Source organism: Squalius cephalus (assembly GCF_949319135.1).
Source record: "Squalius cephalus genome assembly, chromosome: 21".
Lineage (NCBI taxonomy): Eukaryota > Metazoa > Chordata > Actinopteri > Cypriniformes > Leuciscidae > Squalius > Squalius cephalus.
Window position 1 is genome coordinate 18,703,708 of NC_137142.1, and position 260,895 is coordinate 18,964,602.

The following is a 260,895-nucleotide window of genomic DNA, read 5'->3' on the forward strand; positions in this document are numbered from 1 at the left end:
TTGTGCACTATATTTCAAGTATTCAAGTCACACAATAGCTTAAAGTAAGAAAAACTGTGACCGGATAATTGAATCAGTGAGTTAAACCTGACTTGATCATTCAACCTTCACCCCAAAATGAAAATTCTGTCATCATTTACTAACCCTGATTTTGTTCCAGACCAGTTTGATTTTGTTTCTTCTGCTGAACACAAAAAGAGGTATTTTAAAGAATGTTGGTAACCAACCCAACCGTTAGTTTCCAACCAACTTTCATTATATGGACAATAAAATATTTACATTTTATGTTCCACAGAAGAAATGAAATGAGGGTGAGTAAATGATGGCAGCAGTTTAGATTTTGAGTGAAATCTGATTGAAAAGAAAGATTAAATCACAAATCTGACATTTCATGAACTCTAATGAATGTTTAAAGATGGATGTCAAGACTTTCAGTTTGTTATACACACAAAACTATCATATGGCTTCAAAATGAAGTCATGTGGACTATACTGTTATGATACTTTTATGGAGTTTTGTGTCCCTTTTCAAGCTTGGAAGTCTCGATACATTACATTATTTGCATGGAAAGAAGTGTTTAAAAACTGTAGTTGCATGGAAAAAAAGTGAAAGTCATTCGGGTTTGAAACGACATTATTTGGTTGAACTGTTCCTTTAAAATGCTATAGGCTAGTTAAAAGAAAAGCAGATATGTAAAACAAAAGTCTCTTTGAAAAGTGTATATTGGCTACAGCTGCTTGGAGACAGAATGGTTTAGTAACACACACGCACTATATACAGATCCAATGCCGTCAATATGTGCTTACTTTGTATGTGAATGATCATTTTAAACACGAACAGAACAAGTAAATCAAAAGCAAGTTAGACGTTTTCCTCTACTCTGTTGACCGTCATGTGTCCACTTCTCCTAAAAATTCTTTTGGGAAGTCCCTCAACAGAGACGGCACAAGAGAGAGGAAAGATTGGATCACTAAACGAGTGTGGTACTTCCCCATCTCTCTCTCTCTCTATATATATATAACTGTAAATGTGTGCAGCTGTGCTTGGATGGGAAACAGCAGTATTCTGAGGAATGGAGAGATGAAGGGAAGACACATGTTAGAGTAATCTCTTCGTCTCTCTCTGTGAGTTACGAGCTCTCTTTCTTTCGTTCGTTCTCTCTTTCTTGCATTGAAGTCACAAAAATGGGAGGGTTTCTTGAGGTGAGACAGAAGAAATATGAATTCAACATCCTTCAGAGCCTTTTGGAAGGAATCAAATTTATTTATGCTTGTTACTTCCAAAATAGCATGTGATTATTATTACTATCCTTCATCTGAAGCAGTTTTGAGTGCTACTTTTAAACATCTCTGGCGTGTAGCTCGAATCCTCTGGGAAACGGATTACAGTATAAACTGAGAGAAAGAAAGTGATGTTCATTCATGACATCACATCAGACATATAAATAACCTGCTTGCTGTGAAAGTATTTCTGCCGGTTTAATGTTTTTGGACACCCCTCATTTCTGCCTTCATAAAAAAGAGCGTGAGGAGGGGCAAGGGTGCTTTCGCTCGCCTCTTACATCTTACAGTTAGCTCATGGTCTGCCATGTTTGATCACATCCTGGCAGGTCGTAGCGCTAAGCATGTTGCTCGCAGGTGTTTCGCATTTTTACGCGCAGTGTTGCATTTATGGCTCTCTAAGACATCTCCCTCACTCCCTCTGTCTGCCTCTCAGTGGTTTTAGTGGAAATGGATGTGTCATATAGTGATGGGCATATGGATTGTTCTTCTGAGGCCTGAGCAATATCCCAGCGCCACCTAGTGGATAAAATCAAAAAATCATTCCAGGAAGATTAGATCAGGGTTAGATCTATAGATGTGATGTGAGTGTGAGATACAGTTCCTATGAGTCGTCATTAAAACATCTCTTCATCTTCTTCTGTCCTGCAGTACCATCTCATCCCAGCCTGGTATTAATTACAGTCTATAGCTATTATTAAATCAGAAGAAAGGAGCAGGCCAAGTTATTCTACTCAAGTTGCCCAATGATCAATAGCATTTTGAGGTATTAAATGTCTTGATTTGATACACATGTCCAAATCAGACTGAGAGACTGTGGTAAATCACTTATGCCAGTTGGTCAGTACTGTTCAGAGTTAGTCGAACGCTTCAGTTGGGTTTCAATTCGTCTAATGTCGTGTGACAGTTTGTCATCTTTTCCAAAGCATGCTTAGCGGATTCGATCGGAATTTCAAATGGCTCGGATTGAATGACAGCTGATTTGTAACTCTGCCAGAGCTCTGCATGTGTGTCAGTTGTTTGATGGGGTAGTTATTTGATATGGGTGGTATTTTTATTATTTTTTTTCCTGCTGGGATGACTTGGACTGCTCCGTAAATTATTTTTGAATAATCTTTTTATCTCAAATGCATTAATAATTCATGTACAAAGTAGATAATCAAATTAATCAAAATATCATTAAAATAATCATTTGGAAAATTGAAGAAAAAAAATATCAATCTATCTTTAGTGTAATGTATATAGTTGGCTTGGGGAAGAAAAGTCAGTCAGTCTCCAGAATTTAAGGAGGCATAAAAAATCCAAACACCCATGGGGTGCAGCCAATGTTCAACATGCCCAAAAGATTTCATCCAACAGTAGCAACGAGAGGGAAAATACCCTGTTATTTCCAAATGCAGCAATGAGCGTGACGAATGGTCCATTTTCCACAAGCAGAGCTGAAGAGAGAGAGAGAAAGAGTGCATTTGGACCAGGGTCTTTGCTTTTTCTCTGCATGGGCTCTCAGCGGGTGGTGACACAGGTAAACCCCTAGTCATCTCTTCACAGTAAACCTCATTTATTATTTTATTTCCAGTAAACGCAGTTCCTGTCATTTCTGCAGAACTTTCTGCTGTGCTTATTCGAGTTTCACATTAGTGACTAATTTTCCCCCCACAAAAAATCAATAGTGAACGGAGATTGAATTCTTAACAGATAGGAAATAGTATGTTGTTGATTGACTGGGTATAAGGTTGCATATTGAACATGTCTTATTTGGTGAAAATATGTTATGATTTGAGTGTATGACCCTGTGGAAACACCTCCATCTTTTCTACAGTGGAATAGAAAGCAAATCAAGTGTGTCAGGACTCCAGCTGGACCTCTCCATTTCTTCTCAAGGATGTTTATCTAATTAACATCCTCACAGCATTGTTCTCAAATTCTTGATTAGACTGTTGCAGATGAGGCCTAAGAGAGATCATCTTCAGCTCTGTGGCTGATTCATTCTTCCCCTACTTAAAAGTGAGGAGTGTTGTAACACATGGCGAATTGTAACACCATCATTTAAACCCATTAGAAATGAGCTACAGGTGTGAAATCACAAACATGAACAACCTCCTGAGGTGAATTTTGAGGTAAGGCAATTCCACGGCTGAATTATAATTTGATTTGCGATCATGTAAAAGGATTTTAAATGAATCCGAGGGTTGTTTTTACTTAATTTGATAAAACATCGAACAGGTTTTTCATCTTCATCTACAAAAAAACAACAAAAAATGTTGTATATCCAATGGAAGCCTGTGTGTTATGTATTTCTTAACAATTATTTTTGTTGTTTTTAATTAAGTTTCCACTATACCATTCAGAAATTTGGGGGTAGGTAATATTTTTAAATGTTTTTGAAAGATGTCTTTGATGCATGTATTTGATTTTTTTTTTTTTAAATACCGTAAAAATTTTTATATTGTGAATATTATTACAATTTAAAATAACTGTTTTCTATTTTAATCTATTTTAAAATATAATTTGTTCCTGTGACGCCAAAGCTGAACTTGATTTCAATAAATATTTTTTAGTATATCATCAATGTTTAAAAAATTGTGTTGCTTAATATTTTTGTGGAAACTGATTTTTATCAGGATTCTTTGAATAGAAAGTTAAAAAGAACATTATTTGAAAAGAGAAATCGTTTGTAACCTTATAAATGTCTTTACTGTCATTTTTGATCAATTGAATGCATCCTTGGTGAATAAAAGTAAAAAATAAATTGATTTAAATGGAAGTGGGGAGGTGATGCAGGAAAAGTCCTTTAACAAATTTTAAAAAGTGTTTCAACTCATTCCGTAGTGAGGTAGATTTTTACAATACATATGACATAAATGTAAGTTTAAGCAGATCAATTTGAGAATCAGCATTTGAGAGAAATGAGAAACCACTGAGTTACAGACACTGGAAAATATGCTACTCTCATATCTGAAGCTGGGACATATGCAGATACCCATCTATAAAAACTCTTTACAAGGGGAACAGCACACCTTGCTTTAATTTTCAGTTTGCACCTGTTCATTAATATGGCTGCCTTTCTCTCTCTTTTAAATGATTCTTCTATCCCACTCTTTTTTTCTCTCTCTTTCAGACAAAGACTCCTGCCGCTTTAACACCTTCTGTGGCTCTTCAGGAGAACCAGGTGCGTCTGTGTTGATCTGTTCTCTTAGCAGGAGGAGAGCTGGCACCACTGGGCGGGTGATTTAGGGAGCCGAGCAGCACTCCGGCGCGGCCCAGAGGTGGAAGATATACGTGAGATTGGTGTTAACAGCACTAAACAGCCTATGAGTCAGATCATGGTGTGTGGAGTTTAATAAGATGTGCATCTGCAGTTGATTAAAGGTGGATTCCATTAGATAGAGGTGTGTGTGTGTGTGTGTGTGTGTGTGTGTGTGTGTGTGTGTGTGTGTGTGTGTGTGTGTGTGTGTGTGTGTGATTTGTGGCTAATAATAATCAGTTACAATGGAAACTTCAGTCTCACTGCTGTTGTTTAACAGGAGGTATTTTGTACCCCTGCACCTGCTGGCTGAAAGGTAAACATTGCATTTTCCATTGTGTATTTTTATTTAAGAGTCTAAATCTGCCCTTCCCTTAGCGAGTCTACACAGGATATCAGGCTATAAGCAAATGATGTGATTCACCACTTACCTATTTAAAATCATGACTGCGATCCAGACAGCCTAAAGCTGAGGAATGAATTAACTGTTTGAAGTTGGCTGATTCTTATATTTGCATTAAATGTCAATCAATTAAAAAATTGCTTTCTAGCTGTCCAACATGACAAGCTCTCGTGTTCAAAAACACAACGGAATGGAAAAGAACGGAGAGTCCCTAAATGAGTTTTTAAAAGTTAACCGCTTCACTAAGAACAGGGTTTGCATTAGTGATGGGTAGGTCATGAACGATTCATTAATATGACTCGGGAACATCGAGTTGTCTCTGATCGTGATTGGTTAATTTTGTGTTGAGCGCATATGTGCAACACCCTATAGGTTCTGTACAGGAAACAGAAATGATTAGTTCATCTCTCAAGTCTTCGGGTTCGGGTCCGAGTCGTTCGTTCATCTTGTGACAGCCCCATTGTGGCTATGCTGTCTGTACCGGAAAGAGAAATGATTGGTTCACCTCTCAAATCTTCGGGTCTGACTCTTTTGACTCGTTCGTTCTTTTGTCACGTGACGTAACAGCATATTGAGTGGTGCAGGTATGACGTCACTTTGTAGGCCAACCGGTAGTTAGCATCACATTTCCCTCGAGAAAAACCCAATCCCATAGGCATTTGGATTATAGCTAAAAATAAGCTCTGATGATAATTGCACTTTTTGTCCATCAAGATAATTATCACAGATGAAAACAACTTTTATGAATTTTGAAGCCTAAATGCAGTCACCAGGAGTAAAAAGCTAAAGGTGGGCTATAAACGAACTACTACACCACGGTCCCACGAAATTCAACATCACCACCACTAAGCTTATTTAGATGAAAATTCTGATTTTATCTAAAAACATTTTCTCATAACATTTTAGTTAGAATAGTTTATAAGAGCACAATTATAAGCATAACAAGGCTGTAAAAGCAGACTGAGCTTACCTTTTCGGTGTGATGACGTTTACTCTCCGCGACAACCTTCCCATTTAGCCTCTTCTTAGCAACCGCCTTTTTCAAGACATGTAACAGCTTCAACAAATCACGAGTAGGGTAATAATGATGTATTATGTCGTAGAATAAAGTGTCTTGTGGTTGTGTTCTCCATAGACCTTATTTCAGCCATTTAACCAAAACCCCAGTAAAAAAAAAAACATTGACTTAGGGATAATGGAAGCGGAAGTGCTAAAATGCTAACTCGCTTCTGCGTTTTGGCTTACAAAGTGATGTCATACCTGAACCCCTATTGGATACAGCCATTAGTCAATAATTCCCCAAATTCCTTACAAAGAACCATGTAGTCATGATGCATTTCTGGTTTCAAATTGTAGCTTTTTTATTTCTTACAATTTATAATTTTTTGAATTTCTGTCAATATATGGAGGAAAATATATGGGTCCGTCAGTAGTCAGGGCACTGATCAGAGAGTCGGCCATTTTAAGGATGGTCTCAGTCGCAAAATCCTTCCAGTGAACTGAAAATGTTCACTCCCGAAAAAGTCCCTTAATGCGCTGTGAAAACCAGAGAGCATCGATGCTAACTATGTTCCCTTAACGGAAGTTCTGAAATGCGAAACAAAAAATCACACAAGTCAACCTACCACAAATAATAGATGTTTTAAAAAAAACTTTATTTAATTATATTTCATCATAAATATGCATCACTAGACAGGTACTGACCTAGCTAACATTTATAATTAATTTACGGCTAAAATGTTGCAGATATATGTAACAATCAATGTATTTATCATAAATTACTTTAAATAACATTTATAAAAAAAATCAATGTCAGAAAAATACTAGTTCCCTTTCGTGGTCACTACGAGTTACGTCATGAATACGAATGGGGTTTCGCTCAGAAAGCCTCTCACATTAGAGAATACATAACGAGCCAATGGCAAGAAATGGGTCTGCGGAATTTGCATAGCGTAACTCCGCCCCACCTCGTGGGTATATAAGGAAGTACGCTGGCATTATGTGTTCGCATCGGAACCAAGAGTTTTTTTCACTCCCACAAGCCATTCTGAATTATCTTAACTGTACGAGATGAGCGGCTCTCCAGTGTGTTGGTGCAATTCGCGTTCCAGCGAGATCACATTGCTTGCTGCTGATCTGTGCAGTGATCTGCCGACAGTGTGTGTGCTTCTCCCTGGGCGCTTCAGCACTCTGCTGAGCTTTTTCCTCTCTCTAAGAGCTGCACATGGCACGTCTTTTTCAATACGGCTCGCCCGTGTGTTTTCTGGATGTGGGCGCGTGATCCATCTGCCTAACAGTCACGAGCGCTATTTTGCGTGGTGGGCTTAATCACGCTCGGCAGCGCTCGTGGATGAGTCATGTTTTTATTGCGGGAACATGACCATCGCGATGTTTAGATCGAGACTCATTGATCTCCGTGTGGGTAGAGTCCCCTCTGCCACACCCCAATCTATCTCTTCCTTGAGAGGGGCTATCTCTTCCTTTGGCTGGTGGCTAGGGTGATCTGAGGGTTACGGTGTGGCATAATAACTGACGAGTCTTCCTTTGGCAAGACGCCATTGCTTTGGCATACCAGCAGCAAGGTCGACCATGCCCCCTTGGTGTGGGAGCCCACCCGGAGTGTGGCTTCCTCTTGGGCTCTAGCGCATGGCGCCCCGCTAACATACATCTGCAGAACTTCAGGCTGGGCGACACCTAACACATTCGCGAGATTCTACAATCTCCAGTATCCTCCCGTGTACTCGCTTCAACTAGCCGGTAACTAGGATCTGCTCAGGTGTCTTCACTTGCTCGCCATTCCACTCCTCAGACTGGATATGTGCGATATTCTCCTCAGGTGAGCTTCCCCGAGAAGCCCTGAGTTCCTCCAGCACTGTTGACGTCAACGTCAGAGTTATGCCTTCGGCAGCTTTCGCATTGGCTAGGTGCCTCCAAGTGCATGGTTTGGGCAACCCCCACATGTGTATTTCCACTGTAAGCCTCTCTCGAGCGTGTGTCTTTCCCTTGGCAAGCCACCTTGCCACCCCTGGGGTTGAAAGATTCCACCCTGCGGGCTGGATACCCCAGTGTTCTTCCATATGCAGCCCGCTAGCGGGTCATATGTGTATTTTGTAAGTCCTCCCTTCGGGCAGGCATTGTGTTGCATATTTCCACTGAGATATGCTTCCCAGTGTACATTGGTATTCCTGCGTTAAGTAGGAGTCCTTCGTCCGTGCTAATCTCACGACAGGGAGCTCAGACTTATGCATGGCACTGGAAGACAGCCGAGGTGGCGTGATTAGACTGGGAACCCCATTCGTCGTCACGACGTAACTCGTAGTGACCACGAAAGGGAACGTCTCAGTTACGTATGTAACCCTCGTTCCCTGAGTAGGGAACGGAGACGTTATGTCTCCCTGCCACTTCCGCTGTACTGCAGGAAAGCCTGAGTTCAGTCTCGGCTCCTCAGGGAGAAAACATAACTGCATGTTGCCAGCGTACTTCCTTATATACCCACGAGGTGGGGCGGAGTTACGCTATGCAAATTCTACAGACCCATGGCATTTTCTTGCCATTGGCTCGTTTTGTATTCTCGAAGGTGAGAGGCTTTTAAAGCGAAACCCCATTTGTCGTCACGACGTAACGTCTCCGTTCCCTACTCAGGGAACGAGGGTTACATACGCAACCGAGAAGTTCTAATGTTGTTCTTAAATACAAATAGTGACTGTACAATGAGGATGTTGTCATGTCACCATCACTGTCCTAATGTGTAGTGATCCAGGGTAATTACTGTGCTTACCAGTGGCCGAATTTGTGCACACGATATACTGATTCACAAACTATAGGGAACTAGGGAGCTGATTGAGACGCACCCTTATTTTTCAATGCATTTGCGTTGAGACGAGATAAAGCAGCATTGTGTTCTTTCTCAAGGGAAATTAATATAAAAGCATTTAAATATGTTTTTGTCCCTTCCAATTTTATATAATTTCAGTCACTAGAACTTTTGTGGGGTTTACCTGCACAGCTCTTACAGTACTAGCTGATATATACGTTACATTAACATAGAAAAACTATAAAAAACTGGAAGATAAAAATGCTCTCTGTGTGAACTGGCCCTAAAATAGAATCTCTTTTTCCTACAATGAATCTTTTGGGGTTTGCAGTGAGTCATTTTGTAATATGGCTCTATTTGTTTATGCTAAGTATCAAAGAAACAATCCTGTTTAATCCACTCTGAGATAAACACCTTTAGCCAGAAAGATTCTGCATTGTTAAGGCTGGTCCTGCTCAGCTCTGTATGATGTCCATCCGTATGCAAAGTTTATAAGTGACTATGTATATCCATAAAAAACAACAGCTGGGGAATGCTAACAAGAAATGGTCTAAGACAGTTGGTTGATGTCAGAAGACATTAATTAGGGCATAGCTGTGTTATTTTCTGTCTGATGCAGAACACACCACATTTTAAAAGGGGAAGATTTTTTTGTTTTGTTTAGAGAAGTGCTGACCCATTTTCAGAACAACAGAAAGTACATTGTGTTTAATTGTTCGGCTTTGTTTGCGTTAGTTTTTGTGAGAGAAACCTACAAACATCTGCCGGCCAAATGAGCTGGTGTTTCATCAGTCGAGTATGCTCTGTTCTGAGCACACTTTAAATGAGATGCTACACAACCACCGCTTGGGCACACATGTACAATTTTCTAAAACAGTGCTTATTATCAGTGTGAATGAGATTTACTGCCCATATGCTGTTGGAACAGTTAAACTACAAGAAGTAATTTTTTTTAAATCTGTGTGGTAGAGGACTCATTGATACTCTTCACAGGCTGCACTGAAAAACATTTTAATCAGTGTTCCATTAAAATATTTAAAAATACTTAATTTTTTTTTTAAAAGATATTTATTTACTTACTTTTTAATTATTTATTTATTTATTGCAGTATGTTTGGCCACTATAGTTACAACCATGCAATGTTTAAATGCCAGTAAAAATGATGATTGCATTTTCTGTGGATTGCCAGTTTTCAGTAAGTCCAAACAGCCCTTAGCAGCACAAAGCCCACCTGTACAAGAGAAAGCTTCTCCTACCTGGCCAACAACGCTCCTCACGGTTATCCGCTATTCTGTTTCCCCTTAGCTTATCATATTGTGCCAGGTCTCTTCTGTGGTTAGGCCCTGGGCAGCAGTGTGTTCCCCAGCAGGGCCCGAACTAATTTATTAGCCCATAAAAGCCTGCGCAGCCTCCAGTAGAGCTTTGATATATTCATCACAATGTGCTGGCTTGTAAAAATACTCAACCCCCTGAGAGATTTCAGCACTTTGTTTACAAGGACCTGTTGCAGGAGGGGGCGGAGGGAAAAACAGAGGGATGAAAAAGACGAGAGGAGGACTGCAGAACAGGTGTTGCTGGAACAGGTAATGGCTTTCGGCTTTGAGGAATCTGAGTTTTGATGCTTCCCAAATCATTTTTACCGTCTTGCGTCTGGTCTAAAACCAGAACCTGCGGAGAAAGATAGCGTGGGTTTGATACAGACACCTTAGCTGTGTGAAGTCCAGTTCCTAGACCGGATTAATAAATCCCATTTGTTATTGACCCAGTCGGGAGACATAAAATTTCCTTGCCTTGAGACAAGAAGGCTGATGTTGGGCAGTAAATGTTACTTTCTTTCTTGAGACTACGCACAAACATGCCAAACAGATGTATTAAATCTCCATATGTGGATCTGCAGTGTAATTCGCAGCATATAAGTAGAGCAGCTCAACACCACCACAGATTATTGCAGATGAAAGTTGCCTACAGCACTCGCATCAGCTGATTTTCAGAGGTTTGACTTGAGGTTAGAGTAGGTGACGCTATAGCAACCAATTTGAAAACACTACAAATGCACTGCAAATTAGAATTGACTTAAACAAGTCACCTTTGACCTTTAGGATAAGAACTGCCCTGTTTCTGTGGCTCTGACTCCACTAAGTTCTGCCCGATGATGATGGTTTTGGCATGACACGAGGAGCAGAATTGCTTCACCCCTCCCTGCAGATGTTAAGTGCCTTCACAGAACTGTACTTGCTCTGGCCCTTTATGTCCAGGGACATTAAAAGAGCGGGACCTAAATCTGGCCTGACATTACACAGGCAGTGGTGTGTACTGTATGTGTAGGCGATGTACTAAACCTCATGTGATTTTGGTGTACTTCGCCTTCCACCCACGCGGTCTTGACGAGGTCTCGCCTTTGCCGACAGTAGCTGAGCGTAATGGCAGCTCTTGGCACTGGAAGCTGCCTGATTTCGCCAGACAGCGCTGCTCCCTTCTCACTGCTGTGGTTTAGGTTTGGCTCATGGCATGTGGGGGATTTGAGACATTGGAAAGGCATTTCCCTGTGCGACCACAAAGACTTGCCCTCCTGTGTGAGAATGAGGCAGGTTCTGGCACCTAGGCTCCGCTAATGAAAGATTTAATTTCAGTTAAGGGCTATAGGAGGGTCACTCACTTTCCGTCTGACATAATGCAGATCTTGAACATGCTGTTGTTTTATTTGGTTACCTAGCTGTGTTGTCCCAACCACACAGGGAACGATTACAAAGGCTGAATCTTCCTACACTCGTAATTTCCGCTGTGTCTAATCGTCTCCACATCCACCATAAGGCCTGAATTATCCGATGTCTGAATCAGCTGCATTCTGCCACTTCGTTTGATTCGTTTGCGGCTATTTTTGCAGTCTCACACAAAATGAGAAGACTCTCTGCTTCCTCTCTGAGTTTCCCATGACTCCCACCTCGAGTTCACTGTCCATGTGTGAACACGTTTTTGATTCTCTGTTCGCTCGTTCTCTGCACCTTCACCCAAATAAACCCTCGGCGCAGATCCGAAGCCAAAGGAAATCGAGTCATATTTGAGATAGACCCATGATACATGATCCTCTCACAAATATTTTTTGGGTTACATCAGGACAAGCTCCAAGAAGTTTGTATTAATTTTGAAACTAAACAGAGCAGAAGGTATTGTGAAGGCTCTCACGTTAGCAGTCAGTATGCCGAGGGAGGAAAGGTCATGCATAGTTGTAGCAAATCCTCATGCTAAAATGGCAAAGTCATAACCTCTATTCAGAACCTAAGGACTGTGGTCTGTTTTACGAGTGTGTGCTGTGTTCAAAAGCAGTTTGTTCCTGAGCTTTAATAGATTTAGTCTGTAGGCAGGGTCACTGGTTCCCTTGAGGGAGGTTATTGCCTTGTAAACTGTGTTAACATGTATGTTAATGTTACTGTATTTCAGTGCAGGATATGAAGTCCCAAAAGTCCTGCAGCTGCTACATGAGACTCCATCTCAAACCTACAGCTTTTAATGATTTGTTTGGCACCATGCAGGAGCATAGTTAACGTTTTTATTATTATTAGAGATATTTCAAGAGTGATATCAGAAGTTAGGCCCATTTCTGGCAATGTGACAGTTAGCATTTTAACCAAAGCTTTGTCTCTACATGGTACATGTGTCTTGGTCAATGACAATTTTCCTATACATTAATTTATTCAAGAATAAATAAAAAATGCAATTAACATAAATAGTGACAAGAAAACCTCTTAGATGAAGAGCTTGTTATTTATTTCTGAATTAAATTGAATCTGGACATTTTTGCAAAGTAAAACAAATTTTGGGTGATACAGCCATCCTGATATCATAATGAAGAAAAAAAAGTCAAATTAAAAGAAAGAAATTAAGTTTGATATGATCTCTGTTATTATTTCCTAAAATAATATTTTAACTCAATAGGTTTATTAATATTTAATTATTAATATTAACTTATGAAAGTAATAGTATATCAAAGTCATATCATAGAGAGGAGACAAGTCAAGTCACCCTTATTTATATAGCGCTTTATACAATACAAATTGTGATAACAAGAAAATGATTCAATGATGCAAACATAGTTCATTCGACTATACAGCAGCTCTAAAAGAAAAGTGCCATTGTTAAACATTGTTGTCTGTTGTAATGATCATCAATTAATAAATTAGTTATTTACTATAAAGCAGTTCTGCAGAAAACAGTGATGTCATTGTCCAGCTCAGTTCAATTCTTATTCAATAGTGTCAGTGTACTCAAATCAATAATATTGTTAAATATTAAGGATCCTCAACTAAGCAAGACAAAAGAGACAGTGGCAAGGAACCCAAACTCCATCAGGTGACAACCTTGGGAGAATCCAGGCTCAGTCGGGGAGCCGGTTCTCCTCTGTTCAATGAACGAACACTTGTGCATCACAAGTCAGAAATCAGATTGTGAAAAAAATGTATATTATTAAAATGTAAATTAAAAACTTCTTAGTCATACACATTTTTGACTAACATGTGTAAACTTCCACGTATGTATCAATCTTGGTTAAATGTTTTGACAACCTATGCAGCAGATGCACACCATATATCAAACTATACCTTGTTAATTGACTTTGTTTAGACACACGATAAGAAACAATCAACCAGATGCAATTAGCACATGGTCACATGAGGTCAGCCTTAGGAGGAGTTTCAATCATTGTACCAAGAATTAAGGCTGCCGTAAACGTCGTTTAAGAGCATGGAGGAACCTTGGTGCTCCAGACGGCTTGATCGGCTGATAAGCGACCACAGATTGCAGCTGCTAGCAGTAGCTCTGGACTGATTTGCTGCTCGGTTAAGGGGCAAAGAAAAACACCAGCCCTGGCCTGCAAGTATGTTGGCTGTAAAATCTGGAGCATGTTTGCTTTACTGGTGCGAGCTCGGACACTGGTTCGCATTCCACTGACCCCCGCTTCACTGTTTTCACAGGAAATAAACAGAGGCTTGTTGCGGCAGCGTTATCACTCCCGGTCTGTTTGGAGTGCAACCAAGAGCTACAAATCTGCAGAGCCGCCCAGTGGTGGGCGAGGGTGAAATAACTCATCAGGTAATGTGCACAGTCGTTTTCAAGGGGTGACTGAGTAAAGATGGCTGTATTAAGTGTGAAGGGAATCAGGGCCAAGTGTGCAATCACCCTCTGATTAGACTGATCTGATTTTCCTCCACAAGTGGGGAAAAAAGCATTCTGCATTTCTGAAGCAGCATGTCATTCCCCGAATGTGCAGAACTGCCTTCAAAACAGGCAAATCTAACATAGGAACGGTGGCGAGCATTTACCAAGTATGGTAAGAGCTCCGGTACAAGTTCATTTGCATCTTTAAAGTCAGCATGAAATGGAAAAATTGTGAATGATTCATTCATGTTTAAGTTTGTTGTTGTTTTTTACTTGTCATTTTTAATTAAAATGTCATAACTACACTTTCCGGTGAAACAACAAAAATCTGCCAAGCTGAGATCAGCAAACTAGCTTTACTTACTTTAGGGCTTTTTTTCAGCAGAGACAGGTTTTACTTTAGCTGTTTCAGAAATCGTCCTTATACCCTTATGCACTATTTTAAGGGGCAGCCATTTGTAATGTTGTAGTGGAAGTTACCATGTGTGCTCATTAAATCCCATAAAGCACCGCAATAATGAGTGTACGACCAAAGGAAAGGACCAATGTACTGTGAGGGTCTATCCGAAGCTGGTGTCCACAGTCCACAGTGTCTAAATTCACTCACTCGTTTTCATTCACTCCTTCAAGTGGACTTCAGTATATTAGTGAATAATAGGGAATAGTGAATGAGAGTATAGGTGGTGATTTCAGATACAGTCCTAGTTTTTCCACTGTTTCAGACAGGTATCATCATAGCGCTCACCTGAGTCTGGAATGTTCTCTGTTTGTGCCATATTTGGAGCTCTTTCTCTCTCCTTCAGTCTATCTTTCTCTGTTTTCCAGTTTCACTTTGGTATTTTGGAGGATTTTTGTGGTTAATCAAGTCAAGGAGATTTTGTTGTTGATTGTTTGGAGTTTTCGAGGTGTACGCTGCCGCTTGCCAACCCACAGTCGAATCAGCGTCCCTGGCCACATCACACACACACATACTGAGACTCTCTCATTAGGTCATTATATTCCATGGCTCCCTGCACACTCACATTGATCTGTGTGTACACAGAGTTAATGGGTCAGATTAGAGGAGAGCTGTACAGTAATATCTGCCACCTCAGCTGTAACACTGTGGTAACCCAGCGAAGCTCATTAGTTCTGTCCCTGAAAGGCAGACCATTTGCATTTCAGTCTCAATGTGGGAACAATTTAGCCGTCTAATTGGACAGATCAACGAGGGTGCCGTCACCAGCTCTATAACTCCTCTCGCCTGCTTTTTTTTTTTTTTTTTTTAAGTATTCTGCCTTTCATTATCTCTGTTATTCAAACTCTGGATGATTTTAGCTGCAGCTTTGAAATATGTTAACTTCAGCAAAATGAATATCTAAACATTTTCTTGATTACCCTACAATGGACAAAGAGATATGCGCATGCCAACTGCTATCAGCAGAGCAACATTTCAGAAAGATAAGTCCTTGTATCTGGTTACCTTTCTAAATCATAAAGTAAACTATTTTCTGTTTGTATTTATGTAGACGGACTGGAGATGTTTTCGTAGCGGGATGGTTTGGCAACGCCGGGAATCCCAAGTGAGGGAGAAAGAAAAATGACGGGTAGCGGAGAGAGGAATGAAGTCTTATTTGGCTAGAGACTCACAACCACCCACCCACCCACACTCACCCAGAAGAACAAGGACCAAGTTGGCTGAAGTTTCTGATAAGCCACTGTAGTGTGGGAAAGCTCATCACTCATCTTCAAATGGTTATCAGAAGAAGAAAAAGAACTACACACACTGGGAGTCTGTTTCTGAAAAACTTCCAGTAGATACGAGGAACCTGCGCTTGCACTGAACATGCATTAAACTGCCATTCAAAGGTTTGGGGTCAATAAGTTGTTTTTTTTAAGCAACACAACTTTTGTGTTACTTGAGAACCAAATCAGCAAATAAGAATGATTTCTGAAGAATCATGATTCATGTTAGCCTAGAAATCTAGACGCACCCTAGCGGCAGCAAAATTTATTTTGCAGCCAGTGTAGTCTAGCAACTCTCCGTTGACTTTCGAGCTGGAAAAACCAAACTCTAGTCAGGCCAATCAAATCGTGTATAGAGTCGGTGGGCGGGCTTTACATAATGACGACAGAGTTGTGACGGTTCCGCGTGAATTCCCTGCTACTTGAAAACAAAGAAGAGCTGCTGCTGGCAAACAGCGGTCTTTCGAATCGGCTTGGTCCGTGACTCTGGAGGACTTGGAGTTAAGCTTTTCTTTGAGAAAAGAGCAAAGAACGGCACTTAAGTCATTCTTAAAACAGGAAGATGTGTTCGTAGTTTTGCCGGCCAGATTCAAAAGTTGAATCTATCAACTAGCTCCGCTGTTGGGAAAACGCTCTGGGTGGTTGTAGCGCTGTCCTATTGCGTGCAGAGGGAATTTGAAAGACAGCCGTTTATCCCACCCCTCGGATTGAGCCGTGTCTATGGTGAGTTGCCAGACCTAACATCTTGATGTAGGTCTGGCTTGCTAGATTCATGTGACACTGAAGACTGTAATGGCTGCAGAAAATTCGGCTTTGCCATTTGCATGAATAAATTACATTTTAAAATATATTAAAATAGAAAAGAGTTATTTGAAATGGTAATAATATTTCACAATATTACTGTTTTCACTGTATTAATCAGTCAGTCAGTCAGTCTGTAATGCACCAAGTGCCTGTCTTTTTAAGTGAGTTAATCAAAAACACTGATTCATTCAGGAACACCACTAATGTGTGGTGGCTGGATTTTGCTTTGTTTGGAACTATTTTCATTGGTGGAGCAAAAAGTAAGCTGGTAATATTTTCTAAAACATAAGCTGCTCAATATTAACAGGTAACATGAGTTACATAATCAGATTACTTTTTTCAAGTTACTAAAGAAACATTACTTTTTAATTTACAACAAGTTACTTTTTCAAATAAGTAATGAAAGTTACTTTGTTTTCCCATAGACACCTCTCCTGTCCCCATGGTGAGAGAAATCAGGAGTAAGTGCAGAAGTGTTGTGTGCGCTGTGTATTCCTCAAAATTAATGAAAACAGTGCAATGCAAACTTAAAATATTACACAAACCTGCAATAATTAAATATGATAATAATATATAAATCTACTTTGTTTTTAATCTCACTTTATTAACCAATGTCTGCTGACCTTCGATGATCCAATTCAACCGTACGAAGCAAAAATGACTTTAGATAAACATCAAATTTGTGTACATTTGCCAAAAGAAATTTGTTGTTATTAAAAACAAGCAAGCCCAGCCCAAGTGAGAAAAAGTAATGCAACACATTACTTACCATAAAAAGTTACTTTTTTAGAGTAATGAAATATTGTAATGCATTACTTTTAAAAGTATCTTTCCCCAACACTGATTAAACTATCAAATATCTCTCTTTCTATTGATTCAGCATGTCTATAGCTGTAAAAAACTTTGCTTTAAAAAAAAAAAATTGAATGAAGCAGTCAAGAATTTTATAGACAGACCCTTAGCACTTTGTCATACTTTTTACTTTTTTTATTGACTGCCGAATCAGAATAAACAGTAAGACAGTTCTTGTTACTAAGCAGTTTGGGAGGAGGATGGGTTTCTTTCATTGCTCTATAAGGGAGTATTTGGCTGAACATTTGGGTGTTCAGGCCTCAAGTACTGTGAAACTGTCTGAGACAACAATTTTGATCAAAAAGCTCTGAAACTGATTGGCTTTCACTCCAGCTGAAGAACTACTTGGCATCTTCTATTGAAACCCATTAAGAAGAAACTGAACGTGTTACTGTTCCTGTTTTTCTTGTCACTGCTAGACCTCTAATACTGCTGTAATCTTGTTAAATTGTTCCTTTTCTCGTTATCGTGCTCTTCTCTGGAGTTTTAGTCATAGCTTATTTTCCTGAGAGACTTGGAAATATGATTTTCAGAGGGGTGAAGCATTCAGATTGTAGTATTAATCAGACTCAATTCTGAGATTAGTGAAATCCCTTGTTAAAACAAATGAGTGACCTCAGCTGAATGCAGACTCTCATTGTTTTCCATCAGACAACAGGGAGAGAGCCTCCGACCTTCGCTCCGCTTTCTCCATCTTTTCCTCTATCTATCTCTCTATCGCTGACATCACAGTGGAAGCCTTTGACTTCCTTTTCCCTGGACGGCTTCAACTTCTGGAAATCTTGCGCTGAACTTTTGATGTCTTCCGCAGTTTTGGCATAGCTGCAGGGTGTAGGTGATTGAGAAATCTCATCTCTGGTCACAAGAGACCCAGACATCATGAGTCCTGAGTTGTTTTTGTTGATAGGATCATGGAAAATGTGAATATGTACAGTTTCAGATGGAGCTCTAATCAGAAGCCTCAGAGTCATCTCAGACTCAGCCTGCCGCACTAGACTAATTTCATTGAGATTTGTTTTGATTTGTTTTGATTTTTGTTTTGAGATTTTATCCACAAAAATGTGATATGTGAGGTGAGGGGAGGGGAGGAGGGAAAAGAGAGAGTGAACGAGTTAGTGAGACGGATCCAGATGGATGCTATTTTTGATTTATGGGAAAACATTTCTGCTTTTTACCTTACTGCAAAGAACCAGATTACAACGGAACAGACCCCAAGTACTCAGATAACATCGCAGAGTAATCCCAATCTGGCAAGGGCACCGAACAAAAGAAAGAGGGAAAGACAGGCGTACAGAAAGAAAAGAGAGCGAAAACAAGAAGGCCAAGAGAGAATTATTGGGGGGAAATGGAGAGATAGGGAAAGAGAAGTAGTTTAAAAGAAAATAAAAAAGATGACACGCTGAAAAGATGTAATGTTGTAGGTATGCTTGTCATCGCTTGGTGGGATGGATGTTCGAGCTCTCATAAAGTTATTATTCTTATGAGGACCTCTGCTGGAATAAACAGGTAATTCACCACCAAATTTGACAACAATTTTGAATAGGTTGTTTTAGAATAATAGCCAGGAAATATCTGAAGATATTTCTTAATTTTAACATTAGCCTAATATATTTCACACTGTTCAATTTGTCGTGAGTTAGTAGGCCTAATTAATCCTGGATTGTCAGGTTTTCGATATTCAACACGCGTTAACCCTACAGTAGGTTAACATTCTCATTTGCATATGGATGTACAGTACGCAAAATATCTGTTCTGGTTGTTAAAAAAATAATAATGTCCTTATTAGTTGCATCCTCTTTTTAACCATTTCCCATAGATGCTGAATCTAAACACTGTCAACACTTTACATTTTTGATTGGTTAAACAACTCAATGTAACATTCTAGCACTGCATTGTTTTACACTGTAAATCTTTGCAATTCAGGTACTGACCTACTTAAAGTATGTTGATTCTAACCCAGGTGGGAAAAATGGGCTTTAGCTGGGGCTCAAAAAGACATTAACCTAGAGTTAGTTCACCCAAAACTGAACATTCTGTCATTAATTACTCACCCTCATGTTGTTCCAAACTTGTAAGACCTTCTTTCATCTTCAGAACACAAATTAAGATATTTTTGATGAAATCCTAGAGCTTTCTGATCCCTCCATAGACAGCAATGTCATTGCAACTTTTAAGGCCCAGATAAAACATTGTTATGTAAGGGTGGATTTCCTACAGTGGTTCAGGCTAAAGGACTGTCGAATGACTGAAGAAACATTATCAGCAAGATGGTAGAAAACTGTACATTTCTGACGTTGCTGTCTATGGAGGGATCAGAAAGCTCTCGGATTTCATCAAAAATATCTTAATTTGTGTTCCGAAGATGAATGAAGGTCTTACGGGTTTGGAACGACATGAGGGTGAGTGATTAATGACAGAATTTTAATTTTTGGGTGAACTATCCCTTTAAGTAATGTTGGGGAAAGTTACTTTTAAAAGTAATGCATTACATTATTGTGTTACTCCCTAGAAAAGTAGCTAATTGCAATACTTAGTAATGAAAGTCCAGATTCAAAGTAGTAAGGAAATACAAATGCACACTTGTAAGATTAATAAAGTGAGATTAAATACATAAAGTATATGCGTTATTTGTCATACTTTATTGGTTTGCATAATATTCTGAGTCTTTATTGATTTTGAGGAATACTGAAAACAATCATCATTCTTACACAACACCCTTTGCACCTCTTGATTTCTCTCAACCTGGGGACAGGAGAGCTATCAGTCAATAAATGGGAAAACAAAGTCTTTATATTAAAAAGTAGGCTAACTCAGATATTTTGCTGAAAGATTAAAAGTAATGCGTTACTTTTACTTAAAAAAGTAATCTGATCATCTAACTTGCGTTACTTGTAACGCGTTAGAGTTAAATTAAATTTGAAATGAAATAAAATAAAATTTCAAAGTGTTAATAAATCAAAGGTTATTGGAATACATCTTACAATAAATAATATTGTCTTTCTTTCAGTCTGTAATTCAATGTGTTACTTGCTGTTTCTTTGTAATTCATTTACTATACTTTCTGAGAGAAAATTGTTTCTACACCAACTTTTTTCAGTGAGTGAGAGTAATGGAGTTTACTTTAGATAAACTCAGGGATTTGATGGACAGCATGGCAGCGGTTTGGAGAGAGCAGAGGAGCAGGTTTCACACACTTACAGTAGAGCCTTTGTTTAAGACCTTATTATTGTTTTTACTGAAGCTCTACCACAGGGAGCTGAAACACACCCTACCCTACAGAGTGGTGATGAGTGTAAATTTGAGAACTGTCAATATTGATTTTGCAAAGCAGACATTGATTTGTCATGACTTTGTCAAGAACCTGATGGTGGATTTCATCTCATTCTGTGTTTTTACTTTTTTCTTTGTTTTTCCATCATACATACATGCAAGTGTACAATGACAATAACAGGTTTCTTTTTTTCATTGTCCATTCCAATTAATGTAAACTCCGGATTATGATTCCTCTTAACATTTATGTGTACTGTGGACAGTTCCCAATGTCTTGACCAGATCAAAAATAATGACACCAAACTGGAAATACAGATTTAAGGAAAATATTTTTAACACATGTAGACTGAAGATAAAAGTTGATGGAACAGTAAGAAGGTCAGTGTTGAGTCAAAAAAAAAAAAAAGAGATGGTCGTAGAATGAAGAAAACACACAAAAAGTTTCATCTCATGAGAAATCCAATATGAGGGGGAAATGGTTCAGGCCTGAAACCATCCACATTTTGTTCATTCCAACACGTTATGTTTGCAAGCATATTTCTGCATAAAACACAGACAACACCATCCGTCCATTTTCCAAACAAACATTTCTAAAGTATTATATATAATGAATCAATACATATTTATATAAAGTATATTATATATTTAAATCAATATAATCAAACTTGTGCATGCCTGTGTGTGTGTGTGTGTGTGTGTGTGTGTGTGTGTGTGTGTGTGAGAGAGAGAGAGAGAGAGAGTTTGTATTTTCAAGTTTGTATTTATTTATATAGCACATTTAAAAACAGCAAACAGGGCTGACCAAAGTGCTGAACAATACACAAGATACAAAACAAGGACATAACCACACATTCATGACAAAAGCTCACAATGTATTAAAAGCTAAAGAAAAAAAGTAGGTTTTAAGAGAGGATTTAAAAACAGTTAGAGATTGAGCCGCGCTGATGTAAAATGGAAGGCTGTTCCACAGCCTAGGGCCAGCAATCGCAAAGGCTCTGTCTCCTCTATTCTTTAACCGTGATCTGGGGACAGACAAAAGTTTCTGATCACCAGACCTCAGGTTTCGTGTGGGATTATGTGGACAGAGAAGCTTGGACAAATAGCTTGGTGCCAGATTATTTACGGATTTAAAAACAAAGAGAAGAATTTTAAATTCAATTCTAAAATGCACTGGGTAGCCAATGCAGCGATTTTAAAATAGGTGAAACATGACAAAATTTGCGTTTTCTTTTGAGGAACTTTGCAGCAGCATTCTGTACTAATTGGAGACGAGCAATAGAGTGTTTGGGTATGCCATAGTAGAGGGAGTTGCAATAATCCAACCGCGATGTAATGAGCACATGGACAGCAATCTCTAAGGTTTTCTCAGAAAGAGAGGATCTGATCTTAGAGAGAAGACGTAGCTGGAAAAAACAAGAACTAATCACCGCATTTATTTGTTTTTCAAATTTGAAGTTCTGATCCCAGAAAACACCTACGTTTTTAATGCAAGATGAAGTTGGAGAGAGGTGATCCAGATCAATGTTACTGCTATTAAAGTTGTCATGGGGGCCAAAGACTATCGGTTTGGATTCATTCAGAAATAAGAAATTTTGAGAAAACCACATTTTTACAAAAAGAGATTTCAGAGCAGTATCTTTGTTGCGTTTCAGAGGCAAATAAATTTGTGTATCATCTGCATAGCAGTGAAATGATACACCATGCTTTCTGAAAATGGAGCCCAGAGGAAGTAAATACAGGGAAAAAAGAATGGGTGCGAGAATAGACCCCTGCGGCACTCCACAGGAGAGTTGAGCAGGCGAGGAAGAAAAATTACCAAGTTTAACAGAGAAACTTCTATTTGTTAGATATGATTTAAACCAACTGAGGACAGTTCCCTGGATGCCCACAGAATATTCTAGTCGGGATAAAAGAGTTTTATGATCAACTGTATCAAAAGCCGAGGTTAAGTCTAACAGTATTAGGATCACCGAGTCACCAGCGTCAGTCGCTAACAGTATATCATTAGAGACCCTTAATAAAGCAGACTCGGTGCTGTGCAGAGGCTTAAAACCAGACTGGAAAGTTTCAAGAATTTGATTTGAGCTAAGAAAAGACTGGAGTTGATTAAGAACCGTTTTCTCCAATGCTTTTGTAATAAAAGGTAGTGTCGAGATAGGTCGAAAATGATTAAAATCCCTATCATCAAGTGAAAGTTTCTTGAGAAGAGGTGTAACATAGCTTTTTTTTTTAGGCTATCAGGGATAGTCCCTGTGCTCAAGCATTTATTCACAAAAGACACCAAACTTGTTCCAACTGAATCAAAAATTTGTTTCAAAATACGGGGAGAAAGAACATCAAGAGAGAGAGAGAGAGAGAGAGAGAGAGAGAGAGAGAGAGAGAGAGAGAGAGAGAGAGAGAGAGAGAGAGAGAGAGAGAGATTAATAGACTGTGAGCCTTTCAATTCATGAAGATCATCGTTGATGACGTGTGCTGAAACTTCCCTTGCTTGTGCACCCACGTTCAGGGTCAAAGGGCAAAGTTTAGAAGCTGCATAGTGGCTATTCATTTACAAGATGGCTGACTCTGACTCTGTTCTGTGAGGATGGTTTGATGCTGCCTTCACTGATTACACCATTGACATTCAGAGGAGATGACAGTCTATGATTAGGCTGAGAACCTCCTGTTGACCTTGTTGTGCCCTTGATGGAGTGAGTCTCCTGGGGGTCTCTACTTTAAGAACCCTTGCCCATCTCCCCCTGTACTGCTTTGGCCCTCCTTTCTCAGCTCTAATCAGGTCTGTTTCAGTCCCGTGGCTGAGATCCCTCAGTAATGAACCACAACTAATTGGACAGATGCAATCACCGTGACAATCGGGTCGTCATGGATACCAGGTTACCAGGTTACCAGGGCCTGATATTTGATAAATAGGTGGGAATGAAACACAGGCTGGAGCAGCGATATGTCAGACACATAATCATGTTCATGCGATTGAAAACATATGAAAGCCTTGGACATGCATGTGGACATTTGCACACTCCTGCCTGACTCAGACTTTCCAAAAAGAGGTATGGTATTACAGAGGAATTTAACGTATGGTCCAGTTTTGTATCATGTATTGAACACCCCTTAAAATCTATAAACACGGCTTTAAGATGTGGGCTAAAAAAAGTTTTTAGAATTTGTGCCAGAATGCTGCCAGGAACGGTTCAATTTTTTAGCAGGTGATGAAAATTGATTCTGTTGACTGGGGCCTTAAAGTATATGTTGTTCAAGCTAATCAAAAGAGCTTTATTTGAACAGTTAGCACTATGCTAAGCTAGTAGTTTAAGCAGCTAGCTTGCTAACAAAGTCAAACTGTCATTTGAAAATCTTTCATTTGATCATTTTTAGATTCAGTAATATAATGTGATTTAAAAGACATGAATTAACATTTACAATGTTAAAAGGGACACAAAAATGAAAATGCTGTCATGCTTTGCTTACCCTCATGTCGTTTCATGTTTGACTTTTTCTTCTGTATAGAAAATATGTTTTGTTTGACTTTCAATGTATGGAAAAAAACACTGACATTTTTCACAATATAATGGTAACACTTTAGAATACTATTCCTTCATTAATGAACAACTAGGAACAAATGAGTAACACACTATTAACATTCTAGTATTAACTAACAAGAAACTCTGATTAACGATAATAGCGCTCAGTCGAATGTGGTAGTTCACTATTAGCTAATCAGTAACTATTTTTCATATCTCACTGAAGACTACTAAGAACTACTATGTACAGGTTCATAATTAATATTAATAATGCACAATGTATTATATAAGGTAATGGTAACCCATTAGTAATGAATAAAGTATTACTACATCCTTCTAAAGGAACTAATAATTCGGATCAGTATTCTAAAGTGAAAAGCTTGATAACTACATATTGACTGAAGTCATTATAAGCTTTTGAGGTTTTTGTAAGGTTTTGGATAGTAATGACTCAAGTGTTACTACATCCTTCTAAATAATTTGGATTATTTGGATTAAAGTAAAAATTATGGGAACACACTAGTAATGACTAAAGTGTACCATATCCATCGGAAGGAATTACTATTCAAAATCTTACAAAAACCCCAAAAGTCAAAATGACTTCAGTCAATATTAGGTAGTTATCATGTTTTTCACTTTAGAATACTGATCCAAATAATTAGTAGTTCCTTTAGAAGGATGTAGTAACACTTGAGTCATTGGGTTAATTCATGTTAATTATGAACCTGTAGAAGTTCTCTGGGAGGTATGAAAAAAATAGTTACCGATTAGCTAATAGTGAACTACCACATTCAACTGAAACCGGTCTAATTTTCTGAGTGAACCATCCCTTTTAAAATGAGATGCACAGTAAATAATTTTTCTATCATTTATAATCAGGCACAGAACAGTCTTCGGACTCTTGTGAACCTAGAGTACTCAAGACGAATAAGTGAACGTTTTTCTTTAACATGTCCTTCCATCTGTTCCCTCAGGCCTGCTTTCCCAGGGAAATATGATGAAGGGAACGAAAATAAAGTGAAATGAAAAACAGAAGAATAAAAGAGCTACAGCTCGGAGAGCTCAACACAAACTGTTCCTACTGAGCTGCTACACGGCCTACTGTTCTACCACCTCAGGACACTGCGAGAGAGAAAGAGGGCAAGAGAGGAGAGGAGGAAAGAGACCCCGACAAGGACATGCCGATTCCACCCAAGAGAACAACGCTGGAAGAAAGAAAAGCGAATAAGAGATTGGATGACAGAGTTCCAGCAGGGAAAATAAATGAAGAATTTAGGTAGAGTGTTGACTTTTTACTCAACAAGTTCTTGGTTAGAAATAAAGAGGGAATGGACAAAAAAAGGAGGGAGACCAGAAGCAGAGTTTATATTGATGTAGTGAAACGATACTGTGTGTGTATGCAAGAGATTAAGTAGGTGGTTTCTTGTGCCACTAGCGACACCAAACGGACCTGCAAAAATAATGATTGTTTTCAAACAAGTTTTCCACTCACCCAGCCCTTCTGCCATTGGTCAATCAAATGGATGGCCCCACCCTAAACTCATGCCATTGGTTGAGTCACAGTTGCTGTGTTGGGCTGGTTGGAATTCTCAAAGAAGTCAACCTAACTATGGTGTATTGAGTCCTCTTTGACTCCAAGGCTCCCACTGTTCACAACAATATTGAAGGATTAAAATAAGTAACTACAATAGTTTTAGTTAATTAAAATGACTTGAATTCGTTTTTAGAATTCCAGAAGTTTGGAGGTGAATAAAAAGACATAAAAACATCTTGATTTTAAATTTTTAAGTCATTTTCGGTCATCTTGAGGCCCCCTTGGAAGTTTGCTAAGGGGGCCCCGGACCCTGGTTGATTCCACTGCTTTAGAGGATCGGTTTGCAATTTGTTGAGTATGACTTTTTCCCTTCAACATAATTTTCTACTTGTCTTAAACAGGTGCATTCAGATGGAATAGTGTAATGAGGTGGAGTGTATCAGGAAGCTTCAAGCCTCATTCCACAGAGTCAAGGAAACACAAACCATTAGACAAACACTGTCTTTCAGAAACCAGACAATAACCTTTTCATCAGTGAACAGTGTGTGTCTGCACATATTTGCTGACAGGCAGGCACGCCTCTGCAGGTAAATTGCATTTTCTTTTTCTTTTTATTTGACATCCCGTTGGCAGCTTCTAATATTCAAGTCTGTCCGTTATTGCAACACTTGGCACAATTAAAATGAAAAACACTATAAAAAAAGATGCTTATATATTGGCAGGTGAAACTTGTTTACTTGAGCTGTTGTGAGATTTCCTTCAGACAACAAACTGACACTGTTGTAATTCTCAGAGCTTTAAATGCAAGAATAATTTCAGTTTATATCTTTGTGAGAACTAGTGGGCTCCAGAGACGGTATAGCTACATGTTAACGTTAGCACTCTGAGGACAGTCCATGGTACATTCCTGCCCTTGAGATTCATTCAATGTAAAGTTTCAGAACATTTGTATGAAAGCCGCAACGCATGCAGACACAAAGGAGTGAATTAGTTCTAATCATAAAGTTGTCATCGCCGGCTTTGGAATGTTCCGGGTTGCTGTGGGCATTAAGTGTGAACCTTCACTCATTTAGACAGATTACATTCCATCTGTGGTTAACAGACTATCTAAACAAATACTAACAGGTGAAGTAATTTAATAAAATGCGCACACACACATACACACACACTTAGCTTTAGCTAACCTAATTAGGGACACACCATCATTTTTGTTTTTACATTTTATTTTTTGCATTCCAATTGAGGACATCCTTGACATACAATCTCTCTCTCTCTCTCTCTCTCTCTCTCTCTCTCTCTCTCTCTCTCTCTCTCTCTCTCTCAAATTCAAATTCAAATGAGCTTTATTGGCATGACTTGTACAGTATTGCCAAAGCATTGGCCATTACATAAATGGACATTACATACACAAATAATCAATAAATTCAATAAATCAATCAGTAAACAAATGCATGAATACATTTATATAAAAAAATAAATAAAAAAAAAACACCTATGTACATTTGTACCAACATTCAGACAAGATGAGAATGATTCTGACTTTAGTTTTGTCCACTGGCTGACTCTCGTAGTTTGTGGCAGGCTGTCACATATTTTGCTGCTGTTGTGATTGAGCTGGAGTTCTCTCCCAGAATATGCTTTAATTTTTCTGAATTTGGTAGTGCCATAAAATTTGGTTCTAGTTGTTGGAATCTAGTGAAATAGTCTGATCTAATGCTGTGATAGTGATCACAGTGTATCAGGAAGTGTTCTTCTGTCTCCACCTCTCTCTGAGAGCACAGTGAACACAGTCTCTGCTCTCTCGGCTGCCATCTCTGCCTGTGCCGGCCTCTCTCTACAGCCAGACTGTGGTCACTCAGCCTGTACTTGGTTAGGGTCTTTCTCATTTTATGCTCTTTCACACAGCTCAGGTATTCTGCTGGTGTATAGTCTCTTTTCAGGTGTAAATAGAGTTCCATCTTCTTTTGTGATTTAGTAGCATCTCTCTCTCTCTCTCTCTCATTCTCTCTCTCTCTAGAAATGTTACCTTGCTAAAGATGCATTAGCATTAGCCCTGAGTTCAGGTCACTGTTTACTGAAACCCCAGGTGTGGGATCTCAGTCAGACATTTAGGCACAGTCCCAACACGACTTTCTTCAACGCATGTCAGCCATCTGACTTCACAAGCACAAATCGTCCAACAACAACAAAATACAAAGATTTTATATATCACCCTATGCTTACGTTTGCTGCTATCCTGCCCCTAGTCTACCCCATATCACATGTATTGCGCTGCCTTCCATCTTTAGCCCACTATCTGCCCCATGCTACACATAAGCCACTATCTGCCCCAGGCTGAGTGTTTCTGTAAAACTAACTCTGCTGCCAATTATTGGCGAAAGGCTGTTTCATTTTGATGTGGGTAATTTAACAAGAGTCCCGTAAACGTCTGCATTTTTCTTTCAGAGTGCTGTAGTTTTGTCTCTCATTTCTTTAACAAGCTGGAAAACACTTCAAGAGGAATCAGACTCCAACACATGCAAACCAGCTGCAACAGGTCAACACAAATGATCAACAACGGGATTTGAGTGTGTTGGATCCTTTACTGAACAGAATAAAGATTTTCTGTTTAAAAAATGAAGCCGTTCCATTAAGTTGGAAATTGGATAAATATTTGCTCAATTAAATGCAATTTGGGCAAGTAAGTGCTATTGATATGTGTGTGTAATTATCGTAATCTGAGAATGTTTCTATAATTGTGCAATTAATTTGATGCCAGTTTTGGAACAGGCAGAGAATATTCTGAACACTCCTCTTGCACCTCTAATGAAAATTAATGCTGCTTTATCCTCCCGTCTCACCAGCATCAAGTGCTTGCCTTTTAGAAGAGGTTTTATTAAATGGAAACAAGTGTGGGTATCTGCAGGTAGGAGTAATGGGCTTGTCGAAAGGTAGGGGCGTGGAGAAAAGCCTTTATAATTGGTTGTGAAAGCTGCCTTTATGGGGTATGGGGTAGGGTTAGGGCAGGGGTGTCCAAACTAGGTCCTGGAGGGCCACTGTCCTGCAGAGTTTAGCCCCAACTTGCCTCAACACCCCTGCCTGGAAGTTTCTAGTATGCCGAGTAAGAGCTTGATGAGCTGGTTCAGGTGTGTTTTATTGGGGTTGGACTGAAGGCTTGGAGATAAACTCTGCAGGACAGTGGCCCTCCAGGAGCAGGATTGGACACCCCTGGGTTAAGGGTTAGTTTCTGTATTATTCATGTCATAGACCTTAATGTGAAGAATTCATCTGCACATATGTTCATTATCTGTTGCTACTTCCTTTTCATCACAAATTTAAATGCTGCAGCCAGATCATTGACATAGTGGCCTGGTTTCACAGACAGGGTTTAGATTAAGCCAGGATTAGGCATATAGGCCTTAGTTCAGTTAGGACATTTAGATATCTTATAAACATGCCTTAGAAACATTACTGGTGTGCATCTTGAAACAAAACAATGGCACTGACATATTTTAAGATATGGCAGTGCAATTCGCTTTCAGTTAAATTCTGGGACTAGGCCTGAGCCTTGTCTGTAAAGCTGGGAGTTCAAAGTTCAAATTGAGAATTAAAAAAAACAAACATACAAAGTACTGAGTACAAACCACTATTCGACATCACATTACATGAGATACATTTAAGGGAACATTTAGCAAATAAATACAAAACAAGACAGAACATCAGCTAAAGTGGATGAAGTAGCCTTTTGTTGCACATACAAAGCTTTATCACAGGAAGTGGTCACGAGACTCTCGGCCTACAGTAGATCGGCTGCGCTTCGTCTCTTTGGGACGGCGTTTTCGGTGGTGTTCACGGACACTCACCTCGCCTTCACGCTGGCACCCAACTGTGTTTTTCTAACCTTTGGTGTGTTTATGACTCACCCCTGAGCCGAGATGTGTGTGGTTCATTTGTTTCACTCCCCTTGTTTTCACTGGCCTCCAGCCCTGCTGTTATTCATAGGCACCCTAATCACCAGCGGGGAATATGCTTTATAATCACAGACCACATGTTCTCAGAGGCTGGGGGGGGTGGGGAGGAGGGTCTCTCAGGGAGAATTAAATAAATAAATATATAAATAACTTTTAAAAAATGTCTCCGTATTTGGTAACCACACATCTGTTTTCATTGAATGTTATGGAACAATTTTCAATGATCAAATCAATTACATACATTCTTACACACGCTCCGGCCAAGATATTTTCGGCTGCAGTCGAGTTAACGCACATCAAACATCAGTTCTGCTCTGATTCTGATGAACACCCGATACGTCTGCTGCACCTGAACGGATGGTGAGATCCATTCCTCCACGCCTGCAGTGTTTGTAATTAGTTAAAGCTGTGTGACGCACAGCCGGAGGAAAAGTCTGATTCGTTGACTCTTAGGGGAATGATAGAGCATTTTAAAGGCACTAATCATATTGTGGCAGAACATCTACTAACGTAACAGTGAGAAAATCTCAAAATGAGGTGAAAGATAAACCAATGATATGAATCTTTTGCTTTGACAGGTGCTCTAAAACATCATTGAATCAATCCCATGAGTGCTTGTCTTATTCCTTTGTGTGCAGTAATCCGGTCTGTGTTTGTGGAAACAATTACACTTTAGAAATGATAAAACCTATTATAAAAATGTTGGTTTGAATTTTTTCATTATTATTATATTATTCAACAAAAAATATTTGCAATCTTGGTGTCTTTCTCGCTCTGCTACCCTTATTCCAAGCCGACAGGTGGCGACAGAGTGTAGCGACACACTAACTATCCGTGAAGAAAACACAAGCGCGAGTTACACACGTGTGTATAGAACAGAAAACATGGGCAAAAGAAGGCGAGGAAAACAAGAGGTTACCAATTTAACTAAGAAACAGAAGAAACATCTAAAAGAATTTGGAGAACAGCACCCTTTTCACGATAAGTAAGTATCGCAATGTGTTGTTCTAAAAAAAGTAGACAGTACAAGCTATTCAAGTTAGCTTCAAGTACTCATACTCATAATTGTTTTGCTTTTTAGTGTTGTTGATAGACCGGAGAAGACTGAGATTTTGCGCTTGGTAAGTAATGATTGACTAGTATTCTTTCTTGAGTGGTGACTGACTTGATCCTGCGAGTCAAACAACCTCCTTCATATTCCAGTTAATGAGCAGCATTTGACAGCAGATGGTGAATCTGAATGCATGTACACGACGAGTAATATTACATAAAGGAGAAAAAGGGAGAATAAAATATGTTTGGCTAGATCTGACAAGTATGAAAGCCCATTTCCGCCACGTAAGAAAAAAAAAACATGCTTTGGTCCATCTTAAAGGGATAGTTCATCCCCAAATGAAAATGTTGTCAATACTTACTTATCCTAGAGTTGTTCCAAACTTGTATGAGTTTATTTCTTCTGTTGAACACAAAATAATATATTTTGAAGAATGTTGGTAACTAGATACTTGACGGTAGCCTTTGTCTTCCATTGTAGAAAAGAAAAGAAAAAAACATAAAAGTCAATGGGTCCATTAACTCTCTGGTCACCAACATTCTTTAAAATAGCTTCTTTTGTATTCAGCAGGGGGGAAAAACTCATACAGGTTTGAAACAAGATGAGGGTGAGTAAACTTACAAAAGCATTTTTTTTCCCTTATGTGGAGAAATGGGCTTGCATAGTTAAGGGAAGCTGTCCCTGGTTCAATCGTAATAGTTTGCTGCTCAGGTTGAAGTTCTGATCTTCTTGTTAAAATGGCATGTTTTGTTTGAAACCATCAAATTAAAAGAGTTTCTGCAGCCTAACAGGCCACAGCGCCGTGAACCTGACAGTGAGGAAGACAGTGATAGAGAGCAGCAGTCTGCTTATCAGAAACTGCTGTCCACCATGATCCGAGGGGCCGATGACAACAGTGAAGATGAAGAAAGTGAAGATGAGGATGACGGAGAGGAGGTTGTAGATGAGAATGACGGAGAGGAGGTTGAAGGTAAAGTCTCTTACTCTCTTATATTTGTTATCAATTGCGGTGCTTCGTCTGAAAGAGTCTAATGGGCCTGTAATTAAAAATCATTCTCAAGTAGGAGAGAGTGGTGGAGAAGAAGAAGAGGAGGAGGAGGAGGAAGGTGATGATGCTGAGGAGGGTGAAACACCTGATGATTCACAAGATAGAGAACACCCTGAAAAGACAAATGGAGATATAGAGGAGAATAAAGAGGGAGAGATGGAGGGAGAGTTTACAGATGAGCAGAATGAAGCAGCGTTCTGTTTGGAGACCAATCTGCCTGCAGAAGAAGAGGAAAACATGGGAGAACAGGAGCAAGGTGAGACATTCCCATGATTCTTCACTGCAGCTCTTTAAATTCTGACCTGAGATCATTAATAATTGCTATTGGTGTGGGATTTCTTGTTTTGTAAGTCCAGTACTCAAGATGGCTTGACATGTTGAAAACCTAGGCCCAACTATGCCTCTGTGACTCTCTGGTTGTTATAGACATGTTTGTGAAGCACCAGGAGATCGAACTGAGTGAAGAGGAAGTAGGCCGAATCTCGCAAGGATCAAAGATCAAGACTCAGGTTAAGGTATGCCAGTCATCAGTTGCTGCTTTGATTTTATATATATATATATATATATATATAATTACAGTGTGTATACAGTGTGTGATTTGCTGCTCAAGAAACATGTCTTCTTATAATGTTTTGTTGCTTAATGTTTTTGTGAAAACCATGAAACATTCTTCTTTAGGATTCTTTGAACACAAAATTCATAGAACAGCATTGCTTTTTTTAAATAGAAATCTTTTGTAACATTATGAATATCTTTATTGTCACTTTTGATGAATTTAAAGTGACCCTTACTGACCCCAAAAAGAACTGTCAAAACGTCACCATTAATTCTTTCCTTCTCCCCCTCCAGTGGCCAAAGCTAGGCGTTCTGCAATGTGTGTGTCCACTGGAACGTTTCAAAGCCGTGGGGCAGCCCTCATCTGCCCCTCTTCCACCCATTCACAAAACCCTAGAGGCAAATTGGCGCTTGTTAAACCAGCCCTTCGGACCTGAAGGAGGCGCTGTGACAGATGTCACAGAGCTACAGAAGGAATTGCTTGGGCTCATGGGTATTTCCGCAAAATTAAAATAATTTATACTCCACACATCCTAATTTTTAAAATAACACTTTGCTGGGGTTTTTATGTAATCATCTCCCATATTTTGTTTTTACAGGTACTTACAGGGATGTGTATTTTACAAACCGCTCTCCTTTGAGGGAGGCTAAGGAAGTACGGAGTGTGTACTGTCTTCATGTGCTGAACCACGTGTTAAAGGCAAACACTCGTGTGCTTAGAAATAATGCCAAGTTGAAGGAAACTAAAGATGTGAATGAGGATTTTCGGGACCAGGGCTTAACTAGACCAAAGGTACCACTGTCTTCAGATTTATACCACCAGTGTGTTGTTTATTGATTTTTAACTCTTTCCCCGCCTTTGATGGAATTTTCTGTCATTTATGAAACAACGCTTCCCGGCCTATGACAACATTTTTCCTCATTTATGAAACAATGCTTCCCCGCCATTGACAATTTTCAAGCAATCCATGTTTTCATTTATATGATATTGCCACTATGACGAATCTTCTGAAAGAGTACAGAATTTCCGGATCAAAAAATCAGGCATTGTTTTTTCTTTTGATATATTGCATGTTTAGATATTCACATAACTAAATATTCTAGGGGACATGAAATTTTGTGAAAATGATAGAAAATTGCTGGCGGGAAAAAAGTTAAAACTAGGTTGGTTTTCAATCAGTTTTAAATAACTTGTTTACATGAATACAATAGCTTTAAATCAGCCAACCACAATCTCATAATTAACTCTCCATCTTCTAGGTTTTGATTCTGGTGCCGTTCAGAGATGGAGCGCTGCGAGTGGTCCAGACCTTCATAACACTATTGGAGCCCAAAGGCAAGAAGATGGACGCCAGTAACAAGAAGCGATTCAAGGAAGAGTTTGGAGAGGAGTCAGGTGAAAGGCCACCTAACCTGCACAGACCTGACGACTATCATGCCATCTTTTCTGGAAATGTGGATGACCATTTCAGGATAGGTACAAGAACTGAAAATCTTAAACTATAATGTACCATGTTTGTTTATGTTTGAATGTTAGAGTACTAAACTCTAACCAAATATGCAGAGACACACAAACACAATGAGTTTTTTCCTTTAAAAATGTAAGAAAAACAACTATAGTGTACTTTTAAATGTCACATCTATCAAGACTGTGTAACTCTCAAACCTAAGGTTTTATTTGAATAAACTTAGGCCTGGTTTCACAGACAAGGTTTAGATCAAGCCAAGATTAGGCATTAGTTTGATAGGACATTTAAGTAGGTTTTACAAACATGCCTTAGAAAATAACAACTGATGTGCATCTTGAGACAAAACAATGGTACTGATATATTTTAAGATGTGTTAGTGGAAGTTGCTTTCAGTTAAAACAGCTCAAACATTCATTTTAGTCTGTGACTAGCTTAAGCCTTGTCTGTGAAACCGGAGGATATGGCATTAACTATAATGCTGGATCAAGCCAATATTTAAAGTTCCCCATTGGTTCCGCTGGTGACACAAAAATTACGTAATTCACTTTAACCCCTGATGCTATTAAAATGAAGAGTTTAACTTTATTCACCTTTGTTTCACCTCTTAAATGTAACCTTTTATTGTGCTTAATGTTTATTCTTCTCTCTGTGTGGGCAGGAGTGTCTATCATGAAGCGTAGCATGCGTCTCTATTCTCCGTTCTACTCCTCTGACATTATCATTGCGTCTCCACTGGGTCTGCGCACAGTTCTGGGTGTCGACGGTGATAAGAAGAGAGACTTTGACTTCCTGTCTTCGATCGAACTTCTGATTGTGGATCAGGCGGATGTGTTCCTCATGCAGAACTGGGAACACTTGCTGGTGGGTTTCAGTTTTCCAAAAGTTCTTATTAGTTTTCATTTAAATGTTAGATTTAGCATTGTTGTCTGTTTAACGAGTTACAATATATATATATATATATATATATATGCATTTTATATTTGCTTTAGGCTTCTACTTAATTTCCCATGATCCTTTGTGTGTGTTGCAGCATGTGTTGAAGCATTTGAATCTGCAGCCGCTGGACTCTCACGGTGTTGATTTCTCTCGTGTGCGCATGTGGAATCTGAACAACTGGGCGGCACATTACAGACAGACGCTGGTGTTCAGTGCCATACAAGAGCCTCAGATCACCAACATCCTTACCAAACACTGCCACAACTACAGGGGCCAGGTGCACAAACAAACACCCTGACAATTGTTCATTTTTTGAAGTATTTGTATTTTTGGGCAGCTAATCTGATTGCCTCTGGTCTTAGGGTTGTTTTACATCATTGTTGAACTCATACAATATCTTAATATAAGTAGATGCACGTTCCCTTAGATGCATGAACTAATAAAATATTAGCCCTGAATGGAATGTTAGGTGCTTTGGATAAAGACATCTGCATAATGCATAAATGTTAGATAAATAATGTTCTTCCTTCTCTCAGGTGTGCAGTAAAACCATTCCAAAGGTGGGCTCAATCTGTCAGGTTCTCGTGCAGCTACCGCATATATTCCAGATGTTCCACTCTGACAGCTTCATGGACCAGGACGCCAGGTTAGAGACGGCTGCTGTTTTTCATTCTGAGCACTAGAGGGCGTCAGTTTGCAGAGGAACCTCTTAGAGAAAACTTTAGTGTTATGGTTATGATGTGAATGTTACATACAAGTTACATACATTTTATTGTCGGTCAACCTATGATATTTGAGAATTATTTGCAAATATATTAACTACATTACCCATGATTCTTTAGGTTCCAGTTCTTTGTGGATAAGATCCTGCCCCAGTACAGAGACTCTGTTATGTCCCACACTTTCATCTATGTGCCTTCGTACTTTGATTTTGTTCGCCTGCGAAACTACCTGAAGAAAGAAGACGTCAGTTTCGCCAGTATCAGCGAGTACTCTCAGAGATCAGAGGTGTCTCGAGCACGACATTACTTCCAGACTGGAGAAAAACAGTTTATGCTCTTCTCTGAGAGATTCCACTTCTACAAGAGGTGTGTGTTTGTATTATCATTTGCATACTTTATACACATTATAGTTCAAAATTTTGAGGCAAGATATTTTTTTGAATAAAATGAATACTTTTATTTAGTAAGGATACTTTAAATTGATCAAAAGTGATAGTACAGACATTTATAATGCTGCAAAAAAATATTTAGCTTTTTTTATTCATCATAGAACAATAAGAGTTTCCACAAAAATATTATGCTGCACAACTGAAAATAAGAGATGTTAATTAAGCAGCAAATCAACATATTAGAGTGATTTCTGAAGGATCATGTGACACTGAATTTTCAGCAGCAGTTGCTCCAGTCTTCAGCTTTGCCAACACAGAAATAAATTGCATTTCAAAATATATTCTAGAAAAATTGTTTTAGATTGTAAGATATTTCACTATATTTGTTTTTTGATGCATTTTAATTGTATTATTCTCTTTCTCTCAGGTACACTATCAAGGGCATCCATAACCTGATCTTCTACGGGTTGCCCGCATACCCTCACTTCTACACTGAAGTGTGTAATATGCTTCAGGCTGGTGTTAGAGAGGGTGGTGGTTCTGTCAGCTTCACCTGCACGGCCCTGTACTCCCGATATGACACGCACCGACTGGCTGCCATCGCCGGGGCCGACCGCGCCGCTCAGATGCTCCAGTCCAAAAAACCAGTGCACCTTTTCATCACAGGAGAGGAGAAAAACACATGAAGGTGGACTGTGAAAATCTAATGTGACATTTTTTTACCTTTCAGAGAAAGAACATAATCCGTGTTCACGGTAATGCACAGAAAGATGTTTTCCCTTCAATCCACCTAAAATTAATTCATAAGACTGAATGTTATGATAATGTTCTCATGTCCTTTTGTGTTCTTTTAGTTAATATAAAGTCTTCCTTTGCTGTAGTCACAGCCCAGACCATTGGCTCCCAATGTGTATTAATGTGTGCCAGTATTAATGCCAGAAATTTTTCTTTTATGCCAAACATCATTGGGATATTAAGTAAAGATCATATTCCATGAAGATATGTGAGATTGTGAGTGAATGCAGCACAATCGTGAACATAAATGGACAACTTTAAAGGCGATTTTCTCAATGTTTCGATTTTTTTTGCACCCTCAGATTCCAGATTTTCAAATGGTTTTATCTCGGCCAAATATTGCCCTATCCTAACAAATCATACATCAGTGGAAATATTATTTATTCAGCTTTCAGATGATGTATAACTCTCAATTGTAAAAAAAATGTACCCATGTGACTGGTTTTGTGGTCCAGGGTCACATATATTCAATAGTAATTGTACATTATAAAGTATTTAATAAGGTTTCAGACTGTATGCAATAACATTTTTCCATAGTGTTTTTATGAATTTATAGCTGTCATGGAGTGTGACAGCTTAATGAAATTGAATTATGTATATACACTCACCTAAAGGATTATTAGGAACACCTGTTCAATTTCTCATTAATGCAATTATCTAATCAACCAATCACATGGCAGTTGCTTCAATGCATTTAGGGGTGTGGTCCTGGTCAAGACAATCTCCTGAACTCCAAACTGAATGTCAGAATGGGAAAGAAAGGTGATTTAAGCAATTTTGAGCGTGGCATGGTTGTTGGTGCCAGACGGGCCGGTCTGAGTATTTCACAATCTGCTCAGTTACTGGGATTTTCACGCACAACCATTTCTAGGGTTTACAAAGAATGGTGTGAAAAGGGAAAAACATCCAGTATGCGGCAGTCCTGTGGGCGAAAATGCCTTGTTGATGCTAGAGGTCAGAGGAGAATGGGCCGACTGATTCAAGCTGATAGAAGAGCAACTTTGACTGAAATAACCACTCGTTACAACCGAGGTATGCAGCAAAGCATTTGTGAAGCCACAACACGCACAACCTTGAGGCGGATGGGCTACAACAGCAGAAGACCCCACCGGGTACCACTCATCTCCACTACAAATAGGAAAAAGAGGCTACAATTTGCACGAGCTCACCAAAATTGGACAGTTGAAGACTGGAAAAATGTTGCCTGGTCTGATGAGTCTCGATTTCTGTTGAGACATTCAGATGGTAGAGTCAGAATTTGGCGTAAACAGAATGAGAACATGGATCCATCATGCCTTGTTACCACTGTGCAGGCTGGTGGTGGTGGTGTAATGGTGTGGGGGATGTTTTCTTGGCACACTTTAGGCCCCTTAGTGCCAATTGGGCATCGTTTAAATGCCACGGCCTACCTGAGCATTATTTCTGACCATGTCCATCCCTTTATGACCACCATGTACCCATCCTCTGATGGCTACTTCCAGCAGGATAATGCACCATGTCACAAAACTCGAATCATTTCAAATTGGTTTCTTGAACATGACAATGAGTTCACTGTACTAAAATGGCCCCCACAGTCACCAGATCTCAACCCAATAGAGCATCTTTGGGATGTGGTGGAACGGGAGCTTCGTGCCCTGGATGTGCATCCCACAAATCTCCATCAACTGCAAGATGCTATGCCATCAATATGGGCCAACATTTCTAAAGAATGCTTTCAGCACCTTGTTGAATCAATGCCACGTAGAATTAAGGCAGTTCTGAAGGCGAAAGGGGGTCAAACACAGTATTAGTATGCTGTTCCTAATAATCCTTTAGGTGAGTGTATGTTTGGGTCCTGTAATTAAAGAATTTTTTTATTAGTGATGCTTAAATTTGAACAAAAGTGACAGTAAAGACAATTATGATGGTACAAAAGAGTTCCATTTCAGATAAATGCTGTTTTTTATCGCTCTTTCCACATAAATATTTAGCAGCATAACTGTTCAACATGACTGAACTAATGGTTGCTGAAAATTTAACTTTACCATCAGAGGAATAAGTACCATTTTAAAACGCATTAAAATCATTTAAATTGTAATAATACTTCACAATATTTACAGTAATTTATAAATGCAGCGTTTGTGAGCATAAGTGAATTCGTTAAAAAAAAAAAAAAAAAAATTCAGACCACAAACTTTTGAACGCTAGTGTAAACTTTTTTTAATTAATAATACAAAAAAAGCAACTGCTTGTAGTTGTTGGGCCACTAAAATAAAAACAAAAACTACTGTTCAGCAGTGGGCAAAATGCTTAATATGAAAATTAGTGCAATCTGTATCCAATAATTACTGTTGAGAGTGTAGCAAACACAATATATAAATATGATTAAAAAAAAAAGAAAAAAAAAAAGATCATAATCCCTGCTTTTAATTGTGGCTTGTTAAATGACATGAGCATGAGTTCACCTCTAATGATCACACTGGAAATGACTGTGATTCATCTAATTACCTCCTGATGTGATCGTTTGGTTGTCAAACATTCTAACTCCCCGGTGATCAGATGCACTCTTCTGTTTCTGCTTTCTTTACTTAGCTATTGTTCTGTTTCTCTGTCTCTTCATTTGAAAAATGGAGCAGCTGTTCGGTTGCACAAAGAATCTCTCTCTCTCTCTCTCTCTCTCTCTCTCTCTCTCTCTCTCTCTCTCTCTCTCTCTCTCTCTCTCTCTCTCTCTCTCTCTCTCTCTCTCTCTCTCTCTCTCTCTCTCTCTCTCTCTCTCTCTCTCTCTCTCTCTCTCTCTCTCTCTCTCTCTCTCTCTCTCTCTCGCTACCACACGTATACACTCGCATGTCATAAATAATAAAAGAATTGAGTGTGTGAGTTGTTTGGTTAAGGTCAGCATCTGACTGTATCAAACAAAACCATTGATCCATCCTACAAATCTCCCAGTTTTTCCCCCCTGAACACACAATCCTGCTGTGATGCTTTCTGAATCCTCTCAAAACTCCATTGGGATTCATATGCTGGCCTCTGACCTCTCTCACAGCGAAAACATTATTTCTGCTTAGCTTGCATATACTGTATCATTTTATAACTACAGAATCTGAGGAATTGTATCAGAATAAACCCTCATATGTTGCATGGATGCAAGGAAGTACTCTGTGTTAGCTTTTTCATTGAGTGGTATGTTATGAAATATTAAATGGTAAAGCTGGTGTTTTAGGTGCTTTAGCTAAGGCTGCGTATTGTTGCATACAAACGTGGAAGAAGTGTGCGTATCTTTGTAAGTCTGTGTGTGTGTGTGCCCACCTCTGCTTCTGAGCCCCATTGTTCTGTATTTAGAGTTTTTGGGATTGTTCATGGGTGTTTTTTTTATAAGAAAAATATTTCATACAAGAATTCTCCATGTAGTCACATCAGAAAAGCAGTTTTCAGTTTTATTCCTCTCGCATGGTGCAATTTCAGTCATATTTTTCATTTTAACAGTAACTTTAAATATTTGTGCATCTATAATTTCAATCAGGCAGATTGTGCAAGAAGGAATGACTTGTGAAAACAGACCTGACCAGTGAAGGTGAACTTTTTTCTCAATTGCGCACACGCTTGTTCTCCATCTGTGTGAAAGACTCCCATCTTTCTCCTGTGTGTCCAGCCTTTCTTGTGGTTTTTTTTTTGTAGTCTGTTGCCTTGGAAACTCCTCTGTGCTCCCATCATGACTCCTGTGTCTGTGTAGAGAGTGAAAGCTCTGACCTGTGTTTGGAGCTCTGCCCATCAGGTGGTAGGTATCAGGAGCACATTTTCTTTTCACCTGTACTTAGACTGGAGTGTTTAATCCTGTTGCATTTTGCATTATACAACAGCTCTGGTCCTCAAATCTGATTGGCCTAGCTAGCGGTGTTCCAAGAGCACTGATACAACAGACAAACAGCACTCAAATTTTTCACTGTTTATATCACTCGGCTGGTCTGTCTACAAGCTATGCGTTCCAGACCAGTGTTGGTATTGTTAACTAAAACTAAAAATACTTTTCGTTAATGGAAATAAAGCTGAAATATAAAGTATAAGATGAAAAACAAACTTAACAAAAGTTGAAGTACTAAAATTACTCAAACTAAAACATGAAGCAAGGCTAAATTAAAATATAGAAATATAAAATCACCTGATTTAACCATGCACATCATTATTTTTTTAATTCATGTGCACTCGTAATCATCTAGATAGATAGATTGATTGATTGATTGATTGATTGATAGATAGATCCAAAAATAGACAAACTGTATAAAATGTGAGTTACTTTAATATTAACTTGTTGTTCATGGAACGGTTGTGTAAAATAATTATGGTCTGAATATATATGATTTTTGGAACAGCACTCGTGCTCCTCTGATTTTGTAAGCATGTCACAACGTTTAAATTAAGCTATGATCAACATAAATAGTGTACTATTTCTTGCTTTCTTGATTATTTGACATGAAAGATAAGGTGGTCCTGTGTAAATTGATAGTCACTTAAGGTTTTCTCTGTTAGAAAGCCCTCCAAAGTGAAGCTGACTGGAGAGAATGTCTCTAAAACAGACAGTTCTGTTTTCTGAAAGGTTATCGTTTTCCCCGAAGAACTCAAGTAACTCGTCTCGCTGACAGAAACAGACATGGTTAGGAGGCACATCCCTTCCCGGTTTACATGCCCTGGGTTCTGTTCCCAAAAAAGCAAAGATCAGATTTTTCTTGCAGTTAAACATATATAGAATGTTGTTAATAAAGTTTATTTTAAGAAAAGATGCTGTTTGCCATTTCATCAGTAGCCTACGTTTTCATCTCTCCCAGAGAAAAGACCAGAGAGCTGTATTGATTTGTCTGAAGTCAGATCAATCTTCCTCTTCATCTCTTCCTGAAACTGAAAGGGTTAATAGGTGTCGGAGTGTTTCTATGACAACACAGATGAGACTGATGAGCGCAACCATTTGGAAGAGGCTCTCAATTCAGAATCCAAAAATAACCGCACACAAAACAAACCTAAAGAGATGGCAAGGGAGGAAGAGGAGGTCAATTATTGATAGACAAAATTCTGCCCAGACATCTAAACCGTCCCAGTCTGATAACCTCTCACACTGACTGCAACTCAGCTGCTACTTTTAGACTAAAATAGATCTTGATGGTAATCTACATCCAGCTTGGCATTTCCTTAATGCACAAAGAAGACAGGTTTCTCTCTTAAAGTTTCACCCTGAACAGATGCCGCCTGTTTCCATTTCCTGTAAAACACATTTTTGAATTTGAATTTTCCTTACTAAAATGTATTTGTATATACAATTAGATGCTTATTCTTTATAAAATTACTTTTATCAACCGATGGAAAAAAAAAAGTCTTACATATGGATGCTAGATATATCATGTAGGATAAGATGTTGCATCCCTTTGTTAGCACATACCCAATAACCGGTGCTGGTTGTTGAAGCAACTCCATGGAGAACAGTTGAGGGGAGGATGATAGAGGAGTTCTCAAGTGGGCACCCTCCTTCTTTGACATTTCACTGATGAGCCCATGACGCCCAGAATGTCCCAGAATCACCCCATCCGTTTACTTCCATGCCACTAAGTTACTTTTGGCCCTAGCTAGAGTCTTGCTTTTTTATCCATAGCCACTATAATTCTTTCTGCTACCCCCGACGAGGCTTTGGTGGAAAGCTGAAGCTCTGACCTCTAATCCCCAGGTCTCTGAGGAGTCTGGTGGTTGATGCCGTCACAAAGCCTCTACATCCAACCTCCACAGGGTGCACTTCGGTGCTTCAGCTGTTATGCAGAGCCTTAGCAGCTAGCTCTGCATAGCACAAATGCTTGCGTTCAAAGGCTTCCTCCACCCCATCCTTCTCGAGTGACAAGGACCAGAGCACCAAGCCAGGTGGCATCAGCAATCTTTAAAGGAAATGCCAGCTGTTTGCCGATGTCAATCAGCATCTCCCAGTCACAGGCTAAGTAGAGCTGGCCTCGCTCCAGTGGTGGGGAGACACTTCTGGTTGCCTTGACCCCCTCTTGGAAGAGAGCAATTGCCTGTACAGGGTTCATTACTTGAGGTGAAAGGAAATTTGCGTATTTCGTTTACTTGTAAGTATATGTTTGAAGGAGGCTGGTAATCAACAAAGGTCACACTCTGGGTCTTCGCCCAGCCACTGATTGGCCGGTGTTGGATAGATGTCATATTTAGCTCTGATGGTTAAAGCTCAACTGACTGACTTCCAGCACCCACAAATCCTTTCAGGTAAACTTCCTCTTCTTCACTCCTTTCCACTTTGTTCATTGCCCCTGTTTGCCAAGGGAGACTGCCTTGGCCCACCGTTCAGCCTCATCATGACAGTACTTCCTCTGCCACCATCTTCTTTCGCCCTGAGGCTTGTTAGGCACCAGGTACAGTTTTGCCAATGTCAGCAAACTGGTCAGGCCCGGCCCTACATCAAAGTACCACGAGTGTGATTAGAGAGTGGACCGTATGTTTTCGAATCGTTCTCGTCGGTACTTTGATGTCACACCGATAGGTCTGCACAGCGCCACTTCAAGTCGAACACACCTATTTACTTAATTTATGAATGCATCAGCCATTTAAACAATTCAAATGAATGAATGACTCAATGACTTACTCATTTAGACATTTACCGCCACCTACTGGCAGTTTTAGTTTCTTATTTAGAGTGTCATTTCATTAAAAAAAAAAAAAAAAAAAAAAATCATATTTTGGGGATAGTTTGCCCAAAATGTAAATTCTGTTTATATACATTTACTCACGTCATTTCAAACCTGCATGACTTTCTTTCTTTTGCAGAATATAAAAGAAGATATTTTGAAAGATAGGGCTGGGTACCGCGTTGCCTCGATATCGAGTATCGAAAAATTACTTCTTGTTCGGTACCAGATTTCGATACCTAAGGGGTTAACTCGTCAACGTCAGTGCTCAAACAAATACAAATAAAATGCACAACGACACACCTAAAGTCGCTCACGCACGTACACGCAAACTCTACACACACGAGACGCGCGGAAGTCTTCGCGCACATACTCATGTGAGACACGCGCGCGCACACAAACTGTCCACGCACATACTCATGAGACGCGAGCACACACACACACACACACACAAACTCGCGCACGTACTCAATGAGACGCGAACACACACACACACAAACTCTCCGCGCACATACTCATATGAGACGCGAGCACACACACAATACCCTAAGTCGATCAAAAGTGTGGCTACATTTCTCCAGGTTCGATGCCAACAGCGCGCGATGCAGAACTTGCGGTAAAATAATTGCTAATTGCTGCAAAGACCGGTTCCGCGACAGATATGATGAGGACCTTGACAGTGCACGGAGTAAACATAAGAGCAGAAAGTTGCTCCGTCTTCGACTGGTAAATGAAGAGATACCTTGTTGATCACTCTGACAGTGTTTATATTGCAATAATGACCTACTGAATGTACACTGCCGTTCAAAAATGTGTTGGTTAGTCAGTATATATATTTTTTTTCAGTAAGGATGCATTCAAGTGATCAAAAATGACCTTAAGACATGTGTAATGTTACAACAGATTTCTGTTTCAAATAAATGCTGTTCTTTTTAAATTTTTATTCATCTAAGAAAAAATGTATCATAGTTCCAAAATATTAAGCAGCAAACTGTTTTCGTATTTCTGAAGGATCATGTGACACTGAAGTAATGATTCTGAAAATTCAGCTTTGACATCACAGGAATAAATTACATTTTGAAATATATTCAAATAAGATTTTAAATTGTAATACTATTTCACAATGTTACAAGTTTTACTGTAATTTTGATCAAATAAATTCAGTTTTGGTGAGCATGAGCTCTTTATAAAAAAAAATTGTTATTTGTTCCTTTGTGCACTGGCTAAGGAGCATGAGTCAAACTGAAAAAATAAAACCGAAGTTTTTCTGAGGTAATGTGTTATGTAATATTGTTAAAATGGATTTCATAAAATTGGTATCGAAAAAAGTATCGTTCAGGAACCGGTATCGAAATCAAGGTATCGGTATCGGTATCGGTATTGGTATCGAAATTTTTTGAACGATACCCAGCCCTATTGAAAGATAACCAAACTGTTTTGGCCTGTAGCTAAATACCAATTAAGATGCAGCTTCTGTAAAAACCCATGGCCATTGTAGCCAAAAAGTTTATGTAATAAATTCTATACTATAATATATAAAAATACAAAACTAAAACGTGATCATAAAACCAGATACCAGATGAAATAAAGCAAATTCAAATGAAATCCATTTTTAATTATTTTATTTTAATTATTTTAACTATGCATTTTAGGGTTTAAAATGATATCATATTTTCCATGTTCCTACTTTCATATGTTTGTTCGAGCATTTGATCCATTGATTTTATGTGTTGGGATCAGTATCTATTTTAGCAGTTAGCTAGTGGAGGTGTGTGTCCTTGCATTTGCTCTGTCAATTATTAATAGTCAAATGGATAATAAATAGAGAGATGGTAGCAGTCAAAACCCATAATTCCAATTTAAACCCAGAGAGAAAGAGGGATCCAAATTATTTAGACATTTCTGTGTCTCTTAATTGTCAGTGACATTTCTGTCATGTTATAGCTTTGAGAATTAGAGTAGATGACCTCATACACATCATTAAACCTCAGTCCCCGGCTCCAGTTAACACTGAAAGTTTTTTGTTCCTATTTTTAGGCTGGTATTTAATGTAAAATGGACAGGAAAGACTGAGGGGTCCAATGAGCAGATACAAAAGAGGATAGGAAATAATGGTATAGATGGAGAGAGACACTGATGGGGAACTGTTATTTCTAGCATGATGGCACATTCTCATGTTCTTAACCAGAACAATGGGCACATGGCAACAGCTGGTAACCATGGCGACTTTTAAGGTAGCCGGATGGGATTATGATTACGATAACAGTGCCAATACTGTCAGGTTCATATCTTATGAAGTCCTTATTGGTATTTCAGGCACAATCTGTTTTTCTTTCGACGCTCTGAAATTACAAAGCTGATTTCCCAAATGTGTTTCTCACCCTCTCCCTTTCATCGTTTCTCCAGTAAGTGCTCTGAATGGCTTCCAGTACTTTCAGAAATCTAATGACATCCCAGTTGACAGGAAATACACAAGCACTTCTCTCAGAGCAGAGTAAAAAGCGAAGACAGAGAAAGCCCAGTTTACAACAAATAATACAGTTATCAGTGTTGAACAATGTCTCACAAATTGGACATGGTTATATAATCATATTAGGTGCTAATATATATATATATATACATTTTCAAAACAATGTGGAACAATATAGAGCCTGTGAGTATATAAAGCTGTGTATTGACATGCTTTTGAATGCAGATACTTTCTTAAAGGTCACTGTCATTAGGCGAGATGCCTGCTGTTTGGCTATGAATTTTTTAAAAGCCCAGGAGAGCTGGTAGGAATATTGAATATAAACCATCATTGCTAATATTTGTTGCAATTCATATTTGTTCTGTGCTCAAAGCAGAAATAGTTAATATAGTAGTAGAGTATGTCCTGTCCAAAACTATGATATACTGACTACATTATCCCTATTAATAGACAGCTACTGGATGGATGGATGTTGTCAAGTGTGTTTGAATGATCTAAGTTGTTATACATATTCTTGCCACGGCAAATGGTTATTATTTCGCTAAATACTGTGATTAACAAATCAGAATCAAGTATTTCATAGAGCCGTATTAAAAATAAAAATACATTTTATCATAAAATATTTTTTATATTTGCTCTTACACTCACAATTAACAAGCAGAAAACGTACACAATATAACGTAGGCCTAATAAACGTAATAAATCTCTTGCCGTGCCTTGTATAATATTCCACCATTTACTCGTTTAAACAAGACAAACTTTGACATATAAATTAGATTGATCGAAATCAAGTTAGCTATAACTGCGCGATTTGTATAGCCTATGTACATTTCTGAAATGCAAAACTTGGACACAGTTATCAGAGTACTATTACCAGAGTACCCCTGATAACAGATCACTCTAAATTGTATTGTAGACACATGAAACGATGTGTATTGTGAATAAATAAATGTATACAAATAAATATGAATTGAATTTAAATCATATTTAGGCTACTATATATATATATATATATATATATATATATATATATATATATATATATATATATATACTTACCGTTATAGCTAACGCATAATTTTGGTTTTCGACTGCTGTTTTCTAATTCACCCCACCCTTAAGCATTAATATTTGAAAACAGTTCATCAGCATCCTGCTAAGGGGTACAGCAGGAACCTTTTTTTTATTATTATTATTCCAGAATGTACCATTTGATGCGCGTCCCCATCTCCTCCCCCTGCGCACTGAAGCGGTCGAGCCCACCCCGTCTTAAGCGCGCGCCATGGTTCAGTCCAGACCAGAACATCATGGCGATAGATGGTAAGTAGGCCAATACCGCTCTCCCTCTCTCTCAAACTCTCTTCTCTTTTCAAACCTCCGCGCGCTTCTGTGCGTGCAGTGGATAAATTCGAATGTTTTCCCGCTGGCTGTGGCATTGAGTGTTTTTGTGTGTTGGGACGCTAGTGGTAAAGTTTGTGTGTTGTATGAAGTGAAGTGATTGTGGTGCTGAAAGAACAGCTCCCGCACTGGCGACTCCCTGATCAACTCACAATCGCTATTTGATGGTTTCTTTCACTAATATAGTGCGAGAGAACCGGCGCTCTCAGCAGGTGCCCGTCTCTTCATTGAGGAAATCTGGTGGTTTCACTTCTACATTGGCAGAGTGCCGCCGTGTGTGATGTAACTCGGAGATATTATAGAAACCGTGCCTCTTCTAAAGTCACTGTTCAGTGTTTTAGTGTTATTTGACACACTCATACAGGTTGCTCGAAGAGTCGCGCGATGTCTATTTAGCAGAGATTTTCTCGCTGAAGGTTTACGTCGCTCCCTAATCTTCGCACTTAAGCAGAATTGTCTATTTGCATACAGTAGGTAGGCTACTAATTGTAACGTGTTCATTTCATTGCGTTCTGTTTCTTAATTGCCTTCACATCGAGAAAAATTGAAAAAGCATTGTTTTGAATCTATGTAGTAGCCTATATATTGTATGTAGGCGGTGTGTCATTTGGCTCAAGTTTATGAAAATGTTCTTTTGTATTTAAAGACTGTTTCTCTCTGTGAGACTGGCCTTTTTTTTTTTTTTTTTTTTTTTTTTTTGCAAGCCAGTACCAACACACCCACACACACATCCTCCACACCAGAAGAGATGGAATTATTTCGTATTGAATGTGCAGTGCTTAGTTAATTTAAATGATGCTGGTTAAGAGAGATTGGTAACATTTTAACTTAATTTTAAAATTTCAGTTAAGTTTAGATCTGTGTGCACATTCACTTAGCTCTAAATGTTTAGTAGGATTTGTAAGGAATGCAAATAGATATTTTTTGTATGTTTTTTAATGGGTTTTTAGCTGATAAAAGAACCACACACACACAAACATTATTAACTGGTTTAGCTAGCTAAATGGTAGTTTCATAGTTGATTGCCTTTTAAATATGTACTGTACATTGTCAAGTTTTTACATCTAACTGATCTGAACGGGTACATGCAAAATCACATATGATCGCCTGTGAGGTAACTTTTTGAGTGCATTGACCTAATTTGACCCCAAAAAAAAAAATCATTTTTCATAGGATAAAATTGCTTTAAATATGTTATTGTAGTATTTAAATGACAGCAAACGCATTTGCTTTATCAATATGAAATCACTGTCCCACTTTTGCTGATGATCTGTCCAAGTTAACCTGGAAAAATGAAAACACTGAAAAATGGTGCATGTGTTTTATCATTGTCACATAGAAGTAACATAAAATATTTTTGACTATTTGTTGTGCTGAGAGTAAAAAGCTTTTATCAGTGCTCCATTGAAAGTCTATTTTACATTGTTCACCCTAAAGAAAAACAGCAAATTCTGACATTCGACACTGAACTACGCTTTTGTCTTCATTGTTGTGATGTCAGATGCATAATGTCTTATCTCGACTCGACCTTACCGATATTAATGTTTGTAGCTACAATGATAAACAATACCTAAACAGCACTGCATCCAGGGTTCATGCCTTTTGCCAGAAATCAGGAAATCTATAAGAAAGTGTTAAGGGGAAAATTTATTTTACAAGTACTAAGATTCTGTGTAAATGTTAATATTGAAAAAAATTGCAGATGTGTGTGTCATGTAGAGATCCCATAAACACTGCGATGCTTACAAGGGCTGGTTATTCTGCATTGTACTGCAGGTCAGTTAACCATATTGACACATTTACATCCAAACGGACCGATTCTGCCTCAGGACAATCAGATACTTTATCTCCTCTCCTCTCCCCTCTCATCTGTTGGCACTGTCAGTCCATATCAAATGTTTACAGCACTTCACTGCTGATCTGCAGAGTGTAAAACTCAAAATCATGCTGGCATAACAAAAGAGCTGCACATCAAGCAGGATGTACATTGCTGATAAGGAAGAATAGGATGAAAAAAGAGGCTTTTGAGTATTTGTTTAACTGTTATCACTTCAGTGAAGTGTGTTGTGTTGATAGAGCTCTAGCTTTTGTTCTTTTCTCTTTGGTTCCCATGAATCTCTTGAATGTAAAAACTCAACATTTTGTACACTTTTTATGGCAAACATCTGGTGTGTGTTGTAGTGAGGTTGAATTTGCAGAGTAAGTGTTTGGTGAGTTGTTTACTTTTCTTGAGAAATGCTGTAAGGAAGAGAACTTGATGGCCGACGTAATGGATTTTGAAAACATGGTGCATTAATTTCACATGTCACTTGCAGCTTATTGTTTCACACAAAGGATGAATTTGGAATGTACTGGGAAGTAATTCAACCATAGCCAAAAGAAGGCACTTTATCATCAACTCTGACAGGTGGATTTCAAACTCTGATGCATCTCTGTAATAGATGACCTTTAAAACTCTTAAATGATGCATGCAAGATTGCTTTGTTCTGAAGTTGTTTTTATTTAATCTGAAGGTGGATGAGTTTCACTGCTCACCAGCTCATCGTCTCATCAGTTATTTGGCTCACCATTAGAGTGTTGCCTCGTTTTACCTGTACACGAGAAAATGAGCTTGTCTAAATCTGACAACACGTTTTACAAGAGATGTCATTTCAGAGCGCTGGAGGCAACTTAATCTGAGCTCCTTCAGCTCCATTGCTAATCACATTAAATAGCTGTCATTTCCTGTTAACACCAGAGTGACTGTGTCAACAAAAAATGATTGGATATAATTATTAAAATAATATGTGCATTTTTAGATCTGCTACAGTATCTGGTTTCTACTTCTCTGCAGAGGTATTTGATGGTTTTCTTTACTTATTTACACTGGTTTGTTGAAATTAAGCGCTGGCTGGTCACGTTAGTCAAGCTTGCATCAGCTGACTCTCAGCTGATCCACATCTACCTATAGGAATACGACGCCTATCACCGTATACATATATAAGCTCCCTCAGTATTATCAGCAGCTATCGCGTTCTCAGGTGCGAATTACCCTCCTCCATCCTCAGCTCCTCCTCTCGTCAGTCAGGATTTGGCCTTCTGACTGCCCTTTGAATCTGAATAAATTTACCCTAAGGGGGGTTATTGCTGCTCTCCCTGCTCTTATCCATGCTAGGCTGCATGGATGCGCATGGAGTCCTAACTGTATGCTAACTGTCAATCTTATTTGACGATAGCGGTCCTGACAGAACTCTGGTTTAGAACTGGTTAACAACCGTGTAGAATCAGTAGAGATGTTCTGTGTATTCTGTTTTCCATTTAGTTCCTTTGACAATTCGATAATAACCGCCTTTGTGTTCCACGTTCCGAATTAGTCATAAGAGTTTTGAGTGACATGATGGTAAATGATGACAAATTTTTTTCTTTTGTAATATACGCTACCATTCAAAATATGTCTCTAATGCTTACTAAGGCTGCATTTATTTGATCAAAACTACTGTAGAAACTGTGCCGCTTAATATTTTGTGTAAGCAGTGATAAATTACAATAACAAGTAATAAAAGAACACTTATTTGAAATGTTTTTTTGTTACATAAATGTTTTTGTCACTTTTGACCAATTTAATTTGCATCCTTGCTGAATAATAGTATTTTTTTTCTTCTAAAAAATTCAATTAAATCTTTTTTAATGGTACTGTAGAAATAATCATTTGACTTAATTACCAAAAGTAATTTTTTAAAGTACCAAAACTTTTTTTAAAAGTTGCATTCAAAATCAACTTGGCTCAAAATTCTGAGGGGGCGGATTTGAATGGGCATGATGCTGGATAGATCTCTTATACCAAACAGGCTGTATAATATCTTTAATTTCTCTCTCTGGTTCTTTCCTGCTGCCCGTCGGATGTTGATGTCTCTGCTTGGCCAACTGTGCTTTACTTTATCCCAAAGAGAATCTTATACACTGGATTTCCAGCAGTACACGTTATGATTTGCATTTTTTGTTTCACACCAAATGCAACATTTCACCTTTTCAGCACGAATTGATTAAAACTAAAAGAAATGCAAAATGAAAAACTGACAAGACTTGCCTGTACTATGCCTGTAGACGGACATTTACATACAAACCCACACGCTGGTCTTTAGGGGCATCTTTGTGCATGAAATCGACTGCGTCAACTGCAGCGCAGTCCTCAAGAGTCTGACTTCTGCAGGGTCTGTTTTCATGACTCAGATTAGTGCAGACCGGTCATGAACCCGATCCAATGCAAAGTCTGATTGCAGAGTGAGGAGTTGGTGAAGTCCCAGCAGAGTCCAGTCGCCAAAACACACCCACAGAGCCCCACTCCTTCTCCCAAAGGCAGCGGAGGACTCCAGAGAGCGCAGGTGTAGGGTTGGTCTACTGGGCGCTGATTGAGAGAGCTCTTTATATTTTATCGAGAAGAAAGCAAACAAGAAATTTCGATGAGTTTCAGCTTTTTTCTCTCTTTTGATGTTTCCAGATTAGCAGAGTGAACGTCACTCACAGATTACGAGATTTAATTGTCTAATCAATAAATCTTCCGTGAAATCAAGTGGACTGTAATAAGTGTTATTTAAACTAGCTGAGCTTAACGTTTGATTTACAACTCTTCACAGGACTGTAAGCAGCCTGGAGGAGTTTGTGCGGTGGAGGCGTATGCCAGCAATCACAATCTTCTCTCTAATCGGTTTGGGACTTGAGATCTAGTGCAGATTTTAAGACGTGTTTGCAAATGCCCATTAGCTTTAATGTTTCTTGACTTAAATTGCTTCTCTCTCCCTTGAGGAAGAGAAAGAGAGAGAGTGAGTGAGTGAGTAAGAAAGAAAATGAGAGAAATGTAGACCGTAGTGAATAGGATCTACCTTAGAGGACCAAACTGTTAATTGCGGCGTTGTGTGTCAGACTGGTAATGTGTGTGCAGGAGAGAGAGAAAGAGTGAGACTCTCTAGGGCAAAGTTGTCTCTTCTCTGTCTGGTTATCACTCTGGGTCACTGTTAGTCAAGACAGTTACATGTAACCGATGCTGGAACCTTCAACACAACCACAGAACAGAAAGAGAAAGATGGTTTTAATATCCAGACCAACATTGCTTTAACAGTTCAATAAATTGCAATACTGAGTTTTATTTTATTATTATTTATTTATTTAACAAAATATTGCCTGTAATTTTATTTTTGTTCTTCCAATGAAAATGGTTCCAAATGAAGCCACAGCAGAAATCATCGTTGTACGTCTCTGAGGATCACACAATAGTGGCTTTCTGAATGAATCAGTAATTATGAACAAATTGGTTGTCACGAACTGGCGGTGTAGATAAACACAAAGAAGGCTAATTTAGTTCAGACAGTCTCTTTACTTGATAATTCACTAGATACGCGAAGAAGGCAGGAGAAAGTACTATTCACAGACGAGACCGAACAATGAAACTCAAACAGTACAGAACAGAACGTACAGTAGGCTAAATACAAGTGATAATGAGGGAGATAATGAATGCACAGCTGAACATAATGAGTAACCAAGACAACAAACGACTAACTCAGGCAGAAAGTGGTGAGACACAAGAAGTCCTAACTAACAGAACTGTGACATTGGTAGATTCATTGACTCATTTGCTTGCTTTGTAATAGCTCACTTATGAAGTCACTTATAGTTGTTTTTGTTCCTGAATGTAGATTTTGAACAAATGGGTTGTGTCAATGATTCAATAACTCACTTAGAAAGACATTTACTTGTTTATTTCTTAAATGAATTCATGTTTTTTAACCCATCTATTGAGTCAGTGATTCAATGAATTTTCACTTTTCACCACCTACTGGCTTAACAATGCAACCTAAAGAGTCACTGAAACACCCTGCCACTAAACATAGGCTAACACAAGCAAATTGATAAAAACAGTGGACAGTCTCAGTGCTGTTAGACTGTATATTAGCACTCCTGAACCAACATTGTGGATCAAAACATGTCACTTTGAATAAAAGCATCAGCTAAATTAGCACATTTCTTAGCCGATGATATTGAGTCATATTTCTCTTTATAATACCATTTTGATTTAAATGAAGTTAAAATTGTAACCATGCCTGACAAAAGCACAGATGACCCATGTGCATTTAGGGCAGTTTGTAATATCTTACTTTGAAAGCAATGATCTCTCTGGAGAGTGAGGTCTGGAAGGGTGATAAGTGATCCTATGAATCAGCTCTAATGATTCTTTAATGGAGTTGGCAGAGGTTTAAACTGTTGGCCGATAAAGTTGGTTCATATTAAATGACGCTACCCAACCCTCAGCCCTTGTCGTTCTAATTTATGTGTATTTAGTTATTATTTTACCAAGCAATTACTTTTGCCAGATTTGAAGATGATTAATAAGATGTAAATGGCCTAAAATTAGTCTTTAACCGCATTTAAATTGGTTGCTAAAAATGATCTTCTGTCTTGAAACTGTATGTCAGATATTATTCTTTGACTCTTGATAATAAAGGCATATAACACTCTGCAAACCCTTAAAATAATGTGTTGATTGGACTCTGACTGCTAGAGCTGTATTCGGCATCACATTCCCAGAATTAGTTGACTTTGTCTAACACACACTAAACTTACATGCGATAATATTTTGCCATTTCTTGTTAATGACATTTTCTTTTCCTCAATTCTTTTCTTATTATTAAATCATTCTGATTGATTGTGATTTACTGTTCACTTCAGCAGTTGCTCCACTGTTGCATAATTCTAGTGTTGCTGAATTCTAGTCAGAATTTCACAATATGAACAATACAGGTCTTTCTCCAACTATAGGTATTTCCGCCAAACTCTATCCTTTTGTTAAATTCAAAATGTTTCATCCATTGTTTCATACTGTCAGTGGTACAAAATAAATACAATTTACTAAATCTAATAAGAATGTGATGTTTTCTCTAATTTTTTTTCATTCATTATTCACAGGGCCAAAGGTTCCTATAAATGAAAAACACCCATACACTCACTCAACCATATCCTACTGTATAGCACAGCATAATGCAGAAAATACCTCAGCCTGACCAATAATAGTCCACAGCCACATTTAAAAGACCCAAAGAAAGGAACATTTCAAATGAGCTTCAGTAGTCAGTCAGAAAACCCACCATGGGATATCGGAAAATCACAAGTTGTGCTGTTTCTCAGTGGCATTTTCATCACATCCATTCTGGGGAGCTGCTTTTGTGTGCTTTTGTTTCTGAAGCCAAAGCGGATTTGTGTGTAAATCTGTCAGTCTGTGAGGATAAGATGTTATTTCTTCACAGAGAGTGAGATATGGTGAAAATAGCACATGAATCTGGAGCTTTAAACCCAGGCAGGAAGGATTCTAGATATAGATATGATATAGATATAGTGGTAGGTGAAGGATATATTTGAATATCTACCTTGGTCTCACTAGAGTTGTGATCTGGTTGGGAGGTCAGTGTTAGTATTTCTAGTACTCACAGGTACTTAACTCTCCTCGTGGGCTGAGAAACTGTCCCCACTTGTGATCCTTGGGACGAGTTTAAAATGCATTATGATTAGTAGAGAATATTGAAGGCGTATTCTTAATTTTATATTATCTTTTTGAAAATAAGTTGTGTACATCTTAGAGCTATGAAGTACTTCATTATGGTGTACTATGGTCCTTTTGGTGGCTTTTTTCTTGTTGATTGAGATTTGAGATTCTTCTCTGAGGAGACAAATGTGTGATTGGTCTTTAGCAGGTAAGGAGATGCAAAGTTTGGCATGACTTTGCTTCACAAAAGTGTGCTCTCCAGGTCAGTGGCGGCTGGTGCTAAAAATTTTTGGGGGGGCACAACAAACTGAATTTTTAATTCAGGACTGAATGTAGGCTTATTGTTAAATAACAATTTAACAGTGATAATAATGTAGCTATCATTAGCCTAAAGTTTAGCTAAAACTTCAGCCGGTAGGGTTGGGAAATAGCCAATTGCCAAATAAATCTGAATTTTTAATCTGAGTATTTAATTATTATTTTTCTATTTGAATAAAAAAAACCTGTATTTAATTTTTTTTTTATATTTAATATCCTGATCGATATTGTCCTACAAACAATGTTTATATTGAAGGTTATAAAAACAAACATAGTGTAACCTTGCTGTCTATCTGCAGTCTATCCAAAAAAGGGGTCAAATCACATTAAATTCTAACATTGCAACATTACAATCTAAAAACAAAATAATGTTTTTTAAAGAAGTAGTTAAATTTACTAAACCAAAAAAAAAAAAAAAAAAAAAAATCAGCTAATATCATAAAAATACACATGTAGGTTTGAAATTCTCTAGCACATTTATGTTCACCAACAACAACAAATATTCAACAACAAATGTTTTAGCTAAATATATTTATAATTTAGTGCTAATGTATATTTTAGTCAGAATAATTGCGCTCCTATTCTATTGCGCTCCGTCTGTTCGGCGCGCATGCACGCGGGGGCGCTCGTTCACGGAAGTATAGCTTGCAGAAAGCTCGCCCACTCATGACAGCAAACTGGACTTTCTAACATTTACAGATGGAGAATATGTCCGTGAAATGTAAGTTATGCACTGAGGAAATTATTGGATGTCACTTCAGCTTATGGCTAAATACTAATAGAGGTACATTTGTTTCCACCAATCGCTGCACAAGTTAAGGTTACGTATGATGACGAAAGCACGTTAGTGCGAGCCCTCCCGGAACCCATAGAGAATGCATTGCAGTGCCTGCAGTTCGAAAAAAAAAATCTTTGAATGCAAGTCTATGGGAAGACTCTGGGCGATTCTCAGCCACAGTGAAATCGCCCAAAAAGAGGCGGTACTCCACAGAACGTGACTCGGCGCTGATTGGACTATATCCAGAGGCAGAACAACAGTGAGTGACTGCTAGCGTAACTCTGTGGTTGAATGAGATAGTGATTGAAAGTCCCTTTCACACTTTGGTGGTGCGTCGCCCGATCGCCCTAATGAAGAAACCGCCGCTGCTCCAGGTCCAAGGCCAATTCTTTCTCCCCCTATCTCTTTATTTTTTCCTCAGTCCAGGATTTGAACAAAATACCTGTGCAAAACTGGGACGAGCCTCTATAAATACAAAACAGCCTTGTTGAAAGGGGGAGATGGATGAAAGCAAGAAAGAGGACAAAAGTACTTGGGGTTTGGCCCTGCAACCTCACCTTGGCTTAGTTTACTTACTTTTTACAGACTTGGCATCAATCAAATTTCCCTCAAAACTGAATCCGAACTGGCCTCCTGAGCAGAATCCTTGGAGATGAACCACAGGCCTCAGCAATTCTGACTTATCTGGTCCATTTTGCAGTTTAAGCTGACCATGAACCACCCAAATAGAACTGGTAAGTTCACAAAGTCTGCAAACTCAAATCCAGCTGCTAGATATTTGTATCTGAGTATGCGAGTTCAACTTCAGTTCAACTAGAATGGAATATTGCATATTTAGCAGGGGAAGGGCTGTTAGACCTTAATGTAATTGTAATCTGCTTTATACACTGTGGGTCTGAAAAACTGGCTGTGTGACAAAAAACCTTGTCAGTAGCTCTTCAGTGTGACTGTGGAGAAATCTTTCTCTCTGTGCAGGCTAGTTCTGTTTTAAAGGTACATTTGTCAGGATTCCATTTAAATGAATGCAGATCATACATTTGGGACTCTCTGATTTTTCGTCCAGTAGCGTCAATTCGTTAAAAGCTAAGGTATGACGAACTCTGATGACGTCATCAAATCTTACTCCCTTGACGTGATGGCAAGTGTGTGTGGTGCGTCCATAGATGAATCACATATAGCTTTGAAATAACCCAGAAAATTAGGCAGTTATAGACATGAAATACTTTTCAAGTACTTCACACAACTTTTTACAGCACTCCAATTTAAATTAAAAAAATTTCATGTAATGACCAAAAACTATTTTTGTTTATCCTTCAAAGATTGTCCATGTTTTTAAAACTAAAAGCTTCACAATGTAGGACAACCGACACTCAATGAATACAAACACATTTATTTTAACATTTAAAAAGACATGAAATTACCACTAAAACCAGTAGATGGCTGCAGATACTATTTTATGGTGCGTTCAAGTCATCTCGTATAGATCGTATTTACGAGTTGAACGCACTTGAACGCCACCACAATGTCGTAAATACCAGTGGGGAGCTCGGGATTTTCTCTAAGCTCTGATCTTTTTGAGTTGGGGGCATGTCAGTGATTAACATGGCGGAATACACAATACGGAAAGGTATTTAGCTGTGATATTGTCAGGCTTTTCTATTAACAGCTCAGTTAGCTAATCGCCAACACAGAATATGATCGTATTATAATATAACAATGCAACATGTAACAATGTGTTGGCAGTGGCTTCATAAATTAATTAAAAACATAAAAATACAAAGTACACCTGATGCACATTTCTTTGTTCTTCATTTTCTAGAACAAGAGTTTAAGAACCTTACTGTATTTTTGTGTAATTAATTAAGAGAAAGTACTCCGCCATTTTGCTCCGACGAAAGTGACTTGAACGCACATGCCGTTATAAGCACGACTCCCACCTCGTACGTACGAACTTCCCAGGAGGACTTGAACGCACCATTACTACTATGACTCTTATAGCTTAAAAAAAAAAAATCTATTTTTGTCTTTTTATGTCACCTTTTGAATTTGTACTGAAGTGTGAAGTAGCCTATACAGTATATTTGTAGGAAAGGTCACAAAGTCTCATGAAAAACGAAAACTTTTCTTCAAATTGCGAATGAAATTACACAGACAGCAAGTAAAGAGCTCTTCCTTTATAATCATTGAAGCTGTCAGTCAGTTCAGTGCAAACTCATTGAGTGTGAAAATCACATTTTAATCAATGAATCTGACTAAACTTCACAATGAATACATTTTTTTAATGAATGAATGAATTAATTAATTAATTTATATATTTTTTTTACATCGTGTCTCTGCTTTGTTTGTTATAATGAGAGGATTTGTCCACATTTATAACTTAAGCTTGCGCTTAAACATAAACTCATTCAGCGTTTTGAGCGATACTGAGTGGATTCTCACTACCTTGTAACTTTAACGCCTCTGATTGGTCATTATTTTCAACAGAAATGCCTGTGATTGGCTACAATACTCAACGCTGCAAAAGCACATTGTAAATAGACACATTTGCAGTGCCATTGAATTTGTGTGTCATGAACAAACAGATCGCTTTAATTTACTTGGTTTTCTCTTTTATTAAACAATTACAAAATGTATGTTACACATACTAATATAACCGTTAATCCTGCAATAAAAATATCACTTTGCATTGACCTGACCAGGCAGCCACCATACACTGCCATTCCCAATTGATGCCTCTGCTTTTGTCACATAACAGTATGTGTAATCTAGATGCTTCCTAATTACAGTACTGCTATAATATCAGTGAACAAGCTTCATTACCATGGAAAGATCCACATTGTGAAATTTAGTCTTAGATGTAATTCCACCATGATTAGACTCCACATCACAGATGTCTAGGGTTTCTCTCAGGTTACAGCTTGACAGCACGCATTAAGAATGCATAAACTGACATCCTTGGCTGCATCCATCTCTCTCCTCCAGAATGACCTTTACTCACCACAAACAACTTCACCTCTGCAGGTCAACGGGACATTACAACCCCCCACAAGCTAAAGCCCAAAGTTATTTGATTCACACCAATGCTCAGCCAGAATCAAAGCCAGCTCTATTCAGATTTAATGCACAAATTGACAAGTGCTCTTAAAGTCAAACACATGGCTTTTGCTTTCCTTTACTGTACCCTTATTTGGACATTATTCGTATGGACAATGGGCATTACTTCGACACAGTCACCTCTGACCAATAACTTCTCCATTGTAACATTGAAACTTGCATTTTCTGTAAAGCTCTTTTGTAATGATATGTATTGAGAAAAGCGCTATTCAGATAAACTTGAATTGAATTGATTTTTAAAGGTCACTAAACCCTTCAACTGAATGTGGTTTAATAGACTTGTAGACAAAATAAAAGTCCCATTTGCAGTTGAATGAAGCTGTTATCAGTGCAGTGATTCTCATTCAGGACTCAAGTGTTCTCAGACTGTTGTACCATACAATCTGTTGTTCGTTTGTTCATTTTAGAAGCACTTGAAATAAATGGGGTCAAATGGGTCAATTTTGTCTATGGAGGTTTGAGAGACCTGTCAAGGTCATCAGTAATCACAGTTATAATATTATTTATTGCACAAGTATGTTTATAAAACAGTAACATTATTATATTCATGTTTTAAAATATACTCTACCGTTCAAAAAAAAAAATTTATCTTCTTTTGTGTCTTCTTCATTTGTGTTTGAAGTTGAACATTATAATGTTCTAATTGTATTATAAAATATTTTACCCCTTAAACACGGCTTCATGTTTAAATGTAATGCTTAGCTCTGGTGTAGGGTATCACTTTATTCAGTCCCAGGTTTGAATCAACTGCCAACTGAAATCTTCTGCAGACCATCTTGGGTTAGTCTTACGCTGGACATAATGGAAACTCTTATTTGCTGCTTTCTAATGCATGAGTGTGAGTTTCAGCTTTTAAGACATTTCTGACCTAAACTGTCTCAGCAAACACCTGAGCACAGCTGCAAAGTGTAAAGTGAGCCGTTCTGCTGAGGTGATGTCTGAGATTGTGTGTCTGAGTTTTAACTGCACTGAGTTCAGATTCACATGCTGGTGATCCCTGTTTGAAATCATTACCTTTAAAAGGTGATTTGTCAGAGCGTAGATTAAAGATTACAGTATACTTTAAATTAAGTTTGCTAAAGTTAGAAACCAGGGTACATTGAAAGGTTGTTCAGGGAAGGTTGATGCCAAAATTTGATGTGCTACAGTTTTTATGTGAGCATATTGAACATATTTCAAATATGTTATATATTAAAACATTGACTGAAGGCCATATGCCTTAAACTGTGTAATTCAAGGGCACTTGAGGTAAAATTACCTTTTGATTCTCTACCTCTATCCTCCATACAAAATATCAATAAAACACCACAGGGACGTGCCTGCAGCCTAAATCCGAATTTGGAAAGGCACGGAAAATGAGTAATGCATTCGGAGCTCCTAAAGGGACATGGTTAGGCTTGCTGAGGTAGTTGGTTACAATATACATCAGAATACACTTCTCACATGAAGTGAGTAAGGAGAGATGACTGACAGAATGATGTCGGATGATTTGGTGTGCAACACATCCTGAACATTCTTGTAGCCTAAAATGTGCAGTCATTTCCGCTGCTCCTTATACACAGAATACGCGTGATCGCGAATTGGAAAGTGAAAGTAAAAAGCGAGCGTGCATTCGATTTCAATAACCCGCATATTGATAGCGGCTCCCTGGTGCCCGCAAATTATAATTACCCTACTATTTAATTGCGAGAGAATGCAAAAATATGTTGAAAGATATATTTTTTTCCCCCAAACTCGTATTTTTTCCCATCATCATGTCCCTTTAGGGACTCCGTAGAATGCATCATTTCCTTTCCGAACACAGTATTCGGCTTCAGGCACATTGTTATACATTCACTGAAATGGCTAATTAAATCAAATTGATTTTGAAATAGTTTGATTGAACATTTATTATTATTTTTTTAGCATTAGCATTTAGTTGCTAATGAAAATCCCTGAAATTATCACATATGTTTTGACGTTTTAATATTTTGTCGGGTTTGGAATGTTATGTTATTTATACTATTGTATCATAGTATTTACATATAGATTGAATTTCCATTTTAATTTTAGTTTAAATTATAGTATTTTTTTTAAAAGTATGTGCTTCGTTTTAGTTAACAGTAGCAGCCAAGGTGCCAAATATCAACACAAAATAGTTCCCTTGTATATGAAATTTTACATTTGTTTCTTTGAAATCCATTTCCGGTCTTTTGTCTTTTGTCATTGTGATGAAGTCTTCAAGTCTCATGTGCATCAGTTATAAGTGTCTTGTTTGTTTCTCTGTGTATTTGTCTCTGTTTAATGTCTTGTTGCATGTGTGTATTTTTTGTCATTAAATGTTGCTTTGTTTCTGCAGGTGGAGAGCGGAATTGTGGAGTACATGAGCTTATCTGCATCAGAAAAGGTAAGCGGCCAGTTTAAACAGGCTGCCACCTGTCCTGTACCCCAGCTTTGACTCCAGACATGGCACATTTTACGCTGGTCTGGAGTGATGTCTACCTGTCTTCTTCTCAATGTGTTTGTAATGTCACACTATGTAAATGCGTCTTTATTTGATCTTTAGTGCTCTTTCCTTGATGTATCTGTTGTTTTGAGCTTATGGTTTTAAATTTTTTTGTTGTCTAAGTGTGTAAATTGTCAAACCTAACTTTTCGTCCATCATTCTCTCGGAAAGATTGTAGTGGTTTGATCTTTATTTAGTTATATTAGTAAAAAAAAGGAAGGAAGGTGTGAAATCAGATTGAAGTGTATATGAAATTAAATAAAGACAATATGTTCTGATAAATATTTTGTGCACTAGAGAGAAACTAGATTTACTGAAGGATTTCAGTGGATGAGACATCAAACTTTTTCTTTTTTTAGATGGTGCTGTTGTTCTTGAGGTCCTCTGGGGTTTGTCCAGCTGTCTTGTTTGTTATCGGCTGGCTGGCGTGTTTAGAGAGAGCTCATTCTCTGCAGATTTAACGTCATTAGTGAGGATCTGCGGTCCCAGAGTAATAGTCTCATGTTCCAGGTGGACCGGATGAGCGCTGGGTCCCTGCAGAGCTGTTCCAGAGGCTGAACCAATCAGCTCTGCCAACCTACTGATGACCCTATTTAGATATGACTCTTCTTAACAGTGACCAACCGCAGGGCTTAATATGCATCACTCTGAGGCACTGACCATGCTCAACCTTCTGGTGCTGATTTTATGGTACTAAATTATATTTATGGAATAGTTCAATCCAATTGAAACCGTTGTAAATATTGAATGCTTTGGAGCACATACTTAAGTGCGGTCTCTTTTTAACACTAGAAGTGCCAGAATTCCATAACTACTAGAACTGCCGCAAGCGGTCATCTTGACCGCTAGATTCCAAACTCTATATCTTTAATGATAAATACCCAATTGAGAGATTAATGCATTTATTGTATTAGGATATCTTTTAAAAACAAAACAACACCAAACTGTACATTTAAACAAGTTTAATTATACATATATAAATAATAATATCCGTAGATGTCCTGAACAAAATGACGGAGTAGCCCATGTTTTCATGTTTACACTGTTCGATCGCGCCCGCGCCTTACACACACACACACACACACACACCATATTCCAGCATTGCAATCTTGACATCGCAGCCTGTTCATTATAGCCATAATAAAATATAATAATAAAATAGTCAACCTAACATATAAAACTTTCACTGCTCTGTTTATAGTCAGTAGGCTAGTACAATTCGTAGCATTTTTGCGCAGAGGATGATGTGAAGAGAATGATTTTTTCCGTCGATATTGGAACGTGAGTGAAGTACAAAGCCTGTAATAAAGCATAGTTTACCATTCAAATATATCGCAAATGTTGAAACATTTTGATTCTAATTAGAGAGTTACGTGAGCCCAACGCCGCTTACTTTCACTTTCGATTGAAAGTAGCCTATTTCATTTTGGCTTGTTTATAGTTATTATTTCATTCTTGTTCTGTTCTGAATATCATTACATTTAAATGATTTGTTGTGGAATATGTTTTGTGTATTTTTTTACCACATTTTATTGTTGTGTATATTGGTATATGTATAATGATACCGCGAAATTCAGTGCGGTCAATCTGACCGTCTATGGCCGAAATAGGTAAATATGTTAATTTGTTTTTTTGCCTTATGTGTAATTTATATGAAAAACATTTTAAATGAAAATACAGACACTTTTAGGAAAAGTCAGGTACCAGCAGGATTTTATTTATTTTTTCAACAAAGTTATTGCAGATATAAAATTCAAAACGGTCAAAATGACCGCCATGGCAGTTCTAGTGTTAAAGAAGAAACTTGGCAGATTATTGCTGAATTGAAAATAAAAGTTATAGAAGTTTAAGTTTATTATTATGAAAAATGCACAAAAATGCTATTTTATAAATTTTATATGAAATATACTGTATATTTTCTAAAACTGTGAGAAAATCAAAGCCATAAATCTAGTTGTGTTCCAAATTTGAGGTTGGCATCTCAAAAAATTAGCTTTCAGTAAGTTTTTTTTGGGGGGGCGCAGTACCACTAGATGAAATTCTGTGGACAGGACAAGTATGACTCTTTTTTTCAGGAACATTTAACCGTCGAATTGTGATCATGATGTGTGTGTATAGTGTGTGTTAGTTTGTACACTCCTCAGGAAACATCTGTCTACTGTCAGTCAAACTCATAGGTATTTGTTGACAGGATATTCTTGCTAGGGCTAATGCCAATTTCCTGCGAGTTTCGGGGAGTAACTAACTAAATTTGGGATGCTACAAGAAGCTACAAATTTCAGCGATAAGAGAGTAGTTTAGATGTTTTAGTTTTTTCCAGTAACATGCTTTTTTTTCCCAGCAAGAAGCAGTTTAGCATAACAAAGTGCTATACTGCATTGTTTTCCACAGCTTTACAACCGAGTGAACTTCAATGATAATCAAAAATGTCCTCCATCTCTGATATGAAGCTTTAGGAAGTCTGATTCATTTTAGTGAATCAGTACATTTAAATGAACTGGTTCAATTAACAATTCACCAGTTCATTTGTTCCCATTTGGTCTGTTTTGTAGTGATTTAATATTTTTAAAGTTTTTAAAAAGAATATTATATCACCTCAAACTGTTTTTATATAGTTAATGTACAGGAGTTTATCGTAAACTGTACTTTAACAACTTTAAATGATGAGTGGCTTGTAGTCTGAGAGGAGAGAGATGGAAGTAATGGGATGAAAGAACACGTGGAGCAGCACTGCAGAAGCTGTGTAATGTTTCATTACTGACACTGGTTCTGTTTTATAATGAAAACACTTTAAGATTAAACAGACTAAATCCTGTATAATGACACTGATGATATTTTAATGTGCTTCAGAAGAAGAGCTGTTTATGAGGCTTATAAAATCAGCTAGTGGAGGTGCTGCTTTCTCCCTCTCTAATCAAGTATGACTAGACATTATGTGTGTGTTTTCAGCATCATTTTGCAGACGTGTGCGTTTGTGTTTTCAGAAGGCATTGAGTGTGCGTACACAGCGCTGGTGTATGTCTTTGTTAGTGTGTGTGAGAGTGTGTTATGACTGAGGGCGTGTGCGTGGGCCTTTGAGAGCAAGGTCTTTTGTTATGTGGGAGTTTACAACAGCATGCAATGTTTTTTTTGTGAGCGTTTTTGTGTCTGTAGTATTTTGTAATTCAGGGGTGGCTGAGCATCCTGACATGCTTTTACCTGTTTCTATGACAACAGAACCAGCCAACAGTATCAGAGAAGCAGAAGGCAATTTCTAACTGTAATAGCATGATAATAATTGACCATAAAAGGATTATTTGAATCAGTGCTCAGACTAACTATCTCAGGTATTAAAGAAGAAACTAGTAAGTATGTTGAACACATTTATGTGAGGTGGATTTATTTTTGGTAGATGTGGACACTGTGGATATTTGAAGGGTTAGATTTAGTGTAGTTTCAGGTTCTCTCCTCCTTCGGTTTGAAAGGCTTGGATGCACCTGCTCTGTCCAGCTGTGCGTTTCTCCGGCTTCCTCTCATTGGCCCAGATTCTGTCAGGCTCAGGTGATTCTGTCTGATGACCTGGATTTAAATCAGAGATGCAGTTCTGCATCGTGCAGCAGGTGTGCAGAGTCTTACCGTCAACTCGAGGGCTTCTTTCTTTCTTTCTTTCTTTCTTTCTTTCTTTCTTTCTTTCTTTCTTTCTTTCTTTCTTTCTTTCTTTCTTTCTTTCTTTCTTTCTTTCTTTCTTTCATCTGTCTGTCTGTTTTTCTGCCTTTCTTTCTTTCTTTCTTTCTGTCTGTCTGTCTTCCTTTCTGTCTGTCTTCCTTCCTGTCTTTCTCTCTGTCTGTCGTTTGTCTTTCTGTTTGTCTGTCTGTCTTTCTGTTTGTCTATCTGTCTTTTTTCGTCTCTGTCTTTCTGTCTTTCTTTCTGTCATCTGTCTGTCTGTCGTCTGTCTTCCTGTCTTTCTTTCTGTCTGTCATCTGTCTGTCTTTCTGTCTTTTTTCTCTTTCTGTCTGTCTGTCTGTCTTTCTTTCTTTCTTTCTTTCTTTCTGTCCGTTTTTCTGCCTTTCTTTCTTTCTTTCTTTCTTTCATCTGTCTGTTTTTCTGCCTGTCTTTCTTTCTTTCTTTCTTTCTTTCTGTATGTCTTCCTTCCTGTCTTTCTCTCTGTCTGTCGTTTGTCTTTCTGTTTGTCTGTCTGTCTTTCTTTCTGTCGTCTGTCTGTCTGTCTTCCTGTCTTTCTTTCTGTCTGTCGTCTGTCTGTCTGTCTGTCTGTCTGTCTTTCTGTCTTTTTTCTCTTTCTGTCTGTCTGTCTGTCTGTCTGTCTGTCTGTCTGTCTGTCTGTCTGTCTGTCTGTCTGTCTGTCTTTCTTTCTTTCTGTAATCTGTCTGCCTGTCTGTCGTCTGTCTGTCTGTCTTTATTTCTTTTTTAGTTCTGTCTGTCTGTCGTCTGTCTTTCGTTCTGTCTGTCTGTCTGTCTTTCTTTCTTCCTTCCTGTCTTTCTGTCTATCTGTTGTCTGTCTTTCTTTCTTTCTTTCTTTCTTTCTTTCTTTCTTTCTTTCTTTCTTTCTTTCTTTCTTTCTTTCTTTCTTTCTTTCTCTCTGTCTGTCGTTTGTCTTTCTGTTTGTCTGTCTGTCTGTCTTTCTTTCTGTCATCTGTCTGTCTGTCGTCTGTCTGTCTTCCTGTCTTTCTTTCTGTCTGTCGTCTGTCTGTCTTTCTGTCTTTTTTCTCTTTCTGTCTGTCTGTCTGTCTGTCTGTCTGTCTTTCTGTCTGTCTTTCTTTCTTTCTGTAATCTGTCTGTCTTCCTGTCTTTCTGTCTGTCTGTTGTCTGTTTTTCTTTCTTTTTTCCATTTATGTTTTTTCTAAGAGAAAGCAACACATGTATTCAGCAAGGATTCATTAAAATGATCAGTGTCAGTAAATAAATGTATAATGTCAACAAATATACAAGTATATTCAAATTTATTTAATATGCTGATTTGATTGTAAAGACTGGAATAATGGCTGCTGAAAATTCAGCTTTGCAATCACATCAATAAATTACATTTTAAAATATATTAAAATAATAAATAAATAAAAAACATAACTGTTTTTACTGTATTTTTTAATTAAATAAATGCAGCCTTGGTGAGCATAAGCGACTTTGAAAAGTGACATTTGAACTGTAGTGTGCTGTATATTATTTGCATGTATTTACTACTTATTCAAACTTTTGATTCAGACATATTCAAAACAATAAAGTCTCCAGGTCTTTTGTGTCAGGTTTTTTTGTTTTTGTTTGTTTTTTTGGGTGAACTACTCCTTTAAAACTTTGCGGGTTTGGAAAGCCAAACCGAAAACTGCCGGTTTATCTCGTCAGCTTCGCTCTAATAGTGTGCGGAGACTGACAGTAAAAACTCTCAGTACAGTGGATTATTTTGTCCTGTTATTGATGTCTGTCACTCAGACCTCGTTGACTAAATTGCCATCTGACTGCAAGACTTTCAGGAGGTCTTGTGACTGATGGGTTTTTGTTCTCCCTCTGTAAGGTGGCTAAATGCACCTCACTGCGAGTTAAATATATTTCAATAGAACATGACAGGACACAAATGACAGAAGGGAAGGGGGAAACATGAGGGGAGAGAAGCAGCAAATGGGTTATCAGGGAAATGTTTTCATTGCATTGATCAGGAAACACACAGGCTGTAAATCAATTAGCATCACTAAAAATAGCAGATGGAGGGAGAGCTGTTTTATAAGTGCTTGTTTGACCAGAATCTTTTGAAACTTTTGTTGCAGTTATTTTTAGCCTATGTTTTAGAACATCTTGTAATTATTTATTTGTTGCATACTGTATTCAAGTTGTAAATCTGTGAGTTATCTACGAGTGCTGTATAAAAATGTCTCATGTTGTTAGTGCTTTCTTATGCTATTGATGTCTTACCGCAGTTTGTAATCGTTTAGAAGCAATAGGGACGTTAATGTCTCTGTTGTCAGGAAGCACTGTGGCAAATATCAAGGAAAATTAGATTTCAAATTTCCATCAGCCCACCACATTACCGTCGTATGCACGTGTTGTGTGCATGACTAGGCTAAACAAACAACAGAGACCAGATTCACTATACCTAACAGGTATTCTTTTTAAAGTTTGAGGGTTTTTTCTTCTTGCTAAAAATTAGCTAATTATGGTAGTTCAGAAATAATTCATTGTTCAGTCTAACTCTTCACAGTGTACACCGTGAAAGAAAAGTGTTGTCATTTGCATTCGGCCATTGATCTGTTGATCCTGTGTGACGTCCTCCCGCGTGCTAAAAACAGCAGCAGCTATAGCTGGTGTCAGTGCTAGATCATGCAGTTAGCGGTTAACTGGCTAAACAGGATCAGTGACAGCAGCAGCTCTGTTGCCATGGTTAAGTGCTGCTGTTATGTAACAAAGATCATTACATTGCTTTTTATTTCTTTTTTTCCACACTCTGGAATGGAACATAATGGATTCTCTCCATTCTGCATTAACAGTGTTGTTAATTACTTTTGACCTCGTCTTATCCTGATTGGACCTCGGACGCATTTACAAATTTAAATCTTATCATCAATAAATCTGTAGCATAATTTATTAGTCATTTTTTATTAGTAATGTTACAGTTGTCGCTGACGTTACAGCCATAATAAGATTTTCTATGGTATATTTGTAGCTCATGGTAACATTTTTATTATCTTTTAGCCAGCAGCCCAGAGATAAAATAATTTCATTCTGAATTGGAAAGTGATACAAGATCGCTCAGTCTTGTGATTGACCAGTCAGAACCACATATTCTAGATAGCTGTAATAAAGTGATTTAATAGTTTAAAACATGAATTAAAGTGGTCCAACATGGAAGGATTTCTCCTTTTAATATTTCACTCTGTTCCTGTCAGACAGCAGCACTAGAACTGCCATCCTGAGGGACAGAGAGGATGATGGGACAGAATCACATAGCATAATTTGTGTGAATAATTCACACCTACTCTTGCAGAATGTGTGTGTGTGTGGAGCTTTAGAGTCAAATCCACTCACACAAAGCTGTGATACAGTTCAGTGCAGAAACCATCGCTGGTAAGTTTATTTCTTCTCGAAGTGAGTAACCAACCGTCTGGAATCGGGTCATTTCCCTCTGTCATCCTGGAATATGTGGCTACACAGAGCAGTTACATTATATCTTTTTTCGTGGTTGGTGTTTTTAATTAATAAAGGAAGGTGGTTAGGTCAAACCCTTTTCAATCATTGTGAACATTTCTAATTGGTCTGTTTCTGCACTGCTGGTCTCTTTCTGGTCTCAGAGTAATGGCTGGACTAATGTCTTTCTCTTGGACTGATAAGTGATTGATTTAACGGTTGATTCATCCTAGAGCAGAAACCTGCTTCAAAAGTGCTGAAAAATATTTATAAAAGTTCTCACTGTCACGGTAAACCTGGATTTTAAATTTGGTTTTCCAGGCCTGGAATAGCTGGAATAGTCAAGGAAAGAAAAAAATATAATAGAAACCAAATTTGAATTGTATCAGAATTTAAATGCTGATACTTTTACCCCAACCAACTGGAAAGGTCATGGAAATTCTTTCTATATATTTTAATAAATATTCTATCATCTCTTTCTCTCTCTCTCGGTCTCATTTTCAATGTCCCTTATTGTAATAGTAAATCAATTTCTCTTTCTCTCTACAGTGTCTCCTGAGGCTTTGGGGTTCCTGTCCGGCATTGGGGTGTTCATCTTCCTTGTGATTGTACTCTTTCTTTACCTCAATAACAAACTGTCCCTTGAGAGTGCCAACCAACTGCCCAGCCTTGACCAGTACAGGAAGAGCACAGAAGCAGCAGGTTTGTGTGTGTGTGTGTGTGTGTGTGTGTGTGTGTGTGTGTGTGTGTGTGTGTGTGTGTGTGTGTGTGTGTGTGTGTGTGTGTGTGTGTGACATACAGAGACCCCTGGATTTGGACACTTAAGCCAATTTATAATAAATAATGAATTATATACACTACCATTCAAAATGTTTGGGTCAGTAAGATTTCTATTTCAAATAAATGCTGTTCTTTTGAACTTTCTATTTACCAAAGAATCCTGAAAAAAGTATCACGGTTTCCACAAAAATATGAAGCTGCACAAGACTGATTTCAACATTGATGATAATAAGAGATGTTTCTTGAGCAGCAAATCAGCATATTATAATGATTTCTAAAGGATCATGTGACACTGAAGACTGGAGTAATGATGCTGAAAAGGTATTTTTAATAATATTTTACAATATTACTGTTTTTACTGTATTTTTCTGACAGACCCCAAACTTTTGAACTGTAGTATATAGGAAAAAAGTGTGAACTTTAGGGGAACTGACTTCATCTATTAAAAATTAGTTTTCATTTGGTTTGGTGTTTTGAATCTAATGCAATGACAGAAGTGTCCACAATACTTTTAAGGGCAACTATATAGGAAGTTTTTTTTTTTTTAACCACTGATATTAATAGTTCAAAGGGGAATATAGATTTTTTTTTTTCCCCAGGGTGAACTGGTTGAGGGTTAGTTAAAATGAAGAGAAACAGAAATGCCGGATGTACAGTACAGTATGGATCATCATCATAGCTGTAAGTGCTTGAGTGTGTGTTGAACTCTTCACACTGGTATTTTTATCACAGTAGCGGTCATTCATTTAAAAAAAAGATGATTTATTTCTTTCCTTTACATTAAAATAACTTCATAACATTATGTAATGGCTGAGACCAAATTGTGAAGTTTTTGAAGCTGAGAGGTCCAGGATAACATGAGTCCAAATTCCCAAACACTGCGTGACAATCTCCTGAGAGGTAATTATCTGCTAAACTCCAGATTAGTGTCTGAGAATTACTAACAGCGCTTAATTAGCAACACTTAGACCTTGGAGATGTTTGTTAGACACGATTTGGTGGTTTGAAATTCTGGGATAGGCCGTAAACTCCTTCCTGTTTGTCTGTCAGACACGGTGACGTACTGAACTGGTTTGGCTTGTGATCTTCAGCGCAGGATATTGATCGGAGAGGACAGATGCCACTGGCCAATTATTAGATCAATAGTATATGTGTGTGGGTGTGTGTGAAAATGAAGGGATCATGTAACAGCCCTGAGAGAAAATCTGGGCAGAAATCCAAACACACTCAGGATCAAATGTCCACATTGTCAGTATACATGCACACACACACACACACTCACACAATAAAACTGGCTTGAATAAACTCAATGAACCATACACACAACTACCTTTTGTTTAAAACATGAAGCACTCAATCACTCCTACGCACTTATACTGTTGACAGGGGCACTTAATGCCCACACACACATCCTACAGACAGGTTCTGGATCCATGGCATCACTGTGCTGCCCACACACAGGGCTTTACATAACTCTACTCAGCATCAGAATCAGTGGCATAATCAGAATGTCATTTACTAGATATGTATGTTTGCACTTATTTGACCTGGTGAAGCACAATAAACATGGATGTGTATTAAACATGAAATTGTCATGTTGTAGCGTAGTGCAGTGGTTCTTCGTTCACTGCCATGTTGTGATCCAAAAATCAGTTGCATGTTTGTTAGGGTCATATGAGAAGCAGAGATTTAAAAGCTTGGGGTTGGTATATTTATTATTTATTACACGGCTCTGTAGAATACTTGATTCTGATTGGTCAAACACGCCATCCATATCCCCGATAATAACCGCTGAGAACAGATAACACAGGCTCATCCAGGTTACTGATGTCAGCAGCGCTATACGCTTGCTAGGAAGGGTTTTTCTTTGTGGATGTTTTGCGTTTGGTTAGCTAATAAAATATTAAAACTCAGTCAAATCAATATTTTTTTTGCAGTTATTTAACTACGCCATTCAGTATCGTGAACTCACTCTCTCTTGTTTCATACAAACACAACTGCTGCCATTTTTGCGACTATTGTTTTGTACACTGCTGGATTATAAGTAGGGATGCACGATATATCGGCCACCAAATCGGTATCGATTTAATTTTTTTTATGTTATCGTTATCTGTGCAATAATAAAATTTGGCCGACAAATTAAAGTTGATGATTTTAATTGCTTTAAATATGATCACTTCAAAAAAGGACAATACAGTTAAGTGCAACATCGGTTATCGGCTTTCAAATATAAAGAATTATCGGTAATCGGTATCTACAAATATTTTTATATCTGTGCATCCCTAATTATAAGATAACAAACATGTATGATTTTAAAACAGTTTTCATCTCAAATCAATATCTCTTATCCCCATAATTATTTATGTGGCAAAATGCTGTGTAATAAGTGGTATGACTGCAGTACCGTATCCCTTAAATGGCTGTCTAGTTTGAACTTGCCACGCTAGCAACTGCTCTCTCCATGGAGGCTTTGCATTTAAAGACCTAATAAAATATTTCGTGTTTTTTTACACAATATAAACAATGTTTTTTTTTTTTGGATAGTAAGCTAAAAAAACAGCCTTTATTTGAAATATAACATGCCTAAGGTCTTAACATGCCTAAGACTTTTGCACAGTACTGTATATACATATATACACTATATATACACTCACCTAAAGGATTATTAGGAACACCATACTAATACTGTGTTTGACCCCCTTTTGCCTTCAGAACTGCCTTAATTCTACGTGGCATTGATTCAACAAGGTGCTGAAAGCATTCTTTAGAAATGTTGGCCCATATTGATAGGATAGCATCTTGCAGTTGATGGAGATTTGTGGGATGCACATCCAGGGCACGAAGCTCCCGTTCCACCACATCCCAAAGATGCTCTATTGGGTTGAGATCTGGTGACTGTGGGGGCCATTTTAGTACAGTGAACTCATTGTCATGTTCAATAAACCAATTTGAAATTATTTGAGCTTTGTGACATGGTGCATTATCCTGCTGGAAGTAGCCATCAGAGGATGGGTACATGGTGGTCATAAAGGGATGGACATGGTCAGAAACAATGCTCAGGTAGGCCGTGGCATTTAAACGATGCCCAATTGGCACTAAGGGGCCTAAAGTGTGCCAAGAAAACATCCCCCACACCATTACACCACCACCACCAGCCTGCACAGTGGTAACAAGGCATGATGGATCCATGTTCTCATTCTGTTTACGCCAAATTCTGACTCTACCATCTGAATGTCTCAACAGAAATCGAGACTCATCAGACCAGGCAACATTTTTCCAGTCTTCAACTGTCCAATTTTGGTGAGCTTGTGCAAATTGTAGCCTCTTTTTCCTATTTGTAGTGGAGATGAGTGGTACCCGGTGGGGTCTTCTGCTTTTGTAGCCCATCCGCCTCAAGGTTGTGCGTGTTGTGGCTTCACAAATGCTTTGCTGCATACCTCGGTTGTAACGAGTGGTTATTTCAGTCAAAGTTGCTCTTCTATCAGCTTGAATCAGTCGGCCCATTCTCCTCTGACCTCTAGCATCAACAAGGCATTTTCGCCCACAGGACTGCCGCATACTTGATGTTTTTCCCTTTTCACACCATTCTTTGTAAACCCTAGAAATGGTTGTGCGTGAAAATCCCAGTAACTGAGCAGATTGTGAAATACTCAGACCGGCCCGTCTGGCACCAACAACCATGCCACGCTCAAAATTGCTTAAATCACCTTTCTTTCCCATTCTGACATTCAGTTTGGAGTTCAGGAGATTGTCTTGACCAGGACCACACCCCTAAATGCATTGAAGCAACTGCCATGTGATTGGTTGATTAGATAATTGCATTAATGAGAAATTGAACAGGTGTTCCTAGGAATCCTTTAGGTGAGTGTATGTGTGTGTGTATATAGTAGCTTAATTGTAATTAGCTATTACTTTTTTGAAATAGCATCTTGACTGAAGTTTACCTACTTTAAATTATGAGTAGCTTGACAAAAGTAGCATTCCCAGCATTGGTGCAATGAATTTGGGTCCTGTGTGAAAACCAGTTGAGAACAATGAGGATAATGTGTGTTATATGTCGCTGTGTACGCAGACCACAAAATACAACTTATATTTAATAGTAAATATTCACTATTAAATTTTGTTTAGGTGTGAATGTTCACTGACTGACTGTGACGGGTTGTAATGTCATCTGTAGTCATTTAGTTTTTTGCTTTGCTGTGTGTCTGATTGGCTGTGCCAGTCAACCTTACACCCTGCCAGAAAGGACCTCCCTTATGGTGTTCTCTGTCTAAAAAAATATGAACAGAACTTATTTGCCCTCTGTCTCAGAGGAACATCTACTTATGTTCTCTGCCAAATTGATCAGACTCCAGTAGAGTAAACATGCTGGACACGTCCATGAAAACTCTGAACCTGGTGTCTGTGGTTCCCTGATCCATCTGCTGCATGCATTACAGCTGCATAAACTACAATCATTATATATAATTACAATTATACATCGTAACATGCGCACATCTGATTGTGTTCAGAGGTAAATTGGTTCATTCCTAGTTCAGTCTGTGTGTGGTTTCTGGTGGATTTTGGAAAAGCATAAATGACTGTCATAATCTCTGATCTCATGATCTCTGACTCACTTCACCTGTGTAGCAGTTGTTTGGCAGAGCATGCTGGGATTTCTTACCTCCTGGGAGACTTTTGTGTACTGTTATTTAGTTGTTTTATGAATCATGATTTTATAAATATGGAAATTATGTGTTATGTAATGATTTGTTTTTCATTTTTCTTTCTTTTTTCAGGTGTGCAGATAATTTTTGTTTACAATATTTTTCGCCATTTGAAATAGTTTTTAACTGTAGATTTAAAGTGGTCTATGATGTAAATATATTTTGTTTATGGAGGATTTTGAAATGACTGTTCCATCGATGATAAATTTAAGACTGGCCTGGAAAATTGGACATTTCAGAGAAATCATAAACTGAGCGATTAAATCAAAACTGCAACATGGCATTTTTTAAGAGCTTCCAGCTAAGTCTCCCCTCCATGTCTGCCATGTTGGAATCGGTGACGGAGAAGGTCGATGACTTGGCTTATGCGCTGAGCGACGTCACGTACACAGTGAGCGGAGAACTCGCCGAGCATGTCAACACCATAATTCACAAAGTCCAGGCCGAAGAGCTGAAGAGGATTCGTAAGAAAGAGGCGGAAGAGAAAGAGGCTGCAGCACGGCAGGCCCAGGAGAGAGATCCTTTTCTGTGTCGGACTGAAATCCAGACCCAGGCTGCATCTGGCCAAGAGAAGGACCCTCAGCCTCAGACTGCAGGCGACGACAATAGTTCAGTGCTGTCTACTGAGACCTCTACAGAAAGTGACCTCTCACAGACTCCTCACACAAATGGATCCTGTGTTAAAGAAAGAACCGGGTCCACTAAATTAAAAACACCTAGAAGCCCAGTGGATGGTGGTGAGAAGAAGAAACCTAGCAATAGGGAGAGACATGCTGGAGGTGAGAGAATGAAGCTGCTAACTTTTCCTTCCACTCTCTGAACCTCATTAGATGACTTTGTCCAAAAAGTCACAATCTTTTCTTTCTTTTAAATCTGCCTGGACTCTTTGGAACTGAACTGATCTATCATGTCTGTCATCTGCTGGGAATGATTTCTGCTCCGGTCAAAATGCTGTTTTGCTTTCCCTCCATTTTATCTCTATGGGAAGACTTGAACTCACTGCGTTTTATGCTCTTCTTCTTCCTGTCACTCTTTTATGTCTCTTTCTGTGTAAAAGTACAGGGGATTTGTTTTTCTTCCTTGGTATAAATGATTAATGCTTGGCCTCTCTGACTGAATATTGCTGTATTACCTGCATGTACCTTCTTTGAGTCCCATGTTACAGTGAGGAAAATAAGTATTTGAACACCCTGCTATTTTGCAAGTTCTCCCACTTGGAAATCATGGAGGGGTCTGAAATTGTCATCGTAGGTGCATGTCCACTGTGAGAGACATAATCTAAAAAAAAATCCAGAAATCACAATATATGATTTTTTAACTATTTATTTGTATGATACAGCTGCAAATAAGTATTTGAACACCTGTCTATCAGCTAGAATTCTGACCCTCAAAGACCTGTTAGTCTGCCTTTAAAATGTCCACCTCCACTCCATTTATTATCCTAAATTAGATGCACCTGTTTGAGGTCGTTAGCTGCATAAAGACACCTGTCCACCCCATACAATCAGTAAGAATCCAACTACTAACATGACCAAGACCAAAGAGCTGTCCAAAGACACTAGAGACAAAATTGTACACCTCCACAAGGCTGGAAAGGGCTACGGGGAAATTGCCAAGCAGCTTGGTGAAAAAAGGTCCACTGTTGGAGCAATCATTAGAAAATGGAAGAAGCTAAACATGACTGTCAATCTCCCTCGGACTGGGGCCCCCTGCAAGATCTCACCTTGTGGGGTCTCAATGATCCTAAGAAAGGTGAGAAATCAGCCCAGAACTACACGGGAGGAGCTGGTCAATGACCTGAAAAGAGCTGGGACCACCGTTTCCAAGGTTACTGTTGGTAATACACTAAGACGTCATGGTTTGAAATCATGCATGGCACGGAAGGTTCCCCTGCTTAAACCAGCACATGTCAAGGCCCATCTCAAGTTTGCCAATGACCATTTGGATGATCCAGAGGAGTCATGGGAGAAAGTCATGTGGTCAGATGAGACCAAAATAGAACTTTTTGGTCATAATTCCACTAAACGTGTTTGGAGGAAGAAGAATGATGAGTACCATCCCAAGAACACCATCCCTACTGTGAAGCATGGGGGTGGTAGCATCATGCTTTGGGGGTGTTTTTCTGTACATGGGACAGGGCGACTGCACTGTATTAAGGAGAGGATGACCGGGGCCATGTATTGCAAGATTTTGGGGAACAACCTCCTTCCCTCAGTTAGAGCATTGAAGATGGGTCGAGGCTGGGTCTTCCAACATGACAATGACCCGAAGCACACAGCCAGGATAACCAAGGAGTGGCTCTGTAAGAAGCATATCAAGGTTCTGGCGTGGCCTAGCCAGTCTCCAGACCTAAACCCAATAGAGAATCTTTGGAGGGAGCTCAAACTCCATGTTTCTCAGCGACAGCCCAGAAACCTGACTGATCTAGAGAAGATCTGTGTGGAGGAGTGGGCCAAAATCCCTCCTGCAGTGTGTGCAAACCTGGTGAAAAACTACAGGAAACGTTTGACCTCTGTAATTGCAAACAAAGGCTACTGTACCAAATATTAACATTGATTTTCTCAGGTGTTCAAATACTTATTTGCAGCTGTATCATACAAATAAATTGTTAAAAAAATCATACATTGTGATTTCTGGATTTTTTTTTTTAGATTATGTCTCTCACAGTGGACATGCACTTACGATGACAATTTCAGACCCCTCCATGATTTCTAAGTGGGAGAACTTGCAAAATAGCAGGGTGTTCAAATACTTATTTTCCTCACTGTATGTGAGAATGTGTTTTTATTTGTTAAACCATATCGCCCTCTAGTGTTTGTGACAAAGGACAAAGGAAGATGTTTATCTGCTTTGTGGTGTTTGTTTGCAGTTATTGAAATGATAAATAGGCCTGGAAATAAACATAATTTATGATACATAAGTTTTCTGTTGATTAGATTTGTATGTTCAATGAAGAATTTGATATATATATATATATATATATATATATATATGGTGTGTGTGTGTGTACAGTGTAGTATGTAGTATATGCAATGTTTCCCCTTTTATTCGGTGATATGCCTGTGCTAAAATGTATAAATAATAGAGATGCACCAATCGACCAGCCAAGAACCGTAATCGGACGATTTTCCGTATGATCGGCCCTATGAATAGCACAATGAAGACTATCCAGTGTTATTTTACATTTGATTACTTTAATTTCTGTGGTATTTCTTACCTGAATATACTGTAAACCCACCTGAAAAACTTAACTCTCTTTATTCTATTGCATTTATTTGTGCTGTTGTTTGAAATTTATTTGTTCTTATTTTATTAGTCTTTTTTTCTTGTTTTTTTTATGAAAATAAGATTTTGCATTGAAGAAAAGTAGATTTTTGTTTGTATATGCCGTCAATTATAGTCCTTTGAAAGAACATCAGAATCGGCAAAAATCTATCACGTTAAAAAAAAAATGGAAATCAGAATCAGCCATGAAAATTGCAATCGGTGCATCTCTAATAAATAGGCTGTTGAGAGAAGTTGGAGAACATTTCACAGTCATGAAACTTTCTCAAAATTATGTTTGCTTTCTTCTTGTGCTTAAAATACAGATACAAATACATTTTCACTTTTCTTCCACTCTTTGTCTCTCTCAGATAAGAGTTACGTGAATGCAGACTACCACTGCTCGTCGTCAGACAGTGATGATGAGGTGATTGGCCAGTACCAGGAGGCCGTGTCTCGATCACAGGGTCTCCGGGGGGGTTCAGCGGGGACTAACTCACACCACCAGAAGGGCTATGGCTGGGACACACGGAAGAAATACTGCCCCCTAGCGGCTGAATATGATGGCTACAGCAGCGAGGCCTCAGCAGATGACGGTAAATTTACATTTCACACAATAAATGGCTTTCTCAAAGCTGTATGGGATTTGTTGTGTCTGTGATAGCTGAACCTCTGCTATTAATACTGATAGGAGGATTGCTAGCGAATAGCTTTCTACAGGTATGATAGACCACTGTGGATAAAATCAAATCAAGTTTGTTGTTACATTAAGGCTGTACATTAATGTTGTTGCTGAAGTCTTTTATGCTCATCAAGGCTGCATTTATTTGATCAAAAATACAGTAAAACAGGTATATTGTTAAATATTAATAAAATTTTTAATACATGTTTTCTTTTTTAATATATATTACAATAAAATTTATTCTTGGGATGGCAAAGTTGAATTTTCTGCTGCCATTACTCCAGTTTACAGTGTCACATGATCCTTCAGAAATCATTATAACACACTGATTGTAGCCTACTATAGCTACTACCTACTCGCTGTTTTATTTTATTTTTCTCTCTATTTGCTCTGTTCCTGTTCCCTTGGTTACTCATTCACGTTCTAGTTTGTTGCTATGGTTATTCACTCATTATTAGATTCTGTTCACCTGTGTTCATCTAGTTCCCTTTGCTTGTTCTCTGTATTTAAGCCCTGAGTTTCTCTAGTTCATTTGTCCGTTATTGTTGATGTGTGTTTGTTTTGTTTATTATTAAAGATTACCTTGGTTTTCCATTCCTGTGGTGCGCGTTGCTGTCCAACACCAACGTGTTACAGAATAAATTAAGCGTAGCGTCAGTTCTGGCAGGTCACGTTAGTCAAGCTCGCATCAGCTGATTCTCAGCTGATCCACGTCTACCAATAGGAATATGACGCCTATCACTGTATACATAAGCTCCTTCAGTATTATCAGCAGTCATCGTGTTTCTCAGGAGCGAATTACCCTCCTCCATCCCCCCTCCTCCATCCCTCCTTTCGTCCAGTCAGTTTGGCATTCTGATTCCCCTTGAATCAGAATAATTTCTCAAATTATGTTGTACTTTAAAATCTTGAGTTAATGATATCTGCAATACATTTATGTTGGTTCAGTTCTGTTTACCCTAAGAGGGGTTATTGCTGCTCTCCCTGCTCTTATCCATGCTAGGCTGCATGGATGCGCAGAGAGTTCTTGCCCAGAACAGAACCATACCGCCAATCCAAACTGTATGCTAATTGTCAATCTTATTTGACGATAGTGGTCCTGACAGAACTGACCCTCTATAAAAGGGTACAAAAAAAAGATGGACTTCCTTTGTCCAGCTGCTATGCCTTGAGCAGGAAGAGCAGTGCCTCAAGGACCACATCCGTGGATTTCTCCATCAGGCGAGCCAAACTAATTTTCCTGATCTCTCCTTGTGCGCCTTCATGTATACCAGCTTAAACGAGTGCAGATAGGCCCGCCTGCCAGGTGTTGGTCCTCGAGAAACTTTCGCAGAGTTCGTGGAGTGAGTGCTGGTAAACTGCAGGTCCCAGTACAGAGCATATGCCAGAACCTACCGTAGACATAGAGCTCGAGCGAGCTGCGATGTACAAGCCAGATCCTGAAAGGAGGACCGAGCCAGCCATCGCCCCGGAGCCCGAGCCTCATGAAACGTCTGACCAGGTGCGTGAGCTGGCTACATCATTTGTCCCTCTGGGGTTGCTTGTGGAAGCTTTGATTTGGAAGAGGATCAATTTCTGTTTCTCCCATCCCCGCTGGTCCCGTCCAGCAGGAAGTCTCCAGAGTTCCCGCCCAACCTCCTATATTTCTTTTTATTATTTTAATTTCTTCTATGTAAAACACTTTGAATTGCCATTGTGTATGAAATGTGCTATATAAATAAACTTGCCTTGCCTTGCCTTGCCTATTTCAAAATCAGCCAGTCCGTCAGCCCCGCTTCGGCTGGTTCACTTCAGCCCCTCGACGACTCCTCTGACACCAATTCACTGTGTGAATTCGCCTTGAGTCCTCAGTTCACCAGCGTCGCCTAGGCAAGTGGATCCCCCGTCTCCACCTTCAGCCACTGATCTTGTCACTCCACCTCGGTCCGTCGACTTGTCGGTTTTGCCTTGGCCTCCTCCCTCCCTCGACTCCACCAGATACCATCGTCCTTGCGGCACCACTGGGCTCCCTCATTCCTCCGGCTCCGCCTTGGTCAGACGTAGCGCTGCCTGCGCCATGCACTTACAAGCCACCTGCTGTGCTCCATCTCTCCACCCGTTCGCTACGTCTGGCGCCTCCAGCTCAGTCCCACCAGCTCCACTTCAATCCTCAGGCACCCTTGCTCCACCTCGGATGCTCATTGCTGTGGCTTTGCTTCAGCCTCCAGGACGATCTGGTTTATCTCTGTCAGCCAAGTCTCCACCATCGCTTCTCGCTCCATCGACTCCGCTGTGAGCTTTCATACTGGCTGCTCTCTGGATCACCGCTTGGCTACTCTTGCTCCTGGCTCCTCCCACCATCATCGCCACCCTGGTTTCTCTCGCCAAAGGGCTTTTCCTGCCCTTCGCCAGCCCCTCGTCCACCCCTAGAGCACACACCCCCCTCAGTTGGACTGTTTAAAGCGTGAGGACACACCTTCCCGGTGTCCATAGAGATAGTTCCTTGTATTTAATCCCCAATTTTCCCTATTCATTTGTTCGTTGTTGTCAATGTGTGTTTGTTTTGTTTATTATTAAAGATTATCTTGATTTTCCATTCCTTTATTGTGCTCGTTTCTCTCCAACACCAACACGTTACACTGATGTGGTGCTCTTATTATTATCAATGTTACAGTTGCATTAACAGTAGTGATGCTTAATATACTTCTGGAAACTATGATAAATAAAAATTCAGGATTCTTTGATGAATAGTAAATTCACAAGAACAAGATAATTTTTTTATAACATTATAAATGTCTCTACTGTCACTTCTGATCAGTTTATTGCATACTTGCTGAATAAAAGTATTATTATCTTTTAAAAAAAGAAATAATATAGCCGCAAGCGACAATCTTCGGGGTCCAAAAATCATTGTTCCATTTGAACGAATAGCAATCCAGTTGAAACGTATTTTATGATGTGATTTTTGTAGCAAAGTCCCTCTTGAATCTCCACTGAAAATTAGGGTTTGATCAAAATATATATGTGGTGTATGTGTGGACTCATATTCAACATGTAAATTTACTGTAGATGCATGGATAGGACAATTGTCAAATGATTGTGAAGATTTGCAGCTCAAAACTCAATCTCAAGAATTTATCTTTTCATGATCGAAGCAAAGTTTTGAGAAGTTTGTACTGTGCACACAAGATCCAGGCATAATAGGCATACTGGGTCATATCAGACAGAATTTTTTTATCTGCTAAACAGTTCAAAAGATCAAAATTATTTTGATAACTTTTTGCTAGCATTGTCTAGCTGACATGTGCAGCGGTTGGTGAAGGTCTGACAAACTGCCTAGGAGTAGTTCAAAAAAGTAGTACAAACACAGTAGGGTTCCAGCAGCTTTGGTGCTTGGACCTCTAAAAATCGTATGGACCCTAAACTTTAATTGTAAGTGGGCAAAGCAAATAGATTGGAACCCAAATTAAACCACCAGATGGCGCTGCTCAACTACAAATCCTCTGCTTAGGGATGTTTGACATCTGAGTGTCCTTTTTTTGAAGAACACTCAGTACAGACACAGTAGAAAAATCTGAATGAAACCTGTTTTCAATAAAAAGGACCGTGGGTTGTTCTTTCTCTGGCAGGAGTGATTCTTACAGAGAGCAAAGGGTTTAAGATCATGAATATATCAGATATCGAGTGAATTAGGACATTTCTAGAAGAAAACATATGGGCATAATAAGCCAGAACACTTTTTTTTTCCCTCCTTGCTTAAGATGAAAGATGAGGGAACAGAATAAGAGAGTTCTTGGCTCTGTTTTGCTCCTCACGTAACAGGAGAAGATTAAATCAAGGGATGATCAATGATCATTAGTGATAGAAATAATTAGGGTTATTTTTTTGTACTTCCAATTGTCTATTCATTTGTCCTCATTCCATTCTGTGCCAAAATCCCTGCTGGAATCATTGCAGATGCTCAGAGCAGGAAGATAATGGATGATGATGAGGAGAAAGAATGAAAATCTGTCAAAGGGAATCGCTTTCAGAAAGAAAAAAGCAAGAAGCTGGTGGATATCGCTCTCTGATTTCACCCTCTGCTTCTGTGAACTACTGCACAGAGAGACAGATAGAGCTGCATGCTTTTCTCTTGAGCTGTTTTCCTGGAGGCAGGAGAGGCTGTAGCCTCAGGCCATCTGTATAATACATGAGGCGCTAACACGCACACACACATTTACATATACACTCACACACTCATGTTGCTTGAATACTCACAAGTACATTAAAAAACCCATACTCTTGTGCACACATACTCACATTCTTACACTCATACATAACAAATGAGCCGAGTGTTTGCTGTTGGAACCAAAGAGGGATATAATACTTTCCTAAAGCATTAGCATTGCCATTCTGAGGAAGGTGCTTGTTCGGTCCATGACCGCCAGAAAATCAAGTTAACCAAGCTGTTAATGTCATGTTACTAATCACTCAGTGATGTCCTCAATACTGAATATTATAGTTATGGCATCTTTACTGACATTCAGATCAAACTGAATCATGAGAGATGTCTGGCATGATAGTTGATCAAAACATCATAGAGATAGAGGGCACACTCTCTCATGCACATAGACAGACATTTTCTCTTGCTCTTGTTCATAGCCTGAGGTTAAAAATGCTGCAGTTTATGATCAAAGACGTCATTCAACATTGAGACATAGAAGACAAACAGACGTGCTCTTCCGTCATTGTAAACAGTGATGTTTCTTCCCTCCATCCTCATTAAAAGTGAACTTAGATTCTAAGTTTTCATCTTCTGTTCCTTACTTTGGTAGCCTGGCAAGCCAGACCTACATCAAGATGTTAGGTCTGGCAACTCACCATAGACGCGCTCAATCCAAGGGGCGGGATAAACGGCTGTCTTTCAAATTCCCTCTGCACGCAATAGGACAGCGCTTCAACCAACCAGAGCGTTTTCCCAACAGCGGAGCTAGTTGATAGATTCAACTTTTGCCATATCTGGCCGGCAAAACGACGAACACATCTTCCTTTTTTTAAGAATGACTTAAGTGCCGTTCTTTGCTCTTTTCTCAAAGAAAAACTTAACTCCAAGTCCTCCAGAGTCGCGGACAAAGCTGATTCGAAAGACTGTTCTCCAGCAGCAGCTCTTCTTTGTTTTCAAGTCGCAGGCAGGTAACCGTCGCAACTCTGTCGTCATATGTTAAGCCCGCCCCACCTACTCTATAAGCGACGTGATTGGCCTGACCCAATTTAGGTTTTTGCAGCTCGAAATTCTATGGAGAGTTGCTAGACTGCCCTGGCTGCAAAATACATTTTGCTGCCGCTAGGGTGCGTCTAGATTTCTAGGCTAATACTTTGGTGCTTTTCCATTTTAGGATTCTGAAATTGAAATGAAATGTTATGATTTAAAAATAAGCAAGGAATATTTCAGATTCTGCGCTCTTTTTTAGGTCACTAATCAAATAAGTAAAAATAATGATGAGTGACAAAGTGTGTTTGTTGATTGGCAACCCTTGCTAGTGTTTGGGAAGAATGAGTTGATTTGAGACACAAGTGTGTTGTAGTGCATTTTGAATGTGAAATTAACTGCTGTGCCAAGTTGAAAGTTGGTAAGGAGATTGAGAAGTATTGAGAAATGTGTCCTAGCAATTGTACAAAACTGTCATTGAAACGTATTACATTAAATGAGAAATAACACAAAATATCACTGCAAACTAAAATGTATGAATTGAGGGAGAGTTTCAAAAAAGTGTTTAACTAACTTGAAAATTCACAGCATCAGCCATGTCTGGTGTCTCTTCCCAATAGTCAGAACCACTTATTATCCCAGCCACACTCCAAGAGAGAGAGGGAGAGAGAGCGTGCGTGCGTGCGTGTGTGTGTGAGAGAGAGAGAGAGTGAGTGAGTGAGAATACACTATATTTATGAGATAGCTAAATCTTCCTGTCCTAGCCAGTAGCATGTTACTATGGCAACAGCCACTTGGTTCATTCTCTTTACAGAGCAGTTTATATTGTAGAGTACATGCAGGTAAATCACAGCACGCTTTGCCATTTATTTCAATTTCAGATTCTCATAAAGCCACTAGCAGCATCAGTATATCCTCAAATTTCCTTGATTTTCTACATTTAAAATGAGAAATGCCAATTTGTTTAATTGATCACATTCAGTGATTTGTATCTCTTGAAGGACAACTGAATCATTTATGAAGATGCAGGTTTAATGAATATGTCTACACTGTGTGTAAAACCAAGTTTTGACCGTTTCTTGAGTTGAGCTAAGTGGTTTCAAAGAACCACTCTTTTCTTAGACTTTACCAGAGACCTTTGAATACCATATAGCATGCTGTATCATAAATTACAAGCCTAGGTCGTGATGTGCTGCTAAAGACACAAAGGCTTCAGTTTCATTCTCATGTAGGAGTGACACATGAATTAGAGTTTCTGAGATCATTCTGCCGTTGAGCATAAATCTAAACTTAATATAATGTCATATTGTCACTCCAACTGATGCACTTTCTAAGCCACTTAAGATGATATTTGCCATTTCATGTCCTGCACTTTAACTTTTTGATGTTGAACATTGAGCTAAATTACACCTAAATGCATCTCTTTCACTTTGCCCTACATCAGTAAACTGTATCCAGCGGATGAGGCGGACTCCGCCATTGGACGAGCTGCAGCCTCCACCCTATCAGGATGAGGATGGGTCACCACGTATGTCGTGCACACCCTCTGACCTGGGCGATGCCAAATGTGACCTTTCCCATGGGAGCGAGAGCCCTAGACACAGCTATGGGAAATGTCCAAGCGAGGTCAGTGAAGCACAGGACACAGAGAGTTTCCTTAACAAGGGCTATGAAGAAGATGTACCCAGCGACAGCACAGCTGTACTCAGCCCAGAGGTGAGTGTTTGAGCAAAGAAGTACTTACCAAAATACTTACCTACAATAACACTGGTCTACAGCCAAAATGATTATGAAATAAATGTAGTTATCAACTAATTTCTGATCAACTAATTAAACTAATTAAAGTCACTGAGAACGAAAATGATGCTTAAAATTGTTGATTGGCTCTAGTTTTCAAGATATGCTATTAGGTCATTATATACAACCCTTGATTTGAATGGCGGAGGATATGTGAAAGAAAAGGGATCTCAATTTAAACCCGAAATGATTAAAATACATCTTTGACTGGATTTATGAATAAATCTATGAATGGGTTTAGACAGTACTTGCTTTTTAGGCAAAACAATGAATGATGCAATCTGAAGCTGGTATTGCATCATTTATGATATTATTGTATCATGTTATTCCTAGAAGGCATGGATGATGCAATCTCTTAACCAAGCTTACATCCATCTGCTGAACAAATTGCCCTATATCAGCTCTAGAAATCATACAGGGGTGCGTTTCCCGTACAACGACGTAAGGCTGGTCACACACTTGAAGATTTTAAGCCAGATTTTGGGCCTGATTTGCAACCCCCAACGATCTGGGGCACGTGGCCCGATTCCAGGCTTCTTGCAACGGAGTTTCTGTCCAAAAAGTCCTTAATTGTGTGGTGTCATTACGATTATTTTACTGCTCCAGATCGCGTCAAACATGTTTTTGATATTTGACTCTTCATCGGGCTGCCTCTGATGTGATGCGTGCAACAGCCAATGAGAGCGAGCAAGCTTCGCCAACCGGATGTTGCCTGCATGGGCGTCAGTTTGGTTTGAAATGTGCTGGGGACAGAGACGCATTCGGAAGTGCATTTTCAGAAGTGCTGGGTACAATGACGCATTCATTTTTTTTCTCTCTTTCGCGCAGGTTATGTTTTGAAAGACGATGTCCTGTAGCTCAGGCACGGCCCCACTTTTCAACAGGCCCACCCAAAACGTAAAAAAAAAAAAAAAAAAATTTTTTTTTACTATATTCTAATTTTGTCAATAATTATAAAAAGAATCGCAAATAACCTCATTATTTGTGCTAAAATAGTGTTTAGTTTTAAAAACCATTTTTAAAAAGCTGGTTGTATTTTGATGTTTCTGCGCAAGTTCAGCAGACAGTGAGGTTGGGCTTTGTTCCGATCAGAGCTCGTGAGTGGAGAACGCATTTCTGAATATTCCGCTCCGCTCGTTCATTCCGCAGGGTCGCTCGCTCAAGATGTTCGAAAATATGTGGAATAAGGGCTGCTTCTGACTAAAAGTTTTTTTCCTAGTCGAGTAGTAGGCTAGTTGTTCATTTAAGTCATTCGTGGACAAATCGCCCCTTTATATTAATTTAATTACTTATATAGCCTACAGGATAATGAGCTTACGTAATATAGCCGCACTCAAGCGCACGACCGCACGCATAAAGCTTGCCACAAAGAACCGGTAAAAGTAATGATTATGAATGCGTCTAAATACGCTGTGAATGTGAATGTGCATTATACGCTGAGTTTCGGTTCATTTATGAGACGAACTCCAGTTCACTCGCCGGCGCCTCCATGTCGTGATTCTGCTATATTTATTAAATCCAGATATTCTTATTTATTAAATCCAGATAATTGGTTCATGAAACATTGATTAAAATTAAGATATAATTAATACAAAACGAAATTCACTTTAAAGAAAGGCAGCTGTTCTGTTTGAGGTCTCTGTGAAAGTTTTAAAGCAGTCTTTTAGTGCCGCTTTCAGAGCGCTCACGTCCGTAACCGAGAACTGACACGTTGTTTTTTCCCTCATAAATGCGAACACGGAAAATAAAATAAAATGAATATTATAATGTTTTTTTGTTGGGTCAGACAATGATTAGGCTACCACATTTCTCTCTCATATCTCCTTTTTGCCTTTTGTTTCATAATAAATTTGATTTATATAACCCTTTTGTTGATTTTTAAAGTCTTACATAAACAGGACAGATGACAGGTACTATCTAAACAATATACATAAACGTAAAATATTATAACTTAAATATCTTGAAAACAGTAGCCAATCAGTTAATTGTCATATTTAAATACAGCACATCAAAATGCATAATAAAAGGCACATTTTATATCTGAAGCAGACGAGAAAATTGTAGACCAGTGTAATCTGGCTATTTCAAAAATACAAATAGTTTAAAAAGACATGTTGCTTCCTTGCTTATTCATTCAAAAACTGTTTTCCAGCAGAAAGCTCATTTTAATTGGTCTTTTTTAAAGTTGTTTTTATGGCATTGCTGTCATGTGTGATTTGCTGAAGTACTTTCATGATTTCATTACCTTAACATCACATTTATTCAAACAGATGCATGCACAAACGCCTTCATAATTCATTATGTATGTGCTGTAGACACCTACGTAATCATTTATATATTTACAGCAGTGTGATGCAGCAGGACTCATTGTACAGTACTGAGCCACAGTTTTAGTCTAACTTTTGTTATATGAATTATAGCAATAAAAATCTTGTCTCAGCCATCAATCATTGAAAATATCTTCTATCAGAAAATATGTCATAACTGTCTGTTTTATGGATTTAAATCTGTCATATACAGTTGTGGTCAGAATTATTGGCATCCCTGGTAAATATGATCAAAGATGGCTGTAAAAATCTGCATTGTTTATCCTTTTGATTTTTCATGTAATAAAATTTCTAAAACCTAACCTTTCATTGAAGTAAAAGAATTGGAAGTGGGGGGAAATCACATTATGAAATAAATGCTTTTCTCCAAAACACGTTGGCCATAATTATTGGCACCTTTTTATTAAATACTTATTGCAACCTCCTTTTGCCAAGATAACAGCTTTGAATTTTCTCCTATCATGCCGGATGAGTTTGCAGAACACCTGACAAGAGATCAGAGACCATTCCTCCATACAGAATCTCTCCAGATCCTTCAGATTCCCAGATCCATGTTTGTGCTTCTTCTCTTCAGTTCAGCCCACTCATTTTCTGTAGGGTTCAGGTCAGGGGACTGGGATGGTCATGGCAGAAGCTTCATTTTGTGCTCAGTGACACATTTTTGTGTTGATATTTACGTTTTTTGTTTTTTTTTATCTGTTGGTATTTGGTAGAATCCATGATGTTATGTATCTGAACAAGATGTCCAGGACCCCTAGCTAAAAATAGGCCCACAACATTAAAGATGCAGCATATTTAGCCTTGACTTTTTATCCCTGCTTGCACCAAACCCATCTGTTTTTTTTTGTTGTTTTTTTTTCATATGAACATAGAATCTGGTCCCTTTTGAAGTTCCAGTCGTTTCTGACAACTGAATATGCTGGAGTTTGTTTTTGGATGAGTGAGAAGGAATTTCTTTGAAAACCTTCCAAACAACATTTGGTGATGTTTTTTGGCTTTCTGACTCCAAGGCTCAACAAGTCTCTGCACTTCTCCATCTTTCATCTTTGGAGAGTCTTTGGCCACCCAAACTTTCACACACACAGTTGATTGAACAGTTGATTGAAACTTCTTTATTATTGCCATTTGTGGAAATGATGGAAATGGATATGTTCAACGCTTTAGCTATTTTCTTACAACCTCTTTCTGTTTTGTGAAGCTTAATCTTTTGCTGCAAATTAGAACTATATTCTTTGGTTTTACTCATTGTGATGGATGATTAAGGGAATTTGGCATTTGTGTTTCCTCAAATTCATACTCCTGTGAAACAAGTCATAGCTTGACAATTTCATGTTCCTAGTCACCCTGGTGTGCTAAAAATGTAACTATAATGGGAATATACTTCAGAGATATTTTACTCATAAAAAATTCTAGGGTGCCAATAATTGTGGCCAACGTGTTTTGGAGAAAAACATTTATTTCATAAAGTGATTTTCCCCCCACTTTCAATTCTTTAACTTTAATGAAAGGTTCGATTTTTGCAAATTTTTGAATGAAAGATCAAAAGGATAAACAATATTTTTACAGCCATCTTTGATCATATTTACCAGGGGTGCCAATAATTCTGACCACAATTGTATAAGCTCATATGAATGTAAATACACTGTGCACATTTACCAAATAGATCAATCTGCCGTTCACCACATCAAGCCTCAGATGGTAATTGTTCCTCCCTCTAAATATCTCGGTTTTTCTATCATTCATCTCTTTAGGATCTGTCAGCACGTGGATCAGCGGCTCAGCTTCCAAAAGGTTATGACCCTGAGCCTCTCGCTCAATATGGAACTCTCGACGTCATCTTCGACCATGATTCGTCTGACCAGCGTCTGTCCGTCACGATAACAGCACTGACGGACATTCCTTCTCTCAAACGCACGGGTAACATCTCCTGGCAGGTGCATCTAGTGCTGCTGCCCACCAAAAAACAAAGGGCAAAAACCATCATCCAGCGTGGCCCCTGCCCCGTCTTTACAGAGACATTTCACTTCAGCCATATTGAGTCGGAGATGATCGGGAACTATGCCGTCCGGTTCCGCTTGTACAGCGTCCGCAGGATGAAGAAGGAGAAGGCTCTCGGAGAGAAGGTGTTCTACCTCACCAAACTCAACCTGCAGGGCAAGATGTCAGTCCCCATCATACTGGACCCCTGCTGCAACATACCTGTGAGTGTGATAAAGCGTTATGTACAAATTCTAATTTAATAAAAAAAAATATTTATCATAATGTGTAAAAATGTATGTATATATATATATATATATATATATATACTACCATTCAAAATTGGCAAGATCTTAATTTTGTCAGTAAGGTTTTTTTTTTTTTTTTTTTTTTTTATGAATACATTGATAATATTAAGAAATGTTTCTTGAGCATCAAATCATAGAATGATTTTTGAAGGCACTGAAGACTGGAGCAATGATGCTGAAATTTTAGCTTTGCATCACAGGAACAAATTTTATTTGAAAAGATATTAAAATAGAAAACAATTATTTTTCACATTAATGTTTTACTGTATTTTTGATCAAATAAATGCAGCCTTGATTAGCATAAACGGCTTCTTATATATATATATATATATATATATATATATATATATATATATATATATAGATATATATATATATAGATAGATAGATAGATAGATAGATAGATAGATAGATAGATAGATACACTCACCTAAAGGATTATTAGGAACACCTGTTCAATTTCTCATTAATGCAATTATATAATCAACCAATCACATGGCAGTTGCTTCAATGCATTTAGGGGTGTGGTCCTGGTCAAGACAATCTCCTGAACTCCAAACTGAATGTCAGAATGGGAAAGAAAGGTGATTTAAGCAATTTTGAGCGTGGCATGGTTGTTGGTGCCAGACGGGCCGGTCTGAGTATTTCACAATCTGCTCAGTTACTGGGATTTTCACGCACAACCATTTCTAGGGTTTACAAAGAATGGTGTGAAAATGGAAAAACATTCAGTATGCGGCAGTCCTGTGGGCGAAAATGCCTTGTTGATGCTAGAGGTCAGAGGAGAATAGGCCGACTGATTCAACCTGATAGAAGAGCAACTTTGACTGAAATAACCACTCGTTACAACCGAGGTATGCAGCAAAGCATTTGTGAAGCCACAACACGCACAACCTTGAGGCGGATGGGCTACAACAGCAGAAGACCCCACCGGGTACCACTCATCTCCACTACAAATAGGAAAAAGAGGCTACAATTTGCACGGGCTCACCAAAATTGGACAGTTGAAGACTGGAAAAATGTTGCCTGGTCTGATGAGTCTCGATTTCTGTTGAGACATTCAGATGGTAGAGTCAGAATTTGGCGTAAACAGAATGAGAACATGGATCCATCATGCCTTGTTACCACTGTGCAGGCTGGTGGTGGTGGTGTAATGGTGTGGGGGATGTTTTCTTGGCACACTTTAGGCCCCTTAGTGCCAATTGGGCATAATTTAAATGCCACGGCCTACCTGAGCATTGTTTCTGACCATGTCCATCCCTTTATGACCACCATGTACCCATCCTCTGATGGCTACTTCCAGCAGGATAATGCACCATGTCACAAAGCTCGAATCATTTCAAATTGGTTTCTTGAACATGACAATGAGTTCACTGTACTAAAATGGCCCCCACAGTCACCAGATCTCAACCCAATAGAGCATCTTTGGGATGTGGTGGAACGGGAGCTTCGTGCCCTGGATGTGCATCCTACAAATCTCCATCAACTGCAAGATGCTATCCTATCAATATGGGCCAACATTTCTAAAGAATGCTTTCAGCACCTTGTTGAATCAATGCCACGTAGAATTAAGGCAGTTCTGAAGGCGCAAGGGGGTCAAACACAGTATTAGTATGGTGTTCCTAATAATCCTTTAGGTGAGTGTATACTGTATATATATATATTCTGTAAAAACTTTGTAAATGTTAGGCCTAAACTAAAATGATTTGTGTCCCAGGGCAGTGACTCTCAGGCAAGCGTGTCAGACGTGTCGTGCAGTGAGACGGCCTCGTCGTTCCCGTCTGCCGGTCAGGGGGCGGCTCCAGAGATCCTGCTGGGGCTTGTGTACAATGCCACTACAGGACGACTCTCTGTGGAGGTCATCAAAGGAAGCCACTTTAAAAACCTGGCGGCAAATAAACCTCCCAGTGAGTCCAAGAGCTGCTCAACATGATTGCTTTAGATAGCCGTTCCAGAGTACTTCACCAACAAATTTGTCTTTGTATTTCCTGTATCATATTATATAAGGATTGCAGGATCAAAACGTGTCACCTCTCACCTTTGACCCCAAAGGTGCCCGTAACCGTATGTTCCCTCTTTCTTTCTCGCTCTGTAATTTTCTGTCATATCACCCTTCTGATAAACGCTGCCCTAAATGACCTCCTAACTTTCCCAAAGCTTCCATCACACTTCAGTCAAAGAGTGCAATATAAGAGCTTTATGCCTTCAAAAAGCACTCATAACTCCATGTCATTAAACGATATTCAGCCCATAGATTCAGACAGCGTTATGAAATGGTGATGAAGGCTGCATGTCTCTCTTATGCATTGACCCTTAACCTGAAGTGATGCTGTGTGTGCTTTATGAACACGTTACATCTGACCTAATGTCATTGAACCTTCAAACCTTTTTACCTGCTCTTTTCCTCCTGCTGTTGTTGATATTCTCTCTCTTTCTCCCTGATGACTGCCGACCCCCTCTGCTCTCGCTGTCACTCCTCTCCCGTTGTCAGACGGTTTGTTCTGTTGTCTAAAGCACTTGATAGGTGGGCAGGTGTACATAATCCGAGGTGAGTTTTCTGTGGCTACCTTTATCAGCATCGGACGTTGTTCATCCATCTTTCTTTTGTCACGCTTCCTCGTTTCATCATCGATCCTTGGTGTTAGACTGGCGAATACTTCTACATGGATGCTGAAGGTTTGATCTGTGGAAAATTTGAGTGCAAATTAATGTAAAATTCTATACAGAAGGAAGATTTAGAAAACATGTCAAGCATGTTATCCATTTAGTCTTCATCCATGGAGAAGGTTCAAATGTTTTTTGTTTTTTTTTAGACCATGTTATGTTGGATGGTACAGTATGTTATTATTTTCTCTGTCCTCTGTAGTGATGTTTGCATGCGTCCCCTAACCTTGTGTCTTTTTTTTAATGTCTGGATTTTTTAAACCACATTTTCTAGATCATTTGCTTGAATCATTTGAATCATCGTTCCCGTCATGTGACTGGTAGTTCTAGTCCAAGATGCCAGAGAGATATAGAGGTCTTTGTAGGCATGTAGCCATGTGAGTGGTTCTTCTATGTTTGCAGACAGTGGGAAATTTTAGGGCTTTTACTGTTAATTAAATATGTTAAAACACTTTTTTATTTTGATCTAGATCTGTTTGTGATCTCTATATCATGCTTCATTAAAATAAATAATTATCTTATACAAAACTGTAAATTAGTCTGTAATAATATGTTTATACACGTATATACATAATATATAAAATAATATCAGCTTTTAAATTTTGGGAAGAGAGTGCTTCACAAGGACATCTTCATATACTTAATTTTGGGATCAAAAATTGCAAAAACTGCTGTACGCCACAATAACTTTGTCTCATTTACAGGACTGATACATGCTAACAGATATGTGTAATCCTAGTGTTTTCCATAACTTTATCAGTGCAGATGACTAGTATTTTACGTACTGTCAACTACCGAAGGTTGATTTCTGTGGCAGGAAGTGTTTAGACTCCTGAATAACTGCATCACAGAGGCTAATCAGCCCTCTTGAACCGCTATTGAACTCTTTCACATTCAGCTTGAGGAGCTGCACTGATTTCCTCAGTGCCAGGTATGAGTCTACATTCCCATCTCTGAAATCAGCGCTTCTTTAGCACGGCTCTTCTATTAGTTGGAAAAATAGAGGAGAGTGAATTTTTTTTTGAAAACGCAGCAAGATGACTCCACAGGAAGCCTGCACTGACACAAAGACACAGAGAATACTAACGTCTGTTGTATTTTAGTGTATTCAGGCAGGGCAGCAGAAAGCACGCTCAGAGGAGTTCAACTGCGCACTGAATTCAATCCTGTGAAAGGCCCCGTGCTGCAGCAGAGTCTGCTTTGAGTGCATCTGTAGAGTCGCAGTTCAAAAGGACAAAAGACAGAGGAGTGATGCGGGACTCAATTATTAATCAGTGAGCATTGATTCGTGCCGTGCGTTAATGAAAAAGAGAAACTGAATGGCTCGTTTTCAACCAATATATTTCATCCTGTATTAATGAATGGAATAATCAATTGCTTTTCAGATAAATTGAGAGATTGAAGCATTGCCAGGCAGGAACCGTAGCATTGAAAACCTCCACGCTGGCAGAAGAACCGCACCACAACAATATCTTGTTACTAAATTTAACGTCTCAACTTCCGAACCTACAATTATTGAAATAGTATTATGTTTTTGTAAATAATTTTTCCCCGGCTGAAAACTGTGATTATTGTGTTTTTTTTTTTATTTATTATTGTTTTATTGTACTTTTATTTTTTTTATTTTGAATGCAAAAATGTGTATTTTTGTCTTGTTTTCCAGTAAAACTGTCTAAACCATCTTAAAACAAGACATATTTATTTTATAAAACTAGATTTCTTTATTTTATGCCACTTTTTTAAAAGCCTCCTGTAGTCAATTATTTTATCCCTTAAAACTCATCTTTGATCACCAGAATCATATTTAAGCGTTTTTTCCTTTAAAAAAAAAATTATGCCTTAAATTACCTTGAATGTAACTCTACACCCTTGCCTCATTTGGTATACGCTGTTTTATGAATATGCAAATTAGCCCCGCCTCCACTCACTCACACCAGCTCAGAGATCCACTCGTTGAGGATCACTTTGACGTGATTGGTAACAATGTAGTTTGTAATGTCAGAAACACTAGCGATTTCAAACCGCGTTTCTGAGACTGTCTTTAGTTCACTGCAGTTTCAAGAAGAAAATACTCTGCAATGATGTTGACTTCTGAATTTACACATGGTTTTGTTTTAAAGCATATTAAAAACACCACATAGACATATAAACAATATTAAAACCTTGATTTTCATTGGATTTTAAGAAATAAATCTAACAAACATTGTGTGAGATTTAACCTTAAAAATAAATTTCCCACTGGGGTAAAAACTGGTAAACTTAATTCAAGATATACTTTTTACATATTTTTACTGGAAATCAAAATACTGGTTAAGATTTTTTTTTCTTCTCAAAGTACTCTTTTGGATTGGTTTGGATGGACTGATTTGACAGTAAAAGTTTTAGGACTACTGATCATAGAATGAAAGTTTCTCTGACTGACATCCTGTTTCATCCTGTTTCAGACACTTATGTAAAGCTGACTCTACTGAACTCAATGGGTCAGGAGATGTCCAAGTGCAAGACATCGATTTGCCGCGGCCAGCCCAACCCCACCTACAAGGAGACCTTTGTGTTCCAAGTAGCTCTGTTCCAGCTCTCTGATGTCACGCTCATCCTGTCGGTCTACAACAAGCGCAGCATGAAACGGAAGGAGATGATTGGCTGGATCTCTCTGGGGCTGAACAGCTCTGGGGAGGAGGAGCTAACACACTGGACTCAGATGAAGGAATCGAAGGGACAACAGGTGTGTCGATGGCATAGTCTATTGGAGTCCTAGAATGTCAGTATGTGACGGCAACGATATGTGTAATGGGGTGGGGGGACCAAGAGCAGGTCAGGTCCTCGAACGGTCCCAAACCGACAGAGCTGGCCCCCGCTGCAGTGCATTATGAGAAACGCAAGCAGTTCTGGGGATGTAATCTGCTTTCCTTCCCAATGCATTGCAGGAAATGGGTTAGATGTTAGATGCCACACCGTTAATGGAGGAAACACTAATGAGACAGAGTTTTATGTTTATTTGGATATTTATTTGGATATTTTCTGACTTGACTTGATGTTTCTATTTTTGTTCTACTTAAGATAGTTGTAATGTTTCTAAAGGGGTTATAGGCACAGTAAGAGAGAAATAATAAATTAATATATGTGTGAGTGTGAGATCCAGGCATGAAAGATCTGCAAAGATGAGGCGAGTTAAAATGTCTTCGCTCAGATGATAAACTGGCATTCTGAGATTACATTGCATTGACTTTAAAGCAGGAATGTCCGGTTGACTACTGTATATGCCAATTTGAATGGATACTCTGACAGATGTGCACTATCTACATGAATGGCTGGCTTTCCTTGACATGTGATCAGATTGTCTAGATCTCATTCTAATACATGATGTGGTTCATTCCACTTTGAAATCTACTATCAGAGTGCCAATCCAGACTTCACTGCATACAGCCTGTCATCCGGCTGTCATTTATATGTCAGCTATTTTATTCCACTCATTCTAAATTTAATACCTTGCAATCAGAAACGCGCCACAAAATAGAATAGATAATAGAAAAATATTCTTTTCATTCTCAATATGACATTAACAGCCAATAAGTAGCCTATAGAACTTTTCATGTATTAACTAGGCCTATACATTTCTAGAAACACCTTATAAAATCGATTTAATATAATACATATTTAATATGATAATACCTTAATAATATGAGATATAAAATATATTAAATTATTTGTTAACTTGTAAAGTCATGATATGGAACACATTATTATACACTATTTATTTGATAAAACCTTGTAAAATTGAAGCATTTATTAATTTATTTCAGTTTACCAGCAAATAGGTAAGCTAAGTGAACCGCTTTCATATTTAAACTATATATTATAGAAGAAAGCCCTTACAATAAAATAATATAATGCAAATTCATATTTGGTCATGTTGACCAAAATGCTTTCACCACTGTAAAGAACTGTTCACACCAAGAATATCTAAAAAGATAAGTATAATAATAATTATAGTTACAGATACAGACGACATGTTCTGTTCATTGTAAACGATATTCAGCCCATAGATTCAGACAGCGTTATGAAATGGTGATGAAGGCTGCATGACGTCTCTCGTATGCATTGACCCTTAACCTGAAGTGATGCTGTGTGCTTTATGAACATGTTCATGTGGTTATGTCGCTTGCCGCTTAAATTCTCAAGCGTGTTAAAGTTGGGTGGACTCTGATTGGCTGTCAATGTTTTTATCATTCTTCAGCTAGGGAAAAAATCGGATTCCAACAATATCGTCCCTCTGTGTTGTTATCGTCCACACTGTGTTGACTCGTTGAATGAGAACAGTAATTCAAACATTATAGTCATAGTTATGGTCCTTGGTGTGAACAGGCTTTAAGTCCTGTGTAATACAGTAAACTCTTTGTTGACTTAGCTGACTTTGGCTGGTACCAAATCAGTGTCTTAGACACGCCAATGTTTGAGTTTTGACAAATGGGATTTAAAAAATGAAGAACAATGTGCAAAATGCATCATCAGCTCTTACTCTGACTTTAGAGCCATGAGACATTACGAAACCATTTTTGAGTAGTTGCTAATGTGGTGAAATGAAGAGTGTATTACATTAAGTTAACGCCATACTTTAACAACAGCCCGTTCCCTCTTATCTTTTGTATTGAATTTGTGTGATCTTACGATCCTGAATGTTGAATTTTAGTACCTGAGAGACTCAGCAATCAGTACTGCAACACTAGAGATACAGACTGCCAGTGTTCTGGCTCAATGTCCTGTAGAGGACCAGTATGAAACTGAGGATGTTTAAAGTACATGATGATGAGGATGCTTCTCAGCGCTTTTGCTCTGTCTTTTCAAGTGTCCTGATCTCTGTGCGGTCAACCTGTGAAATCTGTCTTGAACTAGTTTCTTTCCTTTCTTGAGCGATGGTCAAACTCACTCAGTGATTGTTACGTACTGTAAACAGCACATAGATTTTGCTGATCTATTTTTGTATCTATATATTTGAGAAAATAGACTCACTTTCTTGGTAAATGTATGAAGCTCTGTGAGCAGTATGGAGTTGTAGACTTTGTTCTACTTTCACAGTTCAGTTGATATTTGGTACTATTTGGTTAAAGGAACTGTTTTATTAGTGAATGTGTAGAGGGTGAAGAGGGTGTAGTTTGTGTGATGTTGCATACTGTTATATGTATTCTTAGCTCTGTTGATGTCGTCATTTCAGGTGATGATGTATGAACCTGTTTACTCTCCTCAAAAAAAAAAAGAGAGAAGAAAAAGGTTAGCAATGGCAAGTAGCTCAACTCTGAGCTGGTATGTTTTGTAAGACCTGAATTAAGCACATGTTTAGGGCACATAATGGAGTCATGAAACACATCTTGTGAAAGAGTCAGACTGTAACGGTCTTCAGAGAGTCACAACTGGACAATATCTTCCACAAAACGCACAGCTGGGCTGATCTTTCTCTCTCACGCTGGGAGATGTTCTCAGTTTCTTCTTGGCAAACTGAATAGATAGTCCCAAAATCTTATTTTACCATTCTGTCAACCATTAAGCCTGAGAAAATGCCACAGCTGTCAAAATTGCGATGACATAATACAGCACAATGTTGAGATGTAGGATGTTAAATGCGTTATGACTAGAAAACAGCTGTGTCACAAACTGACATAAAGAGGCTATTATGTCTCAATTGTGACAGTTTTATGAGTGGCTTGGAACACTGTTGCCTCCAAATTATTTTCCCACTATACAGTAAATGAGAATCTGACTGTACCCGCAGTCCCTTCGGCTCAACCCTGCCAGTAGCTTCAGACCTGTCCATCTTTAAAGGGACAGTTCCCATCAAAATGAACATTTTGTTGCCGTTTATGCACTCTCATGTTGTTCTAACCTTGTATTATTCCATGAAACACAAATTGAGATGTTAGGCAGAATGTCCAAGATGCACTTTTCCACACAACAAACATGCTTTCAAGGTCCTGATTTCTTCTATGTCAGAATATAACTTTTTTGCTATTTTCCAAGTGTTTCCAAGAACAATTAAATGTTTTTGATGGAGGTCTCTTATGCTCACCAAGGCTCTAAGTATTTGATCAAAAATAGAGTAAAAACAGTAATATTGTTAAATAATACAGTTTAAAATACTTTTCTATTTTAATACATTTTAAAATGTAATTTATTCATGTGACCGTAAAGCTGAATTTTCAGCATCATTACTCCACTCATCAGTGTCACGTGATCCTTCAGAAATTATGCTGATTTGGTGCAGACGGAACAAGTAAAATGATTATCAAAATTGTAGAATCATTTTTCTACAAGTTTTTGTAGAAACTGTGATTAAAAAAAATGAGGGTTTCTGTGATGAACAAAAATTTACTTGAAATAGATGTTGTTGTATCAATGTACTTTAAAATGATTTGTTGTAACTTTTGATCAATTGAATGTATCCTTGCTGAGTAAAAGCATTAATTTCTTCAAACAAACAAACAAAAAGCGTACTGACCCCAAACTTTTACAATAGTGTTTGTCTTTAAAATATAGAATCTAGAACATTTTTATGTCCATTTATCATGGCAGTCATCACGGGCAGAGTGTCCAAGCTGTTATCTTGTATAAAATATAATATTTAACTGAAATGCAAAAAAAGAAATATGGGGTCTGAACAACATGAGGGTGAGTATACGACAGGAACTGGAAAATGCTATAATTCTAGAATTTTCAAACCTAGCCTGAACAGACACTGGAATGCAAAGCAAACGCTCTGCTGTGTCTTTACAGCTTGACAGATGAAACGGCATTTTCTCTTATAATGTTTAATGTGTGTGAATGAGTCCTACCAGTGCCTGATGAAAGCTCACAGCTGTCACAGCTCCTCTCCCATAAGGCTTTTCCACAGCTCTGCAGAAGTCTGTAAGTGAGAAGACAACTACAGACCAGTGATGGACATTTTAGGAACCCATCTTATTCTAACTCAGTGACAGAGGTTCTGATCAATTTACAGAACTTATAAACACCAGCATAAAAAAAAAATGTTTTAGGATTTATTGCACATGAAGCACACTCTCCCTGTGCTCTCTCTGTGTCCCAACATGATTCAGGTGTAACATGCCACTGACACCTTCAACTTTCACAAGGTGTGTTCCAACTAAAACCAGTTTTAAATAGTCTATACATGTTCTGAACATTGTGTATGTGTTTCAGATTCTTTTTATTTTGCTTTTTCACTTTATTCTCAAAATGCTTTAAATGAATTGCCTATATACCCACCGATTCAGTCGGTGCCTTACTTTTCTCTGGAGAATGTTTTTATGATGTTTTTGAAACATTGCAGCATTCCTATACAGCAATGTTGTGTCACCTTGTGTATTCATACTTCTGTACAACCGCTGTAGTTTTGATTTGTAAATGAAATCTTACATGATACATTAAAAAGATACATTTGTATGTGATTCTGTTTTGAAAATAATTATCTGCTAATAGTCTCTGTCTGGTTTATCAAGGAATGTGTGATTGTCTCAAGTATAGGATTTCATTTTAGGTTTGAATTTAGTTTTTTTCAAAAAATAAAGTTTTTCTACGATAAAGGCAATCTCCGAATGCAACGTAATGAACTGAGCTTTCCATCTTTACTCTCCTCATGTTACGTTGCATTCGGAGATCGACTACTTTTGACTGACACAATTCCAGCCACCGGAAACACTAACTGATAAAGTGAGTCGTACAAAACCTTTCTTTTTAGTAAACTTTGTGTACACAAACAATGTTGTCAATGCTCGAGTTCATGTGTAGAGCCCCTGGTGATACTTCAAGCACAGTTTCATAGTGTTTTAAAAATAGCGATTTTTGATGCTATCATAGTAGTGCCCCTAGCACTCCCATTCAAAAGGCATTTTGACCGAAAACGAAAATACGGTCAATCTTAAAAGTGGCGTTTCCATTCTAATTATGCTTTTAAACGAAAGATTGCCTCGTAGATTAACAAAAATAGCCTAGGTTGCAATTTGGCGAGAGTTACCCTTTAAGAAATGGCAAATTAAAGTTTGGGAATTATATAGCAAAAACAATTTGTAGCAATTTTTTTAGCCCTAAAATAAAAGGGAAATGATAGGTGAATAACACTGATGTAGAAGCACCTTACTCTGATTTTTAGCCTAAACTTGACAGAAACTGTAAACTTGTCCTTCAAATCTAATTGGTTGATTGGAATTTTGTTCCAGAAGCAACAAAGATGATGATCCAGGAACATGTTGTACTTTGTGAAATCAGGTTCTGGTAAGAGGAAAACAGGAAGAAAAAAATGGGAAAAACTACACCACCATGTGGTGCAATGTTACGTACAGCGTGTGAGCAAAAATCCAGTTGTTTGACTGTAGATTCTTTCTGTTAAATAACTGTTTTGGAAACAGTGTCAAAAGACAAATTGCTATCAGCTACAGATGAGGGTTAGGGTTAGGGTTAGGGTGCAATCGCTCACTACTTGGACTGGGCAAATGTCCATTGTCCGTTTATTTGTAAACTGCTTGTTATTTACTGTCATTGTGAAGCGTCCTTGAGCTTGGGAAAGGCGCTATATAAATTAAACTTATTATTATTATTATTATTATTAAATTCTGTGACTCAGTTTAGAGGAGGAGACAGAAAAGTTGTATTTGATTTAAGAGGGCAACTGTTTTGCCTCACATACATTTACTATCATACCAATCAATATGTTCATGTACCTCTCCTGTCATATGCACTTTGGATGCTCATAAATAAGTAGACATGACACGTCACAACCCTACTAAGTGCTTGTCTGCGTGAGGGGAGTGTGTTTTGAAGGGCCCATTAAACTTTCAGTTTTATCCTGAAGGAAAGAGCTATCTTCAGAGTGCTTAAACATGGACAGCAGCTCCCTGCAAGTCAATATTTATTCCCGCTGCTTGGCTGGAGTGAATAAAGAGAAATCTGAACTCTGTGACCTTACTACTAGAATGTAGCAGAAACCGAACCATGCTGTAAGATTAGAGGGTGAATGAATAGTCATCAAAACAAGTGTATGTGTCTAAAGATATAATTCATAAATCAAAAAGTGTCCTCTACTGCTGAAATAAGAGCAGGAATAAATAGAAATAAATGTTTTCTAAAATATGGTCCTGCTTATTACAATCAATTCCCCTTTACTACATACTAAAGGACAGGGAGAGAGATTCACTATAAAAGTGCTGGTACAGTTAACCACAATGCATGGTTTCCATTTATTTAAAAGATGCTGTTTCTCTCTGGAGCTTCCAGTCACCTGGAAAAGTACTTCAACACAGGGCTGCTTTTCACACAAGAAAATAAATTACCGACTCTGGCACAGAAGTGTATGTCTGCTTCTAACTAGAAACAGGGTGTGTTTTTTGGAACCATGGAGTCAGTTAAAGAGAAACTGAGCAAGAAAAAAAAACTTGTGCGTGTCTGTGTGTGTCTTGTTCTTGTAAGGCCTCAAATATATAGTAAAATCTCATAGATGTGATGACGGTCACCATTGTAAATAAATAAATAAAATAATGACAATAATAATAAAACAATAAATAATTAAATAAAAATCTAAACTTGCCAAATGAGTCTGTTTAGGGTTGTTCTAAAAAAAAAGTCTTCAAAAATAAAACTTCTTCTGATGGTTATTTGTAATAGCGTAATTAAAATAATAATAATAACAACAAATAAATACAAATATATAAAAATTAAAAAAAATCTGGTGGTGGGTCTATAAAGAGTAGCCTATGTTTAGTGTGGTAGCTGGTTATAATCAGCTAATGTTAAAGGGGTGGTTGATTATGATTTCACTTTTCTAACTTTAGTTAGTGTGTAATGTTGCTGTTTGAGCATAAACAACATCTGGAAATTAACAATGCTCAAAGTTCAAAGCAAAGGGAGATATTTTCTTTTAAAGAAATAGCTTTTTAAGGACTACAACAAATGGCTGGTAGGGACTACATGACATTCCTCCCGGGTTAGTGACATCACTAACCCTACAATTTGCATAAACCCCGCCCCCGGGAACACCATTTATAGATTATCATGACAGAATATGCTAATCAATGACTAGAAGATAACTACACATAAACTATCTAAAATCATCAACTAACCATTCAGAAATGTCCTGTTGCATTCTGTTGTCACTTCTTGAGTCTCTCCATCATTGTCCGACTCCGGTTTGAACATAAAAGGCTAAAAGTTTCTGAAATTTTCAGTGCTTGTCTGTGTGGGGCATAGACTGTAAAAAAAGATGGACGACGCCCCTTCGTTCTCTTCCATTGATGAAAACTGAAGCCGCCAGAGTCCCGATATGGCGCTGACATATTGGAACTTGAGTCTGCGCAGTAGCGATCTCGGGACCAGACCTGCGCAGTAGTGAGCAGGAAGTAAAGCCGCGAGATCAACGCTCCGCCTTCACTCTCGCAGAACGCACTCAGGGAAAGTGGATTCTGCACACTTTTTAAAAAATTGATTGCAGTACGACGAGAGGCTTGTTAAAATAAAGTAAATACAATCTCCTCAGTCCTCCGAAGATCCCGAAAAAAATGTCCGTTGGTGCTTCAGTGACTACTTCGCACGAGAACCTGTCAATCACAGCTGTCAATCATGACGTTACACCACCGCATCACGTAACTAACTAAAAAACAACTTATTTTTGAAACAGACACTTGAACTTACATCAGCGTGATAAAAATGACAGCAAATGAAAGAAACCACCTTTGGAAAAAAGATATTTGAACTGTAATTTAATTGTTTAGTTGGTCTCACGTCCCGTTGAATAACACGGGGAGGCGGGGCTTATGACCTATACTAGGACCAGCCACCGGGGGGCGATCGAGACGTTTTGGCTTCACTTTTCAGTGCTTGTGCGGCACGCTTGGTGTGGGGTAAAAGGACACAAGCTGTTGAAGCTCCGCCCCCTGTGCTGGGCGCAGCAGCTCATTTGCATTTAAAGTGACAAAAACGTGTGTTTATTTTTTACAGTCTATGGTTTTCATTCACCCTCAAAAAGTGACAACTTTAACATGCTATATAAAAATATCTGTGGGGTATTTTGAGCTAAAACTTCACATACACACTCTGGGGACATCAAAGACTTATTTTACATTGTGAAAAGGGCATTATACCACCCCTTTAACAAACAGGTGTGTGTGTGTGTGTGTGTGTGTGTGTGTGTGTGTGTGTGTGTGTGTGTGTGTGTGTGTGTGTCATATATGCCAATAAACTCTAAAGATCATGGGAAGTCTATTGGAGACCTTTACACTAGGTGTAGGCTACAAGTTTGTGCGTGTGAGAGGATAGAGAGTGATGGAGGGACCTGTATCGCAGCCAAAGAACCAAAAATCGGCACGACTTGGCGTTCACTCCACCTCTTCTACAGGGAACACCGGAGAAAAGCGCTCAGGAGCGCGGCTGGAAAATACGGACCGCCGCTCCTGAAAGGGGAAATGTCTAACAGATGATTGGCCACGTGCCCGCCCGCTCCACTTATGCTGCGCGCTCCCGGGCGCAAGTTAACGCAGCTCCTCTGATCAAACCCAGACACACACACACACACAAACCACCGAGGAAGCATTGCTGCTGCTGGGACAGGACGAGACTGATCCTGAGGGAAAAAGCTGCTGCTGTTTATTCCGAGGAATGGGGCGACGCTGCTCGTGTCCACTGACGTTAACGAGCCCAGTTCAAAGCAAACACTGCAACGTCGCACCGTCTACCGGTGAGGTCACTGAGGCACAAAGCAGCAGAGCGACCTGCACAGCGGAGATTCCTTCACATCACAGCGGCTTTGTTCGTGCGCTGACTGACTGCTTGGCTTTGGATGGTATATTTTCCGTAGAACCCTATCGATTATTGTAAGCCAGAGAGCCGCGCGCTGATGGATCGTGGATAAGTTGTTATTGATGAACACAGCGGGACTACAGAAGCGGAACCCAGAGGAGAAAAACAGAGCGCGTCCGTAACGACACATCTGAGTGCGCTTCATATATATAACAACACATCTTTGACTTAGCCATCACCATAGTTAAAGGTAAGCCTGAGTAATATCTACTGAACAGATTGATCGGTTTTCAGAGTTCCGCGCCACCAGTCTCCGCGGAGGCAGACAGATATGGCACTGTGCCAACACAGATAAACTACACTTATGATCTCTGAAGTGTGATACAACTATTTCGTTCAAGCACACTAGAGTACACACAGTCTGCTGCGTTACGGGAAGTTGTAGTAAGGAAATATTAGCCTAAATGTATAACTATATATTGGGAATGCACAAGGCAAAGTGTGTAAAATTACGTCCTGTAAACACCATTTTGCCTTCACTGGTTTATTAAATGGTCCTGCGGTGATAAATTCGCTTTCTTTAAGTATTTCTAAAATATTATTTTATGTCTATAATATAGGCTAAGCTATTTATTTAGCCAAATAAATATATTAAAACACACACACACACACACACACACATATATATATATATAATATTTTTTAGAAAAACCAAGGTCTTTATTCCTTCATTTATTAATTATGGTTTGTAACATTTACTGCAATCACACTTTGAATCTCTAAAGAAGCTATTGACAGTGAGGTCACACAATGTTCCTTTCACACATTAAAACACTTAATCTCTCTCTCTCTCTCTCTCTCTCTCTCTCTCTCTCTCTCCTCTCTCTCTCTCTCTCTCTCTCTCTCTCTCTCTCTCTCTCTCTCTCTCTCTCTCTCTCTCTCTCTCTCTCTCTCTCTCTCTCTCTCTCTCTCTCTCTCTCTCTCTCTCTCTCTCTCTCTCTCTCTCTCTCTCTCTCTCTCTGTGTGTGTGTTTAAGGGCAGGGTGCCAGAATTCTGTTACTGCTTGATTCCCTTAGAAGGAGATGAAGTGTACAACATGAAAGCACAATACCTTTATAGATGGACGCAGAGTGTGTATATCTGTCCTCGTGAATGCACAATTACTGCTGCACAGGAAAATTGTGCATTGGTGTCTGCGTAGTGTAAGGCAATTGCACATCTGTGTGTAAGGCTATTGTTGTTGTTGTTGTGCAAGAGAGAGAGATGCTATTGTGCGTGGCTGAGATGGTATGTGTGTGTGAGTGGGATTATTTCTTGCTTCATTATCAGCAATGGGTTCACTGCGATGGCTGTGGCATCTGTTCCTGGTGCCGGGGGGCAAGAGTGTGTGTGTTTGTGTGCATGTGGGTATTCCCCCTGAGATCACTGTGCCAGTTTAAGAGTGTCTGGCATACTGCCACGCATTGATCCCTCGATCTACAGCAGGCACAAAGGAAAACCCACGCAATCGTTTACCGCCTGTGGTTCTCATCAGTCCATTCCAGTCATTTGTGTCTGGGCACAGTGTGGATTTACTTCAAGAGACTTCTGAGGAGTCTGCGGGCTGCTCATAATCATCTAAAACTTTAACCAGGGCAGTTTCAGAAAACTGTGGTTTGGGAGGGACACGGCACATCCTGTGCAGATCGTTTTCCTGTCAAACTGACTCATTCAAAGGCTCACCTCATTCAAACACCCACAAAAGAAACTGTAGATCAACATTAGATATTGTACGTGGTGAAAACTGTACTGTCATCAAATTAGGTACAAACACATTCTCCACAGTCAGGTTTTTGGATAGTCGCACTACACCCTTCATCTCTCTGTCCAGGTATATGAATTACCACATTACACCAGCATTCAAAAGTTTGGGGTCAGTAAAAAAAAAATATTTGTTTTAAAGAAATGAATACTTTTATTCAGCAAGGACACATTACATTGATCAAAAGTGACAAAGCTATTTATAATGTTACCAAAAATGTTATTTTTTTAACTTTCTATTCATCAATTATTCCAGATTTTCTTTTATTATGGTTACCACAAAAATATTATTTTTAACATTAAAATTGAAAAGAGTTTAATATACAGTACAACCTACAGTAAAACCGATTTTAAATTGTAATAATATTCCACAATTTTACAGTTTTTACTGTATTTTTGATCAAATAAATGCATCCTTGGGCAGCATAAAAAGATTATTTTACTCATTGCAGAATAATATGCTGAGTCAGTTTTTCACCCATTGTGTAGGCCTAATAATATTAACGATAATGCTAAATTAAATAATGCATTTCTGTTTTGAGTGTGAGTTCATAAGACAAAAAAAATATTAGGAAACACTCATACACTTTCAATAGACTAAAAAAAAAACTCCCCAGCAAACATTGGTCCGACGTCAACGTCGTGTCCCTGACCAAAAATAGTCGCGGTAGATAACGTCAAAGATGTCCGTTCAACTTTCATTTTGGAACTATTTTTCAACCATGACGGGTTGAAACGGTCACATGACTTTTCAACGGTCATTAAACATCCAAATGTTTCCTGGGTCTCTAAAGTTTCTGTCTGAACACAAATCACAGTCATCACAAAAAAATAAATCAGAGCCCACCATGATGTAAAAGTCATGCTCATTTGATCGATGTGATTACCCGTCCCCTTTGAGTACACAGAGAGCACGTGCTGCCCTCCCTCTGTCTCAAACACACACACACACACACACTGCCTCAGGCTCTGACTCTTAACAGCAGGGATGCATGGGTAGCCAGAACATTCCTTCAGCACTGATGTGGCGTTGTGTCAACACGCTCATGTTACAGCGCTAACCTCACACACGCATACGCTCACACATTGCTTTTGGCTGGAGTTGATATAACTTTTCTCCTATTTTACCTGTCTGTTACACTCTTCGCTTGCAGTGCAGACATGGTATAACTTTTTTCTCTCTTGCTTTGAGTTGGAAGTAACCTAGACAAGCTGAGCAGCAACAGAGCATTTGGCAGGCGGGATGGGTGTTCCTACCTCTCTTTTTTTCCTCTTTCATTTTTTTTCGCTCTTTCTTTGTATGTGTGTGTGTGCCAGACATGTTTGGATGGATGTTTTACCTCCTCGACTGGGTGTTTTCTGTCTGTGTGAGAGAATTAAAGAGACTACCTAATGACCTAGATTACAGACTGCAGGATGTGTTCAGATCTCCAACTCAACATTTCGATTCTTAAATAAACCTCCTCTGTCTCGCTGATAGATTCAGGTCATGGAACCCGAAACTGTTGAATGGGAGTCAAGCACACACATGGTTTAAATGCTTCCAGCAACCTCGACAGAAAGCAGTTTCTGAGCAGATGGATGATAGTTCCTGGAGAGATGTGTAAGTGTGTGTGTAATAGCCTTACGGTTGGCAAAGTCGCGCTGCGGTCTTTTCACCTTATGGTAAATTGGGGCGTCACCGCAGCAGGGTGTGTTTCACACTTTACTGTGTGACTCTTTGTAGTCAATTTGGGTTCTGCATGTGTGTGCATGAACTAAAGAAGTCATTCATAAATCATAAATCATGTTGTTCTAACTTCAAAACCTGTATGACTTTTTTTCTGCTGTGGACAAATTTCAAAAAAGCACAATAAAAATATCCTAAACTAGTTCGTACGACTTGCGTTCCAAGTCGTAAAAGAGCTTTTTGGTTGAACAAGTCAATTTCTTTAATGTTATATACACTTGGTGTGTATTTTTCAAACAGAATGTGGTTTTCACTAGAAAGTCATAAATTCACATCAGAAATTGTTGCCTCTGTGAACATGTGCGCAGTTTCACCTCCATATTTTGTCATAAATTACATCTTTGAACTTGAGTGTTTATATCAGTTACTCATGTTTCTCATAAATCATGTGTCTGTTTCTGGGTCAGGCTGTGTGGGCAGACTGGCGTTGATGATGACTCTTTAGATCTGTGCATGTGCCAGTGTGTCTCTGCTACACAGACCAAGAACAAGTTTGTGGTCGACTTTCGCTGGAGTTCTAGAATGATCTGTCAGCCTGGTGTTCCAGAGAGCAGAGCAGAATATGAGCTGATGCCTGAAGTTGTTCTCGTAACCTGATTAATTGTGCAGCGTTTCTTATGTCTGCTCCGTCTCTCTTTCTTGCTTACTTTCTATTGACAAGGCAATTTGGAAATTGTTTAAATAATTTCAAAGGAATACATTTTCTGGAATACTAACCACCCAGTAAGACTATGGTTCTTAATAAGCTATACAAAAGAAGTGCATGTCCCCAGAAGTTAGCTAAATCTGACAAAACATACCTTTGGGGGCATTAGAGGATGTTCTCAAGTGAAAAAAAAAAAAAGTAATATATTTAAGTAACATTTTATGTAATTATTTATATGCAATTATTTAAATATTAATTCTAATTAAATATATATCACCACACAAAGATTTGGGGTTAGTAAGATTAAAAAAATTATATTTTTATTCAGCAAGGATGCATATAGACATTTATAATGTTACAAAAAAATAATATTTCAAATAAATGCTGGGGTGTTTTTTCCCCAACTATGCTGGGTATTCAAAGAATCCTGTAAAATCATTTTTTAAAAAAACATTAAGCAGCACAATCATTTTCTACATTTATCATAAGAAATGTTTTTTGAGCACCAAATCAGAAAACTTGTATGTTTTCTGAAGGATCATGTGACAATGAAGACTGGACTAATGGCTGATAAAAAGCAACTTTTTAAAAATCAAATTTGAGCTATTTTTATTAAATAAATGCAGCCTTGGTTAGCATAAGAGACTATTTTTTAAAATATAAAAAAATCATAAAAAGTTCGGAAATATATTTTTGGAAATATAATTTTTTTTCAGGATTATTTGATGAATATGTTGTTCAGTATGTTCAATTAACAACATTTATTTGAATTTTTTTAATAAATTGTTTTAGTAAATTTATTAAAGCATTGAAACATTTAGTAACATTATAAATGTCTTTACTGTTGAATTTAATGCATCCTTGATGAATAAAAGTATTAATTTCTCTCTTTTTTAGTCTTACCACAAATGTTTGATTTGTATCATTGTTTACACAAAAAAATGTTAAGCAGCAAAAACATTGATAATAAATGTTTCTTGAGCAACAAATCAGCATATTAGAATAATTTCTGAAGGATCATGTGACACTGAAGACTGGAGTAATGATGCTGAAAATTCACCTTTGATCACATGAATAAATCACATTTTACTATATTCACAGTAAAATGTGTATGTATATATACACACACACACACACACACACACACACACGTCCCTATTGAGACAGTTAAGTAAACGTGTGAGTGAGCTTTACCAGCTTTTTATAACTCCGTAAAGAGTTAAAAAGTATCATGAGCTTTGGATGTTGTGGTTTTAGTGAGTAAAGCCAAAAACTACATTATCTCAATGGAAACCTGCAATTGTGGTTCTTGCATAGGAAAAACCACAACGGCAGAACTGAAAGCTTATCCCTTACATGATTCCTTAGTTTGGATCGCTCATTCTTTCTTTTTTCTTTTTTTTCGCTCTCTCTGCTGTTTTTAGCATCAACTGTGTTTTATAATTTGTAGTTTTAGCATCTACTGAGCTTCACAGTTCTAGTACACACTCGCTTCTGTACCCTGTGATATTTGTGTATGTGTGCGTGTGTGACTGATGAGGTGCAAATCCAACAGATCCAGCACCTTTTTATGTTTTCTTCACATGAAAAGGAAAGTGGAAGAGATGGAGGGAGAGAGAGAGAGAGAGAGAGAGTGCATAAAAGCACAAAACGAGCAAAGAGACAAAGACAGACCGTGTGTGTGTGTGTGTGTGTGTGTGTGTGTGTGTGTGTGTGTGTGTTTGAGCAAGCTCTGCTTCTGTGTCAGCTCTCTGTCTTCTAAAGCGTAAATTCAAAGCAGAGTTGTGGGCGGAATGAGAAACAGGTAACGACAGTATGAGGGAGAGGAGGAGAGCAGGATCTGCTCTGATTAAACACGTCTCTCCCACATGAGCTCAGTGTGATCCAAACCCTGCGGACACAGACTAAAAAGAGGACGGGTTATTACAGCCGAATTAAGCTTACTTGCAAGAGGAACATTGTTTTTGTCCGTGTGCGTGCACTTTTTTTTTTTTTTTTTTTAAACTCTTTTTTTTGTGGGATTTTTACCATTTCAGTTTTAACCGACTTTTTATTTACGTATGTATACTTCAGTCAAATGAATTTGTTCATTTGGTGCAATTAATTATTAAAATTGTATTTAAAAATTATTAAAATAAACAATTATAATGGAATAACATACACCTAATTAATCATGTCCACTAACACGCTATATACATTTCATAATGAGACAATTTTTTTCGAAAAGAAGGTTGAAAAAGAACAAAAAGCAATAATAATAATAAAAAAGACAATAAAAAAAATATCGCATATGGAATACAAGACAAGTTTCTTGTGTGAATCTACCTCAGACAGACTAACAATGATTAATGATATGCAAATAAAACTGCCAAATTGTGTGTTTATGTCAATGCTTTTTTTGCCACAAAAAAATCTTATTTTGGGGGCTTTTCTCAGTAAATACTGATATATGTGATTAATTTGAATAATTTAGTGACACCATATGCATTAAATGTTTTAATCGATTGACAGCCCTAATAGTTACAAATAAATATTGTTTGTTGCCATGTGAGAATTGTGTATAGTGATACAGAACAGCCTGCATGGCGAAATAGCAGTTCAATATGTGCCAACTGAACCCACTACATGAGAGTAATAGTGTGTGTGTGAAATTGTCAGTGAAGATTAATGACCTTTGTAGAGGCAGTCATCCAGAACTTTCCCCCTCTCTCTCTCTCCTGTCACTGTGTGTGTGTGTGGTTGAACAGAGAACAAAATTATTAAAGTGAGATCACACAATAAGATAAGGTATCTGTCTTAGCAGCTTATATTGAATCTTGTTCTCTCTCCATGTCGTTATCGGAGAGTGTGTTTGTGTGGTTTTGCTCTATTAGCCGTTTTAAAGGTTCTCTGTGTTTTTCAAATGCCTTGTTAATACAATCTTCAAAGATAGAGGAAATAACCAAAGAATGTGAAGTAGCACAGTGTTGTTGAGAGGTTGCTTTCTTTAAAGGGGTTATAATGAGGATTCAAATTGTTCCTGATCTTTTGAGATAAAAGAGTTCATTGTACTATGAAAACATACGGTAACTACATTTCAGAACTAAAAACCTGCTCCCCATTGAGAAATACTCATTTCAGCACAGATTGTTTTATAAAGCTGACATAAATATAATACAAGCTTTACAAAGAGGCTGTTTTTGAAGGATTGGACAGTTAAAAAATGTAACAAAAACTAATTATGACTTTTTTTGCACACAAAAAAAACTTTACTAGCATTAAACTTTACTAAGGAGTGGGCCTCTGGTTTAAAAAGAAATAATTATATATCAACAGATTTTGTCTATACAATGAATGTCAAAGGGGTCCAAAACAACATTGGACTCCACTGACTTTCACCGAACAGAAAAAAAACAACTGATATCTTTTTTGGTGTTTCATAGAAGAAAGAAAGTAATACAGGTTTTGAATGTGAATGACAGAATTTTCATTTGTGAGAGAACTTTCCCTTTAACATAATGATTTCATTATATGATGTTTTTTTTAGAATCATGTTTGTGTTTTTGTTGTTTAGAACTGAGGTGAAACCATGGCTTTGGTCTTATCAAAGAACCCCTTTTGTGAACCCGAGGCTGAAGCACCGCCATCAATCTACCAACCGATTTGGGAATCTGAACACTGCAGTAAAAGCTGTGTCTCCACCCCCTCACCACCAGGGGGTGACACCCAAGGGCTCAGAGAAGGTTTGAAACTAATCTCATTTCTGAAAATCACACTACCATGATCAGATGGTTCTCATGATGTTCTGTTCCAAAGTAGGCGTTTCAAAATCCAGTTTTGACACTTAAAAACAGGCCAGAAATTCTCTTCATTCCAGTCTTTAATCTAGAAGACGTAGCCTATTAATGAGCCTTCCCATTTTGTCTCCAGAGCCCCATTACAGACGAGTTCCTGATCATGTGATGGATCGTGTGGCCATGTCACGGATCTCTTATTTCAAGAGGAAGTTTGTGGAGGATGAAGAACCTGTACTGAGCTTCAGGCGTTACTGTCACACTGTGAGTCTACAGAATTCTAGCTCTACAGAATTTGGCATATTTCTACACAACACATCATATGTTTTTCACTTTGGTAATTCATAAAATTATATGAAGTTTGGACACTTGGACTAAGTTTTAATATTGTAAAGGTGTGGTCACATTAGTCAAATTGCGATCCACTGACTGTTGTCAATAGTGTAGTTATGTATGAAGCACATCTCACACAGAAGTCACTTTCAAACCAAGCAGCTTTCTTTAGGTTAACGCAGAGAATTTGCATGACCATACTTTTGAACCCATTGCAAAATCTGCACACGGAAGTCGTTCACCCTGGCTTGTAAATACCTTTTGTGTGGATTCCTAATGGATTTTGCAAAAATGAACTGAGCAACAACAAAAAAAATTTTTCATTTTTACTTTAACATTTAGGGTGTGTTCACACTTGGCAGGTTTGGTTTGATTAAAAACTCTGGTGCGATTGCTCTGTCAGTGTGGTTCAATTGAATATATGTGAATGCTGCCGTCCAAATCTTGGTGCGCACCAAACAAGCAAACCGAGACTCCTGAAAAGGTGGGTCTTGATCTGCTTCCAAACAAACTCTTGGGTGGGGTCAACTGAAATATGAATGCAACACGGACCAAAGACATCTAAACAAACCAAAAACAGGACGTGATGTCACAAGATGCGACCCTAAAAAAGACAGAATGCTCAGGCATTACACTATAAGCATCGGAAACTCAGTCTCCTTGTAGCAAATCTTCATTTGTGTGCAACAGAGGAATTCCTGGCATTGTTTTGACTACATTACAGATTTTATAAGCTCTTCATGAGTTCTCAGCTCATAAAAATGCCATCATATGTACGCAAAATATATGTCATAAACGCTGTTTTGTTTTGTTTTGTATCTTTAGGTTCTGTCTTATTATGCCCCGTTTTACAAGATGTAAAATAAGTCTCAGGTGTCTCCAGTATGTGTCTGAAGTTTCAGCTCAAAATACCCCACAGATCATTTATTACACCATGTTGCAAATGGCCATTTTTGAGTGGAAGGAAAAACATGCTGTTTTCGTGCATATATCTTTAAAGGCAAATGAGCTGCTGCTCCCCACCCCGCTTTCCAGGAGAGGGCGGAGCCTTTACAGCTCGTGCCTTGGATACTCTGCCAAAAAAACAAACATATGTTTGCTCTATTTCTATATCTATTTCTATATCAGTATAAACTTCTGATAAGATGGTTTTCTGAGCGCACACATCCGAAGCACACGCACAGAAAGCTGGATGTCAGATGGCACGTCCCGTGAGTATTAAACTAAGTTCTATTCCAGGTCGTATTGTGCTTAAACTTTCAAATACAATGTGCATGTGAAGAATCAGTGGTTAAAATTAATCTTTACCACGATACCAACAGCAGTATAATCCTAAACTTTTGCTGTGTTCCCTTTATTTTACTGACTGCTTCTCAAATCTCGGAGTTCAATGCAGGATTCGCTAACCGCTTGCATTTGAAAGATGGCTTAGTTTTGAGTTTTATTTTGTGTTGGTCTCCTGCTAACTGGTTAACTCACATTATTACTGTCTTACTGAAATACTTCTGCTAATCAGTTGTGGGCCACTATTACCTAAAACTGTGTCTATTAATGCAGATTGTCTGTCGTTCTCACTACTTTGAGGAAAGATTAAGCATGAAGCAAGATTTGTTTTACCAACGTTTATGTTACATCAGTCATTTACGCTAGAGCTCGGCTAATGTATGCACTGTTATTGATACAGTTTCCACATGTTCACCGCAATAAATTAGAAAAATACTCTGTAAATAAATAAGTACAAGTAAAATAATCGGTTTGTTGATGGACATGCACTTGTTAATGCTGATGGTGAGGAATTACAGTTGCAACATCTCATAATGTACCTCAAACTGAGTAGTGTATCACTGAGAAACGTCCTGCTCGAGTTGTCCTTGCGATGGAGGTTCGGGTTGAATAACTAGTTCTTCCAGTGTTTCATCATCGCACTCGCGCTCGGATTGATATGGTAAAATCAACGTCATTGTTTGCTACTGTGTTTAGTTTACGGTGTAGGAAGCCTCAGGACAAACAGAGCTGACGTTGTTATGGAAATGGGCGTTTTCGACATGGTAGACCAATCACAACAGACTGAGCTGTCTGGCCAATCAGAGCAGAGTAGCTCGCGGGAAAAAGGGATTTAGAGAGATTGATTCATCTGATGAGTCGTTTGAGAATCATTGAAAATCTGTGCAAATGGGGTCTATGCTAATAGCGCGGAGTCCGTCAGTAGTCATGGGCGTCACATTGCATAAACTGCAAACGGCTTATTCTGAGACTCTGCTCATGATTTATGGGGATTTTTACATTTATGTTCAAACATCATGTAAAAGTGATTTTTAGCATAATAAGTGCCCTTTAAAAATCACAAGTGAACCAGGACTAAATGTATCATTTTCTTTTTTGCTCTGGACCAAAAGAACCAAGAGAACTGAACTACAAGTGTAAACACACCCTTAGTTTGACATTATTTGGATCAACTCAGATTTCAGCTGTTAGAAAGCTGTATTAAAAAATACAAAAGCTAAATACATTTTCTCAGTCATTTTAAATTATTTTCTGCTCATAGTGCATTTTTACGCAGATTTCAGATTGTCAGGTTTTTTTATTCAATTCAGTTTTAGTTTTTAGTCACATTTTATTGAACGGTCATATTTTTGCACTGCTAGTTTCATAATAGCTTTTGTTTCCCTAATTTACTGTATATCACTTTATGACACTGCGCAATGATCAGCGAACAAAACAAAACATTTAACCCTTAGATTTGATCCCCACAACATGTAATGAATCATAAAGGTTAACTTGATAACTGACCTTACCTCACTTATGAATGCTCATAGTGTCTTCTGGGCCAGCAGGTGTCACCAGTCCTGGAGGAGCGTGCTAACATTCTCCGTCTCTCTCTGGAGAAGCTGCGTTTCATGGATGACCCTGAGTCCTTCTTGCGGCGGTCTGTGCTCATCAACAACCTTCTCCGGCGTCTCAGAAATGAAATCCTCCTCCAGAGTGACTGGTGTTTCCCATCAGGTCAGACAACCATGCCTTGTCCCCTCCAAACCCCAGCCACGAATACACCACTCCCCCCTCCTACCCTGCAGCCCTGCATGACGCCACCCGGGCCGTATCGCAAACGCCTGCGTCTGCTGAGGAGGGAAGGACAGGAGTGCGTCCCAGCCTGCTGCTGTTTATACGCAGCCGGACGTTACCTCCAGCTCCCCCTGTCTGTGTACGAACGAGACGTATACTCCAACTCTCGCCCTTCTTCTTCATCATCATCATCATCATCATCATCATCAGTTAGATTTCCACAGCTGCGTGAGGTAGAGGATGAGGAGGAGGAGGACAGTGATGAAGAAGAGGACTCTGTGTGTCCTATGGTGGCTCTGTGTCAAGCAGAAACCAGAGAGCAGAACAGGACGAGCGATGGTCTCCGGCCGCAGAGCCACAGGGATGACAAGAGCCTGGAAAAAGAGACAGAAAAAGGGAAAGAGAGGGTTAGAGGAGGGGAGGTTTCACAGCGGTGGCTTTCAGACACTATAGGTGCTGGACACCATGGATCCCTCGCTAGGGCTCACGCCAGGGGAAAATAACAAATGAACACATGCTGTGGAAACAAAAGAAGAAACTGGTTTCCAGCAGTCTCATAGATCAATTATACAAACCAGAATATCAGTGGTCAATGATTTTGAAATTTATTGTGCATTTTGTACTTCTGGATTACACAACACCACAAATCAAAAGGGACAGCAAATTCACATATTGCTCTGTCTTTTGTGAAAACTACCATACTGTGCCTTAAATGCTCTTGTTTAATCTGTTTGCTGTGTTTGTGGAGTTTGTGGATATTTGTGACTGAACCACAGAGACAGGCACCATGTGAAGTGGAAAAAAAGACAATAATAATAAAATGTTCAAATTTTAATTTTGTTGATATCATAGGCACTTGAGAAATGCATGACATGGGTTGCTTTCTATGATTATCATTACATTTACATGCAGTGGATTTTAGCCAGAATGCATGAGGCCCTGAAGGTGGCCAACATTTTTAGAACAATCATATTCCCTTTAGCGCCCTTAACATTTCCGATATTTACATATTCAGGAATCAAAACGCATAGAGGTATCTCTATTAGGATAATTGACACTATCACAGATGACAGATTCCTGACCAGATACCTCAGTGTCCATGTTAATCTGTTGTCTTGAGGTCCACTGAGTCCAGTGATTCTTGGTATGAATGAGAGAATCTCCATTCACTATCAAAGTTTTTATTTTCATGCACTTTTTTTTATATTGGTTGTTTATGCGTTTTACATTTATTTTTTTACTTCTAAAAACACAAAATGGGAGACCCTCAGACAAGAGCAGAATTTATACTGGCAACAATGCTGGTAGGAAATGAAATGAAATCTTAAACATTGTTCGGGTTTGAATGTGTGTGTGTTTTTGTGAAATATGTTAAGAATAAAGGAATGATCCCGAGCCCACAATGTTCCCTTTATCTCCTTGTGATGTGATTATATCTGGCACACAGCTTATTTCTTTGGATTCACGCACACACATTCTCTCTCACTCATTCTCTCTCTTATTACTCTTGCTGTCACCTCTTCACTTCCTTCCTCTTCTCCATTATCACTATGGAAACAATGTTTACTGGAAAAGCAGTCTGGGATCCCCTGAGGCGAAAAAAGGTTCATGGCAAACACATACACGGTCAAACATCCACACATTCACTCAGTGGTTATTATGAACACACCCTGAGATGAGATTCTTTTAGATGGAGCACACTGCTTCTGTTAACGTATCAGACATAGGATGATGGAATTATTTGAGTCCACCTCTGGAATTTGTTGTTCAGTGTAGTTGTTCAGCTTCTAAACTTACATTAACTGTCATTTTAAGTTATCTTAATCCTGAGTCGTCAGGTTTTTACATTACACTGAACATTTGTAAATATTGTAAACATTTGCATATTTATTAGGTTCTTACTGTAGCATTGCTTGGAGAAGTACAGCCGTGACGAGTATGCAAACTGTTTAGGTTTCAATAGGCCCATCTGTTTGTCTATCAGTAGAAATCAGTAGTAGTAGCTACATTAATCCGCTTTAGTTTTCCTCGAATCTTCTGGAATATCCACATTTTTCCTACACCCCATGACGCTTTGCGCGGATTACGGGAGTAACTTCCGTTAAACTAAACAGCGAAAGGTTCGCTCTGTAAACGCAAACTAGAGATTCTACTCACCTTTCAACCATCTAAAATTAAAAGGACATTTAAAAGTGTAAAAGCATTAACAAATTACTTCCACAGACCATGAATAACCCCTAATTATTTCCGCAGACATGTTGTGACAGATAATAAATATCAGCAGCATTTCAGTGTGAGACTCTGCTCTCTTCTGTCAGTTTTATTCACACACTAAATACCGTTTTGGCGCTCTTTAATGTGCCTCAATTCAACTGGCACGTGAACTTATCATCTCTTCCCTTTTACTATAGTTATAGCACAAAATAAACATGAATGAACATCAGAGAGGGTATGATGAAAGATACAGTAGCCTACAACTTGTTTCATGTAATCACTCAATCAGTGTTTCAACAGTGTTAAAGTGTTTAAATATTTAACTTACATTCACCTCAGGAAAGCCATTTAATGACCAGCATAGTTTGCTAAAATTTAACTCTAGAGGAGCATTTAGCTAAATATGCACTAGGCCTATTCATTTTATGTTTACTCGAATATCATTAATATATATATATTATAGAAACCACCCCTCCCTCTGCAATAATTCTCCCTTCAAGCTGAAATCAAAAGTTGGCAGCCCTGATTATATTTACCTGCTTTAGAAACATTCCAGTAAACACTGCTTATAGGGATTAGAAGTGAAAAGGGGAGACAATTACATTTTAAAGCAACCGTGTGAAAAACCTGGAAAGAGACGTGAGGATTTTGGGTGTAAAACGAGAGAAATTTGCTAGAATTATTTTTACATGCTATATTTATTTTTATATATATATATATATATATATATATATATATATATATATATATATTCTAAATTCTTTTATTTAAGTGTCACTTAGTGTCAGTGCACTTTATTTTTTATTTATTTTTTTAAATCTTTTCAGACCCATTTATATATTGATGTAGGCTAGAAGTATGTTTTGTTATGAATGTGAGGAAGTGAAATTATAGAAATTACAGTAAAAATTACACACAAAAAAAAGTCAAGTCACGAGTTTGTGGCCGATATGAGCCCTTGATGTGCACTTTTATGAGCCATCGATGTGCAAGCAGCATTACGTCACAAAAGTCTGGACTCGGAGGAAGATCTCAAGAATCCTCTTGATGGAATCGACTCCAAGCTTTGAAGTTGACTCGAAATTCCCAATGCCTTGCAAACACAGAATCAATTGTTTTGGGGACCGATTAGCTCTCTTTCAGAATTACAAATGTGAAACCCTGTATAAAAAGTGGATTTAACAAAGGGTCATATAGCCTTATAAATATAAAAATTAAGGAAGCAACGTTGATTTTTGCCACTCGTGCTCTTTTTCTCATTACAAAATGTTTTGTCTTTCTCAGTCTCTCCTGAACCCTTCCTTCCTAACATATTGTTGCAGTTCAATCATTTTTTTCGCTCACTTCCCCCCCCCCCCCCCCCTCCCCCTCCCCCCCCACCCCACCAATCTCCTTTTTTCATATCTCTGCAATGACAGGTCTGGCTGCGGTTTTGCTTTATTTGAGGAAAGTGTTCCCAGTCTGACTAATGATGCAGGATTCGGGAGCTATCAGACAGGGAGAGGCATTTTTCATCAGGAAGAATGTTATTCGCGGAATTTACACACTGTTAAACTAACAAGACGTAAACAAAAAAGGTTCACACTTTCTGAATTCACTCAAATGTCACATGAGTCTAATTTCAACCATGACAGCCGGCCTCAGCATTCACCTCACCTTCCCTGGGGCACCATGGCAGTTTGAGAGAGAGGAACTGTGTGTGGGTGTGTTGTGATGCACAGTATGACAAGCATCATGTCATTGTCAACACTAATAGAGGAGCAGAGGAGCATGATGCCTCTACTCTCTCTCTCTTTCTCTCTCTCTCCTTCTGTTCTTCCAGGCGTAGAATCTGTCTAATGCTACTGGCTCAACTGTCATCCATCAACACATATCTTTGGCAGTTCAGCGTTGCCATGGCAACTGCCCCTTGTCAGGCAGAGGTTTTAGATCAAAAGGCATTCAACAGCAGCTTTCACGATCCTGCCCCTTTTCCCCTCATCACTGGTTGTCTTCCTATTTTCTTTTCTTTTCTACTGTCCAGTTGTTTCATCGCTTATCTGCTCCTTCTGCTTATTGCTTTAAAATATCTCATCATAAACATTGGAAGGAAATAACCATGACTTAGTGAGAAATGTTTGATTCTTATAAAAAACGTAACCCCAACCCTAAACCGCCACTGGGGCGTAAGCAGGTCGAACAATAACGTACAAATGAGGTTGCACAAATACGAATTGGGCACTAATTCGCCAAAATGTAAAATAGTTACAAATGATGTGATTTCTGAAATCGAAAGGCATGACGCAACACAATATCAACCAATCAGAACATACGTATAATTCCATTACGCATGATTTTTAGACCAGATTTAACATTAATGGAGCAACCGAGCGCAATACCACAAGTGATAAAACCAACAACAGTGATGCAGTATGTGTGCATTTAAATACTGAACAAAGTCACTTCAAGCATAGTAACATTGTAATGATCTTCAATGTTTATTCACAATTTATTTTAGTCTTTTCTATTGATTTCATACAGGCAGATGTCAACTATCAGTTGTCCTTCCTTCTCTCTTACTACCTCAAGTCCAATTATTTCAGTTGGTCGACCCCAGTGCAGTGTTTTAGAGAGAGGGCATGTGGTTGAAGTTAAAAAACAGTTGAAATCGTTACAGTATTTTAAAGAGCATGTCTCACGTTGAACTGATATTTTGATTTCTAGCTGACTGATTCTCTCGATTGCTTAAACACTATAACCAGGCTTTTGAACTAAAATTTCAAAACCATAACGCCATTTATCAAAAAGCACACCCATTTCACTAAACTATAAACACTATTCCCTGTTTTGACACATGAGTCAGATTTGTTGAACTGTCACTGCAAAACTCTACACACAAATCCCTTAATTTCTCATTGCTTAGACCATGTTGTCATTTAGAAAGCACTAGCATTCAAAATTGTTCACTCAAGTCAGCACAGCTTCAGCTCAGTTAGCACACAATTACCCAAGTGGAAACACATAGGCCCGGTTTCACAGACAGGGCTTAGACTAAGCCAGGATTAGACCATAGATCAATTAGGACATTTAAGTAATTTTTATAAACATGCTTAGAAAAAAACATTACCGATGTGCATCTTAAAACTAAAAAGGCACTGATATATTTTTAAGATCAGTCAGTGCAAGTTTATTTCAGTGGAAACAGCTCAGACTTACATTTTAGTCTAGGACTAGTCTTAAGCCCTGTCTGTGAAACCAGGGGTAAGAGTCAAAATTTAACACACATCAATCAGAACCTTCAATAGATATATAAAAGGGCCCAAATCAGTTTATTGCGTTTTGGAACAATGGATCCAGAAAGACATGAAGGAAGAGGGATACGAATGAGGAGGAGGAAGGGCAAGGACAAGAAGACAAGCAGTCTCAGATGAAATTCAAGCCACTCTAGTTGCCCATGTCTTTATCAATGGTATGACTATGAGGGAGGGTGGGCTACGAGTAAGGCCAAATTTGAGTCGCTTTACCGTCGCCTCGAGAACCTTCAGGGAGGAGTGGTGGCAAACAAAATTCTATCACTTAATAAGAGACAAACATTTCCAATAGTCTTTGATGAGGTTTATTTTCTTGCAAGAAAAGGCCAGCAGTCATACAGTCAGACAGTGTGGCTGCAGAGTGTGACAGTGAAGGGAGGGCATCCTTTCTCCTTTATAGTCTTGACTCCCAGAATGTTATCTTTCTAGGTATTTCAACCATATGTGGAACATTCTTAGACGTGTCCATCATATTGTATCCTTGAATGGAGGCCCTCCTGTTACGTCCCAACACTCTTTACCATTCCAATACAATTCGAATTCCATATTACAATATGGTTTGTGTGTGCTCTTTTACTGTCATATGTTGGTCACACACATCTTACTGTAAGTAAATATAAAAAAAAAATTAGAGGAGAGAGTAAAAAAAAAAAAAAAGAGTAAAAAAAAAGAGTAAAACGAAAAAAAAAAATGTTTTTGTGTGTGTGTGTTTTCTGTGTATGAATAAATATGTGCCAATGTATCCACTGGTTGTGTCTTTTGTGTTCATCATGTGAAAAGGTTTGTGATGGGGGAACCACAAGCAACATAACTTACCAGTTTTGGAAATGTTGTTTTGAATTTATTGCACCAGTGTCTTAGACTATGTTGTAGTGTGTGTGATTTTGAGGGCTTGTGTGTCCTGTCTGAGGGCAAAGTTTGGTTTTTCAGCAAGAGTGAATGGTTTTGAGTGTAGAGCTTCATTTTGACCTGAAAATAGGATGTTTGGGGAATTGTGTGAGACGTTATGTATTTGTGTTTATAGTTTTGAGAATACGAGGCATAGTTTCAAGAAATGTGTTTAAGCAATCGAGAAAAACTGTAATCCAGTACATCATGAGGTGTTTGATATTATACTAAACTTTGGTCATTGGCCACAGACAGATGAGTTGCAGAAACATCACAATAGATCCAGCATTTAAAACAGTTCTGAGTAATACAGAACAGAGTCATCAGAATCTTCAGTCCTATTCCACCATGTCTATTAAAGCACATGAAATTAATCTAAAAAGACTTTTATAATGTTCCAGTCCTCTGCACTGACATGTTTCATGTATTGTACTATATGTGTGTTGCAAATGGGAAGCTTGTGTTATATGTTGTGTGATCTGTGTGCACAGAAAACACAGATTTATCAACAATGTGGTGTTTATCCACCTACCTGACACCTGTCCATCACCTCAAAACACAGACACAGCAAGAGAGCGCAGCAGCTTGAGGTGAGACTTTCTCTTTCTAATTTGAATCAAAAGGTAAAATTAAACATATACTTAGAGCTTTGAGAGGTGGTTACATCCAAAACTCAACCATGAAGATGACAAAAGGGATATGTGACTTAAAAATAATACTTAAGTCACAAATTACAGATGAAAGTTAAAATATCAGTATACTAAAAATAATTATGATACAAGTGGTGAAAATTAAGGCAAAATTATAATTATTACTTATCATTGTTTACTTTTACTGATTAGTTTGACTAGTTTGAAATACTGTATGTTGTGTACTTATAAAATATCATCATTAGATTCAAATTTTGGACAAAAACAGGGTGTCTAAACTTTTTTATTCTTTCTAAGGTTACCATAATTCTTCTTTACAATCAATTTCTTAATATGAACGTAATGCCCGTTTGTTTATTTCTTCCCAAAAGGAGATATTTCTCTGTGCCCTCTGTTCTCTTGATCTTGACTGTCTCCCGTCAGTGAAAGCTAAAATCCATCATGAAGGACTGCTGGACTCACACCTGAAGACCATGCCTCGACTTCTCCATCCAGAGGCCTTTCCTGTGTCCAAGTGGCATGACGTCTCTTACACTGTAAGGTGCGTACGACCGCTGGGACACCTGTCCACATTGTACATCTGGACTCAAACTGTCCATCTCCTCCAAAGGACCTATCCAGAATCTTGACTCACAACCTCCAGCCCGAGAGCCATTCAGAGTTTTCTTATGCAAAACTATGATTATAATAAGTTCAAAGACATCAAAGATGTTTGATATTTTGAGCCTATTTTAGATAACTTTTCATGCAGGCTACTCCAAAGAGTTTGCTGAGTTTCGGAACTATCTAAAAGTCTGATGGTCTGGGATCTTCTCTTGTTTGGTGAATTATGCCTAGTTTGACTATGTTCTTCGTGTAGTGTAGCCTATTCCAGGACGGATAGATTTATGCTATAATCCTAATCTCTCTGTCCATCTGATACAATCAGAAATAGCTGTATTCTGTGGCATGCAAGAATGACTTTGCCTGCGTCCCAGTGTGCATACTATCCATCCTAAATAGTATGTGACATTAGTAATTGTCAATACTATTTAGGGCAGATAGGGTGGATAGTATGCACATCCTACGGAGCCCCAAAAGGGACATGGTGAAGGAAAAAAAATATGAGATGGAGGAAATATTATTATAAAAAAAAAACTGCAATTTAAAAAAGGTTTTGCGAGCGAAAGCAAAGTTTATCGGGGGGATGCAAAAAGGTTTTGCAAAGAATTTACTTATTTTTCCTACCATCTAATTTTTTCCACAATCATGTACCTTTAGGGACTCCGTAGTTCACCTCTTTCATTTTACTCGAAAACGAAACTTAACCAGAAAGTGCAAACCGAAACTTATAACTTATTACCTAGCCTATACCGTGAAAATTTCAGTAATCCTGCAAGAGCCTGAGAGCTAAACATCAACGAACTGCTGGAGGACAATATTTGCTGAAATCATTTTAACATTTAAAAGAACGTTTTTTCCCCTAGCTTTCATTTGACCACTGGACAAAGATCTAGGACGGTAAGTCTGTGCAGTTGTCTTTTCCGGATGTTTTAAGTAGACAAAATATAAACGTTTCGTAAAGTTTTTTATTATTTTTCTATAAAGGATTTGATATAGCCTACCTGATGAAAATTATATCTCATTCAAACTACAAATACTCATTCTAACCACACAAAAACAACTGGATTAAAAAGGAACTTAGTTATAAAGGATGATTACTTCTTTCTAAACTGTAAAAGTGCCTACGGTACCTGTGTAGTTTTGAAATGCACCTCTGTAAGCTGTTTGCACACCGCTCACTGAAACTACTTTTTAAATTACATCATAATCTAAGGTTGTAAATGAGAGGGAGGAGATTTAGGTAAAACATTCACTCCAGGGTTCTAAAAGACCCCTCCACTTCTGATCACTGTTTATTTTGGGATAATGACTGTACATTGCTCCTCATAAATGACTGCTGTATATGATGACAGTGTGGATCATCCCAGTGAATTGTTTGGTCTGCTAGAGAAATCTCTCCACCTTCTCAATGGACACTCCACTGTAAGTACACTCTGAAAATTGATGATGATCTGCAAGAGGAAGTTAAACATTAATGCATATAAATGTGTTTATAACAATTATTTATGTTTTTATTTTTCCAAGATGTTACCACAGTATTCAACCTGTCACAATAAACATAATGGCTGTGATGCATGATCTTAAGGAAAAGAACTTTTCCGACAACACCCTTCTCTCCAACTTGGACTTTGCTGAGAGATTCCTTCGAGACCACCCTCTAAATAATAACTCAAAATTGTTGGTTAAAGGAAACTACTCTTGTGTACAAATTGGTCATCCGAGTAAAGAAACACTTTTTACTGTAACATCAGAAAACAACCAAGCCTGTGTCAATGTCTATATCCGCAACAGATATGAAAAGGAAGTCAAAAAGTCTTCCATTAAGGCCTCTCACTTTTTCAACCACTCTTGCCAAGATGAGTTTAACTCCTGTTTTACACAGGCTCAAGAAGCTGTTAATGAGGATGTGTCAAGACTACACATTAAATGCAACAGGTTCTCAGTAACCTACATCTCAGGTTCTATCAATCCAGGCACAACTGTGGAAACGAATTGTCATTTAAAGCTTGAGAGCCTCACTGCTGAGGGTTTTCTGAACAAAAAAGTCTGGCTGGAGAAAGAGAAGCCCACATGTCACGGTTTGATAGCATGTCTAGACTATCTCATAAGGCAATACCTTACCACAAACACTGCTCTAAAGTTCGGCTATAGATTTGTCATACATGCAGACAAAGAAATAATCAAAATCTCATTAGGTGAAAGTGAGTGCTTTCTACAAGAGTATGTATTGCTACATGATAATAAGGGGGTCTCAATGTTTCCTCCAACACTGTAATAGAAGCTATGACAGCACTCCAGAATACTGCAAAATATTTTGTTTAAAAGACTTGATTTAAGTAATTCATTATATCCACATAATCACACACTGTATATATATATGACTAAACTGTAAGTTAGTTGAAAACATTAGCCCTCAAGTAATATATCATACAATGCCATCACCTCTCGAGTCAGTACAGTATATGCAATGCCTATCTTTTGTTTTGTGCTTCTTTTTTTATTTGTGACAAGCTAATTTTTAATAGATTTACATTTGCATGTTTTCCTACTTCATCTGTGTTTTTTGATAGAAAAATGAAGTAGATTCTATTATTATGTACTCAGTCATTAATATAATAATAATAGACAATGTGTAAATAAACAGCTTGATTCTTTGAAGTTCTCTATCCTGCATGTAGTTTGACTTCAATTGTGTTACGTGATTTACTGTATACATCAATGTACAACAGAAAATACAGAAGAATCTGTACTTTTAGGAGTTGCTATGAATTTAAAGCATAATAAAACAGTATGAAATAATTCAGTAGTGTATGCTTGAATGATTAATTGTGTGGATGAATAAATGTTTCCTATCTTTCAGCACTAAAACACATCTCAATTCTCAGTTAAAAATACCAGTTGAGTTTTGAATTATTTACCTGACGTCCGTCAGCTGCTCTTTCATCTCTAGTACTGCTGTTAAAAGAAAGAGTGAAACATCCAGTAAGACACAAAACATTATATTCAGTTACCTATTACGTGCATATGATAAATCACACCACACCAGTCTGCAGGAAAAAAAAGAGAATTTAAATGCCACATCTGGGAACACAAGATTGCCCTTCAGAACATCTAAAAACACACACTACCTCTCCTTAACCACAAGACTTAGACTTGCTCCAGAAGGAATGACATCATTCTGTTTCATAAGGGTTGTGAATACAATATAATTGTTTCCAGTTTTTCTCTCTCACACATATACAGCAGTATAAGTACAGTTACATGAGGTCTTGTATTGAAAGGTGATTTGCACTAACTTTTAAAACGTCTTAGGTAAAACTTTTTTTACAGTCTATGGTTAAAACATGCTTTTTCTTTTCTTTGTGTAGCTCTGAAAGTAACTTGACGCCCCCTGCTGTCATGGAGGAATACTGCAATGAAACATTTTCTCTCAAATAAAACAATAATCCCCCAAATACATTCCATATCTTAACAATGTCCCAAACCATACAATCAATGATTTAAATATATTACGTCATAACCCATACTTTTAAATGTCGGCAGTTGTCTCATTTGTGACATTTTTATGTCTTATGTGGTATAAGAGAAAAATTGGAGTCGAATTCAATTATCTTTCCTCTGAGCAATTAAATTTTCCTTGTTGGAGGAATTGATTAGATACAAATGATGTAGCCTAGTTATAGAGAAAGAGAGATCTGATTTATTACAAATAATGTTTTTTTTCAGCTGGCGTGTGTCCATAGAAATCATTAAAGCTTTCACATGTCAGGATTTTATAACAGGTCCTCTGAGGACAAATAGTTTGTGTGTGTGTGTGTGTGTGTGTGTGTGTGTGTGTGTGTGTGTGTGTGTGTGTGTGTGTGTGTGTGTGTGTGTGTTTAACAGACGTAAGTGAAAACAGGCTGGAGCTCAGTTAAAGCTGAGGAAGAGATAGACATCTTCAGTCAATTACACATGCCTTTGTATCGCATTTGCATTTGATCGATATACCATGTTTGTGCAGTCCTCAACTGCAGGAGACCCATTTGTGAGATTGTGTGCATTTGCTTTTATTTGTTCCCCTCTCACCGACATTGTGTTGTAGCACTGACCGAATCAGTTTCAGAATGAGAGTTTGAAACTCTGAAACTGTCCACGGGCCACCAATCTACTGTATGTAACTGTAATTTTGATTAATAAGACAGCGAAAACAATTTTTTTTTTCTTTTCAAAACAATCCCCAAATACACTTTGGTAAACATTTGACCCTTATGTCCGAATTTATAGTAGGCCTGCATGAAAGAATAGGCAAAAAGAACCTGGATGACCTACTTCTTCCAGCGAGATTCTGAAGTGTGCATATGAACACTTTACTATCCCATAAGGCCACTGGAGAGGATTTATGAATGGTAAAGCGGGTAGGTCACATGATAATGGCAACATGGCGAATGTAGTATGTCCAGATTACATTCTACTACTACACACAGTCATACTATATAGAACATAATTTTTAATTACTTGTTCAAAATAAGTACCTGGCCTACTCAAGAGAGTATGTGATTTTTATCACTATACAGTATGCACTTATACTATGCACTATTAACTCAACTGTTTAGTGTATGAATTTAATAAGGTTATTTTATCATCCAGCAACAGAGTCAGATTGTCTTCCGCTACGTAATTAAAGCTGTGACAGTTTAGTGCATGAAGGGTCCAACATTCCACACTTCCTCTGCGTCCGAAAGCGCATACTGTACAGGCCAGGGGTGTCCAGGGCCCCTGGAGGGCCACTGTCCTGCAGAGTTTAGCTCCAACTAGCTTTAACACCCCTGCCTGTAAGTTTCTAGTATGCCTAGTAAGAACTTGATGAGCTGGTTCAGGTGTGTTTAATTGGAGTAGTTTTGCAGGACAGTGGCCCTCCAGGAGCAGGATTGGACACCCCTGGGGCAGGGGTTCAACATTTGGTTTGAAACATCAACGTTCTCATTGCATGTAATCTACAGCGTCAGTTGTGCTGCTTCACTTCCATTCACAAATCCTATCCCGTGGCCTCATGGGATAGTAAAGTGTCCATCGAATGCACACTTCGGAAGTATTTGTTCATCAGGTACTGTACTTTTCACTTACTGTTTTATGAATACTATGAATTCTGAATACTCAACTCACATTACTATAAGAAAGATAAGTAGTCAAATTATTACTATACGTAGGCAAATTCAGACGCATCATTCCATCCACCCGTCATACACACACAATCCTGCTGAGTAAAGCTGGTCATTATTGTGAACAATCCGCCTCACTGGACATGTTTATGGGAACAAAACGTTAAATAGAAAAACTGTCCTTTTCTTGCCTTCATAAAACTGGTCTGTGTTTGATTGAAGTGCAACAGTCCATTGAGACTGAGAACAGCCCTCTCCATAGCAACAAAAGCAAGAATCATGGGATTTTCCCACTAATTCAATGGGGGCCATTCACTCAACCTGGACGACACACAGATACAAAATGGTGTGTATAAAGTTACCAAGAATAAAGGCATTCGCCATGAGTAAGTGTTTTCCCACAGAAATGTGGAGGGGACCTTTTGAGGTTTTGTGTGTCTCGCACGGCACATAAAGAGCTCATGCAGCGTCCTGAGCGATGAAGTAAGTCCTTTGGCAAGGCCATTAGTAATTGAAAACAGTTCTTGTTCTGTGTTGTGTTTGACGAACACATACATTTGTACACACTCTTGACTCGTTTGTAAATGTACTGTTTATATACAGTAGGGTTAGGTTTAGTGGAGCAGAGAATGGAAAAATACCTCAAATAAAAGTCGTTTTCAGTGTTGATTACAAACAGATATAGTTCTTGGGCAGCATATTAGAATGATTTATGAAGGATCATGTGACACTGAAGACTGAATGACTGCTACAAAATCAGCTTCGTCATCACAGGAATAAACTACATACATAAGATATTAAAACAGAAAACATTTAGTTTGAGCTGTAATAATATATCACAATATATATTTCAATATACTACTCTTTTTTACAGAGTTTTTCATCAAAAGAGACTTCTTTCAAAAACGTCCAGACCTCAAACTTACAGTAGTATCTTTAAATTAAAACCACACATTGATGTCTGTAGGCTAAATGTTGTTGAAAACCATTTTTTTTTTATTTGTCACAGACATAACAGTTTCCTCAAGACAATGACACGACAGGAAAGAACACGAGAAACACAGCTTAGCACAGCGGCAAAGCTCTCACACCAGGGGTTGTGGAACCAGATCTTATGATTCCTACAGTATTATGCCACTGTTAACGTAACACAATAAACTTAGTATAGGGAACACAAGAGAACGTTTTAACTTGTTAATGCCCTAGATATATCCAGAGATTAAACTAAATAGAAATCTCTAGCAATAATAGGAATAGTGAGTAATAGTTTCAACATTAAGTTAGTAATGTGTAATGTAGGTAGTAATGTGGGTCGCTCAACCAATATGCTGACTACTCTCAATAGTTGTATAATATGTTTCACAAATTTAAAATAACAGCCACTTTAGACATTTCATACCATTTACACACAAATATATGGAACATGTAGAGACCTGAACAAAGAAGACATTTAGACATACCTTAGACACAATTATAAAAACAGCAGTACTAATAAAATAACATTTTCTGAAAGCTGCAGGTAAATTTATGTCATTTGTGTGAGTAAAATCTTTGAATTTTAACACAATACAATCTTATATAGAATAGAATATATATTCTCTTCTCTGTGCGTATTTCTAGCCTGTAAGAGCACAAGTCATAATTGCTCTATTAATTCAGTTTTACATTTCCCTTGCCATTAATTATCATTAATTAGCCTTTCCCTTTTTGTTGTCCAGCATGTACCATCTACTCATTAGAAGCAGAAGCATATCATCCGTTTTGATTGCTATCCACTGTTTCTTTGTAATGGAAGTCATCCATAATGCCACTGATATCTCCCTATTCATCCGAAAACACAAGTATGGCTTTTTAAATAACTAGGTCTAAGGCACACAGTAGCTCCTCCCCCTGTAACAGGTGCTGCCGTCCAGTCACAGGCACATTTACCTCACAGTCGTAACGGGTAAGCTGGGGGAGGGGCATAGTTACGGCTCCACCCTCTGACGATCTGCTCAACAATCTACTCGCAACATCTGAGAGAAAAAAAAAACAGTTAGAAAAAGAGCAATAATACATGAAAAACAACTGGTCTCAATATTCGCAAGGATTTCACACACTGACATGTTGTCTCCATGGTGACATACCAGATGGCAGCAACAGTATCGTGGCATGACGAATCCCTTCTGATGATGAAGCATCTGATTTTCTGGCCTTTTTCTCGGGAAAATCAGTCACCAACTGCAACACAGAGCCCTGGGAGAAAACACACATCAACAGTCACTCGTAAACTCTTCTTATTAATATATATGAATAAAGATTACCATAAATTATAGATACATATTTTTATAAATTATAGATAACTGTTATTATCTGTCTGAAATTCTGATGTAAACACCCTAAAGGGGTTTATTGCTATAATTTTGCAATAATCCCCATCTGACTGCACAATATATATATAAAACAAAAAAAAATTATAATGACAATTCCATGAAGTGATTGACCACTCAGAACCAAGTATTTGATATGCAATTACGCACATTAAGGCTCTCAACATACCAGTCTTATTGCTTCAGACAGAGGTATGGTCTCAAGTTTCCTCTTGAGCAGCTTCGGGTTGGTCCGACATTTAGAAGAAATATCATTGTCTTCAATAATTTCTCTAGAGAGTTACAGAAGGAAACAGGAAGAGAGAAAGAACGGCAACAAAAAATAGATTGTCCTTGAATAACTGTATTGAGTTCATTTGCAGCACAGATCTGATCAACAAAGCATGTCTCTCTGAGGATGAGGTCTCACCTGCAGTTGTCCTGCTCTGTGGTTCTAGTGTTCTGCTGAACGCTGTCACAGGACATCAAGTCTGTAGGGGCTGCTGGGAGAGCAGGGGCAGTTTGTGTGCTGCTGGAGGGGGTCAGCTCAAGCGCTGAACCTGGGCTGGAACACATCGACTCGGCTGGAGAAACAGTCCGCAGCTGGAAATCATCATCCATGGGAATGTATGGAGCTAACATCTCCAGATCCAAACCAACTCCCTATAATAATCATAACCATCAGCACATTAAAACACATACCCCCGGTTTCAAGTCCTGGACTAAAATGCATGTTTGAGATGTTTTAACTGAAAGCAACTTGCACTGGCATATATTAAAATATGTCAGTGCCATTGTTTTGTCTCAAGATGCACATCAGTAATGTTGATTTCTAAGGCACGTTTATAAAAGTCCCTTAAATGCCCTAATTGAACTAAGGCCTAATCCTGGCTTGCACTACATTTTTTATGTTGTGTTGCTTGATATGGCCGTCGTCTTAGACTTCTATTGACCTCTGTGTGGATGCAGTACATCATCAACAGATCTACTGTACCTGTGTATTAAAGGGTATCTTGGACTCCATATCCATGGAAAATAGTTTCTCCACGTGATCTGGTTTTAGCTGGTCACTTAATTCTAAATCCACGGGGAGATCAACCTACACATAAACAAACAACCAATTCATGTCACATGTCACAAATATATATTTTTTCTTGAAGAGTAAACTAGAAAAAGTCATATAAAGGACTAAAAGTGTGAAAGGTATGAGAGTAAAACGGTGACTAGACTCCACCTGGGATCTGGAAGAAGCCGAAGATTGTGGGAAGGGGAAGTCATCAGGTTGTAGATGGGCTGTGGAGGCATCATCCTCATTTAGGGAGGAACAGGGAGGAGAGAGGGGTGAGAGGGGTAGCAGTACACTTGAACAGGGCAACATCACATCGTTGTAGAGAGGAATTTCTGTCAGCACAGAGATTGCAGAGTCTGCAAGAAATTAGCATAAGGACTTTAAAAAACAACAACATACTTTATATAAATAAATGGTCAAAATATAAATAGAATTCATGTATAAATATGAATGTTTAGTTATTTTTTATGGACTGTGAGTAATAGGATTCTATGGCAAGAGTCAAACGATTTATATAAGATAAGAAGATATGTGCATAAACTGCAATGGAAACACATTTACAGAATAAATCCCTCAATACGCAACAAAAAAACTCTTGTGACTTTGGATAACTGGACTAATCATAAGACCAATTTCATTGCACAGCATCTCAAATGTTGGTTTGGTTATTCTTAAATGCCTGAGCCAAAGTCTGTCATCAAAATGATTTGGTATAATTTCCTCCTAGAACTGTCTCACACAACTCTGGAAAAACAGTTTTATGCAATATTCCAATGTTGCACATAGGTTAAATTTACAGCTTTGGATGGAAACATGGCTAATGTAGAGTTCAGACCTGTGCTAGTGATATCCAGTGTGAGGACAGGGTCTACAGTCAGTGCCGCTGGCTCCCCCTTCAGGCTGTCATTTAACCCCTCTTCCACAGACTCCTTTTCCTTTTCATCCCTCTGTTTTCCCTCCTCTTTCAACTCAGCCATGGTCACATCAGCCCCAAGGAACTCCTCCTGGTGTTCTTCCTGTTCTCGCTTTATTTTTGTGCTGTTGGTTTGCTGAAGGGACAGGATTTGTTTGGGCTGTTCAATGCCACTGCAAAGGATGAACAGATAAAAATAATGTCACTCATACAAACACAAGCACATATTGCACATACTATATTCAGACAGCCAGATACACATTTAAACAGACACATTTAAATGCACACTAAGACTAGTGTGCGAAGTCCCACCTGAGGATGTAGTTGACGCAGACCACACACTGTGGCTGGGAGTTTTTACTGTTATAGATCACAGTGGCCTGAGTCTCTGCCCAAACAAATCCTCCTGCTTTAGCCAGCAGCCGGTACTGTCCGGTACACACTTGTCCCTTTACAAACACTGCCGAGAGAGAGACATATAAAGCATTAAGACATGTCTTAATTTAGATCTGCATAAGTGAACAGCATTTAAGTGACCATACGCTTGTGGTGTGTTTTGGTCATGTGGCCAGAATCCAGAGCGTGATAGTATTCATACACAGAATGCTGCAACAGATCCACTGGATCAAAACCCAACAGCTCTGTGATCCTGCAAACACACACAAACACACACAGGTTGCATGCCGCTCAGTGACATTTCAGCTTTCACAAGTCACCACTAGATGGCGAAGAAATCCAGGCCATAAATCTGGACCTTCAATCAACAGAATCTCTCATTAATTTGCTTCTAAAAAAGCAAATATCTCCCTTTGCTTTGAGCTTTGAGCGTTACTTTGCAGATGTTGTTTATACTCAAACAGCAACATTACACACTAACTAAAGTTAGAAAAGTGAAATCATAATCAACCAGCCCTTTAATATTTTGTGGAAACCATTTTTTCCCTGATTCCCTGATAAATAAAAAGTTCAAAAGAATTTATTTGAAATCAAATCTAAAAATCTATGCAATGAACTTCAGTAATTTTAAGTATGACTTAAGTGCCCAAAAGTCTACCCTATAATAAATGATGCTCAGATGTTAGAGTCGGATGTTGCTTCTGTCAGCACAAAAGCATTTAGTTTTGTGCTGAGCAGGGCAGGTGTTATTGTACAACACTCAGAGGAGCTGAGACTTTACCTCTCATCGCAGTAGGTGAAGCGCATATCTAAAGTGTGGCGGCTGAGGAACGTTCTAGAATCCAGAGGAGCCTCTATGTTTGCCGGGTGGGGAATAGACTCACAGATGAGCACCAGGTACGTTGAACACGCATTTTTTTCCTTCACGACACCATCTGCTGTGTGGATATGGCCCGAACACCGCATCACCTGTCAGAGAGAGAGGCTGATAGGGATAAATATGTATCCAGATTCATTGTATAGATGCTTTCAGAGTAACCCTGCTGTCACAGGGTCAAAAGTGAAACACAAGTAGGGGGTGGTACCTTCCAGGAGGCAGATTTGACATTGACAGTACGCCCTCTGCTGGTCAGTGTACATTTCATCCTCAATAGAAAACTTCTATTTGTGTGAAACTCCTTTGCTTTCTTACACAGACCTGAAGGGGGGAAAGGGAGAGATACGTGAAAGTGATCACTATTGTGATTGAGAGAGAGAGAGAGAGAGAGAGAGAGAGAGAGAGAGAGAGAGAGAGAGAGAGAGAGAGAGAGAGAGAGAGAGAGAGAGAGAGAATTACCATTTCTGTGTGCCAGCATTTCTCTGAGCTCCTCATGATCACATGGATGAGTAAACTCAAACACAGTGTGTCCAGTAAGGTCAATCTACAGGGGTAAGAAATGGTTTAGTACACACAATTCATCATTCATTATTCACGTTTCTAAGGCCTGGCTACGCATTCATAGCCCCATTAGAGATTCAGTTTAACATCAGACAGTATGATCTTACAACGAAAGGTGGATTATTCCATTTTATAGTTGATAACAAATACTAGAATAATAACCAATCTATTATGCATTAATTTCCCACCAAAAGTAATTAAAGTAATATTAATACTTTATTGAGCATGTACACATTAAGTAAGATTTCTAAATAAATGGTTTTCTTTGAACTCTCTATTCATCAAAGAATCCTGAAAAAAAAAATCCATTATTAATTAATGAAGCATTGGTGAGCATAAGAGACTTCTTTCAAAAGCATTAAAAATTGTTAGTTTAAATGAAAAATATACATTTTGCAATTCTGTTTTGTGCCACTAATAGTGCACACACTTCACCTTTAAGCGTTGATAAGTATCAAACTGAATCAAATAATTACCGCATTTCAGATTTTGTAATGTCACTCATAACAACTGTTAACGATTGTAACGATTCATAACAAAATCTAATTGTCAATTAATATTTTGAAACTAGAAAAAAAACTTCTAAAATCACCTGAGGTAGGCCTAGACACTTGCTGACATTCTCTGACAGGTACACGATGTCACCATCAGCAGAAAGAACCATGAGAAACCCATCCAGAGCTTTCAGATATGAACTGTTCCACTGAGAGTCCAGTTCAGTCTCCACATCCAGTACATCTATAGAGAGACAGAGATGAACGCATGCAGACGAATTCACTGCATGATCTCACCGAACATTTGTCCTCTCTCACCTGTGTTCAGTAGCTTACGCAGGCGCAGGTAACTGAGTGCGAGTCTCATGACTGATGCTTTATCCAGGTTAGAGGTGATGCTGTGGGGGAAGGGTAGTTCTCTAGCCAGTTCATAAAACACCTCTGATTCTTTTCCTCTCCGACAACGTGCTGCATCTCGGGATTTCTCCTTCCTTCGCTCTGAGCTCACCCTATCATAAACACAAACATACGTATAAATCATATCAGAGGTGCATGTGCTGTCAATGCCTTCCCCTGTGTGCTGTCAAACTGTCAAAACATACATCATATAGCTTTCAAATACACGCATAGGTTTCATTGCATATACACCAACTGCAAACATTAAGCAAAGGTGCATTCGGGCATGCAAAATTACTAAGGGTGCTGCAACAAATGTTGACTACAGGATATGATGTCACATAAATAAATATACGTAGCTGTGTAGTGCTTTATTAACAGACTCAATGGAGACATGGCAGGTAAAACCTATTTCCCTCACACTCTCTCTCTCTCACACACACACACACACATGCACAAAGATCCTACTGTACAGTTACTGACATCATTATGTTTGCCATGAGCTGTCTTCAGGGCAAATATGGAAAACCCAGAGCTCATAAAACATCCGTGGACAAGACTATTCAGAGATGTCAACAGTGTTTAATTAATTTTCATTGATTTATATTTCCTCTTGCTCTGTCTCTCTCTCAAGATTTAATTCACGAGAAACCTTAGTATTAATTGTCAAAGCAGTCAACATTACACATTTCTGTATGTTTAGTTGGTAAAGTTAATATGTTTTGATGCATTTGTCAAGAGGGAACGTCACATTCAGTTTGGTGCCAACTTCACATGCTTACAGGTAGGATAATAATCTCTTTATCTGGGTCCTGGGTTGGATTAACTAGGATACACTGTAGGGGGAGAGTGGGATAAGATGTGTCAGTGGGCTCAATTTCACCATGTGCTAATATATTTGCCATATATTGCTTTGTGCTTATATACATCATTTACAGTTGGCTGTGACTGAGAGGTGAACGGAACTGTTTATGCGGTGATTTTTCAACATGGCAAGTAATATTTGTCTGTCACTAAAATGTTTACAATTAGGCTATCTAGATCTAATGAGTGGTGGGGATTTTCTGCAGGTTTCTGCATGTAGATGGCGACAAGTGACTGAGTTTATGTTAATGAGTGAGTCACGGACTCATTCCTTCAACCAATTCATTCAGAATGGACACCAGTGCTATTAATGGTGTAAATATGGAATACAAAAATATGGAATAAAAAAAACTTTTTTATCAATCAAGAATTTTACATTTTATGTAACTAAAATTTTCCTTAAAAAACACTTTCCTTTCCGTAGCAGATATTCTGCAATATAACTCAACAATGTGAAGATAGATAAAATTTCCCAACAAAGATGGCAATATCCGAAATACATGTTGGGACATGTTTTGGTCCCCATGAGGAAAACAGCTTATAAATCATACTAAGTGTTTTGAAAGTGTAAGAAATGCAGGGGATGTAGAGGAAAGAATATACAGTTTATACAGTACATCATTCATTATGTCTAATAATGTATAATCAAATCATTATGTCTATGGAATGTCCCCATAAATAATGAAAACCTGTGTGCGTGTGTGTGTGTTATTTTCGGCCTTACTCTTGGGCCCCTCATGAGACAAGATATGATTACATTAAAGGATGTAACATGCACATACACACATACACTCTTGAACTCTGCGCTCTGAGGTCTCTACACTGATACAGTGCAGTTAGAGTGCCAGCCAATCGCCTTAAAAGCGAACGCTATAGAAACCACCAAGTCATCTCACCCCTCTTCCTGTCTGTTTCTCTGAATCACTCCACCTGTTTGAGCATTATCTGCACATGCTGTTTCAGACACAACAGAACAGTGAAGAAAGAAAAAGGACATTAGTGATGTACCAACACACACACACAAGCTTTCAGTCGCCCCACTGGCCATTTCCCATTCAATATGTAATCTAAAAATATACAATGAAGCAAATGGGGATTATTATGTGTACGTGTATGTACTTGAGATGGACATGTTTAGCACAAAAAAAAAAAAAATGAAAGCCTAATACTACATTTCTATAATTAGCATCTAAGTAACCTTCAAACCACAATGACCTTGACTACAGGGTAGCCATGCCTCACAGCAACATTATGCAGGATCCTGTTTAGGTTTGTGTGTGGGATCTTTTCAACATCAGTTAGTGGTCGATAATTTTGAATCAGATTATATCGGAATGTACCAATAATGGATGGAAACAATATAAAAGAACGTGTAAGAGGTGGTGAACAAGGAGGAAGAGGACGAGGACGAGAAAAAGCAAGGTGTGGAGAATGTTGTCAAGGCTGGATCTGGCACACTAGAGGGTTTTCCCCTTTGCCTGGCAAGAGATGGCATTGTCTGTGATGTGGACAGTCATTTTCACAGTATGCAAGTGCTGAATACAGTCAGTCAATAGGCCTACTATACAATATTCAGTACAAGACTATACTTGCAGTGCATACAGTATACAATTTATTCACCTTTATTCAGTTGTGATTACTATACTTTTTTCTGTAACTGCATGCTTTGGATTCTGTGTTCTCCATTTTATTTTATTTTTATGTAGTCTCTAATGAATGATCTGTAGTGTTTATAATATTGACTCACTGTGTGTTTGATCTGAAAGCATTATTTGATTTTGAGCACAAATAAAATGGATTTGAGGCAAGTGTTTGATTTTTCCCGAATAGTCAGAGATTCTCTGAATGTAGTTTGAAGATTTGGTTTTGCGTTTAAGGTTTTGAGAACGTGGGTGATGGTTTTGAGAAATGTGTTTTGGCAATTCATAAACAATGCTTATTTACCACTCACTTTAAAACACCAATTTAATAACTAATTTAATAAGCCTAAAGGGGACCTATTATGCCCCGTTTTACAAGATGTAATATAAGTCTCAGGTGTCCCCAGAATATGTCTGTGAAGTTTCAGCTCAAAATACCCCACAGATATTTATTATACCATGTAGTAAATGCATATTATCTGCATGCGTTTTAAAGCCATATCAGTCTAAACTTCTGATATATGGTTTTCTGAGCACATTCATCCGAAGCACGCGCACAGAAAGCTGGATGTCAAACGGCACTGTGAGTATTACAGTTTTTCTTGATTGCTTAAACACTATAACCAGGCTTTTGAACTAAAATTTCATTACATTAAATATTTCATTAAAATTTCAACTAAAACGCCATTTATCAAAAAGCACACCCATTTCCCTAAACTATAAACACTATTCTCCTGTTTTGACACATGAGTCAGATTTGTTGAACTTTCACTGCAAAACACACAAATCCCTTCATTTCTCATTACCTACACCATGTTATAATTTAGAAATCACTAGCATTCAATATTGTTCACTCAATTCAGCACAGCTTCAGCTCAGTTAGCACACAATTACCCAAGTGGAGACACTAAGAGTACAAATTGATCACACACCAATCAGAACCTTCAATATAGATAAAGAGTCAGAGTCAGTTCATTGGGTTTTGGAACAATGGATCCAGAATGACATGAAGGAAGAGGTTGAGGACACTGGAGTGGAGGAGGAGGAGGAGGAGGAAGAGTAGATGGGAGTAGAGGAAGAGGTTAAGGAATTGGAAATGTTGTTTTGAATTTATTGCACCAGTGTGTAAGACTAAGCTGTAGTGTGTGTGTTTGTGTGTGTTTGTGAGGGCTTGTGTGTGATGTCTGAGGACAAAGTTTGGTTTTTCAGCAAGAGTGAATGGTTTTGAGTGTAGAGCTTCATTTTGACCTGAAAATAGGATGTTTGGGGAACTGGGTGAGACGTTATGGATTTGTGTTTACTGTTTTGAGAATACGAGGCATAGTTTCAAGAAATGTGTTTAAGCAATCGAGAAAAACTGTAAACTAAGTTCTCTTTTACGGGTTATTAAACTGTCAAATGAACACATACGTCAAAAACACACAAAGTTCACATAAACATAGTCGGTTATGTCTGTAAAAGTAAACAGCAGGTAAAAAAATTGCATGTGTATGTTAGATCTGTGCATTAAAGTGAAAGTAGCATAATATACAGTACCATTGCTATATATGCTGTTAATATGAATCAAACAACAAAAGAAAAACAGAAAATCACTCACTGCTCTTGACTGAATAACTTTAGTAGCTTTAATAAAAAACATTTCTTACTTGAATGCTGCTGTTAAAAGCTCTGGCAAGGAGATAAACATGGTGGACTGTGTACAGCTCACTCAGGGCGGGGTCTATTCTAATAGGGCGGAGTCCGTCAGTCGTGGGCGGGGCCTGTGAAATGTCACGTCACATTGCATAGAAACTTCAAATGGCTTATTCTGAGATACTGCTTATGATTTATGGGGATTTAAAAAAGGAGTGGGTGGATTTTTACTGTTATAGGGTGGTTGTGTACACACAGCAGACACACATTTATGTTCAAACACCACGTAAAAGTGAATTTAGCATATTAGGTCCCCTTTAATCTTTAATAAATCTCAAAACGAATATCTATGTTTTTATACTGTACATTATAATGTGGTTATGCATTAAAAACAGCTGATTTTAGTTTTAGGGTTTTATTTTTTATTCAGACAAAATAAAGACATTTTAATATTGACAATTTGTATCGTTATCAGGAAAAATGTTTAACTTACTGTATACTTAAAATCAGTGCAACCCTACCTAGTGTTCATCATTGAAAGAGCAACTGTGGACACCTTTTTCATGATCTGTCAATATTGTTAACTTAAATCCTGAAAGTTTCTGCATATAGCTCAAAATTTTAGTCTCAATCTACTGTAGAATATATTGCATAGATCTGTAGGAGGTTACAGGTTACAAGTTCTGTAGGAAGCCACATGCAGTTTTGAGATAATACAAAGTCTCACAACCCAACAGTAGCACGGTGCAAAAATGAGCTAACCACAAACCCCTGGTGAGAGAACATAATAACATCAGAGAGCACCATGTAGTATAATCGACGAGTCAACGAAAAGGTCCACAAGGGATCTTACACAACCATTACACAACCTAAGTTATAATACAATAATAAGGTTCAGTTAGTTAACATTAGTTAATAGTAAATGCATTAGCTAAAATGTTTAAACTTGAATGGATGAACATTATGAAATTGAAATTTTAACAATATATTAGTATATGTAGAAATGAACCAAAATTATAAATGCTGTAAAAGTATAGTATATTGTTAGGTCATGATACCTTGCATTAACTGTTACTAAACTGACACTTATTGTAAAGTGTAACCGAATATTAACAGCTTTGAGCCAGACTGTTTTGAACTAAAATTGTGTATCCAATATACCAAAAAAAAAAAGAAGCAATTATGCTGATACAATATTCTAGAAGTCGTCTCAGATGTGCTGAGCCAGACTGTGGAGAGCAGACAGACGGAGCCTTTAGCATGATCACAGCCCCCTCTGTGAGACGCTCTGTGCCCTCAGCATGTTTTAATAATAATGATCCAATAAGCTTTCCGTCTGTCAACCTGCTCTCTGTTTTCCCTCCCTTTGACCAGTACAAACTGCTTCCTGCAGGGGACTACATGATTCATTATTTATAACCCACACACATAAGGCACACTTACTATGGTCTAAATATTTCAGCAAGGACAGTGCACACACATTCTTACAGGAAAACATCTCTGCTTAATGCATCTCCACTATATTTGCAACCTTGACCATTAGTATAAACAAGGTTAATGGGTATAACCAGAATTAATGTTTACGCCGTGCTTGATACTCTCTTTCTGAACTTCAAAACAGCATAAGCAGAAACACTCACAGTGCGTGCTATATCCTAACATGATATATGATCATGTCAGCTTTTCAATCGAATCTAGGTTAATGCCATTATCCAGTCGTATAAAGCTTCTTGGCGTCCTGTGGATATGTTATTAGACATTATCACACATCCAGTGAACAAACACTAACATTGCCCTGCATTAACCACAGACTTGTTAATGAAATCCATATTAAAAGAGGGGCAATAATAGAACCCATGACGAGACGTCGAGCAAAACATTATTCAAGCAAAGGTCAACATCCTTCATCAGCTATCTGATAAATGAAGTCTCTTCTATTTACAAATTCTGTTTCTAAGAGGACGAATGGCTAGTTTGATAAGTGCAGAAGCAGCCTAACCTTTCTCAGCTTCATTTTACACCCCTGCGAATGACAGCACCGACAGGCCACAAGCTGATAGCACACAGGGGACCTTTACAATAGAGCCAAGAGGAAAGGTGTCAGCTGATCCAGAGCAAAACACAAGCGCTACGACAGAGGGCTTTCGGAGAGCAGAGCAACACCAAAAGATCTCATTTTCATGAGTTTGCATTTCATTGTACACAGTAATTTCAAATGGAAATACTGGCTTGTGCTACTTAACATACACTTGTAATTCAATGTTTAATATAATTTAAGTATCTTAAACAATATACATGTACATTCTAATGTAATAAAAACCAAAACTCACCCAACTGAAAATAGAGTTTAAGAAATATGTTCTTACTTTCAAATGCTGGCTCTTGAATAGATTTGAGCACTTAGCCATGCACTCTTTAATTAAATGGCACTAGGCCGTATCTTTCAGCACTGATTTTAAAGGAAGAGATGATCAATCAAACCCACTATATGTTATGTTCAGCGTGTTCAGAATTCAGATATCCTTAAGCACTGCGCATGTGCAATAAAACCTATTAGAAATGACAGACAAACCCAAACTCAGTTCTCTTTGAGAGGACCAAAATGTGAATCGAGTGAAAAGGATCTCAGTTCTCTAGTCTTGAAAGTAGAATTTTATATCTTTTCAGTGTCAGTGATGGGAAGTCGGTTCATTTTAAAAATGGATTCAGTCAGCAATTTTTTAAAGAAATAATACTGTGATTATGTCACCGCTTGGTACCTAGTAGTCTCAGCCTCAGAAGTCATGCCCACGAACAGTTGGCTAAACGTCTGATACATATCGCACACACAAAATTGGAAATACTTCAGGATTTTCGAAGTTGTCATCTGGTTGAATTCTACAGGATTTCCAGGAGACGTATGTGTTACGTTCTTTAACGGTCCGCCGGGAAACAAGGTTGTTGTGAAGCCAAACCCCCTTATGGAAGAAGCAAGTAGTTGTATTTCCAACTGTGGCAATGAGCGCTTATCAGGATCAACTAAACGTTACATTTTCACGCCCCTACACATGACACATCTGGGCGGTCTTTGGCCAATGAAAGCTAGGGCAGCGAGTCTAGGGCAGTGTTTGAAATTGCCCCCTATACCCTCATTAACTATTCCCTACATTACTCCACTAATAAAGTCCACTTGAAAGAGTGAATGAAAACGAGTGAGTGATTTCAGACACTGAGTGTGCCGAAAGGGCTACCCACTTTTGCATAGTTTTGTGCTTAGCAAACTAGCAGCTCCAGAAGTAATGTATATTAAACTCTATAATGGAAACTAGTATGTTTAAAACTTAATTAAACAATTTAATAATCAATTAAAAAGGAATTTATACCTGGCTGTATGATATTATACCGTAGCCACATTGGACCATTTGGTGCGACCGTCACAGTACATTATAGGTATTCTCTAGTCGTTGAGCGCATAGATATGTATAGGTAGATGCCATATTTGACCTCTCCAGACACGTTGGCAAGGCCGCCATCTTACAGCAGTCAGCATGTCATCACTCACAGTAAGAAGCAATGATGTCACAACATTGCGCAGCCTCTGGTTGTGAAACCGCCGAGATTAAAATTCCCGAAGAAATGGGATAACCTTTCGCAGATGAGAATGTGTTGGTTTGTTTTTATATGTATTAACTCAATATTACATGTTTTTACTATTGTATTTTTAATGTTTTTACTTTTACAATGCTAACTTTTTAATGTTGTGTTAGCTGACGCCTTCGTCTTGTTGTATTGTGTTAGTTTAGCAAAATCACCTGCGGAAGTCTATTTCATACGCTAATACAAAGATATTAATACGCGTCTAACTACGGTTGCAGGACTCAGTCAACTTACTCTCGAATGTTCTTTGACCGTTCCAATATTATATAGCGGCCCATTGAAACAGCCGCTAATGAGGAATCTATGTATATCTATGGTTGAGTGTAAATCGATTGTGCACTCGTTATTGCGGTGCATTGTGGGATTGAATGTGCACAATGATTCGGTAAAAAATAAAAAGAAAAAAAATGTAATTTACAACCTAAAAATAACTAAGGTCTATTGACTTGTTTGTGTTTAAAGCCCTATTCGCAAGGGATAACCTGACCTCTAGTAGCCTGTATTAATTGGAGGTTTTCTGTGATCTTAATCCCGTGCGAATCGGCCATAATTTGTAAAGTAAAAATTCCCCCGCAAATGACCTACTGGTAATGATAGTATTTTGGGTGCTGGGTCATATCGCTCGCTATACACCATGATACGATATACAATTTTCAGAAAGAGAAAGCTGAAAACCATCAGAAAAATAATGATTAGATGGAGATGGACATGTAGCAGCATGTGGTAAGGAACATTCTTCTGTTTATGACTAGCTAGACGACCTATAATAACGACAAGACATTTGAAAAAATTCAGATGTGGGTGGGTAATTTCTAAATCACACGAGGTCCCCAGATAATACTAATCCAGTGCGAATAGGGCTTAAGAGTCATACAGTCAAGTCATAATTCAAGTACTTTGCGTTTTATTATGAACATTAAGCTATTCGACTAAAGTATACGATTAAAGTAGGCTAGTTGTTGGACCATAATCTGTCCCTGGTCTGTTCTCGGTTGTTTAAGATCACTCATCGCTTACTCGAATCGGACAAGTCGCTTCGGTTAATCTTCAGTGAGACAGAATTCTTGAATCGACATCTGTTCAGTCCGATTAATGAACGAATCGTTGGGACCAGCTTTGTGAACCGGTTCAACCGGTTCATTGAAAAAAAAATGAATTAAATGATTCATTCACTAAACGAACCTCGCGAGCGCAAATCAGTTGTGACTGAGAGTCAGTCCACTTTTCTAAAGCAATGCTGTTTTTTTTCTATAATTAGTTTGAGTTTGAGTTTGCAAATATCTTTCAAATCCTGCAAATGTGTGAAAAATACTCTCGTCACAGTTTCATTCATGCAGGGATATGAATTATAAATGTTACAACAGGTTATCCGTGGACAATTACTGAAAGAGACTACTGATACCAACCACAAACAAAGGACAAAACAGAATTTAAAATCAACAACATTTTGGCCAAAACAAGCTCATATCTAAACAGAAATTGGTGCTTGCTTACCTTTTTTTTCCAGGTGCGACTGAATCCATGGTCAAACGGGACTCCAACACACACACACAAAACCTTCGCTAAATCCCTTGTTCGCTCAAATTATGTCCAGTAGCCTACCGAGTGTGCTATACAGTAAACCCTGCAGGAGTTCCAGTGTTCGGGTGATAAAGTTGAATTAAGTTGAAGTGATGCTTTGCCTTTTCCCCTGTCGCTTTCTCCGCATCTGCCTGACGGTTCGCGTGGGCGCGCAGTCACATGCCTCGGAGTAGTCGGGAGCGCGCTGTGGTGCTCCAGTGAGGATATTTTTGGAGCGAACGAGAACCCTCCAATTGCCATTATACGCTCATGTAGAAGCTGCCCCGCGCTCGCTGCTGTTGGATGTGCTTATTACATTAAAGATAACTGGATATTCAGCTTTCATGAGGTCAAGTGTGAGGGTTTCCAAATAGCGTATCAAGTGCCTATACCTAGAACGACTCTTACAACATTTTGCATTAACTAATAGGAGAACATCAGTTGTGCAGTTTAGTTTACCACTACTGCATTTCATTAATATCGAATCAGATTCAGTCACTTTCGCATTATTTGGCGTTTTGTTCAATCTTTTTGATGGCAGAGGTGGCTAATAGCAAGTGGCCACCATTTCAGTAACAAGAGGTTTTTAAACTCGGGTGCAAGGACCCCGACGGGTCGCAAGGGAATGCTAGGGGTTCCATGAAAACATTTGGAGAAAAACTGATATGGCCCAAAATGTTGGTACTCAAAAGCGCTTCCTTCCATGTTTTCTGCTGCGCGTCGTTTATTTTTACCACACGTGAGCACCAGTTATGTGCACCCCTGTATATATATATATATATATATATATATATATATATATATCAGTTTTTCTGATATATATATATATATAGGCTTTATATAGTATGAGGTGACTTCATATGAATTCATACAATGTGATTCGTACGGAAACATAGCCTATAGGCCTATATACCATTTGTGAATATATGTAGGCCTATATACTCAATATAAATTGGGTATTTGTACAAGAAACTAGCCTAGATGCCTTTCAAATTTTGAGGATGATCATATTTGGGGGTCTGTGGCATCTAAAAGACTGATGACTTGAGTAACTAGCACTTTGATTGACACTTTTTTTTTTTTTTGGCAATGGAACACAGTTTGCAATATTATTCTTTCATAATTTTATTAATGACATGCATTAACTATAAAAGGTCCCTTTCTTTTCCCATATTGAAAGAGGCATGTCAACCAACATTTTCCAGCCCCTGAAAATTCTGGAAGGATGTTTTTTTTCCCCAGATTCCAGCCCTGTGACCACGACGAGACGTGCAGACCAGCATTTACCCTTGTGTCTCATCCTTTTCCACTGGAAAAAAACCTCAGAACATTTCCCTGAAACAGGCCTTAACACTTGTGTGGACTCTGATTTCCTCTAGCAATTATTTAGATGTGACTATTTAAACATCTGCAATTTTTTAAAACACCGTCTCTTCGGAATATTTGAAGAATATATTATACCTTTCCAAACTGATCTAATGAGAAAACGTATGTTGGTTCGTACGGAAAGATAGCCTACCATTTTTGGGAAAAAAGTCCACCCCTAAACTTAAACATCAGTGGGGCATAAAAAGATTGTATGAAAATTTATACAAATGAGATCATATGGAATTATAACTACTATTTTGCTAAAATGTAAAATAGTTATAAAAATCCATTGAGAGTGTGTTGACCTTTCTCACTGTAATGTTTTGAAAATCACAATTACAGATCATGCACAAAATTCAAGGAACTTCAGGTATGGAGCGAGTTTACTATTTGAATTCAGGGGATATCATATTGAAGTGAGAGCAAACAACAGGGATAAAATAGTTCATGGCCATGCTCCATCTCCACTGTGTCCTTGAGGGAAACATTTGCTCCGGTATAGTTTCCAGCCCAGGGACTGTTCCTGCCAGGTCTATTATACATTGTATTTGGATGAAAGGGTCTCTGCGAAATTACATTTTGAATTTATTAGCATTGCCTCAGCTGGATTGCTGTAAAGAACTGTGATGTGTATATGAATGAGGAAAGCAGATGGACACGTGCCAACTCTAATCTGCAGTAATCTCCTTCATCCTCCTCTTCAGAGATGATCTCTCCATCCCTCAGCAGCGGCTGAATGGACTTTGAAGGGAGGGATCAGAGAAACATGCAAAGATCTTTTGCGTTGCACTTCGTTGATGTAGTACAATGAACATCAAGCTATAAAAACGTGCATGTATTATTGCCCTGTCAAGCTTGATCTACTGTTTGCACACAATTGCCTCTTAAAGCACAATGAGTGTAGCTTTGACACATCTGAAGATGTCTTGATGTCTTTTTTTTATCCACAGGGACTCCTGACCTAATCGTTACACCCTTCATTTATCAAGAAAGAAATCAATAGAATAAACAAAATTGGTTCATGACAAGGTTTTGGAGCTGAAGTGGTGCTAAGACTGAAATGGATTTTATGCATCCAATAAAAGGGATACGTACGAGCAGAAGAAAAATCAATAAAATGTAATCATGGCCCACTGGACCTGGGAACGGCTGGAAACTGATCTGTCACCAAGGCCTTTAAGAGACGCATTACAGAAAGCTAATTTTATAACAGCTGGAATGAGTTTAGATGCAAGTGGGGAGGACAGCAGTCTGTCGCCAATACACAAACTGACAATTAAATCAGGGCCATAGTTATCAGCTTGATCGATTTGTCTTTATTGATTTGCATTCTAAACCAACGCGTTGCATGCATGTTTATAGCCTGTTTCTTAACTATATGCCAAACATGTATATATGTTTATTGCATATGCTGTGTCAAATATATATGTATAGGCCTATGTATGTATGTATAAAAAGTCTCTTATGCTGCTTTTAATCAACAATAGAGTAAACTAGTAATATTGTGAAATATTAATGGAATTTTTTTTTTTAAATATACATTTTGACATTTATTTTTTCCTGTGATGGAGAAGCTGAATTTTCAGCAGCCATTACTAGTCTTCAGTGTCACATGATCCTTCAAAAATCAATTCTTATTGTTTCTTATTGTTTCTAAACATTTCTTATTGTTATAAAAAATTGGTTGCATTATTAAGAAATACAACCTAAGAAGAAACCCTAAAATGTACCATATTTGTCATTGGAAAAAATGTAATATACAAAATAAGCCTGTCAGCATGGGCAGTCAAGCAAGAGCCATTCAAAACCGGAGACAGTATTACAGAAATTGCATTTCATAGCGCACCGATGGGAAAAAAGCAAATCATGCAGGAAACAAACAATCTTACAGCATGAATGGTCTGATGTGAAGAGATCAGCCATCTTACAGACCAGCAGCTTTACTGGAAAGAGAACCAATCACCAGCATTCACAATGAATGGGTCTACACAAAGGGCCACAGTACTAGAGACGTGTTTGGCAAAAGATGGAGAGATGATGAAAGATGTATAAAAGATTGATATTAAGCAAGATACAAAGAAAAATTGTGGTAACTTGCATTAAAGGATCAGGAAACTCCAGTGTGTAGGCCGTTATAAGAGGAGTCATTCAAGCACCACAAGAGAGTGTCCTTGACCATATAAAGATTTCTGTGTCTGCCTACCCCCACATTGCCAATGAGTGTAAATGACTCTACACACATAAGTCAGCGCTGTGTTTCTTGGTTTTCAGGGTTGTAGTCTCCCACAGGAAAGTGGGCTGCTGACGTTGATGCTCCAGGAAACCTTCCTCTAGTGTAATTGGGGCTGGGAGAGACTTGTAAGGGCAAGTTGCTTAATGGGATCTCCCATGACATCTCCAATGTTTTTCTCACTCAAGATCAGAGATCTGTTGTTAATCTTTATTTGGCTCCATTCACCACCGCTAGCAAAACGGCGTAAGCATGATATGGCAAAATCAAAATCACGGTGGTTTTTACTGAGGTAGTGGAAAATAGAAAATGTTCAGGGAATACTCAATATACTCATTACTATTCTCATTAGGTTAATGTTTTCCTCATAGATTGACTATCTTGCAAGCAACCAACCTTAATACTCTTTCTTGTTTGATTTAATGCAAGCTGTGGCATCATCCTCCCTTGCCCTCATGAAAAAAACCTGCTTAAACCAGCCTAAGCTTGTTTCTTGGTCTTAGCTGGTCTCCCAGTCTGATATTGTGCCTACACTGCTGTCAATGCAACCGTTGAAAATCCATTTGTCCTTCGTGTCAGAGGTAGCGCAAGCGTGTAGATTACGTCAAATAGAACGAGGTATCAATTTCCTGTCGGGGACTTTCCTGTCGAGGTGGCGATTTTGTACAAATTCATACTATGTGATTCAAATGGAAACGTTCGAAGAAGAAAGCCAAGCTTGAAGGTCCACATCTACATCTAACCATCAGTGGGGTGCAAGTAGAACTGCCATGAAAGTGTGTCTGAAATTTTTTTTTATGTTTATGTTTTGTTTTTTAGAAAAAAATACTACATCTGAATGTATTTGATGGTGATTACAAAGTTTTTTGCGCTTTCTTACAGATTGTTTTCACAACTGAAACTACTGCACAAAAAGTAATAACGTGAAATCAGTGGCAAATATGCTGAGACATGAAAGCAAACGCCAATAGATATTTTTCTCTGCTCGGACTGAGAAGATCCAAATAAAAAAATATTAAAGAATGATGAGGAAGTGCCACTGGCCTCAATATAAAAAATTGAAAATGGTAAAACGTTTCACCTGAGTGTGTTCACCTTTAACCCCTCAGAACAACAGAAAGGAGATGTCTTCTGAGGGAGTCACAGACAAAAGGTCTAAGAGAACTCAATACTGTAACCTTTATCAACAATAAAATACATCTACAGATGCTGGAGTGAATCATGGGTCATGATGGGTGAAATTCTGACCTTAACCATAATAGCAAACAAACAAACTAATAGACAAAACAACAAACGGCATAGATGAACAATGAAATGTATGAAAATATTTTACAAAACTAGAGTTTCCATTTGAAATACATTCTCATGAGTCTGATTTTGAGTCTGGTTTCTTGACAACAGAACAATTCTGACAATTCTGCATGGCAGATGGTGTTAGAGACAGTAAGTGCAGAGGGGGTCAAAACAAATTTCCTAAACATTTAGATATGAGCACTATTCGATACGGAGCAGTTCATGTTCGGATTGGTGTAAACCGGTGTCTTCTGGTTAAAGAGCGTCTCATGGAGATCTTTGCGTATCACTCACTATGCGTCTGACACAAAGACAATTAAACTGTTGTGCTAAAGCATAGGCCAAGTTTCAATAAACTGGAATCCAAATGTTATTTTAGAATGCTCTTGCAAGTTTCCAATGTCAAAATTAATTTGGTTCTATCACATCAGAGAATTCTCCTGCATTCCGTTCCTTCTTTATGACATCACACGTTTCTTCGGCCCTGCTTTGACTCGAAACCACATTCAAGAGTTCAGGAGAGGTAAAGGAGAAGTCACGGAACTCATCCTGATTGATGGATGGGATGATGTCATCATCAATGGGCGTAAGAGTAGGATCCTCTTGAGTGAAGTCTGGATCAAAATTATTCACATCTTCTGCAGTTTTCTAAGGATTTTAGATTTTAAAATATAAAATTAGAAATCTGCATTTACTTTCACAGTATATTATAATTATTCATTTTTCACTCACAATTCTGGGTTTGAATGGAGGGTCAAGCTCTCGCCGGTTCAGTTTGTCCCAGTCAATGCCAGTAAAAAATGGGTGACTGGTTACAGCAGTCTCTCCACCCTCTGCAGCCACACAACCCAGACGGCGGGATGGATTCTTTGTCAGAAACTGAGCAAAATAAAACATTATTATCATGCATATGTCTCTAAAACATGCATATACTTTAAATGTGAATACATTTACACACTAGATACTGTATATTTCAGTTTAGGTTTCAAAAAACAAAATCACTAGTGAAAAGAAAAAAAGAAAAAGAAAGTGTCCAAAGCTATTGAATGTTGTGAATCCTATCAAATCTCCAAAGTAAGATTAAACCTACAGTATCAGACTCAGCTCCTACGAGAACGTGTATATAACAACACACAATCACTTGTGGGAGATTGTGTCGCGAGTATCAATGTGTGCTATCCAATTTAACCAAATCAGATTAAATCAAATCAAATCAACTCCGGACCTACTTCTATGGTCGTCTAACACACACACACACTTCAGGTAAATCTGACACCCATTAGGAAGTGCAGCTGGGTACCATACATCATCGACTCTAAACAATGTTGTTCAGAGGGTTCATCCAGTTTTACAGAGCAAAAACACCATAGAAAAAAATATTAATAATATAGCCGATATAAAATTTCTATACTATTTTGTCTAAATTAATAGAATACTAAATGTGAATTTAGGCATTATGCGCATAAAAAAAAGGTTCATTTTGATTTACTAAAGATTACATTTAAAAGCATTACTAAGTTATTAAAGGTGCATTAAGCAACTTTTCATGTTAAAAATACCCGTTTTCTAACCCATACATGCTTAAACAATTGCCTGATGGGCTGAATGAGCCCTTCTCTGATCACTGAGATTGTCTCTATAATCCTGTAAAGTAAAATAAATAAGAGGGATTCGGGCCGGAATTTTAGACTGGGCGTGACGTCATGCGCGTTCACGGCACGCTCACATAGCTATGCCTGGCAGGTTTGTGTATTCGCCGGCATTCTCCGTAGAAGATGGATTGTAAGAGACCTGCTTATAGTTCATTTCAAACACCAACGCAAACTCCACGTAAGATAAAAAAAAGAAAACTTTTGTCCGTGAGCGTGCACACCTCTGGTTGCAGTTTCGCTTGCCGCCAGAGGGGGCATAGTTCTGCAAAAACTCAGAGACTTGCTTAATGCACCTTTAAGGTTTTTAAGATTAACTTTTGGTGAGCGTTAGATGATAGCAAAGGAAATCTCAATGTAAAAATATAGGGGAAAATTAGCATGCATGGTCGATACTGATTAAAATAAAGTAAAATATATATAATGTAAATAAAAAAAAATATATAACCTAACCTATATGATATTTCGTCCATTGTTTCTTACAATGGTTAGTGTGTTTTTCTGGGCCGTCTACATCAGATAACAGCACAGCAGGACTGAGGTCTGCCATTCCAAAAATAGAACGCTTTTTAGCCACTCTATTGATCTATTCTTTGACTCTTGTAAGTCAATGTCATGTTGAATGACTCAGTTTTCAGTATTCTTCATTCCAGTCAAATATCGTGACATTCTGCTGTAGAATTTCCCGATTCAACTGGGAATTTATTGGTCCTTCAATAATTCAAAAAATCATCCCCAGCAATACTACCGTTACTATGCTTCACAGTGAGAGCAAACACTATAGAGTGAGAGAAGGGGGGTTGTGTGCCTGTGTATATTTGATGTGAAGAGTCTTTATTTTTAGCTAGTCATGTGAGAGCAGTGGATTGTGGATCGAGGCTAAATATAGTTATGTAAGAGAGGGAAAAAGCATGAGGAACAAAGAGAGATCAGATGGGAGGTATTTACTGTTTACTGATGTTCATTGTTGCATGAACTGACAGTTTAATTCACACCATATGCCTCCCACCAATCAGGACATTTAAGCAGACACTGCTCCGTTCAAGGCAATTCATGTCTGTATGACTCCAGGACTCTTTAAGCAAACACTGAGCAGCTCACCCCTTTCAGTATGCCCACGGCATTTGTGCCGAGCCAGGACGCGTAGATGATCTCTTCGGTCAGGATGGACTCAAAAAGGTCATCCTCATTCTCTGCCTCAAAGGGAGCATGGCCAGATAGCATCTCATACAGAAGTACACCAAGAGCCCACCAATCAACCGACGGCCCGTACAGCATCTCCTGAAGGATCTATAGGACCATATGAAAATCACAAAATCACTCTTTCTCAGACACACACACACCTTGATCACACATTTATGTACATCTTTTCACCAAAAAGATAGACACCAATTAGAAGCATACAGTTTATATCTACAATACCTCTGAATTGTATATTATATTATTCAACTCAATACATTTAGGCAAGTAGACATGGTATAGATGAATGAACATCAGAATAGAGTAGGTGATTTAAGTGACTTTGAACATGCCATGATTGTTGGTGTCAGATGGAGTATTTCAGAAACTGCTGATCTATGGGGATTTTCACGCACAACCATCTCTAACATTTACAGAGAATGGTCTGAAAAGAGAAAATATCCAGTGAGCGGCAGTTCTGCGGGCGATACTTGTTGATGCCAGAGGTCAGAGGAGAATGGCCAGACTGGTTTGAGCTGATAGAAAGGCAACAGTAACTCAAATAACCACCAGTTACAATCGAGGTGTGCAGAAGAGCATCTCTGAACGTCCAGCACGTCAAACCTTGAAGCAGTTCACGAGAACACCACAACGCATGCGCGAGAACTGAGAAGATGACGCAGATGGGTCTAGATGTAGTGTTTAAAATGGTTCTAAAGCGTGCATTTCCAGGATGTCCGAAATGTAAGAAACCAACGAGAAAATGTAAAAGTGCCTTACCAATGCAGCAAAATGAATGGCTTACCTTTCACACTTTCCCATCAAATGATCGTGAGCGTCATCATCTCACTTCTCGCGCATGTGTCGTGGCGCTCTCGTGAACTCACTCAGAGGCCCACAGAGAAGAAAATTAATAGTTGAATAAAGTCGTTATTTTTGGGGTTTTTTGCTCACAAAAAGTATTCTCGTCGCTTGATAAACTTAAAGTTGAGCCACTGTAGTCACTTGGACTATTTTAACGATGTCTTTACTAACTTTTCTGGGCTGGCAGATAAAATTACCTTGAAGCCTATGAAGGAGTGAGCCAGCTCTCAGATTTCATCAAAAATTTCTTAATTTGTGTTCCGAAGATGAACGAAAGTCTTACGAAGTTGGAACAACATGATGGTGAGTTTCATTTTTGGGTGAACTAAACCTTTAATAACATCAAAGCCAAAAAAGGATCCATATTTGCGTTGTGTGTCGCCATAGAAATTAATGTGAACAGCTCTGAGCAGAATCTCTGACTTGGCATCTTAAAGTCATTCTGACACACTTCTGATTATGCTAGAATTCTGTGATGCATAATTTTGTGGGTATTTTAGGCAGCCGTGGATTGCTAGATAGAATGTCATGGAGTGTTTGAATCACCTCTGGAGCAATGTAATCTGGAGTTCCACAGAAGGTACCCGTGACAACACCCTCAAACATTCCCTCCTTACACATGCCAAAATCAGCCAGCTTACAATGACCATCCTTATCCAGCAGAACATTATCCAACTTCAGATCCCTGAAATAATACACAAACACATTTAACAATATGCCCAGATTCAAACCGTTATGGCAGAGAGAGAGAAATGTTATATGTTAATATTTTTGTTTATTTGGTAAACCGCTGCATGAAAATCACTTGGTAAATCACTTCCTTCTTAAAGATAAATTACAAATGGCATTTCATGTCAAAATAGTTATTTACCTCTCGCATACACATACATTCAAAATAATGTTTATACTTTATCATAAATTCATATTCAGTCCACAGTAACTGCACAAACGCCATTTGCTTTGTAAGCCAACTCATATTTTGCTCTTTGCTTCAGTTCTGGTGCCGTTTTCCAGTCAAAGCAGTAAAGCACTACATCTTCAAAGGTACATGTGGATAAAGGTTTGTAATAGTGGAAGCAATGAGGTAAAAAAATGTCTCATAGCGGTAATGAACCTCAGAGGACACAGAAGTGGAATTTAAAAAGGAAGTGGAATTTCAGAGAATTCACAGAACAGGATCGTTCAACCGAGAAAGATCATTTGCTTACCCTCATGCAGTTCCAAACTCATTCGTCTTTCTTTCTTCCATAGAACACAAAAGAAGAATGAATGTGATCAGGGACAGAGGTAGTTTGGAAAAGGGCTGCTTGAACCTTCCACTAAACTTTACCTTTTGTGTTCCACTGAAGAAAGTGCTTGGAACGTCATGACAGTGAATAAATTATGTCAGAATTGTCAATTTGAATGAAATATCCTTTTAATTTCTGCTCTGAGTGCATTTGTGTGTGTCTAACCTGTATATAATCCCCTTGCTGTGAAGGAAAATGAGAGCAGACGTGATCTCCGCTGTGTAGAATCGGGCTCTGTTCTCCTCAAACTTTCTGGATTTCTGAATATGAAACATCAGATCTCCTCCATTCACAAACTCCATTACAAAAAACAGACGGTCCTGTGAAAGGATTAAGAAGTTAATATTAAGATTCAGCAATAAAACAACTATAAACACTAGATTACCACCTACAACATCAGGAAATCCAGCTTCTTAGTTCAGTTTTTAAAGCAACCAGACGGTTATCCCAGCATGTCAGAGCCATTAGAAGATTCATGGGAGAGCAAGATGAAGCAGAAACATAAATACTGTTGTTCAGCAAAGAAGACTGCAGGAAACACAGGATTTGGGGATTATGAGGGTTGGAAGGTGATCTAAAATGAAAAGCATCATAAGTTTGAATTGACAGCATGCTTGAGTTCAGCACGGCCTATATCTCAAACTCAGACCGCACACCCAGGGACCACCCACAGTCAGTTTACTGACCATATGATGCATGTTGCACACAAAACTGGAAAGCACTTGCGAAAAGCAATCATTTTCAGTTTGTGAAATAATCAGTAGGGCAAGATGTGAGAAGTTTTACTGAGAAACTGACCATATTTAGATATGACTTTAGCATGTACAGGATGATGATGATACATAATCCAAAATATTAAGGAAAATGCTCATTTTGTTTGTTGCAGAAGAAAATTGAAAATGATGAAAAGGGCCATTATTTACCAAAATACTGGGACAAGATTGTTCTGGATTGTCATTTCATTTTGCAGAATACATCTAACATTTTTAATTATTTCATGTAACATGCTAAACTCTTTTTAAATAAAAAGAATTTTAAATAAAAATGTTTTTAATTCATATTATAATTATATATTACACAATGATAAATTTAGACAATTTAGCTGAATTTCAAATTTGTCGTCATTTTTTTTTATTCAATAAAAGTGTTAAGATTTCTATGTCAAGTGCAATATTAAACATACCAATCTGTTAATGCGGTATGATCCATTTCAAATGTATCCTCCCCTAAAACCTTAAAGGGGTTAATTCACCCAAAAATGAAAATTCTGTCAGTAATAACTCGTTCCAAACCCATAAGACTTTTGTTGTGCTTCGTTTGCACAAAACCCCCACAATTTACCACTTTATTTACAAGATATTAATCTCCAACGTATATTCACGACTCATGCGTGTTGTCGTGTTGATGTGAGAGCAGACGTAGTGTGAATGCGTGCGGAGATTAATATCTTGTAAATAAAGTGGTAAATTGTGTTGTTTTATGGCGTAAACAAAGCACTTGCGTCGCTTCATAAAATTAAGGTTAAAACACTGGAGTTACATGGATTACATTAATAATGTCTTTACTACCTTTCTGGGACTTGAAAGTGGTAGTTGCGTAGACTGTTAATGGAGGGGCAGAAAATTTGTGTTCCAAAGATGAACGAAAGTCTTACGGGTTTAGAGCGACATGAGAGTGAGTAATTAATGACAGAATTTTCATTTTTGGGTGAACTAACCCTTTAACTGACTGTGGTTGGCTGCTTTTCATCAGTCAGATGTACTTCCTGTCTAAGTGAATATGCAAAGTGGACCAGATTTGAACTAGCAAAACGACATGGCACATCCACTAATGACCAAACAACACCTTAACAAACACTGACGCACAAACACTGTGAAACAGTCCTAGGGGGCCCTCAGAGATCATCGATTTTTAAAGCCACATTGCATTGCTATCTCATTTAACCTGACCCCAGAGGGTCATGAGTGTGCTTTGTATGTCGCTCACGTGTGGAGGTTTATGAGATTGATTGTATGTGTCAGGGCTGTGAAGGAGCAGAGAAAACCCGGTTCATAAAATCCTTTACTCATTACAATTACCCTGTACACACATCAGCAAGACCTTGAGGATGATCCTGTACATCCATGTTCATGTGAACTCTGCAGTAATAAATCCTAAGAGGTCATCATGTCAGATCTGTTCTGCTGGAATGAACATGAAGTCTGTCCTTAAATCCTTTTGCAATCAGTGTGTGTGTGTGTGTGTGTGTGCGCGTGTGTGCGCACGTGTACACATTTGTTAAAACCTTGTGTACACTTAGGGTAGAGTAAGTAAATGCAGCAATGTAACCAAATGATACAGTGCGTGTAATATTTCAAGAGGGTCTGTATGATTGTAAAAGCTTTAAAAAAGTTGTTAGGGGATTCAGTGACCTCTGAATTATTCTACAGGCTTCAAGCAAAACATGCAAGCAGATTATAGTGGAAATCTGTCCTCTCACACCATTCAAAAAGGGAAACTATACATAAAAAGAAAATACAAATGTAGAATGTAACCCAGATCAAGACAAATTGAAGACAATTGACCTGTGTTTAATCCTCTACTGCCACCTACCGATGATGTGAAAAACTACATGCTCTTATTCAGAGAAGACAATACAGTATGTATACATATACATGTGTGTGTGTGTGTGTGTGTGTGTGTGTGTGTGTGTGTTTGTTCTCTCACCGGTGTCTGGAAGCAGCAGAAGAGCTGAGTGAGGTAAGGATGAGTGGAAGCGAGGGATAACACTCGTTTTTCTGTCATAGTGCACTCCACATCATCATCCTGCAGTATGATGTCTTTCTTCAAGACCTTCACTGCAAACACTTGATCTGAATCGTTCAACCGGACCAGCATCACCTATTTAACGCACCGCATAAACAGCATAACTTAAAAGCATGTCGGTTATCTTTCCTTTAATTTGTAAGGGCATATTCATTTGGCACAAAAAACAAATATTTTAATATGAAACAGCACAGCCCACTGAGGCATATTACACTGTTTAGAAGTAATTAGCACTGCAATGATTTAATGTTTTTTCAGAGCATATTATTTTTTTCTGTAAACTGGAAAAGCTAAGAAATTAAAAATAATTTATTTTTTGATTAAGACTGGCATATATTATTATATTATCGTTTTTAAGCAGATGAGTGACTTTAACATGTAATTTATTTCGGATAAGGACAAAAAAAATTCACATTGGAATCATTTGTAACAAGAACACACAATCACACTGGAATCGTGTTAATACTTTGTGTAACAAATAGTCTGTAAACGTTGTGTTACATGAGCACAGACCTTGCCAAAGCTGCCTTTTCCCAACACTTGCAGAAGCGTGAAGTTCGAGATTCCCAGTTTCCAACTCTGCTCTTTTTTAGATTCCCCTCGATCTCCTCTCACACTCAACGTTCGGAACTGAGTGTCCATACCTGCGAGACCCTGAGAAAAAAAAGAGAACAATTGATTTTTTTTCTTATAGTCTTCATTAGATTATTACTTGTTCAGTGCTAGGCATTTTATCTTTAACTATTATTCTGTTGATGGTCTTATGCTACTTCCCTTAATTTCTTTGTTTACTTCCTTAAAGTTTTAGCACTATTTTCACTGCAAGTAGCCATGTAAACTGCACAGTTACAGTATGTGTGATGTCAATAAAGCACAATAAACTTAAATAGAGAGATTCACACAGACAGACAGATCACATATTTCACTTTCTAAAACACTGTGTGCACATGTATGTATTTAACGTACCATGGAGTTGCGTTTGGTCATTCCTCCTGGCTGAAGGCCCATTTCTGCCAGTTTATTTGCCAGTTCTACATTGTTGACTCCACAATTTGGCGCAACATTTCCCTTACAGCGGATATGGACGTTCATTTTACAAACTGCAGACGTAAAAACACAACACACTAGATGAGCATCACAAAACAGTGTGAATAAGACTGATGGATGGATTTCTGAGGAACAAGGGGTGGTGACAAAAAAAAAGAAAGAAATGAGTACTTTTGCAGTGCAATCCTTGCCGTACGAGGCCCCACAGCAAAGAGCCACAGTGGTCACAGAAGGTAGGAACCTTATAATTGTGGATGTTGAACTTATGGGGAATGTTTATACTGAAACCCTGATTTGTAGGCTGTAATGAAAAGGAACAAATGCATAACATAATACATTTCAGCAATTATTCTCCTGACTAGCAAGTGGAGAAATTGCATCTGTTTATCAGGACACAGCCAGTAGTAATTTTTTTTTTTTTTACAGTAATTATTACAGTTTCTCTGTAATTCTACGGGCAAAAAAAAAAAAAAAAAAGGTCCACTGATAAAAAGCAAAATCAGATCAATCCATCTTGAGAAAATACACACACACACAAAAAGGACTACATAAGTATTTTAGGGTTAGGGTTGCGTGTTACCTGTTCCTTGGCAGGTTTCTTCATGCGTGGACAAACCGTAACCACAAACTGATGGCATCGCTTGTGTACCACACAGGTGCACACTAACACACAAACATACATGCATCACAAACAATTTAAACACAGATAATATTAATTAATATAGAAAGAGTGTCTACTCACCTTGACATTGGTAGCCCTGTTTTCCAAAAACACCCCTGGAACACGAAGAAAACACACATAACGTTTATAAAAAGTTTGTGCAGTCACTCATTTGTACACAAACTTCCCTGTAAAACACTTTTTTTTAAACATAACAAACCCCATTTAAAATCTTGAGTTTTAATTAAGTAAATTTTTTATTATAATAATAAACTTTGTTTGTATAGAAAAGCCATACAAATAACTCATTTGTAGGAATATACACCTGCAGGATGTCTCTGTCACCCAGTGTGTTTGTTTATTAAATATTTTAGCTAATTTGATTATGAAAAGTAAAAGTGTAGCATTCTCAGGGGTTCTCCCGCAGAATTCCACAGATTAGTCAGCGCAGAAACTCCATCAAAAATGCACAATTTCTCATTTAAATAATGCTGCTATTAAAATAAAAACTTACAATTTTAAAACTCACACCAAAAGTGTTAATTAAAAAAAAAAAAGATGTGTAAAAAAAAGAAGAAGATGTGCATGAAGTGTTAGGTGCACTACCATATAAATTCTTTGCAGTGAAAGCAGAATGTTGGTTGCTTTAGGAAGGTCGACATGAACTTGTGCCCGTTAACTTGGTGAATTTTCCTTCGAACTGCCTGCTGCCGTTTTCGATTAAATTCCTTATAGGTACGTGCATTACCTCCGCTGTCATCTAAACGCAGAGATACAGAAAAAAAAACGTTTTTATTACTTCATGAAACATGATGCATGATCTTTTAGAACACGTAGCCATTTCCTGTAACGCCATGTAACATACTTTTGAATATGTGAGGGGGAAGAACGACAGATTACGGGCCCCCAGTTCACTTGTATTATTAGGTCTAGTCTCTTCTCTGCAGGCCTAACCACAGGCCTTTAAAAGGAAGCCAGCTTTACACCCTCTTGCACAGTGTGCGATTCACACATAGCATACACTTCATGCATAAGATGCTCTGACAGATGTTGATTCAAAAATAACTTTGACTGAAGTTGGCTTTGTGTGTCTTAGAGCACCACTAACATGTGTTGACAAGTCTGGTAGCAGTTTAACAGTTAGTGAACCGATACCTCAACAGCAAGGGGAGGAAAGTAGGATTCCTTCCTTTAGTAGGAAGGAAGTAGGCACTTTGCGTGTGTGTGCTCCCATTATTATGGCCTAGACAGTGCATTTCATCAAGAAGATTTTTATATTTTAATTTTACTCCATCAGAGGCTATGAAACCGACCTGTGTGTTCTCGGTACGCCTCTATCTTCCCGTCCAAACAAAGCCAGACTGAATGTCGAATCAATGTTTTTAAATGACACTAAGTAAACGTTCTATTACCTCAAATTACTTTTAAAGTAATTTAAAGAAAGAGAGACAGAGACAGAAAGGAAGCGCTATGCAAATGAGAGAGGATAAACTTACCTTCTATAAATGAGCCTGTGAGAGTAACCAGGATGTAGACCTTGCCCTCAGGTTCAAGATCAACCTGAAACACAAAAACAGAAACTGATGTAATTACATTAAATACTTTAGATGTTATGAAATATTTACATTAAATATATAAAAAATTAATAATGGTCAAAATCAAAATTAGAAATAACACAAGTAAAGGCATGCAGAGACAAAAATGTTAAACTTATCATTTAGATTCTTTAAAAAGGCTTTCTGACCAATGCATTTAGAGTTTTAAAGTTATTTGTGACTGAAAGAGTAATTTCTTGACTATTTATTCAAAAATTATATTCAATGACTATAAAAATTCCAATTACTTTGACCTTTTAAGACTGTAATATTTTACACCATTTTCCCAGGCCTCCCCCACCCCACCCCCACCGAACTCACACTGATACACAATGTTACACTTTTTTTACCCCACCGAAAATGTAAATGTCAGGCAGAAGTGAAATATTACAGCTGGACTTCAGTTTACTGTAGAGCAAAAAAGAGAAAAGTTATAAACGGAAAGACAACCCCAGAAATGGAAAGAGACAGCGAGAGGTAAGGGGGGCGTTCATGGGCCTGTGGTAAACACTAGTCTGTAGAAAACCAATTTTGTGGGCAAGTGTAGACCTGCGTGTGATACAAAACTAAAACCAATGAGCTTGTGTTTTTTGAGTCATTGAAATGTAAAAGAAATGTTGCAGACAAAATCTTTATGTATACAAGTATGTATATTTATGTATATAAAACAACATCCTTATTTATATAAGATCTATATGTTAATCTATGTAAAACTCAATTTATTCAGATTTTCTGGTTTTATTTATTTATTTATTTTTGCACTTGTCAGCATAAACTATTTTATTGTACATTTGCAGATAAAATAAGTAGGAAAAATAAAATATTTTATAAAGTAAATTCTCTGAAAATCTTATTTTTATTTTATAAAAATTTTAACTGATTAAATGATGAAAACATTGTGAATTTGTAGCCAACAATTGAGCCATATGGAATTTTTAGCCAATCAGAAAAGCTCTTTACCCATCACTCATTTTGTGTGTTTCTGTTTGCGGACATCAGGTTCGCTCTTGCTTAGGAAGACTGTGTGGTTGTAGGGGTGGTGGTGGTCTAAATATAAATCTGCTGTTATTTAGCAAAACAGCTGAAATAAAAACATATTTTAAAGAATATTGTGATACATACAGGTAGCCATAAAAAGCTCTGCTAAACACTTTCTTTCTCTGTCTCTCTTTCACATTTATTTAGCTGCACTTTTTTAAAAAACAATTTTTGCTTTAGCAACTATCATTTGAGTTTAATTGAATAATCTTTTCCCCACCACACACATACTTCCTTTCATTTGGTCAGAACTGAAAGCAGACACATTCACACGGACTGTGTGGAAGGTGAGACTCTCACTACACAACTTCCATTTTATACAAATTTTTTTAATGCTGGTTTCACTGACTGATTAAATTGCATAACAGAAACTGCTGGATTCCTAAAGGCAGTTCCCATATAAGCTAACACACACACACACACACACACATTCATACACTTACTCGTGTGTAGTGTTTTGAACTGCAGGTTTCACTACATTCCATTTGTCCCAAAAGCCTGAGGCTTTACACAAACACAAATACACACAGGAATAGGAGACTTAACCCTGGCGGCAAAAAAAAAAAAAAAAATCCCGTAGCCCAGACAGAATGAAAGTGGAGTATCATTAATTAGTGGTTTTGTGATCTGCAGCTGCAGAGGCCGTGTATCTGAGGATGAAGTTCAAACACACTAAAGTTCAAAAGTTTGGGGTCGGTAAGAGTCTCTTATGCTCACTAAGGTTGCATTTATTTGATCAGATATACTGTAAAAACAGCTTGATTTGGTGCTTCAGAAACATTTCTTATTATGATCAATGTTGAAAACAGCTTAATATTTTTCAGGAAACCAAAAAATTTTCAGGATTCTTTCATGAATAGAAACGTTTCTTTTAAATAGAAATCTTTTCTAACAATGTGAAAGTCTTTACTGACATTTCTGATCAATTGAATGAATCCTTGCTGAATAAAAGTATTAATTTCTTCTTTTAATAAAATCATACTGATGGCAAACTTTTGAATGGTAGCGTACACTTTCATTAGTGTGAACTGCAACACCAACACCCCACCCCCCTCCCATTTTTTCAAGGAATTGTTCCATTTTGAAATGCTTATTCTAACATTTCCTGACTTATTTTAAACATTTAAACAAAAAAAACACTTTTTTGAATCTTGATTGAAATTTGTATTTTAGTTGCATATTGCATAGATGGTTCTCAACCAGGGGGCCTCGATACACTTCGGGGGCCTCAAGGCCCCGATATACTTCAAGTGAAATCCCAAAACAAAGTTCGTTTGGAGTTCGTTTTTGGATTTCGAAACAGCTGGCCAAAGCGAACTTTACCACCAATGGTCTGTGGCGATAATAGGTAGCCTAGGTGTGCGCGGAGACTCCGCCTTCTTTCACGTGGAAATCTTTTCTGGTTAATTTGGCCTGTTCAGTTGGTAGAAGTCAGATGTCAGACATGAACACATTGTAGAGCTGCTTTAGAAAATAAAGTTGTACTACTTCTGATGAAATGAGACACTAACACTGTTTTTCATGTTTAAAACAGTAAAGCTGCTTGATTTTAAGCTATCTATTGTATAAAGTGATATAAATAAACCTGACTACTGGAGTGCCATAGAGCTTGTGCAAACATATCCAAGATGCTATGATCAGATGCTTTTCTTATGCTTTATTAAAATGCTTGCGGTTTTATCAATTTTGTTGTGTGTTTATGTTGTTATTGAGAGAGGAAAGTGCGCAGCACATATTTACATATTCATCTAAACATCGCTCTCAGCAGTGTGGGCGCCGTCAGATGTTCGATAACAGTATATCTCTGCTCACGTATTTCGAACGTCGTTTTACCCCTAAACGAAGAATGAAAAACGCTGTGACCTGATTATATCTGGGCCTTTAAGATGACTTAAAATGATTTAAAGTAAGACAAACCAAAGATATTTCTTAATATTTGGCTATATTTATTTTTCTAGTTATGCCAAGCTCTAAAATATTTTATTGAAAAAATTGTGGGGGTGACAAAAGGTTGAGAGATCCACTGGATTACATGATATTTCAAGCAGTGACAATATCTAAAACATTTAGAAACTATTTTAAACATTTCTTTAACAAACAATTCAATTTTATGCATAATGGTTTTTGACCTCATATTAACTGAGATTACATAAAATAAAATCTAAACAAGCACTTTAAATAAATTAGGCTAATCATTTAAAATGTACACAACGTTTAAAATAAGCCTGATGCTAATAACAAAGTGTATGTCCATGTCATTATCCACTAGATGAACAAATGTTCAAATTTGTCAGGACACGTAAAATCAAGACGATCGGTCATTCTAAAAATAATGTTCCTGTGCATGCATTATGGGAAAAGAGAACTAACAGTACTTGGGTTGATTAATAAGGTTAGAAGAAGAATTTCACCACTTCTGCTGAGTGCAGGCAAGCCGTGTGGTGTGTGCATGTTTGGCCTGGTCACTGAAATGCTGACACTAAGTGTTTTACAACTACTGTTTTCCTAGTGGCCTGCAGCAGTGTGGAGTTAACACGCTCGCTAACATGAACTAGTTCTGATGGTGGTGTGTGGACATGGAAATTGTGATGTTTAGACCAGAGACGATGCTATAACCGCAGAGCAAGAAGTTTCAGCTGGTCTTAGCTGCAACCCCACAGAGAGAATGAGAATCCAAATTGTACTGACTGTAACCACTGATCATGCATCAGCATCGCTACATCTGTGTCAAGAACTGCAATGCATTGTCGGACATGGACGTAAGTGTGAAGCCACATTTGATGGTGGAAGATATCACTCTCTGAAAACCTCTGCACTTCTGCTGTTCACAGAGGAAAAACAACCGCACAAAGCAAAAGAGACTAAACAAAGAAAGAACACAACAGAATACAACAGAACGGATTGACTATGTTTGTGATTATATTGTAATGTGTATCTTTGTTTTGTCGTGCTCTGTTGCATTGCATGGTGTTCTTAAAAGAACATCAGTCAATACAACAGAGCACGACAAAACAAAGATACACATCACAATACAAGAGAACGAACAGTGTGAGGTTTAGGGGAAACCGAAGAGCGCAGCAACACCATCCATTTAACCAAATAGAAATGAGCTACAGTGGTGAAATCACTATGGTATGACCAGAAGCAACCTAAATCAGCAGATTCTCATGTCATTTCATATATAACACAAGCTTTTCATCTCATAAAACATTTGTAATAAAATAAACTCAACATTTCAAAAAAGAAAGATCATAGCCACTGATAGAGAGAGGGCTGTAACACTTTCTAATGTGGTCCAACCAAAGATTGCACAAAAACAACGTATAGGCTACCTTTGCCAAAACAAGCTAAACTACTTTAAAACTAAAACAGTGTGGGCATAAGTTGCTTATACTTTATGCATTGCTATATTTTTTTTCTGTTGCCATTTTGTGTTTCAATTGCCGTTTTGAATTGAAATTCCTAATTGTTTACCATTTCATAGCATTCCTGCATCTCAAACAGTGCAGCATGGTGTTAGTAATGCCAAAGTCATGGGTTTGATTCCCAGGGAATACATGAACTGACAACGACCTATACCTTGAATGCAACGTAAAGTACTTTGGTCTGTCACATGTGTAAACGTATATGTAGGCTACATTTTGAATCAAAATGTTTCAAATTAAATGAAGATTGGTAGGGTGATGGGGATGGCATAGCCTACTATTTACATTGAACAAGTAAATTTGATTATCACAATAAATTAATGCATAGGCCTACATTTGAACATGTTTTCACATAGCGTTCCAAAAGGCCTGGTTTGTACCCCACATTCTGATAATAAATTATTAGTATATTTATAAACTTCTGTCATTTAGAGTAGGGCAAATATGGGAATATGTTATAAAAACTGGAAACACATAGCACGAAAAAAAAAAACAGTAACAGATACAAATACAACACTCCCCAGTCATTTTGTATTCTAGTATGCTGACAGTTTATGATCCAACAATATGGTTTTTCTTATGTCTTTAGTGTGCAACTAAGTATAGATTAGTTTATAGATAGTTTATTTTTTAGCATTGTTAATTGCATTATTGCCTTATCAACATGCCCTTTTCTACAAACACAATACCACCAGGTAGATCCATAGATGCTAACTCTGTCCCATCAGTGAAAACAGCCTGTTAGTTCTGAACTTTTTAACTATGTAATTATAATTCAAAGTGTCAGATGTCCACACCATGCACGTGAAAATTAAATCTCTAGCAATTTAAAGCAAAGAAATGTCTCAGGTGAAGGAGAGACATACGATAAACATTCCTCACCCATCCTTCAAAAGTCTCCTCTTTGTTCGTAGTCTTCATCAGATCATCAAACTGGATGGTGCAGTTGGCCACGAAGTCATCGTATCCGATCGGTGCGTCATGAAAAACGGCCAACTCTAATTGCTTGCCGTTGTTGACGTTAACGGAAAACTCCTCGTTATAAGTGGGCATGTTAGTTTTTTGCTTGGTATGCGTCTGTCCGATCTTATACTCGTCCACTTTTACGATAATGTACGGGTCCAGGGTCTGGTTCGCCTTGTTGAACATCACGGCGAGTCGCATAGAGGTGGTCGTGGGCTTCAGGTCCACTGCCTCGCCGATGCGCAACTTCAGATACCCGTTAAACTTCATGATGTCCTCTGAACTGGAGCCTAGCAAATCTAAGCCTAGCTGACTTAGTGAATGTTGGACATTGTATCACTTAAATGGGAAAGTGTAAATTTGCGCAAACGCACATCAGTTAAAAGCCTCTGCATCTGAAACGAGACGCTGTTTGAAACACCTGCTTTGCGGAAGGACTGAAGCGAGTGGGCTGAATAGGGAAGTGAAGGAGTTTACGCATGATTACGCGTCTCCCTCAGGGGATTCAATCATAACAATAACTGTTTCTTTCTAGCTCTCTCTCTCTCTCTCTTCAAACCTAACTGTTTTATCCGTTACGCGAGGCTTTGTAAAGTTCTACTCGCCACTATCCACTATCACAATCCGTCCATATTTGCTGAAGTTTGAACTTAAACGCGTGTGAGATAAGAGCGGTCTTTACTTATAAACGTTCTCTGGGTCTATTTTAAGCAGACAAACTGAACGATAGGGTGTTGCAGAGAAACTTTCCAGATATTTATCTTTAAACGAAGCCACGGGGGCACCATCTTTGAAGTACCTGCATGTGGAAATATGTTGAAAAGGAAAACACACCTGTTTTTATTGTGAGCGTGTGGAAACTGGAAACATCCGCCACCTTTCGGCAGGTTTTTCTCATGTAGATTAACGGACGCGCGCACCTAGTGGTTCCGTTAAGGAATAACGGTCAAAAGGTTTAAATTAGTTATTTTATATTAAATAGCCTAATTAAACAAATTAATAAATATATAATCAATTGTATATTAAATAAATACGAATTTATTGGAAGCTTAACTTGATCTCAAGGGTATGGCTATAGTAAATAGGCCTACTGTATCTTGTAGGAGTTAGGCTCACAAAATAGTTTGAAACATGAACATCATCCTATTTGTATGAATAAATAATTAAATCAGTAAACAAATAAATTAATTAATATAAACAGAATATGGAGGCAACCATAGTATTAAATGTATGCAAGTTATATAATAGGCCTCTATTTGTATTTAAGTCAAATGTCTGGATACACTTGACTGCATTTACAGAATGTTTCTCATGCATGATTTTGAAAACCTTTGTTGTGAAGGCTTAAATGCTAGATATACAGGCTAGGCTTATTATTAGGCTACAGCATTTTGTATAATGAATATGAATTGTCTGAACAAAATGGGTTGAGTGTATTTGTGGGCTCTTATTAAGTTGGCCCAGGTCTAGTTCACCCAACAATGTTGTCATTACTTACTCACTCTCAAGTTGTTCCAAACCCGTATGAGTTTCTTCTGTTGAACTCAAAAGAAGATATTCTGAAGAATGTTGGTAACCAGACCAATCGCACCATGGCATCAACATGGCAGTTTGATGGCACCCATTGACTTCCATATAGGAAACAAAATACCGTGGAAGTCAATGGGTGCCGTCTACTGTCTGGTTACCAACATTCTTAAATTATGACAACATTTTTCATTTTTGGATGAACTATCCTTTTATGTATAAATCTCTTTTCCAGCTGGTGTAAATTCAAAGGGGAGACTCCAAACACTCTCCGCTCTGTCCAGTGTCCGCTGTCTGTGAACAGAGAAGTGAAGAATAAGAGTTCATCTCAGACCGTCACCTTCAGTGATGAAGCGGTCAATGGGAAGCTGAGGTCTGGTGTAGCACCAGAAATATCCAGCAGGAGACACTCATACTCAAGTATTAAACCATCAGGCATACCTGTATTTCACAAAAAAACATGTTCAGTTTCTTTATGGACAGCTTCATATAGTGTTACCCATAAGTTAAGTCCTCTGACTTTGTTGTTCCAGCTGTCATGCCCTTACATCTCACCATCTCTCTCTCTCTCTAGAGTTTTGTGAGGAATGAACCAGTATTAAAATAGGTATTCAGCACCAAATCACCTTTAATGGTCTTCATGGTTTAGCCTCCTCCCGAGTCTTCATTAAAGAACTGCTCTTTTCACCCAGAGCGCGGTGTGGGAGAGTTAAACTCAGGCCATTGTGAAGAACAGAACTGTTCTGGGCTGTGTTTCTCAAAAGCATCGTAAGCCTAAATTGATCGTAGAGAATAGAGACTATAGGTGGCAATTGTTCTACGATCAATTTAGGCTTAGAAACGCAGCCCTGGCCATAGAGATTTTACTGAACTCAGGCAGTTCATCCACTCAACAATTGAGTATGTGTTCAGAACAGAGTAAATGTGTATTTTAGGACATATGTGTGCCTCTGGTGTTTTATAGGCTATTTATATATAATTTCATTGTACGCACATATAAGTCTTAATTACTAAGACTTATTAATTAGTTACCTTTAAAGTCTTAAAACAAGCTGTTGACCCAGGGGTAAATTGTAACAATTGAATTTGCTATTAAAAAGCTTATACGGGTCATTGACGAATAAGATTTTTAAAGGTGTAAAAAAATAGAATGGAGATATAACTATATTTGAAACCATTTTTTTAGTTTACCTAGGTGTTAACAATAAGATTTTGTGGTTTGTACAATCAATTAACACTGTTTTTTGTCATTTTTTACAAGATGGAAAAAATGTCACCAAAAAAGTCATTCGGTTTAACCACTGATTTGAAAGTTAAAAACTGATTTGACATTGATGTTGAGATATTATATAGTGTGTACCACAGAAGAAATATTTAAAAAAATTATCACTGATCTCATAAATGTAATCATTTATTGGAGTACTCTAAACACTCCAACATATTCAAGTAAAACATTGCACAGGGAAAGGAGAAAAGGGGAAATGTAAAAAAAAAGAGCCTTATCTGCTTTATATTTGTATTATTGTAGTTCCTTTAGTTATTAAAAACAATATTATTCCATTTAAATATTTACTATATCGGTTTTACCGAATGACCTTTTGACACTTCAAAATCTTTAAAATACCTTTATATGTAGTAAAATATAATTAAAACCTTTTGGATTCAATAAAAGAGATCAAGTTGTACTACCTTACATACTTTGGATGTTATATATTTGTTTTTTTATTATTATTAAGGCCTTTGGACAAAAAAAAAAAAAGACCCGTCACGTCATTGACCCATACACTGTAGAAAAATATTTGTTGGTTTAACTTGAAAAAAGTAAGTAACCTGGTTGCTTTAAAAATTTTGAGTTCATTGAAATAAAAGAAATTGAGTTAATACAACGAAGGAGATTGGTTTAATCAACAGAAACTCAAAATGTTATGTCATCTCGCCCACATGAATTATCTATTTGACAAAAGAAAAAATGTTGTGATAACAAATCACAAAAATATTTTTTTACAGTGTATTAAGCAACAAAAAACAATTCATGAAACTGTGACATTAAAAGTATAAATTGCATAATATTATGACATTTTAAAGACATAAATGTAAAACAAACACCTTCCCCCGAAAAAAAGATTTATGTAGGCCTACAAGTAGTCTCTTGTATGTTAGAGTGATTTTATTGTTTTGAGATATAGCAAAAATATATCATGATGACATTTTAGTTTAGAGGACACACTTGACAACAAAAAACAATTGATAGTTACTAAGATGTGACTGCATCCCACAACAAGCCCCAGTTCACGCATGCCTACTTGTTCACTGAAGCTCTGTTATAGACATAAACCATACCTGACCAAACACATGTACACATGTACAAACTCCCATTCAACACCCATATACAGTACAATCTCACACATAGCAGGAGTTTGAAATAGTTCCCAAATCTGTCATTTACACACACACACTGTTTCGCTTACATTTATTGAACTGTTGCTACTCCATGTTAGGCCGTGCGACTCGTAGAGATGTGGATGAGGTATTTATGGGTGAAAGGCCAAAGTGTGTGTGAGTGTGCGTTTACTGGCTGGTATTATTACTCAGTGTTTGGGAATGGCAACAGCTGTGGCGTAAAAAGAAGAAAAACAAAAATCAGAGAAAGAAAGAGAGAGTGAATGATGGAGTGAGTGTTCAGGGAGACAAGTTAAAAAAGAGTGACAGGGAGAGAGAGCAGAGAGGACAGAACCGAAGTGTTTTAAAGCAGAGGAGAAAGTGTGTGACTCAGGGCAGTGTGTGTGTGTGTGTGTGTGTGGGGGGGGGGGGGGGGGGGGTTAAAATGAACTCCAGATGTGATATGGTCTCAGCTCAGACCAGGCGTCAGAAGCAGAATTAGAGGTTTTAGAAGGCAGAGAGAGCGAAAAAGAGAAGAAGAGTCTTAGAGAACACATAAGAGTCACAATAGAGGTAAGTTAGTGTGTGATTGGGTGTTTGTTTCTTCCTAACAGAGTCTTCAGAATGATTTACTGAATGCCTGTGACACAGGGAGCACGGTTACTGATAGAGCATGAAAATCAATTCAGGAGGAACGAGAAGAACAGAGATGAAAAAGTCCAGGGAAAAAGCAGATGTCAGCATGAAAGGACCAATCAGCATGAAAAGAAATCAGACAGTCATATAGGAAAATCACCTTCTGTAGGCAGCGGTTAACAGTCAGCAGATGTTTCTGCTGGTGTGTGAATATGGATTGCGGTTTAAAGGTAGAGCAATCTGCAGGACTAAATTCAGGCTGAAAAGAGACATAACTCCTGCCTGATACCCAAGAGCCGTGGATCTCATTTTCCACTCTTTGAAAGTTAGCATGAAATGCTGTTTTAAAGGCTTTTTTTTTTTTCTTTACACGTTTCCTCAAAAGGCCCACACATGATTTTTAAAATGTCTTACTCATGTATTTACTGACTCACAGACACTCACATCTAAAGTTAAAGGGTGAATCACAAAACCTTTCAAACAGTTCACCCCCCAAAAAACAGAAGAAACAAAGAGGTATTGTGACATTTCTTATCAAAATTATGTAGTTATAAAATAAAAAAGAATACAAGTAAATATAAATGTAAGTAATGACCCATTATGTTTGTTGTATTTAGATTTTTTTTTCCAATACATTTTTGATGTAATGCTATAAAATGACTGCAATGAGAAAGCTAAACTGTCTATATGCATTGCTAATGATTTAAAAAAAATGCATAAACACACACAAAATATTGCAATAAAAAAAAAAAAATATACTTTTTTGCCAAATATTTTTCTTTTGTTAAACATGGTGTTTTTTTTTTTTTTGTGAGATTCACCTGAACACCAATCCTCTGCAAACCATAAAACACCTCATCTCCATTATATCTCACTACACCATGGTTTCATCATGCGCTTTTGGTGATGTCACTCAAGTAACCATGTCACACAAAGCAGTTCTCTTATCACTGACCACATCCCTCACCTGCAGCTGAAATCTTACGGCCATCCTGAGCTGAACAATGCTTTATTATTCACACTTCAGGAATAACACAACTGCCACATTTCTCGATGTAAGCCTATGCAAGATTGCATGTCTGTGAATGTGTTACAGACAGGCTTACTTTGGGCGGTCCCTCAAGCTAATGCAGCATATTAGAAACAGCAGGAGAGAGCAAAGGCCACAGACTACACACACACACACACACACACAGAGCATTTGTTTTCCATTATCTGACATACAGAGAACCCTCTGTCCAAATCAATGAAGAAAAATCAGCCTGTCTATCAATCTTTCTCACATGCAAACCAGCAAAAACACACAGTAATGCTTGGATCTCTTAGACTAAACATGGATCACAGACTCCATTCCAGATGCCACAGTACACAAGCCAGTGAGAAACAAGTTTTAATTCGTATTTCCCTTTATTTATTTAATTTCACATAAAAATACATACAAATTGTCCTTTTGGACATTTAACAGTGTTTCAATGGTAAAACAAACAAACAAACAAACAAAAAATATATATTTTCAATGTATTATTTGTATTTAAAATGGCAAGAAAAAAAACTTTCTAAACTTCAATCATCACAAAAAATCTTTGGATAGTGTGTTGGTGAAGAAATATCCTGAAAGGTCTGAAAAATCTTCAAAAATCTAATCCATATAAAGACAGTGAATAAATCAGTTTTTCTTTCCAGACAGGCACGATCAGAACAATTTTCCAATTCATTGAATGTGGATATTAGATTTATGCAGATATTTGGTTATTGGAAAAAGCTGCTTCATTCATTGGTTTCATCTGTCTTTTCACAGACGGCAACCGTCTGATTCAAAGATTGTCAAACTCGGGTGTCGTTCAGACATTCAGAATAGATTGCTATGCATTTCATTGCTTTGCTGGATATTGTGGGTTTGATTGTGCCTCTGTTCAGTATTCAAGTGACATTACAGGATTATGAGAACATTAGGAGTATCTCATCTCATTAGGATTCCCTTCTTGAAGCAGCATTTGGTCCAGTAAACAGAGTCTGACTAGTGTATAACCTGTAAAATAAGGTTCTTCTTCAAGGCGAGACAACCAGGATGTGTTGAGCTCACGACTCATACAGTGCAACGTGTCCCACAATGATGAAGTTAAAGGTCAAGGACCTTGAACCCAGGAGACAATGATGACACACAGGCTCAGCACACCCACAACCAGGCCAATGACCAACAGAAAAACTGCCTAGAAAAGAGGAAAGGTGGAAAAGATGCTTATGGAAAGAACACTAAAGAAAGCGACATAATAATCAACATATCAAGTGTAAAAAACAAACTTTACGTTACAAAAACATGTAAAGTCAGACATAATGTACACTACCGCTCAAAAGTTTGGGGTCATTTGGATTTTTTTATAATGTTACAAAAGATTTCCATTTCAAATAAATGCTGTTCTTTTGAACTTTCTATTCATCAACGAATCCTGAAATAAACTGCATCATTGTTTTCACAAAAAAATTAAGGTCTGGTCTCACAGCCAGGGCTTTAGATTAAGCCAGGATTAGGACTTTTAGGGCATTTAAGTGGCTTTTCTAAACGTGCCTTAGAAAATAACATTACTGGTCTGCATCTTGAGACAAAACAACGGCACAGACATATTAAAAGATATTAAAGCAAAGAGCAGTTATTTAAAATTGTAGTAATATTATATATATTTTTGATCAAATAAATGCAGCCATGGTAAGCATAAGAGGCTTCTTACTCCAAACTTTTTAACAGTAGAGTATAACAAATGGGTAAAATTCCCTCAGAACTAACAGTCTAGTGCAAAGCAATGCATGTAGTACTGAATGTATGCAAGACTTTAGATACCCCTGCTGAATTGAGAGATCTGATTGGCTCAGAGCTGATTCTCAAATAAAACATTCCCGGATACACAAACAGCAAACATGTGGAGGTCGTAGAACCTGGAATCACACATGAAAAGGTATGCAGACACACACGCACACAATACAAACATACCTGTTTAACTGTTGAGCAGTAAATTTAACAGTCAAGCACATACAGAGCGTATGGACAAACACTCACCGACCACACCAAAGACATTCCTGATGTCAGGGACGAAAATAGCAAGCAGCAGCACAAGAGTGAGGATGAAAATACAGGAAAGTGAATGAGAGAGCCAGGAGAACTCCCTCTCTCTCTTGCATAACATCAACAACGCTTTACGTGCCTGAGAGAAAGAAAGGAAGGATTTGTTTTCTGAATTTCTTCTTTGAATAGTTCACAGTCTGGTGTTTGACTTACTGGGAAGTGAATGAGCGGCACAGTGAGCAGAACGGCCAATAGAATCGCGAGACGCACTGACATCACCAAAACATCCCGCGGTAGGTAGGCGTCGTATCCTAGCAACAGCTCTGATTCCACATGTGCTGCGGATAAAGAATGTTAGATCAGATCAATCAATTTATCTTTATTCATATTGGAATACTAAATTAATATACACTGGCTCTCATCACATTTTTAAAGATACTTTGTGAAACCGTAAAACAACTTTTCAAATATTAGTGTTTCAATAGCGGTGCGCCTGAATCTTCAGCCTCACTGCAAAGGGATCATGTTTACTACAGTTGTTAATGTGCATTTGCAGTATGAATTGAATGTGAAATAAAAAGAAAGATGGTTTATAGATGGTTCATTCTATCAAGTTGTCTTAACTGTATGCACACAAAAGCAAACACACACAGTGAAGTACTATCAATGTACAAATAACTCTTATGAACCTGTTCTTTTTAGTGAATCAAAAAACATACAGTACAACCAGGGCAGTCTGATTCATGAGCAAATGACACTTGACTATGATTCAAAATGATGTGTAGTTTAGGTTTGTTAAACTTAAACCAGTGTAATTACTGATGGTTTGCTCATATTGTAAATTTTTGGTAATTAAAATTTATTTTAAGAAACTCCATTCAGTAAGTCTAGTTATCATCTCCAAAATAAAAATGGTAATTTCACATCGGTTGGATTTAAAATAACGGTCAGGGTCTGACATTACTTCCAGCTCTTTTGTGACACTAAAATGTCACGTCAAGCGTTGCATTGTGGAATACAGTAGAGGGATGAAGGTCGATCTCCAACAGCATTATTAACACACAAAACAAACACTTTGAGGATCTTGTTGTGCAGCTTGAGCAATGTTCTTACAATAGAAGGTGAGGTATCCAAAAAGAGCAGAGATCAGATAGACCACGAAACTAAGAGAGATGCTGACATTTGTCACATTCTGCATTCTCCGTTTTGTGGGTCTGAAAAACACACATATTCACACCATAAGGCAACAACAGATTATATATATATATGTGGCAGAGGCTCAGAAAGAACTGAGTGAACTGACCTGTGTAACTCGCAGTAAATGGGTAAAACCGCCGTATGGCACAGGAAGGAGAAAGCCATTGTTGGGACAGCATAAGCACTCTGCAATGCGCACACACACACACAGTCATTTCTCACCCTCCTGATGTGTGTGCGGTTATGCTATAATATTACAACTAATATTTGGGTTTCTAATAGTCCTGCAAGGCGGTCTTTAAATCAAAACATAGCTCTCCTTTCTCAGGAAAACACAGACACACACACACTTACCTTACTAGAGATCGCAAACAGTTGTGGGGTGCACTCGGAGGTATTTAAGCTCTGCGGATAGAAAAACAAAATGTGAGGTTGATGTGAATATGAAGATTAGAATGAAATCAGGACAGGAAAAGAATGAAAAACTACTTTCTGATATTTAGATTACAGTATTTGTAACTGAATATCAGGAAGTAAAGGTTTGACCTCGGGCTCAAGAGGGTCAAAGGTCACATCCCTTATTAAAACAACGCTACTTCCAGTTTCTGAAGGGTTGGATCCAAACGTACTCCACAAAATATCTGAGAGTTAAAAAACGTCTTTAGTAAGGAAGCCCATATACGCTACATAAGAATTTTTTTTTTTTACCAAAGCATGCTTTTTTTATGACATAAAAACTCAAAATTGTGGCACAACAAGACATATTTATGAGATGAAAGTCAAAATTGTGATAAATCTCAATTATAAGTAAAAGAAATTCCAAATTATGAGAAAGTCAAAATTATGACTTTCATAATTTTAACTTGTCAAGATTTTGACTTCTTAATCTCAGTCATGACCTTTTAATCTAATAATTATGAATTAGTATATGTCTGGTCTCAAAATTGAATAAGTTAAAGTATGTAAATTTCAACTTTTATGTCAATATACTTTTTATCTCAGAAATATTTAGTATGACTTGTATCATAATTTTGACTTTGTGTGGCAGAAATGGGTTTCCATACTTTAGCCTGTCTGTTGTAATGAAAAGGTTTTAGATGGGTCGTACTGAAGTCTATTATTGTTTTTTGGGTATTAATTTGGGGTGTATTAGGCAAGTGTGTGTCTGTGTGTGTGTGGTTCTTTACCAGGCTCATAGTGGAGTTCAATGGTAGCGGACAGGGAATGGACCATTTTTTCACCACCACCTGTGAGAGAGATGAAAACATCAACATGGGAAAGATAGAGAGAGACAGATAAATAGAGAGACTCAACTCACCACTACAGTAAAGAACAACATGAAGATGAATGCAAGACTGCTGGTGTATCCCAGGAAACCTGAGGAGAAGACAAAACCAAAGATATGCATTCTCTCTCACACATAAACAATATTGAGAAAAACAAACCCTGATGATACTCACCAATCTTTGGAAGTAGAGCCAATGGCAACACTACAATTACAGTGACTAAAATCAGTAGGACAACACCATTCTCAAACCACTCTCTATGGAGAACAGAAAAGAAATGCATGACAAAATGACACAAAGTGAAGATGATGCACACACATTTAAAGATTTTGGGGTCGGGAATATTTGTCTCATTTTATTAAGAAGTCTCTTATGCTCATTTATTTAAACAAAAATACAGTAAAACAGTAATATTGGAAAATGACATAATTCTTTACAAATAATTCTAATATTTGCTGTGCAAGAAACATTTCCTCTTATATTCCTACTCTTATTGTTATTGTCACAGTTAAAAAAAGCTGTGCTGCTATTTTTACAAGTTCATAGAACAGCATTTATCTGAAATAGAAATTTTCCTAACATCTTTTGCCACTTTTGATCAATTTAATACATCCTTACTAAATACGATAGATGATAGGTGGATAGATAATCCTGACATATCAAGGTTTAACAACATATCAAGGTTTCCACAGAAATATGGAAAAAAATAAGGAAAAGTATGTGTATTGATGCTTTGCCAATATTAAACAAAAAATGATGATTGAGAACTGAGAGACTGAATCTTTAACAGGTTGGTGTTTATGAGAGATCTCCTGTGGTTCTCTCTTAAAAACAGGGAGGTACTAGACAGCCCAGCTGATCCGCTCGCAGAAATGAAGATAAATTACTCCACTGAAAGAATAATGTTATTTTACAGTAAATGACTACAGTTTCAAGTGTGTATACTGTGGCCGGGTTGTGATTTTTGCTCCTCCCAGAGAGAGAGTAGTAATGTTTGTGTGTGTCTGGGTCTGGTCACAGTAATTGTGCTGGTGAAGGGAATCTTGGGCAGGCACGACTCTCATTGGGCAGAACATATGTGCGAGATTTACGTGAACGGACCTGTAATGCAAACCAGCTGTGTGGGGACGGGGCACAGTCAAACCACAGCTCAGAACAGCGGCTAATAAAATAATGACCGTTACATTCTTACTCAGGAATACTTTCTCTTTTGGAAACTTGCTTAAAGGCAGAAGATCGAGAGAAAGAGTGTTTATCTGCCAGTGAGTGAATGATCCCTTGTGAAAGTGTCCTTTTCTATCTCTTTTCCTGAATCGTGTTTCTATTTTGTCTCTCCCCGTGGATTTTTCTGTGGATTCAGCCAGATTCTGTTTTAGTATGAATTCTAGCACACTGAATTCAGATGTAAATCATATTTGTTCTGATAAACCATATACGATACCATTCAAAAGTTCAGGGTGCTTCTTAATATTTTAGTGGAAACCAAACCATGATACATTTATCTTTTTAGGATAGTTCAAAAAACAGCATTTATTTGAAACAGAAACCTTTTGTAACATTATAAAAGTTTTTACTGTCACTTTTAATCCATGTATTGTGAAATAAAAATGTATTGTGTCCTTGCCTAATAAAAGTATCTTTATTAGATACTTTTCTTTCATTTTAATCTGAGTTTCTCTCCAAAATGACACTGTTAACAAGACATTTCTTTGGTTGTTTGGTTTCTACTTTTTGTTATGCTCATTTTAAACATTTAGTATGATCTGATTAGCAAATATAGTTTCTTCAATAAGCATTTCAATTTCAGTGAGAACAGAAAAAAAATTATTCATACTGGAAACTTGCATTGCACATTATTAGAAGGGTGTGGTAAGGCCAGCATATATTTATTTACCCAGAACTCTCTGTGCTCATGAACCCGGTGATGGCTGCAGGCATTTCAGACTTCAAGATGAACAAGTAGCTGGACATGGCTAAAGAAAGAGAAGGACATTATAAATACATGTTATACAACTCCTCCTACATGCACTATAACAGCTCATAAAGCAATCTCACGCACGCGCACAAATCCACTCAGAAAAGCCAAACCATTCCACAGACAGACACAGCCTTTTTAAAACCCAGCACAGTGCTGAGGTCAACATACTCTGAACTAACACTAACAGCCACAAATTCATATCACATGGTCATATATACACACAGAGAATAAACCTGACTGCAGCCAAACATTTTTCTCACACAATCAGACACTTGCTGCCATTCTAAAGACAATGTAAAAGTGAGATGAAATGACTGTTAAGTCATTATGGTAGATTAATAAGACATAGTCTGTTTTACTGCTACTAAACACCACATAACACACAGAATACTCACTACAGTTCACAGTGAGTAGTGTGGAGTGAAAGACAGAAAGAAAGAGAAGAAACAGTTTTAATTTCCATATTGACTTTACACCATTATTTAGTATAGCTGTTGTTCAGAGGTTAACCTGCTATGCTAACTTCTTTGGCAATACATAAATTAAAGTCATATCCTCCCAATAAAACGTGTTCAAACTGAGAGAGAGAGAGCAAAAGAGAAAGAGACAGGAGACTCTCTGCCTCTGGGGTAATATTAAGTAATATAATTTAACCATCTAAATAAAAAGTGAAAGTGAAAAGCTCACCTCCAATGTTCTGAATGAGAATAGTACAAGCCACCAGAATCTGCACAAAACATGTAAAACATATTTTACAGGAGTAACAAGGCATATTTCACATTTATAGTGAATTTAGTTATGATGAGTTCTTGGATAATGAGAATGATGAGTTATTTATTCATATAACAAAATGAAACATTGCAGTGCATTATTCGAAATTAAAAGCAGGAAATCTTCAGACAAAGACAAAATCAAATAAATAGAGCTAGGTATTAGATCTGTGATATTAACCAACCTTGCCAGGTCTGTTGAAGGCTTTCTCTCCAAGTGCTTCATAAGAGTTGATGCCTAACATACATAAACATATGCAATAGTGATCGGTTACAATGTACAATCGTGAAAGATCATTTCAGATTTTTGACCTGATGTACAGCTTGTGAGGAGTTATAGTCACAGATTATGTAAGGTAAACAGGAGTGAGTAGGGTAAAGAAGAGGTCAAAAGTGAGAGTTGATATTACCTGTCTTGTCACAGAGGAGCAGCAGGAGATGGATAGAATAAACAGCCAAACTGGAGACCACGAGCAACAGAATACTGTGAAGAACACATGCAGAGTTGAAAAAACACCTGATCTTCAAGCTCAAAGGATTGCTCATTGTACGTGCCTTACTGTAACTGCACTTTTTGCTTAAAAAAAAAGGGATACATGCATCATATTTTCTGTGGTAAGCAACATTATACTACAAATGTTGTCAACAAAGCTGAACTTGTATTGAATCTGGAACACTGTGCGTTGCGTTTACCTAAATCCGATAATGCCCGTATTGGCCATGGCATACGAGAGACCCAGGATGCCACTCCCCATGATAGCATTCATCATATTAAAGGCAGAGGACATGAAGGACGCACCTCTAACCTGAACATCCTGTGAGGAAGATAAATGCATCAGAAATTAAACATGACAGCGCAGCTCACACTGGAATAAACTGAGGCTAATTTAATCCTAGACTTTAGGCAAGAGACAAAGCATGCACAATGAATGTCATTACTGTCTGCTTACACACTGCATTTCTGAAAGCACAAAGGGAAGCGAAATCTTTGCAAGCAAAGACAATAAAATTGCATAAGATCAGCATGTGATGTGAAAATGACTAGAATGTGAAAGATGACATGATGTGAAATACACATACTTGATCCATTTCCAGCACAGCTTTATAAAACTAGACTAGACTAGACTGGATTTACTTTAATAATGCACATTTATTTTCTTTGACATGTCATATAAATTGTATTCATTTATGGCACTGCAAAGCACTTTGTACATTTTATACTGTGCTAAAAAAAATGAAGCTTATTATTATCAAAATTAATATTGACCCATCAAAAAGAGTCTTCATTTTAAACAATTCTATCAGACAAAGAATGCTTTAAGTGCTAAAAATTGTCATCTTAATGTGCAGTTTAAAATTTTAGGAAGCAGCTAATACTAAGAATTTTTACGCCATTTTAATAAGAAACAGAATAAATGATGGTAACAGGGTTGACAACATGGGGACAACCTCAATTCTTTTAAATATATTATTATGTCCACTAATATCTAAAAATCAAATAACATAATAAATAATAAATACATAATAAAACATACATATGGAAGCCCATTTCCCACCACATAGGCCTAAGTTTAAAAAAATCATGCTTTGGTAAATCATATAATTATTAAGTCTACATTATGATGTCACAATTATGATAAGATAATAAGTCACAAGTACGAGACTAAAAGTCAATTATTAGAAATTATTACAATTATGGGATAAAAAGTCAATTTTACATAAAATGTGAGATTCTATATAATAACTATGATATAAAAAGATGACATTTTGAGATAGGCCACAATGCGACAAAAAGTAGAGATTTATGTAAAGTTAATGATTATTACTTGTCCCATAATTTCACTTACAATCTAATATTTCCCAATTATTATATCATAATTCTCATGTGGCGAAAATGGGCTTCCATACATAATGATAATACAAAATTGTTTATATGTGCTAGTTTAACTGTTATATGCATAAGCATATAATAAAACAGTAAACCGAAGTATCATAGTTATTGTCAGTCATTATTTATACATTTTCCTGCGGGACAGAAAATGCAGCCCTTTCGTTCTTCGTGTTCTGGTTCTTCTTCTTCTTATTTCTGTAACTGAGCAATGACTGGCTGTGTTTTACCTGGGCTAACAGCGGTCTGCTCTCCTCTCCGATGGGCTCATACTCGCTCTCCGTCTGCACGCTGTAGTTTGCGCCGCTTTTCCCCATGTTCCGCCGTGTAGTGTCTCTTTACTCTTCTGCACTGACCGAAAGCCGGCCATTCGCTCTTAGACGCCGCTGGGTCCGTCAGTACATGTGCCCTGCTCTCACACCACCGGCTTCACAGAAACACAAGCAAACGTAAACATCCCTATTCACGTGATTATTGACGAACGGTCACATGTCTTTTTATAAAGCACGTCACAGACCAATCACCTACCACAGCCAAAGTCGCTCAGAAATGACGTACGTACTCAATGTTAAAGCGTGTTCGCATGGCAGCTGCCTGGAGAGGGTGAGCTGTTACAGTTTATTGTGTTTATAATATCAAACTTAAGGTTATTTGTTGAATAACATGGTTTAAGCTATGTGGCTAAACAGATAATCTTGTAGTTTATTATCAGGCGTAGATAACAATCTGCTGCTAGAAACGGGGATTTATAAGACTGTTATGTGTAGTCTATGCATTCACGAAAAGGTTGTAAATTATTCAATTAAGTTAGAAACTTTTATACAGGCATGACCTTTCTCTCTCCCTCTCTCATGACCAACAGATCTGGCAGACTTTTGTTCCATGTACAGAAACATCACAGTTGTATCTCTCTGCCTCAGAATTTAAACCAGTTTGCAAGAATTTCCCTCCAGTTTTCCACTGTGGTCCATTATCAGAAAGCCATGCCTGACCAACTCCAGACATCAGCTGATCTGGGGCTCTACAAACCCCCTCCCACAGTCAGAGGAATGACCGAGCTGGACCGGGCTGCTTTCAGTCAGACAGTCAGCGTTCCTGCTATACGGATACCAACCAACGTTCTCAATAAATTGGTGAAGAGTTTGAAGAAAGTGGCACTACAGAGGCCAGGACTCAAACGGGTCGTGGATGAACACAAAGAAGATGGTAATGAAGATTGTAGTAATGAACATCGGCTGTTGCTATTGGATCCAAACAGCATTACATTGACAGATTCGTTCGGCAGTGAGGAGGCAGAAGCTCTGAAAGCGTATGGGGTGCCTCAGGAGATCCAGAGATACGAACTGAAACTCACCTATGAGAACCTTAAGAGTGAAGAGATACTGCGAGCTGTACTTCCTGAAGGACAGGATGTGACGTCAGGATTTAGCAGAGTGGGCCACATCGCCCACATGAACCTGAGAGACCACCAGCTCCCCTACAAAAAACTGATTGGTAAGAAGAGATAATAAATGATCCAAGAAATCACCTTAAAGGGATAGTTCACCCAAAAATTCTGTCATTAATTACTCACCTTCATGTTGTTCCACACCCATACGACTTTCGTTCATCTTCTGAACATGAATGAAGAACTTTCTGATGAAATCTGAGAGCTTTCTGTCTCTCCACAGACAAATGATGCTCTGAGGCTTCAAAAGTTCATAAAGAGATCGTAAAACTAATCCATATGAATTGTGCAGTTTAGTCCAAAATTTCTGAAGAGAATCAATCCCTTTATATGATGAACAAATTGAATGTAGACTTTTATTCACATATATTCACATTGATCAGCGAGCATAAACAGAAGCTCAACCAAACCTGCTTGACGCGCAAGAACAAATCTCTGCATAACAAGAGAATGAACCTCATTGGTTCTCGCACGTCAAGCGAACATGCTTGAGCTTTCGTTTACCACAACTGATGTGTGGATGTTTATATTTGAATGAAAGCCTAAATTTAATCTTTTCATCATATAAAGCGATTGTCTCTTCAGAAAATCTGGACTAAACTGCTCAATTCATATGGATTAGTATTACGATCTCTTTATGAACTTTTTGAAGCGTCAAAGTGTCAGTTGCATAGCTGTCTATGGAGGGACAGAAAGCTCTCAGATTCCTTCAAAAATATCTTCATATGTGTTCCGAAGATGAACTAAAGTCTTACGGGTTTGGAACAACATGATGGTGAGTAATTAATGACAGAATGTTCATTTTTGAGTGAACTATCACTCTGAACCTGTAGTGTTTTTGTCCATACAATGATAATCTGTGTGGTCCAATATAGTTTGGTCCAAACATTCTAATGTATATTTTGAATTACTTTTATTTTTTATTTTTATTTTAATTTTTAGTCATTTTCTTTGATGCCATTGTAATTTTTGTTTGGTTTTGTTTATTTTTATTTAGTATTTTCAGTTAATTAGTGCTTCAACTTCAAATTATTTCAGTTAGTTGCCAAGACACTACAATTTCTAATTTTCATTGTTTTTATATATATACACACACATATATATAGCTTTATTTCAATTAACAAAAATGTGTTTAATAGTTTTAGTTAATAATAATAATAATTTAACAGATTAAAAAAATAATAATAATAGTAAATTATGACAGAATTTTCATTTTTGGGTGAACTATCCCTTGAAGTTTAAATCTGTCTTGTCTTTTCAAGACTATTGTGGCAGAGATTAGATTTCTGCAATAATGATTCTATTTGATTCTACAGTAATGAGCAATCATGAAATCATTTGCCAAGGTGTTTTTCCACCAACAGACTTTGTGTTTTGTTCCAGGTCAAGTAATCATAGATAAGAACCCTGGCATTACCTGCGTGGTCAACAAGACCAACACCATTGATTCCACTTACAGGAACTTCCAAATGGAGGTTTTGGCAGGCGAGAGTAACATGGTGGCAAAGGTGAGTTCACCTAATATATGGATTCAGCCTAAACAACATGAATTATTAAAGATACGTCTGACTGTAATCTACCTTTTTTTTTCCCTCTCAGGTACGGGAGAATGGTGTATTTTACGAGTTTGATTTCTCTCGAGTGTACTGGAACCCTCGACTGAGCACCGAACACGAGCGCATCGTTGCCCTCCTTCAGCGTGGCGATACTGTAGTAGACGTTTTCGCCGGGGTCGGTCCGTTCGCGATCCCAGCGGCCCGTCGAGGCAGCGAGGTCCTTGCCAATGACTTGAACCCGGATTCCTTCCGTTGGCTCCAGCACAATGCTAAGCTCAACAAGGTCGACCGAAAGATAACCTCATTTAACATGGATGGACGGGACTTCATCCGGGGACCGGTCCGGGAGCGCCTGCCTGCTCTAATGAAGGGATCACAAAAGATTCACGTGGTGATGAATCTCCCCGCACTGGCTCTCGAGTTCCTTGATGCTTTCAGAGGTCTGCTGGGTCCGGAGCCAGACCAGAGTCTTTCCCGTCAGGACGACAACCTGCCTCAGGTGCATTGCTACGGGTTCTCCAAGGAAGATGATGCTCAGAGGGATGTAGTGGAGCGGGCAGAGGCGAATTTGAAGATTTCCCTGCAAGGACAGTGTTCTGTACACCTGGTGAGGAATGTGGCACCTAATAAGGAGATGATGTGTGTGAGTTTTACCCTGCCGAGAGGGGTCCTGTACGGCACACACACCCAAGACAGAGGTAAGAGACTATCACACTCACTAGTGTCATTTGGCAGCAGTATTAAAACATGAAATAAAGTCAAAGACATACACACTATGCTGTAGTGATGGCGGGTCATTTCTGCTGTACTAAAAGGTCTCTTTTCCTCCATAGACAGTTCAGAGGAGCCGTGTCCCAAGAAACAGAAGTGTGAGGATTTGACAGACTGAATAAACTCAGTGTTTGTGTTAATTTGCCTGTTAAAATGGTTTGTATTTAGTTTTTTGTTCTTTTAATTTTTTTTTAAATAAATTATCATTCCATGTCAGATGAATGCTGTTGCATTTCTTTGAGACGATCACGCAACCAACATTGACACAAATAATTGTTTTGTGTGTTTATTTAACTGAAGCAGCATTACAAAAATAACAAAACTGATCAACAAAAATATCTGTACACCTATTAAAGCTTGTTTATGGTTAAGTCAACATAAACTTCATAGTTTTCTGAACCTGGCCTTCTGAAGGGGCCGTATTCACAAAGTCCATCACAGGAATCTTTCCTATGCATCCAAACACTCGCAGCCTTTCTCTTTGCTTGTGAGTGAGTCTTTAGGTAGACTGATGAACAGGTGGAGTGGAAGTGACTGTAGTTTTGTACAATCACAGGGGGAAGAGGCCACTGAAAGCGTCCTGGAGGGCGCGATGGCAGGCCAGTCCTGATGTATAACCACCAGCCTGATCCTGAGGAGACGCTGTGCGCACATGATTCAGATACCTGCACACAGAGAGAGGACGATTAGCTATAAAAGTGAATGGTTTAACAGTAGTTTCCAAAATAATGGCTTTGAGTATAATCTGGTTAATCCTCTAGAGGGAGCAGCTCTGTTGTTTTACATTCATGGATTTCACAATAAGTACAAATTTCATTTTAAAATAAAAATAAAATGCCAACTGTAGTGTAAATAATGTAATGTAATATAATATACACTACCATTAAAAGGTTGGGGTCGGTAAGATTGTTTTAATGTTTTTAAAAGAAAATCTCTTATGCTCACCCAGGCTGGATTTATTTGATCAAAAAAACAGTATTATTGTGAAATATTATAATTTAAATTAACGTTCCTATTTTAATATATTTTAAAATGTAATTTTAAAAGTTTTTTTAATAAAGTCCTTAACAAAAGCAGCCAGTCCTACAGAAATCATTCCCTAAAATGCAGATTTGTTGCTCAAGAAACATTTCTTATCAATGTTGAAAACATTGAAATATTTTTCTATCAGAAAAGTTCAAAATAACAGCATTTATTTGAAGTAGAAATTGGTTGTAACATTATAATTGTCACTTTTTAGCAATTTAATGCATCCTTTGCTGAATAAAAAAAATAAATAATAAAAAAAAAAAATAAACTGACTTTGAAAAATTATTTTTTTCATAAATATAAATAATATAGATAAATAATTTACACACCCTCATGTTGTTCCAAACCTGTATGAGTTTCTATCTTCTGCTGAACACAATAGAAGATAAATAAAAAGAACGTCAGTAACCAAACAGTTGACGGACCCCATTGACTTTAGCGTTCAGCAGAAGAAAGAAATTCATACTTGATGGTGAGTAAATGCCAGAATTTTCATTTTTGGGTGAACTTTCCCTTTAAACCACAAAATATGTAAGAATGTAGTTGCTTTACATTAACAAAAATATTAATATTACAATATATCAAATATTTCATTTCTTTATCCATATATTTTTCACCAAATCGACAACTGCTTGTTACCCACAAACCACTAGAACATCAGAAACCTAATGCTTGTGGGTGAGACTCTGAGATCTCACACTAGCCCAGCAGCACCTCAAAACACTCCAGCAGCTGGAGTCCACAGCGGCCATTCATTATGAGAGAACCGAAAATTACATGTAAACTGATACTACAGTGAGAGGAAGAGAACGATGGAAAGAGAGAGAGGGATCGAGGGGGTCAGGTATCATCAGAAACACTTAAGCTCCTCTCAGCTTCACACGTTTTCTAAACAAACAGAGATTACTGGAGCGCTGGACCATGAGCTAATGCACACAGAATGCTTCTCCATCATTAATCCACAAACCACACGCATAATTCCACAAGTGAATCACTGTCATCACATTTAATCCAGATTCTTTCGCTTTTAGTTTTGCCCGAAGTACTCAAGACCATGTCATAAAAGCATTGCTGATCGGAACAATAACAGAAATCTTAAGAACAACAAAATGGCAAGAAAATGATATGCTGATTCGGATGTTTGAAATAACAACAACAAAAAAATCATAAGAATTCTGGATCTTTAAAAAGAAAATAGAACAAAATGGTGTTTGAAACTAAAAAAAACATTAATACATTTTCTTATTCAACAAAAAGTCAATATGAAAGTGCTTGACCTTCAGACAATGTTGTATGTCCACCTCAGATGGATAAACTTAACACAAGTTTTTATATATTTTAAATTAAGACTTGTAATTTTGACAAACATTTTTGCAAAACTGTTAAAACATGGGACAATATAGCAATAAAAAACAAGCAAACAAAAAATACATATTAGTAATAAAACAAAACATCTGGATAGTTAATTAATACATCTAGCTTGTTTGCGACCAAATGTTGGTTTGTGGTTATTAAAAAACGTACACAACTGTTCAAATGATTGGGTTTTTTTTTTTTAAAGAAACTTTTATACTCATCAAGGCATTTTATTTTTATCACAAATACAGTAAAACAGCGATACTGTAAAATAGTATAGCAATTTAAAATCACTGTTTTTTTTTTTAAATATTTAAATTTATACCATGGTCTGTCTTATACTCAATACTGATTGGCTGGAAGGTGTGCTATATAAAACCGTTTAATGCACAGGTAGTTCCAAATCATTTGAATCACCTTAATGCAATGTTTTCATTGGAGCACACACACGCATACGTCACTCGGGAGTTCGCGCAGCGCACACACAGAAACATTTAGGAGCACAGAAACTTATCAACACTGCCCCGCAACTTTTATTAATAAAATAGCTTTGCTCCTGAATCGCTACATTATATTTCTCAGTAACAATGCTGGTTTTGAAGTAATTCAATTCACAGTGTCATTGTTAATAAAGAGAGACGCTGAATAGACGAAGGTATTTCACACATGCATCTCTCTCTCAATAATGAATTCAAATAAATGCTACAATACATTCATTCAAATAAATGCAATGTTACGCATTACTTTATCTCTGTGTCTGATTCAAAGCAGACAGAATGCTAGATCTAACAACGAAAATAACCATTATTTTCCCCTTGCGATCAAATTTTGACCTGCAAACATCAATAACAGCTTTAAGTTGTCAATGCTGGCAAATGACCATGGTATAATCGGGATAATCCACGGCTAGCTGTGCATTAAACGATTTGGACGCACTCCGCATTGGGTGGTTCTTTGCCTTCACGTCGTCTTACATACCTCCACTATCCATTGCATATTTAAAAATATAATTTATTCCTGTGATGGCAAAGCTGAAATTTTAGCAGCCCTAACTCCAGTCTTCAGTGTCACATGATCCTTCAGAAATCATTCTAATATTTGGTGCTCAAAAAAAAAACAAAAAAACGTATCAATGTTGAACACAGTTGTCCTGCTTATTCTTTTTGTGGAAACCTTTTGAAAATTATTTTGTAAAAATGTAGAACTCTGAATAAAATTATTAATTTCTTTCAAAAAATTCTTACTGGGTCCACATTTTTTAACAGTTGTATATATTTTTGGTAATTAAAATAAGAAATAAGTTAATAATAATTCATATATTTGACATGAATGAAACAGTTACATTGTTGGAAGGTTGTTTGAGAAGTGACTAATGCGAGGGTTTGGACAATGACTAAAATGTTTGGGAGACGGACATAAGGCGGACATGTTGTCGACGTTGGACATGTAGTCAAATGGATGATATCAGGGTTGAAATGTTGACATGAACTGAACAGTGTTTTAGTTAAACCACACAGCTGTATCAGTGATGACACACTGTGGAGATGATGGTGTGTGTGTGTGTTCTCTGTCAGTGCGATCTGTGTTTTATGCCTGCCTTTAATACCTAATAGAAGTGTGTGTGTGTGTGTGTGTGTGTGTGTGTGTGTGTGTGTGTGTGTGTGTGTGTGTGTGTGTGTGTGTGTGTGTGTGTGTGGGATTCAGCACAGAAATGTTCCCCTCAAAAAAAAAAGAGGGAACTCTCAAGCAGCTGCTGTACAATCTGTCATTTTAACAGGGTCAGTGTCACACACACATTCCTCACAACAGATCTGGTTGCCCACACTGCTATGTCAGACACACATATACCAAACTACAACTCATCCACAACACAAATATCCTCATCAGAGTTCAGAGAGCAAACTCATCTATGCAGGAGCCAAGAGTTGACCTGGGATCCTCCAAGGCATAATGCATCATTAAAACCTACTGGTCCAAAGGTACATTGCTGTTTACAAAGACAGCGTGTGTCCGAAATTCATGAAGACACAAATCATGGTTTATGTTGAAAAGAGAATGAGGCTAATGAAAACACACGCTTAGGAGATAATGTTTGCGAGCATTCCTTGCACAAAGGAAAAGCCACACCAATGGTGAAATGCAAAATTCACTCAAATCTGTGGATTGAGAGAGAGAGAAGGTGAACAAGTTTAGTTTGTTCATCCATTATCCATTATCTACCCTCAGGGTATGATTTTAAAGTTTAACTCTCTCTTGCTACCTCAGAAACAGGATCCATTTGCAAGCCAAATTTACTCTTGAAGCCAAGGCCATAATCTTTGTTTTAAGCTTGTTTGCATATGCAAATTTCAAATCAGGCCCCTAAAAATGCAGTTTCCAAAAAAAACGTACCGACCGAGAGAGATGGAGGGATGGATGAAAGACGTGTCTGCAGTCATTGACCTTCTAACCCTACATTCTTACAGTAGGAGCTAATTCACACTAGAAATGGCAAGTATTTTATAAAACAGACGGTCTGGACAATCCATCACTTATGATGAAATACACTACATAACCGTTATGATGTGAAACACCTTTTTTTTTTTAGCAATGTAAAGGATACTAAAAAAATAGGTAGGTTTATATGTCATGAACTAGATCTTCTAGCAGAATAATGACACTTCATGAATTGCCTTAAAAAAATATAAAATTATGTCTGATCAAAATGTATGCTTAATTTTTAAAGTAAAAAAAAAAAAAAAAAAAAAAATTTTAACTGTTTGCCTATTAGAAATGGCTATATTCACAATATCTCTTGTAGTTTATTAGTGAAATAAACAATAATCAACCAGATTTATGTTGAAAAACACAATAAAGCTACTGACCCTGTCCACACATGCTTCCTCTTCTGACCTGCTGATGGATTACTTCCTGTATGGCACATGATGACTTCCTGTATGGCAAAGTGTGTTTCTATAGTCTAAACATCGGCATGGCGATGAAAGCATGTTTTTTCATTGCCCGAAGGAAATTTTACTGAGACATTCTGAAACTCACAAATTCATTTGAATAAATGCTGCATTAAACTTGGAAAATAATGCAAAATAGAAGCATTTTTACTAGTGGTTTCCATCACAGGAATACATTTTAAAATATATTAAAATAGAAAACAATTACTTTAAATAAAAAAAAGGTTGCATTTATTTGATCAGAAGAGCAAAAACATGTCAAAAAATCTTACTGATCCCAAACTTTTGAATGGTAATGTAACTTGGATTATTTCAAAACTTTAACACCTAATTAATATAAACACAGACAAGTTCTGTCCTGTCCAATAACTAATGTCTCTTAAACTAATTACGTTATCCAAAACTCTGCAGACATGCCTCCAAACTCACCAGAGACATCACTCAACACTGACTGAAAATGTGTGTGTGTCCTGAATGGGTTTGAATGGAAGATTACTGATCCATCAAGGGGGCCTTGTGCAGCCAAACTTTGAAATGTATTTTTATGCAACATTGTAAAAGTAGAGGGGCATTGTTATCTCTCAAAAAGTGGGGGACAAACTATTCCTTTATTCATAAAACACACATATACATAGAGGTGATTGACTGCACTTGAAAACTGTGTGTGTGGAGAAAAGGAAACTTCAACCCAATCACCTCCTTTCAAGACACACACACAGCTGTCTTTAATAAAACGCCCCACCCAATCAGTATTTATACAGGTACAGAACAGGGACGGACACATAGGAAGGGGTTCGCCCCCGGGGGTTGGAGGAGGAAGTGAATACATACGTGACCCTCCAAAAACACAAACCAGTCCAACATAAATCTCCAATAACTCGCTGTCAAAACACACTAAGACAAATAGCAAAAAACAATCTGTCTCTCTGTCAACCTCACACACACAAACACTTAGAGTCTTGTCCGCTCTCGACTTCAAAAGCCTGAAGCTGGTCAAATTCTTTGATGCAAAAACAGATTTCAGAGCGACGGAGAAAAAGAAACAAAGAGAGAGTGATCCACCCTATCGTCTCTTTTCATAACCCTCACTCTTTTTCTTCTCCTGTCTTCTGCTTTTCAGCGCAAACCAAATCATAAGATCCTCAGAAGAAGATTCCAGTGTGTCTATCTGTGTGTGTGAGTTCAATACAAGTTAAGCTTTGTCAACAGCATCTGTGACAGAAACGCACTTACAATGAAAGTCTGAGAGGCAATCGTTGCATTTTTGCCCCGTAGACTTCAACTGAAAGTGTATAATTTAGGACTGCATTTCAGTGCACAGTAATTCTTTCCTCCAAAACAATCATTTTATTTTTTGCCAAAAAGGTTCTACATAAAATGTCTTAAATTACTGCATTATACTTTCATGTTTAACAGGTTATTTAAAAATTTTCTAGTGATACATTTAATTGAACTTAAATTAGTTTAAAACAAATTCATATAAATTCATAAAATGAACTCCTAAGAGGCTCTATATATGAAGCGCAGGACCCTTTAAGAATCAATAAAGAACCTTTTCTTCTAAGAGTGTAGTCATTAGTAGACTGATCAAAGCTTATTTATTATGGCGTGGGTTCCCTTATGGGAGGTATTCTAGGGGTATACCCTATATAATACCCTATAGGGTATAGTAAATATGAAATGAAAATCATCGATTTTCAGAATGAGAATCACTGTATTAATGCTATCACTAATATAGCTTCAAAGACTGTGTGGGTTTGAAAAGAGTGAGAGTGTGTCTTACAGAGAAAGTCAAACTTAAGTGAAGCGTGAAACTGCAAGCATTGCAAAAATGTCAGCAGACTTCCTGTTTATCCTGGGAGCAGTGCACCATGGGAGATGTGGTTTATTTGTTTGAATAAGAGGTCATTTATCTCTGTCAAATGCATTCTCATGCATTCTCTCTGACAGAAAGGAGAGAGAGAAGGTACAAAAAAGAAAAGAATAACTCTATACATGAATAAAAATAAAAAAAAACATTAAATGTAGTCTGTTCCTCAATGCCCATTAATTTACTAACATACTGATTAATAATATAATATAATATAATATAATATAATATAATATAATATAATATAATATAATATAATATAATATAATATAATATAATATAATATAATATAAGTAAGGAATAATTGATGACAGGCCTTTAAAATTATTTTAAAAATAATGCACGCCCGAGGTGGGCATAATTTTCTAATAATTCAGCAGACTGGAGTAAATTATTCCGCTTATACTACAGTTACCACACCTCAAGACATAGTTTAGATGTTGTATTTCAAGACATTTGTCAGGTTTTTGTCCTTAAAATGCTCTTGTGTGTATGACTAATTTACCTGATTACCTGAGTCCGTGCATCTCTCAATAGTGTTCGGAGGCAGAAGCGTCTCTACTAATAGCGAAACTAAATTTATCTGCTTCAAGAAAAGCACCATTATTACCTCACTAGTGAGAAATGTCATTTAGCTTTTAAGTTGCTAAATGATTTTACAGTTAAAATAAGCAGAGCAGCGCTGAAAACACGTTTCTGTGCGAGTGTGTGTCCATACTGTATTTGTGTGCTTTTGAGTGGGAGAGAGAGCGGGAGAAAGAGATTATGTGCTTTTCGTACATAATAAATAACTGAAATCATTTGGCGAAATGATACAGGCATGTAATGTGGTCAAGACCTGCCTGGAACTACTTTAGCCATGCGATTCCTTGAAAATAATTGCCCACCTTAGAACGTTCATCAACCAATCAGATTCAAGCATTCAACAGCCCTGTAGTATAATATAATATAATATAATATAATATAATATAATATAATATAATATAATATAATATAATATAATACAATAATATATCACAAAATGCAAGTGATTCTTACCCTTGTCTGCCCAACTGATCCAGTTCTGGAACGGGTGGCCCGTATGTGTCAATGTACACAGGCTGATAGACGTACAACACCTCCTCCACACGAGACACGGATGCCAAAGACACGGTCTGACCCTAAAGGAAAGATACAGACAGAAAGACACATTTTAGAACTATTTTGGCACTACAAATGGACAGATTTTGTAATGTCAATAAAAACAACATTTTAGATAGATGCACTCCAAAACCCCACCCTCCAACCCGAACACGTGCATTGATTGACAGGTAGAGATCACTTCTGATTGGTTAAATGTTCTGATTGGCTAAAAAGGCATAGGCCGCTCCTCTCACACTTGTTTAACAGGGCCGTGACAGAGACAAGTGTGATTTCCCATGACAACCATCGATGAAGTAGGTACATTTTATGCATAGTATTTTTTTTAAATGCTTAGAGCACCTTAAAATGTTACATTCAAAATATATGACTTTTTGTTACATTTTCTGATAACTAACTTTTTATTTTACTCTATTTTGTTAATGTATTTCAGTTTATAGTTTTACTTACTACCATTTGAGTTGAGAGTTTTTAACATTCTTGTTGAGTTTAAATGGAACATTTCATGTAGATGACCTCATTTAAACAAAACTAACAGACATTCTGTCTAAAATGAAGTCACACACATAAATGCATTAGCTCCAACAAACACACACATCCCTCTATGGATCCAGATCCAAGCAGGGGATCTAAAGATGTATGACAACATCACTCACTGCCAACACACACACACACACACACACACACACACACACACACACACACACACACACACACACACACACACACACACACACACACACACACACACACACACACACACACACACACACACACACACACACACACACACACACACACACACACACACACACACACACACACACACACACAAGGGAGACTGAACTTGCTGGAGACAGACAGAAACCACAGCAAGGAGGGAGTGTGAGTGTGTGTGGAGGGAATTTCCATGGGAGAGCTTCTTTATTTTGGCCTGAAAGTACTGCATGGATTTAAACTGCAACAAAACAGCAAAGTAAAATAATGGAAGACATAACAAAGAGAGAAAAAGAGAGCAAAACAACAGAGATACAAGTAAACGGAGGGTGAAAATGAACACTAGAAAGGGGAGTTTTATGATATGTTAATTAAACATTAATTATTCCTTAAACATTCCTGAGTGAGAGCATTTAATATATATTATTTTTTTTATTTTTTTAGTTTGGGGTCAGTAAGTTTTTAGAAACTAATAAAAAAATAAATGTATACTTTTATTCAGCAAGGACATATCAACCAAAAGTGACAGTAAAGACATTTATAATGTTACAAAATATTTATATTTCAAATAAATGCTGTTTTTTGTTTTACCTTTCTATTCATCAGAGAATCCTGAAAAAAATTATCTTAAGCACCAGCATAATGATTTCTGAAGGACCATGTGACACTAAAGACTGGGATATAAATAACGGGAATAAATAACATTTTAAAATATATTAAAATAGAAAACCGTAATTTAAATTGTAATAATATCTTACAATATTACTGTTTTTACTGTATTTTGAATCAATAAATGCAGCCATGGTGAGCATAACAAAAATATTTCAAATATATATAAAAATATTAACTGACCCAATTTTTGTAACGATATATATATTCTAAAAATAATTTTAAAAATAAGTTATTGGCCTGTAAGACATTTTATTTACTCACCAAAAAACTATTTTTACTTGCTTTGGACACAGGAAAACACATACACACACACACACACACACAGACACACAGGTTAATAAAAAAAACTCCAAATGTACAAATTTAACACTTAAACATTTCGCACACACACCAAAAATTGTTGGTTTATGAACTCAGTTCCAAACTCACTCACATCTCACACACAAACACAATCTAGAGATTTCCATGTCAACACATACACACCATCCCATCACAGATTACCCTGTCAACAGCCTGATACCAGTGGAAAACTCTTCAGAACTCTGACACACACACACAACCACACACTCACAGTAAACCACTACTGCATCCACCAACTCAAAAATCTTCAAACATCTGCACTCAACATTAATTTGAGGTGTAGTGTGTGTGTGTGTGTGTGTGTGTGCATGTGAGCATGCGCATGTGTATATATATATATATATATATATATATATAAGAAATGCTGCTGATGCTGTGCATGTTGAGTGACTATAGATACATATTCCCTTCCCAGCGCCTCTAAAACAGAGCTGCTGGCTCGATCCATCTTCATTACTGTACGGGGGTGGAGAGGGAAGGAAATCCCTGAGCTGAAACACCCCTCCAGTTGTCTGTACATTCAGAGTTTCACTCCGAGCAGTTACACACTGTTTAACGGGCCTTGTGTTCAAATCAATCATGTATCTGCAGCATTTCGACATTCAGTGCCGTCCAGCGTTTTAACCTCACCCCTGCCTGGGCAGTGAATCAGTACGTATGTTTAACATTAACACACAATAAACATAATTTTACGAGGTGGACTTGAATTTTACATTATTAAAATAAACTATCTCCCCTGGTTCTGCATTCTAGACTTCTGTCTTGGGAGGCACAGAACATTTTGACTGGCACAGGAAAGGCACTACGATGCAATGGCTCATTTGATTGTTCATTCTGTGGGTGTGATAATTTTCTTCACCAAACCAACAAATATGGGTTATTATTTCTGAGGTGTGTTTGTATTGCTTCTTGCCAACATTCAACTACAAGTATCAACCAGAATGTGTGGACTGGATTTGGAAAATTCTGTTATAAAATTTTCCTTCTCAATATTTATTTTGAGAAGAAGACCAAAAGAAGGCTCTGTTTCCAAAACAGATATATCTACGTATAAACTATAAACGATTCTGTAGCTTTTTATTTAATTATTTTCCCCCCAAGTTTCTTGCACTAAAAAGAGTAAGAAATTAGTTTTACTGACCATCATTAAATCGAAAACAACAACAAAACCCTTTTTGTTACTGCACCTTTAAGACTTTATGTAAATGACTAAAATGATTAACTATTCATCTTGTATTCTCGTACACAATGTCGGACACAGAGCAGGTCAAGTTGATAATCAGAATAAAGTTTAGTTTACTTTGGAGCTTATTTGGACAAAAACCGCCCACTTAGACATTAAGAGCCATATGACTGAAATTTAAATTAACTTTAACGTAACATTTGGGGGCACTAAATCAGAAATGCATAACTCTATATACAAGATGGCACCTGTGAGCTTCGGCGATGCGAGTGTGCATGTTTACTTCCGCGTATACTCTTCTGGTCTTAGCGACGTTCGCATTTGCTGTAAAGAGAAACTTATCTGTGAAACTTGGCTAGATATAATGAATGTTTTTAAAATAAAAGAGAAGATGGTGGTCTATCAGCGACGAAAAAAAACATTCTTATATTATTGTGTACTGTGCGGTAATTCATTTAAATACACAGAGATATCTTTCATTCTTTCTCCCGTTGAATCTGCGGTTCAGGCTCAGCGGTTAGTGAAAATCCACAGGGATCTCTTCATTCATATAAAACACTCAAGTGTGTAATATACATGTGCTGATTTTGTTCTGACTGCTGGGGGACTAAATGGCGCAAAACTGCCTTCTCTTTCTGCGTAGAACAACACTTCCCTCATCAAGATCTAATTTACTATTGTCAACCGAAGTATCAATCCTCATTAGAGATATAAATAAGCATGATCATACGATGTGGACTCAGCATATGGTTAAGTAACTTTATTTAGTAACATTATTATTGCTAACTTTTTGTATATTTATTATTTAATTAAATTATTATAGGTTTGCATATAATGTTCAGAGTTTGTATTTCCACTGTGTAATGTAATTATGAAATTACATAATAATGGTAGTTTACATTTTGATTTTATGTTTTTTTTTAGCATTATTATTAGGTTAGAGTTAGATCGTTTTAATATATTATTAATAATTTATTAATTCATCTTGCCACCCCTTTGGATGTTTCGTGAAGTTGAGAAACACTGCTTTAAATCTAAACTATACAGTATTTACAGTACAACTTATTTTTTGTTGATAACTATTGCTAAAACCTCCTCAAACAAAGATTGTCCACAAAAGCTTTTACAAAAGTAGTTTTCACAAAACCTCATAAAACAATGTGTTCTGAGCAAATTTCTGATAAGGTTTTTTTTTTTTTTTTTAATGGTTAAATTGAGAGGAATGCGAGAGAACGGCGAAAGGTTTCTGTTTCACATGGGGGATCAAGCCGGGAGAGAGCATCGGGACTCTGACTATGCAAGTCTTCAGGACGCTCCAAGGTCAACAAATATAAACTGTCTATCAGCACCTCTGCTGACCTTCACACACACACACATACACCTCAGATCAGCACATTTTAAAATGATCACACACTCACACTGCTCTGCATGGGACACAAGAGAAAAATGTCACAAAAGCACACATACTGTACATTAACACTCACAAATACAACAAAATATACTCATAATCACATGATCTGAAATATCTTGTCCTATTCACAGCTATATAATCATCAGTCACTGAATTCACCCAGAGAAAGTGTCCTGAATGTACTGTGTAACACTAGTGAACACACATACAGGTTCAGTGGGGATAAAGTGAGCTTTGTGGACCCTCCAGCTGGCATTAACTGAGCTCAAGTAACAAGTGTGAGAGCCAATGCCCTCTCTATGCCCTGTAACACACACTATTTTGATCTCAAAGCCTGCTGGCTCTCTCTCCACATGTATGCAGAGTATGAATCTGCCTGCAAAAAGTCAGACGGACACACACATTGCTAAACTGCACAGCTCAGAAACATCTGTGTGTTAAATATAACTGTACAAGCGTGCCTCCTGCCTTGTAGTGAAAAGCCATCTAAAGCTGACAAACACTTTTTTGCCAGTTACTATCCTCCCTGTACTAAGATCCATGCCAACATACACACCAGTCATCTTTTCATGCCAACCACAAGACACATTTGTGGAAACATATGCACTTGGATACACAAACGCACGCACAATTGTGCACGCTGTTTCTGTTTTTACTCTCAAACGGCAGTTTTTAAGATGTATTGCTCCCCCCTCCTCCAAGTTTGCATACGCATTCATGACATGTTGGTTCAGGTCCGTGTCCTTTGCAGTGACCGCTGAAGGGATTTTTTTTAAAAAGAACAAACCTGTTTTACCTGCTTTACAACACAGACGCACCACAAAATGATATAAACACACACACACTCCCACGTCATACTCAAACACTGGCTAATACAAACATGCTGGTGTGTCTGTGTGGAAGCTAGAGCACATGTATAATGTGATGAATATAACAGTGCATGTGATGCTACATTAGATGTTTATAAACAAATGAATAGCATTTAAGATGTAAATTTAACACAATTATTATATATATTACATACAATTTTAATAAATCAATATTTTGTATTAATTATATATTTAATAATATTAAGTATTTATTCATTATAAAACAAATTCATTTAATTATGGCTAATAATAAGCCTTCATTTGGTGGCTTTTCTCATCAAATCCTAGGATTCATTTGATTAATCGTTAATACATTTGATTAAATATGTAATCTAATGACAGTCCTACTGATTATGTGTGCATGTATGTGTGTTGTTTCCTCACAATCATTATTCCAGTAGAGAAGATGTTTGTTGGTTTGACGTTTTGCTTCTGTTTTTCTATCTGGGTCTCCAGTTGGGCGGCTCGATCTTTATGTTGGGCCAAAAGCACAGCCGCAGGTAACTTGGAACTCTCCTGCAAGCACAAACACAACATTCGAGAAGTGATTTTCTTTTCAACTTTCATTTTGACACTTTAATTGATAGTAGAGAAGGGATAGTGATGGGTAGGAGGGGCACATGTCATGTCAACCTGTCACACGTCAGATCACAGTAATAGCAAATCACACAGCGATCCAGTCGGACAAAAATCAAGTCCCGCCCTGCATTTTTTCTTGTTCGAGAAGCCGTTTCATTCGGATATATGTCACTTCTGTTTCATGCCGACTTTAAAGTGTGTTTGTACTGTGTACCAGTTTATCCAGCAGGGCCTGTTTGTTTTTCCTCTTGGCCTGTAGTTGTCTCTGTTCCTCCTGCAGGGTCTCCAGTCTCCTCTGCTCTGAATCCTGCTGCTCCAGTAACAACAGCTCCTCCAACTCCTCCTGCTCACGTGTCTAACATAGAGACAATAATAAATCATGGGATCAAATTAAATAAAGTCAAAGTCAACTCTATTGTCATTTTTAGCACATTGCAAGGCAATTGTTAAAAACGAAACACAGTTCCTTCAGGGAACAACTGTAACACATTCATGAAGACTAAGAAAAGACAACATATGATAATAGCTCAATAAAGGCTCAACTGTATCTGGAGCCGCGGTGGGTGTAATTCATTACTAAGTTATCTAATTACTGTAATTGAATTACTTTTCCCTTGAAAAAGTAAAGTAATGGATTACTCTATATAAAACAATTGGGTATTTAACATTCAAAATTTTATGTTAAAATTAGGGCTGTCAAACGATTAATCGCGATTAATCGCATCCAAAATAAAAGTTTGTGTTTACATAATATATGTGTGTGTATGGAGTATAATTATTTTCTATATATAAATACACACACATGCATATATATTTAAGAAAAATGTGTTATTTATATATAAAATATTTATATATAATATAAATTATATATAATATAAATATATATACACAGTATATACATGCAAATATTTCTTAAATATATACATGCATGTGTGTGTATTTATATATAGAAAATAATTATACACCGTACACACACATATATTATGTAAAAACGAACTTTTATTTTGGATGCGATTAATCGCGATTAATCGTTTGACAGCCCTAGTTAAAATGTATGTTTTTAATGTAACTTTCTCCCTTTACACACTTTGGTCCGTTCAAGAATAATTTATGCAATTGTATATTGTTTATTTGAAAGAATAAAAAGTGCAGTTTCGTGTCTATCCTTGTTTTGATCAACTGGTCGAGGTTGATATGTGATTTAGAAAGTTATTAGTAATAAGTAATCCAATACTTTTTAGAGAGAGTAATTAGTACAGTTAATCTAATTACACAGTTGAAGATGTAATTCGTCGCTAGTAATTAATTACTTTTTTAGAGTAACTACACTCATCTGATTTCTGATAACACTTTATTTTACAGTGTCCTTGTTACATATGTTACATGTACTTACCATAGTATTAACAGTAAATTATGCATAATTACATGCAACTAAGCTTCAACCAAATCCTACATGTAGTTGCTTAATATGACTCAGTACTTAAATATATAATTACACTGTAACAACGACACCTTAAAATAAAGTGTAACCGATTTCTGCTATATTCTATTTCTGTTTAAAAGAGGTTCTTGCTTGTGAAATCAGAACCATGCGCACATACTCACCAGCTTGGCTTTGTTTTTCTGTATAACGTCTCTGTTATCTCGCTGGTACTGTTCCATTATCTGCTTGGTACTTTCAACATCTACGTTATTAGTCAGGTTAAACACTGGACAGACACACAAGGAAATACATTTCAAAAATATTTCAAAAACAAATGTATCATATGAATATGACTAAATAAATGGTATATTTATCTCACCAATGTCCTCCACCTGCTCCAGGTAGTCATTATATTCTTTCAGAGTGGAAAAATCAAATTCCCTCTTATTATAACTGAAAGAAACCAAATACACATCATTATTAAAATAGTATAATTAGTCATTAAGAAAAACTAAGTGGATGCGTGCAGAGACACATACATTTTGAGAACTTTCTTGCGGATCTCCACCTCTTTATCGATGGCCGGATCTTCGAAAAGCTGCACGCGGAAATTACTTTTTCTGAGAGGAGTGTTGCACTGCACACAGTTACCTGAGCCACGGACAAACAGCATGTCCACACAGCTCTCACACCTGAAACACACACACACACACGTTTTACTCACACTGGCAGAAAGTCTGCTGAAAGAGAGTCAAAATAAACAGTAATGAAATGTGAAATCTGCTGGAAAAACCTTCAGAAGCGATTCCACACAAACACACATTTCAATCATCTCACTGCTTCAGAGAGTGAAATTTGGCCATATTTCCAAAAGGAACCATAAATTCGACTAATGGATAAAACAGAGGCCTGATGTTTGTGTGTGTGGTGGTCTTGTTCAATCATAATGGAGTGATGATGGGATGGGTTTGAGGCAAAGCAGACATACACATTAAGGGCTGACAAAGTACAGAGTGTCTTAGAAACCAATGTTACTTCTTGCCCAGAATTTATGCATACAACTAATGCTGAGTTTCAAGTAGATTTCTTAAAAATTCAGTAAACAAATTTTCTACTCAGCAGTTTAACTTTCCTTTTCATTCCCCCTTCTCTTTCTATCAGCTTTCAGAATACATTGCTCTTTGAAATCTGATTTGAGCCTGTAAAAAATGACAGGGAGTGTATATAACACAATGGACAAACTGTCTGTAATCAATCTTTGCTGGTGACCGGAAATTATAGAAGGGAAATTACTGGAAAATAAATTAATGCAGATAAAAAAATATTGCAAATAAAACAAATAATCTGGAGAATTGGCTTTTGTTAAGAAAATCTAACATTCATTTAAAAAGATGTTTTTATTTTAGATTTCTAAAATACATTGATAAAAACATGCAAAAGTTTGAGATTAATAATTATTTATGAATTCAATTATTTATTTTATTCAGCAAGTATGCAAAAAAGTAAACAAAAGTAATAGTAACAGCTTTACAAAAACTATATTTCAAATAAATGCTGTTCTTTTGAACTTTCTATGGGCCAAAGAATCCTGAAAATAAAAAATCAGTTACCAAAAAAACTATGAAGCAGCATTGATAATAAAATTTAGTTAAAATAAAGTTTCTTGAGCATCAAATCAGAATGTAAAAACGATATCTGAAGGTGAAGGATCATGCAAAACTGAAGATTGGAGTAATGGCTGATGAAAATTCAGCTTTGCCAACACAGGAGTAACATTTTAAAATATAGCCTACTAAAATATTAGTTCAAAAATGACCAGCCTTCCAAAATTGCTTGTAAATCACTTGTTATGCAATATTATCACCAAATATTGGATCTTTTTGTCAACTTGTTTTCTTTCAATTAATACAGTGTTTTTGTATTTCTTTTTGGAACTGATTGATCGTACGCCTCATTCATCTAAGCTTATGCACATCAGTTTTTGAGTGAAAATAAATGTAGATAATTGTGTCAATATTCAACAAAATGTGCACTGTTTATCACACTAGTGTGCTTTAATGTTTCACCAGCAAGTTTGTCTTGAAATGTTTTTATTTTGTACAAAATGGAATAAAGTCACACTTGTGGTGTTCACGGTCAAAAATTGCCTACCAGCCTACAAAAAAATTGCTTATAAATCTCTCGTTATGATATTATCACCTGCCCATTCAGCCTTCAGGAGACTCGAACCCGAGGCTCGGCTTGAGCTCCGAGTTAAAACCCCCCTATGATGGAATTGTGCATAAGAGGATAGAGATAATTTACTGGAGGAGAATGGGAGGAAGAATTTGTCAATGAGATGACGTGGTGTATAATGCTTATATAGTACGCTCGTAATGATGATTGGCAGGACTGAATGTTCAGGCTCCCTCCCGAACATACGTTTTGAACTTCATTCAAATCTTTTTTGTCAACTTAAAGAGTTAGTTCACCCAAAAATGAAAATTCTGTCAGTAATTACTCACCCTCATGTTGTTCCAACCCAGTAAGACTTTCGTTCATCTTATTAAAGTCGACTTGAATAAAGACGTTATTTTAGGGTATTTTTGCGCACAAAAAGTATTCTCATAGCTTGATAAACTTAAGGTTGAGCCACTGTATAGTCACTTGGACTATTTTAAAGATGTCTTTACTAACTTTTCTGGTGAACTAACCCTTTAAGTTGTTTTCTTTCAATTAGGAGAGGTTTTGTATTTATTTTTGAAACTGTTTGATTAGGACTGAGCAAAGACTGTAAGTTTGAGTCCAATGCAACAACATTAACATTTTTGGGAAAAAGAAAATCCTCTCTGGGTCAAAATGACCCAAACACAACTTAATGGTTAAATTGTAAAAATATTTCATAATATTACTCTTTTTGATTAAATAAATGCAGCCTTGGTAAGCACAAGAGACTTCAAAATAAAAACATTAAACCTCTTACACACCCTTTCCATGAAATGGGATCAAAAGACATTGCAGACCTGAAGATGTGAAACCCGCATGAGCAGAACAACTCAAAGTGTCAGGAACGTGTGTATTAACCACCGCATGCAACACCATGGCTCAGCTGATGTCTGCCCAATCGTGCCCTGGGTTTTCCCTGAAGAATCTCTATTATTTACTCTCTATCTATCTATCTATCTATCTATCTATCTATCTATCTATCTATCTATCTATCTATCTATCTATCAAGATAGATGGATAGATAGAGATAGCTATCTAGCATCCACCCACCCACCCATCCACCCATCCACCCATCCACCCATCCATCCATCCATCCATCCATCCATCCATCCATCCATCCATCCATCAAGATAAATGGATAGATAGAGATAGCTAGATAGATAGACTCTACTTCTCCCTGACCCATGACCTGAACAAAGTGGGCATTCACGTGTGAGAGTGAACTGGCTCAAAAAGCCTGCAAAACAGTAAGAACACAGACTTTCATGTGGATAAATGCTAGACATTCCCTGCTCGTTCCTCCTCTCCCGATCCGTGTTTGTCAGCATGTTGAGAGGTTACTACACTCCTCTAACTCAGCACATCTGACCCCATCACGCACACACAAAATCTGCAAACCACTGCATTTCACACACACACACACACAAGCTACCTGTGTCCCTCTCATCAACTATCTCTCACACACACCTACCTGTGCCCTTCCCTCTTCACTGCAGCAGGTCAGAAGGACACACTCAGCATCAGCTTAAGAGTCACAAACACGTGTGTTTCTTCAACTACCTGTCCGATTGGTGGTTTTTAATAAAACAGATTTCAAGTTTTTCAAATGCTTAATCATCTATTTAATATCTATTTAATTATTTTACCCTTGTAGATTTTTAAAGATCTTTAAATACTGGAAAAATCATAACAAAATATGAATTACATAATTATTGGACTATTATTACAATCAAAATAAAGAGTGAAATAATAAATATTATGATGGTTAATAATTAGTCAAAACATGTCAATTTTTGCACACATTTAGTGGCATGATTTCCATCACAACCAAAAGATTGTTTAGTTTTTATCAAAAAATGTATCAACAGTGCCGATGACGAACATTCTTGTGATGATAAATGAGGAGAAAAACTAAGAAAAAATAAAGGAAAGTATTGCTTCTTCTTTTTAAAATATCTTAAAATCACTTGACTATTTTCAAATTAGTTTTCATTAGTTCATATCTCTGAACAATTAGCCTACTTCAGAGATCTGATTTGAATTTCTTGTTCATTCAGGCAATTTGAATGCGTTTTGGCATAGGTGCAGAAAAGTACAATTGTGGACAATTTGCACAATAGAGTGGTGCAGGTATGACGTCACTTTGCAGGCCAACCAGCAGTTAGCATCACACTGGTTCCCTCGACAAAAACCCAATAGGATTCTCCCATAGGCTTTTGGATTATCGCTAAAAATAAGCTCTGTGATCAACAAACGTTTATGATACTTGCACGTTTTGTCCATCAAGAAAGATAATTATCACAGATACAACTTTTATGAATTTTTAAGCCTAAATGCAGTCGCCAGAAGTAAAAAGCTAAAGGTAGGCTATAAACGAACTACTACACCACGGTCCCACAAATTAAACGTCACCCCCACTAAGCTTCCAACAACTCTTTCAGTTTTTATCTAAAAAATTTCGTTTGAGTTAGAATAACAAGGCTGTAAAAGCTGTTCGGCGTGATGACGTTTACTCTCCGCGACAACCTCTGTAGTCCCATTTAGCCACTTGTTAGCAACCGCCTTTTTCGAAACATGTAACAGCTTAAAAAAAATCACGAGTGGGGTAATACTGATGTATTTTATGTCGTAGAATAGCTAAACCATTAAAGTGTCTTGAGCTCGTGTTCACCAAATACCTTATTTCAGGCTTTTAACTAAAACCCCATTCAAAAACCCATTGACTTTGTGACGATGGAACTGGAAGTGCTAAAATGCTAACTCGCTTCTGCGTTTTGGTTTACAAAGTGAACCTGCACTCTATAACTAAATGCATGGCTTGCCAATCAAAACTGATGAGTTGATTCTCAGTGAAACTGTTATACTCTTCACTACTTCTAAACATTGTTTCACTATGTGATGACACACATGCAAAATGATCCATTTAGTTATCAAAATCTTATCAATAACTAGGTTTCAAAGCATGAATTGAATGTTTTGAGAGAGTTAGCCAACTACATTTTGCAGACAATGCAACAGAGTTGCGAATGTGACGTCCTATTAAACAGTTGTGACAATTGCACTTGTCTTATAAAGTTTCAGCCTGATCTCACGGCAATTCGTACCAATTCTACGAGGTGGCTAATTCGTACGAATTCATACGACCTCACTCGTACGAATTAGTACGATTTTTGCTAAATCGTACATATTTTACGAATTGCCCAATTCGTATGAATTCATATGAATTACCTACCCCTGACCCCGCCCCTAAACCTAGGCCTACCCATCACGTGGGTTTAGACAAATCGTACAAATTCGTACGAGTGAGGTCGTACAAATAAGCCACCTTTTTATCACTCGTACGAATTCGTACGAATTGGTCGTGAGATAGCGTTGACAGTTTAGACAATGGTAAGACTGTTTGAAAAAACATGAATGATTGAGAAAAACTGTAAGAAAGTTTATTTTCTCTCTTAAGTCCAACAGGTCAAAAGTTCCCATAGTTGAAGAAACACCAGAAGCAATATCTTCTTCCACTCTCTCAACTGCATTTAATCATAAGCTACAGTCATCCTTATGTTCTGCATACAGAGGTAAACTCTCATGAAATGAGCAGGGGAGGGGAGTGTGTGCTGGAATGTCTCCAGAAGTGTGTCATCAGTGTGTAATATATTCATACGGTCTCTGAGTCCAAGGTCAGCAGAACACTGTGAATCCTTACGTTCTCTGCAGGTCAAGGACACCCAAAGCACAAGGAGTCAAGTGACTTCAGAGTCAGACACACATCACCCATGAGATCCACACACTACTTCCTCTCTGTTCAGGTTTCTGTGGCTGAATGACTACTCCCATGCACCAAATGAAATGAATAGCTAGTTTGATCTCTTTTGTTGTCTGTATTCATCTTTAATGTGAGCATGAAATGGATGTTGCGATAGTCTTTTCTTCCCATTTTGTGACGTATATCCGAGTGAAACGGATTCACGAACAAATAAAAATTAGGGAGGGATTTGATTTTGTCTATCAGGAATTGATTGGATGGTAGTGGTTTGCTATTGCAGTGAACTCGTGTGAGTGACAGGTCCCGCCCTCGCGAGAAAAAATTATTGATAATTTTACTGCAGTATTAGGCCTACATAATATAAAACAAGAATTGTCCATTTTAATTTCCTGGTGACTTCAACACATTTTTCATGAAAACGATTTCCACCAAAATACCATAGTTGCTAGTTATTGTTAATACTACGATAAAACTGTCCGTTTTGGGTCAGGTGGTCTGACAGAACTGTCACTTTTCCTATTGATTCAGTGCTGCGTTGTCACTTGATCTGACGTCAGATATTATACATGTAATAATTTTATCAGTAAGTTTAAAGAAGCGGTTTCTCCATTATGTTGTTTTTGTACAGAGGAAACAGAAACAATTGTACATTTATTTTTTAGTTGTAAGTATACCAATTTATTTTGGTCCAAAGTTTCTCTGTTTATTTTTGAGGTGTTTTATAAATTTTTCACGATAACTGATATAATGTAACAAAAAAATTATTTTATTTGGGAAATATCATATACATAAAGAAAAATATATGTTAACTGTACCAAATGGTAGACTATTTTCCACTGAGTTAAAGGTTTTTTACGATTCTCTGACTTCAATACAGAACAATCGTAAAACTGTTAAGACATCTCAGTTGTTGAAAAGGATAATTGATGTATTAGATGTGTGATTGATTTTCTGATGCAAGATGCAGAGTTGTGAATTTTTATAGATGTTTTGTATGTCTCTGTATTCCCCATCATTTACTCATGTCCTAAGAAAACTATATGACCCTATGTCTTCTACAAAATACAAGTCAATGTGGAGCAGTGTTGGTTTAGGCTCCATTGACTTTTGCTGTATGGACAAAAACTGAAACATTCTTTGGATTTTTTTGGGGGGATTTTGTAAGTTATTTTTATTGCAATAATAAAAAAATAAAAAACTAGATCTGACGTCCAATGGTCATCATGCACATCAAAATAGAATAAAAATCCTATACTATTTGAAGGACATTACGTGTTAAATTATTATGGTTTTACAGTAGTAATATTAACCGTTTTATGGCTGAAACCATGGTCACTTTTTGTAAGGAAAGCCTCGCAAACAGGTGAGCAACCGAAGTTAGGAGTCGTAAAAACATCGGTTTACTGCACTCACAGCTTGAAACACTGACCTGGTTAATTTAGAGCACATATACAAGCAAAAACGAACCAGATGCAAATAATAAAACATGAATAAAGATTCACTTCTGGATCTATGAAGGTTTAAGATCTGTACAGGTTTGAGTAGAAATCTGACAGCAGGTAAGTTACTTACAGCGTGTGTCCACACACATTGACCATCAGCTTCAGAGATGGATTTCTGTATTTAGTCGTCTTGCACCTCGGGCATCCCTGATCATCCATTATTATTATTATTTTTATTAATACTTGTTAGAGTGCGTTAGAAAAAGAAAAAGAAAATAACTAAATACCAGTAATCGACACACTCTGCAGCTCACAACAGAGCGCATACCAGTGTTACATTCAAATTCGTCCTGGAAGAAACATGTACGTGTAGTATCCCGTTCCTATTCAAACATTGCTCAAGTTTGATCTCTGTCCAGCGCTGAGTTTCAACGAACGAACGAACGAACGAGATAGATAGATAGATAGATAGATAGATAGATAGATAGATAGATAGATAGATAGATAGATAGATAGATAGATAGATAGATAGATAGATGGATGGATGGATGGATGGATGGATGGATGGATGGATGGATGGATGGATGGATGGATGGGTGGGTGGGTGGATGGATGGATGGGTGGGTGGGTGGATGCTAGATAGCTATCTCTATCCATTTATCTTGATGGATGGATGGATGGATGGATGGATGGATGGATGGATGGATGGATGGATGGGTGGATGGATGGATGGATGGATGGGTGGGTGGGTATATGCTAGATAGCTATCTCTATCCATTTATCTTGATGGATGGATGGATGGATGGATGGATGGATGGATAGATAGATAGATAGATAGATAGATAGATAGATAGATAGATAGATAGATAGATAGATAGATAGATAGATAGATAGATAGATGGATGGATGAGATAGCTATCTCTATATCTCTATCTATCCATCTATCTTGATAGATAGATAGATAGATAGATAGATAGATAGATAGATAGATAGATAGATAGATAGATAGATAGATAGATAGATAGATAGATAGATGGATGGATGGATGGATGGATGGATGGGTGGATGGATGCAGACATTTCGTAGGCTATAGCTTATGTAAATTCACCAACATTGTATTTATTTTATTATATATTTGATTGTATGCCTCTTTCCTTTTATTTCACCTTATTAATTTTCTTCTGTTAAATAAATAAATAATATGTTTGGTTGTATTATAGGCTATAACAATAACTGTAGAAATTAAATATTTGCTAAGTTTTAAAGAGACATTAAGACCAAAAACCTATAGTTTTAACCGGAGATAAAATTAACTGAGGGGTAGGGCTTGTCGTTTTGTAAATGTCTGTATCGTTTGAAGTGTTGTATGAGCAGTCTGAGTCTTTTCAGAGTAAGCTCAGAGTAAACACACGGCAGCACACAAAAGCTCGAATGAGATCTCACCTATAGACCAGGTGAGCTGCGGGAGCGCGTCACGGTTGAGTGACAGATTCATTTGAATGGTTTCGCCTTGAAGCTGCGTTCGCCCCGCCCCTTTCGAAATTTCGTGCAGCCAATCATGTGTGTCCAACCCCCCCACCCCAACCATCGGGCTGAGAAGTCACGCTGCTGGAGCGAAAGGGGAAAGCTATCCACTTACAAAGACACCCGATATCACTCGCATGGCGCACGGGTAACCTGATCAGCTTGGGCAGAAACGAGGCGGGGTGACGGACTAAAGGAATCTGAGGTGAAGAATAAAAACAATGTCTATTTCCTCTAGTGAAGTGACAGTGGCAGGCGACATCAAAAAGGAAAATGTGAAGTACACGGAGACTCTTGAGAGCTCCACGGACAGTCGGGGGCACGTCAAACTCCTGACTCTTGACACTCCGGTGGCCGGCGGGATGCTCGTCGGGCAGCAGCAGCAGACCTCTCCACTGGAGCGCAAGATGCCCACTATGGACTCTTTGTCTGCGCACACTTCACCCGCAACTACCGCGAGCTCTTTGGCTTTTTCACCGGAGCAAGTTGCGTGTGTTTGCGAAGCGCTTCAGCAGGGGGGCAACGTGGATCGACTCGCCCGGTTCCTGTGGTCTCTCCCGCAGAGCGACTTATTGCGCGGTAACGAGAGTATCCTCCGCGCTCAGGCGCTGGTGGCCTTCCACCAGGCACGCTACCAGGAGCTTTACAGCATCTTGGAGAGCCATAGCTTCAGCCCCTCGTGCCACTCTGCCCTGCAGGACTTATGGTACAAAGCCCGGTACACGGAGGCGGAGAAGGCCCGCGGTAGACCGCTAGGCGCAGTGGATAAATATCGTCTGCGACGAAAGTTTCCCCTGCCCCGGACCATCTGGGATGGAGAGGAGACGGTGTACTGCTTCAAAGAGCGCTCCAGGAACGCGCTGAAGGAACTCTATAAGCAGAACCGGTACCCGTCCCCGGCCGAGAAGAGGAATCTGGCCAAGATCACAGGACTGTCCCTGACGCAGGTTAGCAACTGGTTCAAAAACAGGAGACAGAGAGACAGAAACCCGTCAGAGGCGCAGTCCAAAAGGTGAGCAAGACACAGTCTGTTCAATGAATGAATGACCACTCAAGGAATTTAACAAGAACTTTATTAAGTTATATTGGCAAGACTATTATTGAGATATAGTTAAAGCAAAGTTTTTGAGAGATCAAGAACACCCTTTTTGGCATTTCATGGTTAAAAAGAAGTTTCTGCTTGTATGCTTGTGGATTGTCACAGCGCTTCTGCATTTAGAAATAAATATTTTATTTATTCACAATGATGTTACATCAGAAGAAATCATCGACATTTTGAAACTTTTAAAGGACATTATCCAAAAGTGTGCATAAAATATATTGCGTGAGTCACCACCGCGCGTGTTTATTTTTAAGCGAGTAGCTACTCAGGATCCATTGACGCGTAAGGTTTGCTCCACCACATAAATCACTCTGAACTATTTACTTTTCTTTTTAGCCAGAGGGGATAGGAAAACCTCCTCTTCAGCACTCAATTTTAACACACTCACACTGGAAATACAGGATTCACTAATAATGTTTAAAACTCTTTGTGAACAAAGCTCCTGCGCACCTGGTGGAGGTGACCTTACACACATACATACTTTTTTTCCATTCACAGAAAGCTGATGTCACACGATGCTTAAAGCTTTTGTAAGCAATCGTATATTTATCACGTGAATGAGACAATTTGATAATTTACAGCTGGACTCCTTGACCAACATGTCAACAAAAGAAAAACACTAAATAGTTCCTCTGAATAATCAACAATTCATGTGTTTTTGCTAATATCAGCCAGAAAATGCATGCTTTTGTTTTATAGAGGACATCTTAAATGCCTCATTCATTCATTTATCTTGTTATTTTCTGTAATGCCACATGTGGGGGTGTGGCAAATATGATATTAATAGGCCACGTCAGGCGTTTTCAACCTTTACAGATCCAGGGACCCCATTTAGAGTCTCAGCCAGGAATTTAGAGCATTTAATTATCAATATTATTAGCATTACCTTTTATAGTGTTTATCACCAGTGTTTAAAATTACATTTCAATATAAATAATATGTTTGAAAGTCCAATATATTTTATAGCCTATATCTAAACCTTGTGGGTTTCCTAATTTAGCATTACTGAAATATGTTTTAAACGGAAAACTATGAACTGACCAGAACGCAGAGGTTTCGAGGCGAGTTTAAATTTAGTTTTAAACGCGACGCAACTAGCAAAGACGCTCGTGTAGACAGACAGAACGCGTCTTGTGTTTAACCACGTAATGACGTTATCACTAAAAAGAATAATTGGCAAAATCTTTTGGCTGGCTGTGAAGAGGAACACATGAGCGTTGTGGAAGTCCTGTCGGAGTCTCACAGCTGCTGCAGTCATTCATTAAACGCGCCCTTCTCTCTCAACTACACGAATTTATGTTTGAACAGCTGAAGTCACTGTGAAATATCTTCAGCGCGCAGTGGAGGAATCGCGCTCTATCGGACTTTAAAATATCAGCTAAATTTAACCTCTCGTTATACTGGCGGACCCTCCCCGTTTTTGCGAAGGACACTGTGAACATAAAGCTGACCATTTGTGAAGTCATGCTGTGATTGCTGGGTTGTGTCGCCAAATGGTGTGCGTGCGTGCGTAAAAGAGAGTCTCTAGTATAGACAGGATTACTCCTGACATGCGAAGCCTGTGATCTAGGGGGTCCCGCGGTGTGAAGTGGATACTCACCTCCCCATTTGTCTATGCGCGCTCCCGTCTCCATCTTCCTGCAGCTGCGTCATTCCGCGCTCATGTACAGTTCAAACAGTGAAAAGTTGGTTCATAATACAACATTCCCCCTTTCATTTTCAAAGTACTTTATTGGTGTGCGTGTTTTGTATACAATATTGCCAAACGCATCAACAGTATAATAAAATCATCTTTCATCTTCTCTTTCACACAGTTTAGAATTAGAATTTTTCCCAAATATTTCTCTCTTGTCTTTTAAAATATATCAGTGTCACCATTGTCACAGTGAGCACAATGTTTTTTGTGTGTGTGTCTGTGATATAGTAATATCTATCTATCTATCTATCTATCTATCTATCTATCTATCTATCTATCTATCTATCTATCTATCTATCTATCTATCTATGCATTTTTTTTCTTGCTTTTATGATTTAGTTGATTTTTTGGAAAACTGGAATCTGTCCCAGACAGCAACATAGTGTTTACCCAGATCCGGCCCACATCTGGTACACCTGGATTCCACAAGGCCCAGATGTGGGCTGGATCTGGGCAGACACTATGTTGCTGTCTGGGACAGATTCCAGTTTTCCAAAAAATCTACTTATTTATTTTATTTATGTAATGTCAAAGCATTTTCATTTCAGCTGCAGTGTGCAATAAATTTTTTTGCAACATAATAAAATAAAAGTGTAGCGATGGAGACTCAAAGGTTTACTGTCCTTCATATCTCTGTCTTTCACTCTCTCTCAGTGAGTCAGATGGAAATCACAGTACGGAGGATGAGAGCAGTAAAGGTCAGGAGCCTTTGTCCCCGTGTCCGATGTCGACCTGTTCTGATGGGGCGGTGGGTAATACAGTTGTGCCTCTCTGCTCTGGAGCTCTGGAGGCCGGGGTTATCGTCCAGCAGGTTGGAGACAGCAGGAACTCACCGTCCGTCATCTTTAACGGAGTCTCGGTCAACACACCCGCCTCTGTTTTTCACAACGGCACCCCTTCCTTTCTCTCCACCACAGGACATGTACTCTTCGGTGGCATGAACTTGGGACTCCAGTCTCTGGCCTGCAGGTCAGTGGCAGATGTGGAGATGGATGGTGCAGGACAGGATAAAAGGGTAACAGCAGACCCTGCTCTGGCGTACCCCTCGTTTCACTGCAGTGTGAATGGGACAGACGTAGAGGTGAAAGCAGAGGATGTTAGGCAGGATGAGTCAGTTCAGGACCAGACCACGTCCATCAGCTCGGCGTTCACGGTCACCTCGTCCGATGGCTTGCAGCTTGAAGGTTACAACTTGGTTTCTGAAGGCAACAAGATGGTCCTTCCTCCCTTGCAGCTCCCATCATCTTCTTCTTCACCCTCATCAGTTCCACAAGGTGAGTGAGACTCATCAAACATCATCAAAGATTCCATTGAGCAGGATGAGAAGACCACACGTCTTGTTTGTGTTTGTTATGAAGGTCAAAGACGTGATGTTTATTTTGTTGTTTCCTGCAACTCATATGTACAATGACGTTAATACACCGCTCTTATGATGAGTTTTAATTTCTGCATTAAATAATATTTCATTATTAAACATTTAATTCACTTTTTTGAGGGCATAATGTCAAAAATGTCAGGCTGATACAATTATCCTGATATTATATAGAAGGAAAATCTTCAGTAAAGGAATGCAATTCTTGAAAAGGAAACCTAAGTGGCATAATCTTCTATCATTTTTTCTTTTTATCAGAAAATAGAAGGCTTTGTTTTTGAAAAACAGCAATATTGTGAAATTTTATTACTATATAAAATAGAAAATATATATTTTAATATATTTAAAAATGTAATTTATTCCTGTGATGGCAAAGCTGAATTTTCAGCATCATTACTCCAGTCTTCAGTGTCACATGATCCTTCAGAAATCATTCTAATAGGCTGATTTGCTGCTCAAGAAACATTTCTTATTATTATCAATGTAAGTTAATACATTTTAAGGATCCTTTGATGAATAGAAAGTTTATTTGAAATAGACTTTTTTAGAACATTATACAAGTTTTTACGGTCACATATAATACATGTATCCTTAGGTCATAAAATGTCATGATTTTTCCTTTTCTTTATCATGGAACTGAATAATATATCCTTAATGTTTGTATACCACCGGAAAGGTTGAAGAGCTTTATCTTTTCTCAGGCGTTGTTGATGGCAGATCTCCTGCTCATGCCTCTCTGTGTCACCTTGGGGTGGAGGAGCAGGACAGGCTTCAGCTGACCTCTCTCGAGCCCAGCACGGCACTCTACGGCCTGGCCAACGCACACACACTGTCTGCTGTAAAGAAGGAACCTTTGGAGACTCCGGGCGGATACCTTTACCACCTGGGTTACTCCCCCACCACACTTAACACCAGCATGACAACGAGCCAGCAAGACTACACTACTCTCACAGTAAGCTCACCATTACTCACCCAAACGGACCTTACCGGCCAGTTCAGAGGTCACGATGCCCAGATGACCTCGAGCCTAAATGGAGACTTCCTATGTGCGGTTTCAGAGAGAGGGAACGGAGAGATGAGAGGAGTGGAGGAAGAAGAGGAAAAACAACTGACAAAACTAAAAACAGTCCATATAGAGGAAGAAATGACTGACCTTTGAACTTAAGAGGAGAAGGAGGTAAAATACTTTTTACTGAAATCACAACATTATTGGATTGTTGATTGAGGTTTTTTTTTATGTTTCCAGCCTCTAAATGTTTTGTTGTTTTTTTAATGTAAGTATTAAATTATTTTGGTACAACTATCTGTCACTTGGTTTGGAGAACCTATGCAAAGTCATATCTAAAGAATACAGTTTTTGAAAGTGTTTGTTTTTTGTTGTTTTCCTCTTTTATCACTCTTTCCACACACAGTTACTTTTTTCAGCTATGATAAATCAATAGTTGTGTATAACAGGGGTTTTCAAACAAGAGAGTGCTATGGGGTCCATGGAAAAGTTTACAGAAAATAAATAAAATATATTAATAAATAACACAAAAATAAAATGATAACACTTTATAATAAGGTACATTAGTTAATGTATTAACTAACATGAACTAACCATGAGCAATCCATTTGTTAGTTTGTAGTTCACAGTGCATTAACTAAATTTAACAAGATTTTAATAAAGTATTAGTAAATGTTGACATTAACATTAACAAAGATTAATAAATGCTGTATATGTGCAGTTCATTATTAGTTCATGTTAAAGTGTTACCAATAAGGTAAATAGTCAAATAAAAAGTTCACAGTAAATAATACATAAATATATATATATACACATTAAATACAATTTACTAAATATGTTATGTTTTCATTATATTTCATTCTGCTTTCTAAAGTGGCTGAAAAGATTAATAAAAAAAATTCTCTGCATCTAACAAAAAAAAATGGTGGGTAGAACATAATAGAAACATAACTAAACTAAATATTTTTCAGAAAATATACAAAACATTATTTAATATTAAAATATGATTTGGTCTTTAAACATATATAGCTGATTTTTATATATTAGGAACTTCCAAGGGAATTAGCCTAATGTTTGGAATGATGGTATCAAAACTTTTGAAAACCCCTGGTACATAAAATAATCATATTTTTTCAGATTTCCTCCATATCCCTTCTAATAATAATTTCATACTGTTTTAAGAGTTTACATGTATTTTTGAGCTACAGGTAGCAGACAGCTCTTATTTTCTCTCTGTCGCTCCCTCTATCTGTTTTCCTCCTACAGTGGGGAGTTGTGGACATATGTGTGTTTTATGAGAGTCACCTGCTAGTTTCTGCCAAGAAGAGTTGAGGTTAGCAGACAGGTGGACGTCTGGTCATGTGTCATCTGAGTCGAACCTTAAAGGTCACCTCCCTATGGAAACACACATGCACAGACACACTTTATTCCCAAGCAGATTAAAAACACAAAAATCTGTGAAAATCTTCGTGGCATTGTCATGGTCGTCACGTTGACTGCATCTTCCAATTACAATAATAATATGCAAATAATATGCAATGTAAATATCAATACAAAATCCACAAAGTTTGCTTATACAAATTAAGGGATGAGTCAGAATGGTTGGTAATTGACAGCTTGCCACAGATGTTGGGTGTTATCAGTACACAAAATATACTAAGAACTACTTGATTCGTTTTGAGATGCAAACTGTTTTGAGCCTGCGATAAACGTTTGATTAAACTCATCATCTAGGTTTTACAATGAACCATCATTGCAAGCAGATCGTGTGAATTTGTCTTCAAACTAAAAAGCAATAACAATATGAAATATGAAAAATCAAGTGTGAAAAAATGTGAATGTGATTGTGTATGTGAGTGAGTTGTGTGTTTGTCAGAATGTTTGTGTGGACGAGTGCAACTGGTTTTTGCTTTTGAGTTTGTTCTTTGTGCCTTCCTGCTTTCTGAAGGTCAACGTTTGATTGGTCTTCAGGTTGCCATTTTTTTTTATATATATTGGTGCTGGTTTGACATCTGCAGTATTTAACTCCATGACTAAAGCTATGCAGCCATTCTGGGACTGAGAAACGACTTTTAGAAATCAGAGATGGCGAATGAAAAGTCTACAGAAATTAAAAAGATATAGATGTGAAATGAGCTAATGTACGGCTAATGTAAATGTATGAGCAAAAAGCAAAAACGGCATTGTGAATATTATTTTAGCATGAACAAAAATGTTAGAGTTATAATGTATTTTTCTAAAAAAAAAAAAAAATCCATTAAATATTTATACTGGAAAAACAGACTCACCCGAGTGATTTCATTCATGACTGTGAGAGATCTTGTAAACTCTCAACGTAGATTTGTTTGTGTTCCCATGTTATGTCTACAGTGGATGTTAAGTATTCAGACCGACAGGAAACATGCAAATAAAAAGATTTAAGTAGCCAGGGAGGGGAGGTGAAGCAGAGACCTGATACAGAAAGGCCAGGCCGGGTGCTGGAAAATCAGCGGTGATCGTTTGCACATGCCTGGTGGTCTGGAGCTTGTTAGCAAGCTGCTCTTGCCTCAGACTCCTAAATTCAAATAAACAGGAGGGGGATTTCTGGAGGCCTTGTCGCCTCCTGTTAAGGGGGTCCAGACGGAGGTAGAGAAACAGACAGAGAAATTGTCTCAATGACTGTTACAGATGGCACTTACGGGCATTGTGTGGATCTCAAATGCATTGTCGCAGTTTTAAAACCACATAAACTCAAGCTAGCCAGCCGAACAATTTGATACCAAAGCTTTTCCCTGAAATTTTGTTCGGATGCCAAACAAATCTGAATATACCGTCATCTCAGCAGCATTGCTGGGACTCTCTCGCAGAGGAGGGGAAAACAAGACAGGACAAAAGGGCGAGCGAGATAATTGGAACAAATTGTATGAGGAGAAGAAATAGGAGCATTGTCACCTGTTCCCTAACAGCCTAGGTGACCCTGTTGCCATGAGAGATGGCCAGGTATCAGATAACACCCCGCTCCAACAATGAACGCAGTGGGAGAGAAGAGTTTTTTGTGAGTTTGGAGCTCAATGGTTGTATGTCATATTTTGGCATTAACAACATGCAAAGAAAAAAGTGACGGTGATCGAAACTACTCAAACGTACCTCACACTGAGCATCAATGAGAAGCAGTAATAAAAAAACATGAACCTCTCAAACTGAGCCTTATTAAAAACGATGACCTCTCACCTTTGGGGGTTTCAAAAAGAGGGGGGACTTAACCCTGAATAGCAAACAGAGCTGGATTTGTAACCTGAACCTCCCCCCACGCCCCCACTAATGAGAGGTGAAAGGGCACACGCTGCTCCTCAGCTGCGTCTCATACCTGCGTGTGTGTGTGTGTGTGTGTGTGTGTAAGAGAGAGAATTTATATGAACCAGACCAATAAGTGTGAATGTGTAAATGTAAATGCAGAGTGCCAGATATCCTTGCTGACAAGGGAATGTGAATAGCAAACATTTTCCGTCAGTTTGAAGTCTAAAGCTGAGCAGATCAGGTCTGGGTGATGTGCATAAACGCCATTAAACTCACACACAAGTTGAACCTGAACTACAACTAACTGCTTATAAGCCTGAATAATATCAAATCGTGTCATCAAACTTGCATTCTTTGCCTTTAGGGATATGAGTCTGTCATCCTGTCATTCATCTTTACTGAACTTTGACCTCTGCAGCCTTGCACAATTTCTTTGGTATGCCTGCCGAGAGAGAGAGAAAGAGAGAGAGAGAGAGAGAGAGAGAGAGAGAGAGAGAGAGAGAGAGAGAGAGAGGGAAGGAGAGGTATGGGGTCAATTTTTCATGCATACAGCACAAGTTTTGTGCAGTATCAGGCCACTAGTACTTTTCGGATATTGCTAAACTTGTGTTTCTGCAAGCTGTGGGTTGCTACAATTCAAAAAGATGAAATATATATATATATATATATATATATATATATATATATATATATATATATATATATATATATATATTTTTTTTTTTTTTTTTTTTTTTTTTTTATGGGGTTATAGGGTTTGGTTAGTCAGGAGAAATTTAAATAAAACAAAGTATATGGTATGTCATCAGTTAGATAGAAAAAAGGGTGATTGAATGGCACATATCATCAAAAGTGAAGAGGATAAGGATTTCAGTGAAACATACACACACACACACACACACACACACACACACACACACACACAGGGGTTAATCTATGCCCCTGGTGAAATTGGACCACAGAGTGAGAGAGCACAACTGTTTTTTTTCATTACTTCTTCTGACAGCTCACACACACCACTTTGTAAGAGTGCAGGACAGACATTATTCTTGAATTAATTCAATTAGTTTTACCTTGTTGTTCCAGATTCTGAGCTGAAACCTCATCTGCAGTGTGAATAGAAGAACATAAAAACAAGACACACACACACTGTAAAAAATAAATAAATAAATAAATATATATATAATATTATATATATATATATATATATATATATATATATATATATATATATATATATATATATATATATATATTCATGATTTGTTATCACTTTTTTCTGTCAAAACAACTTAGATAATTCATGGGGTTCAGATAACATAATATTTTGGGTTTCTGTTGATTAAACCAATGTCCTTCATTGTATTAACTAAAATACATTTTTTCAATGAACTTTAAATTTTAAGGCAAACAGGTTATATATATATATATATATATATATATATATATATATATATATATATATATAGTACATGAAATAGATCATAAATATTTAACAGAAGGCATTTCATATAATACTTATTTGTGGCAAAAGCAGATGTCACTGGCTGGCGCCCTCTTCCTGTAGTACGAAAATATGACACTTTGAGTTTGGAGTTTGCCATGGATGTATTTGGATTTATTGTGCAAGTAATATATTGTTTTTCTCCTTTAGAAATGTATTGGTATTGAGCCTGTTTAAATAAAATATGCCATCATAAAACAATTCCCATTACGTTTGATGAATATGTCTAATTTTTTTTCTGTGTAAATCAATGCACAAAGATATTTCGTGTTTAGTTTCAAAAATGTTATCTTCTCAATCTCATCACCGGATTGCTTTCTAGAATCCTCAAATGATTAAAAAAGAAAGAAAGTTACATTCCCTCCATTACAATGCACTGTAAACAAAATGTAATCATCCAACAAGAAAATCTTGCGTTTTCTATCTATCCATTTAACTTATTCTATTCTATTTATATTATATTCTAATATTTTTTTTCAGCTTGATTCACCATTAATTAAATTCAAATTGGTCGAAACTAATTTTACTTTTAAAAAATGTAAAGAAGCAACTAGGCTACACTTTTTTTTTTCTTTTTTTTTTTAATTAGGTAATGTTTTCGTGTAGTTATCCAAATCAGAAACAATCAAACCATTCAAATAATTTTAGGTAAGACTAACTTATGTGAAAAAATATAATATGCCTATATAGGGCCTATAGAACGACTTTGTTGCATAATTACAGTCGGTCATTGCATCTGCACTGCATCTAATTACAGGCATGCAAACAAAACAAATGCAACTAAATAATGTTTAAAAATGCATTCAACAATGCAACTGAAAATACTGCTGTTTAAAACGAATTAAGATAAAAAGCTCCATTATCTGATCAATATTCCTTTAACTGGTAATATGCAATAGTACTGGATTGTTTTTCCCTCTCAAACGTCTAATTAGCGGTGGATTCTCCGACGCTCAGTCTTTCATTTACACCTCACAGAGAACTCATAAACACACACTCAGTGAAAAGAAAACAGTTTACACCTTCACAGTGGTGAAGCACGGACTACTAAACATGAAATATGGTGACATTTATGTTGCACTTATTAGGATGTTTTGTGCGTGTGTGTGTGTGTGTGTGCGCCCTCAGCCCCTCACCCTGGATCATCACAACTCAATGGCAAAGTCGGGGCCGCGCTGTGCGTGAGCGCGCGCGCGCTTCTGTTAGTCCATAACATCTTGAAATGATCATGAACTGAGAGCGGGCACGACGCCGTCCTGGGGGCTGGTAGAGGATCTGGTGTGATGGAGGGGGTGCATTGTGCTGGACATAGGGGAGAGGCGGGACAGTTGAAACACTTTTCAGATAAATGTCGTTTTCTAAGATTAGGTTACAGATAGATTTTTTTTTTTTTTGTGATTAACAACTCACATATGTGTTCTCTTAGTATCATGTGTTATTCGGTACAAATATAGAATGATTTAAGGAAAATATGACTTTGAACGGGAGTTGTGCTTTGTTTCAATCGTCCCGCCTGTGCGGGACGGTTGAAACACAGGGGTGGGACGGATGAAACATAACAGTTTAAATGGCAACTATTCATCTAATGCTTATTTTTGTGAACAACACCTGACAAGTAACTTATGTACATATTGTTACAAACATATTTTGTAATTTATTTTCATTTAAAGGTTCATATTAACCATTTTTGTTCTGTCGCCCAATAAACAATAGGCGATAAGCCTATGCGCATTTTGTAATCTTTCTAACAGGCTATTTTGACGAAGACAGACAAATCAGTTTACAATTAATTTTCTTACATTTCTTCCTTGAGTCATATTGAGTGTTTGCTAGTTGAATAGCCTGTTATTATGAAGAAAACGAGGCCAACCAGAAGACGATAAATTAAATTTATTGAATATTGAAGATTGGACAATCGATGATTATTACAGAGATAGCATGTGTTGCGTAATTGAAAATTAATTTGCATTAAAAGAAACACAAGTCTAGAAAAAGTATATGAATCTATGAACAGTATAGGCTATGACCAGGTTTAACGTGCAGGACGCGCGGTCGGGACGGTTGAAACACTGTTTCAACCGTCCCGACAGCGCATCCTGTCATTTAAACCTATTTTGCTCTTAAACTAAAAAACTCTGATATTGCACACTTAAGGGTGTGTTGCAGTACTAATACACCTGCCGTATTATCATTACAATGGCACATGAAACAATAAATCCAACTTGTCAGTCCAAAAAAAGTACCGCACGAAATAATTCACTCACCGCATTCAAAAACAGCTTTGCGGCTTTAACTCCAAAACGACACGACGTAAAGAAGAAATGTTTTCGCGGGTATGTTAGGCATTGCGTGCTGTACGTGCTGACGAAATTTGACGTACATGACGTGAGTGGTTTTCAAGGAAATCTCAGTGTTTCATCCGTCCCGCGTTTCAATCGTCCCGCCTCTCCCCTACTACCGTAACCTGAGCAGAGAAGCCATCGACCCACGTACAGTTCAGGACAGAGCCGAGGAGACCGTTTTAACCAGCATTTATGCACACATTTAGACATTTTCTAAGAATATATTTATGCACATCATAGAATTATATCGATCACACTTCACATTACTGTGCATTTACAAAAACAATTAATATATTTACTTGATCTAGGTTTATAATTCGTGATTAATTTAAACAAAGTGTTTATGTTACAAAAACTATGCAATATAACATTTGAGTTTTGTTTTATTGACTCGAGAAGGAGCTCAGATTAAGAATTTATTTACAATTCTGATTCTCATAGAAATAGAAGTAGATTATTCTAAAATGCAGTTAACATCTGCTTGCTGAGTAAACTGTTCAAAGGCATTAAAAACCATTAAGAAAAAAAGAAAAAAAAAGAGGGGGAGGATAACGCCCAGGTTCGACTGAACACGAATGATTGTTTTCACAGGTGTTAAGGGGGCCAATTAAAGATTACACAGATACTAATTAGCATTAGGGGATATTTAGAGTCCAAAAACCTCACCACGTTCTAAAATGTATAGAAAAAAAAGTCATATTAAAAAAAATAACAAAATAAGCAGCCTCAGGCGGACCAGCTGGATTTCCCGGAGTCATGTTACGGATATCTTGAGAGATAAAGAGCTGTGACCGGGAGACTAAGAGCTCGTCAAGCTCACAAGTTATTCGCTAATGGATCGGTATAGTGTTTCAGACCCACCTTACAAAACCACACAGAACAAATGCTTCAACGACGGGGCTTATGCGTATTTTCAACTAAATATAATAAACATAAAAAATAAAGCACAATATGCACTGTTTAAAAAAAGGGTTCTTTAATAGATAATAGATTCGGGAAAAAGTGTTCTTGAATTAAAAGAAGAGATAAAAAAAAGTTCTAGGTGTTTCACTGAACGCTCTTCAGGCCATAGGGACCTTTAAATCATATACACGGTTTTTAAAATAAATCCGAATCTATAGGTTTTTATATGACATCAATCTGTATTAGTTCTGATTGGAACCTTTTTAAGATTTATGTGACATTTTTAAGAGAGGCCTTTACAATGGATTAATCAAAGCAATTTATGACTATATAAGTTACCAGGAAACACTATTAGAAATAAAGTCGAATTCATGTATAGATTTAAGACGTTGTATTAAATTCATAATTCAAATAATAAGACTAAGGTCATTCTTTCTCAAGGCCAATGACTTCAGAAAGTAAGACCTCAGGTAATTCATATCGTATTTTGACGCATGAAAGACAGAATGCTGTATGAAATTATTTCCATATTCATTAATTATTATAGATATTGTTGCTTTTATCATTTATTAATTAGTAACACGAAGGCAAGAGTATCTTTACCTAATTTACGATAACAGACTGAATTAAAAAATATATATATTCAGAGATGTATATCTTTTCTGTATCTCCCTTTGACACACTCTTGAATCCATCATCAAACCTTCTGTCCCGCTAGAATTGACAAGCAGTTGAAATGCCACCCAATTAAGCGCACACATTGCTCTCGTTTTTTTGTATATAATGATAAATTATAGAATTAATCTATTAGCTAATAACTGAAAATAAAGCACAAGTGCAAACCATATCATTTTATAATTAAAATAACCAATATCTCTATTCATCTATACTGTGATGTCAAGAAAAACAGAAGGCGATGTAAATGATGCTGTGGAGGTGCTTGTGATCATTTAATAATTGATTAGTAGCCTATCAACGGGTTAGTGTGAGTGAGTATGTGCGTATGTGCGTGTGCGCGCGTGTGTGTGTGTTCAAGGTCTCCAGTTTCAGGCCTTGACGTCCGCCCTCCGGGGAGGAAACGGAACGGATCTGTAGACGCAGTTCTGCTCTGCCTGCCGGTTCCACAGCAGACCGGGGCGAGCTAATCACGGAATGACGCTGTGCTGGGGTTCTCTGTCATATATCCACACGGACAAACCGCATCGGAATCTCACGTGTGCAGCCCAGAAGAGTGACAGTGGTGCCACACAACCGGATAACAGACGGTTATTAAAATTGGAGCTGCATCAACAGATAAACGTGGCACGGGGCTTTTTGTCCCGGGGCTCATTGGAGAGGAATACCCACAGAGCCTTGGATTAGGAGGGTATTACTTGGTGGATTCCATCGGGGCGCCATGTCAATCTTGCCCTCTTTCGGCTTTACGCAGGAGCAGGTCGCGTGCGTCTGCGAGGTGCTGCAGCAGGGTGGGAACCTGGAGAGGCTCGGACGTTTCCTTTGGTCCCTGCCAGCCTGCGACCACCTCCACAAGAACGAATCCGTGCTGAAAGCGAAGGCCGTGGTGGCCTTCCACCGGGGAAATTTCCGTGAGCTCTACAAGATATTGGAAAGCCATCAGTACTCCGCGCACAACCACCCGAAGCTGCAGCAGCTGTGGCTGAAGGCTCACTATGTGGAGGCGGAAAAATTGCGGGGCCGCCCGCTGGGCGCTGTGGGCAAATACCGAGTGCGCAGGAAATTCCCTTTGCCCCGTACGATCTGGGACGGCGAAGAGACCAGTTACTGCTTTAAGGAGAAGTCTCGGGGTGTGCTGCGTGAATGGTACACGCACAACCCCTATCCATCTCCAAGGGAGAAGCGGGAGCTGGCGGACGCAACGGGACTGACCACAACACAGGTCAGCAACTGGTTTAAAAACAGGAGGCAAAGAGACCGGGCAGCCGAGGCAAAAGAGAGGTGAGATCTTGATTTAAAAAAAGGAATGATAATAATAAATATATAAACATAATTAGGCTAAAGTTTTTTGATAGTATGCAAACTGAAGTGCACGAACACCTTTTAAAAAAAATAAAGCGAAATAATTGCAGTCACGCGCAATGAGAACAACAATATTTGACAAATGTATAGCCTATTAAAAACATAATGTAGTCACTCAAATTTAACCCTAACCATTTAACCCATACACCCATAATTTGTATTTTATATTAAAACTGTTTTTTTTTTTTTTTTTTTTTTTGGTTAGAATTAAAAAATATATTTTTTGCTCTAACGAACGAAACAAGAGAAAAGGAAGAGCATTTTTTTCTTATTGCACTGATTGCACTAATTTAATTACAGATTTTGACATTTTGCGTTTTGTAATAAGTCTAAAATCGTCTCGAATTCAAGAAACGTTTCTTTCGTAAATCTATGATGACAGTTATCTTTTTAGACATGTTGACATAAGCGAAGTAGGCCTAGCCTACATAAGTGCGAAAACAATTTTTCCTGTTTTAAAAAAAGCATCAGTTTGTAGATGATATTTTGAAACCATAACACTTTGTTAAAGTTAAACACCATCTAATAGGCTAATATGTAGCCAAATTCTAGGCCTATGACATGTCAGTTAGGCCCATATTATAATATGTTAAAATGTAATATTCATCCAACAGAGAAAACAGCGAGAACAACGGCGTTGGCGGTAAGCAGAGCCAGCGGTCTCCGCTCGACGGAGTGAAGTCGCTGATGTCCAGCTCGGAGGATGAATACTCTCCGCCGCAGAGTCCCGAGCACAACCCCGTGCTCCTCCTGCAGGGGAACATCAACTCTCCCGTGGCTCCCGCATACCCAATGCCCGGCCTCGGTGCGCAGCATTCGGTGCACAGCATGCAAGGACATCCGCATCAGATCCACGATTCACTGTTGGGATCTCTAACATCCAGCCTTGTGGATTTAGGATCTTAGGATTTCCCGTTCACATTTTTAAGCGACAAGACTTCTAAACATAATCAATATTTACGGCATTACCGCATATTCTTATGACGCAGAGGACGTTTGCTGATATAAACTATTCTGTTGCAAATGATTAGAAAAGGGGGAGTTTTAAAAGAGTTTCTCTGAGTTTTGGGAATTGTGAGTTTACTGGAAAAGTGCATTAAATTAGTAAAACCAGCGAGGCCAATATTTAAGAGTATTCTCACTATTGTTGGATGCATAAACTTTTAATAATTTATGATGTTTTAATCAAAGTTAATTTATAGAAATTGTTCTGTATTGGACAGGATTCGAAGAGCAGGGATTTTAATGAGAAAGACATTGGCTTTCAAACATCTTCAACTAAACTATGGATGTGAAAACTGGTTTCGTTCTTATTTTTTTTTAATTTTTTTTATTAAATACAGCCTAATGTGTATCCTCTACATTTACGAAATTCTTGTAGTTTTAAAAACAGTGGCTCTCCAACATCAATTTTTTTTTTTTTTTGGTCAAAATCTTCGACACATCATCAACACTTTGAGCGTGTTAATAAAAAAATATCAGAAGACGACAATTAATAAACACAAAGCCTCAAAATAATAAAAAATATGTCAATCCACGTGACACGTCCAAGCCGGAAGAGGGCATGGGCGCGTGAAAAATGAGAACGCCTGAAACGTCAACAAGAAAAATTGGCCCTTAAGCAGAGGGGCAGAGAGACGCCAAGGCGCCAGGGTGCGCGCAGGGCCGAGTTTGACTTTTTGACCGTTATTCAGCTAAAAAAAAAAAAAAAACTGGTCAAAACACACACACACAGAGAGAGAGAGAGAGAGAGAGAGAGAGAGAGAGAGAGAGAGAGAGAGAGAGAGAGAGAGAGTCACTTTAAGCCTTAACGTTAAGTTTGATAAACATTTATTAGTTCATTACAATGACTGACTTATGACAAAAATGAGAGAGAGGGAGAAAGTATTGCTATTTTTTTTTTTATTATTGTCAGTTCTGGGCCACTGAGAATTGTCACCATCCGCAAGTTCCGCTCTAAAAACCCTACACCCAAAACGCCTCGTCCACCCAAACCACTACAGCGTCGACCCAATTTAAAACAATTGTGAACTTTTTCTTCTTCTTTTTTTGAGTAAACACTATAGCCTACAGACACTGCCAAACAATTTTTAACAAATGGAAAAGAACTGAAGATTTCAAAAATTCTAATTTGTCGCAGATTTGCTGACATTTTTAAGACATAGGCCTAGGCTATAGATGAAAAATGACAATACATTTCCAGCTCAAAGTTTCTGGAATATTCTGCTGTGCGATCAGCTCTTTCTGTCTCTCTTATACCTCGATAGTCTCGTGTCAGTGTAAATGGTTGTGAACAGAGAGCGCGGAGGGTTTCCGGGCCCTAATTAGAAACATTCTCCGGGTGTAGAGGGGCTTGATTGCAAAAACGAAGGGGACACCCTTCTAACCTCGAGCCACAGGGTGTTGCACAACAGAAATGTACCTTTGGAGTACAATAAAGTCTGTCTGTCTGTCTATCTTAAGAGATTTGAAAGTAATATTTATTAGGCTGTCACTTCTGACAAAACATAAACACAGGTGATCTTTACAAAATATCATATTGTGCCTGACCTAAATTCAGGAACCCATAGAATTCTTCCAACAATGGCCAATCCTGCCTGAAAGTCAGCTGTGGTTTTAAAGGAGAGCTCCGGTCAATTTTAACATTGAGCTCATTTTTTTTGTAAATTTTTGTAAATTTGGAGTGCTGTCAGTACAGAGAACAACGACAAAAATCGGTACAGTAGTCGATTGTCGAGTTCACGCGCATAGGTTTAGTTATATCACGCACGTGAACTCGACAATCGACTACTGCGGACTTCGACCGAAAACAGGAAGAAAATACAGGTATGAGCGCTGGCTGAATTAACATCACTTTTATTAATATCTTTCACATCTACTGCAGTCAGATTCACCCGCGTTCACTCTGAAGGAATCACTCACATGGCTGTGCACTTGTAATGACACATCAAGGATGTTAAGAGGCTAAAAGCAGGTTTAAAACTTGCCCCATTGAAGTCAACAGGGTGCAAATTTTATAAAGAGGATAACACGGTGTAGGCAACACCGATTTTTGTCGTTGTTCTCTGTACTGACAGCACTCCAAATTTACAAAAAAATGTTAAATGTTAAAATTGACCGGAGTTCTCCTTTAATCAATTATATTTCGCACATAAACATTCCTTATATGCTTTCCTCTTGTTGGAAGTTTCTACAAACCAAGAAACTGATAAATACAAATACTAAAAATTTGGATTTCATTTTTGCATAGCCAATTCTGTTTTCTGTTAACCAATTGGTATAGACCACATTTTGGTACCAGAGTAACAGTTTAAAGACACACTCTTAAAAACAATAAAGGGTTTTCACATGTGATGCCATAAAAAGAACAATTTTTAGTTCCCAAAGAACCTTTCAGTGAACAGTTCTTAAAAGAAAGAAAAAAGAACATTTTAATAATCTAAAGAACCTTTTTCTAATATAATGAAATTGTGCAATAGAAAGGTTCCATGAATGTCAAAGGTTCTGATGCCATACTTTTAAGAGTGCTAATCAAACCCTCAACCACATTGTCATTATTGAACATCTTGTTGTTTCAGTCTTCACATTGAAGTTTCTTCATCACATTGAAGGGAAAGCAGAAGCTAAAAAGCATCTTTACACTACACAACACACCTCAAATGATTGGTTGAGGTCAATACTTTTTAACTAAAAGTCAGAATAAACAAAAAAAGTGATTTTTTTTTTTACACTATTCTCTGCTCTGGATATAACTAATGATTTTCTGTTCACTGATGTTCTGTTTAAATCATATCTCCAACTGCAAACCATGAAGCAAATAAATGAATATTGGACTAGATCGAGTCAAAAGTGTTGTATTCTCTGGCACAGACAAACTGCTGTGAAATGCCTCCGGTGGCAAGCCTGAATGTGACAGTCAATCTCACACTCACACACTATCTGTTTGTCAGGTAGCTTCACCTGCACAGGTAAGTCACTCAGCCAGAACTCAAGGAAACTGACTCATAAAGGGTTTCGGGGGGAGGGGGCGACACTGAAGGAGCTTTTAAAGTGAGTCTCAGGAGAGCCAGAAGAGGGAGATTTTGTTACCAGTGATGCATTGACCTGACAACACTTCAACCAGCCAGACCCCCGACAAAGACTAACATGTGTTTGTGGGAAAGGGATATGGGTGATACGTCAGTTTTAAAATCCACTTTTCTGAAGGTCACTGAAACTCAAGCAGCCATTTCTCACTTGCACACACACACACACAGAGAGAGAGAGAGAGAGAGAGAGAGAGAGAATGCTTATATATCTAGTAGCACAGATGTGTCTCTCAAACAGAAAATAATAATTTAGCTGTTTTAGATTTGAAACAATAAATAGACAAAAATAGATAGACGGACGGACGGATAGATGGATAGATAGATAGATAGATAGATAGATAGTAGATAGATAGTAGATAGATAGATAGATAGATAGATAGATAGATAGATAGATAGATAGATAGATAGATAATGTGTGAAATACCATGAATTCACTATTCTTTCTAACATATTTGCAATAAAAAGGTGAATCTTTGAAACTATGCTTGTCAGAAGAAAGAAATAATAATTTTGGCATCTCGTTCAGGCTTGGAAACATTAAGCCAAACTTTCACTCCCCAGAGAGGGAGAGAGAGAACAGGATAAAACTCTAGATGGCTCCATTAAAGAAAGAAAAAAACTCAGGAAATGAAAACAGAAATATGATAGCTTCCTGTTTTTCATTGGGACTCGGAGCATTCTCCTTTTGGGGTATAATTATTACAATGAGATCAGTGTGATATAGTCCAAAACCTTCGACACGCATACACACCCTCATTTTGTAGTCTATTCCAGGTTTCTCTGGCGTGCTTCTGCTGGCTGACATTCCAGTGGCAGTTCTGTCTCTCTGGATCACAGTGATCTAGATCCACATTGATTATGGAATTCCGGTAAAGTCCTGATATCAGCGGGAGAACTGGACTGACTACACAAAACAGTTTCCCAGCAGGCATTAGAAAAGGGTTTCTCTTTCTTTTCTCATCTTTTACTTGTCTTCTTACTAGGCTTATGTGTTTCAGTCAACTCACAACTATTTTTTTTTTTTTTTACTCTGCTTTGTCACACTTCTGTGATTAATTGTTTAGCTAGTTATGTAGGCTAACTTGCATATTCATTGTCTACTAGTGCATTATGCATAAATGAAGCATCATCAGCTTTACATACAATATTTCAATGATTCAGAAAGCATCCAAAAACACACATTTCACTTATTTGCCTGTCGCACACATTTTAAATGTCTGCACACTTTGTTTTGCTAACACACTGACTCGGTTGTCTTGACTCATTAACTCATTAGTCTTAGCAGGAGCTTGTAATAACCATAATTACTGTGGCTGCAGGGTTACTTACCACAATGTCTCTTCTGCCCTCTGGTGGTAATGTTAAGCATAAACCTAGTTCGAATCAGGAAGGCTGGAGTTTGCACTTCTGTTATTCTAAATCACAGCAAATGGGTGAAAACAGCAAATTATACGTTAAAACACGAATATAAGTTGATATATAGCTTTAAAATTCTAAAATTAAGAAACTGACGGAGAAAACCATGCGACGCGGAAATAATAGGAAATAAGAACAGCAAAGAAAAACAGTCTTAGACATAGGCCAACAAACAATTATAGGAGGTTGTACACACATTATCTATAAATGATGTGTGTATCAGTTATGTAGGCTAATGGCAAAGCTTATAGATTTTGGAGAATTAACTGTAAACTTCGATTTTTTTTATGTCGAGAAGAGCAGGTATTTGTCTCCCCCTAGCGACTGATGTGAGGTATTGCATTATAAAACACTTGTCTAGTATATAAGTGTAAAAAATCGTAGCCTACCTGTATAAAGATCAGATGTAATTTTATGGTTGTCCTGCAGGAGTTTGTCTCCTCGTGGATATTCCCGAGCACTAGATCTATGACGGTTTTATGGTGAATTACGAAGCTTTTAAGTTGCCAGAATTGTGCCCATTTCTCTAGATTGATCCAGATTGATTGTCGCTGTAGTAAAGAGTATCTTAAGTATTTTTAGTGGAAGCAACGAGAGGCTACAGATGATCATGTTGGCTATATGGTCACGTGCTCACAGTCAAGTAGCTCTAGTCTAGTGTATTGAGAAGCTGTCAAGATCCGAGACTAAAGCTTCAGATCGAGCACAATTACTGGCTGACTATCGCTTTTCAATAACCCTCGTGCTAGTTTTCTTCTGACAGCTTTTATGTGACATTGTTGTCGGCTTCATTTTTCTGACTGCACGAGACGACAACATTCTGTCATAATCATTGATTACTCCACCATCGCTCCTGGAATTCAATTCACTTTTGTTTTTTTCTTTAAGGAGATTTAAAGTTTCCGGTTCTTGTTAGAAGTTACGAGGCCGCGGTCGAAAAGCAGTTTTGTATCTTGCTAAGATAGACGAAAACACACTCTCATTATTGATTTGTCTGTTAAGATCAGACTAAAAAATACATCACATCAGACAGCACAACACATCATGCTGCACAGCCATTAAGAACCTCAAATTAATATATTTATAGAATTATGAAATATTCAGGAACTTTGTGACGTAAAAAACAAAAAAATCGTGAAAAACTTTATGAATTTTTGGTTGATCTATTATGACGATTTGTTCATCAATTTTATTATTGTTTTATAACAACATTCATTATTTAACCAGGTTAAAAAAAAAAACTCATTGAGATCAAAATCCCTTTTACAAGAGTGACCTGGTAGACAATTCTTAAGTGTTTCAATAATTTCAATATTAGTTTTAACAATTAGATTTGTTAAATAAGTTTCAATAATTAGGTTTAGGCCTAATGTGGCCGGAAAAGTCAGAAATATCCCGAAGTGGATACAAATTTGTAACAGTGCACTTGGAGGTTTATCATGGCCTTAAAGGGATAGGAAATGATGGCGGAATTGTAATTTTTGGTGAACTTTTCATTTACTTTTGCTTATGTTAGTGTAGATTTAAAATACGACAAAATTATTTTAATGTGATTTAAAGAGGTATAGCCTAAATAAATGCAATAGCCTATCCAACGTAAGGCAATTGAAAAGTGTGGGTTCCTGTCGTGTAGCTGTCCACGGTGCTGAATGGCGCCTATTTCACCGAGTGCGATTCTGTTATTGACGCGTGTGTGTGTGTGTGTGTGTGTGTGTGTGTGTGAGAGAGAGAGAGAGAGAGAGAGAGAGAGACAGAGAGAGATAAATGATTTCACTGACGTACAGAGTATGTAGATATCCATGTAAGTTTGGACCATGATTTTATAGCCTACAGTCTGTGTGGTAGGGTATGTCTGTGTAGGACCTCAAATGGACGAATAATCTTTTACATTTTCTAGAACACTCTTGAACACTTCCCCCACTTGCTTTTGAAACAACTAGAACTAGGCCTATATCCGTTGTAAATCCTACTTTCGTGAAAAAATTGGAAACGTATTGATGAACCTATAATGAACTCCATTGAAAGTCGCTTTGGATGAAAGCACCCGCTAAATAAATAAACATTTATAACCTATATATTTTCCAGTTATACAGTGCCATTTATGGTTGTTTTGTGGCCTTTGTTTCAGCATGATGATGCAGGCAGTGGATCCGCCCGACTAAAAAGGGCATTGAGCTGGAAGACATGCCCCGCCACATTTGACCACCAGAGGTCGCAGCCAAAAATCAAATTCTACAAAATAAGCAATGCATTTATGACCAAAGACGAAAGCACAAATATGAACCCCATAGGACCACATTTCCAATGCTGACGGTTAGAGATTGTGTTTGCTTTATATTTTACATTTAGCAGCTGCAGACGCTTTAAACCAATGTTATTTAGGCTAATCCAAGGGAGAAACCAATGTAAGTGTTGCCATATCAAAGTATACCAGAGTTCATAGCACTTAGGACATGCCTATACCTACATTACCTAGCCAGTTAAGTGCTCCAAGGCTTGTTTGCAGTAATTTTTGGACAAATGAATTGGATATTTGCTATTTGATTGACGCACAAAAGGCAACGTTCAAGTATAATTTTGCAGACTACAGAAACAAAAAAGTGTAATTCACACAAACAATTGCCAATTATTAAAAAAAATCGACGTTCACTAAGAGGAATTTACAAGACTAATACATTTTAACTAGGCACCCACATATGTGTACATGTACACGTCCTTTTCTAATTGGACCAATTTATAGCCTCTCTAGCATTAGCGTTATTTGATTTTTGAGGCTTGTTTGACCATTTTCTTTCCACTTGCAGAATGACATATGCTATAGAAACGTAAATAACTTACATTTTTTTTTTTTTTTTTTTTTTATGTTCAATCGAAAGTGATATAAAAAAAGGTTTATTGAGTAGTGTATTATTATTGTTATTGTTAGATAGGCTACTTAGATAGACTTCTAGACAGTGAACTCCTCAATTAAACGTCCCAGAACGTCTCACACACAAAGTTTGGATTTCTGTACCTCTGGCAACCCCGGCGGAGAGTTTCCATGCTGAGGTTTGGGGAGGGGAAGGCGGGGTACTTCTTTGTTAGCTCGGCCCTCTCCAACTCGTCATTAGTGCTGATTACCGTTGACCAATTTGACAACCTTATTGACTGCTAAAAAAGACTTTTTCATCGTCCCACCCTGCACTCCCCAGAGCTCAAAAGAAACGGAAATTCTCCACCATTCTGTATCCAGTGTTTAAAATAAAGCCGTGCTCCTTTCCCCTCCCTTGCTTTGGCTCCTATTTTTTTCCTTTTTCTCGGAAGGAACACTTGGTTTGGCCCCGCCGTTGTTCAGACTGAAAGAGGATTGAAAAATACAGCTTGTGCTTTTTATTGGGAGCGTTAATGAATGGCGCGGGTTAAACCCAGGTGCGCGCAGTGAACCCTTCAGGCAGTTGGGAAACAGAGGCGCTGTGTTTTTGCGCCTGCTCCTTCACTCAATTAGCCTACGACATAAACATCTTCAGCAGATTTGAGCACTAACAACAGCGTCGTCGTGCTTTTAAAATAAAATAAAATATTTATAAAACATTTATAAACAGTTATTTTTCATCTAACTATGAATCATTTGGAAGGATATAAATAAAAATTATTTTCCTTTTCTTCTTGTCTATAGCTTCTGGCACTTGACAAAGACAAACCATTCTTTTTGAAAATAAGTAATATTACGAAAACTACGTTAAATTTTTAAGTACAATCAACTTGGATATTTAAGTAATTTCAACTTAAATTAGTACATTAAACTGACTTAAAACGAGTTGAATCTTGTACAGCTTATAAATAAAAGTTGAAAATTGCTTAACTTATTTTGATGAGTTAAAGTAATGTAAAAACATATGTTATAACTTATTGAATATATCAAAACAATTTTTTACAGTATTTTGTTTTGATTATAGCAGTCGAAGAATTAAAATCTGAACAATGCACAAGGCGAATTAACCTATAGATTTAAAGAAATGTACATCCGAACAATGACACAAAGGCGAATGTAGATTTAAAGAAAAATATAGTTATTCTAAAAAAAGTTAGTATATGTAAAACAATCTTGTAAATCACACATTAAATTAAAGCATTTTCAGCAATTCGCAGCAGTGCCAAACTCCTTTGATAAATGAGTTGTATGAAGCTTGCTTGGGCCATATATAGGTTGTATTTAAACAGCAGATCACAGCTCGGGTTGTGTTGACATCCGGGAGAGCGTCGCGGCCTTTCGCTGACCCTGTGCTGTCAGAGCGCATTACACCACGCCAAGCGTTTTAGCCAATTACCGCTCGAGTGTGAGAGAGATTGAGCTCGCAGAGAGGCATTAAATCATGCAACATATTTGATCCCCGTCTGTTCCAAATCTGTTCTGCAGCATGTGACATTCACATTTTAAAATGCATATGTTTACTTTCGGGTTGACACATGGGCCACATTAAAAATAAACATGGAATAACACATATTACATGGTTCAATTAGACTAATTATGTTACTGAACACACTGGAATAAGTGTCGTAAAGAAAATACAGTTGCTAATTTGCGATCGTATTTAATTCAACAGTGATTTTATTTTTTTTAATCATGTTATCATTTTTTAAAATCCACGACGCTCAGCATTACGCACAACAAAAATGATAAAAAAAAGCACACAAATAAAAGGCCTAGGGGCCGATGATATTTTAAATAATCAAATAAACATCGTTTATATATTAAAAAGGACAAGTGGACATTAAAACATTATTCAGTCTTTTCGTGATAAATTAGGCCTACGCACACATACAATAATAGGTTTGGCCCTCCGAAATTGAACATTCTTTTTTCTTTTCTTTTTGTCTTTCAAAAACTCCCTTTACCTGTCTTCTTGAGAAGTAGGCCTACTGCGCATTTTGTTCATCACATCAACGGTTGGAAAATGAAGTTGTGTGACGCTATTTTTCCATCCTTCATTTTAGCCTCTCTTTGGGCCGGTTGCAGGCACTGCATTTTTGTAGTTGTTAGATTGTCTCTTACAGTTCTTCTGTTTGCTCTTTTGAAGCCTGTCACGTTAGATGTCACATTCGCTGTCGCTGGAGGTGATGGAGATGGTGGAGATGGCCGCCTTGCTCGAGAGACTGACTTCTGGGCTTGAGGCGGGACCTAGGCGGTCTACTGTGGTGTCATCGTCCCCCAGCGATCGGACCGAGCCACCGGACAGGACCTGCTGCTGTAGCCTACAGGGGTGAAACCATACAAAATGTCAATGAGGATACGTAGCCACTCGTTGCTTACAGTGGAGTGAAAATGCCTTCAGATCTCTGATGCATATAAGGTTAATCAGTCTTGGATTAAGATTGAATTATTTGAGTGTGGGAAACTACAAAAATCATTTGAGAAGATATGCTCTTAAAGCAATCGAAAATGTTAGAGGTTGTAAGTGCATTTGCATGAACTATCAAAGATTGACTTTTCTCAACGCATTAATACAGCTTCAATACCATACACTGTAAAAAAAAAAAAAATTAAGTATAATCAACTTGGATGTTTAAGTAATTTCAACTTAAATTACATTAAGCTGACTTAAAAAGTGGTTGTATCTTGTATAACTGTAATAAATTGCTTTACTTATTTTGATTAGTTAGCAATGTAAAACATGTTGTCAACTTATTGATCATATAATTTTTACAGTGTATGTTAATTTCAAACAAAGATACAGACAACATATTTTCTTATAGTGCAAAAAAAACTTAAACTAGAAATATATGCAGGATATAAAAACCAACCTTGAATTACCGAATTTAAAACATACTGTCATTTTAACGATTTGATAAAGCGAGGAGGTGAGAATCAGAGCAGATCCGACACATTAGCATCTTCATAACTCTGAGAAAAAATATTTGTATTTGTTATATATATTATGTACTTATTTCTATTGTCATAAACCATTCCGGCATGAAATAGTATCCATTAGCAGGGATGTAATTAGCACATTTTGGTAACGTAAACAAAAGCAGCTTTGCCAACTACTGTCGGTTTTGACATTCATTTTAAGTTAAATTTGAGCTAGAAACTCCAACGAAATCGAATGTTTATTTCTTGGGAATAAAAATAATGACAGTAAAGTAATAATAAAAGCGAATATCCCAGTTCAGAGGAGATCTGTATACCTGTTCTTGGCCGCTGCCGCCCGGTCTCTCTGCCTCCGGTTTTTAAACCAGTTGCCCACTTGTGTGGGTGTGAGTCCAGTCGCCTGCGCCAGCTCTCTTTTTTTGCTCGGGTTCGGGTAAGGGTCCTGCAGGTACCACTCTCTCAACAGATGCCGCGTCCTCTCCTTAAAGCAGTGTGTTTTTTGTTCACCGTCCCATATCGTCCGAGGCAGTGGAAACTTCTTTCGGACGCGGTACTTGTCCACGGGTCCCAACGGACGCCCACGGAGTTTCTCCGCCTCCTGGTAATGCGCCTCAAGCCAGAGCGCCTGCAGCTTCGCGTGTGAGTCCTTGGTGAATTTGTGGTTCTCCAGTATGTTGTAGAGCTCGCGGAAGTTGCCCGCGTGAAAGGCCACGACCGCGCGCGCGCGCAGGACAGACTCGTTCTTCCCGAGGACTTCGCAGGCGGACGGCGCCACCGGGAGTGACCAGAGGAAGCGGCCGAGCCTCTCCACGTCGCCGCTCTCCTCGAGAGTCTCGCAGACCCCCGCGACCTGCTGGGGGCTGAAATTCAAGATGGGCAGCTGGAACATGGAGACTGTAATCTCTCTCTCTTCTTTGGCCCTCCTTTCTGATGTTGCTCCTCGTCTGTATCCCCCGTCTTTTTGTTTAGCCTGTCTGTCAGAAAACGGCAAAAGTTAACAGCCGTGTCACAAAACGAGCTGAGGAGCGATGCCGTGCGGCAGGCTCAAGCAGCCTGGACGGCAAAATCTCTTCTTTGATTGAGTGTGAGCATAAAAAACTGGAAGCAAGGTGTTTTCCGAGGAGGAAAATAAAAGAACATTTAGCCCCTGCTGCCGCTATTCTATTGGAGTTGTCAGATTGGCTGCCTGGTCGCCATGGACACACGTCAATCACTGTCAGGTTTGCCAATCACGCGTGAAGCTGCATTAGATTTCAGCACCACCCAGCGCGCGACAGCGCCTTTCAGTGAAAACGTCATTTTGACCTTTACGTTTGTGCTGCTCAGAGACGCCGAATGTAATGTTGTCGTTTGGTGGAAATCTGGAAGCAACCCCCTCTGAGTTGCTGGGAAAGAGTGTCTGTTAAAATACAGCAGACATTAGAAAGACTTTCTATGAAAAGCATATAGGCTATACAGAATAAAAAATGATTGCTTATTCAAAGTTACACTTTTTACAAAGTATTTGCATGGTTTTCACAGCGAAAACGTGAATGAATAGCTTTTACGAAACGCATAACATTTCTGTTTCCAAGATTTAGAACCTTGGAAAAAGTGTTCAGAATCACACTGTATAGACTTATTAATAAATAAAATGATTTCTCAATCAACTAAAAATGTCATGAAGCACGAAATATAGTCTATCCCAAAACAAGGAATCTCAATTTAAAAATGCACAGAATAAAAAAAAAAAATTAGTTGAGCGTGAGTTGTCAGTATAAGATGTCATCTCTAAAATTACAACATGGTAAGATAATCTCGTTAGGAAGACGACAAAAAAAAAAAAAAAAAAAAACCTGTCAGGGTCATGTTATGCATGAGATACCTATCAATATGAACTGGCACCATGGATAACAGCGTATATTATGCGGCAGGACTAACTCAGAACCCCAAACCGTAACATATAGCCTATAAATATGGGTAAATTCAATTTTCAGTACACATGTCCTCTGATTTCATATCACACTTCGTTTTGTGCTCTCTTAAGATGATAGATGGTTTAGTGTCCGGTCTCATTAAGGCATGCCTCGTTTCAGAGGTAAAGTTAAGTCTGTCGGAAGGGCCAGATATTATTTCACATAACTTCAACCGAAAGTGTTTTTTGCACGTTTTATATTCAGGTATAGGGTTAGGCATGAAATTGTTCGTCTTTTGACATCAGCTCTATAGGGAGCTGTTGTCACGATGCGTCTCGCGCAGGATAATCAGAATGTCCGAAGGATTTTAATAGCTACACCTCAGCAATTAATATAAAATATAGGCTACGCCTACGTGGATGCGTTTAACATGTTGGTGGCAGCTGAATGACCTCAAAAAATCAAATCATATATATATATATATATATATATATATATATATATATATATACATAGACTTTTTTTTGTTAACAGTAGGCTAAACCTATCGCATGTCACCACTTCATTACAAAGCGATTGAAAACAGTCACATCAGAATGACACACTGTCAACAATATAACACGCAAAGATGTCCAGCCTTTTAAATTTAGGCGGGGATCGTCTTGTGTTTGGCAACAGTAAATCGATTATCATAGGCCCGAGCAGGTTAAAACCAAACAATAATGACGTGACAGTTGGCCATAAGAACGAGAGGTAGACACAGTAAGACGATTAAAGCCCCTATTTAATCCATCTCATTACAGTTTTAACGCCGACCAGTAAAATAACCTAAAACAAAGGATTTGCGAGTCGCCTAAGTAGGCTAGGCTATATGAGCCATTCTTTAGGACTAAAGAATGGCTCATATAGGCTAGCCTGCCTTCTTAGGCGACTCGCAAATCCTTTGTTTTAGGTTATTTTACTGTTTTTTTTTCCTGAAAAAGAAACAATACCAATGGGCCAGAAGCAGTGCTGTTCTGTAAATTTTCATACAGTAGGCTATAAGACATAGGCTACTGTAACCTAAACAATTAAGGAATATTTTTTTCTACTAAGTCACAGTAAATTAATGGAGGGGGGGGGGGGGGGGGCGCTAAGTTAAATAGACTAATCCATTAGGCTACTCTTAAAGTCATTTCATATTCAGTAAAATTGTTTTTAAACAACTACTGGCCCTACTTAAAAACAAAACGAGACACTTGGTATTTATCGCGCAAATAAATTGAAGAGAATCATTCGTTCCGCTTAATCTTTGCTTGTGCTCCGTAACTTCACTGGCGAAATGACACTGCTTCACGTCAAAGCGCGAGCCCGGGATGGAGCGCGCACGAGCTGAATAATACGGATTGCACACATATAATGCCTGACACCGCTATCCCTGAACGACTGAGAGAGAAAGAGAGAGAGAGATAGAGAGAGAGAGAGAGAGAGAGAGAGAGAGAGAGAGAGAGAGAGAGAGAGAGACAGTAAAGATAAGGAGTGACACTCATACAAAGAGTTCTGTTATCTGCTTGTCCTCTGAAACAACACATAAAGACCAACATAAATCAGGCTTCATAACCCATAAAGTATTTCAATTCTTAACCTCCACATTAATAAAGAACATTTTTGAATGTCCCTATAAAAAGTGACATTTTTGCATTTAGCAGATGCTTTAATCCAATGCGACTTTCAAGCTAGGCTGCATTGCATTTAACATATTTGTATCATCATCATTATACATATTGTTCCCTGAGGATCAAACCCATGAACTTGGAGTTGCCATGTTCTAGATACAGGAATATTTAAAAACAGAAATATAGGCTACAACATAAAATATAGATAAACAATATACACATAAACAATACCCGTCTGCGTTATTTTTTCTTCACACAATCCAAAAGTAAAGTTGTTGAATGCCAGTGTGTACAGGCTATTGTAAACTACATGTAGTTTAACCATCAGTGAAAATGTAAGGAAAAATAATAAAAAAAAATAAAAAAACATGAGGCACTTGCCATTGCTGGAACCTTTTGAAGAACCTCTAGGTTTCCTTTAGGGCAGTACTCAGTGGAAAGTACAAAACTGAACGCCTGCAAGAACTCTAAAGACTGTGAACGGTTTCTCCTGTAATCCCATCACAAGAGAAAAACGTAAAAAAAAAATATATATATATAAAATGAAGTTACCTTAATATGCAACAGGCTAGTGCGGCAGTCTGAAGCCACACATGTTGCTATCTTTTCATATACTTTGGCTTAATTAATAAGTGCAACCACGATTTGTTATGCCATTACAGAGTGCATCATTGTCTGTGTCATGGATATAATTTATAAATTGAACCAATGGCAAAAATTATTGCATTTTATAACTGTACCTGAAACAGGCAAAGGCCGTTTGAGCCCATTGCAGCACAGAGCAAAACTCTGTTCCTCATTTAAGAAGTATCGGCTCTGGAGGGATTGGATTACTATTGGATTCAAACACAGATACGACCATTCAAGTGTTTGGGATTAGTACGATTTTAAAATAATTCGAAAATAATTTATCACGGTTTCCACAAAAATATTGAGCAGCATAACCATTTTCAACATTGAATCATAATAAAAAATATTTCTTGAGCATCAAATCAGCATATTAGAATGATTTAAGGATCATGTGACACTGAAGACTGACGTAATGATGCTGAAAATTCAGCTTTGACATCACATGAATAAATTCCATTTTACAAGATATAAAATAGAAAACAGTTATTTTAAGTTGTAATAATTCACAATAGTACTGTTTTTTTACTGTAATGCAACCTTTAGTGAGCATTAGAGAATTCTTTCAAAAACATTGAAAAAATCTTCCCAACAACAAACTGTTATTCTGCATACCAGAGGGCTTTAAAAGCATGTTCCTTCTGCCAACCCAGCGGTTCCCTTTAGACAGAGTGCACACACACACATTTGAGAGATGCCATCCGCTTTGTTGTCCTCTCAGCTGGTTGAGGCCGAACGCTGGATGACTCCTATAGAGCAGGGATTTACGTTCTAATTAAGATATCATGTCGGGCAGAGCTGAAGTGGATTGCTAATACTCCACTGGCCCAGATAATAGCAAACGAATGAGAGATTCAATTAAATAAAGTCTTTGCTTGCTTTAGTACATAGACAAACCAGATGAGTTACAGACCTCTGTGAGTGTGTGTGGGCGTGTCTTCATGACAGATCGGTGTCCAGCCATGGCATTGTCCCGTTTGGATGTAATCTGGGATTTGTGGTAACAGAGAAGACCTCTTATCCTATGACCCTTCCGGTTTATCCTGCTCCCTCTCTCTCTGTTATCCAGCAGCAGGACAGGGATAAGCGACATCTATTTCCCAACACAACAGGATCCATCAGACATTCGGGTTATTTCTGTATCATTCAGTTTGTCATATCACTTTTCACAGTTATGCCATCAAATACACTCTGTCGGGTAAATCTGTACCTCTTTTTCTGCTCTCATTTATTTTCTTTTTCTCCAACAAACACACACCCAAAATGAAGACATGAAATCTACACCTCCATGTGTAGTCCGAATGCAAACAAAGTGTCACAAACAGCACGCACCAATTGCTAATGTTACTAACTAATACTGGAATGCCCCATTAGCATTTTGATTTGCATGACATAAATTAAACAGCAACTAAACAACAACCCTTGGCTTTTAAACCCTACAATGTAATATCTAGTCCATCAAAGACACAAATGAGACAGACATTTTTGGTCTACATTAACTGTTACCTAGCAACTAGACACACCACTTACCCCTGATCTGAAAACCACTGCTCAGTCACAACGCTTGTACAACTTATGGTGAGTTATGTGGTCCTCATATATTTTGTGTTTTTCTTTTTCAATCACAATGGACTAAATTCAATGATTTGATGAAGTTAATCTCCCAACAATACATTTATGAAGAATTTGCTTATAATCACACCACACATTGCCATAAAATCTGAAAAAAGAGGGACAAAGAAACAGCTAATTGTCAGAGCATCATTTAAAACCGAGTGCCTGTGATGACAGAAGAGGGAAGATGTCATTTTAATGTCATCTTTATATACCTTTGTTGAAGAGCCCTACAAAAACAAACTGTTTTACTGTAATCCTGATGAACTTCAGATAGCCTGCTGAGTCTGTTCAGTCTGATATGAAGATTATGTCAATCACTACTCTGTGTATATAGGCCTATAAAGCATCAGGGAGATGCTACGCTCTCCGAAAAAATGGTACAAAAGCAGTCACTGGGACTGTACCCTTTAAAAAGGTTCAAATTTGTACCATTTAGGTAGCCTATAATACACATTTGGTACCAATATGTACCTCTGAGGTACTACCTTAAAAAGGGTATAGACCTTATTCAGAGCAGCACCATGACAGATCTGGAAGCAAGGCTGTGAGGGATAGACTTGCCGTGTTTTCAATGACATCCGCTGTATAAAGCTCCCAGATCACTTTTAATTTTACAGCTCATGTTGTCTAAATGTTGTTGAAATTTCTTGGAAAGACATTTTTGCTGTTTCGTCAGCAGAACAATCCAAAAACAGATTAAATAACAGTACAACCCACTGAAGTGATGCATGTCTGTCCCTCACAGCCTCGCTTTCATTCCTGTTAATAATCAAAGATGGCGCTGCTGTGAACAAGCTCTATAGCCTACTATAGCGCCCCATAGTAGGCTATAGTAGGTGTCACCTTTTGTACCTTTTTTTTTTTTAGTCTGTCAATATGCGGGGAAAGACATTTGAATGCGTGCTCTCTTTTCACTTTCACTTTCGAATTTGCAATCACGCGTACTCTGTGTATGGGGAGCTTGATTTTACAAGATATTTGTCAATGACGCTCAGGATCTGTTGTGCAACAAATCCTCTGCCACCCTCCAGTCAGTCATCTCTCACATCGTGACATAACAAGTGAAATTGGTCTTTTGCTGTGCAGGAAATCCTGCAAAAAGGATTTTTACTAAACGGGATTAAAATCTGAAGAACAAAACAGAGGTTCAAAGATGCTTCATTCTGGTTTTGGGTAACTGCAACTGACTGTTGTTTCTCTCAGTTTTTCCCCCACTGAAAACCGACTGATTAATGTAAAGAACTTTAATTAATGCTAAGTCACTTTTTTTTTCTCAAAATTGAAGAGGAAACCTCCTGAAGGGGCAGGAGATTAAGCGAGAACAGAACTCTTCAGCTCACATCTCTATGTCTTTAGCATTTAAAGACCATCTGATGCATGATACAAAACTAGAAAGCACTTTCTTGATATTTCAAGCTCCAATGTTTAGTCTATATTCATTTTCTGATATTTTTTCAGATGTCTTCTGTTCAGAGACTGCTACAACATTTTAATATATACTGTAAAAAATCTGTAGTTTTTACAAAAAAGTGGCAGAATAATTCAGTAAAAATTTTCATATATTTACAGAGTCTGTAAATTTTAGTTTAAAACTGCAATTTACAACTACAAGAAAGACCAACAGCATACAGACATAACCATAATAACACTGGAGTTAAAGCCACATGATAAATCTAAATTCATCACAAGTAGCTTTTCCACAGGCTGAGGTAAATAATATTAATATATAGAAGGGCGTAATGTGTCATTCACACAAATACAAAACACCATCATGGCAACAAATAAAAAATGACACTAAAATAATGCGATAAACATTCATTAACAACATAAGATATACATAAAACCCTAATAAAAAAAATAAAAAAAAGAAACAATTAATTCAATTAAAATCCATCAAATGTAAAGTGTCAGGGAATTTTGGGAATGTCAGTTTATGGCTTTCACCGTAAATTATAAGTTGATTTGTTCTTTTTACTTAAAAATGGTACATTTAACAGTATTTTACTGTAAAATTCCGACAATTTTCTATGTATATATACATTAACTTACTGTTAACAAATTTTTACTGTTCAATTTTACAGTATTTTACAGTTAAAATTACAATAAGTTTTACAGTGCATTTTTCCCCCTACACCTGCCAATTACTGTAATAATAATAAGGCAATTATTATTGCCTAAAAAAATAATTATATATATATATATATATATATATATATACACACACATACACACAAAATAAAAAAAATATATAATAAAGGAAATGTAAGTTTAGTTTAAAATGAGAAATAAAGCCACAATAGCATAATAATAATATGAAAAAAGAGAAAAGCGATTACTTTTTTATTATTTTTCTTTACCAAAGAGAGAAATATTTTTGATAGACCCTTCCCTAAATGGCACAAAAAATAAAACGGCTAAATAAAACGGCTAATATTGTTCACCTTTTGACATGGAAAACATTCACACATTGACCAAAACAGATATATTTTCTAAGATGGAAGACAATCCAGGAGCATGCAGACAATTCATTTCTCTAAAATCTCTAAAATCAAGGATTTTTATTAAACAGGGCAAAATAAAAGTCAGACATATGGATGTCTAACGCTGTTGTGCTTTTCAGAGATATAAATAATCTCTGCCTCTTCTGATAGTGGATGAACAGACTTTTCAGCTGTTGAATGAGCTCAGCTACACAGCTTACAGACAGACAGCAGCAATGTGTGTGTGCGTGAGGATGACAAGGTCAGCCGTGTGTGTGTGTGTGTGTGTGTGTCAGTAGGATGTTTGCGGCTAGGCGTGATCTCTCTACTTGGGGCTTATGTCAAATGCCAAACTGACACTTTTGATTTTCATGACAAAGATCGGGAAACTGCATGTTTGTGTGTTGGAGAGCGTTACAGATTTAAGGCAGATCATTCACTGGCCATTGGTGACAGGTATGTGTCCAAGTTGTGTGTGTTATTGAGCTAAAGGAGAAGAGACATTGAGAAACAGGTCATATCTCTAAAGAAACTATTTCCATGTGTATGTGTGTGGCGTCTGATGCTGTGATTCTGACAGCAAGTGACAGCAGAGACTCATCTCACTTTGACTCCCAGCAGACACACACACACACACACACAGTAGTGAGTAAATGTGGTGTGTGGCTACACTAGGTCTTCTGATTGTCTGCCGTCTGTCCTCTGAGAGTTGTGCTGTGATACTCATGCAGAGAGTGACTCATAAACCTGAGATCAAGCCTTAAGCAGTGCAGCAAGAGAACAATGTACTAGTTCTATCTTTTCTCTGTCTCACTCTCAGCATCTCTTCTGTTAAAGAGAGGGGTGGTCTTTAGTGGAGTGAATTTGTCCAAGACAATTTATCCTCGTAAAGAAATACAACTTAATCCCTTTAGCCAATCCGCTAAAAAGACAAAGCCATCTGTTATAGCCAGGGTTGTTTTTAAATTTCAGCAATCACTTAAAGGGAAAGTTCACCCAAAAAAGAAAATTCTGTCATCATTTACTCACCCTCAAGTTGTTCCAAACCTGTACGAGTTTCTTTCTTCTGTTGAGCACAAAAGAAGATATTTTAAAGAATGTTGGTAACCAGAAAGTTGATGGTAGCTATTGACTTCCATAGTAGGAAAAAGAAAATACTATGGAAGTTTTCATCCATCATTTCCCTCTGATTTTAGGGATAAGTTAAGGGTAAGTTTAGGTTTAAGTGTAGCGATATGGTTATGATCAAATTTTTGGACAGGAATGTTCGAAGGAACATGTTAACACAGTAACGTGTCTAACTCGGCAAAATCAGGACGTGCTTCTAGCCTATATGTTTTCCTGTGAATCTATTCAAGTCAGTCAAACATTTCAGAAAGATAGACTTAAGCTTTAAAAAAAAACAGGCCCTGATTTGAGCATTTGTCTGTCAGTCACCTAGCAACAAGTCATCACAATTGCACCATCCTGTCGTCCTCTCTATCTGCTCTCCGGCCTGCTGAGAAGGGTTTGTGTGAGTGTGTGTGTGTGTGTGTGTGGAGTGTTTTGGGAGCTGTCGAGTTCATGGTACTCTACTCCCTATTGACCAGGAAGTCCTTTCTCTGAGCAGCACACAATACCAATAGAGACAAAGCAGCCAGGAAAGAGGACAGTCCCTGAAAAACACACACACACAGAGTCTCTCACAATCATACGCACGCTCTCGCTTGAGAGGCATATCCCAAGGAAACACACACATACACACAGCAGACCTCCCCAAAAACACGGGGGCTTCTGCCTTTGTCTGGCAGCCTAATGAAAATGATGTTCTTTTTCTATTTGGAGCTTGTTAAGGCTCACAGACTCTTTCACTTTACTCCCCCACCTGCCCTCCGTACACAGAGGTGAAGGCAAATACTGCAGAACAGATGAGGGCGATTCCTTACGTGTCTGTGTGTGTTCTTGTATATATGGTTTATGAGGACACAAATGTCTAAAATGACATGGGTATTACAACGTAAACATGGTTCCTGTGTTCTCTTAAACCAAATGGCTTAAAAACATACTTAAGGTTTTTTTTGTATTTAAAAAATGCCAAACGTTTTCTGTGATGGGTAGGTTTAGAGTTTACAGTATAAAAAACATTTTGACTATGGAGAGTCCTCATATAGGCTAAAAGTAGGCCTATGTGAGTATGTGTGTGTTACTTTTTCAAAATAAAGCAACAAAAAAGAAAAATATACACACCTCAAGATCAGATGCTGCAAATCAGCCGAGTGTGTTTGAGTTTTCTGAAATCAACAGAGATATGATTGCATGCACATAAACGGACACTTAAAGAGTGTCATCTATGCTTTTAGTTTCACAGACCAAAGAAGATGGAACAAATAGCGTGGATTATTTTGAATAGGCTATATGATTTCAATTCACATCCATCGTATTAAAAAAAATACAACAGCTCTCTCAACGAGTCTCTTGAAGATGCGTGTCCCCTTTCGTTCTGGTGAAAGGACGGAGTATAAATAGCGTAGAGAGATCTTATACAATTCCTCCCTTTACAGGGTCGACGTCTTTGCATTGGAAAGTCAGTGGCCTGTAGCAGAAACATGATTTATCAAAGAAAAAAAAAAGTCCATTTGGACTCTTAGAAACAAGGAAACCGCCTGAGAAGAATGGCAGACTTTCTGTTTCTCCTAACCTTTCTGACTTACATTCACGCTCTTTGCTGCGGCTGCTAACCTTGATCGTGTGCTCCAGAATACGGTTTCATTTTAGATTTGCTGTCATTTTCATCAGTGACCCACGCTGATACATACTGGGGATTGGCAATGAAAGGAATGTTTCTGAGGTGAAGGCCACTCAGTGTAGAAGCAGATCTATAAATGACAGTAAGCAGTTAAAAAAGGCTGTGAAGACATTTCACCAGAGCATGTTTTTTGGATGTTTTTTTTATCCATTACATCAAAATTCCATCTGTTTTGGATCCATAACAAATATTTACTACAGACATTTCTAATATTTCGGAGGCATCTAAACACTCCCATTGGAGAATCATCCTTTATCTTATAGCTCTGCGTTGGTGATAAGATGATTTAACAATTTAAGAGTCAAAAATGGGAAGATTGCGTGAAGTGAATGGAGACTTCGTCATTGCTGTTATTTTGGTATTTCGAGATTTAATACCCTATTACAGGAGTCTACATTCCCGTCATGTTTATGTTGTTTCAGAGATCATGGCTTTACAACCAAGACGGCTTAATTAGAGAGATTAGATCTGAACCTTCGACCTGCTTCTTCAGTGCCAACAACATCAGACAGTGTCACAACCCTAAACTTTATGGTAAAATACATCAGTGTAATCCAAACCACAGGGTAAAATTCATCACATTTGCCCCAAGCTATAGGGAAAAATACATCAGAGCAGCCTAACTTCAGGGTAAAATTCCTCAGTTTCCTAAAACCTAAGAGTACAATTCTGATAAGTTGACTTGCGGGTTCTATTTTGGGATGTATAAAATGATTTAGATAGCCTACTGTTACATCCATCTTGCGCATTTAAAGAAATATTTGTAAGAAATGGTATTTACTTGTGAACTCTTGTTGCTTTATAAGTTGTATACATAATTTGGTTAATATTGTCTAGTTTTTTTAATTAAATAATACTGCCATAAAGCGAGTAAATATAGAAGATTATTATCATGCTTGTCTTTTTGCTGAGACACATTTTCTAAAACAAAGCTGCTCATAACCTTAATTTTTTCAGACAGATTATAAATAAAGGTGTTGCCAACAAAAAAACACAAATAAAGTTAAGTTAACAAACTGATAGAAAAAACAATGAGCAGTGTAATATTTTTATAGTTATAATTAGCAGCAGCTAATAATAATTTATTAATAAAACATAATTTGAATCATCGTCAAAGAGACGCAGAGAAGCGGCTACATTGATGGTGTACATTGAGGTAGATCGCCATCAAAACCATTCATAATCATTTTGACACAAACTTCTATCTGTTTACCACTAGCACTTGATTCTACGGTTAAGCCTGTCAGGCCTGACTGATCTGCTGAAATAAAAATGTTCACCAAAGGAACTTTTTCACAACTGAAATCACAACCTACAGAGACCAACACAGATTATTACTCTACGTGCGGTGAAATTAATATTTTTAACAGACAAATAGAATTACTAAGCAACAAAATGATACGGAACTAAAACATGATTTCTTACCTTAACAACAAATTGGGCTTTCACTCTTCATACTTTAAATACAGAAAGTGCTGTGAATGTGCATGGCTGCTTCACCGGTAATTGCAGGCGGTTGAACTGGGAGCCGTAAATCAACAACCTTCAAGTAGAAAAACGTCCTCATCATAATTGGGCCCCGCTCTATTGTGGGCCGCGGGGGTTTGTCAGACCACCCAAAGAAGCGCTTCCTCCCTCCGGACTTCTGTGGGACAATAGCGGGCCACTCGAACCGGCCACGCACGGGAACCCTAAATGGAGCCTGTCAAGAAACAAGAAGTCTGAAGTCTTTGTCACTTATTAAAATGTTTCAGTAGGATCGTGCCATCCATTTAGAGCGTGTTTTTAAGGTTCTACAAACCATGTTTATAGATTTATATATGGAGCTTTTAATGACTGTACTGGATGGAAAATACAAATAGATAAACATGTAACATTTTTATATTCTGAATTTTGTACCTCTGCTTTCCCAATTTGGTGTTTCTGGAAAAGTTTGAACTTTTTTAAAAGTTTTTTTCCACATAAAAAGAGCAATTAAAAAGGTCAGACTCATACCAAAGTATTCAATTTATTTTGAACAAACGTGATTTTTTAAACAGACTTACAAGCTTGTAAAAGGAATTGATTTTGTAATGCAACTGACTAAAATATAGTTATTTTTCTTAGTGAATAATGAACCTGCTTCTTCATGAATATACTAGAAAAAATTTAAACATACTGAAGGATGTGAGGTGAGTTTTTTTTTTTTTTTTTTCAATAATCTGGCCTCATCAACATTCCAAAGTGAAAAGCAGAAGCACTTTTGTGAATTCCCAGCAAGCAAATTAAATAACCTTTGACTATATGAGAACATTTTCTAAAAATTCACATTTAAAGTTGCTGAATTGAAGGTGAAGGTTCAGCCCCTCTTCTTTGCTCTGTGAATCTTGAGTCACAACCCGTAGTAATTGCTGCCCTGTTCTATTGAATTCAAATTTATAGTATTTGCCTGCTTATTAAATCAAAACAACAGAGCTTTGAGAGACAGCTTCAAAAGACACCTCCAGTACTAAAGGGTATATCTATATTAACAATAAAATTAGGGCAAACAGTGTATCAGGTTTTTAATTAATATACAGTATATGTCCTTCACCTCCACTAAAAACAAAAAGTAAGCTTTCCTGTTTCATTCCTGCATGTGACCGGCTGTGTAAGCTGCATGAACTCCATTCAACCCTGAATGAAGATTACTTTAACTTGGAATAAGACTTTACTAACATATAGGGGATAGTGGGGTAAGCTATAACTCCTCAAAAAAGTGGTCAAGTGATACAAATCCAGAATGACTGAATGGTTTACATTGCAAAAAAATCTATCCACATAAAAGAGAAAAGCATTTACTATAATGTATAATTTCTGAGTCATATTTGACCTCAGTGGTCTATAGCAAAATACTTCTGAAATAAATGTGTTTAAACTTTACTAATTATGGGTCACTGAGACTTAGGATAAGTGATTTATAAACCAGAAATAACTAAAATACATCTTTGACTAGATCAATGAATAAATCTATGGTTTGTACAGTACTTGCTTTTTAGGGAAAACAATGATATGCAAGCTGGTATTGCGTGTCATACATGACATGAATTGCATCATGTTGTTATGGTCATGGATGCAATCTTAACGAAGCTCATATCACTCTGCTGAACAAATTGCCCTAAATCAGCTCTAGAAATCATATAGCAGGTCCTGGAGGGCCAGAGTTTAGTTTTAACCCTGCTCCAACACACATACCTGTAGTTTTCAAATAAGCCTGAAGGACTCGATGAGCTGGATCAGGTGTGTTTACTTAGGGTTGAAGCTAAACTCTGCAGGTCTGTGGCCCTCCAGGAACTGAGTTTTGCACCCATCATAAAGTGTCATATGTCATGACTTCTAAAAAATTGTAGACCAGTGTTATTCACATATTCATAAACTATACCGGAATTTTTTTAATATTCACAATATTTTAAGGTAGCGAATTCTCAAAATATAAAAAATCTATATTTTCAATATTTTGAAATAGTGTTTGTAACATTATTGTATTAATAGTGTATTTGCAGGGTATTTATATTAAGTATATAAATATGTAAAAGTATACAAATACATTTACATATTTATATACTTAATATAAATACCCTGCAATTGTACTTTTAGTATACTAAATTGATATAGTTTAAGTCTGCTAAATTGGAACAACTAATTTTTTTACTTAATGCTCTTTAGTTATCCAGAAATAGTGCTGAAGTTCAATTAAAGATATACTTGATTGTGCTAAAGTACTAATAGTGATATTAAAACACATTTTAGGCTTAATATTAAGAAATATGCATTGTGAAATAAAGAAGCACTCCAAATAAAGTTTAATTATAATATTTATATCAGTAAGTCTCAAGCAATATGTCAGTAAACATGTTAACGGATTTGTAGTATACTAATATGAAATAAATGTATTTTAAATACATTTTGGTATAGATTTTGTTTTTTCACTAAGGTTGGCAGAACTTGGCACATTTGCCAACATTTGGGGAAAATTCTTCATTTATGACCCTGGATCACAAAACCAGTCATAAGTCGCACGGGTATATTTGTGGCAATAGCCAACAATACATTTATGGGTCAAAATGATCGATTTTTCTTTTATGCCAAAAATCATTAGGATATTAAGTAAAGATCATGTTCCATGAAGATATTTTGTACATTTACAACCATAAATATATAAAACATTTATTTTTGTGAGTGAATGCAGCACAAACGCGAACATAAATGGACAACTTTAAAGGCATTTTTCTCAATGTTTCGATTTTTTTGCACTCTCAGATTCCAGATTTTCAAATAGTTGTATCTCGGCCAAATATTATCCTATCCTAACAAACCATACATCAATGGAAAGCTTATTTATTCAACTTCCAGATGATGTATAAATCTCAATTTCAAAAAATTTACCCATGTGACTGGGTTGTGGTCCAGGGTCACATTTAATAGTTTATTCTTATAGGCTAAATTACTCTTACAATTTACCAACATTTATGACATTTTTTTTTTTTTTTAGACCTGTTCAAATTTGCTTTAACATAACTAATTTTATATGCTATAAAACTTACTCTGGCATGGGAACAAAGTTAGAAATTATAATTATTGTAAAGCATAATATCTTACTCATCTTGTCTTGTGAATCTCTTAATCGCAGGAAGCGAAATAAGATGGACCCTTATATGGTCCCATGACAAAAAATATACAGTATGTTAGATCACACTAACACTTTGAGCTCTCTTTCCTTACATGTTTATTACACATAGCAGAAAGGTAGTCAGAAATCCGATTGACATTATAAAAAATATCTTGAGCTAAAAAACATAATAGGATTTTAATCACTATAATTAAATTGTACTTACCCAAGTCAAACTTTCACTTCTGTTAGTTGCTAAGAGCCTTAGTTAGGAAAAAGCATCAGCTAAATGACTAATTAAATAGTCTAATAAACTAGCTTCTTTAAAAGCGAGAAATCTAGCAGGGTTTATTTCATATGCATAATGAGAGAATTATTTTTGCCAATTTGTTAAATAAAAAATACAAGTTATATAGATGATCCTTTTGCCAGCTTATGTTATGAAAAAAAATTCTGCAAGTCCATACAGCAACACTAAGCTGTAATTGTTGCCTTCTCTTCTTATTTTTTACTTCCTTGCGGAGTTATTTTCTGAATTACGTCTTTGTGTCTCCGCTGGCTCAAGAATCGTGCCAGGCAGGATGTCTTCACAGTGCACCATTTACATATTTACCAACAAGCCCTTACTCTCTCTTGTATAATGCCAAATCAACAAGGGTGATGTGCCAAATAACATTTCCCTCTCTTTTTTTTCCTGCCCTCTGCCAATTCCCTTCTTCCAAATGGCACACAGAAGCAGAAGACATCCCACTGTGCAAATGAAAGACAAACTTAAAGCACTATTGTCGCTGGTCAAAGTGGCACCTGTTCAACAAAGAAAAAAAAAAGAGAGCGACAGAGAGGAGAGAGAGGCAGTCTCACAAAAAATCCAGCAATATGTATGAATCAGGCATTATGATTCACATCAAAATCTATAAAAGTTCATTTAATAACACACAGTCTTGACAGGTTTCCTCCTCTCTCATATTCCGTCTTTCCTCTTTGCGAGAGACACTTTCTTACAGCCATCAAGCATCAGACGTCACACTGATCTGCAACTGTGAGCTGATATATGGTGTCTATGTGTGTGTCTGACATAAAATGCCACGATGAGAGAACTTCACACCTAAGGGTGTCAGTAACACAGCACACACAGTGACCTTTACTGAGAACTACATCCTGAGTGTGTGTGTTGTAAAAAACAGAAAATATGCACAGGTGTTACCTTAAGTATCTTTGTATACCTAATATGACTCATAAAACAACATTTGTTGGTGTATGCCAATACAATCAGGATGATTCTGTCATTATAAATAATATTGTGTTTTATTCTTTATTCAGTCATTTTATTAAATATGCATCACCATACAATCTTATCAGCTCTGACAATCTAAAACGAAGAAAACATGCTCATCCTCATGATTCTTGAGACATGGGGCAAAACAGGCGACAAACTGACACTACAAACTGAAAGAAATTTTTACATTTTATTCAACATGATCAAGTATTCACTTGCAATCTCATGCTTCTTTCACTCAATATGAATCAAGACCTTCAGAAATAAAGTGTCAAATAATTATCAAAAAACATATATTTAAAACTAAGGAAATGATTTAAAAATCCCAAACAGTTTCTTTAAAATTTGAGAAACGATTAAACGGTCTAATAATCTAATGGCAAGTCAAGCATATTGTCTCGTGTCTCAAAAATAAGTGCCTTTTAAATCTCAATATGACTTGCATGAGAAACTAGAACAGTGTGAACTGGAACAGTTAGAAAGGAAGAAAAAACATGAACGACGGCCATCCACTGCTCTAGCTGAGTTATGAAATGACACAGCTGGATCTGTCTGAGGCCAATCTGGTTCGTTGTAAAATAACTGAATCCCTCTTGAGGTAATCAGCACCATCAGCACCAATGAAAAGCTCTCTGAGAGTTTCTCTATACTGGTCCCTTCAGAAGCACCACGTCTATTCTCTGATGTTAGGAACTACGGTGCAGTGTGCTCTCATTACAACAACAGAAAGCAGCATCACACCAACCGCCTGCTATCAAACTCTGCAGTGTTCTGCCTGTCAACCTTGTTCCATGGTCTACGCATCATTGTTCCCTGAATTATGGACTTTTATTGCATGTTAGATGCTGTTCCACACTTCATGGAGGCGAAGTCATTATAAAGAGGATTTTCTTTTGTTTTCATGGCATACGCCAAATGCCTTTACTGAATAATGCCTTTGGAATTTGTAAAGCTTGAAGATTTACTATATTCACTTTGGATGAAGACCCTGGTGGAGAATGATATACACTATACACTCTTAAAAATAAAGGTTTATTGGCATCTACGGTACTAAGAACTTTTAACATCAATGGAACCTTTCCATTGGGCAAAAGGTTCTTTAGAATTTTAAAATGTTCTTCACACTATATATATATATATATATATATATATATATATATATATATATATATATATATATTAGTGATGGGGACGAGACCGCCTATGCCGAGTCCGAGTCAAGACCGAGTCTTTGAAGGGCCGAGTCCGAGTCGAGACCGAGTCCGTTGGTTTTCAAATTCAGTCGAGTCCGAGTCAAGACCGAGTCTTTGAGGAAGCAAGTCTGAGTCGAGACCGAGTCTTTAGGAGTCGAGACCAAGACCATAAAAACATGTCAGTTTTCATATTCATGATTTAATATCACCCCAGTTAATAATCAACAGTTAGGCCTACAGACTAAGCTAGATTGGGAATTGTTTAGAGGAGCAGTCTTAACGTCTTAATATGGACTATGCTTTTACTATCATTAAAAAAATCCCTACCACAAGCATCATCTTCTGCCTATTTTTCTAAACTGCTTCAACAGTGCTGCTTTGTCATCAACATGTTAAGCCCACCCTAAAAGACTTTTTTAATCATAGTTAGGACATGCAGAGCAAATTAAAATTTTCTAGTGGTATGTATTCTAGTGGACTAGTGATGGGGACGAGACCGCCTATGCCGAGTACGAGTCAAGACCGAGTCTTTGAAGGGTCGAGTCCGAGTCAAGACCGAGTCTTTGAAGGAACAAGTCCGAGTCGAGTCCGAGAAAGCGGAAATCGGTCTCGAGACCGGACTCGAGTACTACATCACTAATATATATATTTTAAGAACTATTCACTGAATGTTTTTTTGGGGAACTAAAAATGGTTATTCTATGGCATCGCTGCGAAAACCCACCTTTTAGAACCTTTATTTTTAAGAGTGTACCATTAAAAAGTTTGGGGTCAAAAAATAAATATATATATATATATATATATTATAAATAATTGTTTTATATTATATATGTTTTATATATAATATATATATATATATTTTTTTTTTTTTTTTTAAGAAATTAACTTTTATTTAGCAAGAATGCATTAAATTGATCAAAACTGACAGTAAAGACATTTAAAATTACTAAAATTTATTTACAATAAGATTTCTACTTCAAATAAATGCTTTCAATTCATCAAAAATATATCATGGTTTCCACAAAAATGTTAAGCAGAACAACTGCTTTCAACATTGATAATAATAAAAAGTTTTGTTGAGCACCAAATCATCATATTAGAATGATTTCTGAAGGATCATGTGACTCTGAAGACTGGAGTAATGACTGGAGTTGCCATTACAGGAATAAATTACATTTTAAAATACATTAAAATAGACAGTTATTTTAAATTATAACAATACTGTTTTTACTGTATTTTTGATCAAATAAATACAGCCTTGTTTAAGCACAAGAGATTACTTTCCAAAACATTTAAAAATCTTACCGACCCCAAACTTCTGAGCGGTATTATATATCTTACTGAAAGATGCTAAACACTATACATATGTTATATGAGACTAACGGAGTCAAAATTGAGCAAAATCATAAAAACAACCAACACTGAGATGCAAAACTTTAAGTGCTAACCAACAGGATAAGTAAGAAGTAAGGAGGAAAGGGGAAAGGAGAAGGCTTGCGCAGTATCTAGAAGAAACCTCTGAAGAAAAGGATGTCTGGATCCTGGAGGAGAAGAATAGAGAGAATTGACTACAGACAGAAATAGATGCACAGGCCATTTTGAGAAGAGGATTAAGGGTTAATATAAAAACACAGCAAAGCAAACACATACAAAGAAAGAAGAAAAGCACACTGGCCGGGAGAGAAATTCCTACAAAAATCAAAGCTCTACCGTTAACAAACATGCCCAAGAGCTTTTACTAAGGTATAAATAAAAACAGCAACATTGCTTGAACATCAGTGACCTTGAGTAACTGAGAATAACAGAGAAAGATAGATAGACACACAACCACATGCATTTGAAAAAGAGTGAGAACTGTTAAGAGAATATGAGAGAAGAAAGCGGACTGAGAGATAATAGCACAGTCAATATTATCTGTCTGCTGTTGGCAGGCTGAGCTGTTTTGTTTGACTGATGAAGCCGTGCAGCCGCAGCAGAGGGATATATGTCTCCCATTCAAACGTGTACGTGCACATATAACATTGAAACAATAAGAGGGCAAATCCCATTACAGGTCAGTAGGACTGAAAGTGTTTGTAAGCTCTCTAAGAGAGGGAAAAAAATATAGTTGTGCCGAACAGCGAAGCTGTAAAGTGTAAACCCCTCGTGGTGAGTCATCATTCTGCAATCCACTGCTATAATTATGTTGTATAAGAATCCTGTAGACTTGCATTGAAAATTTCTGTCTATAATGTATACGTCTATATGACGTATAAACAACGTTAAAAACTTGATTTTCACCACAGGGGGACTTTAAAAAAGTTGTGTAGTTTATTCCAGCCCCATCTGATCACAGAATGATCAGCTTGGCTCAAATTATTCCAAACCTGTATGAACTCCTTTCTACTGGAAAACATAAAAGAACATATTTTGAAGAATGTTGGCAATGTTATCATTGACTTCCATTGGACCCCCCCAAAAAAACACTCAAAAAAGCAAGTCATTTAAGTTTGGGATGACAAGAGGTGGAGTAAATGTGTAAAGTATCCCTTTAAATACACTTCTGTCTGTCAGTCAATACAAAATCTACCGGAGAGGCATTCATTGGTAGACTCGCTTTAGCAAAAGGAGCTGGATTTATAAATTCAAACATCAAAAACCCCATTAGATTTTGAGAAGCTCAGAAATTATAATCCATTTACATTTTCTGTATCTCTTTCATTTTGCTATAATTGTAACAATAGTTCAGTTCATTCTAAACTGACTGACTTTGGTTTTGACAGTGGCTTCACTTTTTAGACTCTTCATTCTATCCAACACACACTGCCCCCACCTGGCTGCTAAAAGACAACAAAATAGTTGTAAACCATAACTTTTCAGATCTGTAAATGAAGAGTAGATTGACACAAAATACCACCCAAATACAAAAGGAACACCATATGATGAGAATGAGGTTGGCTGAGAAAGTTAATCCATTTATCTGAAAAACACATTTCCACTGTTACTCCCTTTTTTAATTTAGCACTTCTGTATCGTCCAGATGATGTTGCGCAAAAGATGCTTTCCCATTTCAAGACCAATGTCAAAATGAAACTTCAATACTCATGTTAATCAGGTAAATGAAAAATCTGTTATATAGAGACCAGTCATTCAGCTCTAAAATTAAAGTGTTTAATAACTTCAAGCACACTCTGGCCGCTCTAAAACAAATCACCCACAAAAACCTTACTGGTTGGGCAAAATATCATCGGACTAAAACGCTGCCAGCATTATGACTCATATTTAGAATCTTTTGTAATAGTATATTTTTCATACATTTATGGTCCCTTCCCTCAGAAGCAAGAGACCACGCCCACCTCAAAAGCTCAAAACAAATAAAGAATGGCACATAACTGGCTACTATACCGCTTTTACACTTACTTAAAGATTAGGGGTCTCAAAAATCCAAAAGAACTAGTAATAGATGTCAGAATTACCCTCATCCTCTTACTGCAGATCTTGGGTCATATTGGTGGCCAGTGCAAAGATTTACAAGACAGAAGAAAATGCCTTTTAAGAGGCGAGTATTTACATTCATTTACATTAGGTTTTGAGAGGGTCAGAAACTACAATCCATTTGTAGTCTATTCAGTTTGCTGGCAGCAATTTAAAACACTTCCTGAATAGTATATTTTACCTAAAGCTGTGTTGGTCACAAATACAGGGAGAGTAATTGGTTTTGCTATAAATAGTATAGAAATAAAAACTTAAGTTAATTCAGAAATAAACTATGAATATCTGCAATTGACTTATACTGTTCAAAGGTATGGGGGTCAGTAAGAATTTAATGTTTTTGAAAGAAGTTCCTGGAAGAGATGTTGCGTTTATTTTATCAAAAATACAGTCAAATCTGTAATATTGTGAAATTTTATTACAATTAAATAACTTTTCTATTTGAATTGTAAAAATGTAATTTATTCCAGTTATGACAAAGCTGAATTTCCAGTATCATTACTCCAGTCTTCAGTGTCACATGATCCTTCAGAAATCATTCTAATTTGCTGAAATTTCGCTCAAAGAAACATTTCTTAATATAACCAATGTTGAAAATGGTTGTTCTGCATAATATTTTTGTGAAACCATGCTATATTTATTTAGGATCCTTTGATGAATAGAAAGTTCAAAAGAACAGTATTTGAAATAGAAATCTTTTAAATGTCTTCAGTGTCACTTTTGAGTATAAGAGTATTAATTAATTTCCTAAAAGACACATTTCTAAAAAATAAATTAAAAAAACATCTCTTATTGATAGTGTACCAATCCCAAACCCGCTAAGATATTGATATTAAAACTGGCAACAACAACAAAAAAAAAAAACCTTTTGTATAATATCCATTTAGGACACATCCTTGTTAGCTGTAATTCCTAATCCGTGTATAATCCATTTATAATTTCATAACAAGGAAACGGGGAAAAGCAAGATAAATAAACTACACCGAATCTTTTTTTTTTTTTTCAAATAAAATAGGTTTATTTCCAGTCTGAAAAGATTAAAACAACAAAAATGGACAGTGGAACAGTTAGAGGATGACCAGTGGGTCACAGTGGGTTACAGGGAGGAGAGATTATCCTTGATTACTCACTTCATTTTGTGTACATATTTATAAATGAATACAAATATACATATCAATTATTTAACAAAAATAGCTTAGCTTATGAGGACAGCAGATGACTGAAATCAGCAAAAATAATCCTGTTGGGGTAGGAGGTGGGATTTCACGAGAGTAAAATACCATACGTGTGTCTAAGAGTGTGTGTGGCCGAACCACTGGATTACACACCGTGCTAGAAAATTTTGTTCCCTTTAGCACAAAATTGTGATGCGTTTGTGTAGAGAGCTCTGTAATATAAGAGCAAAGCCCAAGGGTTTGGGGTGTGGGGTTTTGCAGGAGGCATTAAGGCTGCATTAATCACTTGTTTCATACATTAGAAGGCAGGTCCGGATAAATCAACTAAAATGAGCTACCAAGCAAACACTACAGAGCTAGCGACCACAGAAATAGGATTTCAGAGCATAAACCTAAAATACGGGGCCTAAACTGTTTGTGACACATATTTAGTAAAAGAAAGCAAATATACGCGCAATTAACAAATGCAACGGTTCATGCGTCACTTAAAATTCCTTGCGAAATGCCCATGTCAACTTGAGTGACAAGACATAACATAGTAAAAACACATTCATAAACATCTCTATCTATAAATGGGCTTGTACGTTTCACTGTAAGCCATTATATAACCTCTCCACAATTAATGGACCTGTACCTATGACTATCTTGAAGCTAAAAATTCAGTATTTTTGCTTTTTTTTATTATTATTTTTTTTATCTAAAAACAATCTGGACATCTTACAAACGATGAAGGGGAACATATAGCTATTATTTATGGATCTCGAAACTGCATAAATACAACAAAACGCATTGCAAAAAACATCTCAGAGTCACGTCATTAGTCAATTTTCACATGAGAGAGTTTAAAGTCCTTGTAAAGCCAAAACGAGGGTTAAGCAAACCAACAGCATCCTATTAAGATACGTCGTTCCTCATGTCTACATTCCTAAAGTGATTCCACGCAGCTTTTTGGATGCAAAAAAGCTTAAAAAGACACATGAACACATCTTGGCCTCTGAGACCATCCTAAAATGTCCTGTTAATTTTAGATTCATTTCGTAAATCCTCCTATTACACAATATTCCAGCTTCCACTGGGGAAAACACAGCTTACCATTCCACACACAAACACAACTATCTTTAAGCCCGTGTTATAACAAGCCGAAAGCATAGAGGATACAAGGAGATTTCTTTCCGTTTACATTAGCTATACACTGTTAGATTGTCATTTTGTTACAATATTAGTTTTAAAGTTTAATAAATCACCCTGTGAAGTTCACGAAAAAGACTCAAAGAAGTGATCATTTTACCTACCCTTTTTTTCAGTATGCAAATATACGGGATTAGACAAAAAGCTAACATATTTATCAGACGCAAGGGAATTCCTGTTCATATAATCTATTCAATACATAAAATATTTAGTTTGGGGAGGTAAGGACGCAGGGGTTTTGATTTTACCATGTCACGTTTCAGACAATCTTAGGACAAATTAACAAGCGGCAATCTCTCTGAAAACAACACAATTAAATTAATTCAGAACTGTTACATATAGCATTGGGGGGAAAGGTGAAAAGGTGCAGGAGAATATAAACTAAGAGCATTCAAATGAATGAACGAATGCTTCAATCACACACTTTAGCAGCAAACAGTACTCTGTTGCGCTCCCTATTGGTCAGAGGAACACATGTAGGCTCCGCCCAAAACCAGGCCAGCTCACTGCATCACACTGGATTTGTTCTTTAAGAAAAAAACAACAACAAAAAAAACCACATCCAAAAAAACAGACAAATCAATACATGATGAAGCAAATGGTACAAGAAGAAAAATCAGAGAGTTGAGTGTAATACTTGCATTCACTCATCACTCTCTCAGCAGTGCAGATGGGTGAGTGAGCGCTACAGCTAAAGCCTTTTATATTTGTGTCAAAAGCCTAAATATCCCATTAAAACCCACATAATTTTAAGCACAATAAACATGCAATCTCACACATCCATTCATTCAATATGCATTGATAGCCAAACACATACGCTCACTTAAAAGGTTAGTTCACCCAAAAATGAAATTGTCATCATTTACTGACTCTCAAGTTGTTCCAAACCTGTGTGAGTTTCTTTATTCTGCTAAATACAAAAGAAGATGGAGTGAAGAATGTGGGTAACCAACCAATTGACGGTAGCCATTGGCTTCCAGGAAAAAAATACTATGAAAGTCAATGGCTACCGTCAACTGTCTGGTTACCCACATTCTTTAAAATATCTTCTTTTGTGTTCAACATAAGTAACAAACTCATACAGGTTTGGAACAACATGAGGGAGAGTAAATGATGACAGAATTTTCAGTTTTGGTGAACTATCGCTTTAAGACGGCCTGTCTCAGTTCTGAGTGCTTCTTAACAATTGCTTTTTTCCAGCAAGAACAGGAGATCCTCTAAGATGCTCCCAGGCCAACTTAAACAAAAAAAAAATCAAGAGCTGCAGTAGTGCAGAACACTGTAGAGACAAGTTCTAGTGTTGATGATAAAAGAGAGAATCAGTTTTAGCCCACACAAACACACACCTTTCACTATGGAAACACAAACCACTGATTTCTCATCTGACGCACTCATTCTTACACACACAAACATGCACACAATTTCAGCTTAGTTTAAGTAAGTTAAAGCGGTTTCCACAGAAAAAATAAGGGGCAAAAATAAAAAACCCACCCCATCAGAAAAAGAAAAACAGTAGTACTGAGAGAACATAACAATTACTGTCATCTGTGCTGTGAGATTTACAAAAAAGCTTACTGTACTGTGCTGTGAGCCCATATCATTTACCCGTTTCACTTAAAAAGTAAC

The 260,895-nt window shown here is 37.6% G+C and overlaps 12 protein-coding genes and 1 long non-coding RNA gene across 26 annotated transcripts in view; 7 read left to right on the forward strand and 6 right to left on the reverse strand.

The window, feature by feature from the left end:
- Positions 1-30,202: 30,202 nt before the first annotated feature.
- utp25 (UTP25 small subunit processor component) lies at positions 30,203-37,107 on the forward strand. 2 transcript variants are annotated; one of them, XM_079855538.1, is made up of 13 exons: positions 30,203-30,530; positions 30,627-30,666; positions 31,383-31,569; positions 31,664-31,903; positions 32,074-32,162; positions 32,497-32,695; positions 32,802-32,995; positions 33,463-33,679; positions 34,330-34,532; positions 34,702-34,884; positions 35,144-35,253; positions 35,450-35,695; positions 36,146-37,107. In XM_079855538.1, exons 1-13 carry the CDS (start codon positions 30,430-30,432, stop codon positions 36,402-36,404), a joined length of 2,268 nt encoding a protein of 755 aa, XP_079711664.1. In that variant the 5' UTR covers positions 30,203-30,429; the 3' UTR covers positions 36,405-37,107. The 2 variants fall into 2 exon arrangements, with proteins under 2 accessions (XP_079711664.1, XP_079711665.1); XM_079855539.1 differs by having other exon boundaries at positions 30,343-30,530; positions 31,661-31,903.
- Positions 37,108-46,912: 9,805 nt separating this feature from the next.
- On the forward strand, positions 46,913-94,944 carry syt14a (synaptotagmin XIVa). Of its 3 annotated transcripts, none has more exons than XM_079856071.1 (10): positions 46,913-46,953; positions 61,090-61,137; positions 68,893-69,045; positions 77,465-77,689; positions 84,387-84,658; positions 88,818-89,267; positions 91,069-91,258; positions 91,359-91,415; positions 91,843-91,899; positions 94,460-94,944. In XM_079856071.1, exons 1-10 carry the CDS (start codon positions 46,941-46,943, stop codon positions 94,771-94,773), a joined length of 1,779 nt encoding a protein of 592 aa, XP_079712197.1. In that variant the 5' UTR covers positions 46,913-46,940; the 3' UTR covers positions 94,774-94,944. The 3 variants fall into 3 exon arrangements, with proteins under 3 accessions (XP_079712197.1, XP_079712196.1, XP_079712198.1); XM_079856070.1 differs by lacking the exon at positions 46,913-46,953 and adding an exon at positions 56,336-56,371; XM_079856072.1 differs by lacking the exons at positions 46,913-46,953; positions 91,359-91,415 and adding an exon at positions 56,336-56,371.
- Positions 94,945-103,289: 8,345 nt separating this feature from the next.
- Positions 103,290-116,544, forward strand: sertad4 (SERTA domain containing 4). Of its 2 annotated transcripts, none has more exons than XM_079855608.1 (4): positions 103,290-104,037; positions 111,516-111,684; positions 111,872-111,999; positions 114,903-116,544. In XM_079855608.1, exons 2-4 carry the CDS (start codon positions 111,531-111,533, stop codon positions 115,632-115,634), a joined length of 1,014 nt encoding a protein of 337 aa, XP_079711734.1. In that variant the 5' UTR covers positions 103,290-104,037; positions 111,516-111,530; the 3' UTR covers positions 115,635-116,544. The 2 variants fall into 2 exon arrangements, with proteins under 2 accessions (XP_079711734.1, XP_079711733.1); XM_079855607.1 differs by having other exon boundaries at positions 103,525-104,037; positions 114,900-116,538.
- A 6,917-nt stretch (positions 116,545-123,461) lies between these two features.
- LOC307149041 lies at positions 123,462-124,795 on the forward strand. Its single transcript, XR_013819518.1, has 3 exons — positions 123,462-123,673; positions 124,129-124,198; positions 124,301-124,795. It is a non-coding gene; the product is annotated as an uncharacterized lncRNA (long non-coding RNA).
- Positions 123,724-144,610, reverse strand: hif1aa (hypoxia inducible factor 1 subunit alpha a). 4 transcript variants are annotated; one of them, XM_079855064.1, is made up of 17 exons: positions 144,238-144,483; positions 134,894-135,084; positions 134,674-134,819; positions 133,980-134,064; positions 133,729-133,841; positions 133,528-133,628; positions 132,790-132,896; positions 132,560-132,707; positions 132,170-132,420; positions 131,500-131,690; positions 131,260-131,364; positions 130,696-130,928; positions 130,456-130,558; positions 130,044-130,152; positions 129,847-129,932; positions 125,695-125,731; positions 123,724-124,227 (listed from the first exon to the last, which is right to left on the reverse strand). In XM_079855064.1, exons 1-16 carry the CDS (start codon positions 144,264-144,266, stop codon positions 125,723-125,725), a joined length of 2,007 nt encoding a protein of 668 aa, XP_079711190.1. In that variant the 5' UTR covers positions 144,267-144,483; the 3' UTR covers positions 123,724-124,227; positions 125,695-125,722. The 4 variants fall into 4 exon arrangements, with proteins under 4 accessions (XP_079711190.1, XP_079711188.1, XP_079711189.1 ...); XM_079855062.1 differs by lacking the exons at positions 123,724-124,227; positions 125,695-125,731 and having other exon boundaries at positions 128,493-129,932; positions 133,425-133,612; positions 144,238-144,610; XM_079855063.1 differs by lacking the exons at positions 123,724-124,227; positions 125,695-125,731 and having other exon boundaries at positions 128,498-129,932; positions 144,238-144,465.
- Positions 144,611-146,967: 2,357 nt separating this feature from the next.
- On the reverse strand, positions 146,968-166,533 carry prkcha (protein kinase C, eta, a). The gene is made up of 14 exons (XM_079855606.1): positions 165,629-166,533; positions 160,185-160,248; positions 159,295-159,448; positions 158,770-158,804; positions 158,608-158,690; positions 158,199-158,328; positions 157,947-158,080; positions 157,494-157,634; positions 156,882-157,055; positions 154,341-154,495; positions 153,433-153,571; positions 151,945-152,133; positions 149,927-150,073; positions 146,968-149,842 (listed from the first exon to the last, which is right to left on the reverse strand). The coding sequence occupies exons 1-14, from the start codon at positions 165,977-165,979 to the stop codon at positions 149,603-149,605; spliced, it is 2,136 nt and encodes a 711-aa protein (XP_079711732.1). The 5' UTR covers positions 165,980-166,533; the 3' UTR covers positions 146,968-149,602.
- Positions 166,534-171,642: 5,109 nt separating this feature from the next.
- Positions 171,643-180,901, reverse strand: slc38a6 (solute carrier family 38 member 6). Of its 2 annotated transcripts, XM_079856397.1 has the most exons (16): positions 180,659-180,901; positions 179,234-179,355; positions 178,951-179,024; positions 178,726-178,778; positions 178,458-178,497; positions 177,687-177,765; positions 175,967-176,049; positions 175,825-175,883; positions 175,694-175,753; positions 174,861-174,911; positions 174,613-174,692; positions 174,423-174,523; positions 173,523-173,647; positions 173,304-173,448; positions 173,088-173,182; positions 171,643-172,461 (listed from the first exon to the last, which is right to left on the reverse strand). In XM_079856397.1, exons 1-16 carry the CDS (start codon positions 180,743-180,745, stop codon positions 172,378-172,380), a joined length of 1,338 nt encoding a protein of 445 aa, XP_079712523.1. In that variant the 5' UTR covers positions 180,746-180,901; the 3' UTR covers positions 171,643-172,377. The 2 variants fall into 2 exon arrangements, with proteins under 2 accessions (XP_079712523.1, XP_079712524.1); XM_079856398.1 differs by lacking the exons at positions 173,088-173,182; positions 173,304-173,448.
- Positions 180,902-180,959: 58 nt separating this feature from the next.
- On the forward strand, positions 180,960-184,576 carry trmt5 (tRNA methyltransferase 5). Of its 2 annotated transcripts, XM_079856400.1 has the most exons (6): positions 180,960-181,031; positions 181,291-181,634; positions 181,701-181,922; positions 183,259-183,383; positions 183,475-184,129; positions 184,265-184,426. In XM_079856400.1, exons 1-6 carry the CDS (start codon positions 180,994-180,996, stop codon positions 184,318-184,320), a joined length of 1,440 nt encoding a protein of 479 aa, XP_079712526.1. In that variant the 5' UTR covers positions 180,960-180,993; the 3' UTR covers positions 184,321-184,426. The 2 variants fall into 2 exon arrangements, with proteins under 2 accessions (XP_079712526.1, XP_079712525.1); XM_079856399.1 differs by having other exon boundaries at positions 181,291-181,922; positions 184,265-184,576.
- Positions 184,476-207,516, reverse strand: mnat1 (MNAT1 component of CDK activating kinase). The gene is made up of 8 exons (XM_079856402.1): positions 207,297-207,516; positions 200,299-200,451; positions 200,139-200,212; positions 199,942-200,045; positions 198,551-198,691; positions 198,142-198,273; positions 192,444-192,565; positions 184,476-184,867 (listed from the first exon to the last, which is right to left on the reverse strand). Exons 1-8 carry the CDS (start codon positions 207,383-207,385, stop codon positions 184,753-184,755), a joined length of 930 nt encoding a protein of 309 aa, XP_079712528.1. The 5' UTR covers positions 207,386-207,516; the 3' UTR covers positions 184,476-184,752.
- Positions 207,517-208,773: 1,257 nt separating this feature from the next.
- On the forward strand, positions 208,774-217,564 carry six4a (SIX homeobox 4a). Of its 2 annotated transcripts, XM_079854452.1 has the most exons (4): positions 208,774-209,702; positions 212,143-212,762; positions 213,562-214,037; positions 217,507-217,564. In XM_079854452.1, exons 1-3 carry the CDS (start codon positions 208,912-208,914, stop codon positions 214,017-214,019), a joined length of 1,869 nt encoding a protein of 622 aa, XP_079710578.1. In that variant the 5' UTR covers positions 208,774-208,911; the 3' UTR covers positions 214,020-214,037; positions 217,507-217,564. The 2 variants fall into 2 exon arrangements, with proteins under 2 accessions (XP_079710578.1, XP_079710577.1); XM_079854451.1 differs by lacking the exon at positions 217,507-217,564 and having other exon boundaries at positions 213,562-216,134.
- A 5,265-nt stretch (positions 217,565-222,829) lies between these two features.
- six1a (SIX homeobox 1a) lies at positions 222,830-225,624 on the forward strand. Its single transcript, XM_079854976.1, has 2 exons — positions 222,830-223,847; positions 224,543-225,624. Exons 1-2 carry the CDS (start codon positions 223,288-223,290, stop codon positions 224,832-224,834), a joined length of 852 nt encoding a protein of 283 aa, XP_079711102.1. The 5' UTR covers positions 222,830-223,287; the 3' UTR covers positions 224,835-225,624.
- Positions 225,625-232,293: 6,669 nt separating this feature from the next.
- On the reverse strand, positions 232,294-236,244 carry six6a (SIX homeobox 6a). Its single transcript, XM_079854677.1, has 2 exons — positions 235,598-236,244; positions 232,294-234,664 (listed from the first exon to the last, which is right to left on the reverse strand). Exons 1-2 carry the CDS (start codon positions 236,167-236,169, stop codon positions 234,499-234,501), a joined length of 738 nt encoding a protein of 245 aa, XP_079710803.1. The 5' UTR covers positions 236,170-236,244; the 3' UTR covers positions 232,294-234,498.
- The window catches only part of ppm1aa (protein phosphatase, Mg2+/Mn2+ dependent, 1Aa), a 32,383-nt gene continuing 7,718 nt past the window's right edge, over positions 236,231-260,895 (reverse strand). Inside the window, exon 6 of one of the 4 annotated variants that reach the window (XM_079854673.1) lies at positions 236,231-236,254. In XM_079854673.1, coding sequence (XP_079710799.1) covers positions 236,246-236,254 — 9 coding nt within the window. In that variant the 3' untranslated portion in view covers positions 236,231-236,245. Of the gene's footprint in view, positions 236,255-245,619; positions 248,042-254,315; positions 254,977-260,895 lie in introns of those variants that run through there. The other 3 variants (XM_079854672.1, XM_079854671.1, XM_079854674.1) reach the window with 3 other exon arrangements.

What these genes read in the sequence shown, in the direction of transcription:
- utp25 (XM_079855539.1), top strand. Translation starts at nt 30,430, where the DNA reads ATGGGCAAAAGAAGGCGAGGAAAACAAGAGGTTACCAATTTAACTAAG. An exon ending in GGATGACCATTTCAGGATAG is followed by an intron (nt 33,680 to 34,329) that starts GTACAAGAACTG and finishes CTGTGTGGGCAG; the next exon opens with GAGTGTCTATCATGAAGCGT. An exon ending in AGAACTGGGAACACTTGCTG is followed by an intron (nt 34,533 to 34,701) that starts GTGGGTTTCAGT and finishes TGTGTGTTGCAG; the next exon opens with CATGTGTTGAAGCATTTGAA.
- syt14a (XM_079856070.1), top strand. Translation starts at nt 56,350, where the DNA reads ATGAACCACCCAAATAGAACTG. An exon ending in CGAGGCCTCAGCAGATGACG is followed by an intron (nt 77,690 to 84,386) that starts GTAAATTTACAT and finishes GCCCTACATCAG; the next exon opens with TAAACTGTATCCAGCGGATG. An exon ending in CCCCAAAGGTGCCCGTAACC is followed by an intron (nt 91,416 to 91,842) that starts GTATGTTCCCTC and finishes TCCCGTTGTCAG; the next exon opens with ACGGTTTGTTCTGTTGTCTA.
- sertad4 (XM_079855607.1), top strand. Translation starts at nt 111,531, where the DNA reads ATGGCTTTGGTCTTATCAAAGAACCCCTTTTGTGAACCCGAGGCTGAA. An exon ending in CACCCAAGGGCTCAGAGAAG is followed by an intron (nt 111,685 to 111,871) that starts GTTTGAAACTAA and finishes TTTTGTCTCCAG; the next exon opens with AGCCCCATTACAGACGAGTT. An exon ending in TCAGGCGTTACTGTCACACT is followed by an intron (nt 112,000 to 114,899) that starts GTGAGTCTACAG and finishes CTTCTGGGCCAG; the next exon opens with CAGGTGTCACCAGTCCTGGA.
- hif1aa (XM_079855062.1), bottom strand. Translation starts at nt 144,266, where the DNA reads ATGGATTCAGTCGCACCTGGAAAAAAAAG. An exon ending in TTCACCTACTGCGATGAGAG is followed by an intron (nt 132,897 to 133,424) that starts GTAAAGTCTCAG and finishes GTGTGTTTGCAG; the next exon opens with GATCACAGAGCTGTTGGGTT. An exon ending in GACCAAAACACACCACAAGC is followed by an intron (nt 132,708 to 132,789) that starts GTATGGTCACTT and finishes CTCTCTCGGCAG; the next exon opens with TGTTTGTAAAGGGACAAGTG.
- prkcha (XM_079855606.1), bottom strand. Translation starts at nt 165,979, where the DNA reads ATGAAGTTTAACGGGTATCTGAAGTTGCGCATCGGCGAGGCAGTGGAC. An exon ending in CAGATTACATTGCTCCAGAG is followed by an intron (nt 152,134 to 153,432) that starts GTGATTCAAACA and finishes ATGGTCCTATAG; the next exon opens with ATCCTTCAGGAGATGCTGTA. An exon ending in CCGTGGGCATACTGAAAGGG is followed by an intron (nt 150,074 to 151,944) that starts GTGAGCTGCTCA and finishes TATTTTGCTCAG; the next exon opens with TTTCTGACAAAGAATCCATC.
- slc38a6 (XM_079856397.1), bottom strand. Translation starts at nt 180,745, where the DNA reads ATGGGGAAAAGCGGCGCAAACTACAGCGTGCAGACGGAGAGCGAGTAT. An exon ending in TGTTTGCGATCTCTAGTAAG is followed by an intron (nt 174,693 to 174,860) that starts GTAAGTGTGTGT and finishes TGCGCATTGCAG; the next exon opens with AGTGCTTATGCTGTCCCAAC. An exon ending in GATCTCTCAATTCAGCAGGG is followed by an intron (nt 172,462 to 173,087) that starts GTATCTAAAGTC and finishes CCTCTTTTCTAG; the next exon opens with GCAGTTTTTCTGTTGGTCAT.
- trmt5 (XM_079856399.1), top strand. Translation starts at nt 180,994, where the DNA reads ATGTTAAAGCGTGTTCGCATGGCAGCTGCCTGGAGAGG. An exon ending in AGAGTAACATGGTGGCAAAG is followed by an intron (nt 183,384 to 183,474) that starts GTGAGTTCACCT and finishes TTTCCCTCTCAG; the next exon opens with GTACGGGAGAATGGTGTATT. An exon ending in CACACACACCCAAGACAGAG is followed by an intron (nt 184,130 to 184,264) that starts GTAAGAGACTAT and finishes TTTCCTCCATAG; the next exon opens with ACAGTTCAGAGGAGCCGTGT.
- mnat1 (XM_079856402.1), bottom strand. Translation starts at nt 207,385, where the DNA reads ATGGATGATCAGGGATGCCCGAGGTGCAAGACGACTAAATACAGAAAT. An exon ending in AATGTGTGTGGACACACGCT is followed by an intron (nt 200,452 to 207,296) that starts GTAAGTAACTTA and finishes TGTGTGTTTCAG; the next exon opens with GTGTGAGAGCTGTGTGGACA. An exon ending in GGAGCAGGTGGAGGACATTG is followed by an intron (nt 200,046 to 200,138) that starts GTGAGATAAATA and finishes GTGTCTGTCCAG; the next exon opens with TGTTTAACCTGACTAATAAC.
- six4a (XM_079854452.1), top strand. Translation starts at nt 208,912, where the DNA reads ATGTCTATTTCCTCTAGTGAAGTGACAGTGGCAGGCGACATCAAAAAG. An exon ending in TCAGAGGCGCAGTCCAAAAG is followed by an intron (nt 209,703 to 212,142) that starts GTGAGCAAGACA and finishes ACTCTCTCTCAG; the next exon opens with TGAGTCAGATGGAAATCACA. An exon ending in ACCCTCATCAGTTCCACAAG is followed by an intron (nt 212,763 to 213,561) that starts GTGAGTGAGACT and finishes ATCTTTTCTCAG; the next exon opens with GCGTTGTTGATGGCAGATCT.
- six1a (XM_079854976.1), top strand. Translation starts at nt 223,288, where the DNA reads ATGTCAATCTTGCCCTCTTTCGGCTTTACGCAGGAGCAGGTCGCGTGC. An exon ending in GCAGCCGAGGCAAAAGAGAG is followed by an intron (nt 223,848 to 224,542) that starts GTGAGATCTTGA and finishes TTCATCCAACAG; the next exon opens with AGAAAACAGCGAGAACAACG.
- six6a (XM_079854677.1), bottom strand. Translation starts at nt 236,169, where the DNA reads ATGTTCCAGCTGCCCATCTTGAATTTCAGCCCCCAGCAGGTCGCGGGG. An exon ending in GCGGCAGCGGCCAAGAACAG is followed by an intron (nt 234,665 to 235,597) that starts GTATACAGATCT and finishes TCACCCCTGTAG; the next exon opens with GCTACAGCAGCAGGTCCTGT.